Genomic DNA, 222,021 nt, shown 5'->3' on the forward strand with positions numbered 1-222,021 from the left:
ATTAGTTGGGACTTAAATAAAATTAATATACTTGTTGTTTCATGCAACATGTCATTTTATAGTACTAATTTCAATTAGAATCTATGTATTGAATATTCCAGATATAAAATGAAATCAAAATATACGTGGTACGTACTTTGTAAACATATAAAAAAAATTAATTTTAAAATAGACAGCTCATGTATACCAATTCATACATTATTATTCTGTTATACTTGAAAGAATAATTCTTATATTCTTATTAGTTGTTGTATTACAATTTTGGTGCAATTAGAACGTGAACCAAATGGCTCCTACAGTCTTTGTTAATTATAGTTTGTGCAAAATACAAACTGCGAAAATTTCATTTCGTTTATCGCCATGTTTTTTATAGAATTAATCTTGAAGGATATTTTATATTTACTCATATATTAAAGTAAATAATATGTGCAAATAAATTAGTATATATTCTTTCTAAATTTGAATGATATGGTGGTCTGTTCGTTTCATATTAGTGGATCATTATATTAAAAATAAATTTTTATATTAGTTAATCATATTATTAAATCAAGAAAGTATAATTAAAATTTTTATTATTATTTTTGTAATTGATGTTTTTTTAAAGTGTTCACAATTATTTATAAAATTAAGTTTTTTTAATCAGTATTGATGATTTTTTGTGCAATTGAAAAATAATCAACTACTACCGCCGTTCATTTTTAATTATTATAAAAAAATATTCAAAATCAAATTATAATAATTTTTGTTTATAATGTATTTTTTAATTATATTAATATGAAAAAAAATGTAATTTAGTACTATTTGTATACATTTTGAGTATTTAAACTTTTTTATTTAAAATATTAAATTAATGTAATTTATTTAATTTAAAAAATTAATTTAATTAATTTAAAAATATATATATAATATAACAATGGCCGAAAAAATTAATATAAAACAACATAGTCAGATGATGTCAAATGTTACATGAAATAATGTGCCCTCTTGAGATGTGAGAAGCTAAATTTGCTAAAATTAAGAAAAGGATATGAAAATTATAGTTGGCAAAATTATTGGCATGGACAAATGACATATAGAAATTAGAAAACGTCAGTTAGATACGGATGAACCTAGTAATACTGCCACTGCACACTTATCCTTGCCTAAATTTTGAGAACTACGATTTTATTTAGTATTTATTAATCCACCAATTTATGACGTGGATTAATTTCGAATACCACTTTTATACTGGAGATAGGGCTGTTTATCAGTTGATTTGGTTCGATTTTAAAGTTTATTGAGTTGACTTATTGGTTATTATTTTGTTGAGATGCTAAGTCATTATAGAATTATTAAGATATTGACTTATCAGTTATTAATTTATCAGTTTTTGATTATTATCGATTTAAGAGTTAAGATTTGATCAAAAAGAAAAACATTAAAAATCACTTAAAAACAAGGTGACAGACCAAATAAATCATGTACTTAAGTTCACAAATTATATCTTGCTCAAAAGCAAACATTTTTACATTGTAGAATAACCAAGTGTTTGAGACAACAAAAAATAAAAGTAGGAAATTAAACTTTAAGTCGATGACTTTATATACAAAAATTGTATAAATATAATTATTTAATTTACTATCAGGCTATCAGTTAACCGTTAAGAAAAAACTTCAAACCGTTAAGAACCAAAAATCCAATAACAAAAAAAAAAAAAATTCATTATCAAAACCACTAAATCAATAACCCAATACAATAAATCAATAACTTTTTATTGGTTCGACTTATCAATTTCAGTTCGATTATGAACAGCCCTAATTGAAGGTGTTTAAGTTGGAAAATTATTTGTTAACTAAAATAAGGGATTTACCACTAGATTGAATTCGTCGCATCGGACTTACCTAATATAAATTTTTCTATTTTTTTATTTTGTAATTGAAGCTATTGCATAAAAATTAAGGTTTTACACATTCAAATTTGATAGCGATTTTACCTTCCCTAATTTAAAATAGAAAGGAAAAATTTACTGATTTGCTTTGTTATTACCTTATAAGTTTATTTCTACATTTGAACTTTAGAAAATTTCTTCCCATTTTTATCGACGTAAAAAGCATCATAATTTTTTATATCTGATTTTTCTCCTCTTTTTTTTTTTTTTATGTTAGATTTTTTTTGATACTCTATAATTCTGACAATCTAACTAACGTAGATTACAATTTCTTTATTATTATTATAGCAGCATATTCTTCTTTCAGTCTTAAGTAATCATTCTAAACGAGCATAATTAACTTGAATCTTAAGAATTCCATCAAGTGTTAAATTAATATTACAAGTACGATGATCGAACTAATTTAGTGCAATGTGTTTTTCCTGTAACGACTTTTTTAGTGTAAAAGTACTATCAAATCCTATACAAGGCATGTCATATTAACGCATATACTAGTGCTAATTGTGGTACAAAGATAATTAATTAGGTAACAACATCTTAATATTCTCTACTATTTTTCATTCTTGTACACTTCCACTCCATCATAAATTCATAATCATGTCATAATTTGATGGACTATATTAACCAATGCATTAAATTAAAGCAACCACGTTATTTATGAAGAAAACATGGCATATGTTCCTAGTATTAGGCTAAACTTTTTTAAGGGCTTGTTTGGTGGATAGTTAGTCTTATCAAGATTATAATACGAAAATTAAATAATGATAAATTGTCTAGTGAATGTATTTTTATCGATAGATATTTGATTTAAAATAAAATAAATGGAGTTGATTGTTTTACATTAATAATGATTTTACGGATCAAAATAGTCCCTCTTTTTTTTAGTTAAGGCTTAAAGTGATCCTTAAGTTTTCACATAAAGCACTAATAGTCTTTCTTGTTTGCAATATTGGTACACTTTTGGTCTTTCTCCAAAATTTTACCTATTCTTTTGTATTGATTTTATCCATAACCTATGTATGGGATGTTCAATCGTCATTTTATATATTTAGTAGAAATGACAATTCCATATCAAAGTATGTGAGAAGAAAAACACTTTGTTTTGTTTAGTAGAAATCATACTGCAGGTAAAGTCGAGAGGTTCATCATAATAATTTCTCGTGCAATAGTACAATTTTTTCTTTTCCTCTAGAGTTAGCTGCAGTAATATTTTTAGTGAACAAAACAAAGTATTTTTCTTATCATTTCTCTCAGATAAAGTTATTATTTCTATTAAATATACAAAAAGACAATTGGACATTCCTTATATGAAATTTTGGGCAAAATTAATGTTAAAAATAGGCAAAACTTAGGAAAGGATCAAAAGTGCACCAATATCGCAAACACGAGGGACTATTAATGCTTCATGTGAAAATTTAAGGATCACTTCGAGTCTTAACTCAAAGATGAAGGACTATTTTGAGCCTTTCCTCTAATAAATGAGATAAATTACTCTTTTACATACTTGTATTATTAAAAATCATGATACTTCTTAGAGGAAATGGTAAAAAAATTTCCTAATATATAGCTGAAATCTCAACCACACACTTATACTTCACGATTGTCCTATTACCCCCTTAATTTTTTTTTTAAATGAAGTTATTTGCTCCCTATGTGGTGAGGTGGCAAAGAATGTGTAGTTCATTCTCTTTGAGAGAGTGGGAACAAAAAGAAATAATAAAACTTTAACTTTATAAATATTTTTTATTTCATTATTAATTTTCTACTTTTAATGTTTCCTTTTATTTTATTTTTATACTTTTGAGGCTCATTTTCTTCTCTTCTTTTTATGAAGAAGAAATACCAGCAACAAATGGCAGCAGCGAAGACGGCACCTATGATTCACCATATAAACTTCACTCATCCATCACTAAATCTTACAAAATCTTCATTCCATAGATTTTTATCTAACTAAACTAAACTAATTGGATCTAAAAATTTAATTTTCAAAATTGACCGACTTTTTGAAGCATTGAATTGATAATGAGTTTGAGTGAAATTTCATTAATATTGAGAGAAAAAGAAGGAAGTGGTGTAGAAATGGAGATTTTGAAGGGTAATTTGGTGATTATTGAAAAAAAATAGTGATTTTCAAAAGTTTTTTTAAAAAAAAAAATCAAATCAATCTCCAATTGTAAATTGCGGATTTATTTCCTAGACTTTTCAACCTTGGTGTCTAGGAAGTACATCAATAATGAATTGCTTCCTGGAGAGAAGCCTGTTGGTCATGAATTTGCATGTACGAATAGAGACTGTCTTGTCCTCCATAACTATCTTTCTCTTAGAGCAAAGTGTGAGTTCGAAAAAAACACTCACAAGCAGTAGCAAAATATGCAACGAGAGAGGGGGTTTTCGAAGGTTGAATTGAGAGAAATTTAGATGAATATTGTTGAAAATTTTTGGTGGATGGAAGAAAATCATAGCTACATTAAATGAGTTAAAGAAAAAAAAGGCAATTTCAACAGAGAAGACTCCGGCAAATGGTTGATGCCACTTCTGGAGATAAAGAAAACAAAATAATTATTTTTTATAGGTCAAACTCATAAATAGATCCCTAGAGTTGTTGGGTTTTCCCCCTCATGTATCTCAACTATGTCATTTTCCTATTATATCATTGAACTACCCATAATTTGTTCCTTTTAAACACTGTTGGCTGATTTTGATAGACTTTTCTATTGTAAGTACCTAAATTGTGTTCGTATTGTAATGATTTTGATTAAAGGAATGAAGACAAACTATGTGTTAGTCTCATTTGTTTTCTAATGGGTTCAAATGACTTTAAGTAAAACACAATTATTCTCGAATATTTTCATTATCAATTGAACTAATGAGTTTTGGAACAACATATGTATCCTCTCTATCAATAACCTCACAAAATTTGGTTCCACATCAACCATCAGTGCTTATAAGAAACAAATTATGGGCGGTTCAATGATTCAATCGGAAAATAGCATAGTTATGATACCTGAGGGAAAAAGACCAACAAGTTTAGGGATCTGTTTATGTATATTACCTTTTTTATACATTAAAAAATCTATATGACGTGACAGGCGCATGTCCTTCACCACTTAATATGAATCTTGGGATGAGTTTTTAAGGAATTATATATTCTACTTTTAAAATGTTTAGGGAGGTAAGAGAACTCCCATAAAATATAAATGTGTAGCTGAAAATCTGACTATAAGTTGAGGAGATTTTTGATCATTTTCTCTGCGTTCTTATAAATTATTATTATTGCATTTTATTGTATAAGAGAGGAAGTGATGTTATGAAAGATTAGAGAGGTAAACATAATATTATTTATTTTGGGACGTTCATAAAGTAGTTCATAAATCAACTAAAACCTAAAATCCCTCTAATCATTCTGCTAAACACATTATTTTTCCTTAAACAATCCATCTCACCGTCAAGAAAAAAGAAGAATATTAAGACAGTCATCATGCCAACTTAATTGTTAGAAAAGTTTAATCATAGAATTACTCATAACTAATTTAAATTATTACAGTAATAGTTATGGAAGATAAAAAGGTGATTGGTACTTCAATTTGATTTTGAGGCATGTTATATGGCTATCTAGTCTTATTATTATTCTAATCGGCCATAACAATAATAAGATCTGAATAATTAGTGAGATATTATTATAAACAACTTTCCTATATAGTAAATACAAAAATTTATGTTTGTATGGTATAACAAAGTTTGCATAATTGTGCTTATGTATAATTCGCTATACATATACAAATAAATCAATTGTCTAATTCTTTACACATATACAAAAGAAAACAATTGTATACAAATTAATTGTATAATTTGTGTATGCATAAAACGAGAAAGAGAGAAAGACTAAAAGAAAATTGGGCATGACAATATTTATATTGTATAATTATAAGTGTATAGGATGAAGATATATGTATTTACATGTGTATATACAATTTTTTCTTGCTTTATACAAACAAAAACACAATTTTTACATTTCTTTTATGTTTGTATAAGCGATAGAGGCGAGGGTAGTGATCGAGATCTGGGAGAGGAGAGAGAGTGGGACGAAAATATACGTATATATATGATTTTTTCTTGTTTTATACAAACACAAATGCATTTTTGTTTGTATAAAAGTGAGACGGAGCGAGTGAGAGATGAAGCAAGAGAGGGAGAGTGGCGAGTGAGAGTTTGAGGGAGAGAGAGGTGACAGACAAACAGTTTGTTATATTGCATAATTAAATCAAAGTATGATTATAACATTTCATTTAATTTATTAGTTTGTCATTTTATATAATTTTTCCTATTATTTATCCTCTAAATTATATTTAATTTTATGAGCATTACGATAACAATATATTTTGATACGATAAATCATTATTATAAGTCGAATTCTCTACTATCATCATAACTTATAAGACCAAAGAAGAAATTTGAAAACTTATGAAATCCGGAGGAATAAGAGAAAAGGATTGGGTGTAAAGTGAATTGTATCGAAACCAAAGGGGCCAAAATAAACATTACAAGGTTCTTCAAACCGAGGGTTTTCTCCGCCATTTTTTCCCTCTCCGGAATTCGCATTTCTCTGTGTTCAACAATGGCCGAAACAATTTGTAGAGCTCTACGTGATGGAGCATTCGAAGGAGAACACGCTCCTGCTCTAACTATAAAGGATACTATCGACGCGCCTCTCGGTTCCTTCGTCTTCAACCATATTCTTACGCAACTTACTTCTAACATTCTTGCCGGTAAATCACAAGCTCGGTCAGTTCGCTTCTTCATGAAATTCACTAATAGTTATCGAACTTCTTTTATGTGATAATTTGATAAATTCGTTAATTGATTGTTCATACAGAGGTGTTGTGCTGGTCGCTTTATCACGGCCTCCATCGTTCTATGTTGAACTGTTGAAGAATAAAGGTTTCGACGTTTCTTCATCGAGTAAATGGTTAGAATCTTCCTTCGTTTAGTGAGTAAATGTTAATTATGAGGATAAAATATGTGATTCTTTTTATGTACTGATTTTTGCTCACAAATCAGGCTAAGAGTTTTAGATTGCTATTCTGATCCTCTTGGATGGAAAAACAAGTTATTGGAGAGGGGAACTGTAAGAAATCCCTACGAAGAGACCTTACTGAAAACTACCTTATGTAAGAACTTGAAAGAATTGGACAAGGTTTTGTCTTCCATTATTGAACTTGGAAAAGGTAAGGATTTGAGAATTTTTGTTAATTTGGGCACTCCCAAAGTTTAGGATAAACTTTTGTTGTGCTTTGGGAAATTCAAATGGATCTTGTTTGTTGCAATTATTGCAGAAATTGTTGAAGAGGGAAAAGGGAGATTTGCAGTTGCAATAGACTCGGTAATGCTAGTTAATTTTAGTTTGGTTCAGTAAGCAGAGAATGGATGTTGCTTATGTGTCAAGTGATTTTTTCATTGATTCAGATTGTTTGGTTTGAATTTCACTTCTAGATACCGTAATTTGTTGCAAAGATGTGTAGTTATCCCAGATAGCGAGCAACCAATAGTTTGTCCTAGTTAGTTTTTGTTGAAGGAAACTTCTCAGAAGGCCTGTTGGAATTTTCGTCCAGCATTCACATAAAAGGTTCTCTTCTCTTATTACCGCTCAATAGGAAGCCTGATTTAGGTAAAAACTTGCACCTTTTGGTCATCAACTTCTTCAAAGGATGAAAAATTACTCTATCCATTTCTCTAGCGATTGAAACATCAATCACATAAAAAACAATCAAACATGACAATCAGCAGTCTTAAAGTTCTGTCGCACCTTCTATTTTGTCAGTATGCTACATAAATGTGCGCACATTTATTGAGGAAACTTCCTAGATTTTTCTTAGATTAGTTCTTCTACCTTGCTTTCCAGTTACAAGCCATGAAAGTTCTCCTGTCCCTTTGTGAATGCACACAATATTGGGCACTTATACGCGAGGAAACTTCTCTAGTTTCTTACTTTACCTACAGTATTGAACCAGAGCTATTGTTTTATTACTAGAACCCACAATTTGTAGGTTTGCATAGTGGCTATACCATCATGCCAGTTTATCATCTCCATCAACTGATCCCCATATTTCGTTTTATTGAGACTGATGCTCAAATCTCAATGTAGCCACTGAATTTTTCAGGTTTAATAATTCCGAGTTCTCGATACACAATGTTTCAAATTATGGAAAAGATAAATAATTGCCTCGTCTAGTTGACTGGGAAAATCTTCAGCCTATGCAGTCGAAAGCAGTTGCTTAGTCAAATTCTCTAGCAATATAGAATTCTAGTTGTATCATTCTTGATTTCACTGTCAACTTATGGGAAGCAAATAAGATATGGTTCCTAAATAGTTGCATAACCTTTTAAACAAACTCTGAACACTTCTCTTACTCATAAGAACTGTTTTACCCGACTAGATCAAGATATTAGATGAGTTTGTGCAGAAAAGGATGCTTTAGAAATAGAAAGTGTGTTAATTAAGGCATTTATATCTCACTGTAGCATGGCGTTCAGTTAGATGTCTCACTTCTTTTAAGTTATTTACCTGTCTTCACCAAATAGGAGGTGAAGCATAATTTGTCTGTAGGACTTCTCATTTCTGGTTTATGCTGTATTTCATTCAAAATAATGTCGCTAGCTCTGTGGCATTGAATCAGTTTATAAGTTCCAAAATGATAAGAGTTTCTCTTGAGAAAGGTTGCGTTGGTTGTATATCTAAGTTGATAATTTTAAAGTACCAGTACATTTTGAGATGCTAGTTGACAATGTATTTATTGCGTAAATCTTTCTTATTACTTAACTAGAAATATCCTCCTTTTTGAGGTAAAATGATGTTCCGAGTTCTGATGTATCATTCCAAATTCTAATGCAAAGTTTTCCTGTCACCAAAAGGTAAAATTTTAATTAAAAAAAGAAAGGAAAGCAAAACGACCACCTAAGTAGTACTTAAGTATTAACTATTAAGATTAATCTCTTTAAGAAGCTACTGCTTTGCAGTGAATCAACTATTTAAATGTTTTATCATTACAAGTAGATACTAAGGCACAAAAAATTTGAAGGCTATGATGATAAACTAAAGAAGCGAATTACTTTTTGCTTCAGTTGTTGAAAGAGAAATAACTGAATTTTCAGTAAGATCTAGAGACATGCATAATTTTTTAATACTAAGAAATCCATTGATTTCAGTTTGAACATTTGCATGTTACTGCATTTCTAAACAGCAAATGTCTCCCTATTTGTGATTTCTCCATTTCTCTGAATACCATCATATTAACTTTCTAATTCTTTTTCCAGGTTAGTGAGATCTTGAGACATTCATCTCTACCTTCCGTGGCAAGAATCTTAAGTCATCTTCGCAGTCATGGTAGGCACAGTTATTTTTGGCCATCATGTGTTGTAGCTTAGTAATGAAAATTTTGTGGTGCAAATGTTATGACAGCTAACTGTGAAATCAAGATTTGCTGTTGGCTTCCATCTGTTATAAACACTAAGCCACAATTATATGTTAACCTAAACAACTGGATATTCCTGCTGGAGAAATCATGATATCTGCATTTCCCAGATTTGGGCATCAAAATTTTCCTTTTGCTAGATGTATGAAGTTTCCTTCTTATGGTTAGTTTTAGGAGATTTCGTGCTGCCTTTACAACTTTGTTCTGATTTCTACCTTGGACCCCTGCTATCTGTAGTAAACTGTGTTCTTGTCGCTGCCTACTTTGCCTGGATATATATTTTTCTGGATATGGTTACTCCATTATTTCTGTCTGCCTGGCATAAACACAATGGTATAATCCATTGAGAACGTTGAGAAAAATAAGTCCACCAGCTTGGTTTATGCTGTCAAACAGAACCAAAATACTCTTGGCATGTTCTTGTATGGACTGCAAGGAGTTACCTAAACAAATTTATCTTGCTCGCAGACCAGGTCTCATGCATATTCTGCTTGTTGCATGTGGACCTTCATGAGGCCAAGGTGGCTGCCACTCTTGAATATTTGTCCACTATGCATGCGGATGTGGAACCAATAGTTCAAAGAACAAATGGACAGAGAAACACCTCAGAGGACCTCCCAATGGTGGAACAGTCCTTTAAGAGAGGAAAATTTCATGTACGCTTTAAACGCAGAAATGGACGTGTCAGAGTGATGGTAACCTCTTTATCTGTTCCCCTCATAAGATAGCATGAACACTTCATCTTACACTGTTAAAAATCTATTTTTTTTAGAGGGAAGAGCTTTATGTTGAGGGATCAGGCATCAAAATTACTGAAGTTTCATCTGAAGATGGAATCACTGCACAAAGTCTTGTTCCCAAGGTGAGTTATTTTGCAGTTCAAACCTAATATAGTAAGTACTGTACTAGCTTCTCCCCTTTTTTTTCAATGGTGCAGGTGTACCTACAGTGGGCTCCAATTATGATATATGCACAGATTTTTTGGGAGAAATTGGAAGTTAGATACATTAATGCCAAAAATATTTTTTGTGACAGGTGCAATTCAATTTAGAATTGTCAGAGAAGGAAAGATTAGACCGAGCAAAAGTTGTACTCCCATTTGAACATCAAGGTATGCATGGACCTTGAGTTTAGTTTGTTATGACAGATTTGTTCCTCTGCTGTGCAGATAAAGTGAAAACTCAGTTCAGAAGTAAAAGTTGTTGTTTTGCCTCTCTCAGGAACTGGTAAACCCATTCAAATCTATGATGGTCGTAAATCACTTAACGAGAGCGAAAATGAGGAGAAACAAGCTTCAGTTGAGAAACTGCAAACAACAGAGGATTCTGGGAGGGGTGAGATAATATATTTTCGCGATTCAGATGATGAGATGCCAGATTCAGATGAGGACCCTGATGATGATTTGGACATATGATCGTGTGTATAATCACTTTCAAGCATCATGATACCAGATTTTTTAGATGAAGGCTTTTTGTGACCACCTTACAATCTAAATTATGTCAAAAGTCAGGCTGCCATCACCAAATCCATGTCCGAAATGTTTTGCCTGCAGTCTACTTATACAAATAGGTGAAATGGAATATTCTTGACCTCTCTTAAGTTTATAGGGTGACTGGCATTGCCAGCCACATAGTAGGTTTGATTGATCCCTGCGAGTATTTAAGTGCAACTTATCTTTAAGTTGTAGTGTGCACTGTGTCATGGCTGTAGCCTTTGACTACACTTATTAAGGGTACAAGGGGGTTGTAGTAGAGAATCAAACCAGTTGTAAGGTGGTAAGTTTATTTGGTGGCTTTCTGGTGGGATTACTACGGGATAATTTTGCTCATATATAAGATTGTCTAACACCTTTGTAACTTGTATGACTTGACCATACATTAGTTGTTACATATGTTATCTGAAGCTTGGATCTGTCCCAGTTGCCAGTCTCTTTGTATCTAATGTCAGTGCTAGAGCTAGATCTGTTAGAATAATAGTGCATAGTTTCATTCCTTTGATTAGCCAACCTGTTATATAAACCCTCAATTATGGTTAATTAGAACGCTAAAACGAGAAATTATCAGAACTTGGGGAGGATTTGCAGGTCGTATTTCAAAGGATTATCCAGGCGATATTTCAATAACTCCCTGTTTTCCAAAAGCCAGACACTTTTCGAAGTTGGAAAACCAATCAAGTTCTCTAGTTGAACAAAATACAAGGGGTAACACATCATGTTGAGGCATCAAACAACCCTCTGTACTTACTGAATCTAGAACAATTGACAAACTAATGGATGTAAACAAAGAGCGTCACTTCAACTAAAAGGGGCTGGAATGCATGCATGCCTAATCTATGCAGAGTGAGCGATCTATTCAGCAATAGAGGATATCTCTGCATAACTTGTTGTCTAATTGAACCACGACTTACAAATGTCTGGAAAGGTTCTGGCACAGGAATCAGCTGAACAGGAAACCATGGTACAAATACAAGACACAACTGTACTAACCCCATCTAATAGGGGATAAAAAGAATGTGCTCACTGGGTTGAGGACAGGAGTGCATCCCGGGACAAATGAATGTAACATCTAATATGTTTGATGAAATACTAAACAGAGGATAGGAACTCTGCTCTGCCATATTGTAAGGACGTTAAACCATCTGAAAAGACCTAAACAGGTGAAAAGAATCAGATTCAGAGGACACCTCAAAGCTAAAAGCTTCATAATGCATGTAAGTCTAGCCCCTTTGGTCCACAAGAAGAATATAAAACAATTATAAGTCACTGAGAACCTAAGAACAAATCAAGCTTTCTCATAATATCTTCCATTTTTCTGTATTAACAGTTGGCTGACATAACTTCATTTTCCCTTCTTTAAGAAAAATAAAATTGATCACTAAAACATTACAAGTTAACAAAACTAGAAGTAATAGCGAAGAAAATACCTCAAGATAAAAGGGCAAGTCCAAGATACATAGCTCCAAAAAGAAATGCAAAAGATATCATTCCCCTATAAAATTGTTCACAGTAGGTGAATAACATATAACCACAAGATAATGAGAAGAATCAGCTCTTCTTAAAAACTATGACTAACCAGAGGACTCCCCAAAAAGGACCAGCACAACAGCACGGACAAAGTTCAGCAAATTTCTCAGCATCACTTGTGTTCACTCTTCGAGATATCAAGTCATCATAGATATCTGCATTGTCATGTTTGTTAGGCCAAGTCACATCTTCGATGGAGGATTCTTATTTCATAAATAGAAAGGATACTTCATACCATATACAGAAAACAAGCTGTTCATAACACCTGCAGTAAATGAGAATCCCCTTATAAGCAACACAGCAAAATTGAAAGGAGAAAGGACGAAGAGAAGTTCACACCTATGAAGAGAATTACATAACGGAGCATACGAACTTCTGTTTGTATTTGCAGAGCCCAAATTCCACCAATGAAAATGATGAATCCTGGAAAATGCAGTCTGTTGCAATCAATGACTGAAGACAAAATAACAGTTGTATATCAAGTACTAAAACTTATCAGGATCCTGAATGTACAAACCAATGCAAAGTCCGCGAAGTGTCCACTGTTCAAGAGAGAAAAGCAAGGTTAGACTACACAAGTAAAAAGTAAAACTTAAGATACAATAATTTAAAAACCTGTTTATCTACAGTCTTTGTTCAACATATAAATGCAAGTCTTAGTTTCATACATTTTTTGCAAGGCAGAGCACGATAAGCAAAGCGGCAATAAAACAACCAGCTGCTATCATTGCACTGAGAACATTTGTCGATGCGAGTATGAGAACCATTCCCCAAAAAGATGAACCCAGATCTTCAGGCCAAAAAAAAAAAAAGAAAACAAAGAATGACAACAATAGTCAGATAGAGAAAAGGTTAAGTAGACAAAGCAAACTATAGAGGATGAGCTAATTTTGAAATGCATATCAATTTTTAATTTAAGAAGATACTTCATTTTGTCTTTTAGGAAATGAAGCCAAGTGCTTAAAAGTATATTCAAAATTGTTTCTAAGGAAGGGTAGTTACATCCAGCAGGCAAGATCACCCACGAAAGACCACCACGAGTTTGTGTCACTCCCCCCTCATTGGCATGAACTTTTATGCCCACCACCTGTACTAGTAAACCAGAACAAGAATTGTTCAGATAAAAACTAATGTGCAAATTAATTATGACATTATCAACTTCTGTTGATCTGGTAAACCAATTCTGCACACGATAATCTAGCATGAAGCAGCACCCAAACCATGTCTTATCATTCACCACAAGCCACATAATACCAGGGTTTAAGGCAATTCACTTTTTTACATCACACTTTTGGTTTATATAGTAATGGAATTGGATTGGTATAAAAGTACAGATGATTTTGATGAAATTCCTAAATCATTTACATCTTATAGAATTGAAGAGGAGAGATTACCTCTCCACATGTGAGCTTACAAGCAATTGCATGGCTTACTTCATGAAGAAACACAGTAATGAGCTTGAAAGGAGTTATAATAAATGTTCTCCATAACTGTTTCAATTGTTAAAAGAAAAAAGCAAACTGAATGTGAAAAACCGTCAAAGAAGAAACAACAAAAAATATTTCAGACAAAAACTAAAACAAGAATTGGTTAATTTCTACTCGTAGAACTTTTGATAAGTTGCCATATGCAAAGAAATCTGGCTAGATTATTTTGCTAATTACATGGTATTGCACTTGTGAATATATGCAAATTCGGCATTCTATTTACTCTTAAGAAGACCATCAATGAGTCGAAAAGACAAGCTGATACGTATAAACATATAGACACATCAAGTTTTTTCTCTACTGAAAATTATCAACTCAAAATATTCTTATCGTATCAGATGTCATATACACACAGATGAAATGGAGCATGTGTCAACCAAATTATGTGTATTACTTAAAAGCTTAAACACATGGAGGTAAAGCAGCACGTTATGAATCAGCTTTTTTAATCAATTCCCATAGGAACTATCTAAATCATCCAATTTCACACTGACTTTGAATCAAAAGCAGGTGATCTAATATTTAGAAGTACTCAGTTTCGATTGTAACATTTGGAGCTGCGTAATGAACAACATTTCCTCTTGAAACTTAATTATGTCAGCCCATTGAGATTCTTGCTAAAGAAATCCATGAAAACCAAGCTATAGGCGTCATTAATAATACTATGACCTAATTTATGATAATAGATTAGCTACTTTATGCTTTGTCAATTATTGGATCGTCAAGCACCCAGGTAGGTGACCTAGTTGTTATTGAAGTTAAAAAAAAAGAAGCCATAGAACAACAGAGTTACCGCGCACCAATTTGAACAATTGAGAGGGAAAAAAATATTGGATCTTCTAATGGAGGTGACATTTTCCAGGATAGTAAAGCATTAGACAAAGACATGAAAGAGAATTAGAGAGAGAAAGTTACGATAAAAATGAAGACGGTGTAGACAGCAATGGTCACAAGGAAGATGACTTGGTCGTGGTTACAACAATCCTTCACCTCCCAATTCGCCTTCATTTTTTCTTCCAACACAATCAAATTGAATTTCCAGTCTCCCGATTCCGATTCGCAGGCGTGATTCTACGAAAAGGTTTTTGTTGAAATTGGTCAGCTTTTGTGCATTGCACGCAATTGCTTTAACAATTAGAGAGACAGTGGAAGCCAGAAGGAGGCGGCTAGAGTTTGTTGATGGAGCTCCTCCAACTGGCCGGCCGGTGACTCTTCCTCGTTGATTCTACCGGCGGAATTTTGTTGCTATTTTTCGGATTACATTGTTGAGGCAGTAACAAGAGGAACTTGAATCAACATTCCGTTTTTCCCGCCTTTATTTCTTTATCCACTTGGCCCACTTTAGTCCAACAGTTTCCTCCAGCTGACAATCCTCTCTCTTTTTTTCCTTTCAGTTCAATTGAAAATTTTATTAATTCTTTAAATATTCAATAAAGGAAAAAACTTATCCACAGCATATTTACATTAAAATCTATTATTATATAATTTAATGAAGCTAACATATGTTAATTAGTGTATTAACTAATTTGGTCAAAACATGCTTCATAAATCATATCAGATCATCATAATTTGGTCACGAATTCTAACTAGTTTCAAATTGATGAGCAACTTTGGCTTGTCATAAATTTGGAAGAATAGCTGATCATAAAATTATTGCGGATTGTAATAACTTACAGAGTAAAAATTTAATGCGATATTTCAAAATTGATCCAAATAAGTTGGCTTTTGATATACAAAATTCAAATACTAATTGCAATAAATTCTATTGGCTCAAAAAATCCTAAAATAAGTCAATTCAAATGAATTTATAGAATCCTCTAGACTTAGGCGAAGCTAATTTTAGGCCTGGTGGCTATTCATTGATATGCTAATAAGTACTCGTGTGGTTGTATGTCGAGATAGCGTGAATCAATTTTTTGGAGAATCATGTTATGTCTGATCTCATAGCTTTGGATAATAATAATTCCTGTGTCATGTTTCATTGTTTTGTGTATAATAGTACTTCATGCCATGTTTCATATATAGCTTCTCCAAATTAAAAGAGCATATCAGGATGCTAATTGAAAGAAAAATGACATTACATGAGCAAATGTAGAAACTTTTGGTTGGGAGGATACATGAAAGTAAATACATCGAATCCTACGTAAAGGGGCGGAAGCATACCCTTAGTTGAAAAATTATATGCAAAAATTTACGAGTTTAAAAAAATTTACAAGTGTTTAATTGAACCTTTTTGAGCCCTTTTGGTTTGAAAAAGTTGTCCTATGTTGAATAGAAGGAAGTGAGAGACCAGAAGTTATTTCGATAAACTCATGCATGAGCTGAGATAATTCTCATGTCCGGTCGACATACGAAAAAGTAAGAGCTAAAAAATAAGCAAAGTAAATTTGCGTAATGTTCACGAGAAAATGGCTGGAGACTTTAACATTAATAAATAAATTAAATAAGCAGCTAATGACAATAAGAATTGGACCTTTGATGGTAGTTTGAAAATGTATCAAACATAAAATTATAGAAGTAAAAGTCATATTCAAGGCTATAAATTGATGGCTAATGAATAATAGACAATAAAAAGTACTAAATGTCAATGAATAATAAAGAATAGTTAATGGTTCATGAATATAAATGATTATGACTCATTAATAGTCTATTTACCATTTCCAGAATTGATGATAAAATTAAAATTTGACCAACCCACTTAATTGATATGAATAAAATTAGACAAGAATTTAAATATTAATATTTTTTTTATATTATCACATGATTTTTTCCGCCAAAAATAAGCAGAGAGAAAAAAAAAACACACATAAAATGATTCTCCTTTTATGAATAAATAAATTATAGTTATGACATAATTCAAATTGATTTCACTATGAAGTCTCCAAGAATCCATCTTCACTTGCCTTTCGGTGCCTCCTCAATTCTTCACCTTTTTCAACACATTCCCTAAACGCAGCGATAATTTTTTATAGTAGAGCATTCAGATAAATCAGTTTCTTTCTTGGTAAGAGATCTTGATTGTAAATTTCATGCATATAAAAATCTTTGTTAGAGAAGCTTTTCCCTTTGAGGCAGTGACGAACATGCACCTATTAACTTTTAAAAAAATAAATTATGTGAACATACATTTATATTCCTAAATAAGGTTCATATAATTAAACGTGCACATTATAACAAATAATTGAGTTGGCGTGTTGTGCTTCTTTGCAATTTGTGTGTCTCGAGATTAATTCTAGATGTTGCATTTTCTTTAATTAATATTTTAGACATACAAATTTCTGATGAAGTATCAATATTTTAATTAATTTATATCTATTTTTATGCGATATGAATCTTGGTAAAAAAAAATATGGAGGTGAAATAAAAGAAACAATAAGCTTTTTGTGTAGCAAAATTGAATGCTCCACTCCACTTTTCCCTAGTAGATTAAATTAATCAAACTTGTTTTTTTCAATGCATGGGGTCAGTTTGACGGTTGCAATTTTCATTAGTGTAGTAGTTAGATATGGACTTTGCTAACCCTAGGCCCCCTCCTCTACCACCCCATTTGTTTAAATTCATCTTTTCCATAACCCCTATGCTTTCAAATTCATACGTATTTTTCTTACCATGGCGATTGAACTATGTTCAGATGATTCTAGTCCTCGTTTTTCTTTCTCTCACGACATTTCACAAACAGATTCTGTTCAAATTCCATCAACTAATTCATCCTCCTCTACTATTGATTTTGATTTTTGTGTATTTCATCAAACCTTTGATCTTCAATCTACTTCAGCTGATGAACTTTTCTGTGATGGAAAAATTCTCCCTATTGAAATTAAAAGAAAAAATATCCCTCCATCTCTTCCACCAAACAAAAATTCAGATCAAAACACGCCCATAAAAAGTCATAAATTGGCCATACCCAGTCATAACGCTTACAACGCAAGCGTCAAAAATCAAAGGTTATCAACAGATGAAAAACAGAGCTCAAAGTCATTTTGGAGATTCAAGCGTAGTAATAGTACTAGTAGTTACGTAAGAACTTTATGTCCTTTACCAATTCTATCGCGAAGTAATTCAACCGGTTCAACTCAGAACATGAAACACAAACATCATTTTCATAAATCGCCATCCTCTGTTTCTTCCTCAGACGGTCATTATCAAAAACCTCCATTGAGAAAAGCTCCAGGTTACATCAATGGGATTAAAATCAGCCCAGTATTGAATGTTCCTCCAGCAAATTTGTTCGGTTTGAGCTCTATCTTTTCCAGCAGCAAGGAAAAGAATAAGAAGAGGTGATTGATTAGTGTAGAAGATATTTTTCTAATATAATTGTATTATGTTATTTAAATGAGTTGATTTTCTCAATTACATTAACATTGTTTGGGGTCACTGAATGGACAGAAGTTCATTTTTATGTTTTTTTTTTGTTTTGTTTGTTTGGAAGAATAGGTAAAAATTGCTATCAGTGTGTGTCCCATTCTCTGCTCTGATATTTTGTTTTTGTGCTTTTGGTTGCTTGCACATGCTGGGATTCTAATTTTATCTAATTGGAATTTGATTCTTATATCAAAAGAGACCATGGAAAAAATGTGGTAGTTGTTAGTTGGTTGTTTATGACTTAATTATGAATATTTTAATTGTTTTCTTCTGAGATAAAAGGTGAAGTACATGAGTTTGCTTTAATTTTTCTTGCCTTTTAACAATAATGGGTTTTTACTTTTTAGATGTTTATTGCTTGGGATGGCAGGACTAATAGCAACTACTATATGGTAGTTGGTATGCTAAGAAACGAGTTTTTGGCTAAAAATTATTCTTTAACTATATTTCAAATTTAAACTATATCCTTAAAGTATTATTTCTAGCAGAAAACATCTTTTAACTATACGACAAATTTAAACTACGTCCTTAAAGTATCATTCTTACCATAAAACATCATTTAAGTATTTTAAAGCGAGCAATTTTCATCCTTCTACTTGAATATCTCGTAAAACTATCCGATATATCACACAAAAATTAATTCTTCCCTTCCTAATTAATATTCTTAGATATGCCAAGAATATTTATCGTGAACTTTTCGTAATTGAGTTAAGAGTTATGCAAAAAAATTTAATTTGACCATTTTTTTGATTAATTTTTTATGTAATTTTAATTAAAAATATTATTAGTTTAAATATGTTTCTTCTCAATTGAATATGCTAGTAATGAAATTATGCAGAATAACTTTTGTTGATGATCACGTTAATTATTCATGTTTTCGTAATATTCATTAGTTTTTTTGACAATATCTAACAAAAGGATGAAAATTGTTCATTTATAAACTTAAAGAATGTTTTCTGCTAAAAATAATACTTTAAGGATGTAGTTTTTTAAGTTTAAGATATAGTTAAAAGATATTTTCTGCTAGAATTGATACTTTAAGGATGCAGTTTAAGTTTTGGGTATAGTTAAAAGATGTTTTTGGCCAAAAACTTCTAAGAAACCAACGAATAGTTTGGCATAAAATTTTTGGAAAAGGATCAAATGTATTTCTATACTATTAGAAATAGTTTTTATACATCTTTTGTTATATTTTAGGGTCATATATATGTCTTCCCGTCATATTTTGGTACATATATATCTTTACTTTTAACAGAATGACACATGTCAGCGTAAAAATCAAATAATACATCCTAGTGTTTAAGTAATTGGGTAATTGAGGATGAATTATTTGATTTTTAAACTGACATGTGTCATTCTGTTAAAATTAAAGGTATATATGTACCAAAATATGACGAGAGGGGTATATATGACCCTAAAATATAACAAAAGATATATATAAATTATTTCCAAATATACAAAAATATATTTGATACTTTTTTGTAAAATTTTTGTATTGACTTATTTCTTATCTAGTTATTAGTCTTGAAATAAGTTATAATTAGAACTAGTACCTTATTTGATTCTAGAAAATTTTTAGTACTACTAAGTTGTAATGCATGCTTTTTGGAACTAGAAAATATATTTATTATACTTGGAGAGTTGCATAATCTTTTAAGTTAAGAGTAAAATTATAAATAACCTATGATAATCATTGGTGTCTCAATCTGGGTGTAACTTCTAAAGTGGACAACTTGTACTGAAATAAGTTAAGTATTCCATAATGTGTGATAATAGCATTGGAATTTGTTATTTCAGAATAAAATGTTAACACTTTCTTTGTCTCCGTTCATTTTTCCGTTTATATTAGTTGTTTATTTTGACAAATTAAAAGAAAAATTCTATTATACCTTCAATTAATTACTTTTGAAAAAATAAAACTTCTTGAAAATACATTCACTTCATAATTAATAGGAGTAAAATGATAAACTCAATATGTTAATAATTATTTTCTTAATAAGTGTTTCAATTCAAACGTGGACGAGTAAATAGAGACTAAAGGAGTAAAAATTATTCATAAGGTCCCTCAATTCCTTTTTCTTTTCTGCTAAATAAGTGGAGGCTATTAACAAACAACTTGTCAATTCAAAAGTGAACGAATAAATAAGGACGAAAGGAGTAAAAATTATTCATAAAGTCCGTCAATTCCTTTTTCTTTTATGCTAAACAAGTGGAGGCTATTAACAAACAACTTTTCAATTCAAAAGTGAACGAGTAAATAAAGACGAAAGGAGTAAAAATTATTCATAAGGTCCGTCAATTCCTTTTTCTTTTATGCTAAATAAGTGGAGGCTATTAACAAACAACTATGTTCTTGAAAGATTGTGCAACATATATCTATATTACTTTTAGTATAACAAGTTAAACCGTCAATTAAAAAAAATACCAGAGTAACTAAATTTAGCAACGAACTCTTACGATTTATGATGAAATACATACTGCATTTGTTCCATTTTTATTTGAGTCGCTTCAAAATATTTTTTTGTAAAATTTATGATAGATGTTTGTGTGGCTCAGTAAACTATTTCATTAAGGCAAAGTAAAATTATTTTTATCACTAATCATTCTTATTACGAAAAGTGAAACTTTACATAGCAGATAAGATGATCAACTATTGGATCCCCCACAGTTATCTTCACTAAGGATCGTTTGAAACGAATAACAAGAAAGACACATATTTTAAGTAATATTTTCTTGACTTTTTAGAATTCAAAAGAAGAACCAAAAAAAGGTTCAATTATGATAGATATACTTCACCATTCTGATAAATTAATTATTTGTTAAAGCTTCATTATGTTTTTCTTCGATTTGCAGTGATCAATGACAAAAAATGTCTTTACTCTTTAGTATCACCAAAAAATTGTTACAAGTTGTATCATTAAAGAACATATATGAAACGTTAAAAACGAAATAATTAGAACGACTACTCCTACCATAATAGACTCTGGACCAAATGAGCTGTGTAGTTTGCAATCAAAGGAAAATGTCCCACTCGCCCTAATTTGCCTTATTTTTGTAAAATAAAAAGAAATCGTCTAAATTGGATTCAACTAAATTTGAATTTACGCACGATAAATTCCTTAATTTTTTATTCTCAATAGTTTGAAGTCCAGCCTTCTTGTATAGGATAGATAAATCTCAAATCATTTCAGTGCCGCCAATATTAATTGACCCAATTTACCAATTCCTTTCCTCTCCCTTGTGTTCTTTTATTTCTCCATTATTTTCATTTGTCTTACAATTGTGAACTAACTGAGGTGTCCAGCTAAAGGCAAAGAAAAATGTAGGCAATGAGTTGGACTTTGTAGCTTGAAATATTGTCGTGTTACAATATTATTTAATGTTTTATTCCGGCTAATGTCTCCATCGGCGAAATTTTATTATATTGTATTATTTATGTCTGTAAAATATTTTGAAGTTTATATTTAATAATTAAAGTAAAATTTACTTTTAATTTAAAAAAAGTATCCTTATTTCGAAAATAATTTTTTCAAAAAATAATAGTGTCGACTCTTATGATAAATGAAATGGATAATATTTAAGGTACTAGATTATAGAAATAATTTGACATACGATGTTATTGAGTGCAACTTGACTAGTTATGATGAATACTTTTTCAATTTTTCACTTTTTTTCTTCTTCTTAGTTGGCGATCTTTTTTGAGTCGTTATTCTAACTATGATCATGAAGAAAATGAGAAATTTTATTACACCATATTTCATTTTGTTTGGTATTGTACTACTTTTTATTGATCTATTAAAAAAAATCTTATATTTTTTATCACATAAATATTGAGAATATTTAATAAAGTTTTTATACTAACATAAATTAGTATAATATGTTTAAAATTATTTTTTTATGTTCCTCAATTTTGTGAGTTGTTTGTATAATGGTAACGATATATACAAATTATTTTTATAAAAAAAAGACATATTAATTACAAATGACAAAGTTGAGAGATATATTAATTTTTTTCTCTTGGATTAAATTATACTCTTCCATTTTTATTTGTCTATTTTGCTTTTCTTTTATGACAATTTTATGATTCTAATTTTTTCACCTGATAAGTGACAAAGCCATATGTTTTTTAAGTGATGTCAATTGACAATTCTTCGTAAAAGAATTATAATACGTATAATTTATTTATATGTATATTGATACCCCTTGGCTGCTTGGAATTACTTCTTTCATATTCTGATTTTCTTATTGAAAATTTTATCTGTATTAAAAATTAAAATAAGAGAGTATGATGCCTTATCTCCATATACAAATGTTTACCAAACATACTAATTTATGTCGATAATAATGGAAACAAAACCTATTTTCAAAGAAAGTAGTGGGGATCTAATAATGAATATAGGGACCCAAAATGTGATTCATAAGTTTTTAACTTGTAACCTATTCGTTCGATATTATTTGTTATGATTTTTATTTTAAAAAATTTGAATCAATATTTCAAAATATATTTTTTCATCATATTAATATGCAAAAAGTTATAATTTATAATTTATAGTACTTTTTATATAACTTTAGAATATTCATCTTTTTGACTTAAAATATTAAATTAATATAATTCAATTTAATTTAATTTTCAAAAAAACATAATATAACAATTAATACCGAACGAAAAGATTATTATACTAACACTTTAATTAATTAATTTTGTCATTGACAAAACCACATTGTTGAACGAGAAGCAATATCCTTGGTCCGGTAAATCATTGCCGGCACTTTAACATTCACGTGTCGGTAACTTACCCGAGGTCACTTTTATTTACTCAACTCTCTCGACTACCAAATACAACTATACTCGCTATGATGAACTAACACGTGGAGTATGATCCATGATAAGAGAGCGTGTGATACACAATTTGTTTAGCTCGTAGGAACTTAGTGTAGATAAATTCAAATTCTACGCTCCAACCTCCATATCACGACAGCTTAGTATAGCAGACAGACGTAGACTCGACGGTACTGTGAAATTACAGCTCAGCTTTTACCCAATATTTACCAACGGAACAAATGTACTCTGCTTGCAATTGTTTTCGTAATTTATAGATTATAATTTAATAGTCATCATGGAAATTTTTACGATTTAAACTTCATCATAATTTTTTGTCCATAATTATTCGTTTATTTTTTTCTTTTTAATTATATTTAAGTACTTTAATAAATAAAAAAAATAGTCTGGATAAAATCTTAATGTCTTGTTTAATTATCGAGTTTGAAATAATTTATTTCAATCATAGTTATGTAAACATAACTAATTTCAAATTGATTAATCTTGAAATAATCCAATCAAATTACTTTATTCTATTTTGAATGGCCTGTGCTAGACTGATTTCTTTTTTAGTTATCACAACAAATTTTAGAAAATGTAATTCTCTGGTAATAACTTACTTTGATGTATCTAAAAGGAAAATATTTTCGTAATTAATTGACTTTCCAAACCATCGTAACAGAATATAGTGTACAAATAAGTTTCTCATAATCATGATCCAAATTAACAAGTGAAGTCATTGTGTATTCTATCACCCACTATATTTATGCTTGGAGAAGGAATAAACGAAATAAAAATTGTGTAATTTTCAGAACTAAAATCGAGATAAAAAATATAATCGTAGAAAGTATTTCTAAGCAATATTACAGATAATTATTCAACGAGTCCATGACCACTAATTTGAATTTGTGTAATCTGTAATCTCCTTTAAAAGAATTTTTCGTTTTAGAGTTAAAATTTAAAGTTTAAAAAGAAATAGCCTTATTCATCGGATCATAGACCAATCACTATAACTGAATTTGCTTTCTACCAAATAAATTTTGATATCGAATATCAAATAATAATAAAAAAACGGTATATATATATACACAGTGATTTTTGTTAATTCAAAACATTAAACGAAGATGTTGGCATGTTGACCATTCTACAAGGAGGTGTGGGGTTGCTCAATTTGTCCATTCTTCCTTATCCTACGCATCTAACTTGTCTCATTTCCCCTTACACTCTGTCTCTGCTCTCCTTCACTGTGCCAAAGAAAAAAAAAGAGAAAGAAGAAAGGAGGAGCCGTTTTCACCACAACAGCTTTATTTTCTGCTAATCTTCTTCTGAAACAGAAGGTTTCACTTTATGGGGTTCCTCAATAGCCTAAAGAAAAGATTTTTATTCTTAGCATGTGCTTCTCTCTAGTGTACAAATGATACTACTTTTTTCACTGTCCCAAAAAAAAAAAAAGGATCTTGAAAATTCAAGATTCAGTCAATCCCCTTTTCTTTCTTTCCTTTTACATCTTCCTATAGTCAGTTCTAGCTGTTTTCTTGAACAGTAGCACATTGCGTGAAAGTTAAAGGTATTGCTGTTTCTATTTTCTTTGTTTGAGAGTGATTTTTCTTGTGAAAAGTATGTCATAACTGAACAGAGCTCAGGGTATTACTGTTCATTGCTATTTTCTTGTTTCTGATATTTTTGCATGAAAATGTGAGGGGTTTTTTTTCCTTTCTTTTTGGGGCCAAGGAGGTGTGAGTGATGTGGTGGATAAAGGGGTCATTGGTTTTTTTTTCCCAATTAATGTGTAGATAATGTTTGATAGAAGCCAAAGTATGTGAATCACATTCAGAAGAGTGTGAGAAAAAGGTGAAGAAATTCAAGAAATAATTTATTGTTTTTGAAAGAGGATTGTTAGCTCAAGTAGAGAAATGAATGATAGTTTAGCCATAACAGCATCATCATTGGCCATTACTGAGAAAAAGCCTCAAAGGCCTGGGGGTTGTGTGGGTATTTTCTTTCAACTCTTTGATTGGAACCGTAGATTTGCCAAGAAGAAGTTGTTTCCAAAGAAACTGCTTTCACCAGGTTAGCTACTATATTCTACTCAATTTTTAAGCAAGAATGGTTGCTTTTTGCTAGAGGGATAAATGATTTCATTGTTTGTGTTGTATTCTTGTAGCTCGCTTGAAACAAGCTTCAAAGAAGTTTGGAGGGGATGAAAAGCAGCCAAAGCATCGTTTGGTACTCATTTCTTGAACAATACTGCTACATTTAGCTTTTTTTTTTTCTAGTGTCTCAGCTGTTAGCCTGATAAAGTTTCTGTTTTTATTGTTTTCTGCTCTTGTATGAACAATGTAGATTGCTAATGAGAATAGTGGGGGTTTTCCAATTGCAAAGAGCAACGGAATGAGCAATACTCGTTGTGAAAGCAAGCGCGAAATGAAAGCACCAAGTTTGGTTGCTAGACTCATGGGTTTGGAATCAATGCCAGCAGGACCAGGTAGTAAGGCCAAAAAGGCTTCAGCTTCTGAAACTGGGAGCTATGTGGCGGAGAAACTTGATGCTCGGCCTGGCGGATCTGATAAAGAAGATATGGATTGTGAGAAGGCTGAAATAAAGCGTGAATTGAGGCCCCAAAAGCTTCAGAAGATAGGGGTGAGTGAGAGACGTCCAGTCAGCAGATTTAGTGCTGAAGCATTGCAGTTGAGGACTGTATTGTCAAGGCCAAGGAAACATCAGCCTAAATTGACTTCTCCAGTAAAAAGTCCTAGAAACGTCTCTGGTAGAAATGCATCTAGGTTGATTGGGGCTGCAACTAGGATTTTGGAACCGGGTTTGCAAAAGAGTAGGGCGAAATGTGCTCTTACTTATCCTAAATATTTTTCTCCTTTGGAAGATAAAGCAGATTTAGCACTGCATCATTTGGAAGTCCCTAATCCTTGTGTGGATTCAAAGACTTCGGAAGTGAGAGCATCTGTGCCTTCATGTAAAAATTGTGGTTATATGCTTCATAGTAAGAATGGTACACCAAATGGGGAAGAACACCCATCGTCTGTCTCGTCACCTGTCTCTAGTTACTCTCAACCTTCTTGTCAAGGTCCAGGAAGAAATATGCTAAGGTTGCCCATTATCAACAGCAGAGATCAATTAGAGAGAGTTTTTGAGGGTTCGTCTTCAGACGCCAATGCTGAAATAGATGATGTATCATACTGTGCAGAGCTCATATTGGGCAAGCGACCTATTAGCAGAAGTCGAATAGCGATGCATGGCGCCTGCCAAGGGAGCAATGTGAAAAAGGATGCATCATCTGTCACTCATGTGCTTAACCAGAAGCAAAATCAAACATCTCAGAATAGAGAGAGGGGATTTATGAAGTCTAAGCAAAGTAGTTTGCAGAGCAACAGAGTTTTAGCAGCTGCAGAATCTACGATTAATACCAAAAGTTTTGTTGCACAGAATAGAAGGTTAGGTGCATCTACCCGATTGAGAATGCCAGCCACAGCCGATGGCTGCAAGTTTGAAACTGAAAGAAAACCTTATTCAAGGAGAAGTGATTCCCTCTCTCCGGTGCGGAAGAAGAGATTGATGAATGTCTCCAGACAAGGTGAAAGTTCTAGTTTTGTGAATGCGAATTTGGGAAGAGAATCAAGCCCTTATTCTGACAAAACAAGTAGAAAAGATGTTTTCCCAATTTCTTCCGTTAATAGTCACTCCACTAAACCGAAGTTGCCATGTTTGCGAGAGAGTGGTGCAACCAATAATAGTTCTGAGGGAAGTAATGTTGTTTCGTTTACTTTTAGATCTGCAATGAAGCAGAAAGCTGGCATTCATGCAGAAGTCACAAAAAGGAAGTCTCAAAATAGCTCAAGTTTTGATGCTACTCCAGGGAGATCCTTCTTTACTGGAAATGATGAAACAGCATGCTTGCAGAAATCCTTTCCTTTGAAAGGAGACATTTTAGGAGCACTTTTGGAGCAAAAGCTAAAGGAATTGACTAGTGAAGAAGAGTTCGCAGAAGGAGATGCTGCACCTAGAAAAAGCACTGCAACGATCCTTCAGGAGCTAATAACTGCTTTGAATGATGAGACCCAATTTCATCTGGATAGTTTGCCTTCTAAACCTAACAGAAAAGAAGATTTGTATGATGATCGTGAAGTGTCTTCAAGAAATACTTCCATGAATTTCCAGGTAACCATCGCTTAAATGTTAACTATTGAAATTGCAATGAATGAAATGTTTTCCTTTATAAAGCTGGAGCGACGAAAATATATTTCTTAAGAGGGGTAAACAGCTTTGGACTTCTGGATAATTCATAACATACATTTGATGTTACTAGTTCTCTTCCTATCTTTCTACGATTACTACACCAATATTTGGTGCTAGTGCAGTTAAGAACTCAAGATCACTTATACAACACACTATCCTACGGAAGAACACTTCTGTTTGGTTTATGATATGTAGTCAGAGCACAGAGGAAAATCCGATAGTAGCTAACATTCAGAAAGACTAGATCAAGCAAAACCTAGTAATGCTGTAGATAAATGGAGCAGTCTTTCATACTGGGTGACATTATGCTAAATTTCATGATTGGTTAATCTGACTGGTTTGGCTTTAGCTGAGTGGGTTGAACTGTTCTTTGACTATGAGAGGACTTGGCAGCATCAACACTGGCTGATTGAAAATACTTATTACAATCATGGTGTTTAGGCATCAAAGAACCACAATCTTGCTTGGTTGATTTAGTTCCATTTGATTGGATTCCCAGATTAGTTGCATAGAAGGATCTTTCTTCCCATTCATTTTCCATTTGAAATGAGAAGTGCATATTCCACGCACACTGTTTAACTGTTTTTGGTTTTGATAAGGGTTTAATTTTATATAAGAACAGTTGGATAGTGTATCAAAAGTTACAGATTGTGCAAATTTGGTATCATCTCTATCAGGGAATCTACATCATTTACTATGACCAGGTTGCACCAAAAAGCTAGCAAATACATCTGTGCTAAGCTATGCATAGTTCTTCTTAATGCAATGTATGCATCTGTGCTCAAAGCTATTAGTGGCCAGGAATTACCATTTCAGAATACTAATGGTTCTTACTTTCTTAATGCATAAAAGCCAGTTTATCAGTGTTTCCGTTAAGTACATATCCCGGGCTAGGCACCTGATTTATGATAGATATTTAGCAGCAGCCTCGTAAAATTTTAACACCCAAGGCTTCTGAGTTATGAGAAGGCCTTCTCTTCTTTCGTCACTCAGCCAAAAGATTGAGTTATTATTTAGCATTTTTCCCCTCAATAATTTCTTTCCTTGCTTTTTAAGTGCATGAAATTTTAAATGCTCTTGCTTCGGTTATAAACCGAGCTATCAGTCTGAATCTTATTGTTGCTTTTGAATTTGTGCTCAGGCCATACCAGATTCAGCAACCGATTTAGTTGGGAATTCACTTGATAATGATCACCTTAGTCCAGGATGTGTTCTTGAAGCTACCTTTTCAACTGACAGCTACCTCTCCAGCAGTCCCAATAGTAGCTCAAGTATGATCCTTCATACACATTTTACTATTTGCATACTTCCTTCCTTTCTCTCAAAACACATAAAAATGAAAAAAAAAGAAGGGGATTTTATGCATACATGCTTCTAATGTATATGCCTGTGTACCTCCAGAGGACAAAGTGCTTGCCGAATCTGTGGACTCTATTTATGACGAACCACTCTTTCCAGAACCTGATAGAGATCTTTCGGATTGTGCGACCTCATTATTCACCAGGAGGAGTTGCAGAGCACTGATCACAGACCATGTTAACAACATTTCTGGAGTGCTAAGCAAGATTAATCAGTTAAAAGGAAGCAAACTCGGTTATGCAAATGAGGTCATTTTGAATACTGAACTCATACTTGGAACCTCACCTGAACAACAGGCTTTACCTGTAGACGATGGGTTATCAGTGAGCCATTTTCTCCTCAATGAACTTGAAATGCTATCAAGTCTTCTATGGATGACTTTTGGTCAGTTGCTTGGCTGTAACGACCCCAAACAGATGAATCAGCTTAAAGGATTTGCCTTTGATTGTCTATTAGAGTATCTAGACTCAAAATTTGGTCGATACTCTGATTCTGGTTTCAGAATCTGGTCTAAACTACCATCAAGCATGACTAAAGAGATTCTGATTGCTGATATTATTGAAGAGGTCAAAGAGTGGACGGAATTTGTTGGGTTGATCCCCGACGAGCTAATAGAATGGGATATGAGCCATTCTTTGGGTAAATGGACGGATTTTGAGATTGAAGAATTTGAATGTGGCACTGAAGTTGATAGGCATATTCTCCAAGTATTAGTAGATGAAGTTGTTTTGGACCTCTACAGTTCTAGTTAAATTTGGATGGAACTGTTTGTAGCTCCTCTTTTTGCGAGTTTGTAGTAAGCCTATCAGTGTTCTCTTTTGATAACTCGCCGCAATAATTTCAAGCAAAAGTATCTTGTACAAATTAAGGAATCTGCATCTTATTATATCCCTATTTATTATTACTTTCTTTTACATCCATGAATGAAAAAATGGTTGAAATGTAAGAACAATTAGAAGGGAATTCCATTTGTATAAAAAATCTATTATTATGATATTCAATGTTCATCAATCCATAACCAAAGTACTTTCTATAGTTCCCATTAGGCTACAATGAATCAGTCTGATTCAAACCCATTGCTCTATACAACTCTAAGCCAAATTTGAAAAATAAATTTTTTCTTCAAGCAAAACAAAATCAAAAACCAAATCTTTCAAGCAAATAAAAAAAGAATAGCACCCGGGTGCGACTAACCTCCAACTATGTGCGGAGTTTTGGGGAAGGATTAGACCACAAGGGTCAATTTTACCAATTACGCCAAAGCTATCATTTCCGAGCAAATCAAAGAATCAAAAACCCCCAAGAGAAAACAAGAAAAAAGAATTCATAATTGTCTGTATCCAAGAACAGTCTTTGCAGCAACTCTGTTTGTTCTTCCTACTCTGTTTTCTCCATTAATGGCACTCCTTGCCACAGAAGCCAATCCCTTCAGTTCATCCACATTAGCATAACTCTTCCTAGTCATCATACCCCCAATCCTCTTATCCCCTGAATTCACCGATTTGCTACCTCCAATACTCCCAACACACCCATAAAACTTCCCACTTTTCGAACCAGACGGAGGCGGCGTAGCGGACTTCTCCTTCAAAGTCGGCAGCATAGTGGGCGGCGGCTTCCGATTCTCCTTCCTCAATGCTGATGAAAAATCAGGCACTGATTGAGCCAAAATCGATGACCCTTTTGTCCTCTTTGGTGGTGTTACCAAACTCCCCTGAAATTTCACCTGTTTCTTCGGTGGAGTAACAACAAACTCCTCTTTGAATCCCCATTCCTCTTCCTCTTCAGGAATTGATTGTTTCATGTGCTTTATTCGCAATTTCTTTTCTCTAAGATCAGCATAAGCTTTGTAACGAGGACCCCTCTCCATAAGTAAACAATCTGTTGTGAGTTGAAGAAATTGGGGCTGATCAGAATTTGAAAATTGAGAGAGAATTAGGGACTTGGGGTCTAGTGCGGCGTAGAGAGAATGAAGGGTTTGAGTTTGAATCAGAGATTCATTGTTCCCAGACATGGCGTCGACAGTAAATTCTTGCGGAGTTTTGTGTTTGGAGTTAAAGATGATGAGTTCTTGGATTTGATGAAATCTTTTTGTTGTTTTTCAAAAGATTTTCGAGTCTCCAACGGTCTAATAATAAACCAGGCAAAAAGGACCAAGTTATAATTTTCTATTGCTTTTGGTTTTCTAACGTTCGTATTGAAAAAAAAAAACGTGGGTCCAAAAGTGAAAACTAAACCCAAAGATTAAATGATAAAGCACATTTGGAGACTCTACGAATCAAAGGAAGATGAAATTAGCATGATGATTAACGCTGGAATCCTATGCCAAAATTCAACAAATGATAGAGGAGAATGTCAAGGCAAAGAAAAGGACCTTTTCTTCTATTAAGAAATATTTTGCAAATTTCAGACGGCAATTTCTTAGCGTGCCTTCGTGGATAAACAATTTTTGGGGCCTTTTGTTCCGAATTAATGTCTATTCTACATGAAGTGTTCGTCTTTCCTTTGAAATAAGTCTATTCTACAAGTGCTAACAGATGAAACTATAAACATTAATCGGAGTCCAAAAACTTTCTAAGTAGACTCCAGTGAAATACTCAACTAGCTAGTTTTAAGTTATTACAACTATCCTGTTCTTCCATACATAACATTAAACTTTGTGATACTTGTATTTCTGCCCTATATTAAATCGCGAGATTCTACTGCCAAATCCTTCCAATACTACCGTCCTGACAGCTGCAACTCCTTGATCAAGAGCTGCATCCACCTGTTCGTGTACAACCAAGAGAAACATGAAAACTATTATTGAACATCAAGAGCTCACATTGTTATTCTTGCTTAGCTTAATTTTTTCTTCTGTGGTAGAGGTAATGAAGGGTAATGAGAGTTCCTTGTGATGCATCATATGCGTAAATACAAGGCGGAGAAATCAATAGCTATATCCAGTACCACCTTAATCTGATGTCTATTTTACAATAGGCGACAAATATTTTACAGACTAAACAAAGGTATATATACGATAATGAAGTTTAAGAGACAACTTGACCCATCCATTGGAATGCCTTTCATGATGAGATAAGATGAATGGTACTTTGACAAATAACAAGAAGATAAAATAGTACTTTGCCAAGCATCACGAAGCACAAATACCTGTTTCCGCTCTGTATCACTGAATTTTTGTAACAGATATGCCTTCATGTCCATAGTCCCAGGTGGATTCCCAATGCCTACACCATATACATGAAAAACATGGCTTTTAGCTTGGGATTTGTTAGAGCAATTTTGTAGAATATGAACACAGTTTCAATTTGTAATTATGTGATTATGCTTTCACAACAAATGGTAAGCAGTCAGTAGGAACCTATGCAAAATCGTGGAAATTCCCGGCGACCATTCAAATGCTCCATCACACTTTTCACCCTGCCAAATAAAAACAGAAATCAAATGTGAATTTGCTATACTCTGCACGGTTAACAGAGCTCTTGATGATTTGTCCATTGGAAAGAACCAATAAGCTAATATTACACACAATATGATCACAAAGCCAGTGCCATTTAGATTTGACTACTCAAGAATAATACCCATTATGATGGCCATGTCCTCCTTTTGGCTGGAGTCTCAAAATACCATTGGGTAAGCTCATCTCGTCGTAAACCTACAAGGATGAGTACAAACACTGTGAACTTCAAATCATGGAAAAAGAGGAGGATCACGTACATAGTATTATCCAGCATAGACTACCAACCTCAACCCTAAAAAAGGCAAAGATAAACTATCTCCTACAGTTATCAAAAAATGAAAAAAAAAAAAAGTCATACCAGAAGGATGTGACGCATTGGCACCTGATAATATGCTGCAAGCGGTCCAACCTAGTATAAAAAACATTTGGATTAGGTCCATATTAACCAAAGAAGAATAAAGAGCCCTCCGCTCCCAAAAAATAAATATCACCCAAAAATGGAAACGAGAATGATCAGGGAAAAGGATAGAGAGAAGAAAGAAGCGCTTTGTTACTTTTGTTAATAAAAGCAAGAACTATAAAAGATGCAACATCATGAAAACTACACATTTAATGACAGAACCAACATGGGAAATAGAACACAAGAGCTAAAGGATTTATACAGGAAGCACCTTTCAGATGACATACTAAGGAACAACCAGATCAAGCTTTTACCAGATTAAAGTATCTATTATATCACATATCCACTAACTGTAATGAACCATTAGCAGCATGATTTCTCTCAATCATGTTTTATCTTAGTTACTTAGCCAACCAGAGGAAATAACTATATCCAACTTTGCTAACTTCTAAAGAAATGACCTTTATCAAAAGATAGAAATCTTCTAAATATAATGACAAACCCACAGGAAAAATAAGGTCTCAAAAGTTCTATTAAGGCTTGAAAACTTGCTTTGGAAATTCTTTTCATTTTCCTTTTTCCAAATATTGTTTTCAACTAACACCAAGAAAAAGAAGTTCATCGTTTATCAAAACTGAAAAACCACTTTTGAGTAGCGTTGAAAAGCTATCATTTAAAAAAAAAAAACAGAAGAACTTCTCTTTTTTGGTGTTTGGTTGAAAAACATTATTGCAGAATATTGAATTTTTTTATGATTGGAAACCTTCTTCAAAAATATTGAAGCAAACTACACACCATCTCACCCTAGTCAATTACATATGTGAAACACGAAACACCAGAACAGATAAACAGTTCAAGAGAAAGTAAGTAGAACATAATTGCTTTAAAATCCCTGCGGTTTAGCTAGTTGTGGAATAGTAACATTTAGGAAGTAGAAGTATCAGTGAAAGAGCTTTTCTTTTTCATTCTAATTACAATATTTCAAAGAACCAGTCGGTCTGATCAAAATATAGTAAAATGGAAATCAAAAACGATGTCTGTATAACATTTGCTACCTGATAGGAGGGCTAAAACTGTGAACTTTGGTATCAGTTCCAGAAAAATTAGAAGGCAAGTTTCTATGCAAAGGGTCACTGTGCTGCAGATGGCCTCTGGTTAACTTGAAGTGTTGGTCCACATCCACCAAGCCTTTAATGTTAGGGCAATCAGAGAGTTGATAAAAGAACCTAACATGTTTCAACTCTTTCTAAGCAGAAGATGCTCAAGCATACTAGGCAATGTGTGTGTTCATTGCAAGTAGAAGCTGATTTAATAAGAGATAACAAGTCCACTGAGTGGAGTTCCACTATGCTGAAAGAACATTTATATGCGAGGCAGGATAAAAGCTTTGATCCAAAATCAAAGGTGACAAGGTTGTTACGCAGGTTATCACAAGGGACAGTCTAAACCAAAAGTAGCCTCTTTCATTGTGAAGTAAACACAACAGCTGATCATAGCAACTATCCATGTAAATCGAAATGGAAGAAACATGTGTAAACCAATGATAGAAAAGCGTTTAATGTTGTCCTTATGGTCATTAGGTACTCAATACTACACTTTGAATAACTAATTAATGGGTTATAACACTAAAATACTAAACATCAATAGCTGCTGAATACATACTGCTTCTCCACTGAAATTCATGTAGGCCTGAGGCTTTGCCAATACAACAGGTACCTCCCCAATGGAACCTGCACCAAGCCCATCACAAAGAACCCGTCAAAGCTCAACATTCGTAAGGAGAACAAAAATTACAACAAACAGAATCGAATAACCACCTATCCCTATCAAGGCCTTCGACTGTATTGTGTTTAACACGATACCCTCCTCTTGAGAAACTCTATCAATCATCTCGAAACCAACCTAATTAACAAAACCCCATAATCAAGAAACAGCAAAATGCATTATTCAAAACACCACGCAAATACATATACACACAAAATTGAACTTCGAAAAAGGGGGGAAATTACATTGTGTCGAGTTCCGTGATACTTGTTTCCAGGATTTCCCAATCCAACAATTAACCAAGGAGTGAACTCAACCTTAACCCCATTAGGCTCTGGAAGTGAAGCTGATACTCTAAGCCTTGTTGGGGCTAAAGGCTTTTGATAACAAGGGATTCTTGAATACGATATACTGCAACTTTTTGGGGCATATACTGCATGCAACATTGACCTAAAAACAACGTGGTTATTAGTACAGGTAGTAAGATTGAAAACAGAATCATAAATTGGGGAAGAAAGAAAACGAAAAAAACTAATCTTTAACATACCTCAATTGGACTCTTCTCTCTGTTTATACGGGTCAAGAAAATGATTCAAGCTAAGAAGAAGCACTGTTGGGCAGAGTGAATTTGCCCGACACCACCATTTATGTTTCTTCTGAGCTTTGGATAAAGTAATAGAGATGATAATTTACGGATATGGTATATGTACTCATCCCAATTTTTAATTTTTTATTAATAATAGAAATTACTTCTTGTTTCAAGATTATCATTTTAAATTATTTTTTGTAGTTATAATTTAGTAAATTATATATTGTACTTATTAATTTTGTTTAATAGACATCATTTTTGTTAAGTTGATTGACACAGTATTTAGGATAATTGTTATCTATTGTATTGTATTGTATCTTTACTATACATATGATGTTTGTTCTGTTTGTTACTTAAAATGTATTATATTGCATCGTTAAATTTAGTTGTTACGTAATAATAATGAAAATTCCTATTTTATAAAAATAACCAATTTGATATGTTCCATTTGTTACTTAATTTTTTTTTTCCAATTATATATTTACATAATATTTTAAAATACTATTACCTTTTATTTTAATTCTTTAAATCTGGTCAAACTTCCTACTATAGAATAATTAGGATTTTTTAGTAAATTTATAAATTTTCATATAGTAGGATACCATCAAACTAAACAATTAAAATATTATTAAACAATAATAAACAATACAGTCAAACCAAATATTGTATCTATCATACAATACAATATAATAAAATATAATGTAACACGATACATTATAAAATAATGAGTAACAATGATCCAAGAACGAATGGACTACCTATTAAATGTTGGTAAAAAAGAAAAAGACTAACCTGTTAAATTTTTTTTTCTTACATTCGAGTAATGAAAATCCAAGTAATCAATTAAATTAGCCGCTAATTTTTTCCTCACATTAGTGATATTATGATCATGATATCCCTCCCACAGTAACAAGTATAGTAAACCTCATCAAATTAATATTTGGTTAATAACCTCTTTAAAATAATATTTTTTTCCTTTTTCGACTTGAACAAATAAAAAAATGACTTATTTAGGCAATGTAATATGATAATATATTTTCATAAGATTTCTATATAAAAATATATCTTTATTAAAATTTAAATATAGTTGAAGTTCATTTTTAACTTTTCTTGTGGTATCCAAAAGTTTTGATATTGTCTTTTAAACTACACCATAAAATTGTGAAGAGTTATAAATATGATAAGTATCTCTTTATCCGTGATTGATTTCAAAGGTGTTGTATCATCTTTAACTTTATCATCGACGTTATTTTTTTCAATGGTATCCACAATTTCTTTAAAGCTCTGGACCTCTGAACACGTATCATTTTCACTCATCCAATAGGTTATTAACGTTCATTTTATTACAATGATCGAGGTCATTAATCATGAATAATTCATGAATGACATTTCACAAGTGATTCATTTAAATTCTTTGAGATTTCATCCCTAGACAAATTTACAGTGTCAATATTCTTTAAATTAATAAATATTATTTATTAATTAAATAATATCTCTACAAAATAATAATATTTTATAACTCCATCTATAGTAATTTAATAATTTTTTATTGTATCAGATAACTCTATTTATAAAGATGCTAGGATATATATGAAAAAACACCTAAACATTTTTGTCTTTATTAAAATCCATATTAGAGATTCATTGACTCTTAATCACTTTATTACCTGTAAACTACCTTCTTTGATGCATCCAAGGTTTTTCAACCTGACCTAATTGAGGGTTTAAAGTTCTATTCTATTACGACATTTCTTACTGTCTTTTAGCTCAAAACAACTCAATGATTTTATCTTTTTTTTCTTTAAATTTCTTTTTTTTTAAAAAAAAAAAGAAGTCTGTGGATGTTATTTAAGTTGCCGTGATGAATTATACTTTATCTCTATTATCTTAAAATATTTATTATAATAATATCTGTCAAAAATATTATTAAATACTATTTATCATATAAAAGTATTTTTTAAAATATTAAATTTAATAAAATCAAACGAGGAAAATATCGTGGGTACCTTTTCTTATGCCTATCAAAGCACGCTAGCTCTCTCTAATGTTTTCTCCCTTCGGGACTTGTTCCAAATTCTAAATTTTATTTAATAAACTGATAACAAGCAGTAACATTTATTTACTTGCGTTAATTTGCGTTTAATGTTGCTTGTATCTTGAAATTATATTTTACATATTTTTAATATCTTTTTATTATGAGTTAAAATTGAGTTTAATCGATTTAAGATTTATTAATTAGTTTTTGTTTTGAATCCTATTGATTTGACTTATAGGTTATTGATTTGTAAACATGTCAAACTATTATTAAATCATTTGTATATTGATTATTAATTGTAATTGATTTAGCCGATAAGATTTCATTGAGATTTTTCTAGATGACGATTTGTTACTAACAGACAAAATGAATCATGCACATGAGCTAACAAATATTAAAAGACGTCTTATAAAATCACAGAGAGTTTGAGGCAAAAGCATGCAATTAAATCCCAAGTAATAATTTTATACATTGAATAGTCTAAATATAATTATTAATTTACTATCAAATTATTAATAACTCGATCTAATTTTTTTAATCAAAAACTATTAAATCAATAACTCATAACCATTAAAGCAATAACTTTTTTCGATTGGAACTATTATATTCAATTCGATTTTGAATGACGTAGCTCAACCAACATTCCATTCATATTTTAATGTCACTCAGCTAACCGTTTAAATGCAAAGGCAATAGGCATATGAATAATGAGCGGGTTGGTAAAATATAAATGAGAATTGATAGCTCTACTTGGGTATGAATATGCTAGGTTACCTGTGCAAGTTTCAATAAAATTCTCAGTTAAAATTTCAATTCTTACTATAATATTCTCTTTTTTTTCCGGAAGATATCATTTCAAGTTCAATATTTATATTAGAATTTGATTAATTTAGATTTATATAATGTAGCAATCATTTAGATTTCTCTTATCAAAAAAAAAATCACATCCAAATTTTAAAGCCAAAATCTCTGATTAAAAAAAAAATAACTTCATTTATCACGCTACGTTTTTCTATGATACTACTTAATTAGATGAATCATAATTACAATTCCTCTTATAATAATAGTTGACTGCAACGAAAAGCTCATATATTAGCCACTTCAAAGTCAATTATGCACCACCACTAAATGCATTATTTTTCTTGTTAGAGCATGCAAATATCTTAGACATGAAGTTTTTATAATTCAATGAATTGACTATCTAAATTTTCAGTGAATTGACTATCTAAACTTTTAATTTATTGATAAAAGATTTTGATGTCGAGCTCACCTTTCTGTGAAATTGCATGATGGTATTTAAAGAAAATGGGAAAATCTAATCGATTAACTTTTATTATGTTTCTAATTATTAACATAACCAATTAACTAAATCAAAAAAATACAAACCAAAAAAAAAAATCAAATCAAATCAAACTTATTTTGGTTTAGATTAAATTATACTTCTTTAAAATTAAAAATAAAAAGTTTAAATCAAATAATATTCAATCAAATCGAAAAACTGAATACAAACACCTGGATAATAAGACTAAAGAATTACATTTTACTAAAAATGGACGCCAAAACTGAAGATTTATATGGTCCCGTATGTCTTGAATTAGTTCTACGGCCCATAGAATTAGCGGGCCGAGCCCTGGGCCACAGATGAGGTGTATAGAGCAGTTATTTAACAAGGAATAATGAGATTGTCAGAGAACAGGTCACGTGCGGGCCCGTCTAAATTGTAATGTAATCTCCCACGTAACCCAAATCTAATCTGCAATCCATCTGCATTCTATCCATAAAACTCTTCCTATTTTCTCTTCTAAGGAAAAAAATAATTAAATCTATGACTATTTATAATTTTTAATGACAAATATCGAAATCTTTTATTATTTTTAGAATTGTTTTCAACGGTAAATTCAATTTTTTATTAATGTTTTTATAAAAAATTAAGGTCATGTTATGTGATAGATTAAAATATTTATAAATTTAACTTTTCTAACCATACTTAAATACTATTACTTACATTAAGTACAAATTTATTTATGACATAAATATGCTAATTATTGAAAGTGTACATCATAGTTTTATGCTTTTGCATATTCTCTAAATAATAACTTATCATATACTCTCTCCGTCCTAACCTGATCTTAAATATTATCAAAATAAGCAAAAAAAAAAAAATAAATTAAATTTTATAATTTATAAATCAAAATATTACTTATTATTAGAATAGACAAAATAGAAAGAAACAATGCTAAGTTACTTTTTAAAATTATTGAATTGTCGATCAACTTCGTTGGTAAACTAGTAAGCGATCAGTTAATATAAAAAGTACGCGAACAGTTCTCTCCATCACAATTCTCTCAGCTCTCTTCGAATTCATCGAACCTCCCAATGCAAATTCTGCTGTAATTTTACGATAAAGCAACAAAGAAGAACATTCATCGAAGAGGATACAGTTAGCAACTCTATAATCTCTCACCTTCAACACTCTACTTTGCATAATTTCACTGTATTTATTCCACTTCTTGATTTGATTTTTTTTCCCATCATTTTCAATCTCGTTGCGATTTTGTTTGATTTCTTCATATAATCAGCTCTTTGGAATGCGAATTGAGACCTATTTTGCTTCAAATCTGTTGTTGACTTCCGATTTATGTCGAACTGTAGTGTGGATGATGAAATGAGACGGTGTTTCGATGATAGAGTAGTGTAGAGTGTGGGCGTTTTGTGTATTGCTTTATTTATTACTACTTTTTTTATGTTGTTGACTTTTCCGTTATATGTACCTTTTTTTCATAGGTGCTTAGCATAAAAGGCTTTCAAAATGCAAGCTTCAACTTTCACAGTCAAAGGCAACACAGCATTTGGCCTTCAAAATCGAAGGATTTTGCAAGGGGTTAGTGATTTGCGTAGTAGGACTTTAGCTGGTAAAAGTCTTCGGATGACGGGCAGTTGCTTCGGAGTAAGTATGGATTCTGCTTCAATGGGAATCGAACTTGGCCGTGCTAGGAGGACTGTTCAAAGTGTCTTCGGTTCGTCCGCGAAGGCCAGATCACACAGAGTTCGAGCTGCTGGTACATGTTTATATACTGATTCAACTTTATAGCTTGATACAGAGGATTTATATATAGAGAGAGGTATATTTTGTTGATTGTTTTGGGGGTGTGTAATTCCGAATTTCCTTATGCCGTGATAAAAATCTGTTTGGTATTGTTTTTAGAGTATGCACCTGTTTAGAGAGATGTAATTTTCTTCCTTAATGAGTTTAGGGTTAAGTTTAATCTTGTCTCAGTATATTGACTGTAGGATTCACTCTATTGGATTACAATGTGAGGAAATTCATTACTGTCTTCATTACAGATATTTTTGTGGTACTGTTCCACGCTGGTTTGGTTTCTGCTTTTGCATGCGAAGGAGTATTAAAATTCTGCTATTGTGCTAACATAAGGTGGCTAAAAACTGTTAACTGGTAGTCTGGAATTTCTGGTTCCCTTTTGTCTACTATGACAGTATATCACCACATTTGTGATTTGGTAAAGGGTAAAGGAAGGGGAGACTAGAAGTGGATAATAGTTGGGTGCGAAGTTGCTTTGGTACTGCACAACTGGCATGGGGGTATGGTTAGTTGTAATTTGGTGAGAATGGTCACTTAGGAATTGGACTGCATGCAGGTTCCAAGTGAGAAAGGACACATCCGGTGGATGGACATAGTGCTTGGACAATAGTAAAAGATTATTAACTTTTCTCATATGGGTGGGAACCAAGTGAAAAGTCTTTCTTTTTCTCTCTTACCTTTCTTAGTTCTGGATCTCATTTCCAGAAAAAACATGAACCTAAACTTCTCCTTTTCACCTGAGCTTTCTGTTCGAGTAGATAAATCTTAGATTTTATTTTTAAAAAAAGAACATTTTTCATTGTTTTGTCATGTGGATTAAGCATCAGCCGAGTATGTTGTTCAAAGAATACTATTGAAACTTAAATAAGCTGCAACTTGACTGCCTCTCTTTGGATAGGATAACAACAAAGGTCCTGCATGATGCATGAAACTTACTAACAAGGGCGTCTATTGTTGCGTGGCAGGAGAGGATATTGAGGATGCAGCACCTCTCAAAGTTCAAGGCCAATCATCTGGATCAGTACTTCCCTATGTGGGTGTAGCTTGTCTGGCAGCAATTTTATTTGGATATCACCTAGGGTATGACATTATATGATTGAAGAACATTCATTTACTGGTATTTTATCTTACATATGTTATCATAATTGCCTGAGTCTAAGGGGGGTGGGTATTCAGTTCTTCAGTTAGGTTTTTCGGTTTTTTAATAGTGTAAACCGAAATACTGAACCAAACTACTTTGGTTTGGTTCGGTTCAATTCAATTTTTAAAATTTGTTTTTTTGGGTATTTATGAAGAATGTCAACAATAAGAAACAATAAATATATCTCGCGAATAAATTAGAAAAATGTCAACTATGTCGTCCCAACGCAAAGACAACTAATGTAGGCTTGTTTGATTTATATAGATATAAAGCCACATCATTAATTTTCTAAAAAATTAATTTATGAATGTTTTCATAGTTTCGTCCGTAACATAATTAGATATCTTCTTTTTGATCCAAAATGAAGCCAGTGATTTCTATCCACACTATGTTCAGTAAATCTTAAAATTAATGAAATAAAATACACAAAAAATAATTGTCTATTTTGGTTATTGTCAAGAGGAGTAGTAACTTATCAAGTCCCCTTCAGCTAATTTGCAAAAATATGCTCTTCATCCTTACTTTGTTCATCAGCTTGGGGCAGAGGAACACTGAAGTGACTTGCAAAATGACTTTGAGAGCGATCATTCAACCAGCTGAACTGGAAAGTGGTTGAATCGGTGAATGTGCATGTATATAAACAAAACAAAAGAGAAGTCTTTTGGTTTAGTCATTTTCTTCTTTTTATTTGAGAAACCAAATAAAAGCAAATTATAAAAAAATTAACTTATATTATTAAACTTTGGTTCTTCGGAGCACCGAAATACTGAATCCTAAAACAGAGAACCAAACCAAAAGAACTGAAGAACCGAATCACTTTTGTTCGGTTTTTGGTAATTATGCCCACCTCATCGTGTCTCTCCATCAACATGTTTATGCATTTCATAGGTATGTCCACAGGTTTATTCTGTTTTACAGACTAGTTGGAATTAGACTATTAATGCTGGTTTGGACCCAAACCTTAACCAATGAAAGTGCAATCATAGTATTTGCTTAGTTGGTCCTGGTTGCCAGCTCAACTGTTTGATTGGATAAGCTAAATATTTGTTGATTCTATATTTTGTTTTCTCATGAATGAAACTCAAAGTTTTGTTTGTAGTTTGCATTCCCTATCAATTTTCTGAATTTTCTTCTCACCAAGAACTGAAGTTTGTTTTATATAAATAAGAAATTGGGCCTAAAAAGAGAGGCAAACAACTTTCAGAACTTTAAAGTAGGCCCTGATACCTTTTTAATAACAACTTACTGAAAATATGGCGAAGTTGAATGATAAAAGTTGCTTCTTAATAAAGTTGACATAACTCTTGGAGAATCCACCGAAAGCGGAATGTGACAGTTCACAGTTATTATGGGTTAGGGGAGTGTTTCTACCACCATACTTTAGAAAGTGAATAATAGATGAATTAGTTCAGTTTTGGTTACCTGTCTGCTCAATCTTTGGGTCAGACTGGACCAAACATTTCTTTATTTTGAAACTGGTAACAAACTAGACCAAACATTTCTTGTTCAGGCATTTTCTAAATTCTAAGCCATAAGCATTTTTAGTTCAGGTACATAAACATTCCAAGCCCTGCAGTTTATCCATGTAACCCTCTGTTTTATATTGTGCTATTAAGTTCCATGATAACCGTCATTTTTCTGGTTCAGGGTGGTGAATGGTGCCCTTGAGTACCTAGCTAAGGATCTTGGGATTGCCGAGAACACTGTTATACAAGGCAAGTTTTATTGGATGGTTTTTTATGTGAAATATAGCTTTAATTGATTACTATCCTATTTTTCTGGTTTCTGAGCTGCTGGAGAAAGGGTCAGCTTTTTATGAAGCCTTTGCTCTGTCACAGAGTTGATGTTTTGGCTATGTTGGGTTAAAAGATCTTTTGGAAGCCTTGTTCAGATGTCCTATTTCTTACAGTTCACTTCCTTTGGTTAATTATCTAGATATAGGTGGACCAATCTTTTATTTGATTTCTTTTGTTAGGATGGATTGTTAGCACAGTTCTTGCTGGTGCCTTTGTTGGTTCATTTACTGGTGGAGCTCTGGCTGATAAATTTGGCCGAACAAAGACATTTATATTGGATGCAATTCCACTTTCAGTTGGTGCGTTTCTATGGTATGTACCTTACCATAGTCAGAGATACAATATCAGGTCAATACCATTGATACAAGCATCTAATATGATGTCAAAACTTTCAGTACCACTGCCCAGAGTGTTCAGGCTATGATCATTGGACGCTTACTTACTGGAATTGGCATTGGCATCTCATCTGCTATTGTGCCACTTTACATATCTGAGGTGTATATCTCACTCAAAGTTACATCACCTTTTTAGACAGTATTCAAAGGTTGTACTTTCGTGTTTCATAGCATCCTAACAAACTTTCGGTGCTTAGATCTCACCCACGGAAATTCGCGGCACACTGGGAACGGTCAATCAGCTATTCATTTGCATTGGAATTCTTGTTGCACTAGTGGCTGGATTGCCTTTGTCTGGAAATCCTTCATGGTAATTTCTCATTACGTATGCTCATAGCAGAAAACAATTTAGAGTTTTGTAACTTTTAAATGATTGGTACATGATTTTATCCGAAGGCCTTTCAAAAGATTTTGGCAAAAGAAGATTCCAACAAGATGTCATGAATGGTTTTATCTAGACCTGATTAGTCCAGAACCAATAGGGTACCCATTTGGTGGTCCTAACATAATTCTGGAGTAGTTTGAGATTAAAGTGGTGGTAGATGTCAGAATTTAGCACCTTGGTGCCTAATTCCCTAGTCTGCTTATTTTTTCGTTTTTTGTAGTACATGAATCTTCTATTAATAATTTACAACTTAAATACAATTATCACTTTAGTTGAATTACTGGTGTATTTCTCTAATTTCATACAGTGGTGAGGTGAGGTCAGTTAAGCTTAAGTTTATTTATTCGGTTCTTTGATGAAAGTTGTAGATGTCTTTGTTTGCCCTTATATAAGCTACCTGGCAGAGTTCAATTGTTTTAAAATTAATTAAGTACTCAGGTTTGCTTATTATCTATTTTCTTCAATCTTTAAAAGTTTTACATTGATTTTATGATTTTTTTTTCATCAGGGAATTTCATTGTGACTTGAGTTTGTTTGTCCTTGAGAAATAATTTGAAGTAAAATGATTAATGTTTAATTTCTATTAGGAGTGTTGTACTCCAGCTTTTGGGTTCTAAAGCAAATAGCAATACTCTGTTTCTGTAGTTTTGACATTTAGTATCCTTTTCAATGTCCCAGATGCCAAAACTGTTCATGCTTAGGGAATATTTTCTCTAATCAACCGTTTTGATTGTATTGGAAAGAACTATAGGGAATATTTTCTCTAATCAACTTTGTTTATGCTATTGGGAAGAATTAAAATCATGTTGTGTACCTTGACTTTTAACTTTTCTAATTGACGCCAGAGCAAGTGGGACCTCACAGGATTACCCCTTCATGTTATTTGATTTACTTATTTGCTTGTTTCTGGGTTTATTGCTTATTCTACTTCCATATCTCTCATCTGCCGTTTGAATGACTACTATGTCTTATTGGCATTTCTAGATGATACTTTTCCATCTAACTTGTTCACAAATGATTAAGGTACTACAACTAGTAGTTGCCAGACTTCAGAAACTCTAACGAGCATGGAATTTCCCAACCTTCGCAGTTTTCGTGTTAATGCTTAAATATTTGTGTTTAAATCCATTAAGTTACATGTCTCCATTTCATATGTCAGGTGGAGAACAATGTTTGGTCTCGCACTTATTCCATCTGTTTTACTTGCAATAGGAATGGTATTTTCTCCCGAAAGTCCTCGGTGGCTCTATCAGGTTTCTCATGAGATCTTTCTTTTCTAGTTTGAAATCTTCATTATGGATATCCTGTCTACAGCTACAATCTATGTCAGAGACTTTTTGTCTTAAACTATCCAATTCTATCTTGCAGCAAGGGAGAATATCTGAAGCTGAGACATCTATTAAAAGGCTATATGGTAAAGAAAAAGTTGCTGAGGTTATGGGTGATTTGGAAGCTTCTGCCCAGGGTTCTTCAGAACCAGATGCTGGGTGGCTTGATCTATTTAGTAGCCGTTATAGGAAAGGTATATCTTTGATCATCAGTATTCTAGATAATAAATATTGATGATGCATGTCTTATGCGTCTAAAGCTCAGTTCTTATATCCTTAGGTCCAACACTTCCCTATATATTGTTTAAGAACAAATTTAAATTTCTTTTCCTTTGGGTGTTATCATACGCCATCATTATTAGGAATTTCGGATAGTGGTGTGTAGTTTTGCTCTTGCTGCAATAAAGAAAATCATGTCAATTATTTTCCTTAAGTTCCAAAATCTTGATAATCACCAAAGCATAGAGTTTTGTCTGGTACGTGTTCCCATTTTACTTTTTAATCAACTTTGTTTGTTATTATTATTCTTTATTTTTTTATTGGTCCAAATACGTAGAACAATGAGAGATACTTTGAAGATAAGTTAAGTCCATTCATGATGTGAAATGGAATTGCATAGTTTCTCTATTTTTTGGTGTAAAGAGAATTGTATAGAGGAAGTAGATGATCTTATAGATTTTTAACGTATTGTAAATCTAGAGTCCATATCTTTCTGTAAAAAATTTTTGGAGCCAGGCCAGCATATCCTTAATGCTGAGGACAGCATACCCTTAATGTTGAGGATTATAATAGTACCAATTTCAAATAAATAAATAAATTTGTAACCTTCATAATTTTCCTGCTTGGAAGAGAACTGTTACTTACAATTTAATTTGCTCTACAAATAATAAAAGCCTGTCTGATTTTTGCTTGTGAGCACATATTTCTCTACTTGAGTGTTTTCTTAATATGCTATTATCAGTCTATGGTCACTCATTCCATCATTCCAAATATATGTGATATTTTGAGCTCCTGATATTTCTGTACCATGTTGTACAACCAAAATGGTCTAATTGTTGTCGTCATTGCAGTTGTTAGCATTGGTGCAGCTATGTTCTTTTTGCAGCAGTTGGCTGGGATAAATGCAGTTGTCTATTATTCCACTGCCGTGTTCCGAAGCGCTGGAATTACATCTGATGTAGCAGCCAGTGCTCTGGTTGGAGCAGCCAACGTCTTTGGTTAGTTTTCTCCTCAAGGTTTTTGGTAACATCTATGGCTATAGAATATATTTTACTAATTGTATACGTATTCATCCAGGGACAACGGTGGCATCCTCTTTGATGGACAAACAAGGAAGGAAGAGTCTCTTGCTCATAAGCTATACTGGAATGGTAAGTCATTTTTAGTCCTAGATGGAGTTTACTATGTCGAAGAAAATTTACAACTTGCAACTGAATTGAGGTTAATCCTTTGAGAAATATGTGATATTTTCACTTTTAGGTGATTAATTACACATATGTATTCTATTTGAAGGTTTTAGTAGGCATTTGGATGCACAAACACATGTATATGCATATGAAAAGACAGCAAAATATTCATGGGAAAAGAAACAAGCAAATATATGCTTGTTAAATGACCTTGTATTTCCAGAAATTCTATCTATCTCTAGCACTAGCAAGTAGCAAAGCCATATCCTGTTATAATGTGATGCAAATCATTTACGCAGTAGAGATTGAAAACCTAAACCTTGCCTAGAGCAATACCTTAAAATCACTTGCTTGAAGGTTAGCGTAGATGAATATTACAAAGGTTGATCACTTTCTATGTTAAAATTTTCCAAATGAAGTGATTTTCTGAGAATTTGTGAAACTTTCTGAAGAGTACTTTTGGAAAAAATTCCATTCAATAATTATTATTACAGAAGATCATTTCTGGAAAAGTTTAAGTATCTTTTATCATTTAGACAAGTTTCATTATGAAAAAATCAAATTAGGGAGTGTGTGTAATATCTAAACCAGATGTAATATCTAAACCAGAAGAGAAGTTAGTGGTATAAAGGTAAATTTGAAGGGAGTTCTTTGAAATATTCCCCAACTATAATCATCAAGCAGAGAGAATTCCAACATGAAGCTCTTTGGGATAGCTTGCCTGAGACTTTCACCATCTTATCCTAATTATCTTTGGCAGTTGAACTCATGCTCTTATGCATCCAGTTGCATCCAGTTGTCAATGCTTAGATGGTCCCTTAGCTGCAACCCAGGCATGCGTATGATGAGCCTGAGGGCACATTATGTGTTTATTGTCCTGATTTTTGGCTTGTTTCCGACTTGATATATTTTTAGCTTGTTCTATCCATTTTGTTTCCGATTCTCATCGTATTCTCTTTTCACAGGCTGCATCAATGATGTTGCTTTCCTTGTCATTCACTTGGAAGGTCCTGACTCCATATTCTGGCACACTGGCTGTTCTTGGTACTGTCCTGTAAGTATCACGTGCTTCCCTGCTGGTTGGATCGTTACTTCCTTTTTTCCACCGAAGCAATTTCTTCCGTTTAGGCCAGCTTCTTTTTCACCTATGTCAATGCAAATGATTTTTTTTTGTAACAAATTGAATGAAATATATATATTTTCTGGCTACGTTTTTGTCTGCAGCTATGTGTTGTCCTTTTCACTTGGTGCTGGTCCTGTGCCTGCTCTTCTACTTCCAGAAATATTTGCTTCCAGAATTAGGGCAAAAGCAGTGGCTCTCTCTTTGGGGGTACATTGGGTGAGTTTGCGCTTGGAAACCGTAGTACCCTTTTTGCTGCTAACTGTCTATGTTTCCTTGCTTTTTTTTTTTTTGGGTGGGGGTGGGGGGTGGGGGGTGGGGAAGGAATAAAAGGCTATAACTACATCATTTATGGCGTTCCATGATTAACTGGAAGCAAACTGTTATGCCAAATTCCTAAAATCGCAATAAGCTGAAATGTGTGCTGACAGAATATGCTCATATGTCTTTTGAGCATGTTTCTCAATGCCACGCCTCTTGGGTAACATGACATGTGAGGGTGCTCATATTGTTTACTTCTTTTGTTTGAGAAGTATTTTTTGCTTTTGATTGGTACTATGTTCCCGGCATGAGCTTTAGAAAGATAACTATGAAAAGGTAGGAATTGATTTATTGCCCTTCATTGTGGTGGTATTTGCAGCACTGTGAGATTAATTGAAGGCTCATTCACTCCATGTTTACTTTGTTTCTAACTCGTATTTCTCCTTGAACAGATAATGAACTTCTTTATTGGCCTGTACTTCTTGAGCATTGTAACTAAATTTGGTATCAGTACGGTGTACATGGGATTTGCACTCTCTTGTCTTGTTGCTGTCGTATATATAACTGGTAACGTCGTGGAGACAAAGGGGCGGTCACTGGAGGAGATAGAACGTGAGTTAAGTCCAGCAATTTGAGTGGTACCGCATGAACAGCTGAGAGTAATTTCAGCTTCCGCCTTCCAGTGGGTCTGGATTTTGAAGAGATTCTCCGGGTCCTGACTGGAGTTGTATCACTTACCTTCAGCTATCTCTTTGATTTTCTTACACACCGGCTTCATGAATCATGGGACATTGTAAAAACATGCAACTGTTATGGAAGATGATCCGCGTATAATTGAGTATTTCGGAACTCATCTTCAGCTGTTAATTATTATGGAATGCAGTTAAACCGTAGGTGTGCAAGATGATAATCATGTATTTATCACTTCCATCTACCCGTATGAATTGGTAATTAATTTTCGTAGCGTAAATCAGGAAATGCAATGATGGTAAAGATTCTATTTGCATCTGGTGTTAACGCCAAATCATCAATAAATATATAACTATCATTGAGAATTCATATATATAATAATTAATTAAATCACTTAACCGTAGTAAATTGATATTAGTACTACTTAACAAATACATTTACAAGTAAAAGGGTTATTTATCAGTAATTGGTTGGTTTGCTCTACACGCCTGAGCCCGAGACTTAGTATCTCCTCATAAGTAAAAGGGCAAGATAGAAGCATTCCATATTCAGATGCTGATATCTCTACATATTGGATTTCCTTTCCCATCTCTCCTTGGTGTCGAGCCTACAGTAGGTAGAGAAGTGCACGATTCATAAGAACATACGGTATGCAAAATCAAAATATCAGAAAGAAAGAAACATAACCAACCAAATACAACACTAAAGGTGCTTGAGCCTACTCTTTTTTTTCTAGATGGGGGACACAATCTAATAGTTTTTTCTAAAAATAATGATTGCCAACATTTTGAAAGGTCATACCCCCAATGCAACTTCTGCCGCTTTTTTGACAATGTGTTGTCTTCTTGAGAGGATGAAAGGTCTGTTGTACTGCTTATTGACAAAGTAATTCTCACATCTTTAGCTGTTTCTATTGATTTTTCATCCATGATTGCCTTGCATTTAGCATTGACATCTTCACCATTATACTTTTTAGTGGAGACAACAGTTCCTGAAAACCTCTCCTCATCAAAATGTTAACTAGAAATTCACTTCCAATAGAAAAAGTAAACAATACAAAAAAGGAAAAGAATCATTGAAAATGTAAACAGAGTGCTGAAGAATCAAACTACATACCTTTCGTTTTATCCTTGACCTTAGATTTTGCTTTTATTTTTAAGCGTCTTCGATGCAACTCCTGGCAAACCAAAGAACATGATATTGAAAAATCAATCCAGACAAACTAAGAAGAAAAAGCTAAAACAACTAAGCACACATATCTATATATCCGAATGTCATAAACTCAATAAATGTAGTCCCCAACCCGTAGCTCAGCAAGCAAGTTTTGAATTTCCTTTGTCTAACATATAATCAATGTTGTTGCTAGCCTATACCTCAGTATTCTAAGTTTTGAAACCGATTTTACCATCTCGTAACTATGTATCCAACTATACAGTCCAAAATTAAAGCAACCTTTACTCCAAGACTTCTAGAAAATGTTTAAGGGATCACAGATTGAAACATCAACATATACGTGGATAAAGATTGAGAACTGTAAAAGTGCCCAACTGCTACTCATACCATTCTAAGCATAATAACATGACATGTTTTTACATAGTTACATATTCTGAAAAAGCTCGCAAATACTTAACTGGACGTGTTACATAAAGCTTGTAAATAATAGTGTGCACGGGTGGACCTAATACTTCTTACGTGAGGCAGATGCCCTTCAATTAATTCTAGTGTTCTCGGAATAACAACTCAATGTTTTCCAACTTGTAACTCATGCTTTAGATATTACTGTTAGGAAACGTGTACATTGGACATGTGGAACATATGACACTGATAGCTCAGCATCCTTTCGAATATACATGTGGTTTGTAAGGATCCACAGTTTGGGTTGCTTGCTGAATCATAGGCTAGAAAGTCACATGGTATGTGGTGTGCTATGCTTTTTCATTGTAGGTTGATGTCAACGACAGAAGACATCAACCTACAATGAATCGATGATATTAGTTAGAAATTACCAATTCACCCAACCACAAAGGTTATTTGTTAGAACCAACCAAACATCCTTGAAAAGCACCACAAAGTATATTGCTTTACAACTCCACTCGAAAACTCACACACCTTAACCTCTAATATAGCTTGGATAAACTACCAATTACAATTCTTGGTTTTCCTCGACATATTCAATCAACTACGCCTCAATCTCAATATTGATTGTTCTTCCATAGATAGCCCTGGTGTACAAGGTAATGTAGGGGAGTTATATGTAATAATAGAGGTGATCGGATGCTAGGCTTCACGAAGGATATTCCAGAATAGTACTAAAACTCTCACAAAATTATTAACTGTTATTCGAATTGATGACTCTAGAAATCTCCAAAGACTCAATAAATTTTATCAGCGATAAATCTTAGTATAGCTCTATGAATGTAGGTCACTAGTGCAACAACTGGGAGATCCAAAACTCTCATATAACAAATCCTCTATAATCATTTTGCTCTATTCCGGAGAATTTCATTCCATTTCCTAAACTCAAAGTATCATAATTACTGCTACTTCATTAGATAGAGAAATTTTGTTTACCTTTATTTATGAATGAAAAACAACAAGAAAACTAGGTTCTATAAACGTATGAAATAAGGCGAGAAAGAGATTACTTGAAATTTGGAAACTTGAGCATTGTTGACACCATTTTTATTGGTGAAATTGGGTTGTAGAGATGGTACTGATGCTATCGCAGCTTCTCTCCTCCCGTCGTCCTCTTCCATTGAAACAGCTCCAGACCCGACCCTGACCCGCTTCGCTCTGTGGCAATTTATTCGGGTCTTTGGGTCTACTGACGGGAATGGGCCAGGATACAACATAACACGGGCCTTGTAATTTCATGATCCACTCATTTGTCATACAGTGAACATTTTTTGTATAAGTAAATAGATTTTTATTATAATCGATATATCTATGAATGAATAGATTAGGTTAAATTTAAATAGATCAAGATAAATAGAGTTAATAAGTTACTGTTAAACAAAATTAACCATAAAAAAATATCGCATATCTAACGTTGCGTATGACATTTCATGTGAAGATTATTTATTTCTATACAAATTTCTATTTATATATCGTTTATACAAAAAATACATAATTTTTAATATTTGTTATTTCATAAAATTAACGTATAAATAACTATATTTTTCTTATTTTATTTTTCAGCATTATTATACTTAAAAATATGAATTTAATTGACATAGAAAAGACAAACAACATGATACGTGGTACTCCCTTACTTTGTCTCCTATTTATATTTATTAATTATTAGGACAACATGAGTATTTAATTAAAAGAAAAACCTGCTCCAACTCCCTTCACATGCACACAAAATCCAAAGGGATACATTATATAGGTTTATTAAAATGTTTTTTAAGTATTTATTATTATAATTAAGTAAATTATATAAAAATATGTTATTTCTTTAACTATACATATTAATTCTGATTGGAACAAGCTTGATAATTTAATACTGAGATTTTATACATATAATTAAAAGATGTTATGATAAATTGAACTACTTAATAAACATGTAAAAACCCATATATTTTCAAAATATTAAAGTTAAAATATCTAATAAACTTTTTTTAATCATATAGTTAAAATATTCAATTGAAATAGATTGAATTTAAGTGTCTAAATAAATTTAGTAACAAACTAAACAAACGAAGGGAAAAAAAAGATAGAAAGGAAAAGATTAAAGAGCATTATTTCTGTTATGCTTGATTTTAATTTAATTCACCACTAAGATTTTTTATTTTTTAGAAAAAAATTACAAACCATTAGATCACGTTTACTTTTTAGGCTATTGTTAAGTTGTGGAGCTTGATTAATATTTCTGTAACTAAATATACTCTGAATTATTAATATATACTTCACCGCCGTGGAAGTTTATTCACGGATATTACCACGAACTATTAATTTCTCTCTCTAGATCTCTCATCTCTCTCTCAAAAATTCTTATATTTTTCATTTATCAAGTGTGTGTGAATTCGATCCTAACAACTATACGAGTAGAACTACCTAACATTTCAAGTAGCGGCATGAAATGTCTATTTAGGCTAAAAAACAAAGGACCACGAGGAAAATAACAACGGAGAGAGTGATTTTATAGCCCCTCAGCCAAATAAATAAATAAATAAATAAATTCTCTTTGGCCGGCCAGCTAGTTTCAATCTTCGCAAAATAATAGATATTTCTTGATAAGAAGGTTTAGATCCATAGCATAGGTAACATGAGAAATATGAAAATTAATATCATATAATATATTTAATTTAATTTTGTAAATTGAATCTACAAAATAATGATGTATGCACTATTTAATATTTTGTGAATGTTGAAATATTGTTTCATTAGACTGATATGATAGATTGCTAAACTAAATCTCATAATATATATTACATTAAAGCTCAAACTATAATCTCTTTGATACTATTTCCATAGAACGAATGTGCATTAACAGAGGGGAAAGGAGAAAGACCACATAATGATTAATCATAGAGATGATAATAAAACCAACAAAAAAAAAAAAAAAAGACAAAGTAGAACAAGCCAAACTTATGAAGGCCATAATAACCATATAATAAAACAGACAAAATTTTAATTTTTGAATTTTTTTAATGTAGTCGAGTTTCCCCCCTTCAAAATTAATTATTGTGACATCAATATACTGCAACAAGTGGCTGGTTAGTTCAACACAAGTTTAAAGGAATAACACAAACAAACTTTCATCTAGTTATATCGTTTTAGTAAAATGGACATAAGTTATTGCTTAAATTCCATAACTGTTTATATTTTCTTAAAAGTTTGATACATTTGTTTATGAAAATCACTTAATAGCTTAATGTTAGATGTATACATATCACAATTTTAGCTAATATCAAAGTTAATTTTGTGTCTAACTTTTTTATATATATCTACTCGATTTTCAATAGTATCTAGATTAATGAAACATGACAAGGTGAATTCAAACTAAGGATTAAAATTAATAAAGCATGATAAGATTATATTAAATATATTATTGTTATCAGTAATATTTTCTCGATTTATTATTACATAATTATTAATAAATGTATGAAATATTACTCTAAAAAAAAAGTGATTGAATGATAAAAATAAAATGTGAAATCTATCATATTTTTAAAAATATTAAACAAATAAAATCAAACGAACGATCTTATTAGAATCTTTTGCCAGTTTAGCTCACCACACAACACGTGGGAGTAGTAGTCCAAAATGGAATCAATTTTCATTAAATACAGCCTGCCACACATGCATATATTGTGTTACCGCACTAGCCCCTCTTTGTTTTCCTCTCTATCTTCACTCCATAGTTCCTCCTTTTCCGGCGGACCATCGCCGCCGGAGTCTGGTAAAAATTCGACCCGAGACGGACATATTTCTCTTTTACCTAGTATACCGTCGGAGATGGAGGATTACTTGAAGCTATTCGTGGAGGAGACATCGTTTTACAACCGTCTGGTTTTGGGTACATTCTTGCCGGAATCATGGTGGGGACCACTTCCTCATATGCTTCAAGGATGGCTCCGTAACTACATTGGCGGTGTTTTACTTTACTTCATCTCCGGTTTCCTCTGGTGCTTCTATATTTATCACTTGAAACGCAATGTCTATATTCCCAAAGGTATTGATTTCTTTTTTCCCTTTTTCTCCCGTGAAAGTTTTTTTATTTATTTATTTTTTGTGTATAGATGATTTCTTTGCATTATTGGAAATTTTCAAGTTAATGAATTACGTTGACTGTTTTAGTAACGCTTGTGAAGGTTGGATTCTGAATATTCACTCTTTTGATTTGAATATTTTGGCATTTTTTGGGTGCTACTGTATTTGAAGTAGGTAAAGAGTAAGAAGCATATTCCCATTTTATAGTGTATTGATATGTAGAGCAATTACTGTGGATCTGAAACTATCATGTATCAGTAACTCTGACTAGAAAATACGAGAAGAAATCACCTAGTGTTTTGTCTCTGTTGGTATTTGAACCTGAGACGTTATTCTTACTCAACCCACCTGATTGACAGTAGGCCACCTCCTTGTGTATATTTGTGGTCCCGTTAGTTCAAACTAGGGATGTCAATACCTCAGATGAATTTAACAATTCTAGGTTTTTACGATTCGATAAAGATAAAGAGTAATTAATGTTTTGTATTTTCTCCCGTTTGGTTAAAAAGAGGAAATTATATATGGGCTGATGAACAGTTTGATTGCAGATGCCATACCATCAAAGCAAGCAATGCTGTTGCAAATATCAGTTGCTATGAAAGCTATGCCGTGGTACTGTGCCCTTCCATCACTTTCTGAGTACATGATTGAAAACGGATGGACCAAATGTTTTGCGAGAATAAGTGATGTTGGATGGCCTACCTACATCATCAATGCGGCTATTTATCTTGTAATAGTGGAGTTTGGAATCTACTGGATGCACAAGTTATTGCATGACATAAAACCTCTGTATAAATATCTGCATGCTACACATCATATTTACAACAAGCAAAACACACTTTCCCCATTTGCTGGTAAGCTCTTAAGTCTACTCATACCATATTGGTGCTTATTTCTGAAAACAACTTCTAGCTCGTGGAGCCATTAGGTGTCTCTGTGATACTTTATTGATAGTTTGTTGAATTAGTGAGCGTCTTAGTTGCGCGGATTCTTCACTTTTGATTCTCGGATTCTTCAAAAATACACTACTTTTGGCTAATCCGACACGCAACCCCTTGACATTTTTGAAGAGTCCGAGCAACATAAGTGAGTGTTTCCTTTGTGATGACTAAAAACGTTGAAAAGCTAGTCACGAGGACATTAAATTAATATGTGTATTTTAACATTCATGTCTTCAGTCGGTGCATCATTTCGTTTCGTGGTCAGGAGAGTCGAGTGTTGACTTAGGTATTTGGTTAGACTAGGGAATAACTGAACACATTGGAATTTCGTCTCTTGCCTTTTAATTGTTTCTGTGTGCCAAAATCCAGTTTAGTTGAAAAGAGTGGAGTAGCGTTTGATAACCGTTTTGTTGTTATTTTCTCCTTTCCTTTTGTTGGAAACTAGAACTTGTTACAGGATTGAGGAAAGAAAAATATTAAGCAGTTAATTTTATGGTTAGTTGTGTGTTGTAATTTCTGATGCTCTATCGAAGCTAATTTGACCTCTTGAGAGTCATGGCTTCTTTTATGTTTTATCTGGTACATTTTCAAGCTAATTGCTAAACATGTTCTGTTATTCAGGATTGGCATTCCACCCATTGGATGGAATACTGCAGGCAGTGCCACACGTTGTAGCTCTTTTCTTGGTGCCAATGCATTTCACTACACACATAGTGCTCATATTCGTGGAAGCCTTATGGACGGCTAATATTCATGACTGCATACATGGTAAGGTGTGGCCTGTAATGGGTGCCGGTTATCATACCATTCACCATACAACATACCGCCATAATTATGGTCATTACACAATATGGATGGACTGGATGTTTGGAACTCTTCGTGATCCCGTTGAAGAGGATGCCAAGAAAATGTAATGTGCATGATTTGCACTCAAGGATGTTCCTTATTGTTCATTGTCCCAGCAATTTATCTCGTGTTTCCATCGTTGGTGGATGTAAATTTTGATGTAGTAGTTTATGTGAAAACAATTTGCTTTTATTGTCTTTTCTTCCCCTATATATTTAATAATAAGCAATAAAATCTGTGGGGAAGAAAATTTCAGTTTCTAACTTTATGCCGGAGTCCTTTGAGGTAATCATATAACGAAAGCTAAATGTGAATCACATTGTCACCATGTTATGGTGGATAGAAAAAATGTTATTTCTTAGCCCTTTGGGGCTGCTGCTATCACCCTGCTCCAGGGATAGTTTAGTTGGGTTTGGACCCAAAACGTTGGTCATTTTCAGCTCTCTTGAGCAACTAGTCTCTTTGGTTTTAATCCCAATAATATTAAGCTTACCTTTTAACAACTTGATGGAGGTTGACTCGAAACATCAAACAAGGGCGTGTTGATCTTCCAGCCCAACAGAGCATATGCAGGGAATAGAGGGAGAGTCCAACCGGATTCATTGCAGTTGTATATGCATAGAAAGGTAAAAGAAGACAAATTAGTATTCAAAACAAGGAAATATATGAACAACCATTTAACCCATCACATAACAAATCTAAGTTGAACTTGTAAACCAACTTCAAAGACGGAAAACTTTCACATATAGTCACTCAAAAATAGTCTAATTTTTTATCATAGTTATAGTTTGTTAATTACAATTCGTAGCTATATATTATATGGGGAGAGAGGCGAGCGAGACTAGACAAGAGAGAGGGAGAAAAGAGTGGGAGAAAGGTAAATTGTATATTATATTGGTTCGATAATTGTATATTATAGAGTCCGGAGCCTAAAAGGTAAAAAATGTTAATAAAAATTCCAAAACGGTATATGAAATTTCTTTTTAATCAAAAGGGAAATATCGCTCGCGAAGTAGCGATTTTGTCCACTGAAAAAAGCAAAATCGTTGCTATAGCAGCGATTTGTTAAATTTGCTTTTTTTTTTAAAAAAAAAATTATAACAAAATCGCTCCCGAGGGAGTGATTTTCAAAATAATTTTTTTTTAATACTTTCTTTTATATGTCGCTGGTAAGGCAGCGACTTATGTATAATTTTTTTTTAATTAATATTTTTTGCTTTTTTTTAATAAAAAAAGTTATAAATCAATTTTTTTTTTGTAAATCAAATAGCTGCCAAGGCAGTGATTTTTAATGAAAATTTTTAATTTTTTTAAAAAAACTTAATCGCTGCCAAGGCAGTGATTTTAAGAATCAATTTTTTTTAGTGATTTAATTTTTAAAAATTAAAAAAAAAATCGCAGCAATTTAATTTTAAAATAATTTTTTTTATTTAAACATTTTTCAAATAAAAGAAACAAAAAGTAAAAAATAATAATAATTTAAGGGTATGTCGCTGCATAAGCAGTGACTTACTTAAAAAAGTTAAAAAAAAAATTTGAAAATTGAAAATCGCTCCCGAGGGAGCGATTTTGTTATAATTTAAAAAAAATCAAATTTAACAAAATCGCTGCTATAGCAGCGATTTTGCTTTTTCCAATAGACAAAATCGCTACTGCCCGTTTGGTTAAAAAGAAATTTCATATACCGATTTAGAATTTTTGTTAATTTTTTTTACCCTTTAGGCTTCGGACTAGTATATTATACATATATATATTTGTATATATGGCAAGAGAGATTGGGAGAAGGAGGAGAGGGACAAGTGAGGTTGGGAGAGGTAGGAGCGAGGCGAGCTATATGTATATAATTCTATAACTATGATGAGTAATTAAATTATAAATTTACTTAATCGCGTAATTTTATCCAAATAATAATATCATTGAACTTAAAACGAAACGAGGAAATAAAGTGCTGAAAAGTGAAAGGAAACAACGAAATGTTCTTCAACTATTTTTAGGATTAAAACGAACCATTCCTCTCAACTAAACCAACCAAACAATTAATCAGTGGCAGCATAATTATAAGAAATCTAAATTGATACTTCCTTCTATTTGACATGAAATAAACATATAACAGGGCATAATTAGTACATATCAACTCTCTTCAATCTTACGAAAAAGGATATGAAGATTACCATTAGGTGCTCTGTGCTCATCCTTTTTAAACACATTCTTATAGTAACTGAATCATAGTTGAATTTTAAACGGAAAATGATTTAAAAAACTGAAAATAAAGCAGGACATTCATATTTCTATTTCTATACAAATTACCCAAATTATTGCTAACCGGCTTTCCACAGTAGCAGAAACGGCTCAAACATATTAGTGGTCGTCTAAAGTAAAAATTAAACGCGCCTTAAAAATTGTTAATAACTTTTATATATTGTATATACAATTTTCTCTCGCTTTATAAAAAACAGAAACATAATTATACACTTCTGTGTATAAAGCGAGAGAGGCGAGCGAGAATGGAGAGTGGCGAACGAGATTTTTGGGAGAGAGAAGCTGACAAATTTTAGCTAATGTTTGCTGTGGAGCACAATTAAATCAAACCTTAGCTATTCCATTTAATTTAGGTTATTAATTTACTATTATATACAATTTTTCCTTAAAAATAAGACTCCTTAAATTTAAAAGAGCAACACACATATTTATTTTTTAACACCATTAAATTACCCCGAATAGTAGATAGCATGATAACATGAATTCAAATAAAGGGTCTACCAAAAGTTAAACTTTTACAATTTAAATAATACTATATTTGTAACTATTGAAACAAATCTAAAAAGTATTTAAAGTATCTCTCCTTATTATTATTTTTTTAAAATTATGAATGAGACACAGATATGATGTGATAAACAAGATTTGTACGAGACTCCATTTATTCTAAAAATGGATAATTGATTTAAAAAGTGGCCCAAAATTCTTTTTTTTTTCCTCTATCTTTATGACGTTTTCCCCCTCTCTCTTACTTTTTATTATTTTATTTGATTTAACTTTTAACTATTGTTTGAAATTTTAAACTTGCATACTTTTAATAATTTTATTCATGGAAGGTTAGAAAAATATTTTAATAAACACCTACTTAACAGATATTTTGGCAAAGCAATGTTCCAGGCTAATCCTAGACTAGTTAAACTTACTACGGTAAGTTAGCTCATTTCGAAAATCTTGCTGTAATTAATAGCCCATATAGGGTTAATGAAACTATTATACCTATATATACACATATAAAACTTTTCATTAATTTATACGATATTTCTTATTCTTGAAATTCAAGTTAAGTGAAATTTAATAGATTTATTCATCTACTTTTCTAATACGTTTCTTAGAAAATTATAAATTAAAATAATAATTTCATTAATTTATTTCTTAAAAAAAATTGCGACTTTACAAATTTAATTTACACCTTTGATAAAAATAATTGTTAGAGTAGAAATTTTTTTTACTTGTACATTGATTTTATAAACGAAAAATTAAATACAAATAACTATTTATTAAAATGTGAATAAATAACAAAGTATAACAAAGAATTATCATAATAAATAAAAACGTATACAATGATCATAAAACAATTAAATCAAAATTCACCACATAAAAAAGAAAAAACACAAATTAAATAGATTAGTTAAGAATGAAAAAAACATTTTAAAAAAATGGAAACTAAAAATATATTGAAATAATTGTAAAACAAAAGAGAAAAAAGAAAACATAAACTAATTAGATTAGTTAAGGAAAACATTTAAAAAATAAAAAAAATATATTGAAATGGGTGTAAAACAAAAAATACAAAAGAAAAAGCAAAGTTAATTAGATTAATTAAAAAATATCTAAAAGAATAAATAAAATATATATTAAAATAAGTGTAAAAAAAAAATAAAGACCGAAAGGACTCCATAGCTGCCCCTTTGTCACTTGGCAGATGGTTCCAGTCTATTTATCAAGCAAATAAGACTTACATGCCTTATACATGATAAATTTTTTCATGATTTTGTATTTTTGCCTATATATATTTTTTTTTTTGACCAGGTCACATTTGGTTTTGAACAAGTTCTTTAATGGCATATTTTAATAAACATATTAATTTTAGTGATACTTTTATTTATTATTGATTATAGCAATATATTATAATATTATGTTAAATTTATAATATATATTAAAAGTAAATTAATTATGTATATATATATATATATATGTGTATGTGGTATAGTTGTTCAAAAAGAAATTACATTTAATGTATAATCTTAAAAAATTAACATGCGATCTCAAACTAAATTATTTTAAATCTAAATTAAGTTTCTTGTTTAAAAAAAATAATAAGGAAAACACGTGTTATGACTATGACTAAATGTGCTTTCAACTTTAATCTGAACCTCACATATTAAATGCAAGTTAACTCTCAATCGCAGCCAGATTAATGAAGTATGTTAACATGAATTCAATTTAAGGTTTTAACAAAATTTAAAATTTTACAAATTAAATAATATGAGGCAAGATATTGAAAAACAATTTTTTGATGGAAAAAGATAAATTGTCATGTTCTATTTCATTTAGTACAACTCCATTGCCAAACCTAATAACATTCCTAATTGAGAGAAACTAAGAGTTAATAACTTTGATGGTCACTCAACTATCAATTGTTTTCACAGAAAGTTGCTAAACTTTCTTTTTCAACTCAAAAGTCACTCAACTATGACTTCTTTGCACATAAAGTCACTCAATTTTCATTTTCAATTCAAAAGTCACTCAACTAAGACTCCTTTGCACAGAAAGTCATTCAATTTATTTAATTATTTTTTCATTAAAATTTAGTGACATGAAATTTTAATTATTAACCAAAATTTTAAGAATCAAATAAAAAAAATTGATTTGGTTTGATTTTCCTTTATTCAATTTGATTTTTTTTTTAAATTTGATTATTCAGTTTTGTCAACAATTAATAACATAACCAAAGTTATATTTGTAATTTGAAAAAAATAACTCCTTCCATTCATTTTAGTTGTTATGTTGCTTTCTAAAAGTAAATTTGATTAAATTTCAAAGATTATATTAATTTGATATTTTTTTTAGAAAAATAGATATTAAAAAATTATACGAAAATTTCTCTAAATTGCAATTTTTATATAACAATATGATAAAAAATACATATTATAATGGTAGTCAAAACTCTTATCCTTTGACTAAAAAAAATTCATAACAAGTAAAAGTGGACGGAGGGAGTAATATGATACTATTTCCAACAATTAATATTTTTAGGTTCTCAAAAATAATTTAGAGAACAAATACTAATTAATATTAAAAATAAAATGAAGACAAAAATAGTAATCCATTTTCATTATAAAATAGTGCCAGCACATATTGTGAAATCGCCGTAGACCCACACCCATTTCTTCTCACTCGCTCTCTCTCCAAAGTTCCTCTTCTTCCGGCGGAGCATCACTGCCGGAGCTTGGTAAAACGCAATCCGGCCCTGACATTTTTCTCTTTTCCCGATCATACCGTCGGAGATGGAGGATTACTTGAAGGTGTTTGTGGAGGAGACATCGTTTTACAATCGTCTCGTTTTAGGTACACTGTTGCCGGAATCATGGTGGGGACCACTTCCTCACTTGCTTCAAGGATGGCTCCGTAACTACATTGGCGCTCTTCTAATTTACTTCATCTCCACTTCCCTTTGCTCTTTCTACGTCTATCACTTGAAAGGTCTGTTAAATAATGCTCAAATATGCAATCATAAGTTTGAGAAATTACTCATCTATGCTATCAGTTAAAAATTTAGCTCATATATGTCAATTTTCGGGCCGATGAACATTTTGATTGCAGATGAGGCCATACTATCAAAGCAAGCAATGGTGTTGCAGATATCAGTTGCCATGAAAGCTATGCCTAATTGGTACTGTGTACTTCCATCATTTTCTAAGTACTTAATTGAAAATGGATGGAATAAATGTTTTGCAAGAATAAGTGATGTTACCTACTTCATCAATACATCTATTTATCTTGTAATAATTGAGTTTGGAATCTATTGGATGCATAGATTAATGCATGACATAAAACGTAAATATCTGTATTCTACTCTTTATATCTACGACAAGCAAAACACACTTTCACCGTTTGCTGGTAAGCTCTTATAAGAAAATCCATAGGAAACTTATTTTTCTGCAAGTTTTCATACTGATACCGGAGGTGATGCCACACGTCGTAGCTCTATTCATTGTGCCAATGCATTTCGCTACACACATAGGGCTCTTGTTCATTGATACGTTATGGACTGCTAATATTTATGACTGCATACATGGGAAGGTGTGGCCTGTAATGGGTGCTGGCTATCACACAATTCATCATACAACATATCGACATAATTATGGTCATTACACAATATGGATGGACTGGATGTTTGGAACTCTTAGTCATCCTGTTGATGAACAGGATGACAAGAAAATGTAATGACTGAAAACAGTTGATTATCTTTTCTTCCTTGTGTTTAATTATAAGCAATAAGACAATTTGTGAAGTTATTTGAATTTACGAGAGATATTAGTTAACGATATAGTGCATCTATCGTACATAAGTAAGAGAAAAAAAAGGCATAATACACAAATGCGTCTTTTAACTCAGTCTCAATTTACCTTTAAGTCTTTCAACTTTGGATATGCACAAATAAACATTTAAATTTGTATAAACTTGAATAAGTAGACACATAAATCCTATGTGACATGATACATGTTGAACACCACATATGACAAAAAAATGCCATGTAAAACCATTTTGGTCCTTGATATATTTTATTTGATTGAAATATTAAGAAATATGTCCATTTTAGTCATCAATGTATTTCATTCGATTGAGATGGTTCTTTATAGCATATAGTAAATACATTTTATGAGAACCATTTCAATAAAGTGAATACATTAAGGACTAAAATAAACACATTTCTTATACATTAAAAACTATTTCATTCAAATAAAATATATTGATGATCAAAATAAAGCATTATCCATACTAAAAGGACCATTTTGGTCATTTTCTCACCACAAATATTATATGTTAGGGAACCATGTAATTTCTTGGGTTTTAATATTAGAAGCACAATGATGTTTGATCGGTTTTATTGGATCATCAAAACTTGTCTACTCATATTATTCAAATTAATGAAAAAAAAATTCCGACGTTATAAGAACATGAATTTTGGTATTTGTAAGTCATATTTAAATAATAATAATAATATATCATCAATTTTAAATACTTATAAAAACATGCATTAAAAATAATATTAATATATAAATCACCCATCAATGTTAACTTACATCAATTGATCATAAATTGTATAATAAATCAATAATATTTGTAAGTATATATGATTTCAAAGCATCTAATTAATTATTTCTTCATAATTAATTGACTTTTAATATTATTATTTGATTATATAATATATGATTTATTGATATAAGTTGATATTCAAAAGTGATTCATATATTAATATTTTTGAATATATGTGTTATTCAAAATTGATGACATTATAGTAAGTTTTTAAAAACTATTCTTCATAGCATAAAAAAAATTAATTATGATAAAAGAATCTTAAGTATGAAAATTTCTTTTTAATAAACTAATATATGGTTTTTTAGAAAATATCAAGATCATTATTTTAATTGAGTGAGTTTGATGAATTAAATAACACTATTATTTTTTTTTAAAAAAAGGTTTAAATGACATGACAAGGTTAGCTAACATATTTGGACAAAGTATTATTGAGAGTTTACTTTCTCCCTTTGCACCACAGATCATCAAGAACACCACAACATCTCTTAAAAAATTGACAGAGACACGGATTGCTGATATGTGGTTTTTAAGAAAGAAACATATACATCAAAATTAAGTTGCTTGATTCTTTAACTTGATCCTGAAATAGGGTAATAGATAAATAAAAGGTATATTTAAGTTTTTTTAAATAGTTTAAAAATATTTTAAAATCTTTTTTATTTGAAAATTGACTCTATAAATACACGAATGATATTAATATCAGATACCTAGATAAAATTTTAATATAAAATACACGGGATAAAATTGATTTTATATATTATAATATATAAAATTATGAAATATCAAGAGAGAGGGAAGCAAGAAAATCAGTTGAGTATTTGTTTATTTAATAGAGTGCTTTGTGTTGTTTCGTCTTTCTTCTTGATAAAACTTGGAAACTGGTAAGAGCTTAGCGAATTCAACATATCCATGTCTGCTACTTTACTTGTCGCTCCCAATTCGAATACCCTCTGTTGTCACCATGCCAATTCGTTTATCAACCAAAAAACTCTTCTTTTTTCCAAATCTTTCAATTCTAAATTTACCACCTTTTCCTCTCAATCCAATGATAATAATAATCCCATCAAGAAAGTGGAGCAATGCAATCTTGAATTTGAAAATCAAGATTATGGGTCATCAAGTTCAGGAATTAAAGGCCCTACTGCTCCATGGATGAGGGGTCCTCTTCTTCTTGAACCTAATCAAGTTTTGGACTTATCCAAATCAAGAAAAAAGAAAGATACCAATTTTGCGAAAACCCAAAACCCTAATGATGCACTTTCTGGTAAAGTTAGTGGAGGAAGAGGTAAAAAAGCAATGAAGATGATTTATCAAGGAATTGATAAACTCCAAGAAACGCAAATTGGGGAATGTACACAGGTGGAAACTGATGTGAAGGTTGAATTTCAGTTCCCACCAGGATCTTTATCTGGATGGGGAGATGTGAGTTATGAAATTGAGGAGAAAAACCCATATGGGGAGGAGGACAATGTGGAAAGCCTCGAGGGAGTGGAATTTGGTGTTTTATCAAGAGAAGGGGAAGGAAGAGGGAGTAGAAAAAGTGGGGCGAGAATGCCATGGGAGAGTGAGGAGAGAATTGTGTATAGGAGAATGAAGAAGGAGAAAGTTGTCAGGACTGCAGAGTCGAATCTTGATGCAATGTTGCTTGAGAGATTGAGGGGTGAGGCTGCAAGGATTCAGAAGTGGGTGAAGGTTAAGAAAGCAGGAGTTACCCGAACTGTTGTTGATCAAATCCAATTTATTTGGAAGAATAATGAACTTGCAATGCTCAAATTTGACCTGCCTTTATGCCGTAATATGGACAGAGCTCGAGACATTGTCGAGGTTTTTCTATAAACACCGTATTATCTATGATCATATGTCCGTAAATAAGCTTTCTATATTTTGTGCTTTGTAGGGTAAAAAGAACTTGCAGAGGAACCTTTTCATTTTCTGACGTTATTATATTTTGTTTTCTGATCCTGCTATAACATATTTGTATGTTTGAGATATATAATGGTATTAAGTTGCGGTGTGGTTTCATTATCAAGCAAATATCCGCTGTCAAGAATACTCATGTTTACGAATGTCATCTAGTAATGCAGTACTCTTAAAGAGACTAATTCCTCTTATACATCAAACCAAAGTCAATACCGTTAGTGTTTTAAAATACTTCTAGTCCCTCTTTGATTGAGTTGAGTCTTTTTTTTAATCTAGGAAAAGAAGAAAGTGATTTCGGGCTTTGGTTTTGGGACTACCTGAACTGATTTTTAGTTGTCTTGGATGCTGGTAAAAGTGCTTGCTTCATGCAATCAGTTTCTGTATACAAAATTCTTATGATTTGTTCGCTTAAGGGGTCATAGTTGTGAATCCTCAAACAAGTCTAGTCCATCGAACAAGTTGGTAACTTCGCGTTGGAACTGTTTCCTTTTTCAGGGAAACCGCTTTAACTGTTTATATTAAGCATGACGGGACAAGTTGTCCTGTCGGATGCTCCTCTTTATGTTGTTTCAGTTCTCTATTGTATCTAATAAACCAGTGCTCACTGTTCCTAAATAATACTAACATGGTTTCTAGTAGTTATTTCTCATAAGTGTAGAGGATACTTGGTTAAGTTTCTGTCCTTTTTGATAGAATTGTGTGTTATTCCTTTTGTACTGCAGATGAAGACTGGAGGCTTTGTTGTTTGGATGAAGCAAAATGCTCTGGTTGTTTATAGAGGATGTAGCTATACTTTACAACTAAAGGAGCTACAGCATGATTTTTTACGTAGTCACCAGAACCCTTCGTTTACTGAAAATATTGAAGAGACAAGTATTTTCTCACCATTGAACTTAAGTGGGAGCAGTGAAGATGAAATGATAAGTGTTGGAAACTCAGAAGAGGATAGCCTAGTAATGAATGAGTCACTTTACGAGAGGGAAGCTAATAGATTATTGGATGACTTAGGACCTCGTTATGTTGATTGGTGGTGGCCAAAGCCTTTGCCTGTGGATGCGGATTTACTTCCTGAAGTAGTTCCTGGATTTAAGCCACCATTTAGACTTTGCCCACCACGTTCAAGATCAAAGCTGACAGATGATGAACTTACACAATTAAGGAAACTTGCTCGTTCTTTGCCAACTCATTTTGTCCTTGGTAGGTTTCTCATCTTGATGATCATATCTTGTGTAGATGAATTGCTCCAGGAATTCTATTCTGCATATGTTTCCTGCTTGTGTATATCATGGGTTGCTGTACTGTCTCGATTGATAATTTGGACTTGAGTCATATTTATTATTGAGAATATTCCTGTTATGTAACTGTAGTTTGCTTGTTGTATGATGTTTGTACGTGTGATATTATGCCATTTATGTTCATGTCAAGAAAGGAAAATTGCCAGGTGGTGCATTAACAGTGGTATATGCTTCTTCTGAGTTTGACTGTCTAGACATTTAAAAAGTGGACATGTAACATCCTAAGCTAATTAGGAAAGTGGGTTCCTTTTGTGAAAGAAGACAGAACATCTTAATCAGATCTTTGACGGTACTTGTCATTTGCAAGTTTTTTGTCGTAAGGGACTCCTTTTTTCCAGTCTGCACATATGAGGGTCAAAATTCATCTTTACCCAAGACTTGTTTAAATATTGATTCTTACATATTCTTGATGTAAGAGTTTGTGACTTGGGATTGCTTTTATGTAATTCTCAGAGGTTTATATTTGGTTTATGTTTTACTCCCTGAACACAGTTTCCCCCCCAAAATTTGGTCAAATTGCCCCGAGGAATTAAACTGGTCATATTGCCTTAGAAATTAAAATGGTCAAATTTGCATGGACATAATAGATAAATATATCAAAATGATCTACCTTTTACACCTCTTGAGGTTAAAGAGAAACAAGTCAGATCCCTCCATTCACCCTTGTCTCTAGAACACTATACATGACTCTCGTCTGTTGCTAGGTCTTTGCTGCACATGAATAATAAATTAGCTAATTGTATTTATTTGACATTTTTTATCGTGGATCATTTGATGAAAGTTTTGAGCACCCATTTTGATGCAATTGTTTATGCACCTTGTGCAACTCTATGACTATATTTGTCCTGTTTGAGATAGTTTATTTTTCATGACATGACATGAAGGGAGAAACAGAAAACTGCAAGGCTTGGCAGCAGCACTCGTAAAGTTGTGGGAGAAATGTCATATAGCAAAGATAGCTTTGAAGTGGGGAATTCCAAATGCTAGCAATGAGCTAATGGCAAATGAGTTAAAGGTAAGTTTTGTCAAAGCAATTTGTATTTAACATCCTTATATTTTCTCAATTAATCGCAGTCAACTTCTTGAGCAATAGATGAGTCTGTCTTAATAGCTAGCTAGCTTGTTCTATGGTTACATGGCATCAGTTATATTTCTATGCATCTTAGTAGAGTAGAAAATGGGAGGAGAAGAGCTGCTTACTGCCCTCTGTTTCATATAAACTATCTTGTCTTTATATTGTGGTAGATAGTAGAATAAAATAGGTACTATTCTTCAGTCTGAAACCCTATTTTGATTCTCTATGAAATTAGAAATGGAAGTAGGGCAGAGCAGGGTCTGGCGAGGCGTTAAGTTTTTCAATTTTAAAGTTGCTCACTTTCAATACCCATTTGTATCCTCCTAATGTTCTCAGTTCTTCCTATTCATACATAATAATCAGTTTTAACTAGTGCGCCAGGGATGCAGCCTAGAACCCAATGAATTGGGTGAAAAAGTGCTGGGTCATTTCTTCCCATCAGATTATGGCAAGAACTTACCATGATTGCGCCTTGTCCTATGCTATTAGTTCTTCTTTTGCAGAACAGAAATAATTTAGGATTGAGTTACCTACCGAAATTGCAAAATTAAAAGAGGAATTAAGCAGCTAATATAGATGGTTTCAAAGCTTTGTTGGTGAATGTGTCAGGGCACTGGTGCCAGAGTTGAGCTTAGGAAGCTTGGTGTGAATGTTTCAGCGAAGTCTATTTTCATTGAGATTATGAATGTTGGGAGTGTATCATAGTAAACAATTGTGTGGTGTTGAAAACGCTTTAACAACTGGAAAAAGCTCAAGTGTCTGGATGGTGTTTGGTGGAAATGTTATTCAAGCTACAGAATCTAGCCTCTTTTAGCTACAAAATTTCCATAGTGCTCTAGTGGGCCTTCTAAGCAGTGTTAGAAGCAAAATAAAAGAAAAGGTTGGGCAGATTGGCTAGATCAACGGCTTTGCCCTTAAGATTCTGATAAAATGCTCAACTCTTTATTTTATTTTTTTGCAGTATCTTACAGGAGGAGTCCTTTTATTGCGGAATAAGTTCTTTATAATCCTATACAGAGGCAAGGATTTTCTTCCTTCTCAAGTTGCAAAACTTGTAGCTGAAAGGGAGGTGGAGCTCACAAGATGTCAGCTTGAGGAAGAAGTTGCACGATTCAAAGCAATTGAAACTCTTCCAATCACTATGGAAGCATCAATGAGCAGTAGTATTGTTGGGACTTTATCAGAATTCCAGACAATTGCAGAACCTGGAAAGGAGAAATCTGAGGTTGAAGTTCAATTGATGTCTGAAAAGGAAAGATTAGAAAAAGAAGTGAGGAATCAACAGGACAGCCTTTACATTGTAAGATATCAGCTATTCATTTTTCACTTTCATTGTTTCAAGAAGCAAATGAACCACTACCCTACTCTATTATGCAGCTCAAGAAGAAGATTGAAAAATCATCTATAGCACTGGGAAAGCTAAATGCTGCCTGGAGACCTGCCAAAGAGGATGACGATAAAGAAATCTTAACACAGGAAGAAAGACGATCTCTTAGGCAGATAGGATTAAAGATGGACAGGAGTTTAGTTCTTGGTGAGCAAATTTTTGCGCTATTTTCCTCTCTTTTCTTTCTTGGTCAAACTATAATAACTGTAGCTGAGTTGCAATCGAAACTTGAGAGTCTTCTACAGATATATTGTCTGTTATCTACCCGGATTCTGAAATTTCTGTTATGATTACACATCTTAAATAGTTCCACAGAGAAGTGAACTATTATTTGTCATATTCCCTAGTTGGACTTGTATAAACAAACTGCTTTCCTCAATATTATTCACGGCTGGATGACAATGCTTCAACCCGAGCTAGTTGAGCCAACTATATTAATCCTTCATATCAGTTCTGTTTTATTCAGCTCCATTTCATTCCAATATTCGACAACAATACCTTTGTCTGATAACTACTGATTGCTCAAAATTTTAGGATCTTAAAATATTGAGAAAGTTTTCAGTTCTGCTCTATGATAAAACTAGTTTCTGATCACTTGGTCACCTCAAATCTACTTTCTCAATTTCTCTTCAGGGAGACGTGGTGTTTTTGATGGTGTCTTAGCTGGTCTCCATCAGCATTGGAAGCACAGAGAAGTTATTAAGGTGATCACAATGCAGAAAATCTTTTCTCAGGTCATTCATACTGCAAAGCTCCTGGAGACAGAAAGTGGTGGAATACTGATTTCTGTTGACAAAATTAAAGAAGGCCATGCAATAATAATTTATCGGGGAAAGAACTACAGACGCCCAGAGTTGGTTCCTCAAAATCTTCTAAACAAAAGACAAGCTTTATGTCGGTCCCTGGAAATGCAGAGACTTGGAGTGAGTCTTCTGCATCTTAAGGCTAATTTATTTAGTCCTTCAGTTTTGTGACTGTTATAAATCGTGGATCTCAGAGTTATGTTGTTCTTTCAGTCATTGAAGTTTTATGCAAATCAAACGGAGCAGGCAATCTCTGATCTTAAGTTGAAATTGGTAATTTCTGTCTCTGTTAAAGTTTTTCTTTTTCTACTGATTGTTTTTGCCTTCCATTTTAAAAATTAGTTGTGACTATTTCTTTGGCTTTGAAATGGCATCTCAAGTGAATCTTATCCAGTTTTATTAGCTGAAATTTGATAGATAGTTGTTTTTTGCAGGTAGAATATACAGTAAAGATTGGTCAAATGGGGGAGATCTAAAGCTTGTGGTGCAGTCATAACTACTATTGCTCTTGATTTCTGTCTTGACATGGTCTACTTATATCAGCGCGAAGAGAATTCACCCATTAGCTAGGTGAGTTTAAGGTCATAAATCAAGGGCTCTCAAAGCAATAGTCCTTATTTCCCCATAATACTCACTTAGCTAGCATCTTGGGATTTCACTTTTGGGATAATGTGCAACTTGGAGAAACATTAACTTTGTGATTCTCCTGATGAGACCAGAACAGTTCAGGTATCCTATTCTCTTACCTATAAAAATATGCTGTCAATATCATGATATTTTAGCTTTGTTTTACTTCAGTTCTAGACGGATGGTTTGCAGCACTATAAATTTATTGGCTAAACCTTGCAAAAATAGTTGCCTCATAATATCTTTATAATTTTTTTGGGTTGAAGTAAGAGATGTAACTGCCTCATATTGTTTCAGCTTAATTTTGGATATGGAAAATCTGCTCTGAAATATGGAGGTTTGAATTTCTTAATTATGAGAATGCAAAAGTTTAAGCAGCATCTAGACTTAAAGAAGTGTTGCTCTACCAAAAGTCATGCCCTTGTCGAGGCTAAGATATGGTTTTTGAGTTTTGGCAGTTAAGCTTCCAACTTTTTGTACTGGAGAGTCTGAGATCGATGATATCAGTGGCTTTAGAATCCCAAAAATGAGCAGAAGACCAAGATTTAAAGCTGACACTACATGTCATGTGACCATGTGTTAAATAATGCAAATAGACGATAAGATGCCAAGGACTGCATCTTCTTAACAAAGCGGAGAGTTGATAAATCCTTCCACATCATGGGACTCAGCACTAGTGTGTCATGCACTGGGGTTTGCACGAATGCTTAGGAAGTTTTGATGCTCACGAAGTGAGACTTCTGTAAAATACTACTATAGAACCATTTTGGCCTGCAAAGTTACACGGTGTTGAAAGAATCTCCAGATATTCAAGAATTTGCTACTTTCTACTTAATTTATCCCTTGGTAGCATTTTTGCTGGATTAAGTGTGTCATTCAATAAATGAATTAATCATTTCTCTTGTTGTGTTTTCCTGTCACCCTCATTCGATCAGCAAAAATTATGTGTCAACTAGCTCAGGGTGCTTCAGTTTAGGTTTTAATAGTTCTGACGTTTTTCAATAGCTGTAGAACTAGGAGAGTCGAATTCTCAACCGTGGTGTAGTTCACTTATCTGTATCTTGTGTGGCAGGATGGTGGTGGACTGCAGATGCAATGGATTGTTAGAGTAACATTGCTAACATTACATAATAGACATATTTCAAAGGACTGATACTTGTTGCATGATCTGGTAAGGTTTAAGATTATTTTGATTAAATTCCAGAACTCAGACCTCAAGTCCCATGACTACTACAGGAAATATCTGTGGAAGCATTAAGTAGGCCCACCTCTATACTTGAAAGCAATAAAACAGACATTTGGAGGAGGGAGAAGATGAACATACTACAGGGATTTGTTCCATACAGCACGGAGTCGGTAAACGTTAATTGCACTGCTGATTTTTAAGGACACTGTTCCTCCTCTCTTGCAGCAACTTTGTGATATTGTGCCAATTCCAGGTTTGAACATCTGCAGAAATGTTTTATGTTTACTCAATGGAAGATTGCATACAAAGACCTATTCTTACCACACACTGACTTTTAAAATTAAGTTCTTTTTTAGCTTTACGGAGAAGTGGCAAACTCACACTGCAGTAAAAGATGGTTCTGAGGCAGCATGGTGTTTCCAGGAGGATTCGTTGTTACCATTGTGATCAACGATCCAGAGTGTAGTGCACCTATGGCGTTATCCTTCATTTACCACAAGGCTACGACCATAGGTGTTAGTGTAATTAATCAAATCAAAGTGTGGTCAGGTTGTGCCTGCTCATTTATAGCAGGAGATGATACATATATAATTTGGATGCTAGGGGTGGGTATTTTACATAGGCACAAGCATTGTATGACAACAGCTAGATTACTTAAACGAGTTAGAATGTTTGGTCACTTGTCAGGCCACCACAAATGTGAAATTTATGTGCTCTCTGTTTGGTACCAATTAACAATAATTTTATCAACCCATTAATAGTCTGAAACCTAATCAGTGGTGATCAAATAATATTCCCACAATCCCACTAAATTGACAACACTTTCGTTATAATATATTAACAAATTTGCATCAATTGTTTTTATGTGGAAGCGATATTAGCTCCAGAAATGAACCTCCTTTCTGAGGTCATTGTGGATGTTGATGTAAGCGACTCTGGGATGGATCTTGTTGGAGAATTCAAGACAGGTTTTGGTGGAACTTGTAGGGATTGAAGGCTTCCTTCCAGCATTTCAACTGCCTTCTCTATAGCTGGTCGATCTGATGGCTTGGTCTGAATGCACCACAAGCCCACTAAAATCATCTTCCTTGCTACTTCTTCATCTTCTTCGTTCATGATACCTTGTAGACTTAGGTCCTTCCCCAGCTCGAGATGTTCATAGATCCAATTTGGAAAGTATACTTCACTAGTTTGGCTCATGTTAACGTTGTTTCTCACTCCAACCATCTCAAGAACAAGCATGCCGTAGCTGTAGACATCTGATTTGTGAGAGACGTGCCCAAATGCTCTAGAGAACACTTCTGGAGCAATGTATCCAGCCGTTCCCCTGGCACCTAACATTGATAGAATGCTCTCCTTTTTCTCGCACAATCTAGAGAGGCCAAAGTCAGATATTTTGGGGCAGAAATCCTGGTCCAAGAGAATGTTGTGAGGTTTTATGTCAAAGTGGACTATTCTTGTGTTGCAACCTCGGTGTAAATATTCCAAACCTCGAGCAGTCCCAACTGCGATACTGTACAATGTTGTCCATTTCAAGGAACAAGTTGTGCTAGATGGTCCACTGTTAAGAAATTTGTCCAGTGAACCGTTGGACACATACTCATAGATTAAGGCTCTCCTATTCCTTTGGTAACAAAATCCCAAAAGCCCTACTATGTTAACATGGGAAGTTCTGCTTATACTGGCTACCTCATTTATATAATCTTCTCCGTCACCATTAGTTTCTGTCAGGACCTTTACAGCTACTGCACGACCATCAGGTAGTTTTCCTTTGTATACCTGACCAAATCCCCCCTTTCCTATTTTATTGCTGAATGAGGCGGTTATTTTCTTTAGATCCGAATAGCTGTACATCTTTGGAGCATGAGAACCGTAATTTCTCATAAATTCTTCAATTTTGTGATTTTGTGATTCAGTCTTCCAGCAAATCAGTTGCTTACGGGATAACCCCCGACTTCTGAGGCAATAGATGATTGGAACTGATATTATGGCCAGCACTGCGATACAAACTGCGGCAACTGCATATAGATATTGTTAATAGATCAAGTACAAATGCAGATTGAGGGAATGCACAGGGATGCTTTACCTATTGCAGCTGTCGGAATCTTTACTGAACCTGCAGTATGTGACAAAGGACTATCGTGAATGAATAACTCAAGCGAACCGTGTCACAGTTTCATGAAGGAAAAACTACAGATCGAGAGAATTTACAAAAAAAGAGAGATTTTGATGAATGACTCATTCAGAATCCAGAAGAGTCACCATGAAAAGAGTGATAGTAACTAAATTAAGATACATAAGGTATACGTTTGAATATGTAGAAATTCGCTGTTTTATTCGAAGTCTAAGTTGGGACAAGATACTTTCTCCTACAACTTGTCTTCAAGTGATTCTGGCAGTGGTAAATTATGAAGATTAGTAGAGGAAAGATTACCTGGTAAGTCTCTGTGTACATTGTTGCAGTCGTTTGAAGGAGTACCGTTTTCACAATGGCAAGTAAAGTCTCCAGAATCTGGATTGGATCCACATCTTCCACCTGACACCTCGCATTGTTGGCACTTTGAATCAGTAGTTGCCGTCCAGTTTACTGAAAACCCGCCAGCAATGGCGTTTCTCAGAAAAACCACGGAAGCTGTAGGACTGGCTAATGCCACAGCATTCGTTTGATTGACCCTAGCTATTATTTCTTTCTGGCATGTTACCAGGCTAAGGTCGAAGGGAACGTTGATCAGCGTATATATACCAAATATACTGCTATTGCTATTGCAATTAAACCTATTTGGAGACGAAGCTGGTAATTGCGAGCCAGGGCGGACGGTGCAGCCCAAATACAGGGTAATATTCAGGTCACTCGAAACATAGCTGAAAGTGTTTAAATCAAAGGAAGCATTCTTAGGATTAGCCAAACAGATATTACTCAGTAAATCATCCCGAGCCAGAGTTACAATTCGATTAGGAGTGTTGATATCTATCACTTGGTATCTTGTTGATTCAATAGTAATTTTGGGGATGTTACTTTCGCACTTGATCTCAAAACTTGGATGACCACAATACTCTGGTTTACTCCCTCCCCAAAACGGGTAAACTATATCCATGCTGCCGCAGCGAAACGGCTCACCGCAACTCCTGTATTGTTCGTCATCTTGACCAAGGGATATGGGCATATCGAGATAACATAGAATGACAAACAAAATGACAGTTGTGTGGAGATCTGAGAGCATTTTTTGGGAGCAAATTCAGTCCTTTTAAAACTGCTAATACTTGCACTTGACAGGAGTAATATTGTCGACTTTTCATATCTTTGTAGTAACATTAAAGTCAAGCATTGACTCTTGGGAGTATGACTTGGTCTAAGTTGGCTGTAAAACCGTTTGAACATTACTTTTACCAAACACAACATATCCCAAGGGACCCAACTCAAATAACCTACCAAAGCAGTTTGGAAAAAATCATACCAAGAAAAGAGCGCCCTGCAAATAATAGGAGATACACTAGATAATGTAAATTCTCATTCACTTTTTTTTTTGTACATGAATCACTTTGATGCACATTGGGTAGAACGCAGGTGCATTAATTGGTGAACTCGATGCTTTTTTGGCTACTATAAGACTCAACTCAAATTTCTTGCGCTTAACACACACAATATATATCACTCTTTTACCACTGGACCAAATCCCTAAGACTGAGCGAAGGTTTATTAGATAAAGCTAAAACTGTTAAATTCGAACAACCAAAACCATAAAAAAAAATTGCTAAGGAAATATTTTCTTGACAGTAAAATTACTCGGTAAACAGAGGTCCTAAATTGTCATTTTCTCTCCAGCTTAGTAGTCAATAAATATGACTCATTCAAAAAATCAAGAACAGCAAAAGAGAAAAAACCGTAGGTTGATTTATCTGTAACTTGTACCGCGGTGAACCGTCACCATCTCCACCTCTCTTTGTATGATTGTAATTCATTGGACTATTGGCAATAATGATATTTGGAACAAATATCAACTACTTTCACGCGCTTTATTCTGTTTCAACTTCTTATAACTTCCACGAAAAGAAAAGGAAGCTAAATAGACCAACTCTTTACAGCTAGTCACCAGCCTTTGACATATCATGTTGATGCCATGGAAGAGTCCTGGGAGATGACGGAAATATGACACTAGAGGTGTAGTTGACTACCTTGAGCAATATCATACAGCTAAAGGAGAAAAGAAGAAGAGATTTTGTTACAAAAATATGGAACGAATTTCCTTAGCAAACAGTTACACACAGGTGATGATACATGCAAGAGCTTCTGATACTACAGTTGCACATCTTGCATAATATACAAGTATGGAAGCTCATATGAGTATAAAACTACAAGCTTTTCATGTCAAAATGTTACATTTGATTATACAGGGGGAAAAGGGATGCACTAATTACTTTATTTCTCCCGCACCACTTTATATCTTGATGGCACAGATAACTCAACCATTTACACCTACAATTACGCTCACAGGAACTGCAGTTAATGCTCATCCCTTGTTTGCATAAACAGACACATGTTAACTTCCTCAGGTGATTAATTAATGGTGTTTTCCCTCTGTAATTTAGGAATCACCACACTAAGCCCTTTCTTCTCCTAAACCTGTCAACACGATCTGTGCTCATCCGCGACTTCTCAGGTTTGTTTGACTTCTTAGTCTTTTCAAGTCGACTATCCAAACTGTTCCTTGAAATTTCAGGAAGATCAGGTTTCAGGTCAAACGTGTCGGTGGTACTACCACTTTCGGCAGGTTTACTCTGATTTTCAGACTCTGTTGATGCTTTCTGGGGGCCATTAGCAGCAGGCTTCGGTTTGCCAAGACCAAGAACAAATTTCTTTAGATGTTTGATATACTCTGGGTAAAGTTCAAGATTGCAGTGTCCACCTCCATTTATCCACAAAGGTTCATATTTTTCGTTACATAGCTCCCACAGCTGTTTCCCATGGGAGTAGTCAACAACTTCATCCGCTGTTCCCTATACACGTGTTAAAATTCTTTGAGTAAAATGTTCAAAAACAGAACCTTTGGGAGGCACAAGGCAGAAAGTGTCTAAAGTAGTTTATTAACAGGTAAAGAATTAGAATCGTTGGGAGGTACAAACACATAGAGGATCTACAGTTATTAAATTAACCAGTAACAGGACAGTTGCCCCGCCATCTATCCTGGACCCATCTATACTGTGAGGTATTTGTAAATAGATTGAATTTGAAAGAGATTGCTAATTATGGAGTAGAAGTATAAAAGATTGGATAAGAAGGAAAACTTACATGAATGACGAGAACCGGACAATTCACTGCACTAATCTTGTCAATGTTCTGAAATTAATTGGAGTAATGGAATCAGATTTTACAAGTGGAGATGGAAAAGCATTACGTACAGATAACCACTGAGAGTGTTTTACCTTGTATATGTCAAACCAATATGTCCGCTTGACAGGGTACAAAACTCTTACACCAGACAATATTGGACTATGTAAAACAACACCTCGTAAATTGGGTACTCGTGATGCAAGATCAACAGTTGGGCCACTGCCAACAGATTGACCATAGATTATTAACTGTTCATCTTTGACCTCATATTGCTCCTTTAAGCATTTATATACTGCATCAATGTCCGCGTATGTATTACATTCAGATGGCTGTTTCAGAGAAAGGATGATTTCATTATAATTTAAACAACAAACAGCAACAACGGAATAGACCCATATGAATACCAAATGAGTTCCTAGAGCAAGCAATGAATGAAAAATCCAAGATTAAGAACTGAAACTTTCTTATATACCTGTGTCAGGTCTCACACATATTTGTTAATAACATTAAGCAGAAAACTATATAAAGACAGATTAAGATGTTTTGACGCACAAAGCAACATTCTAATTAAAGTTTGACCAGTGTTGTCAAAAGTGCACTTAGCCCTGAAGCGAGGCTCAAAACGTGTTGAGGCGCTTTGCCTCGCTTAATCTTCATCAAGGTTCTAAGACATACTCTTCCTAGTCAATAAGCCTCTTGTGAAGAGGCGACACTAAACAATCAATACTTTACTTTACGTGAATTGTCTTTAACTTTTTTGTTCATATATATCCTTCATTCATGCTTATAATTATTAGCTTGAACTAATCATATATATTTGAAATTTTCTCACTTTGCGACCTTTTTCATTATCTCACACTTTATTTGCACTTCGAGAGTTCTTTTGTGCTTTTTGGTTTAAATAACACTGAGTTCCACATGGCCAAATAAAGTACCATGGTTGCCAGCATCTAGAAACTAAAGAAATGAGGTAATAACAAAGAATTGTTTAGGTTTGGAAGCCATGCATAAGATTTAAGAATGTACAAAAACCTCGATCCAATTACAGATATAAACTTTTCCTTCTAAAAAAAATTTCTAAGGAAGTCCAACCCAAATTGGTAAAATATTAATGGCTCTAGCTCTTCCTGCATCAGCAGAACTTCGACAAGGCATATGTTTTTCACCTTATCGTATGTATAGATAGTAAGCATTATCAATATTCCCTTGAAAAGATGCTTGAGGGACAACAAAATGCATACTGAAAGGTCTCCCCAAATCTGGTAAGAAAATCAAGATATGTGATGCGTGCTGCAACATATCACATACATAACGTGACAGAGGCAGAAGAAGAAAAAAAGAACAATATTTCTTTCATATATGGATTTCATGAAGGGAACTAGGCTTAAATAAAATTCCAGTCACGGTTTGTCGTGGGAGTTCACTAAATGAAGAAGTGGATGATACATCACTGGTCATTGTACAAACAAGGCAAGCAAGCTCTTCCTTGAGAATTTAAAAATGAACGTTAAAGCTTTTAAGAGTTCATTGACAAACAGCTCCTGTTCTTAGACCGGTTACCGGTCAGGGTTATAGAGAATTTATGACTAAACACAAGCCCATTGCCAATACTACACCTTGGCATTCCTTCCTAGGAACGAAAAAACTTACTATTATAAGACAACAAAAATAAGCAATTAAGTCCAAAAAGTGCATTGCAGGGTTCAGATAATTTGACAGAACCAACTACGTGAACTAGTTTGGTTAGCTAGTGCTTCTAGTTGTGGTTCTAATGAGAAAGGAGAAACTAAGCTGAAGGTTAGGTAACATATGCGGTGGTAATGAAACAGATTAGATGTGTTCTATAATATCTGCCGAGTAATCAATGCTACCTTAAAATAATCAATGTTAGTGTGTTCTTGCAAATAATGCTTTCAAATTATACGACATATTCCTACCCCAGACGCAAAAACAAAAAGAAGGTACAGAGGATAAAGGCGGAGCTGGACACACAGCCCACAGGTTTGGGGGGCAACTTAACTAAGAGAGCCAATCCATTTTGGGCAAGACAAAATAGCTGGTAGGGGAAGTCCCGTGTCTGAGCCGATTGGTCAGACGACGACTACTTCACTTATTGGTTTAGTATTAGCTGCCTTGTCCTTGTATGTTTGCAAGTGAGCAAAAAAGAATACCAGTCTTTATGTTTATTCGCGCATCACATAATCACCCAAGTGATATCCATATTAAATTGACTTGTTGATGTTGTAAAATAGATGAAAAACCATCTGTAATAATAGAGTACAAGTAACATCCAAACTTATCGTTTGGAAATGGTTCTTTTGCATTATTAGCATCAGTTAAGAGATTAATTTCCCTTGGCATTATATATCGTTGTCCAAATTTGGAGTGACAAATTACTGGAGCGATTACAGAGGATAAGATATCTGTTCTCTGACATCAAATTTTGCTTCAGAGAATCTTAGGAGTTGGGAGTTTAAGACCATATAGCAACATGGGTGACAAGTGGCGTTAAATGATTAATACGAGGCCTGAAGGAGAGGTGATATAACATTGACATCATCCATGGTCTTTATACTAAACTTCCATGTAAGAAATCTAGAGAAAATGTTTTTTTTTCTTTCAATAAATAAGAAATCTACCAAAAATGAGCAAACGAACATTTTAAGAAAGAAACCTTCAATTTTTACATGAAGGTTGCATAAGAATTTCATAAATATGATATGCCCACATATAAATCAAAACAAATATAACAATTATATAGCTCAGGGATGAGGACGTTGACACCTGGATTCTACCATATCTAAGCAACATTTACTTTTAATATTCCGAAATTTTAATGCAAGTCCAAAAAGGTAAAATTTAAAGTTCTACCATCACATTCGTCTATTAACAAGTATCATTGCAAGTTAGAGCTGGTTAATAAAGCCAGTTTTCAAAACAGATGTCATTTTTCTTCCTACTAATAATGTTATTATACACGTAACAAACTGAAACTGATGAAGGCAGTGAGGTTTTTCTCTTTGTCCCTGTTTTCTTTATGAAGACGGGGAACAAAAAGTTGCCAAGTATATATGACCAAGGAAGCAGGTATCTAACCTTTCCAGTTGATTGTCCATATCCAGAGTAATCATACCTAAACAAGAAACCATATGAGCAACGTCAGGAGGGTCTGAGAAATCAAACGGCAATCCTACTGTTTAGTTTGACATTAAAAAAGTTCTAGAATTGAAGCAAATGAAAGCTCAATTTACGAAACTAGAGAAAGACAGAGAGACCAGAGGGTTCAACCATAATATTAACTTCATCGGGGGTCTTTCAGATGCAACTCGCAATAGGTCAAATTGCACAGAAGATAGGAAATGATCACGAGTTACTAAAATCTAGTATAGAGTAAACTAGTAAAGCCAAACAAGCTGCTTGCTTGAATTGGACTCCTGGACCTCAAGCTTGGCTTTCTTCTAACGTCTACTTGTTCATCAAATTATTATCCACTAGTAATCATGTATCAACCATAGCATCAATGTTAGGAAAATACAGCACAAAAATAACAATTTCATGACATCTCCACATTATAGGAGAGTCCGTATAAATAGCCTAATGTTAGTCGCATTTCAGAAAATTAGCACGGTGTGTAACGCAGTACAGTTTAAAACAAACAACCTCAAATTTTCTCCAATTTCGTAAAATCTCAAAAAGAATTCTTAAAGCTAGGGAAGTCATGACACGGAGTAAAAACAGCTTATCACCTTACCGGAGAATCAAAACATACAGCATAAAGTAAGTCATGTTTCAGAAACACATTAGACTGTGTCATGCCCAATAAATTAAAGCAAACAACTTCAAACTTTTGTAAAATCTCAACAAAATTCTCAATTTGGAGTATGTTCTACTAAAGATGTCTTATTTCTGCTCAACTAAATGTCTTGGCCAAAAAAATGTTTAAGTATTTTACTTCCAACCTTTGCTCTTATTCAAGAAAAAAAAAAGTGATCCAAATATGAAAGTTACAAAATCTCAATTACTGCATAAGGTGTCTTTCCAATTGCTAGATTCAAGAAAAAGAACAAAAAAAAAAATTAAAACAGAATTAGGACTTAAGAGAAAAAAAAAAGATAAGCTTTAGCTCAGAATCAGATAACGGAAACAAAATTGAGAAACTAGGAAATAAAATTGTGGAAATTAAAAGGGAAGCTTAATTAAATTACCCCATGAGATTAACACGAAGACGGAGGCTCAATTCAACAAAGAGCTCAAACATCTGACCCAAATCAGCAGCATTACCATGAGAATACAGCATAGTAGCAGATGCCTTTGGATGCTTCACATGAACGGCCACGATTTCATTTCCACGGCGAGTACGAAGTTTCAAAAAGTCTACTCCATCTCTCCTAGCTACCTCAGGTATGCTAAACTTGCCGTCGTCGGGGACAACCGTGTAAGACGGCGGAGTCGGTGGGAAGAAGGCGAACTTAGCAGCGATGGAAGAAGTCACTCCTCCCATTATCTACAGTAACTTATCGTTACTGCACCAATCATAAAGCAGCCCCCTTTTCCCTTATCTTCTTCTTCAGGGCGGCGCGTGGAGGCCAAGAGAGGCGCGTGGGGGTTTGAAAATAAGGAATATGCTACGACTAATAAAAGGTTGTTGGAGGAAGAGGGGATATATTGTATAACGTTGGAGTTTTCGGATTTTATGTAAGACTTTATGACTCATAAGTATGGCCGTAACTCGTAAGATGATTTTAATAATACTTTGAATTTAAAATTTAAAATTTAAAATAATAATTTTAAAAATTAATTAAATTGATTCATATAAAGCCAACCAGTAAAGTAATAAGTTTAATTAAGAAAAGCTTAAAATAATTAATTTAAACCATAGCATGTGAAGTAAACAATATTTATGTTAACTGTTTGGTTATCAACTTCGGATTAGAATTTTCTAACCACGATGTTATGATAACTTTAATTACCAAACTACGGAAGAAGGTAATAGAGCTTTTTGACTATTTAACTATTGTAGAAATGCACCTTAATGGACATTAATTAAACATACGTAATTTTGATTACAAATATATGTAGAAGAAAAGAAAAGAAAATGCTAGTTCATAGACATGTTCGAGGAAGAAATAGAAAAGTTGATAATTCATAGGAAAAAGGTTTTCTATTTATATATATTTAAAATGCTAAAATTCAAGGAGAATATCTAGTAAAGTAAAGGTTATTATTCTTGACCGATTAATATTATTTCTTTCATTTTAACTCACTTAATATTTTTTTTTTTGGATAAATTAAAAATAAAAAGTGTCGCGTAAAACAAATAGATTAGTGCAACAAGTTGGAAGATGGAACCAAAGAGAAAAGGTTAATAGGACAAAGTCTTTTCCTCTTTCTTGTGTACTTGCCAGCCCAAGGAATGATAAAGGCCTAACGTATCTATGGAAAACATTATTTATTGGAGAGCATCAATTATCAAAGGATTGTCCTTTTAGGTCAAACCAATTGAATGAGAGAACAGCGTTAATGGAACACGTCAAACATAATCCCATCTGTACCATTTTCAGATTTCCCCCTTTTTTTTTCATAATCACAATGTCTACATAGGAAAATATAAAATTAATGAGATTTTATAGCCATAAGTTTAATCTATTCAAATAATCAAGTTTACAATTAAATATACTTATAACAATTTGCAATTATTGTTTTCAATAATAAAGTTTTTACAAAAATTATTAAGTTTACATAATCCACTCCAGTAGAAGAAGTATTTTCCTTATGACACAATAAGACAATAATCAAAAGGAAAAGAAACCTAAGCTATACTTCCTTTACACTATTTATTACGTAAAGAAATAGTGTCCGATGTGTTTGAAAAACACAATAAGAAAAAAGTTAAAAAGAGAAATGTCAATCTTCTACGCAAAGAAATGCTATAAAGCGCAACTTATATTCAGCCATCGCCAGCTACAATATTTAACTAAAAGTACCTTTTTTAGAATTGTATTGAATAATGATTAATGAACGTGATGCATAATGGAATTATAACTACTATTTCTTTACTCTGTATAAGAATATAAATCATCAAGAATATCTGACAAGTTACTACTAATATATTGTCTTTTTAGGGTTTAAAGTAATACCCACATGAAAATTATGAATGCGTCTTGAAATTTGATGTTCAGTTCAAAATAATTTAGAAGAGAATATAAAAATATGAGAAGTACTGGGCGATTACAAATTAACACGAAAGTCAATATCAGTTAACCGTGGTGAAAGGGTAAATATATACCTGAAAAACACATATCTTATATATTTTTAGGAGGGGTCGAGGTAGATAGAGGAAGAACTAGAGAGACGTGAATTCTAGATAAGAGATTTGTTGTTTGTATAGACTATAGACATTTGGTGTAGGTAAAGGGGAAGATAATTGGGGAGTAATGGACCACCACTGTCACCCCATTGTATATATTTGCACAGCACAATAATAATGCGCAGATCAATCAGTCGCCTTCCATACCTAAAGCCATAGCGGTGGCACGTTGACATGTCACGATGAACAACTACTATTTTACATGACTCTTGTTTCCGCATTCTGCCAAAAATGGACCCTCTCTGCCTTTTTTTTTCTTCCCATTTTCTCCGCCTGATGTCACTCTTCATTCATCTATCCGTTGCTTTAGCAATCCACCACTCATTAATCTTTTTTACTTTTAATAACATCCAACCAGGTAGTATTCTCATCAACTTATGCACATCTCGACTATTACACGGTACACGCTAGTATTGGGATTTGAGCCTGCACGACCATGTGAAGTTTTGGTTCTTCCTATGTGTATTCATTATGTCAAACAAAATGAAAATCCTGCACGAACCAAAAAGATGTCTTCAGAATATAAGTTCCAACAGCAACTGCTGTTAGCAGTGAAGAAATGATATCTGAAATGTGGAGTGACTAGCCATGCTTAACTTCGCAAAGAACAGAAGAAAAAAGGAGGCATCACTTAGCACAACTCCAACCGTAAATGACTCCCTCTATGCATCAAACTAGATGCAAATTCCAATGTTCAAGTCGTTGTCTCATAATCCACAACACAAAAATATGGATACCTCCTCTTTGTCAATATGTGTGAACGGAAAACAAGCAAAGACCATAAAGCAAGTTACACAAGGACCTCAAAAAATTCCCTTCATATAGGAAGTTTGGCTAGATGACTGACTAAATTTGCACGCAATTCAGGTCCAAAGACCCAATTTTCTATCTTAAGCCCTATTAGCTCTCTTCAGAGAAGTGTATCGAACCAACTCATCATTGTAGATCAACCAGCCTCAACCCTACTTTTAATTGGAAATGAAAGATCAACAAATGAAACATAGGAAAATTCAAAATTCTGATTCATTTAAATAAAAATTGACATCAAAAAGCTGTCTTATAGAGGAAGACTAAGTGATTCTCTAATTTAGTGATTTCTAGAAATTAACAATTAATGCTCCATTAAGACTGCTTTAGATCAACTAAGTTCATTGAGTGTCCAAAGTGACCAAGTTCTCCTGAGTGGCCAATCTGATGAACCAAATGCTAAGAAAGAAAAGTTAGCAAATGTAGACATGAAACGAAGGATGGTCCTTCGAGGACATCTAATTAAAGAAACAAAGGATGTAATAACCAGATAATTTCTTATATATCATCTAGGTCTCTGCTTTTTAGGGAGCACTCCTTCAAGTTTCAAATGATTAACCTCTACCAATTGAGGTTGTTATTTCACATTATCTCTCAACTCCTCGGAGTAAGACTAACTAAGACCAATATCCAGAAACGTATAGGAATGACTTAGTCCCAATTTTTCGATTTATACTAACTTCGTATTTCAAACAGGAGAAGCAAAAGAAAGAAGATGGATATACTGCAAAGTAGTAATTTATAAGGTCAAAGTAATTTTTTAGCAACAAAACCCTGCAAGTTTACCCCAAATAAAGCTCAATTCATCTGTAAGGCAAATTTTCTATGACTATTGAAACATGAATAAGTGCCTCTGCAAATATCAAAGATCTCAGCAGGGATTATCACATATGTGCAGTTTAGGCAGTAGAAAATGGAAGTTGCAAGGAAGACAAAGGGGCCCTTAAGAATAAAAAAAGCAGGATCCAGGACTACAGAACTCATCAAGAATGGTAGGAAATCTCATACCATTTTCCCCTGATCAATGTCTTGGAAGATGCACATTCCTGGACAGATATTAGTTGCATCGTCACCTAAAATATACCACCCAAATGACAGTTACAAAAGAGATGAGACATCACGGACTCAAAACAATACTTAGTAACTAATAGTTGGGACAAACCTGAATTGTCAGCATTTCTTCTACAGCAAGCAGGCTGAAGAATATTGTCTGATGGTATGCCTATATGAACTCATACTAGATTGTGCAGCTCCAGTTGGGTTCTTCCCGTGGAGATAGAGCAACTGCGCCTTGTAAGCTGAGAAAATAAATTTTATGCTTGATCCATCCGCATCTGGAAAAGAATCTCCAAAACTATCATTTGTCTGCTCAAAACTAACATCAGTACGTCATTGTGTTTGCCTTTTACAAGAGGAGTGGATACTTTTACCCACTTAAAACTGGTTATATAGGTTGTATTCTCAGTTGCATTATCTCTTGAATTTCAACTTCCACAACATCGTTATAATGTAGAACTCTTAGCCAATAAATAAGGTTAAAACTTCAGTGGCAAAGTTGATGACCATTATTTATCAATAATGCAGAAGCTTAGCCATTTGGATTTTAGACTGGACCTTCCTTGCTTCATGCGTAAGTCCACAACTACGAAGACCATCAATAACAATTCGTTTATCTGATTTAAGAATTCTCATGCCACCTCTAATACACGATAGTAGTAACTTAGATGCTGCGCGAAACCTCCTAGCTTGGCAAAGACCACGAACTATGGTAGAGTAAGTAACAGAATCTTTTGTATCCATTGACTCAAATATATGTGTAGCATAATCCAATTGACCAGTTTTACACAACCCATTGATAAAAGAATTCCACGCAACCAAGTTAGAATCAAAACCCGTCACACTCATACGGTTCAATTGTTGCTGGGCCTCTTGGAAATTACCAGTTCTGCACAAGCCATCAATCCAGATAGCATGGGTGAACTTGTCAGATTCCAAGCCTCCATTTTCTGCCTCATATAACAACTTATAAGCATTATCCAGCTGACCTTCCTTACAATATACATTAAAAATGGTATTGAAAGACACAATGTCAAGGGTAAAGCCACTTGTAATGATATATCCCAGGTACTCATTGGCCTCAGTTATCCTCCCAGTTTTAAGTAACATACTTGTAACTGTACAGTAAGCAAAGGCATCATATGTATATCCTTTGTTTCTCATCTCTGCAAAGATTTTAAGGCCTTCTTCAAATTGTCTATATCTGAAGCAACATTTCATTACTGTTGTATAAGTGATGGCATTCGGGATATGACCTGATTCTACCAATTCGTTGAGGAACTCTCTTGCAACGTTTCCTCGTCCTGACTTGCACAACCCATGAATAAGAATGTTGTAAGTTACTAACTGAGGAGTAAATCCATGACGCTTTAAACTCCTAAATAGCATAAGGGCATTCTCAGTATATCCATTCATACACAGCCCATTAATTAAAATACTAAATGTTGCAGAATGAACAGATATATCTTTCAAAAGAATATCTTGAAAAACCCTGTAAGCTTCATCTGGCTTTCCGAATTTAAAGAAACAATTCATTAATGTGTTGTAACTCCAGATATCAGGAAGAATTCTCATCTCAAGCATTTCATCAAACAGGTCGAGACATTTAGATAACAGAGAATTTCTAGTAGCTCCGGCGATCAAAGCGTTATAGGTAATAACATCAGGGTTAATTCCAGCATCCTTCATCCTATTAAGGATGGAATAACCAGCATCTATGCCAACAAAGCGGCAATATGCAGCAATCAATGTATTGTAAGTGACAACATCTGGTTGCAATCCAATTCGTATGCCATCAACTATAACAATTTCAGCTTTCTCTAATTGTTTGGCTTTACAAAGAGATGCCACACAAACATTCATTAACCTTGTTGATAATTTATCTTTGATTCTCCGCATCTACTCAAAACAGTTCACACCTGAAATCTGAACAACTTTTCGAACAAAAATGACAGAATTTATACTTCTCAGATATCAAATGCTTATGAAATCGCTGTTTGAAAGGAAATGATCAATGCACATGAACATATAAAAAAAATACAGAATCACCGATTTGCACACAAAAAACAATGCATAACTGAAAGAGTAAATACCTAAAAACAACGAACGAAATCAATAGCCTTTGACCCGCTATCTAGCAAGAGAATGAGAAAGAAAATTTCAAAAAGCTCTCTTTGCCAGTTTCTGGACTTCCGCTGAGCCAACAGTTGCCGCCGGTAGAAAGACCACCGGGAAATTTCAAAAGACTTTTGGCTGAGTTTTACGAAGAAAGCCCATAAAGTATATCAAATGTCAAGTACATCCTTAATGTATTGTAATTAAGAGGACTTATGGTAAAAGTATCAAAAGGTGAACAAGTTTGATCCAAAGTTACTATGTCCGTCTAAAAGTAACGGTGAACCAAGCATGTGAATTGCACGTGCCTCATTTTATGGACAACTTATTTGTTTTTGATAAAGGGCGTGAATTAAAATGGTAGCTTAGATCAACATATTATTCTTGATATAGGCATGAACTAATATTTAAAGAAACCTCTAAAAAGTTATTTGTATATTTTAAAGCTAAATTTATTATATTTATGTGATAAAATAGATTTCAAAAATTTTCCCCTACATTTAATAATTATCTAAATTATCACAATGTTTGTAAATTAGAAATCATGTTTGTAAATTAGAAATCAAAATATCCCTGTTTTTCTAATACATCTTTTCCCCAACTAAAATCTAGTTAGCAAAAAATGATAGTAGTAGAAATTACATCAATAAGCAAATATATATTAATTAATTAGTTAGTATAGATTTATTCTGACTAATTTATAATAATTACGTATTGAGTTAGTAAAATTCGTCAATGTTAATTTTTTGTTTGGTTTGTATTTATATATATGAAGGTTTGTATTTATATATGACAATAATTTTCTTTGATCTTTTAATTTTATTATCGAATGCATTCAATCGTTTATGTATAACTTTTGAAAGTTGTATAAATGTTATTTTCAAAAATATATATAATATAATGTGTAGAATTTTCTATAATGTAATTTATACACTATAAGTTGTATACCTATTTAAAGTCCAGTCTTTTCAATTTATATAAATACGTTATTTCGAGTTTTATCATATTTGTATCATCCCAAAATTTGTATTACTCTGAAAAACATATCTATTTTTATATTTATAGTTGTACCCATATTTGTATAAATTTCATAGTTTTATATAATTATTTTAGTTGTATATTTCAGTATTTTACCTTTACAAAATATTTAAGTATAAAAGTTTACTAACAGAATTATACATACACAGATACAGACGAAAATAACTCAATTATATAAATATACACAAATTATTCGAACATATTCGTGAATTATACAAACGAATAAACTATAACTATAACTCATAAATATGCAAACTATATTTTAAGGGCCTAATTAAGTTTAGGAAAAATTATGCGAATAAACAAATTTAAACTGCTTAATTAGTCATCATAGTTATAGTTTGTTATAATTACCACATGCGACTGACATTAATCATTAGTTATGTGGACTGATTTTGAGTTTGTATAATTCACCACATTTGTATAATTCGCAATTAACAATTTTTGCTTGATTTATATTTGTATACGATGTTTTGTATTTGATATGATGATGATTTTCTTTGGTTATTCAATTTTATCACCATATACATTCAACTTTTTTTTTTGTATAACGTTTTAAAAGTTTGTACAATTGTGTAGTTTTCATATCTTTTATAATATAATGTAATTTGTATAACCGTTTAAAATTCATATCTATATGATTGTATCTATTCGTTATTTCGAATTTTTATCATATTTGTATAATGACAAACTTTTTATTGCTTAATTATACAAAAACACGTAAATTATACCAATGTACTCGCAAATTATACTAATGAGATTCGAGTTATAGAAATTATTGTCCCCTCTCACTCACCTCTTTCCTCCTTCCCCCAATTATCTCTCGACTCTCTTCTCCCTCTCCTAATCTCACTCGCCACAAATACATATGTATACCAGTTGCATATATACAATTATCTAACTAACTAACTACCTAACTATATATATATATATACAAACACACACAAAATTCACCTCTCTCCCACTCTATGCTATCTTTTCTTCCTATGATAAGTAGATACAAATTGTAAATAACAAACTATAGCTATATTAGCATAGTTAAGCTATGTTTGATTGGCTATATGTGAAAGTTTTCCTTCAAATTTTATTATAGCGGCTATTTATGAAATTCCTCAAAAGATGCCCACGACCCGACTCCAGCTACGGCCCATATGTCGTACCATTTATAAAGTAAACTACGATTAGGGTTTATTACGACAATTTCCGCCCTCTCAGAGTCTCAGTACCCCTTCAACTCTGCTGCCGCAGCTGAAACATCTTCCCGTGGAAGCGCCATGGTATCTCTCACCGATTTTCGTTTTCATGAGTGTTGATGCTTTATCATATGTATTCGCCTTTAACTTGAAATATGATTTTTGATTGTGCAATGAGAACAGGCTTCAGAGAAGAAATTGAGCAATCCCATGAGGGATATCAAGGTCCAGAAGCTTGTCCTCAATATCTCCGTCGGTGAGAGTGGAGATCGACTCACCAGAGCAGCGAAAGTCTTGGAGCAACTCAGCGGTCAATCCCCTGTTTTCTCTAAGGGTAACTTTTTGAATCTTCTAATTCTTTTCCATTTAAGTACATTAATTATGTGGTCTGGGAAATATTAGCTTTCTACCATGAACATTTATCTAATGTGTGAATTGACACTTATGTATACCTTCAAGCTGTTCCTTGTAATCCAGTGTCGAATCTTGGATATCTGTAACATGGGTGCACCACTAAAAAAACCAAAGAAAAAGAAATTGATCCCTAATCTACTAATTAAATATCTCAACCTTTAACCAAGTGCACCATTTGGTATCCTTCCTTGTAGCATGGTTACCTGTATATAATATATTAAATATCTTAACCTTTAACCAAGTGCACCATTTGATATCCTTCCTTGTAGCATGGTTACCTGTATATAATATATTAAATATCTCAACCTTTAACCATGTGCTCCATTTGGTATCCTTCCTCGTAGCATGGTTACCTGTGTATAATATTATTCAAGTTTTAGCAATATATACCTAAAATACTTAGTTTTATGGATGGAGAGAGACCAAAGGCTCACGTGCCTCAAATTTTGCCTATGGTGATTGTTTTACTTATTTTGTCTGCTAGTTTTTTTCTAGTTTATCATTGATTTTTAATCAGTTGAAGTTAAAATATCAGCCTGAATAGAATGTAAAGATGCAAAAATCATGTAGCCTAACCTTTTTTTTTTTGGGTTGCATTGGAGCCTAGCCGATTGCTTGATAATGGCGGTGTAAATGTTTAGTCATGGAATTAATCCATGCTTAATTTGATCTATATGCATTCAAGCTGTTTCTCGCAGTGTCAAATCTAGACTTTCTATAATATGGGCCCATGGAGATTTATCCCTAATCCTCTAGTTAAATAACTCAACCTTCAACTAAATGCACCTTAGTCTCCTTGTAGCATGGGTGCCCTGATGCAATATTATACGAATTTAGACAGTTTATACACAAAATGCCTAGTTTTACAGAGACACCACAGGTTCACTTGCTCAATTGTTGACTATAAATTTACCCCTAGTTCTTTTTAGTGTGATTGTTTAACGAATTGTGTCAGTTTTTTAGCTTGTCATTGATTTTTATCCATCACAGTTTAAATATCACCCTCAATAGAAAGGAAGGATGCAAAAATTCATTCAGCCTAACCCTTCTTTTTTGCCTTGGAGCCTAGTTGATTGCTTGATAATGGCAGTGTAAATGTCAAGTCATGGGATTAATCCATGGTTAATTCAATATGTATGCATGTTGATGAAGCTTCCTTTTGTAATTAATGAAGGTACTAGCTTATTTGGTTCATATTCTTGTATTATACTGGGTATATAATTTTTAGCTTTTAGACATGCTAATCTTTGTGGTAGATGTTGGTTGAAGTTGGTGTTTATCTCAATTCATTAGTGTTTATGAAAAACACGCCATTCACGAGTTCTGTGAACTAGTGTCCTGCTTTTGTTCATTCATTGATATGAGAAACCTAGCTGATGAAACTTTAAGTTATTTGTTTTGTAGTGTTTGTCTGTGGACATTTAACAGATGTTATATGTATCTCAGCTTACCCTCTTTAATTTTTTGATCTCTCATGTTATTGTTATGGTTCTCATTATCAGCAAGGTATACTGTGCGGTCCTTTGGAATCAGGCGTAATGAAAAGATAGCTTGCTATGTGACTGTCAGAGGGGAGAAAGCTATGCAGCTTCTTGAGAGTGGATTGAAAGTTAAGGAATACGAGTTGTTGAGAAGGAACTTCAGTGAGACCGGCTGCTTTGGGTTTGGTATTCAGGAGCACATTGATCTTGGAATTAAGTAAGCAGATAATCGTTTAGATGTCTTTCTGGTTTATAGCTTTCACGACTTAAATAATTAGCTATGTTGTATAGGAGGTAACCTGGATCTAGTCTTCCTTTCTTCTTACAAAAAAAAGAAAATCGCATTAGCTATTTCATTAATACCCATATAACTTGGACGTAGTTTAAGGAAACATGATTTACTTTTTTCATATTGTTTCTTGGATCTATCTTATGGTTGCCGTGTCTTACTATATTAACCTCGAAAGATTTGCATCTGCTATTTTGATATAAAATTTCAATCTATTAATGTCTGTCATCCTATGTTTTGTTAAAAAATTTCAGATATGATCCTTCAACTGGTATTTATGGAATGGATTTCTATGTTGTATTGGAGCGCCCTGGCTACCGTGTTGCCCGTCGTCGCAGGTGCAAGTCTCGAGTCGGGATTCAGCACAGGGTCACTAAGGAGGATTCAATGAAGTGGTTCCAGGTCAAATATGAAGGTGTTATCCTTAACAAGTCCTCAAACATTCAGTGATAAGCTGAGTGCCAACTTTTGGACCAGCTTGTCTCCTGGCAAGTTTATTTTTATGTATTTTTGTAGACAGCCATCGATATTACTATTAAAGGAATGTTTTGGAGAGATTCTAGTTGGCAAATTAGTATGTTTTACTTCTCATTTTGGCAATCAGATGAATTCAAATCTTTGTGATGGTAATTTTCAGTTTTTGCAATTTAAGTAGGAATTATTCAACTACACAATTGTGTTACTGCAATGCTTAAGCGTTTCAAGTAAATCAGGTTTGGGGCTGGATGTTTGGCATAGAATGCATACAAGTACATCATTGGTGTTTGCGTTTAGTCTCTCCTCTTTCTCTAAACATCTTGTCAATCTTATCATGCGCCATTACATGCATTATGCTTGAAATAGTTTGGATGTCTATCTCAATTGCACATAATGCGTAAAAGCAAATACTTTTATATTGTAGAATAATCAAGTATTTGAGATGACAAAAAATAAAGTTAGGAAATCAAATAAGTCGAGGGTTTTATACTCTCTCCGTTTTATTTTATGTGACAATATTTGGCCGGACGCAAAATTAAAAATATAATAAAGACTTTGAAATGCTTATCAAATTGTTCTTCAAAAAAGTAAATTCATTTTCTCTCTCCTCATAAATATATTAGAGTATTATGTTTAAAATTACGTCGGACCAACAAGAGTAAAAGATGAATTGTACCTAAAATACTTACCGTATAAGTAAATGTGACATTTTTTTTGAGACTGACCAAAATGAAAATAGTGTCACATAAAATAGGATGAGCGGAGTATACAAAATGATAGAAATATAATTATTTAATTTACTATTGGGTTATAGGTTAATTCGTTAAGAAAAAACTCCAAATCGTTAAGAACTAATAACCCAAGAACAAAAAAAATTGAAATCGTTATCAAAACCGCTAAACCAATAACCCGATACTGATAATTCAATTTTTTTTTGATTCGAATTATCGATTTCGATTCGATTTTGAACAACCTTACCTAGGATCTAAAACCATGATGCAGGGAAATATATATACTCTAGCCCAACTAGTCAACAATAAATAGCAACTTATTATCTCTAATAGAGGTCGTTTGGTAGAGTTATTATAAAATATAATGCATGCATTAAGTGTGTATTAGTAGTATTTTGATTGGTATTCTTTTTTTTAGTCATACACTATTGTGTATTAGGTTGTGTATTACTCATATCAATTAATTCAAGATATTTTATACATAACATTAAACACTTGCATTAGATTAAATAATTACAAAACTACCCTCAAAGCATTTTAATGCATTTACTTTTTTCTTTCTTTCTTGTCATATGTTTATTTTTATTTTTATTTGTTTTTCAATGTTTTTTTAATTTATTGGTATTTTAATAGACTTTATGGCTTCTCAAGTATCTTTTTTTTTTAAAAAAATAATAATAATCAAATTCCAACATAATTTAATTAATAAAATTACTATTATGGCAATATTTGATAAAAAAAAATCTTTGCCAATTTTTCACAAATTTTTTGACTCAAACAGTACAATTATTTAACATTATCTTTGAAAAGAACAAGAAGAGGAGCAGTTAATGATGTTTTAGCAAAAATTTTGTTGCAACGAAGTGTAAAATAAATAAAGTGTGAAGGGTATTTTGTAAATATATTTTTAAATAAAAATTATGTAAAATTTGTTATTTTTAATACATCAAATCAAATAGTGTATAAGAAATAATGCTTGCATAACTAATGCAAGCACTATTAATGCAAACATTACTAATGCACCCTATTTTTCATTATTCTTATACACTCTACCAAATGAGCGTATTCACAGACGACACAACCGTTGTAATACTTACACGTAGGATCCTATTAAAATGAGGAAACAATACAAATTCCTCCGTTAGATACATGTATTTTGAATACATGAGGTCAAATTATATTCAAACATGATCACATGTATGTATATATATGATGTACTAATACTTCAACCTCCTTTGTCCTCTCTTGCTCGCATCACTCCATATCTATATGTGTTTTAGAGTGGATCTACTATCAAAGAAACACATAACTAGTATCAATATTACACGTATCATCAAAGAGATCACTCCATATCTATATGTGTTTTAGAGTGGATCTACTATCAAAGAAACACATAACTAGTATCAATATTACACGTATCATCAAAGAGACATGTATGTAGTGTCATATACATATATCTAGTATCCACCCACAAGCTATAATTTAGTACTAGGAACTAAAAAATGTTTTTAAACGTTCCATTTTAGCAAATACTATTATTAATTTCCAAAGAAGTATCTTATTTCCAAATAATTAATAATTTTTTCCAAATAAGTATTTTTTTCTCTTTCAAATAAAGTAATTTTTATTTTCAAATAAGTATTTTTTTTTCTTTCAAAAAAGCATCTTTTTTTCCAAATAAGTTTTTTTTTTCCAAATAAGTATCTTTTTTTCAATCAAGGAATACCCTTCTCCTATATATATATGTATAGTGTTTAGTAGAGCAATGGCCATTAAAACTTATTGCTCCTCTTCTCATATTTCATTAAAATTCTATTCTATTCATATACAATGGCTTCTTCTTCTTCTCCACTTCCTTCTGATATAATTTTCAAAGATATTAAGTCGAACATCCTTGGAAACACTAGACACTTGCAAGGCTGTTAAAAAAGAATGACATGATATGATTTTTGAATCGAGTTTCATGCCACAATTTTGTGCAAATAGTAAAAGTATCTTGTCCAGGGCTCATTATTTGGCGAGCCTGCATGTATCAGAATTGGTTGTTCAGGGAATAGTATTTATGATGAAGATGTAAAGCCTCTAGCCTACTCCTTAGTGATGAGCAGTCTGGCCTCCACAATGCACGCAAGGGATTCTAATTCTATGTTAGTGTAATTACGAAGTCTACATTTCATATCACTAAGCAATGGGGTGAAACTTATTCCTAATCCAAGAATGCGTAATTGCTTCACCCAAAAGGTTGCTCTCATTGTGCTGACATGCATTTCAAGATTATATGGTTTATAGTAAACTGGGGCTGATCACTCACTATCGATGTGAGATTTTTGATTCAGAATATTGGGAATGGACGCAAGGAAAAGATTTTTTTTCATCAAAGTTGTTTTGAGAGTTAGCATGGTGAATTTAACATATAATAAAACACAACTAAATCAATTACCTCACAGATGATCGAGTAATAATAAAAACTCTATGAAACAACCCAGAAATTTGCTCTACGCAACATATAGTTGTAGTTGTGTAAAAGTAAAATAAGCTAAACAATTCTGCTCGAGAACGTAGAATAATATAAACTCAACATAGAAAGTTGGAGGGATATATATACAAAATACTAAACCCAATCAGGTCCCAAGTTGGAAACTTACGAGAAAGGGACTCAGTAACTGAGCTTGATAACACGAGAAACCCTCTGGAAGAAAAGTGGACACATATTCGGGCTGAACATGATTGTATCCCTCATCCATTCAGGGGCCACTCTCTCAAAAGTCCCCAGTGACAATACGCGGTACACTAATTCAGGTTCTGCAGATGCATTCTTTGTCAACGTCAGACTAAAAGATAATCCTGCACAAACCAAGACAATCTACATTCAGATTGTAAGTTCCAAAAGTTGCTCTAATCAATAAACGAAATTAAACTTGGAGTGATGAAAAGAAGAAAAATGACAGCACCACAGAGTTCAATCACTTCCTCCATGCATCAAACTAGTGTAATGAGGCAAGTTTATATTGTCTCCGCAAAACAAACATATGGACATCGTTTCCTTGTCAGTATGTGTGAACTTAATACAGCCAAAGACCATAAAGCATACTATATGACCATAAGAAATTGTGGAAACATAGTTAGTCCAGCTAGATGATCAATTAGACTTGTCGGTAATTCACACCATTAATTTATCCTAAGCCTTTCTAGCTCTCTCTGTGTGAGGGTATCGCAACACATATATATTAAAGAGCAACTATCACAATGCTCTACTTTAAACTGGAAATGAAAGAACAAAGGAAAAATTGAAAATTCTGATTCATCTGAATGAAGTTCAACATTATAGAGCTGCCTTATAAGTGATTCCTTCCTAATTTAGTAATTTCCATAAATTAACAACATTCTGTTCATTCAGTGGCGAAAACGACCAAGTTCTCTTGAGTGGCAAATTTTATCAATGTTTAAGGTTGAATTTTTTACTTGAATTCTTCAAAATTTAGAAAATAATAGTAGTAAACACAAACTAGAATACTACTATTGAATGAAAAAGTTCTAGCGACAAAACAATATGATCTAAAAATAATTTGATGGTCAAATTAGGGGTCATATACGTTATTCCATCATGCATATGGGATAAATTATCCAATCACTAAGGTATAAACTATAAAGTGTGGGATAAATAGTCCCAGCACTGCATTTACTTCCAATCAAACGCAGGATAAAATAGTTCTGCATTTTATCCCTAGGATTATTATTCCTTATACTTCATACCAAACAACTCCTTAAATTTAACAAAAGATAGTTAACTTGAAGATGTAGATACAGTTGAGTGCACTGTAGTAGAATATATATAATAAGAAAAGTGAGAATCATTTAGTAGCTAAATTTACACTATTAAAAATATAGAAGTTGACCACTCAAACAACCCTGCTTGGTTTTTATACAGCTGTTGTCGGTAAAATCACAGAAATGAAACTTAGGTAAATCAAACCATTTAGGTTTCTGATTATAAGCGAGCACCATTTCAAGTTTCAGCGACTAACTTCTCTTAATTGAGGATGTTTTTCTGATTATCTCTCGACTCCCACAAGACAAATTAAGATTAATATCAGCCGCATATTGTAATGACTTAGATCCCAGAATTAAGTTCATACAAACTTTTAGATTTCAGTTTAATTGGACATACAGCAAACTAGTTATTATTAGGTCAAAATTATAATTTAAAAAACAAATAAACTATAAGTTCAACCAAATAAAACTCAAGTCATCAAATAAGGCACATTTTCTAAGACTATTGAAACTTGAACGACGCCTCCGTAAATTTCAAAGATTTTTTAACAAGTATTATCACATAGTAGAAAATAGAAGTGGAAAGAAAGAAAAAGGACCAAAATTGAAGCAAGATACAGGATAACAAAGTTTCTCCAGAAATTACCGCTCGACTCATGAAAAGCTGATATGCATAATTCTTCATTTTCTGTAACAGCAAAAAATTTCATACCGACTAACCACTGAACAAGGTCTTGGAAGATGCACAAGGCTGGAGATATGTCAGCAGCACTATCACCTAAAATATCCCATCAAAGGAATAGTTACATAAGAGGAGACGACACATACTAAAATTAACAACTAAAGTTGGGATAAACCTGAAATGTCAACATTTCTTCTACAGCAAGCAGGCTGCAAAATATTGCCTGATGGTCAGAATAGTAAAATCCCAGCTCAAGTTTGCTGGATAAACTAGCATATGTGATAGAAATTGGAGAGTAGCACTGACCTTGGTGTACTTATATGAACTCGTACTTGGTTGTTCAGGTCTATTTGGAAGTTCTTCCATGGGAGACGGTGTATGTGTGTCTTGTACAATGAGCAAAGACTGCCTAAAGTGTTTCTTGTTTGTTATGGTTGAGTCATCCAATGCATCTGGAAGAAAATCTCCATCAGTAATAATTTGTCTGCTTTTTCCTTTATCATTGCTAGCGTTGAAACAGGTCCCCTGCTGATCATGTTGTTGAAGCCTCTGAATTTCATCACGGAGTTCCGTATCTGCAGGCAATATTTATATAACTATTTGGATTTCAAAATTGGAATACTTATTCAACAAAATGCAAATATAAATCTCCAAAAAAGTCAAAAGTAAACAGCAAACAGCAAAGCCATTATAAGAAGCACTAAAATCCCCAGAGGAACAAAATGAATAGTTGCCTTCATAGAGCAATTAGCAAATCCCTATAGCAATAAAATATTAGCAAAAATTTCAATTCAAAAACTGAAAAAGGAAAGTACTTACTATAAGTCTAGAACTTGAATGAGAATAAAATAGAACAAAAGTCAAAATAGACAGGAAAAAACAGAGGTAGAAGTAACTCTGAAGTCTGAAGAGGAAAAAGAAACAGAGTAAGAAGAAATTTGAAGAAGAACTATGTATTGTTTGGACTTTGGAGTCGTCGGAGAAGTCTAGTCGAGTAGAGGGGTTCGAGTCGCAGACGCAGTATAAGAGTGCAACTGTGCAAATTTGAAAAGAAAGCCCTAAAGTTACCTTTTAACTTTTAGAACTCTAAATTGGTCGCCTATATTAAGAAAATATAAAAGCCGACACCTTTCTCGCCTTTGTCATCATGGCGTCGCCTTGCTACAAAGCTAATAAGCGATGAAGGATCACCTCACCTTGCCTCTCGCCATTGTGACAAGGCAATCGCCTTTCACAACACTGTAGAAGACACAGATGGAGCATCTAGTTTTGTAGAAGGTAGACAGATAAAGGCATAAAATAAAAAAGAATGTTATGAAGAAATAAACCCCATCTGACGTCAACCAATTGCTAAGACTGTCAAACAAGCATTGAAGCTGAACATCTCTTTCTAAATGGACATACAGAAATCACATCAAGTCCTAAATGGATTGAAATTCAAACGTGTTTGAACTAAAGAGACCTCTCTTAGAAATTTTATGCTTCAATAAGAGTAACAAGAAATTGAACCTCTGAAGTCACTGGTATTTTCTACAACTTGCATATACGTAGACTTAACCACAAATCCAATATTTTAAAAGCAATACTAACTTGCCTAGCTGTCTAGCAGAAAATATAGATAGGACTATAGACATTATAAGTGTTCTACCATGACTTGAAATTTATCCTTACTCTTCAGGTTCTCTTCCATCAAAAGCTTTTGGTATCGAATCATTTCTTCATCATTGGCAGACCTGCAGCAGAGTTAAGTACACATTATATTCTTTTCATTATTCCTACTGAATAGAGTAAGCCTTTCTCATGAGTGCAGACCTCATTGATGTCATTTCACTCCTCAACTCATTTACTTGTTCCTTTAGTCTGTCCGTTTCACTTCTCAAGTGGTCAATCACTGCATCGGCAGCTGGAAGAAACAAAGCTGCATGTCAAACCTTCAACCAAGTTTGTATCTAATGTAATTAAAAATAGCACCTATGAGTTCTCCAAGTTAAGATATCATCTGGAAATACAATTTCATACTTTCAACAGAGACTCGAATGTATAGGATGTGTAAGAAGATGACAAATACAAACTTTAAATTGGCAAAACGTAATAGCTACAAAATAAAAAGGGAAAATTCCATAATAATTAGATAAAAATTAAGGTAAGCTTTCAAATATAATCCTACCAGCCACATAATTCACAAATTTCTCCTCTTGTTCCCGATTCAGGTTCTCCATGCTAGTGTCTTTTTCTTTCTACGAAAAAAAAAAAAGAATGAATGAATGAAAAATCTTACTCTTGCAAACCACTAACTATAAACAGAAAAACACATTAAGTTCCCACCTAGCTCAGCTCAAAAATTAAATTTAAAAAATGAACTCGTACAAACCCCTATATACCTTGAGCTTAGCGTACTTGCTGTAGAGCTTAGAATAAAGCGCCTCCATCTGAAACAAAAAAAAAATTAAAACCCGTCGAAACAACCATATTAGTTATGGAAATTGCTCCGGTTAACCCTAACATTCAGATTTGAAGATTTATCAGTGAAAAAAACATGTAAAGCTGAATTCAGGAACTATACCTTGGGTAAAGAAGCCGACATCGGAAAACTGGGGAATGGAAATGCCGGCGGCGTTGTTCAATTCAGTTTCTCAAAATGAAGAATTTGAATGACAAGCTTTGGCGGGAGATATGGAAAATTCCCAATATGGAGAATGAGTTCTTTCTTTTTTAGTTTGGGAACCTAAATCTAAAGCAGCTTTCCGTTTGGGCCTCGGGTCGGGTTGATCCGGCTTATTTTGGATTCTTCTGCAAATTGATTTTTCATCTTATATTTTACTTCTTTGTAACATTCATATAATAGTGCACCCTTTGCAAAATTTACCCTTCTATAACACTCATACTCAAATACTGTATAACAATATTTTGTAAGAAATATATTATGTGATAAAAAGATTAAATAAAAGTGTTGATTAACAAATATTTTGTTAGAAATATATTATATAGAAACTGTATATTTTGTAACAAATTACTTAACGCCCTTTATTGAGAGTTTGGACAAAAATATTCGTCAATTCAAACTGTATATTGTCACTAGATAGATTAGAATTTACAAAACAAACTTACATTAGGGGTATACATGGACCAAATTGATTTCAGACCATTTGTATCGAATTTTAAAATTTGTAAATCAAATTAATAGAAGTCAAAATTTCCAATCTCGATTTTTTTCTCTCCAGATTTTTTAACTTCTGCGAGTTTTAGGGGACTAGAATACTAGCTCAAATTTCTTTATTAGCTTGCATCATGATACCATTCTAAATCCACCTCTGTCGAAACAAATATATAACCATGAATTCACAAGTTCAAAATAATATAATCTCATTACTATTATAGGAATAAACTTTTTATAAAGTTGAAGCCAAAACAATAAATTTGATCAATTGAATTCTTACTTTCTCAGCATGGGAGAGGAGTGGTTGACTCTTCACAAGTAAGCAAAACCAGGCTATATTTATTTAAGACATTGCTCATAGTACTAAGCATTTGGATTCTTGCTATATCTGTCTAGCACTATATATTGTCCATGTGCTTTTGACATTTATTTGCATGGCTCTGGCACCTCTACTTTTCCATAAAGCTTCAACTATAATGGCCAGGAGAAAAGTTCAATAGAAGTATAGGTCAAATATTCACATGCATCTCAAATGTGATACATGTTAGATATATAGTCATTATACATATACTTTTCCTTAAAGCTTCAATTATAATGGCCAGAGAAAAAGTTTAATACAAGTATAGGTCTCATATTCACATGCATCTCAAATGTGATACATGTTAGATATATGGTCATTATACATATTCAATGATTTAACTTCAATCCTTGCTACTAATACTCCTTCTACTCACTTTCACATATTCACTTTGAATATGACACGTATCTTATTAAACTAGTGAAATACTGATTGATATATATTAGCATTTCATCACAACATTCATATTAATAATTAATGTTTAAGTCTCATGTCTTCGAGAAATAATTTGAAGAATAAGGATGTCGAGGTAAAATATTTTTTAAAAGTTATAAATTTTTTGATGTGGTAAAAGTAAAAGGTAAAAATAAATAAATATTTTTTGTGAAGTACTGAATTAGATAATATAAAGTAAACATAGAGAGTACACGCTACAATCAGAAAGGATTATATAAAAAAAATTACACTCCTTTTCCATTTTATATAACATGATTTATATAGCAAGGGATATTCAAAACAATTAAAACTTGTGTCAATCCAAATATAAATCTACAATCTTTGGGTACAATTTACATATTTAAAAGCTAAAAAAATATTTTTAATAGCTATGAAACGAGCTAAAAACTACATGTATTTTGATGGATGGAGTATAGTTTAAACATGAAAGAACAAAAAAAAGAAGTATAGATAGAAAATAAAAAAAACTGCACCAACCAACGTATTAGCAACTATAGTTTATAAGCCGATCAACAGATTAGTGAGTAATCATTCATTTTTAATTAGAATTTTAAGTTTGAATCTTACTGAATATATAATCAATCGTCTTATTAAAAGAAAAACACTTGATTAAGAGTGTGTTTGGTATGAAGAAAAATATTTTTTGAAAAATGTTTTCCAATTTTTTCACGTTTGGTTGGGACAAAAGTTTTAGAAAATGTTTTCCAAATTACTCATTTTCTTCAAAATTAAGGAAAATGACTTCCCTTAAAAAATCAAGGAAAATATTTTCCAAAATTCTCATACATTTTTTTTGGAGAAAACAACAATTTTTTTAAAAAATTCAATTTTAAAATTTTATTTTTTTACTCTATTACTGACCCCACCCACCCACCACCGCTCAGCCACCCCCCTCCCCAAAAAAATAATTTTGCTCTTTAAAAATATTTTCAACTTCAAATTTTTATTTTTAAACTCCTACCACCCTTTTCCCCCGGCCAGCCCCCCACCCACCCCAACCCCCAAAAAATTAATTTTGTTTTTTAAAATTACTATAAAGTCAAATTTTATTTTTTTTAACTCCTACCCCCTCCCCCTGCCCCTGCCCCAACCATCCCAAATAAAAATTGTTTTTAAAAAATATCTTCAATTTCATAAATTATTTTCTACTCTAGTAAATAAAAGATGTCTCTCAAAAGCATTTTTCATTTATAAATCAAACACTAAAAATTATTTTCAGAAAATATTTTCTACTCACCAACCAAACATGAGAAAATAAATCCAAAATCTACTTGTTTTTCAGAAAAACATTTTCTAGGAAAGCATTTTCCTTTCATACCAAACACACCCTAGGTCTCAAAATAAAATTATTTGACAATAATTTAATTTAGTTGGACTTCAAAATTAACAGAGATTACAATTGACAAGCCAAACCTCGGAAATTAGATGATATATTGACAAATTATTGATTCTGTGCACACTATTTCAACAATCAAAATAAGAGGTGTCCAATCTCATTCATTCATGTTTTTAAAATTTTAAATATAAAATCATAGTCACATACCCCACTTAGCTTTGTCAAAAAGCGTTTAAGTATGGGAACAAAGCAAAAATACGAAGTAAAATGAGACACAACTTTATAGATAGTATTATATTTTATTATTTATCAACTTTTTATCTCTTTCCTATTGGACTTTGTTGTCATGATCTATAACACTTTCAATACCAACTTGCCCCCACCATACTCTTTTTCCCATTACCAAACCAACAATGTATAACATTTTTCAATATCAGTATCATTAAATTTCTGCAACTTTACTAAATATAAAGATTATAAAATAGTGATATCTTGCCTTGTAGGTCAAAAAACCTATTTTTATTGACATGGGCTGTGCAGTTTCTGTCATTGTTTTACTGTTAAGCCAATTACCAATGCATGCGTTAAAAGATTCTGCTACACTCTCTAGTACCACTACTACTTCCTTGCTGAAAACGACTGTACAAGTTACCCAACAGTAAGAAGAATAAAGCTGTAAAACTATTTGTCATTATCATTCCCGAGCGAGATTTTACTAGTATGTTATTATAGCTATTTTCGGGAACTGCAAAATATTAAAGTTAAAAAGACTTTGGTTTGGGTATGCATGAAGTTGAATGATTGTAATGGCTAGATTGAATTGCTAAATCTCATGCTGCATAGGCATTATGTTCTCCATAATGTTTGGGACTTCCAAACTGCTTTAGAGGTTCAAATTACAAAGAAAACAAATTCTTATCGAAATTACCAAATTTGATCGTTAAAGATGATTTTTCAAATTCTCGAAATTGATGAATTTTATCTTTTTCCTAATGACATGTTTTCTTCTATTACTGCTGCTATTACTAGGAGTGTTGGGAAAAAGTAAAGTGACAAATCTCGTCCATAGAAATTAGAAGCAAAAGTGGTGAATTCAGTGTTTGAACAATCCAGCAAAACTTTAATCAATCACTTTACTGTAGATTCTAGACACAAAAGATGAAATTTGGAACTAATTTTTTGCTTCAACCTTACACACATAATTAAATTAGAGAAATACAAAGTGAACTTTTTAGATTAAAGTCATTCATGAAATTTCAAATTTACGATCATTGTTCATGCTAATTTGCCGTAACATTGGAAAAATTACGGAATTAAGCTGTGAAATGGATATACTTTGCCACAAAATCAGAGAGAATTTAATAAGTTTTAACTCCTAATATATGATTGTACTACTCGTATTTATTTTATCTCTAATTAATCAGGTACAATATACCTAGTAAATTGGTAATTTACTCGGGTATGCTCACAAGTACAGGCCGCCAAGCCCTCCGCAGTAGCCGTTGCCGGAATGTCGCTGATAACGGCCGAAGCGAGCGTAAGCCTATTCGCCGAACAGCTGATCCTGAACTAAACCCGCCGCCGGCACCAGAGGCTGCCGGCGAGAGTCCTTGTCTCGTATTTTCAGCAAACGACGGAGGCGACGAAACAAACAAGTCCTTCAGCTTATGACTGACCACCAGTTCCTTCCCCTTCTCCGTCGAATCGCGATCTCCAACAAACCGATCCGGCGAACAGACTTCCCGTCGAGGCAGCCTACGGCCACTTCCGCCGCCGATGCTACGACTGAGGAGCATACGGAGAGTCTTCCGTCGGCGGAGGTGAATAACTGGGCTTGTTGTTGGACTCCGGGTTGGACTTCCTGCTACTGCACATTGAGTTGCGAGAAGCTTGAATTTCTGCAAAGTAGCCATTTTCGTTGCGATCTGAGGTACGTATTTCGACAAATTTTAACTATTGTTTTTTTGGTTAGCAAAAATGGTAGTGAAGATGGGGGGAATTGGGAAGGATTTAGTACGGCCGAATAATATGGACCGTCTGTTTGGGTCTTTTAAGGCTTTGCTTTGTTTATCCTCCCCACTTATAAGCCTGCCGCGGTATAACGCTGAAACCGAAACGTGGCCTCTTTTCCCAAGTTCGGCATCACTCTTCATTTGTGGGTCCACTTTTTCTTTTTTTATTAACCATTTTTGAATTTAACCCCTCTCTCTCTATAAATTTGTAATAAGTAAATTTTTACACAATTTTTTTAGTGTTAAAAAAAAACTAATTACATCCCATTCATACCTTTCTAAAAATTACACAAAAAAAATAAATAAAAATTGATAGAATTCGGATACATCCATCTCAAAAGTGTTTGATATATAGTATTTTAATTTTGAATACATTGTGCACATTGTGATAAATCGTCTATAGTGATATATTCGATTAATACATCACATAAAGTGATATAATACGTTTCGGTACATCACATATAGTGATGAATTACGTCTGATACATTGTGTATAGTGATGTACTCGAAAGTGATGTATTCAATCAATACATCGCGCAAAGTGATGTAATCGAAAATATGAGAGAATAAGATTTTTTCTAATTTTTTTAAATGATAGAAATTTTTAGAGAATATGATAAAATAAGTTACGTATTTAGGTAATTTTTCTATCGCTAATACATATTGATAATGTAAAATGAGTATACCGTAAGACAGTGGCGGAGTCAGAAATTTCTTCAAGAGTGTCCAGAAATAACAAATTGTTATGTTAAGGATGTTCAAAATAAGTTATTTAATCATTTCGTATATCATTTTACTTGTATATATATATGCTAATTTTTTTTCGACGAATTGGACACCCCGGCTACGCCACTGTTGTAAGAAGTTTTAAAACTATATTGTAGTATAAGAATTTTATTTAGTAAGAATAAATGGTCACTTGTATATTCCCTAACTTTCAATTCCATATTCTATGTATGTAAATATTGGTTGAACTTGTTCGTGCATATTTATCCAAGTTTGGGACCATTATAATTCCTATGTGCAATAGTGTATATACATTGACTGGACCCGTTCAGTCTCCCTTATCAATGATAGATGAAAGGACCACTCTCCATTCTTTAATTTCAAAGATACGTTAATTAGTTACCACTGAAAAATAAAAAAAAAATTCGTATGAATAGTTAATGAATTAAATTTTTTATATTATATTTATGTTTAGATTTGAAAAAAATCTCACATACGAGTTTAATTATGAATTGCAAAAAGTAATTAATTTTTTTGTTACATTTTATTTATTGGGAATAGATGATTCAACCATGTTATTGTGTCTTTGAGATGAAGATTTAAAGTTTTGGATTTTGAATATTTAAAAGTTATGTAAATAATTGCATGCGTATATATGTGGAGTAGTTGTCCATCAACGGAAGAAAATAGGATGATGACTATCTCATTATTCGGCGTTAACGCTATTGTCACCAGTGTCCCAACTTACATTATCACAGTTGTCGTTTCCCCACTAATTTCTTATCATTTCTCATGTTTGTTGTGTTTAATTTAAGTAATTTGTTTTGCCTTTGAAATGTATCAAAAAATAAAATTAAAAAAATCGCCGACTTTACCATATTTCTCAATTTGAGTACGTTTAAATATCTTTTTGTTATTAGTTCAGTTTATGGATAAAAGTATCTCAAATAACCCCATCAGCAACCAAACTAAGAAAGTAAAGTGTAGGTTTTTTCTTTTCTCTCAGTCGAATAAATTAGAGAAGAGAAGTATTAAAATATCTTGGAATTTGAGATAAATTGTTTATTTTATTTTTAAATTATTAATGGTTTTAAAATTATTTTTTTACTTGACTAATTAAATTTAGATATACTTACGATTTGTTACATGACATAGCCAGTGGTCTCAAAATATAATCTTGTAAGAAGTATGAAATTATTCATGAAAAATCAAGAAAAGTGTTGAAAATACACTCTTAAATTCATGCCAAGTTTAAGGGTATTTTAAATTAGAGCAATGTGATATTTGCATTAATTGTAGGAAAAAGGACAAATATATTTTTCGTCATACTTTTGAGATATTGGTGTCTCTGTCATTTACTAAATAGGGACACATGTCACAATCTTATCCGTTAATGAAAAAATTGTGAAACACATTTATTCGTTAGAACAAAATGTATATATGCTTTACTTTTTAGACGACAAGAAAATCATCGCTCCATAAATATGAAAGTAGGTGGAAACCGGAAAGCAAGTCAAGGCAGACGGCAATAGACATTCTGGGGTTAAAATTGCTTCCATTTTCTTTTGTTTGTTATTTTTCCTTGACCTGGAAAAAGTTGAAACATTCAATTCTATGATCAGCAAGTAACAAGCCAACAGGTATTGAGCTCACCTACTTTGCAGCAAATTCCCACAATTATAACTGATGAATGACATTCTAGGTTATACAGCTTCCAAATCGAAATTTAAAAGTTCATCAATTTTCTAAAAGTTCTCCTCTGAAATGACATAAAATAATTAAGCATACTATTTCGGCCGGCTAGGAGGCCAGGAAGTCCTAGAATTTAGAAACAATTTCTTTCAGCAATAAATGCAAAGGTATGGTTGTATACGATAGATCAATCAATGTGGTCCTACAGGTGTACTCTCAAATTGAAATTTATGAGTTTTTATAACGATCTCATGTTAATATACAGTGGTTACTGAATTATCAAATAAAAATTTATTTATATTTAGTGATTTTTTTTAGGAAAAACTAATGAATTCACCTGAACTTCACAATTATAATAGATCAATCAATAGGTATGGTGTTCCCATGAATTGGAGTTTTGTTCCTTTTTTCTCTTTACAATTTAATATCAGAGTATGTTCCTTTATATGATTAGTCAAAACCTAGCACTCCAAGCTATGAATAGGCTCAGAATGAGTTCTGCTGCTGTGCATTTGTTTTTGTTACATATGATTTTCATGTCCTCAGCATAAATGAACTTTAAGGTAGAAGAAGGTCCATAAAGAAACAAAACCTGGTATACAAAAGAGCAGAGATGCATATGTATACTAGAATGTTGGCAGCCCTATTCACTATTTTTATACATTGCCTTATGCGAAAAGCAGTTTTAGATAATCTCCCACAGAAAATATTGACGATAGCAACATAACTATATGTAAGCAAAAATAAGAAATAAATTATCTATGGAAGACGCGAGATACTGATCACAAGTGCCATAATAGTAGTTGCTTCCTCACCTTGCATCGAATTCAACCGACCTGAAAAACATATTTCATCCACTAGAATGTGGTGTGGAGCTGTCAACTCATTTGTCAGCGGCAACTGAATCCGGAGAAGAAAGGGAGTCCTTTAGGAGCCCAGCATCATCTACCACAATATCCAGTACCTCAGCATTGTGTGCTTTCGACTCTCCATTCTGGATGCCTCTCAATGTCTCCAGCACTTCTTGCATTGAAGGTCTCAGATCTCTCTCTTGTTGCAGACATCGGAAAGCTAACTCTGCGACTAATGTAGTCATCCTCCTCACGGAGCTGTTTGTTGAGAATCCAAGAGTTGGATCAACTAATTCATGAATTGAATGACCTTGGATCTTGTTGACAGCCATATTAGACAAATTAATATCATGGCGGTGCCTGTTGGTATCCACAGCTTCTAATGATGAGATCAGCTCTACCAACACCACCCCAAAACTATAGACATCACTCTTTTCAGTGAGCTGGTAACATTGGTAGTATTCAGGATCAACGTAGCCTGGTGTACCCTGTGGAGCAGTAGAGACATGTGTGACATTATTTGGGAACAGTCTTGATAGCCCAAAATCAGCAACTTTCACATGGAAATCGTTGTCTAACAGAATGTTGTTGGTTTTGACGTCACGGTGTATTATAATTGAGGAGTGGAGATAAGCCAGGGCTTCAGCAGTCTCAATGGCTATGTTCATTCGGACAGGCCAAGAGAGTAAGCCAGATTTGGCCCGTTTACCATGTAGATGATCTGCCACTGTCCCATTTGGTATATACTCATAAACTAGGAGTAAATCTCGGCTTCGTTTAGATGTACACCCATACAACGTCACTAGGTTCTTGTGGCGTAGCTGAGTTAAAATCTCTACTTCATTCATGAACTGCTCCACACGCTTGAAATTGTTCTCATACAAGCGCTTGACTGCAACCACGCGACCATCATGGAGCTTGCCTGATAACAAATTACTTGGAATTGTTAGGAAGCTCTCTCACCAAATAATAATAATGCAAGAAAGAGAACACACATACCGTAGTACACGACACCAAAACCACCATCCCCAAGCTCTTTAGATGGATCAAAATTATTCGTCGCTTCTTCAAGTTCAGCAAAACTGAAGACATGAGCCCCAAAGTAGGAGCTTCCCCTCCCGTAATCAGCTTCAGATTTGGAAGATGGATAAGAGGGAATGCTTCTGGTGAAAGTGGTAGAAGAAGGAGTAGAAGAGGAACTCAGGCCGTTGCTTGAACTCAAAATTGGAAGATCCTTGCTTTCGGTTTGGACAGGTGAAGCCTGTGATGCAATCCGCTTTCTCTTTTGTCTGCAGAAGAAGACTAGCCACCCAACACCAATGCCGGCAAGTACAGCACCTCCTACGCCAAGGCCTGCAATCGAAAGAAGAAAGTTTACAATCTTCTCAAGGCATTGACTGTCAATTGAGTTGTACTAGTATAAAGTTAGAACGAAGACAATACCTACTGCAAGTGGCGTATGATTTTTCTTTCCAGTATCTGCAAAACAGTCATAATGTCGTCAATTAAGTGGTAACTACAATTGATGATCAGGTAAACATAAGGTAAATCCGTCTGGAATTAGGAGAAACTAACAGAACTCATGTGGCGAGATCACATTGATGTATTCGCTAACAAGTACAAACTAAAAGAAAGAAGCATACTGTAACAAGAATTCCTAGGGATACCTGAAGAGAACATAGCATGGAAATCTAAAAACTAACATGAAGATTCTAGTAAATCACATTAAGTTACACTTCATTTCAAGTTCACTTTTGTGTTAGCAAGTCGCACAGTGCTTTTTGGGTATCCCCTGAATCAAAGACCTATATTATTAGTGGTATAAGATAAAAACTAGCATAACTTGTATAAACGCAAAAGCATAAAATTATAGTTGGAAATAACCTCTCTATTTTCACAAGGTAAGCCGAAGACGGTGCACACACCACCCTTCCCAGACCCACTTGTAGGATTACACGTGATACACTACTTATATATCAATCAAGCACAATGCAATCATGTCGGAGTTGAACAAACAATGTCTCAGACCATGAACTCGGGATTCATCAACTAGGACAATCAACACCTATATGTACCGATTCTCGATCTGGGTTACTGTTAAGCTAAATCAATCAGAGGATAAATTTCTCAGTTTCAGTACCTTGTGAGGAACTTTCATGAGAATCTTCTGGAAGAAATGCACAAGGCATTTCAGCACAAATACAAATTAACTGAGACAACCCCACATTAAATCCGCAATTCCCACCCAGACTCTTGCACTCAGAACAGCGCCTATCATAAGGGGTATCATATTTCACACTGAACCCCTGCATCAATGCCTCCCCAAGAGCAATCTCATTGCTATATAGCATTTTACCCACTGTTGTAAACATCGGAACAGTGACCATAGTTGTACAAGTTATGACATTCAGAAAAGGGTCACTTGGAATTGGACCTAGTAAGTAAAATGCGCCGGTGGAATTCAAACCATCTACACTACAGTTGAACAAATTCTGAGGCGTGATAACCAATGCAGATACATCGCAGCCGTAGCTCAACGAAAGTTCATCGTCTTCGTTACGGTCGACACTGAAAACGGTAGAATTAAAAGTGGTGTTGATGAATTGCGAAGGGCAGGAATTTTTCCAGAGGTCGATTCTCGATACAGTCATGGTCGCTGATGACTGATTAATAGAAAGAACACGGTAGGTAAGTGATTGGTGAGTGAACTCGGTGTGTTTATCGTCAACACATCGGAGTTTGAAATCCGGGAGGCCACAGTAGTCAGGGCGATCGACGCCGGTAAATGGGTAGGTGATGTTACGGATAGAACCACAAGAGTAAGTGAGATGACAATTGGGGTATAAGACGTTGTCATCAGAGAAGGAGAAGGTTGTCGTGAGAATAAAGGTGGCGAACAAGAGAGTAATTGTGATGGTGGCGCCGCCGCGGCCATTGGTGGTGGTGGAAGGGTAGGAGAGAGTCATTTGGAATACGAAAAGAGAATCATCTCTGGAATTATTTGTAGTCTGCAGATTCACATCTGTCATTATTAAAGGAAGTTTGGAAGATGGTGACAATCTGAGATTACATTTGAGACAAAAAAAGGATTTGACTGAAAGTTGAATATCATTACTATTCATGTTGAATAAGAAAAGAAAGAAGTTGAAAGACGTCTAAATTTTAAATGAAACGTAAATATATATTTTAATTTTAACTTGGTCTAATATAATATTAATATCGTTAAATAAAATAAGTTGACATATATATTTACATAGTAATTATAAATTGAAGATTAAGTTTATTATATTATACTTTGAGTATATTAAATAATAAAATTATAATAGAGAAATAATTATAATTAATGATAATAATAAATTTTGTACTAATTTTAAAATTATCAATTAATTTTATAAAGTTGATAAATACGATTAAATATTTTAAAATTGTATAACAGACAACGTTCAAAAATAAAACAGTAGACAACAATTTATAAAAATTCAAAATTGAAGCAAATAAATATGAAGTTAAAGTTAAACGAATATTTATTTATTTATGCAAAAAATATTTAATGTTAAGGATCTATATAATTTATAAACCTAGACCAAAAGAGTAATTACTCCTTATGTTTCGTTTTATTTAGTGTTTCTATTTTTATTTGTGCATTTTAATAAATTAAAGTTTTTTTTTAATTACATTTTGTTCATATTACCATCTTTAATATTAAATAACTACACAAACTAATAATAATTAAAGTTAAAGTTTCAATGTATTATTAATAAAAAAAATATTCTTAACAAAAACTATCTTAATATTTATGTCTTACTCTATTTTTTCTTTTTTAATTATTTTTAGTTATTTGTTTATTTTGACAAATAAAAAAAATAATTTCTTTTTACCTATTATATCATCAATTAATTACTTTGAAAATGGTGGAAAATTTTAAGTTTTTAATTCGTAGAATTTTTTTGAAATATTAAATTTTTTAATTCATTCACTTCACAATTAATAAGGATAAAATAATAAATTTTTTATAACAATAATTACTTTTTTTAATAGGTTTGTCAATAAAAAATAGATAAGTAATTAGAAATAGAAGGAATATGAATTAAAGTAAGATGAAATTGGGGGAGTAGCACTTAACTTGGTGTGGCCAAACCTCAATAAAATTGAATCCTAAAAAATTTAGTGTGAATTCCACTAGAAACAAGAAAACAAAAATACCAACTATAATTTTTTTATACATGTTTAATGCATTGATCAATGAATAGAATTATCTGAAATCAAATTTTGTTTTTTGTAAAAGAGGAAGGTAGACGTGTGTGTATATATATATATATAATAAATATCACAGTAAAAAAGTCGTTTTATTCAAGCGCCAACCAAGTTTGAATTAACACAGAACTAACTAAAAGTACTAGAACTACAAATAAAGAACTGTATCCTTGTTTACTTTGTCAATAAAAATGTTCAATGAAATATGTGTATTTAGAGAATTATTGTACTTTTCATATTATTTGTATAATATTTTTTTTTAATCCGAGGCTTATTCTACTCGGATTAAGAAAAGTAGTTTCTTTGTGTTTGACAATGCCAAATGTTGACGCCGACGACAAGTAAACAGTACAACAATGGCACAAACGCAGACACAGTACTAAGTCTAAAATTAGGTTCCAGTTTTTTATTTGTGGTAGCAATAACATGTCTTATTTTTCAAGATTTCAAATTTTAATTTATAAGGATGTTCTGGTAAGAATATTATTTGCATATACTATAAGCGATTATTTATATTTACGGTGACATAAAAATAAAAATAAAATAAAAAGGAGCCATACGAACACGCTCAAGAATTGGAACTGGTAGATAGAGGGCTAGAGGCTGTAGTATATTGAGTTTCCTATGGAATTTGGACAAAATTATAACACGTACAAAATTTTATGGAGAGTTTAATACTAGATAAGCAATGCAAAACAAGTACTTCCGTTGGTCCATACTATACTGTGTTTTCTAGTTAGTCCAAAAATAAATATTTTTTCAAGATGATGGAGAAGGTATTAATTGGGGTTTTTTTCCCTTCAAAGTTATTCTGATTTTTTCATACAAGCAAGAAAATTCATATTAAATTGATACTTTACTGATTGTGAAAGAGTCTTTACTAAGTTAGCGTTTGTAATTCAAATCTCTTGAGAAAGGACTGGTATGTATGGATGGGACATGTAATTATCTGGAAACGGAGGAACGAAGTAAATTATGAGTAATAATAGAGAAAAGATTACCGCCGGCTTGGTTTGGTCCGTCGTTGCAGTCGTTTGGATGAGTACCATTTTCACAATGGCAAGCAAAGTCTCCAGAATCTGGATTGGATCCACATCTTCCACCTGACCTATCGCATTGGTTGCACTTTGAATCAATAGTTGCCGTCCAGTTTACTGAAAACCCGCCAGCAATGGCTCTTTTCAGAACTTCCACGGAAGCTGTAGGACTGGCTAATGCCACAGCATTCGTTTGATTGACCCTAACTATTATTTCTTCCTGGCATGTTACCAGACTAAGGTCGAAGGGAACGTTGATCAGCGTATATATACCAAATATATTGCTATTGCAATTGAATCTATTTGGAGACGAAGCTGGTAATTGCGAACCAGGGCGGAGGGTGCAGCCGAAATAAAGAGTAATATTCAGGTCACTCGAAAGATAGCTGAAAGTGTTTAAATCAAAGGAGGCATTCTCAGGATTATCCAAACAAATATTACTCAGTAAATCATCGCGAGCCAGGGTTACAATTCTATTAGGGGTGTTGATACCTATCACTTCGTATCCTGTTGATTCAATAGTAATTTTGGGGATGTTATTTTCGCACTTGATCTCAAAACTTGGATGACCACAATACTCTGGTTTTCTCCCTCCCCAAAAAGGGTAAACTATATCCATGCTGCCGCAGCGAAACGGCTCACCACAACTCCTGTATTGTTCGTCATCTTGACAGAAAGACCCCGGTATATAGATCAAGATAAATATTGTGGAAGTGAAGAGCAAAAAATAAGGATGCATTTCTGTTTGATTAAGGGAATTAGCACCACCTAAGAAAGAGAGGCGCTAACTGGTAATCGTGGTAAAAGACCTTTATTCAGGAGCTAAGCTGAAAGGAGATGAGGATTTAAGGGACAGAGAAAGGAGGTTTGGAAGAACAACAAATTTAATTAGGAAGATGAGATATAAAATTAAACGATAAAGATGGGGTGCTTTATTTGTCATGTTTTGGTCAACATATAGCTACCAGTACAACGATCTTTTGACGAAATAGATAACCAAATTTCACATATGTTTACAAGAAAAGGGAGATATAGAAGCTTCTATTGGAATTTAGGGGTGCTAGACTTGGTCTAATACAACAAACACCGTGTCCTAAAAAATATTATATTACTTTAATAATATATAAAACTACTAGTATGACTCACGAAATTTAATTATATTTACAACTATGATTAGAGTCGTCTATTTATATTTGGTGAGTAAGGAACTAGTAAGTCCCGTGAAAGAAACCATCTAGCTAAGACTAGAGTGGTCATAAAATTAAGACATGTATTATGTGCAAAAAAACAGATGAAATACCCCAAGTCATGTGCTAAATAGTTTATTGTAACGTGTCAAAACTTGCGTTACATGATAAGATATCCCATGATTGCTCCACACTGTAAATACGAGAAATTCATTTTAAAGCTTATAAGTTGGTTAAAGTAGTTTCCAGTCACTTTTTGGAGCTAGCACCTATTTGTTTGGTAACACCAAAAGTTCTTGTAAGTCATTTTGGTCACCTTTAAGTTAAGATTTTACGACTCAACACTTTCAGCTATTTTTACTGGAAAAAGTGTTTATCAACAGCTTTTAACCAAATACAACTACGTGCTCTTCCGTCCACGTACATAATTGCTTATTTATACGATCAACTTCAACTTCTAGAAGTAGTTTTCACCTCTTAAGACTTATTAACTACTTTTTAATCAGACAATCCAACACGAGCTTTATGTCTAAATTAGAGTCCGTGTGCTCGTCAATTTGACAGACAAATATTCAAAATGATAGTGGCTAACCGTAAACTAAATGTTACAATGAGAATTTCAGGGGGAAATGCGATAACAGTAACGATGGACAAACATCTTTCAAAACCAGAAAAGTTTGTGTGAAGAGTCCCACATCATTCCTTTAAGGGATGAGTGGTTTCTTCAATATGGCTCGGACAATTCTCACTTTTTGAGCTAACGTTTGAGGTTGATTTAGGCCTAAAATCCATTTCTTTGAGAGGAGGTGTGAAAAGTCATACATCAGCCCTTCAAGGGATAGGTGATATCTCTTTTATACGTATTGGGTTGAGTTAGGTTTAATATCCATTTCTTTAACGTCTAAGTGAACCATTATATTCTTTTCACCGGACAGATTATGAGGAGAAAAAAAGACAGTACTAACTTGTAAGATGCTATAACAGATTTATCTCCTAGACATGCTCTGCCATTTAGGAGAATGTTAAGAATTTATATGCCCAAATACTACATATACTCTAAGAGCCTTTGCTGCCATATAACCTAGAGACATATGTTAAAGTTGTGCGGTTTAGGCTCAAAGGAGACAATATTAATACTGAATTGAGCCTACAACAACTCTCATGCTAAAAATTAGAAGAGAAATTGGAGAACATTTGACTGTGATGTACTAATTCGTACTAATTCAACCATGACTCAAACTAGTAGTAGTTGGATTTCTTAATTTGTTTTACTGAGTCTTCATACTGGAGATATATATCAACTACATCACCATGTGAAGTTAGCTAACTTTTTTTCCACTCAATAGTTATACATGGATGATGTAGTTGATATCTATCATATCATAAAGTATATCATTTTTACAATAGTTATATCCAGCCTTGAGTGGAAAATATGTTCAATGTAGAGAAAATAAAAAGAATATCTCAATGATAGACTTTATGATTAATGGTTGGTTGGTGGAGGTATACCTAATACCAACTAAAATGACAGCTACGTAAAACTAGACCTAACACAGTAGCGGAAGTGATACATTATTTCAGAGATGAACGTAACAGAAGATTGGATTACTAAACTAATCCAGGAGATTACAATCAAGTTGAGACCTTGATAAGCGTTTAACTTTACACGATCATTATTATAATATAATCTATGCATCTACATGGGATAAACACTGGCCCTTTTCGTTACCCTCGAGTTAGCTTAAGATTATTGAAGTAGTTAATTAGTCCAATTCGACTCAAGAAAAAGTAAACCCCATGGAGTGAGTGAATCAAATCCATTGACTAAGAAGGCAAATTGAGCCGGAAATAGTTTTAGGAAAACAAGAACATTTACCTGGGGATGGAGATGGTATAGATATTGGTAATGGTGGTGCGTATCCATAAGTAGGGAGCCCAAAAGTAGCAACTGGACAAGAAGAAGATGCATAAGGAGGACCAGGACAAAAGCAAGTTGTTTGCTTCGAATATTCATCATATCCACATCTTCCCTTGTCTTGGATACATTTACTGCAGGTTTTACTTTCAAGTTTCCATCTTATATCAAACCCCTCTTGTAGTACTTGTGCCAGACCTGATGTATCCAATGACCCTACATTACCAGCACTCATTTGAGGCACTGGAACTGTGACACTAGCATCGCACTTCCCCGGGCCTACAGCACCAGGTAGTACGAAAACATTGTGATATTTGCTATTTCTACAAGTGAAAGTACCATCCATTTCTGCAAAGTGGGATGCAACAGGGCAATCGTATAGAAAGGTCAAGTTTGTATAGCCAGAGGCATAATCGAAGAGGGAGTAATCCAGAGTGGTGTTAACCAAATCAACAGGACAAGTGGATTTCATGATATCCTCCCTCAGAATTCTTATCGTTTGGGTTGTTGGAAGTACGTTTAAAACTCGATACTTGATGTTTTCGATTTCCATTGTAGTACTACCATCCTTATTGCAATTGAGCTCAAAACCAGGATAGCCGCAGAAGAAAGGATCATTGACACTCATAAAAGGATAACTTAATCCCTTAATATTGCCACATGTATATGTTTTCCCACAAGTCTGGTAAAATTCATCAGGGTCACTCGAACCTCGAGGTACATGAATTAGTACAAGTGATGAAAACAGAGTGAACAGAGAGAAGAAGTAAAAGCTTTGAGAATTCATTTGGAAAAAATTGGGAAATGAATGTGGCTAAACGAAGAGGCAATGGATTGTTAAACAAGTGTAAGGTGAGCAGAAAAGTAGGTGGAAATAAAGCATGAAGAAGATGATATACATAGGAAATTGGGTGATAAAAATGACTTCACTTAATGATACTACACTTTTTCTTTATTAGGGATGTCATGGAAAAAATAATTCACATTGACTGAATCTAAACTGTGGAGGAAATCAAAGGTGCTCTCTTAAGGAAAATGAAAACTTACCTAGAGAGTTGATTTTTCAGTGGTGGAAAAGAAAAAACAGAAAAGAATATCTAAGATTTGGTGCATCTTTTTGTTGTTTAGTATTTTTTTTAATTTCTTTATTTGGGATTAGGCAGTGGTGTATTATATAGAGAAGTCAAGAAATTACTTGTACATTAGAAAGCGATTGGAGGTTTGTTAAGCGTTTCTATCTAATTAGGACAACTATGTCATGGACTATCCAACAACCACATATACTATAATTTGCTTATGAACAACCAGGTTTGGTGGCTTTTTACCATTTCTAAGTCCATACATGACTCGTATGTAGAATCATTTGGTGAGTTTTGTGAGTCCAAACATAAATATTAGGCTAATTCTTGGAATAACTTACTTAGAATAAAGATGCACCAAATGGAAGGTGGAGAAGGAGATTTTAGAAGTAGCGGCAGAAGGAATCAACTTACAGGATCTCGTGCATTAAGTAAAGTACTTCTACAAAGTGCAAGTAGAGTCCTCATTCTAAAGTAGGAAAGCTTTCTATCTAAAACAAAAAGGGGTATAATGATATAGAATAACAATTTCGAAATAAAATATAATAGAGTGCTATTTTTTCTCATATTTGATTGAATTTTATATTTCAATATAAACTATTCTCAACTCCTATAAAAACAACAAAATTACAGGTTTGACCTCTCCAAGGATCTTCCACCAAAGACTTCTATTAAATCCAAGGTTACAATTGGAAATAAAACATGTTTAACCTTCTCCAAAGATGATTTTAGTTTCGAATTCATGTGTCTAAAACTTCAAATATACATGTTTGAAGTTCGGCATTGTCTAGCAAAATTTCAGGCGCTATTCACATTAAAAAAAAAATGAAGCTAACTTACACAATCAATTTACTTGACTTCAAACGTAAAATTTTTTAAACTCTAAACCTGTATGCTTGACGTTATTTATAAGGTGGCTAAACTTCCATGATGACCAAAACCAATTATTTGTGCACTATAACCGGACGAGAAGGAACTGGGCTTCTAATTTTTACCAAGCAATGCTAGTTCAACAAAGCCAAGCCCATAAAAGCCCAGCGTTAGGATGGAATTAGAGAAAAGTTAATTTTGGGCCGGAGTTGCATCTTCTAATAGATGGGTCATTTGCACTTTTTGCTTATTTTGTTTAGATCTTTAAGCAAATTTATATTATTTAATTACTTATTATAACTATAACTTTTTATAATTATCACTCGCGACTAAAGTATACATTAATTTTTTTTATTTTGTCTTTCAAATAAGTGCTTATTAGCACTTTTTAACTTTACTCAAACACTTCAAAACTGCTTAAAGCTATTTTGGCTTAAAAACACCTAAAATAAATTAATCTAAATGAATACTAGTCAAAAACCAAAAGTAGGTCTCCCCTACTTTTTTCTTTTTCTTTTTTTTTTTGGATAGAAATGACTTCTTATTTTTTTTTTACTTAAAAGTTATTCAAATCAATCCAAAGGAACTCCAATATTGTGTTTGGATTGATTTAAAAGTTGGTCAAATCTACTTTTAATTAAGTTTTTAACTTCTGAAGTATTTGATAAATATAAAAAATAACTTAAAAAGATTAAAAAAAAAATGACTTAAAATAAGTTTTAAAAAAATGACTTGAAATAAGTAAGAAAGTGTTTGAAAAGATCAAAAATGACATTATATAAATTTAAAATAATTTTAATTTTTTAACTTAAAAATCTTTTAACTTTTTATCTTTAAACTTTTTTAAAAAAAAATTATAAGTCAAACACTAATTAAAAGATGACGTGTCCAACATTAAAAAGTGTGTGCATGTATGTTTCTTTCCATTCGAAGGGAGAAATCCTTATCGGCACCGCTCTTCCTTCCGTGACGATTACCATCCGCTTCTCTCCCAACGCTCACCCATAATTCAAATCATAAATGAAACTAAAGATTTTAGAATAGAATACTCTCTTATTGGTGATGATTGGCTTCTACTGTCAAAACATACAAATTTAATACACTACTATTGATGAAAACAGTTTTATATATAACTTGTTGAACGAATGCAACTAATTCACTTATAGTTCTCTTAATTAGATTAACTAACAATATACTAATTCAAAATTAATGGTCGGAAAATGCACAGATCTTAAGAAGGAAATCGGAAAAACGTACCAGGCGGTGTAGCCAGGGATGAAAGCGGTTTACTATTATCAGTTCCAGAGTAAGGAAGTCCATTGGTACAGGCATTATTGGACGACGACGAAGAAGAAGAAGATTGATCATCAGGGCAGAAACACCTAAATTCATTAGCACCAGCATCAAATCCACAACGTCCCCCAAACTTTTCACATTCCTTACAATGACTAGTATCCACTTTCCATTTCACATCAAATCCCTGTTCCAGCAACTGCTTCAAATCCCCCAAATCTCGAATTATTCCTCCAGACGGCAACTCCTTTCGACCTGGTACAACTATACTAGCATGACATGTCCCAGCTCCCTCATCACCTCCAATTGTAAAACTATTCTTATGATTCACTCCATTAATCGGACAATTGAACGATCCGATCCAGGGCGAGCACGCGTAATTGAACGTGACATTCACTAAGCTCGAAGCGTACTCGAATGTATTGGAATTATCTATAGTAGAGTTAAATTGACAAATTCCATCTATACCTAGATCTTTTCTAGTAACTGTAATAATTTGAGCATCCAAATTAATATCCAGAACAAGGTAATTTACGTTCGATATCTGTATTACAGTGTTTCCCTGACCGTCGCATTGAAGCTCGAATCCAGGATAACCGCACTCCTTCGGTCGATCCTTTCCCCAGAAAGGATAAGTAATTTCAGTTATATTTGCGCAGTTGAAGGACTTGCCGCAGCTAGAAAACAACTTGTTTTCGTCGGAAAATAGAGGAGGAAGATGGATTATGATGAAGAAGAGTAGTGTGCAAGCTAGGGTTTGAAAAGAGAAAAAGCCTTCCATTTTGAATGCACAGAGCAAAAAAGATGTTGTGAGTAGTTAAATAGTAGCAGTATGTAATGTTAGGCCGAATTTATTAAGTCAGAATCTGAAAAGATAAAAATGGTAAGTAAGATATTGATGATGACATAAACAAGAATTAGGGGACTACATTAACTTCTTAAATAAAAATAATTCAGATTATGTATTTTAACATATTGTGTTGTGTTACGACAGAGAAAATAAAACACACAAAGAAAAAAGCTTTACTTCTGAATTGACATTTTCATTCACGTGATTTGATCCTCCAAAAAGAAAATGAAATTTTTACATTGTGCAACATATTTACTTTATTTTTCGTGGAATCCTTACGTAAATATATTATATTAAAAATATTTATTATTTATAGCAATAATATCTTTTCTCGCTTGATAACTTTACATATATTTATATTATAATTTTAATATATATTACAAAAAATAATTTATTATTATTCACATATAACAGGTTTTATTGATGATATATTACATATATATTGCATTCATAATTCACTTTTTAATATCTATTGTAGATTTAATATAGTATTGTTATAAATGGTAATAAATAAAGAACAACTTCCACATATAACAAACACAAAAATCATATTTGTATGTTATTACTATACTTAGCATAATTGCGCTTCATACCAAACATAAATATGTATATTTCGCTATACATATACAAAAAAAAAATAAATGTATATAAATTGTTTCCGTTTCGATAAACATATAAAAAAAATCAATTGTATAATCTGTTTGTATAAAACGAGAAGAGAGAAATTAAAGGCAAAAGAAAAATGGGCAGGAAAATATTTGTATTGTAAAATGACAAGTATATAGGACGAAAAAATATGTATATTTTGGATGTGTATATATACAATTTTCTCTCGCTTTATACAAACAGCAACACAATTTATACAATTTCTTTTTTGTTTGTAGCGAGAGAGGCATGGTAACGAGCGAGATCTGAGAGAGTGGCGAGCAAGATCTAGCAGCGTTTGTATCAAAAGCGAGAGTCGAATGAGAGAACGAGAGTAGAGGACGAGATTCACCAGGAGAGGCGAAATAACAACAATTTGCTATAATATACAATTGAATCAAACTATGATTATAACATTTAATTTGAAATTATATACAATTTTCTCATAAATAAAAAATATTGCTAAAATCAGTAATTATTTATTAAAAGATACATATCCAAATATTTTTTCCATATTTTAATTTAATAACATAAGCGGCATAACTATTGTTCGTTCATAAATAGCATAATTTATATACTCATACCAATTTTTAGCATATATTTAAATTTTTAATTAATATGTTAGTAATATGAAAAGTAAAAGAGGTACCATTTAGATCTGAGTTCATATATATATATATATATATAAATGCTTGTTTGGATAACTATATATTGTATATACGCTCATATATACTATTATTGATATTATTCATTTATTCAGTATGTATTAAAAAAATGAATTATCCCCATTATGGTATGAACCTAAGTACATTAATATATATGCATACAAACTAATGTCAGTGGAACATTAATTTATGGTATGAACTTAATTAAATTAATGTATATTCGACATATAGTAAGAAAAATTGAAATTTTAAATTTTTAAACATTAAAAAAAAAAATCACCACAAATTATTCTAGGCATAAAAATTTGGATATCATCATTAATTGCATCATTTATTTGGCTAATAAAATAGCGGGGTGGGGCTGTGTTTCTTTTTTTAAGCTGCACCCTATTTTTTCTTCCTCGATGACTCAAAATCCACCCACCCAACGGCTGAAGGTTAGCAATATCGTCATGTCTGCTATAATTGTTATTATAACTTGTACTAAAAATTGTTGGATTTTAAAAAGGTGTGAATGAAAATGAATTGTTGCGATTTTTATAAAGAGTTGTCTTTTATGAAAAGTTGTGATTTTTATGAAAGGTGACGATCTTTTTGAAAGACTGTGACTTAAAGGTTTGTGACCTTTCTGGTAAGACACAATAAAAACCTTTTAGCACTACCTTTTGTTTTCTATAAATTGAGGGATTTTCTCTCATTTTAATATAGAATTCATGGACTTGTTCCTCAACTACTAAATCTAGTATTCTAAATATACTTTACTGCCGTTGAGTGGTTAAGCTGACGCTGGAGGTTTTGATATCTATACTCTGGTGATTGAGATCATTTTATCCTGGAGGTCATATTCCAAATCAAAACTCGGATACTAGAGGGGAATAATTCCCTTAAGGAGACACTGTGAGTTCAGTGGACTTGATCTTTTTCTTATTAAAATTTTTTCAGATTCTGATATGTGTTTTACAAATTTTAGATTTGTGAATTAATTTCAATTCTTTTATTCTTTTTTTCTTCACTGGTCATTAAACTTGGCAACTTCGTGTTTCTGCAAAGTTTTTTGGAATCAGTAAGATTCTTTAGACACATATTAACATCAATTGTTCTTTAAGAAAAATATTTCTTAATTTCGCTACTAGTTTTAATTTTCAAGTTGTGAAAATATTTTTAAACTTTGTTGTCTTACAAAAATATTCAAAATTTTGTTTTAAGTATGTTTGAAATATAATATGAACAACAAAATCTGCGATGAATATTTTAGCATTGCTTAGTTCCGCAATCACGTGACTTTACAAAGAAAGCTAAGGAATTACATATATAACCTTGAGAAGAAGAAAAAAATTAAATTAAAGCAATAAAACTCGTGCAGAAATATCAAAATTCCTCATCAAGAGTCATGAGATCCTGTAATTTTCTCTCTAAAACTTCAGAACATATCTGTCCCATCATATTGTAAAATGTTTTTAGATCAGATAGCTGTTCCACCGACATTTTCCCCATTACTTTCCTTCCCAACCTTTCTTTCTCTTCATTCATCTTTAATCTCTGCAAATAAGATGATGCATTCCTTACTGTTGCTCCCATTTGCTTTAATCTTGTCTCTTGTTGCAAACTCAATGCTGTATTTGACTGCAAACATAGCATATATAATAACCATCGTTAATTCAATCGATAGAGTCAGTAAGTTCTAAATGAATATGGTATTATAGCACGCAAGTGTGAATTATTCATGTACCTCGAGGAATTCTGCTCCTACATCTAAGTCTGAAGTTTTAGATGACTGAAATGTACAGCCTTTTTCGTATAAATCTCTAGCAAGGGAAAAACTTCTAACTATAATTTTCCTCTTCTTCTCCATTTCTTGATTAAGCTTCAATGGCTTTTCGATTGTGGTTGTGCTTAACAGTTTTTTCTGATATGCAACTACAGCCTTCACAAACTCCTGCCAAAATTAGTACATTCAACTGTTAGAACAAAGTTAATACGAAAACGGTCAAATGAACTATTCAAAATTATCCTCTGTTACATTATTTTTCCCAGGAATATCTGGGTAATACTGATAGTCCAATATATGAAAATTTATCGTAGTAAAAGATCAAAAATTCAGTAGGAATTGAAGTTTATAGAGGTACCTGATAAGCAAATGTACATCCAGGATAATCAAATTCATCACTATCTTCTTGTCTCATTCGTTCCGGATGAAATTGAAGTCCCATAATAAACTTACCCTCAACAGGATTATAAGCATCTGGATCATAGAATCCTTCAATTAAACCATCAGGGGCAAATGCCATAGGAACAAATCTCTGAGCCAATTTTTTAACTCCTTGATGATGATAACTATTGACTGAAATCTCCATTTTTTCGTCTTCCAACGAGTCCTTGAACCAATGGTGCAATGGCGTTTCCTCGACAACTTGTATAACATGTCTATGACCATCATAGTTATCGTAATCCATATGAACTACCCTCTGATTCTCAGGAAGGTTTTTCGATATTTCTTTTCCAATGTCTTGTATAAGAGTTCCCCCACATGCAACATTCAGTACCTGTGAACCCCTGCATATTCCCAAATAGGGAATGTTCCTTTCTAGACAGAGCTTAGCCAATCTGAGTTCAATTGTGTCTTTTTCCTTGTCAATTGCAGTGTCGCTAGCGTGCAATCTCCTAATTTCTTCCAATTCTTCTACGGAGAGATCGGATAGTTCATCGTTGTACAGAGAAGGATCGATATCCTCTCCTTCACAGAGAAGAACACCATGAATTGGTTCAAAACTGTCTAATAACAAATGTACCCCGGAAACTCTGGGTACAATCACCGGAACAGCTCCATAGCTTACTATAAGATCGAGATGATATTCTCCTGAAAATTAATCAAAATCTGAAATTCAGAATTTTACAATCTTTTTGATAATCATGTGAAAGAAAAAAAAAATAACGTACCAACAAAATCAACAAATTTGTTCTTACGAACGGTACGTCTAGAGACAATGAGCACGCGGGGGAGAACAACCGAGAGTTCCTCGACAGCCATGGCAGCACGATAAATTTTGCTTTAATTTTTTCTTTTGGCAACTACTTATGAGTAGTAGCTAAAATGCAAATACTAAAAGAGATGAGAATTAAAATTTAGATAGAGAGTGCTATTTAAGAGGCGAAGAATGAGACACACAAAGTTGAATTAGTGAATGGTTTAGAGAAAAAAAGAGAGGAAATTGCGGGGTTTTATAGGGCGATCGCCGCGTAATTGGTAAGATTACTATAATAAATTTGTTTAGTGTGACTAGGAAAGAGAGGATGAAAATAGGGTTAATCCAAATTAAAACAAGTTTATGGAGTTAATGATTTTCCTTTTTTTTTTAATCATAATATTAGATCCCACGTGGACAAATACACATCTAATGGAGGCTCTTCTAAGGCGGGTCAAAGCTGAGGAATTGCTGACCTGGATCTGCCTATATTCGGATAAAACCTTTCTCCCCAATAGGAAAAAATGGATCTAACAAATAAAGTGCAATAGTTTCTCCTTTGCTACCTTTCTTGGACGACTTAAAAAATATCTTGTTCGCATTTACTAGTTCATTTTTAAAAATAGATTTTATTTTTAATTTTAATTACTTATTTTTTCTAATTATTTTCAAAATCTAAGATTATATAAGTCTATCCTCCAGAGGCTTCTAACCAAATACTCTCCCTATCAGTATCACGTATCTAGTCAAAATAGAAACAAAAGACCTATTCGTGGTCAATTAATATAAACATTATAGCCGAACACTCATATTTGTCATTATTTATCAAGAATTATGTGGAAAATTCTAATTGAACAAATATAAATGAATGAAAAAAATTTCTATGCGATTTTTATATATCTCAGAGAATAATTATTATATGAATCAAGTAACTTTAGCAAAAGTATGATATTTATAGATGTCAAATTGTTATTAACTAATTATACAATAATAAATTTACGTCCTATAAATCAAATGGATTGTAACACAATTCAAATTTTAAACATGTAAATTTAAATTATGAATTTAGGAGTTTTCCAAATTTAATTGTTCCTCCACTTTATGCCAATAATAAGGAGTCTTAATTAGTGGGCAAAATTGTAACCCACCCCACATAATTAAGTGGCTCTTCCATCTCCCTTGAGTCAATTAGATACTGTTAGCATAGGGTAGGGTCCCAATTTTTACTTTTAGCTGTCTACTGCTCCAAGTCAACAGCCCTTTTAACTACTCTGAAAATCAAATGTTATTACTGGGAAATTTCTAGTTTAATTAGTTAACTAATGTGTGAGACTCCACGAGTTTCTTGTTTTTGGGTAGCTATTTATAGACGAATCTATTGACCGCAAATTAGTTGTTTCTTCATCCCAATTCCCAACCCCCTCCCTTTTTTTACACGGTGATTAAGAAATTATTAAGGGCATAGGATAGTAATCACATACTTTTATGATAAAATTATCATTTGTCCCTTATAAGTTTATAATTATAAAAATCTCTCAAACTGATACAATAATATAACCATTGATACATTAATATGATGCGCGAGATACATTAATCGTGAAGTAAGATACATTATATTTTATATATAATACACTAATCTGATGTACATTTTACACCTGATACGCTAATCTGATATGTGAAAATGAGGGATTTTGAAAATTTATAAAACTTATAGGGGATAATGATGATAGAGAACTTAAAGGTGAGATTTCTGTCATTTATCCATTTGATTAACTTTACTTTTTATGTTTTACATTAGTTGATTACTTTTTATTTTGCACGATACTTAAGAAATCATAATTTTAATAATTCACCTCTAAAAAGAATTTCTTGAAAATTTTACAAGCAAATATGAGTATTCTAAAAAATAATTAATTACGTGGCTAATATAGGAAAAATGTAATTAATATTGATTTGATTTAGTGAAGTGATCAATTAATATTTAGTTTAATGAATAACTAACTTGAGACGGAGCGAGTATTATTTTGCTCTTTGTTCGCATTAATTAGCCTCTTGAAAAAAGATATTTTGGATATTTCAAAGGTCATATTAAAGGATAAACTGAGAAAAAAAGAAAGTAATTCTATCCTAATTTTAGTAAGTAATTAAGTAATATGTGATAAATATTTTGTTGTTCATCTAACATGAAAAGAAGAGAGTAATGTATTGTCAACAACTTTCGTTCAATCATTTAGTATCGTTTATTCATTGACCGGATTAATTTTAAATTCATACATGTTGTACATGTTAAAGCATCCACTCATTTCTTGATGAAAGAAAGTCTTTTTTATCATCAATAAAATCGAAAGAAAGAAAAAAAATTAAATATATTCATTTAGATTGAATATGGATGAAAGAATTCACTATATAGCTTTTTATTGGTGCATCATAAACTCTGACCGCTACGTTAGACAGCCTTAAACATTTTCCAAAACAAGATGTGAAGATTCTTTCCATTAATTTTATGAAATTAAATATGAGGCTTATTAATTGTCCTAATATGTATTAACCCCCAACCGTTACAAGAAAACACCAACTCAGAGTGGATAAGATCCTATTCATCATGAGATGCTGGACTTTACTAATTAATCCGTAAGATAATGTTTAGTGTAATCTCCGCAATAATTATAAAATCTTATTTAAAAAATGTGTATTATATAATGCAACTACCGGCTTAATGGCCTCGTAACAGCAATTATAGCTACGTTTAAAGGTGGTAGCTTTAGTGAAATTAAAGTTGCAGCAAGTAATGATTGTTTTCTCTCATTTTCTTTTCAAAGTAAAAATATTACTTTGGTTAAAAAATAATTGATCGTAATGTTTTTGACCTTTGAGAAAAGTAAAGACGTCAGAGGATTAACGTTTTAATGGAATTTTGTATCCAGCAAAAGACATTTCTGATTTCACGTGTTAATAAAATTAACAGTCTCGTGTTTCATTCTAAAATTATTTATATTACTTCGATATTAGATTCTATGTAATTATTCTTTTTTTTATATATATTTTTAACGGGTGTTCGAAATTCACATTAGAGCTTTAACTAAATTTAAATCGCGATATGAAGGGAACATTTAGGAGTGTCGCTCTCACAACATAATTTTCTTCATATTCAAAATTTGAACTCGAAACCTCTGATTGAGGGTGAGCGTTCCACTAATACACCACAACCCAAGTTGATCTCAATAATTATCTACTTCATTTTTTTAAGCTTTAATTTTTCATATTTTAATAAAATGGGAAAACGTGTTTTGTTTATATATGATTTTGAATAGACATGACTGATGGATTAAGTAAATTATATTATAGCATGTGCATTGCATGAATGACATAGATACCTTATATGATCATGAAGTGGTTAAATTCAACATGTGTATTCCAAATAACATAGATACCTTATTTGATCATGAATTGATTAAATTCAAATTGTTTGATAAACAACCTCCTTCTTGTCATAAATTCATTAACAGTTCGATTAATTATATTAATCTTACCAAACAAAAGGTTCGGTTAATTCACTTAAAATGAAATTATAATATCAAAAATAAATTAAAGCTACAATTAACAATACAAATAAAATTATGAATACAAAATCTTTTATGTACAATATTATATAATCGAAGGATTTTTTGAGTGAATATGTACTTATCTATCACATCTTAGGTCTGAGTTTTGCAAAATTCGGCAAATCGGTTATTTTTCTGATAGTGAATAATTTTGTTATATAATTTTTTTAAATTATAATTTTTAAAGACATTAATAAAAAATACTAATTACTTCTAAATTTTTTTTAATAGTAACTAAATTATTATCATTATTTAATTATCGTTGAATTAAAGATTATTTTTTATTTAGTAATATATCAAATGTGACTCCTACTAATTAATTAATGAATGAACTATCCTCTACTAATATGTTATAGACTGAAACGTGATAATCTAAAAAAAGGACCCTCATGTTAGCAACGTGGATTAAGATACCTTTGTGTCATTTTCTTGCAAATATATATATATATTTTAATTCGATAGCTAATATAAAAATTATTAAGCTTCATTAATAAAATAATAGTTCAGATAATCAATCAACTGAGCTGTCAAGATTTTTTAAATATCTTTTATGTCATTTTCTTGCAAATATCTTTTCTTTTGAGGTATGTTTGTATTTACATATTTAATATGCCACATGAGAATTAAAATATGATATAAATATATACTATATATTTCGGCACAATATATGGATTCCTTCCTGCTGGAATTTTTATTAAAAAAAAAAAGAGAATTCGATCTGTAGTTAGTGAAATCAGAATATAATCGTGATTTGTGAGGTTATCAATTTGACTTTATTTTAATGGAAATGTTCTCCAACATTTTGGTAAGCAGATCGATCAGTGTGTTTATGCAATTATCTTTGGAAAAATAAAAAAGTACTTATTATATAAATGAAATGTGGGGTGCAACTCTTGCTGATCTGGTTTTAACATTTGAATAAGTATACTTAATTGATTTGGTTTTCTTTTAGAGAAATTTAATAATTTGTTATGAGTAACTTATAAAGGTACCACTAATTAGGAATTAATTATTAAACCCTAATTTATAATATTATGAATTTTATTAGATTCTCTGATCGCTTCTTTTTCTATTCCGCTCACCTCGAGTCACTCAGTCTCTTGCTCGCTTGTTTCTGGAATGATGTGTGGCTGTCAAAATATATCGATATGCTATTGAGGTTTAAACGCAGAACTTCTTTATTCATCAAATGAACAATAGTCATTTTCACTGCGTCAAAGATATATATCCTTCAAATGCATAATTATATATATAATGTAACTTTCTGATGAATTTGGACACTCAAGATGGCTATAGCTTCACCTTATCTAGATATATCTAATTTGAATTTGATATGAAATTATTAATTAATAAAATAATATTAAATTATAAGAAAAAATTAATAAATCAAATCTTCGTCCAAAAAGAAAGTGAATAATTGTTATATGTCGGTTGAGAAAGGATTTGAAACAGAAAAGGCCGATTATAGAAAAGACGTTTTTGTTTTATCAAATTATTTTCCTAGCAATTCATTTTCTTTCTATGCAAATTATAATTAAATAATTTGATTTATATATTATTAGATTTAATCGCAATTATTTGTATTTAGTTTATGAGTTCTTTTTTATCAGATTATTATCATATTAATCTCTCGCAAAAATTTTAATAAAATCTCTCTCACTTAGTCATCAACTATTCCAATAATGACCATTATTTTCATAATAATAATAATAATAAAATATAATGCATCAACGGACATTAAATAAGAAATAAAATAAAGTAATATAATCATGTTTCATTTTTTTCCTCTTATTCACGTGAATTTGTCGTTCAATTTTAATTAATATTTCATTAGACTTTGAATCAAGTAATTCCCTCTCTTAATATATGTTCAAAATGATAAGTAAAAAATAAAATAATATTTTTAAAATATAGTTAATAAGCAAAGTATACACAGAAAATAACATTATTCAACTTTTTACATTTTATTCATCTTGTCGTATTCACTGGGCCAACAAGCTTTAATCATTGGTAATTATTTCATCAAAACCTCCTCCATCGATCAGAAGGGCCTTTAAATCATTGTTCCTCTTTACTCATCAAAGCATAATAGTTAAAAATTATGTGTGCCAAAATCAGTCACTAAAAAACAATCTTTACTTTCCGATTGAAATTTACTACATTAAAAAATGTTTAGGAGCTAATCTCACACATATTTCGATTAAATTAGTGAAGAAAACTATTCAATGATTATTTCAAGTATTTAAATGAAAATATATTTTTTAGGGAAAATGCACAAGTATTCCCTTAATCTATGTTCGAAATCTCAGAGACACACTTATACTATACTAAGGTTCTATTACCTCCTGGGCTTATTTTATAAGTAATTTTCTATCCCTTTTCGGCCTATGTGGTACTAGGTTGAAAAAAAAAGTCAACCAGCATTGGGATCACAAGATAGTGTCACATAGGCCAAAAAAGGGTAGAAAATTATTAATAAAATAGGTTCAGGGATACTAGGACGTTAGTATAGTATAAGCGTGTCTCTGAAATTTCGGACATAGATTTAGGGGTACTTATGCATTATCCCTATTTTTTATAGTACAAGTTTCTCATTGATTCTCGATAGAAAAAAACTAGATGGACTTATAGTGCAACCATTAAGAAAAGTAGTGCTAGCTTACAAGTCACAAAATTCATTATACTCTACGAAAGACGAAAAGAAATAAAATCAAAAGCCACAAGATTCATTCATCATAACACACTTGAACACAGATTACAACCATTTTTTATTTAAAGTCTTACATATATATATTTTTTTCCATAATACATAAGACCCATATGTATACAACAAGTAAAATGTTGTAAACCTAATTAACAACTAGGAATGCTTACACCACATTGTCCAGCAACTTTCCTAGCATTTGGAGAATTAACATATTGCCTCAAATTAGGATCCTTCATAAATCCACAAATGCAAGGCTGCTGGTTCTTAAGCCTAGCACAACAATCCTGTGATGGTGCGGTCCCACCCTGGATCGCACCCAAACACGGGCTCAGCTGCGAGGCGCTGCATGTCGCCGCCTCGTTAGCCCCAAATTGATCACAAACAAGGATCATCACCAACATTACTGCCACAAAAGAACAAACCTTAGTCATTTTCATTATACAATTTAAATTATAAGAGAAATTTTTTAAGTAATGTAATGGAAGTGATGGATGAAGTAGTGAAAGTGTATGTCTCAATTTATAGTGTGGTAAAGGAAGATTCAAGAGAATGGTGACGAAAGAATTTGTAGTAAATTTGAAGATGATTTGTGGTCTGGCGATTACAGCTAGCAGGTGGTTGGTGACAGATATGTAGTAAACATATGACTACAAATATTGCCGATAGTTTTGTTTTTTTACTTTTTATATATTTGATTCATACGTTATGTTGTCACAAGTTAAGTTTTTGAAAGATGGAGGTTTGTTCACACGTAGAAGTGAGGATTGACACATAAGTCATTTTTCAATATAAAAAAGTCCAAGTATCTTAATATAGTTATAATATACTACAAATCTTGCCGATAGTTTTGTTTTTTTACTTTTAATATATTTGATTCATACGTTATGTTGCCACAAGTTAAGTTTTTGAAGGATGGAGATTTGTTCATACATAGAAGCGAGGATTGATACATAAATCATATTTAAAATAAAAAATTTCAAAGTATCTTAACATAGTTATAATATAAGGAATTAAATGAGGAGATTGATAGTAACGTTATACTTTGTATTGTAGGGATCAATAGATGAAGTAGATGCTCATATGTGGTGTATTGCGTGATAAAATTAGCCATCAAAACTATGAAGTTAAATTTTTATAAAGTGGTTGTTAGATCAACAATATTATATAAAAGAAATTGTTGATCAGTCGAAAATCCAACATAATTCTCGTTGAGGGTATATCTTACCCTTTATATTATACTTATATATAAATAGTTTACATGTCAAACATTTTCGTGTTATTAAATAAACTTTTATACAACATCATCCAATATATTAGATAACAAACAAAACGACTAACATATACTTAACTTGGATTAATCTTAAATAATATAAATGTTAGCAATAATATTACTATGTGAAATTAAAAAGTTATGTTTTTAATGATTGACATATATAAAAGAAAAATGTTAAACAATATACAAATCTCTTATTAAAAATTTGCTTTAAGTCATTCTTGATTATCATACTTAGTTGAAAAAAGTCGGATGAATTAACTTAAAGGAAAAAAAAGGAATAATTGTTAATTTCCCATTTTCAAATACATGATAATAAATTAAATTATAAACTATACAAACCAGAGACAAATAACAAACTATAAACACAAACTTAAAAGAAAAGCAATTGATTAATTGGAAATTAAAATAACACTACCCAAGGATTGATTGCATTTATTAACATTATTTGTTGTAATTTTGAAAATGATAAATGATAAGTAATATTGATACTCTCCAAATTCCTATCCCATAAGAAGTTTTATTTGCTTAAGTTTTCCATGTGAATGCGTTTGTCACATCGATGGTTGGTTCTTACAGATTAATATTTTGAGTATAATATTTGTAAATATCTTTTTCATAAATATCAATTTTAGTTGAGAAATTTTTTGCTGATAATATTTTGTATTTTTTGTTACTTTAAACATCTTGAATCTTTAATTTTTTTCTTAAAAAAAAAAATCCTAATTTTTCTCGGTTATGTGTTAAGAGTTTTTTATTTTTAAATTGATGTGTAATTTATTCTTACTTATATATAAAGTTTCATTGCACTTGAATCTTCTATATTATTATAGTTTTAATGGCTTCTATATTATGAGTTTTAACGGGCTTATGGCTTATTGTACTCTCATCATCCAGATAATACAAAGTAAATATGCCTTTTCAAATGTATACCTCTAAATAATTCGGAAATGGAGCAATTTCCAAAATCATCACCACAATCTTAATTTTTTAAGTTAATAACTTTGTCAAGATTTTGATTCACCCACTTCAAAAGTAGGTTGTTGGGTGATTGAACTTACAAATTCACTGGTCTTATTAAATAGGTAAACAATCGCCTGGTGCCAACAAAATAGAGTAATATTCTTATTTTATTGAATTAACCAATCGACGTTCTGACAAATATTTATTTTGAAATTAAGAAATTTCAAAAAACATTTCTAGCATATTTATTTATTTATTTATTTTATTATTAGTAGCAAAAAGTAAATTATGTGTCCGAGATTGATGTTTTCCTATCACGTCCCTTTCCTAATTGGTTACGTTCTTGCAAATGATCAGCCCAACTTGAATACTAGCATCAATTAGCTAACTAGATCAGTTAATTAAAAAAAAACAGCTAAAAAAATATATATGCAGTTTCACTACCAAAAATATTTTATATTCTGGCGACCGACCTTATTAAACAATGAAAATACTTATCCTTCAAAATTCATCTTTGTTCGAATGATATTAGATGCATTATGTAATTAAGATATATAATATATATATATATATATATATATATATATACACATAACAGACATATCAAACAATCACTTGTGACACCATTGAAATTTGTAGTACTTCCATTGAGAAAAATAGTCACAAACATTATCGCAAATCTAGTCTAATTAAAAACAATGCAAGGGCAACAAAAATACGAAACCGTCCACAATAACTAAAGTTATATAAATACACAATTAAAGATAGCATATCTCAAATATTTTCTATCAATTAAAAAATTACAAAAATTTCTTCATAGATACATCTCTATGCCTTTTGGATACATCCTTGTCCACTCAGATATCCATTTGCAAGTATATCAGACAACCAAGAAATGCACCGGAGAGCAATGAAACATTTGAGATTTTTGTAATGGAGAAGAATTTCTGAATTAGGATATAACTAGCCCCAAATATATGAGATTTCTATATTTTATACTAAATTCAATTTATTTGACAATAAAAGAAAAACTGCATGCAATTGATATGGGATTACAGAAGTGGACATATGTATCTATTTTAATATATGTATATTATCAAAGGTCTGTTGGTTACTGGTTAGAGTACATGAAAACAAGACAGCTATGAATCTCCCATATCATTTTGTACAACTAGTAAATGTATACACTTTCTCCTCGTTTTGTTGTCGAATTCATTACGTTTCTTGTACATAAAGAATGAAATAAATTGCAAAATTTCATCCCTGTGAAGGGAAAACTTCAGCGCAGAATCAACAAATGGAAGCATTGTAGTCTATTGCACAACATACAGAACTTACTTTCCTTTTTAATTCTCCTGCAGATGAAAGAGCCATTATCATTGACTTGGGGGAGTATCCCCAGCGCCCTTTGCTTTTCCTCTGAGCATGTCTGTAAAACCACCTCTCATGATCCGCCTAAATCTAGTGTCTTCTGCTGGTGCTGCATGTGTGAGGACAGGCCTCAGAGGTTCAACTTCCACTGGTGCTGGTGGTGATGTTGGATCTCCAGCTTCCCTTTTCCCTAGTAAACCACCTTCGCCAAAGAAGCTGCTTACTGATGACGCAATTCCCAGATGAGCACCCATTACCTTACTAATCGTATCAAATGTTCCACCAGATCTTTCCCTCATTACGATCTCCAGAGCTTCTTTGTGTGCTGGATCAAGAGAATCAGCATCTTTTAACAGATTTTGAATTGCAGGTAGAAGGAAGTCTCTGACACTTGAAGCAGAAAGATCTGCAATATTACAATCATAAACTGAGTAAAGGAAGATTTCAATGAAATCGTCCAGACAAAATGCCAAAAAGCAGGAAAAGGCAAGTGTGCGACATTTAGGCTTCAATAGTACATGTCGTTATATTTTTGTATTACACTACACAACCAGATAAAAAGAGATCAATAGAACTTCTCCTAGGACCTTCTTCTGACTTCTGCATCCCCTCTGACATTTATTTGATAGATCAGTTGCACCTTCATAGCCTAGAGACTACATAATGAATGCTTTAGTGTTCAGTAGAGACGGTCCCAGCAGTCATCTTCCTGCCAAACCTTCATCGATCCCGAAGGTAACGACGGCCTCTTCACTAATTTGAGAGTTTCCTGACTCTCACTTAACTATCTCAAGACAGGGTTCGTCACTCACTTGTATTAATATGAACAAGAAAAGGATGCACACTAAACCCAACAAATCACAATCAACCATTTATGTTAACTTCGGCATGTATTTAGGTAAAAAATCGGTCAATTTTTAGGTAATTAACTCTTCTTAGATGGGAAAAAACTCAACTAATCACTTTGATCAACCATGATTGCTAAAGGTAGTTTCACAACCAAAAATCAGGATATCAACCACCTGTATCAGTCCACTGCAATACATAGTATATTGTACTCTGATTTATCTCAAGAAGCAGCTAAACCTGGAGGCTGATCATTTTGAAGAACATTTATATCTTCAGAAAGTAAAGAGATGAATGAAAGAGAAGAAGAATAATTAAAAGGAGCAAACCAGTAGCATCAAGAGCACGAATTGATTCACAAAATGTGTTGGCTCTCTCACGACGACGCATCATGTCACTTGAAGGAGGAGGTGTTGCTGTAAGTAAGAAAATCTTGGACAACAAATGTATGCTAAAGTTAAAGAAAGTTGATGAGAATTAGAAATCAAAACTAGTTCTGGCACACATTATAAAAATGCATTGCTACTTCAAGCAGTGCATGAAAGCTAAGAGGTTGAGGATATAATCTCTAAGTCCCTCCGTGGTATGTGGCACTGCCATCACCAATGCACGAACTACAGCTAACGTAGCTTCATGTGATCCATCCTCAAGAAAAGCATCCATTTGAACACGTATTTTATCAACAATCTAGCAAGAAAAGTTAGAACAGAACGTCTCATTAAAGCCTCTAGATGAACACAGAACAAGAATGACATCAGATATTTAAGCAAAAACCCTATACCGCATCATTTTTATACTGCTGCGCCACAGCTCCAAAAGCATCAATACTGGCATATTTCACATTCAAGTTTTGGTCAGAACCAAGCGTTACAAGAGCAGGCAAAACATGTGTTGAGGCAACCTTGGCATCAATACATGGAACCTGGTGAACTAACAAGAATGATCAAAGTCGTAGACCATGCTTAAATTTAAGCAATTTCACAAAAACCAAAGGTCTTACAATGACTTTAAAAAGATTGGCAGCTGTTGCCTTCATGTTTATTTCAGAACTCACAACCATTTCCCAGAGGATGTTAAAAATCATATTGTGATGTTCATCGAAAGTGCTGCAGAAAAATATAGTCAGCCATCATCTAAGGAGTTCAGACACAGAACTGTAATGCCTTTATTAAAATGGCACAAACCAAAGAAAGCGAACAGAAAAGAAAATCTCGCGCTTCACTGTCTGACTCTCTTGTCCTGAAGTTTGAATCAAGAGATTTCTCAAGTACTCTGTCAGTAGTTCATGCTTCCTAGGAGATCCTAAAACACCAGCCAGCAGAAGAGGCAGGACACCGATGGTAGCAAGTCTTTCAGCTACTGCAGTTTTCGGTTTCAAACCTGTTGAGGAGCAAATCAAAATCAATTTGATAAGGTCTAAACATGACCTATCATTTAAAAGGTTTGATGGAGACAAGAAGTTTTTAACTCATTACCTCTTATTCTTGATTGGCACGTTGCAGGGAAATATGATAAATCACCATCATCACCAACTGCCACCAAGAATACAGGTAGCATGATGTGTGTCAGGTAAGGTTCCCCGAGCAGGTCTGAAACTGCCAATAAAAACTGCATTGCAAAATTAAAGACGAATCCGGAAAGGAGGCAATTCTAAAACTAAAGCATCAAAAATTAAGAGAAACAATTCAAGCTACCCGCGTGATTCGATTCCTTAGGTTATCTTCCTTCTGAGGTAATAGAGAGGCTAGTTCAATCAACGCTGAAAAGCAGTCAATATGCAACCACTCAAAAGAAGGCCAGTCCATCTTTCCTCTGCATAGACAATTCAAATATCTTGCAAGTATTAACTAGACATTGTGAGAGCACCTTTGAAGAAGGAATAGAAAGGTAGATTAGAAACGCAGGTTAAGGTAAAAGGGGATATTACCCAGCATACTGTTCAAGAACTGAAGTAGAAAAGACTAGTCTTTCATCGTCCGAAACCAATGGGAATGGACAGGTATCAATAGCTTTCTTGCGTACAAATGGAAACAACTCCGACAGTAAGCGCATCAGAACATCTATGTTCCATCGCTCTCTCTCTCCTAAAGCACGAAGATGTGACTCGATAGAACCTTCCACCCCTGAAAGTGGTTGACAACGCTGGAAGGAGGGATAATATATCAGCTCCATGTTTAAGACAAGTTACTGCTTCAGTGAGGAGAACTAAGTAAATGCAGAATCCATACCTGAGCAGAGCCCAAAGCATGAGATAGTAAGACTTGTAGTAAATGATCCAATTCCTTCCCCCAGTTTACTAAAGCTGGAACAAGTTCCTTGATTGTTGTTTCCACTACCACTCCAGATGGATCACACACCAATTGAAACATCATCTCCTCAACCTTTACACACACAATAACAAAATAAAGGAATTGGAGAATATCCATTTATGTATATGCTATCATCTAATCAGTTTGGGCAGCCACATTAAGACCAGGGGAGGGAAAATGCTCCATTCCTAGACTACGGAGCTTACTTTGTGGGAAATTCTCTCAAGTCACATTTCTTCTCCATGATTGCCTCGAAGCTTATGTAGTGAGGCTGACCTTGAAATATTTGTCCCTACTTGGGAAGAGAGGCAGAAGCAACGCCAAGTTATGAGCAGAAGCCTCCCGAACAACTGTAGCAGAATCCTCAATGAGCTGTTGCACAATAGACAAGATAAGAGAATCTCGAATCTCAGGACGCACGAATTCAGCAAGTTCCCCACAAGATTGAGCAACTAGCAAGCGGCGCTCCTCATACATGTGATTGATCTACACATCACAACAATAACACACAGTGTGAAGTAGCAAGAGTAATGGAGTATATGGTAAAATCATGAGAGCTTTGAGCAGAATGGATAGAAATAAATCTCACTTGTTCCCAACACTGAGGAAGTAATTCAGTTTCCGTTCTCATCTCTCCAACATTTCTGGCAAGAGTGACACAAGCCTAAACATGATACAAAAATTTGGTGGAATGCTCTACTTTTTGACGAAATTCTAGTATGAAACAAAGGTTTTGCAGTCTTACATCCATTATAATCCGTCTCTGTTCTTCATCGGGACGCTTGATTAAGTTGAATAATGTATGGGTCAAGGAATCCCGTGTACTGCTATCTGGATGGCGCTCAATTGCGCACATTATAAGAGGAAGAAGCTCCTGCAAGATACAACACCAATAAAATGGAAAGCCGGCTACTTAGTCTAGAATTTTATAAAAACCCTTATTGTTGCTGAAAATTATTTAGGAGCTGTTGAAACAAAATTTGGAAAGAAACGTGTGAGTGGAAGTTGAAAATATGTTAGGATAGTTGTAGCTTCTTCTTTTTTTAAGATATGTTAAAAAAATTGTGAGTGGGGAAGAGACTTTTTCAATGGGAAAACTCCCTTCAAGCACAACTTCATTAGAAATTTAGCTTTATCTTGGAAAAACTCAATGAGCACATGTTTTTCAGGGAAAACAAATATAAAACTTGAAAAGCTTTTCTCAGAAGGATAAGTTAAGGGGTTAGAACATCATAATTCAGAAGAATAAATTTTAGAATAAAAAATGGCAAAACATACCTCTCGGTGGTTGATCAATACATATGGTACAATTTTTGGCAATGCATCTGAAAGGATCTGAATAGTCCCCAAACTCTGCGAAATCCAAAAAATTTAAAGCATAATTGCCTAAAAAAAAAATTACCAGGTAAAGGTTACCATGTATATAACTGAGAGAGAGAGAGAGAGCTTACAATCTTTTGAGCATTTGATTCAACCAATAGATTGTCTGGTTTCAAGATTAGTCCTTTAGCTTCTGAAGGTAGCTCACCGTTGTGTTTGAGTACATTCTCAACTTTATCACCAACACAATTATCATGTGAAACTTCTACTACTCTCTCAGGTTCAGTAATTGTGTCAGCAGAGGTTTGACTCATCAATAACTGAGAATCAGAGGTTTGAGTCATCGATAACTGAGAACCTGCAGCTCCTAAGTCTCCAGAAGAAACACCAGCTGAATCATCAAAGACATTATGATCACTTGATTTTTCGACTTCATTTTCAGGACATGTATTTCTAGTTTCTTCATTGATATTTTCAAGAGACTCGCTGTTCAATGAATTTCTTGCCAGTTTCAACCTCCGGATTTCATTCTGTAGAACCTTTATCTCTTCCTTGTAACTGTCTGTTGATGGTAAGTCAACACCTTCAAAATCACTTGCTATGAAATTCCGAGCAGAGCGAGCACCCTCTATATGCATTTTTAGCGAAGTTATTTCAGCTCTACATTCATTCAATTCTTGTCTTTGACTCTCTAGAGACTGCTTCAAACTCTGAACCTGAAAAAAAAAAAAAAAAAACTATGAGGTATGTGCATGCTACACATAAAAACTCTTGTAAATACATAGAACACACATAAGAAATTACCAGAATCTCCTTGTCCTTCATTTCCTTCTGCAATGCTTCTAAGGATTTTGCCAATACTGTGACTTGGGCATCTGCCATATCTTTACTCTTCAGCAAGGACTGCTTTTCATGTTTCAGCTTGTCATTTTCTTTCACCAACGACTCGTTTTCTCTTAGCATAGCAATTTTTTCCTACAAATAATCCACAATTTTTTTTAAAAGCAGCACACGAGAATAAAGCACCAGCGACATATGTTTAGAGTTTCAGTAAATAAAGTAAGAACTTTGTCAGTTCTGTTGTCGACTGCTCCCACCAACTTTAAGACATTTGATAGAGAAGTATCAAGCAATTCACATTCTCGTTCAAAAAAGCAATTACGTAGACGTAGCGGGTAAATGTTTTACTTTAATGATTATCTAGAGAGAATGAGGCTTCTTTTCTCTAAGACTTCCTTACAGAGATGGGCTTAGGAATCATGGATGATGCAGGCTAGAGTTTAAGTGGCAGAAATGAATTGGCAGAATTTCTTGATCGAATTTCCGTCTGAAAGGAAGCGTAGAGGATAAGATGGGTGAGTGGTCCTGGATAGTGAAAAATTATTGCAAGAAAGCTGGTCACCATTAACAGGCTGCAACAGGAGTCGGAGCCCAATCACATTCGAGCAAGCTAAGTAGGATTACCTCCTCATTATAGTCTGAAAATATATTTAAAAACAGTTGAAGGGCTTACTCTGTATTGTCTTAACTCAAAAAAAAATTCATAGGAAAAAAAGATTAATATTGGACTAGTCTCAGATTTGAAGGCCTAAATTTGACACCAAACAGTATCCGAAGGTCTTTCATAGCAGACAGGAGAAAATAGAATTGTAAACAAAATCAGATGTGATGCAAGTAAGGTATGCAAAGACAAAACCAGGACTTAAAAGAGAGAGCATTCATACCTAATGCACAATAAGATAAGTGGATGGACGTATTGTTCCTTCCCAAATTAAATCGCGACAATATAGAGAATTATAATTCAGTGCTGGAAGAAGGAAGGATAGAGTAAATCACTTAAAATTTGTAGTTACCCTAGCTTGACTGTAAGAGATGTGAAGTGTACACATGATATTAACGTAGATTTTACTACAGATGGATTTTAGTGGAAAGAATACATGTCGTAAAACTGGTTGTATCAACTGTTCAGAAAGTACCTCAGCAGCCTCTGAGGTGGAAGACAGGTACTGGTAATAGTAATGGCGCAAAGCATCTGGAATGCATGCAGAGGAGTTCTGCTGAACATCTAGGTCTTGATCAGTAACCTGTCATACATAATAAAGAAGTTACCAACACTTCTAAAATGACATCTCCGCATAGTGCCAACGATCTGATGCACGTGTCTCACACATTAGTCTTGTTATGGTCAAGGCCCTCCGCCTAGTAAGTGCATAAATAGATGAGGGGCTGTACAGCAAAGGCATCTGAAAGACGATGATAGAATAATAGAAAACTCATTACCCAATTCAAACCGTGCCAGCGTACCCTTTTACGTTTGGTGGGATATGGTAAAGCACCCTTCCCCCTAAACTTATAAAACACTAGATGATTTTATGAACTTATAAAACACTAGATGATAATTAGCAAGTTTTTCCAATTTCGATCCCTGGGTGAATTGGACCCCCAACCTCATGGTTGGAGGTGAGGCCTCTATCCTGAAATACTACTTTTATAAACCAAGTTTTTACTCTTTCCAGTACGGAAGAAGAAGATATTGGAAACTGAACATATAGCTCCATGACACAATGTTGAATAAAATGCAATTCTTCTTCAGTTTAGTGATGAACATCAAGAAATCAGCAAGTCCCCTTTCAATCAATTACTACCTCTTCCAATAATGTCATTGCAGTCAAGCGATATCCTGCTAATAGTAAATACTCCTTTACAGCATAGTTCAAATCCTTCCGCTCATTATCCTTCAAAGGACCCAAATCAGAAAAAGAACCTTCCCTCTTCTGCTGTTGAGAATCAGTTCCATGGTTTTCGGAGGGATCGATCTTTAAATCTGCATAATGAATATACAGATCTATTCACATATACAAAATGACAATATTCAATGCAGACATATGTAACCCACATCAATGACAGAATCACCAATCCTTCCAAAAACTACCTTCAGCTCAGACATGATGAGCCTATCATTTATCCTGACATCAATACTAGATCTGTCTCGTGATACAACTTCAATTAGAAATATTATTACAGACTAGACTACCTAACATTTGCAAGAACTTTATCTGAATAAATGAGCTAAGGCAATGAAGTTAATATTAGATGAGGCAATTAAAATGCAGAACAGTTTTAGGGATATACCACTTATTGGACAAGGACTAGTCTGACTTTTCTTTTGCAACTCACTCTTTAGCTGTACAATGTCCTCTTGAGATAAACGAAACTCATATTCACAGAGTGCCAACTTTTCTTCCAGAGCTTCTTTCTCTTCAAGCAGACTTTGGGGATCTGCAACTGCTTTCATAAATGAATAGCTATTAGTCATGAAAGACAAATTATACATAGGACCATGAGAACTAAAAAGTATAAGTGAGGTTGTAATGATTACTACTGAACACTGTCAATAATGAAGAACAAAATGCTTGAGATTCTACACAAAATCAGTGAATTCAGTCAAATCCAAATCGAAATACCCCCAGTCCCACTCCTTTTCTCTGAAGTGGAAAATGTTGGCTAAGCCTCTAGCAATGAATTCAAAATCTATTTGAAGCCTCTGTTATTGAATTTGACATTCTAAACTGATGGATAAAGCTTTGTCTAAAAATCGCATACCAAAAGGCTGCATCGTCAAAATCCTTATCACAGAAATTAATTGCAAAATGTTGAACTCTTACTCAATTAAATGGTATACTCCACCAGAAAAACTAGGTCATTTTTTAAAATTTTCCTAATCATTGGTGGCAAAGTCAAACAATACTTGTGCTGGTGGGAGGTAGAAAGTACCTGATGGAATAGTTGAGATATGCACAAATTGGCCGTGACACCACCATCACAAAATGAGTATATGCAACCAGTTGCAGGTCGCTCTTCTCATAAACGACAGCATCTTATTTTTTAAAAATCAGCATATATTTCTTTTTCTTTTTTTTGGTTAATCATTTGTTCTTAACATCAAGAACTTCAGCAGAAGACAAGCTCAATTAAACAAGCTTCAAGATTGTGCAGGGCTAATCACATGTAAATGTATTTGAGGTTTTCTTTACGGAACCAAATATTGATGTTCTAATTTTCTAATAGATTTCATTCGAAGTGCTACATTTGGAGACTAGCCATCATGATGTATCTTTGTTGATTTATATACTACCATAACTTGAATTCTTGACTGTCCAAATGCAGAAATTGACCTGTCTTCAATCTTTTTGGCGACGTTAATGTAGAAACTTTTCTACCCAACAATTTCATACATATAATGTACATAATAACATAAAAGAAAAGTGTAATAACATATGAAGCTTCAAACAGAAAAAGTTTTTCTCTTTCCTTCTTTTTCTTTTTTTTTTTGGGGGGAGGGGGGGGGAGGAGGGGGGTTACCAAGAGTCATTGAAGCAAATAGCAACTTTTTTATGAAACTTCCATAAATTGCTCATGTTGTTCACGAAATCAAAACATTCTTGGTCACAACAGAAAAGGACAGACTACTCACATGGAAAGCAATAGGTTCTCTTGGTTTCAATTGAAAGGAATATATCCTACTGACAATATACACACAAGAACCAATATCACTTGCAGGACATTTCACTACAACAAGCTATTGACAAGAAACATAACAAGGACATAAACCCATCTGCTCCAACCTTGGTGGCAGTTTACCCACCAACCGCCACCTATACGTGAGGTCTATTGCAATCTGCTTGATGATTGGCCGAGATGTGCACAGTTGATCCAAACACCACCATCATAAACATTAAAAAAGAAAAAGAAATAACAACATGGCACCCAAGAAGAAATAGAGCGAATGGAAAAGGAAAAAAGAGCTCCGCTAAAGACCACAACAATAATTGACATTGGAAAAACTACTGATTCTAAACTATTTTACCATGATATTTAGAACACCCTAACAGAGTAAATGATGTTAATGGCATCCTCCGGATTTCAAAAGAAAATGAATGACTGCACTTAAGCTCCTTTTCTTGCTAAAGCCCTTGTTCTGTTAAATATCTTCCATAGCCAACTCAAGGTTGATAGTAATTAATTAATTATAAGCATTGGGCTCTCTATTACCTCATTTACAAAATTAGTATGCTAAATGCCTAAGTCAAGCCAATAACACCAAGATTCTAGCACAAGCAAACATGTTTCACCATATATAATAATGAAATTTGTATAGAGAATCACTCCTACCTCCAATTTATACAACAACAAAATACTCTGGCTTCAAATTTTCGGACCATTCAATATTTCATCGAGGATGAATGAATCTTATACAGTCAAACAAGTAATACTTATTCTGTATACTCAATTTTGCATAATTCTATGAGATTTCAGTCAGTGACCAAGTGAGAGGCTGAAATTCAACAGTTAGTCCTAAAAAATGCTGTTGCAGCATGATGTTCATCAGAAGTCAAAAAAAACAATACAACTCAAACTCACAACCTAATCTTAATCAAATGGATTGATTCAGTCAATTTCAGCTGAAATAGTATGGAAATGTTTGTCACAACAATAAATAGCAAATGCAGAAAATGTGCATAAACACGCCGGATTTATTTAATGGATAGGGTAAGTAGGAAATCAATAGAAAGGACAAACCTCTGATAGAATTGAAGCGAGAGATCTGATCGGGAGGGAATTGGGAAGGATCAGAGAAGAACTGTTTGAGACGAATTGCCTGATCGTCACGGCCATCATCGAGAAGCTCGTGAAGGAGCTCGAATGCCGATAACAAGTAGTTCTCTTCCAAGAGAAAATTCACCACGCAATTGCATAAGGACGATTTCTCCACGTCCATTTGATCTCCTCTCCTGTCTTCAACTGTACATCAACATATCGTTTCAAATTTTGAGATCAATACAATGGCATCGGTGGAATGGAGGGAATTTGATGGAGCCAAGTTGAAGTTGCGGTGCGAGAAGCTGTACAACGAGCCTTGAGAGGAAGAGGAGGGCTGGAGCTTTAGTGTCACGCACAACTCTTTCAATTCGATCCAAACACTCACGTGGTTTATCTAGAGAGACGTGGATCAATCGCTGAGATCTATTTTATGCACATGTACTCCCTCGTTCTCTCTTTGAGGAATATATTTTTTTAAAATTATTACTATAATATATTTATTAGGAAAGGAGTTTTTATTATAATTATGCTATTAAGTAATTTATATTATTTAATAACTTCTTATAATTATAATTTGCTATAATTATCATTTACGACTAATATTATACATTAATTACGTGATTTGACTTCGAATTTGTATAATTAGTCACATTTGTATATATATAATTCACCAGAATATACGAATACATATATATAATATATAATTATCTAATCATTATACATATACTATTCATTTCTGCCCATTCTCTATCCTCTCTCACTCGCCTCTCTCCTCTCTCTCTCCCAACCTCGTTTGTCATATATACAAATGCATAACCGATATACTTATGCAATTCAACTCTCTCTCACTCTCCTTCATCTCCCAATATCGCTCGCCACTCTCCTCCCTCTCTCAATCTTGCTCACCTCTCTCCTCCCTCTCTTAATCTTACTTGTCATATATACAAATACATATGTATAATATACAATTATACTAGGCTAGAGTCATCTTCGGCCCCTTAAAGTTGTCATCATTATTCAATTAGACACCTCAATCAGATTTAATACCTATTAGACACTTCAATATTAACAAATGTGTGTCTATTGAACACAAAATAATAATCAACATAAAAGACATTATGCGTGTAACTCACACGTTGTACTTTGATAAAGTTACCAATAACATTGTGACACGTGGTCAATAACTCAATCTAACCTTAAGAAATGAATTTTTAATTTTGAAAGATAAAAATAATTTCCAGCCCTAATTAATCTAATCCCACCTACTGAAACCCTTGTCGTTCTTCTTCTCGCCACTCATCGCTCTCGATTCTTTCGGCGGACCATCTTTTTTTTTCTTTTTATTACTCCTACACTTTGTGTGCATAGCAAAGTAATTTTTAAAATGCTTGTGAAAAATAAATCGACATGAATCTTTTTGAAATTATCAGCGAAGAAAAATCGAAAATATTCAAATTAATTCTATGGAATTTATGATATCATTTTTTCACAATAAACTTATTAGTTTACATTTTAATTTGACTGATAATGTCTGTTTAGAGTGCCAAAAATAGAGATGGACGGAGGCCAACAAACTTTTTTATCAATTAGTATATATATATGAAAAGAAATGAAATAACAAAGAAAAAGAAATGCAGAAAGTTTGGGCGAAGAAGATTATGGCTGGAAGTGGAATCAATTTCTCTTAAGAAATGCAAAAAATTTAGGGAAATGCAGAAAGTTTAGGGAAGAAGAGTATGGCTAGAAGTGGAGTCAATTTCCTTAAAGAAATGCAGAAAGTTTATGGAAGAAGAGTATGGCTGGAAGTGGAGTCAATTTCTTTTCTTTATAAAAAAATTAATTTTAAACAAATTCTTTTAGTAATTTTAATGTCAAGTGTTTGATAAAACAAAAAAGTACAATTTTTTAAAAATAAATAAAACTAAAATGTTATTTGAATCTATTCACGCGCCTAATAATAAGTGAGGTACACTTATTTTACCAAATCAGCGTTTTGTGTTTACTAGGCACATGTCTTGAACAATTTAGGTGTTTAATAGGTATAAGTCCTAGTTTGGGTGTCTAAGTGAATTATATGGACAACTTTAAAGGCCGCAGATGACTTAAGCCATTATACTAATATGCATATATAATTCACCTCTCTCCCACTATTTTTCCCTCTCTCCTCTCTCTCAGTCTCAGTCGCATCTCTCCTCCCTATAACATGTGGCTAAGAATTGTAATTATCAAACTATAGCTACAAAGAGTAATTAAACTATTTTTGAGTGGCTATATATGAAAATTTCAAAAAAATAAAAGATATTTTTAGATTTAAGTATTAACGATAAGATATTGTTCAATTCTCATATAATATAAGGACATTTTCCAAAGAAACAAAGAAGATATTTTTCTTTGTTTTTGAAAATTATTTAATTTAAATTATTGTTTTTATACTAATTAACATGACTTTATTTTTAGTTATAGAAATATCTAGACATGTTTTAAATCACATAATTCAAAGTGTCATGTCATATATCGGAGGGATAAATTTAGAAGGTATATTATGAATTTGCACGAGTCAAGTAGTAGATATAACTCTTAAAAGATGTGGTCTAATGGTTAATGAAGTTTAAATATCACAATCATAAAAAATAACTAATATACATATTCAGAAAATTATTAAATCACCGCATATTATATTACTATTAAATTGAAATCATGGATCAACCTCTACAAACACCATCCATATGGCTTAGAATCTCACGATGTGGCGACTCATACACCTTAACATACTGGGGGAGTAACAAGTAACAACAATACTTGTTCATTGGTCCCCTACTTCTTAAATCTGTTTAAAATGTTGATAGAAATGTTTCATTCCCCAAATTTTTGGACAAATTCTTTCCACCAAACGCCATTTGAGAAGTTGTTACATTTTTTTCTTAAATGAATGAAAAGGACTTGTGAAATAGTTCTGATAGCTCAAATGGCTATGAAGAGACTTGAATTGTAATGTGTCATTAAGAGCTAGTATATACAAGTGTTTTTGTTTCTCATGCTATGTGTGGATGTAGAACAAGGCAAGGATAATCAAACAAACGCCACGAGGAAAACAAATTCATTTCAAAATAAAAATACGCCGACATTCAAATGCATATTGCATTTATTGGGGATATAAAAATAAAAATTAAGATCGAAACTCCTCCTCATTTTATTTCGTATTACTTGACTCATGATCGTCCTATATCCTTAAAAAAAACTTTAATTAAAGGTGCATTTTATTAAATCAACCTTACTAACAAGGTTTTAAAACACAAATATTTGAAAAGAAAAGACGATAAAACTTTCTTGTTTTGCTGATTAGACGGAGTGAAGGGTAAGTAAATCATTTTGTGCCACTAGATTGATAGTTTTGAGTTGCCCCTTGGAGGAAAAGACAAGATTTTTGCTTGTAATAGCAGCCAATCATCAATAGCTTTATCCCTCCTCCTCAATTTTTCCCTTTATTTTTATGGAGCTCATAGCACCTGCTCCAACTGGCAATTCCAACATCATTTTTCTGATGTACTTTCCACCAACCATTAGCAGCTTAAATTTACTCTGCTTCTAGCTATATTGTGCATATAGTTCTTCCACATATGTATATGAAGTTCCTAAGATTTTGCCTTAGCAGCAGACACAGCTCCATATTCTCTTTTGATGCCAATTTATAGAGCAATCCAGAAGGAGGGGAGAGTTTCATGAAAGAGAGCTTAGGGTCATCAGTTAAGGCAGCCATTGATTTGTACAAAGGAAATTCTGCAATGAACCAATCCTCAATTACCAAGTCTTTAGAGGTATACTACTATATTTTCATCCAACCATATTTGAGCGTGGACTAACCTTTGTGTTGCATACTCTTTTATCAGAAGCCATATGCAAGAACCAGCCAACTTCACATAGCAAAAAGGGACATGGGACGACTGGGTGAGAGCAGAAAAGTTGCAGAGGTAGAAAAAGCCCAAGCAGAAACTGAGCTTTTGGACGCGAGAAAGATGGTGAAGGAGCTAAGTTCAAGGATAGAAGAGTTGAATTCAAGATTAAGTGTCCAGAATCAAGATATGGAGAAACTAAAGACGGCAAAAAGAGGGGGAAATTGGGGGATGCCACTTCGCAATCATCAGAATAATCAGCACTCCAAAGTAGTAGCAGAGTTGGTATATGCAAAAGAAGATCTGATTAAGCTTAAACAAGATATGGCTTCTATCGTAGAAGAAAAAAGAAGGGCAGAGCAAGATATAGAAACCTCTAATTTGAAAATGCAATCTTTTGCAAGCAAAGTAGAAGCGTTAAGGAAGGAAGTTGAGGAACTTAATGAAGAGCTCGTGCTAGTTGAGCTAGCTCGAATAGAGGCAATCAAAGAATACAGAGCAATTGAAGCTCAAAGAAGGGAAGACGCCGAGAAACATTCAGCAGCAATGGAGGAGAACAGGAAGAAAATTAATGACATGGTCCAAGAAATTCAGATATCACAAGAGCTACAAGAAAAGCTGGCCTCGACAACTTCAGATGTCCAAGTTTTGCAAAGTGAATTGGAGCAAGTCAAGGAAATGGACAGGTGGACTCAGAGAAACGAAATTTTGAGGTTCGGATCTGATTCCCTGGACAAAGACTTATCTTTGTTGCAGTCATTGAAACAAGACTTGGAGACAGCAAAGAATGAATTAGCTTCCATTAAAAGAGACAGCTTTCAGTTCATGGGTTCAATGGACGTTGTGAGGAATGAGCTCAAATGCATCTCAGAGGAATCAGCTCGATTAAAGAAAAAGGGTAACAAGGCAGACTCGACAATTCAGAACCTCAACACGAAGCTTCTGAGGGCAAAAGCCAAACTGGAAGCTGCATCCCACAATGAAGGAAAAGCAACCTCTATTGCTTCAAGTTTATTACTCAGTCTTGAACAATTGACAAATGAAGCTGAAGAATCTGAGAAAGAAAGAGACAATGCCATTGAGGAAGCTGCAAAAGTCGAAGAAGAAATACAGAAAACACAATCTGAAACAGTGTTGGCCGAGGAAAGATGGGAAGCTGCAATACAAGAGCTTGAAACAATCAAATCATCAGAAGCTACTGTCCTAAGAAACCTAAAAAGACTTACTGATGTAACTATGAAAAGTAGAGCATCCGCTTCCACCTCCACAATAACTATTTCCAGATTTGAGTATGAGTACTTAAAAGGACGTGCAGGACAGGCAGTTGAAATTGCTGATAAGAAAGTTGAAGCAGCTGAGGCTTGGGTAAAAGCTTTGCAAGCAAGTGAAAAGGAGATCTCAATGAAGACAGAGGTCATCAGAAAGGAAATCCAAGAGCTTAAGATGGAAGAAGAGCAAAAAGGCCTGAAAATGGAGCATTCACCTTCCGTAAGAATGTTGGTCGATATGCAGTTGCAGAAATGGGAGGAGATACATGGAAAAGACCTGGAGCAATCTCCGAACAGTTCACGTACAAAATCCAACTCAATAAGTGGAAAAATGACACCAGCTAGACGAGCTAAGTTCAGAAAGTCAGCATCTCCTGCACCTCGAACACCTAGAGCTTCTTCCTTCGCGGTTAGGAGAAGAAGAAAGGTAATACCAAACATAGCTAAGTTATTTATTAGCAAGAGCAATGATGAAAACCTGTAAGCTATATTATTGCAGCTGCAAATACTTGCCAAAGTTTTCTGATGTAAAAGATATGATCCCACTAAATCCTAGTGCTGTTTGTCTCTGCATGTTTTCTCTGATGGATGGCTTGTTTATCCTGATTCTGTATAGTGAGAGCAATAACAAGAAAGAGAAATTCACAAAAGAAACCAACTGTTCGCAGACTTCACATCAGAACAACATCACCCAATTTTACTTGTTTTACTTTGTCCCCACCAGCTGGAAAGGTCCAACAGATACAAAAATTTGGTGATCTTGATAAATCCTGATTCAACTAATGACACTTCTGCACAAAAGATTAAAATTGCAAGTAACGTATATTCTTGTCCTGTACATCATTTTAATGCATGTCTTCAGATATACATACCATCTTGTTCTCATGATACACTGCACAGGCACGGTTACTTCAATAGGGATACGAGTGCAACTACATTCTTCAATACGAGTGTCATGTTTAGGATGTGTCACAGGGCCAAATAAAACTACTATTAAGCAGCCTCAGCATTCGTAGAGACATTAATAAGGTAACTCCAGTATCAGAAGAGTATTCACTTAACAAGGAATAGCAGAGGCGGAAAAGTTTCTAACCAGTAATAGACAGATATTTATGGTAAAACTCACACTGTTATTCATCACATGTATTCTGAGCAAACAAACAAAAACAACTACTTTCAGTCTTCACCACTGTTTAACTTTCTTCAATTTTTCTATTTTTTGGGTGTCGATGTATTCAGAGTATGGGGATTGTCCTAACAAATATTAAATAAAGAGACAAACAAACTACACAAGAAAATCTTATGGTTTATGTGCCTCAAACGACATGAAAGAATAAATCTTAAAATTTGTGAACTATAACAAAAGATGATCCCACTATCAAAACTTTTGATCTTATTGTCGTAGCCTCACTGAGGATGTGATGGTGCCTGGTTCATGACATTGTTACTGTGCATCTGCATGGAAGACTCTGACAGTAATACTGCCGCCCCCTTTGTAATGGTTTGGCACTGGGAAATGAAAGAAGGTGGAGGAGGCTGAGATTTATATATCTGATTGTATGCAAGATCATCGTCAAACTCATTTGCATCATTTGCAGCAGGAACTGATGCAGTTGAGACAGGTTGGGAAGTAAGCTGTGGTTCAGGAAGGACAGTATATTGTTGCTGAGTCTGAGAAGGCGCACTAATGGGTAGTGATGCTGTTGGGACAGTCGTGTACACTTTTGGACCTGACTCAGGCACTGATTGAGCCGCCATGACCTCCTTATAAGCTACTGATGGAGGGTTTATGACACTTTGTGAATGCAAGGGTGGCCGATTGGACGCCATCACTGCTGCATGATTAATGTTGGGCAGTACTGACATACTGTGAGATTGCATTTGCTGCACAGGAACCAAGTATATTGGGTATTGTTGATTCAGAGGATAAGGAGTTTGTTGTGGCTGCTGCATGGGAACCTGATAAAATGGATAACAGGATGATACTGGCAGAGGACCGCTAGGATAATGAGGTACATAACAGGCACCGCCATGAACATACTGAATTCCAGGTTGGGGCTGCTTCCCATCCAATGTCTGAGGTAGTGGATACCCAGAAACCTGAACCATTTTTGGCGTCTGAATGAGAGAGGGACTGGCATTGGAGCCTTCTGCTTCGAAGAGACTGTGGGAGGCCATACTGGACATAACTTGAATAAGTGGTTCTTGGTGAATTCCAACTTTAGGTTGAAAACCCGCACCTCCCATGATACTATCGCTGTGGAAATTAACCAATACAGAGGCCCATAAGTACAGATTTTAGAGGCAACCTAATGTAAGGAACAGATCCAAATAAATGCATGTATCTTATTTTTAGTGTTAAAGTGTATTCTCAACGAGCAATCAATGAAAACGCCACCACTAACTTGAGCATATAGATTCATCAGCTCAAGAAACCTTAGAAGTCTTCTTCTGTGAATAATAAAGAGGAAAAGAGCGGCTTACAAGTGAATAAACTGAACTAAAGCAATCCAGAAAACAGACTGTCAGTTCATAACACTACAGTAACCATACAAATAGCATAACAAGCTAGAATACAGGCCAAAGCATACTACACTGTAGAAACTAATGATTTCTCTTCCTTTTGGGGAGGGCTGTCAGTTAATCCCCAATGAAATTCTACTGTGGATTCATTACACTAATTTGTAACTCTTAACAAAGTGAAAAAAAAAGACCCTGTAAGTCAAAAATATAAATCAATATGTTCCTCGTCACCTTACTACCTTTCTCTTCTATTGTCACAGGGAAGTAGAATCCAATTGAAACAAAAATACTTGATCTTGGGACTTCCATGTTGGAGGTCTCAAGTTTGAAACCCCTTGCCAGCGAAAACAAGGGGTTTGCCTTCTGGGTCGAGCTCATCGCACAAGGCTTGCCTAGTGCGGATTAGCTCTCCTATGTGGTTTGCGAGCTATGACATAGAAACGAGGTTTACCCTGTACGCACCCAAAAGTTAGCGGCTGCGGATTTCCGTTGTCATAAAAAAGAAAAAGTACTTACTTACATAGCACAGGTATTGGTGCAGAACTCAACCCATAAAACCAGTAGGTCAACCAAAAATCTAAACTTTTGTTAACCTACATAGCATCAATGACTCCAATAGCATAACTAGAAAACAAACAGTAACATCAAATAGAAAAAAAGAAAATAGTACCTCTCTATTGAAGCTGATGATGAGGGCACTCTCACTCTTTTGTCCTGCAAATTGACGCCACCATCCTCGGCTTGAACTCCAATAGCAGGCATATTAGACATAGAAATGGAAGAACTGGTCGACCCAAATGAAGAGCTCGTCTCCAAAACCATAGACTCGGGCACTGAACCACCACCAAAATCCAATGTTTGCTTGGCATCTCCAGCACTCCCTCCGATTGCACTCAAATTATCACCTTGTCCCTCTGAAGAAACAACGGAATTGGACCCACCCAAATTTTCAAAACCGATTAACTCATGACCAAAGCCCGAATCAGTTGATTGTCCCCTTCTAGCGATCCAGGTATTATTCAAAGCATCAGAAAACCAAGAATCAGCTTTAGAATCAAGTAGGGCCGAACCCAACGATTCGGGTTTGACGGGAAAGAGGAATAATCTGATACGAGAAGATGTAACAGACGCAGTGGTGGTCCTATCGTGTTCTTCAAGCATGTTCTGTAAGTCCTCATCGGTGGTAACGGAGATGAGAGAGTCAAGTTCCTCGTCAGGAAGCTGGTATTTGAGATAAAATGGACGATTACCGTAAAGGGTACGAGAAAGATGGGCTAAAAGCGCGGAGAGTGAAGAAATGGTGGTACGACGGTCGACGGCGACCACACGGTTTTCACCGCCGGCATAACAAAGAGTTTTATCGTGAGGACGTTGAACTATTTGTCCACCATAACTGCATAAAAGGCGGACCTTGGTGGTCGGAGTGGGAAGAGGTGGTAAGTCCAAGAGGGAATCGGTGGCGGTAGACGGCGGAGCCGGTGATGGTGGGTCCATTTTAGGTGGCGGGATCTGCTATGTTTTGGGAACAAAGTGCGAAAGTTGAGGAAGTGTGGGGATTTATTTTGGTGGTTTTAGAAGGAACCTTTTTCTTTTTTTCTTTCTGAAAAATCTTTAGATTTGTTTTGATAATAACATTCAAACGACTCATCAAAATAAAAAGATGCTCCCCTCCAACTTTTTGTCCTAAATTTATTTAAAATTTGAAAATGTTATACTAATATTTTTTTTATTTCAATTTATTTGTTTTTATTTTTAAGTCGTTTTTAATAGCTTTTTCAAATCTATACATATATAAAATTACAAAATTTATAACAATACAAACATTTTGAAAATAAAAAAATTATCATAAAATTAAATTAAATTCTTACTAACAAAATAAATATTTATATAATCATTTCGTCAACTACGAACAAAATAAATATTTATATAATGATTTCGTCCACTGTAAAGAGAAAACTAGAGCGCCCCAAAATAAAAATTGGAAGCTAAACTTGAGTCAAAACATTTTGGGTCAATAGACTGGTCGAGAAAGTAGATAAAATTTCATTTATTTTTATTTATATAAGTTTGGTTTTTTATATTGAGACCATACAAAATATTAGAAAGGTTATCTTGAATAATCTTTTATTTATAGGGGAAGTTAATTACAAGACACAATTTAATTGGTCCCTTTTTCGTAAGTTAATTATTAATTATTATTATTCCACTTTCCATGTCAAAGTAAATTTTATTATTCCATATTATATATGACATTCATAAGACCAAGGAATATAATAAGGAAAATAAACAGTCATGAGAAATTACCGTGGAACATATAAAAACGAAAAAGAAAAAGTGAGTAAAATCTGAGTTGGCATGTCATATGAAATAGCTGGCTGATGCATGTGGTGGGGTAAATAACTAGACCATGAGTACGATGAAACTAAAAAATTTCCCTTTAAATATTTATCCCTCCTACCTCCCTCTAGATTCTTCGACATGCGTTCGATATCTATGTTCGATTAAATTTAAATTGTTTATTACAAATTATTAAGGGTCGCATACTCATTTTTCTTACATAATTTTCTCTATATATTAAGAATGAAATAGTCTTATCATTGTCAGATTGTCCCTCTTATATATAGAAAAAAATGTATAATTTAAAATTATTTATATAATACTAATGATATCGAAATATTATATAATTATTTTTGTCCGTTTTAATTTTAATGGACGGATATATTTGATACCTATTGGTCGTAGAAATAAATGCAAGTACAAGTTGACATGGCCGATTTAATTATGGTGCCGTGGTTTGCCTTTGACACTGCACATTGTTTATTGGAAACATGACCCACTATTCTCCTTTGAGAGATTTGTTTTTCCTTTATTGTACACACTACTTCATTATAAATCTATTTTGTCACTCTCTTTATTGTACAACCTACTTTACTACTTGTCTAATTCCAATTTCATTAATGTGTCTACTTTCTGTTTGGGAATTTTTACTTTGTTTAAGAAAAAAATTATGTTCTTGTATTTTGTAACTTTTATATTTTTATTATATCTCAATTATGTTCAGAATTACAATATTTAAGTCACAATCAAACTAATAAACATAAATTGTTGGAGTAGCATATCAAATGTGCATTTAAAAGTTAGTTGGTCTCAGTCACATGGGTTGTGGTATAGTGATAGGACTGTTTTATCCTTAATCAGAAATCTCAATTTTAAATTTTAGATATGGAGAAAATTTTGTTGGAAGTATCACCTCCAAAGAAACCCTGTAAAGCACGATTCGAATTTAGTCGAAGCTCACATCGGGTGAAAACAAAAAAGAAAGTTGTTTGGTCTCGATCTTGGACAATGCTCCTTCTCATATATTAGTTTTTGAAGTTAAGTTAGGTGTAAAAAACTATTGTTTGTATAGTATATACGGTACTGGCTCTATGCTTTGGAAAAATAAGACTTTTGCCTTAAATTTCAAATTTTTATTAAGAATAAATTATGTGTTACAAAAAAATTGATTATTTATGATAAAAAGTACAATTTTTTAAAATATGTATTATTTTACCCACTTAAACATGTTTTGTATTTTGTTAAAAATAATAATTAATAGTGAAAAGTGTTGAACAAAGTGAGTTAATTTTTTTTTAAATTTTTTTTAAAATTTTAGTTTAAAGTAATCACAAGCATGTTAAAATGAGGACCTATATCAAATCATCAACTTCTTGCGTCAAACTCTAGGATTCTAACTCTGATCTTTACTTAAAATTTGTCAACTTATTATTTATAGAATTATATTAACGTTTCATATAATAATTGTCTCACTGAAAAGATATTTTCATTGTTGAGTTGATAAAATTTAAACTGAAACTAATATCTGAAAAAATAATATTAAAATACTAATAATGTTTATCTTATTTTTGAATAAATACGTTGATGAAATTAATTTATATTTTAAACCTCGAATTAAATTTTCATTTTAGGCCCCAATCACATCGAGCCACCCGAATATATAAATATACCACACGTAAATATGAATATACCAAAAAAATCAACTTGAATTAACAAATGTGCTGATGATATACAATTAACAAGAATTAATGTCTTTGAATTAGGTAGCTAGGATAACAATAAATGATGCAAATAGCATAATATAATACATGAAGTTCAATTCGTAGTAAAGATATTGATTGCAAACTTATCCTTCCACGTCCAAATTTGAACTTGTCAATTCATTTAAATACAACACTTATAAATAGAGTATATATAAATGTCAAGAGGGATTTATATATAGATATATAGGCAGGTCAATTTTACAAATTGCTCATTGTAAACTTTAGTAATTAATTGTTAAAAGAAAGTGGACGGACGAGAAAAATATCCTTTTTCTTAACATGACGAGATAATATTATGTATATGATACGCATTGATACAAAAGGGTCAACCACATTACTTTCACTATTATAGACTGAGTTAAATATCAAATTTATACATCATATAATAGTATAACTTTTACTGATATATCTAATAAAAGATACTCCAACCTTGTCTGCTTCTAATACTTTTAAAACAAACACCGGAGGAACCCTCTTATTCTTTGTTTGGTTACTAATTTTTTTTAAATATGGTCAATCACATTACTTGTTGCATTATATATAGACCAAGTTAAGTAGGAGATTTATACATCCTGTAACAGTATAACTATAGCTAATATATCTAACAAAAGAAGTTTCAACTCTATCTGCTTCTAATACTTGTAAAATAAACGCTGAAGGAACCTTTGTTTGGTTACTAATATTTTCTATAAAAATAAAATAAAAGATATTTTCATAAGCAAATCAAAACAATTTAAGAATAAAATTAATTAGATAATCAATTCAAATATTACTAATTATAACATAGAGCCAAACCATCCATATTCAATGACTTAAGAATTAATATTTTTCTTTTACAATAAAATATAAAATCTAATAGGCTAACCCACCTTATTTAATGCACATGGTCGTTAATTGTCGACTTTAGCTAGCGGAGTATCGAAGCAAATAGTTCTAGCTTGTTGTTTCTTTTACTTATTAATTTATGCTAGTTGTGAATTTTAATATAAGACTTTGCAAATTTAAAATTTAAGCAAAAATAATATAAAATAAAAATATATCACATAAATATATATAACAGAAAGAATATCTAATTATTCAGAGAAATATTGCATCTTTGACCACCTCATCGATTGATGTGTCAATTCTAATAAGTAGTAATAAAATAATATTACAGGGATCCAATGTGTCCTATTATAGTAATAGGGTTATGAGTTAGCGCCCAGATTCGGATTCGACCTGTACGAAAACTTTTCTTTTTTTTATAAAATAAATGAAATAGTGTGTACTTTTAAAACAAAAATAAATCTTATTGTACAATATGAACTCAGCATTCATGTTAATTTTATATGATCCTTAAATTTGGTTTTAAAAAAATTCATATTTATATGTTACTGATTATTTGTTTCTATATAAATAGAAAGAATTTATAATTCAATTCTCATTTATCATTTATATTTGTTAAATTCATTATTTATTTTTTTATCAAATTTATTACTACTACATACCAAATCTACATTTAACAATTTACTTTGGGTCGAATTAAGATTTGATTGGTAATATTGTATTTTTTCTGAATAGCTTTATAATAGTGTATCGTGTTATTTTATTAGCTTTTGCTTATTTGGTAAAATTGTAAAAAGAATTAAAACACTTTTAATAGTTTTACAAATTATGTTTTTTTTAAAAAAAAAAATTTAAACTGTATATCCCAATAAAACTTTAAATTTATTTCATAATTTCAAATAATAATCTCATATCACATGATCAAATTATCCAAAATATTTAAATTTAAATTCAAATATTGTGTTTTTTTTATAACACAAAAGATTTGAGAAAATTACTTTTCTAATGATAAATTTTAGCTACACCAATCAAATAAGACCTAAACATTTTATATATACTATTTTGTTACATATAGATTATATATATGCATAATTCGTTATACATATACAATTAAAGTGAGTTGTATAAATAATTGTATAAAATAAATAAATTATATATAATTTAAATTTATATAAAACGAGAAAGAAAGAAAGGCAAAAGAGATTTTGACATGGAAATATTTGTATTGTATAATTATAAGTGTATAGAATGATTATATACAATTTGAATTTGTATAAAATGAGAAAGTGAGAAAGACAAAAGAGGTTTGGGTAGAGAGTAAACAATTGAATCGAATTATATAAAACGAGAAAGAGAGAAATTATATACAATTTTAAATTTGTATAAAATGAGAAAGAGAGAAAGATAAAAGAAATTGGGCAGGAGAGTATTTTCATTGTGTAATTATAAGTGTATAGGACGAAGATATATATATTTACAAGTATATATACAATTTTCTCTTGCTTTATACAAACAGAAACACGATTTATACAATTCGTTTCTGTTTGTATAAGCAATAAAGAGGAGGATGACGAGTAGATCTGAAAGAAGAGAAAGAGGACAAAAAAAAATTAAAATAGCATATATTTTAATTTATTAATTTGCTGTTATATACGATTTTTTATTTTACATTCATTTGCATGGCATAAGTTTGACAGCAGGGCAGGAATACTGGAGTAACGAACAAACGTGGCGTTCATGATTGTTGACAACGCAAATAAAATAAAACACCTCACCAAAAAAATTCTCCCAATTACAGTTTCAATGTCTTATCACAAATTTCATACATTGATTCAGCTAGGTAGTTCCATTCTTCTTCCTTGCTACTTCACATCATCACTGCTGTTTTTGTTATTTTTTCTGCTTACAGAATCAGTGTAGCTGTGAATTATAAATGGTGAAACTATAGCTGAAGTGTACTACTTCCTTTGTTTATTAGTTACAATTCATCGTGGATAAGGACTTTATTTAAAAAATATTGTGTGGACATACGTGTTTTTGTGCTTGCTTTTTTATATGTGGAATCTGGATCTTGCTGTCACTGTCGTCAATACTGTTCTTATTTATTAAGTATTACTTTTAATTAATTGTTTTGATTCATTATTAATAATCAGGGTTTCTTTCCATTTTCTAATTTTGATTCATTTATTGCTTTGAATCGACAATGCCATGGTGGGATTTGAGATCTGTTTTCGTTTTCAAGAATTTCAGATGCTTTTCGCAGTCTCAGGTGCGTAAGGATTATCTGCTATGTTTTGATAACGGCGACTGTAATTTATGCCCATGTTTGATCTAACGCTTTATCTATTCCCAAGATTGGTGACTTTACTCAAATGTTATGGCTAATTCTCCTGTACTGGAAAGTGTCAAGTTCTTAGATTTAGTTGCACTGTAGTAGTTGCAAAATGCTAAAAGGAATACTTATGATGTTAATGATATTTAGCTTTTTGCTATTGAGGCAATGATAAGTTTGATTTTTTTTTTCGGCTTTCAATCAGAACGGATTAAGTCAAAGGTTGGAAACTTCTGCTGGATTTTCTCAACTGTTCCGGCCGTTGATAGCCCACAAGAAACACCAGGTATATATTTCTCACATTTGATGTAGTTAAAGGAATTGGGATGAAAGTGAGTAGCTAGAATGGGTTTTTATTCCATCCATAGCATATTATATACAAGACTTGAGATGAAAGAAGGGGATGGATAAGTTTGGAAATGATTTTGGGTGAGATAATTGCGAACTCAATAGATTGGAACGTCCTGTGAACTATCTTGAGTCACGCACATCTAGTGTGAACAAATAAAATGAACTTTGGCTAATTTCAAACTGCCATTTGCACCTAGACAAAACTATTTTTAGATGGATCATGAGCCATGTATTCAATTTATGGGAATATGCTTGAGTTCTTTTGTAGGCATGTCATGCTTGCTTTACCATTCTGACCAACGTCTACCCCTGAATACTGATACAGTCTACCTTAGGATGTTGTTTTGTTTATTTCTATAAACAAAATTATAGTCTCGACTATATAAAGCACACTTCTGTAGATGTGGCAATCTGTTTTTTTACCTTGTAGGATGAAATAAAAATCCACCTGCACATATAACAGATGTCTAATGCAAATGACCTTGTTATAGCTCTGAAAAATTTAGAGAAGGAGATTATCTTGTGTTTATATATGCAGCTTATTACAAATTTAGAACAAATAAGTCTTTGCAATCATATTAAAAGAATACTCAATTTCTTACTTCTACATGTTCTTAGCAGGGTAGAATGAGGGATGCCCAGCCTGGATCACATACTGTGAGCGTGAGGTCTCATGGTGTGACGGTTGCATCATATACAGTGAGGTCCCATGGTATAACAGTGGCAAGGACTCATTTAAATGACTGGATGATCCTAATACTACTTTTGGGGATAGTTGTCCTTCTGAATGTTATCCATCCGTTTTACCGGTTTGTTGGGAAAGACATGATGGAAGACCTCAAGTATCCTTTAAAAAGTAATACTGTACCTTTTTGGGCTGTGCCAGTGAGTTGATCCTCATTTTTCATTCAGTAGCTACAAAATTACTTTATAGAGGCGATTAGTACCTCATATTCAGATTTCTAAATTTATCAGGTGTATGCTGTTCTGCTGCCTATGGTTGTATTTCTGCTCATTTATTTTCGGCGAAGAGATGTCTATGATCTTCATCATGCCATACTGGGTAAACTATTCTTTGGATTTGGCTAGTTTTAGTGGAAGTTGTTTATAATGTCCTCACCATAAAAGCTTTCTGGTTGTCGTCCTCTAATATGTTGTATTGGCAGGCCTTTTGTTCTCTGTTGTGGTAACAGCTGTTATCACAGGTGCTATAAAAGATGCAGTTGGAAGGCCTAGGCCAGACTTCTTCTGGCGCTGTTTTCCAGATGGAAAGGAAGTATGTTTGCCATGATGGTTATACTTTATGTTTCTAGTTGTAGTCTAAGGCTTCTCAGTTTTGGGGAGTAGTATTTTAACAGCGCCTTTAAATATTGATTGATCAACAGGTTTACGATAAATGGGGAGATGTTGTATGCCATGGTGACAAAAATGTTGTCAGGGAAGGGCATAAAAGTTTTCCAAGTGGTCATACCTCCTGTAAGTAGAATGCATGTTCATTAACGTTGCCTTGTAGAGCAAAAGAACGCGTGGAGACAGACTTGAAATTTACAGCATACGTATTTTGATTCTTTCTCGTCTTCTCAACCTTTTGAGGATTTCGGATCAACTTGCAGTGTCCTTTGCTGGTCTTGGCTTTCTATCGCTTTATTTATCTGGCAAGATACAAGTCTTTGACTGTAGAGGACATGTTGCTAAACTGTGTCTCGTATTACTTCCACTTCTTCTTGCATCTCTGGTTGCCATTTCTCGGGTGGATGACTATTGGCATCATTGGCAGGATGTGTTTGCTGGAGGTCTGATTGGTGCGTTTTATTTGTTGTTTGTACCTTTAACAAAGAATCAACTGGGTAAACAAACATATAATAAGACTTGTGTAAGACACCAACGAAATCTGAGGATATTTTCCTTTTCAGGTCTAGTAGTTGCAACATTATGCTATTTGCAGTTCTTCCCACCTCCATATAATGATCAAGGTCTGTCCTCATTCCTCTAATTGTCTCAGTTATGTGAAAATTCTTGTGATAGACTATTAGAAGCTTTCTTTTTCATGTTAAACCTATGCTGCTTCTCAGAGTTAACAGTTGAATGAGCGTGTTTGCTTAATGTATTGCCGTGTGAATTTTATTCCTTAGTTGATCCTGAGGAAGGATTGATGAGCAAAGGTGTTCCACTTTTACGTTTGTGCAATTTTAATTGTGAAATGATGTGTAAATATACATATCTATCATTTAGTTCATTATATGTAATATAAAAGGTTCTTTCTATCATTCAATAGCTCTCTGCAACTTGAGGGATTATGCCCTATGGAAAATGTAATGATAATTGCCTCTTGGTGAAATCCAAAAGAACTAATAATCTGTGACTAAAGGAAAAGAGTCACTTTTGGTCGAGCTGCATTATAACAGGCGGTTGTTCTCCCTACAAATGAATGGGATCTAGAAAAGGTTCTGATTTATGTTCCTGTGAGAATAATAGAATATGGCCGTGGAGATGTTTTCACTTTGTCATCTTCCCTCCGTTTTCTAGTCATATATTTACTGTGTGTTTGTTTTGTACTACTAGGCTGGGCGACCTATGCTTACTTCCGTATGCTGGAGGAGTCCCAGGGAGCTGTAGAAACATCTAATGGTGAAAATGCCAACGCAAATAATACATGCAACGCAGAGGTTCAAATAGGAAGTCAACCTAACCATAGAAACAACAACACATTTACGGGCATTTCCTTGTCCGGAGATTCTGGTCCAACCGCGGAAGATCTGGAATCTGGGAGGAGGTAGTTTTAACTTGAGGCAACTGATATTTGGAATGGCTCATACATATATTGACCCAGAGTTACATGAAATGACCTTTTTTGAAGAATAGATACATGGGATATATAGACTAGATTTCATTCTTGCCACACTGATCACAGGGCAAATGCTTTACATATGCATGTAAAAATTGTAAATTTTTTTCTTATTGTACAAGTTGCTCAAACTTTTGTAGCGTTTTAGGTGAGAGATGTATGATAGTGTTACATGTAACATCAAGTTTAGAGAACATTTTCGTGAAGCACAAATAACAATATTCTCTTTTACCACAACAAAATTGCAAAGAAGCAGCTTATGGAAATAGAAAAAATTGGAAATGATAGCCAAAAAAGAGTTCAGATTTGAATTACAAAGGGCTTTCTGGAACTCCTTTTGGATTCAAAAAATCTAGACTTAAATTCTTCCCAAGAAAAGCCAACACCAATTCCTTGGCCATACCCGAAGCCGATACCAAGACCACAACCCATACCCACTCCGAAAACGAGTTTGAGATGGTTCCAATCGGAACCACCTAACCCTAGACCACCAATTGCTCCTAGACCCACACCGACGCCACAGCCAATTCCGAAACCGCCGCCTGGCCCTGATGTTGCTTCTTCTAGTTTCCGGCTGTTCTCTTGGATGAAATCTGTTACAGATTGTAGCTTGTCGTCACGTTTCCCCCTTTTTCCGTTGAGATTAATGCCCTTCAACTTCCAAAGAGAATTCTTGTTGTCAGCTTTCCGATAGGCAAAACCATTGAGGCGAAGGGTTTTGTCCTGCATTCTTCTTACTTGAGAGAAAACTGGGTTCGTTGACCTCAGCTATGTCCCTTTTCTCAAAGCGGGCCAATGTGAAACTGACCAAAGATGGGGGACGGAAATGGAGATAAAAGGGAAATAATCAACACTTTCCTTTTTCTTTTCTTTTTTCATCCGGTATTGTTTTTTTTAGAGTTAAATTTTATAAGCTTTTACTAACATCTTAAAGATGTATTTTTTTTATTATATTAATATGTAAAAAATTATAATTTATGGTATTTTTCATATAGTTTTAAAATATTTAATCTTTTTGTTTAAAATGTCAAATTAATATATTTTAATTTAACTATAAAAATTAATCAAACTTGACTTTCGAAAAAGACAACATGACAAACAATATCGAACAAAGAAAGTAGGTAGATAGATACAATAATTGATTCTCTCTCGTTTCATTTTTATTTTTACTTATCCACTAATCAAGAAAATTTTTATTCATAGGATTAATTAATTATTTTTTTATAATTTTATACTAAACATCATTTAATAGTTAAAACTCCCTTAAATATGGCAAAATAAACTACTCATACGCTTGGTTACGTTTTGAAACAATTATTATTCAACAGATCACAAATATTTTCAAAAGTTTGACAATGCAAAGTCAGTAGGAATTTCAATCAATACATAACTATACACATTATTTATTTCTAACCAATATCATAGATTGAATAAATAATACATTATAAATTATGATATTTAATAACTGTCACGAGTAAAAATGGAGTTATTCTTTAAGTCAAATAATTCTAATATATAATTAATTTTAAAACATATTAATACCAATATAATATAACTAATAATGTATTACACTTCATTTAGTAGTAATATTTTTAAGTCTAGCTCATCGGTGACCCCTTAAATTTGACACTAATTTTTAATTAGACACTTTAACTAAGCTTTGTTCTTTTTAAACACCTCATGTCGTGTCTTGTTGTGTCATTTTAACACTTTTTACTGACATGACATAGTGAATATTAACACATTCACTACCAGCGAATGAAAGACTCATTTAATCATTTTTTTCATTTTCTTCCTCATTTTTTAGCCATCATCTCTCAAAACTTAACTCCCTCCATGGAGAAATAGTTTTGATGATGCTATGAAAAAAAACGAACTCTAATCCGAAAGAGTTTTCACAAAAAATGAATTTCAACCAGTGCCAGCTCTATGCATTGCAAAATAAGGCCTTTGCCTTAGGCCCCAAATTCCGGGGGCCCCCAAATTTTTTTTTAAGAATAAATTATGAGTTAAACTTTTATACAAAAATTGATTATTTATGATAAAAAGTATAATTTCTTAAAATATATATTATTTTACCCACTTTAACATCTTTTGTACTTTTTAAAAATAAAAATTAATAGTGAAAAGTGTTGAACAAAATGAGTTACAAAATTTGTTTTTTTTTTTAAATTTTAGTTTCAAGCATTACTGAAAACATATTAAAATGAGATATATCAAGTCATCAACTTCTTGCGTCAAATTTTATGGTTCTAACTCTTATCTTTATTTAATATTTGTCAACTTATTACTTATAAAATTATATTAACAATTCATATAATAATTGTCTCACTGAAAGGATGTTTTTCACTGCTGAGTTGATAAAATCTTACCTAAAATTAATAACTTAAAAAACAATATTAAAATACTAATAATTTTTATCTAAATAGTGTAAGAAAAATAAATTTTCAATAAATACGTATATAAAGTTTGTTTATATTTTAGGCCCTGATTTAAAATTTCGCTTTAGGCCCCCAATCACGTTAAGCTGCCCCTAATTTTAAATCAGGGAATGGGTTGGGTTTAGGATGGACAAAGGTGTAGAAGACATTGGGTGGGTGGTTGGGGTAGGGGTTGGAGTGGGTGAGCTGAGTGCCCTTGGTAGATTTATTTTTTTATTTTGTTGTTTTTTTGTGTAATAAATATCATGTGTCATCAAATTATTGACTACTTCTTCATTCTACTAAAATATTATTATTTAATTTTTTTAATATGCATGTCACATGTTTTTATTTAATTTATCACTTCGACACGTCATTAGCGAGTGTGTTACACACATCTTATATATTTAGCTGATTGTTGAAAAAATGCTAAAATGACAATGCAGAACGACATGAGGTGTCTAAAATGAACAAAACTTAATTAAAGTGTCTAAATGAAAATTGATGCCAAATTTAGGGGGTCAGCGATGTGTTAGATCATATTCTTAGATTACACAAGTGGTAGATACTTTGCAAAATGGGCATAGGCTTGTGAGATACCTTTTTAGACTAAGCTAGCAGAAGTGTCATGCCTTTCTAATTTCATATTGACTGCTAAACTTCTAGATGGATTATTTATTAATAAATACTACTAATAATATTCTCTGTTACATAGGAGGGCTTGATCTTCTTCTCTTGTACTACTATTTCTACAAGTATTTTTCTTTGAACTATATTTTCTATCAGGCACACAGTTTGTTTTCTTCACTTGCATTACTTAGATTTCATAATTTATTTATTTTTATAGAAGAAAAAAAACTAGATACCAATTAGAAAACTTTACTTTTTGTGTTATAAAACCATCAAGAAGTATATCTTCTCATGAAACCTCATTTGAAATTTTCAATGATTTGGATGAATAGTCCACCATTGAATTCCCACAATACCTCCCACAGGCTTTATTGACCTGCTGACTTAAAGCAATTAGAAAATCAATTTCACACGTAATGTAATTTAAAATTCCATTTCAAAATTCCTCTCTTAAATTGTTTTTTTTATATATAAATAGAAGTAGCATTTCTTTCCCTTAATCAACTCACAACTCTCTCATAAACAAAACCACAAATTCATATAGAAAGAATATAATATGGATTTAGTTCAACATATATTCAATGGAGGCTCACTAAAGAGATCACAAAGAAAGTATGGTAATGGCAGGAAGAACATAAAGGTTATTAAGTTAGGTGGGAAGAGCCAAAAAAGATCAATTCTATGGAGGATTAAAACAATTCCAAAATTGAAATTGAAGTTTTTTTCACCATTAGAATTATGGAACAAATTCAAGAATGCTTATATGAATATGATGTTTCACTTGGCTGGTAATGTGAACAATGAAAATTACATGTTTGGCAGAAAGAGAATTCCAAAGGCAAGGGAAATTGAATTAGCTTATACAAATACTGAGTTTGAAAACAGACTTATATATGAAATTTACAAGTCCATGGTGCCTTCCATGGAATTGTATCCAAATCTATAGAGATAAATTCTTTCAATGATCAAAAAGCTCTACTTTATAGATTTTTAGAGGTTTTATTATGTATGCTTTCATTTTCTCTTTTATTATGTAACAAACTCCTTGCAGTAATTGATTGCGTCAAGGGTCACTCAACTTGTGTTTAATTGACCATTAAACTCAATTTTTGTCCTTCAAAGATTTATTAAGAGGGTTTAAAATATAAAAACAGAACACATAAAAAAGTTTCAAGATTATATTATATAAAATATAATTAAATAAAAAACTATGTATAAACAAAACAGCGTAAAAATAATTATCCTTGTAGTCGATTTTAATTCTACAACTTTGTTTCAATTTCTCCCCAAAATTGCAATAACACTGGGTAATTAGTAGATTAGTTTTTCACTCAATACTAAAAATACTATGTATAAACAACTGAAAAAATAATTCGATTTTAATACTAGAATTTTCTTTTAATTTCAATTGAAATTGCAATAATTAATTTCTTTTATCAATAATTAATTTAAGGAGAGGAATTCCTGCTATTAGATTTGTTAGAGTGTTTAAGAACAATGCTAAATAGAATATAGTAGTAATGTTTGCATTAGCAGCGCATGTATAAATTTCGCTTGCATTAGCAGCGCATGTATTAATTTTATGCATTAAAAAAATAGCACGCATTGCATAAAATTAATTTACAAAGATAACCTCCACTATAATGGCAGAAAAGATGTAAAAAAAGTTTTTAAGAGCAATTGCGTCTTTAATCATTTCAATGTCAATGAAATCATTACATTGCTATACACACCTTAATACACAATTAAGTACAATTATATATAGGTTGACAAAGAGTATTAAACAAGACATTTATAATACACAAGATGATTAATGTATCCATTATTTTTCCTAATACACTCGACAAACCGTCCTCTAAGTTGTGTGTTTATCGATATCAAAGAGCAATGTGGTCCAAATCAAATACATCATAAACGGACAAATAATGATTAACCTGGTTCAGACTTTTCCAAATCCCACCTCATTAAAAAGGTAAAATCAAATTGACTAATATGGAAAGAAAATAATTATGAAAAAATATATCAAAGAGAACAATTACAAATCGAAGAGAGTAGCAAACCGAATACAACTAAAAGAAATAACCATGACAATTATCACAATCTTCATTATTGCTTTTTCTTTAAAAGAGAAATTGAAGCTGTTGAAAACTAACTGCTCACCACACCCTATGATATCATATACTCCCTGAGTTTATAAAAGAATATCCCTATTTACTTTTTAATCTGTTTCAAAAAGAATAACCCCTTTTCTTTTTTGCAACACTTTAACTTTTCACGTGACATATTTAAGACCATAAAATTAAAGAATATTAAGGTACATTTAACATAACTTTAATTTAGAACCACAAGATTAAGAAGTTTTCATTCTTTTTTAAACTCTATCCAAGTCAAAACTGAGTCACCCTTTTTGAAAGGGAGGGAGTACAAGATAACCCCTCAACAATCTCCCTAGATAAGTAAAAACACATTCTTGAACATCCTTAACAGAAATCTTGAGTTTTCTTGATATTTGCAATGACAATATATTCTTAAAAACAACAATCTCTTTGATTTTCTGAAAATATGCATGCAAGAACTCCAAGAAAATATACCAATTTCACTTCAAAAAAGCCAACAAGTACTTGATTTTTTTTTACCTTTTTAGAAAGAATGCATGCAAGAACTCCAAGAAAATATGACAAAATCAAGTTCTCACCAAGATAATGAGAAGAGCAGTTGTATTACTTGAGCATATAAAATGGCGGGAAATTGATTTGAGTGGTACTATTACTTGAGCAGAGCATTGGCAGGACAGTTAAGATGCGCCGGCAGCATGATTGCAATATAAACTCCCACCTGAATAGCAGTATATTTATCAAAAGAAATGTGATTGCATTATGAACTCTATAAAAGCACTAATGTATGGAATCTCTACACTTGAGCTACTAAAATAGCTACAAATGGGCAGTATATCAGAAAGTATTCCAGCACATGATCATATACAAATGCGGTTCTCACTCCTTCCATTCAATGTTAGAGAATGCGGAGGATTTCTCCATACATATACAAAACATCCATATTACTTTCAACCCGGAGAGGACAAGCTATGTCAACCAACTTAAACAATAATAAAACAATAAATAAATTCAGTGAAGAAGGTAGATTCATTTAAACAGAGAAGAATATAATGATCATGCATGCAATATAGTGATTGAAATACGGGATATACAGAGAAGGAACAACATTATATCTTGAACATCAACATTCATCACTACAAAACACTAACATTTGTCAATAAAACTAAGACACATAAGACCATTGATGTTTCTTTTTCTAGAAATAAACTAAATCCTTTTAAGCTCTTGATGAAAAGCATAGTAACTTCAAGATTTTGCTAGTTTTTGTATAGCAAAATAGCATCAAAGCTCGCGAACTTCCAAAAATTGTTGAATTTAAACCAAAGACACATATATATCAACTTCAACATCATAAAAGATAACCTTGTTTGTCCGTTTTATCTTTATAAATATATTTTTGTAAAGACTACAATTTTTGGAGAAATGGTAACCTTAAACGAGCTTCAATTTGAATGAATGAAGTTAACTTTTTGGTTTGAACAATTGTAGGAACTTCCAATTATGTCAACAGAATTAGAAAATAGAAAAGTAATGTAAACCAATCACCTTTTCGGATTACGCGAACAATAAAACTTTAAATTAGAAGAGTTCAATTTTTAGAACTGTAAACAAATGTCACCTAAGTAGTTTACCTTAACTTTGCACTGAATGGATTCCACATTAGAAAAATAAGCTGTACATTTGTCCTCATCTTTGAATAAGCTGTTGATGTAAGGGGAAATTGAAATGGAAAACTTATAGAAGAAGTGAATAACAGAAGTTTGTCTAAAGATAACCTATTAAGGAAAAAAACCTATTAAAGCACTATCTTTCAAAAATTTGTTGGCACCCTTTGGTTTCATTTTTTCTGGTTCTTGAATGATGTATAATCAAAAGAAAAATGAGAGGGGTGGAATAAATTAAAGGGAGGCGTTAATTGGAGGAAGGGAGTAACGTTAAAAACAGGGGAGTTAGAAAAGTGGGTTGAACAAATACATTATTCAGAGAACTTGACACATGGGATTTAAGCAAGAATACAAGCAAAATTCCACATTAGAAAAATATGAAAACTAGTTAGTGTCAATGGACTAACCTGTTGAAGAAATTCTACCAGGTCCACATCAGTTAGACTAACACCCAAAACACATGGAACCTGTATTATCAAAAAAACAACCAATTTTCATAAGACATCATTTGGTTAAAGTATTAGTCATGCAGGGAATGTTTATGCGGTGATAATAATGTAAAAACTGTTATGCTGTAAATAATAATGTAGGGAACCTAACACGGTGAATAATAAATGAGTCATGCAGGGAACATTATGCATGGACTAAATACAATAAAGGAAGTTTTTGCTTGTAAATACACACCCGTGCATTGTTGACACGTCTGCTTTCTTATGTGTACCTATGTTTGAAGAAAGAGAGGAGGGGGGCCAGTTTAGGAGTCTAATTTTTTTTTGAGACAGTAACAATTAAAAAATAATACGTAGATTCTCGCATAAGTTATGAGGATATTAATAATGAACAGATAAATACCACCAACTAGACGCTGCATAAGTTAGGTCGAGCATATTTTTTTTATGTGGATAACAGAGTGATACATAGTTATGCAGTTATTACTTTTACTTACACGACCAACAAATATTGTATATGCAGAAGTTTATGCTGAGATTTTTATATTTTCTAATGAGTCCAACCAAATGATCCGTAGTAGAAACAATCTTTTAAAGTAAATGCATTATAACGAGGTTTTTGAGAAACCAAGAATGGACATAATGGACTATACAACGGCCAGAATAGACCGGATCAATTATAGCAAGTGTTGTGCCATCCACAATCAGAATAAACATCTTATCCACCTGTTGGGGAACTTTGGAACCCTCCAGGCAGGTTTTATCAATGGTATCCTGATTCTCAAGACTCTCTGTTAAAGTACTGCTCCGCATCTCATATTGGGAAAGGTAAAAACCCATCATCTTAACAGAAAAACATCTAAGATACAGTTTAAGTACTCAACTGTAAAATCTCTGGATGGAAGTCCCTCCATTTTGTCCCAGAATCTAAGAAACTGTGAGTTTTTATTGGTCTCCAGATTATAGTAAATGTTAACCAAATCTTAAGATTAAATAGTGGTTGTTAAAGAAACAAAATGTAAAAAAGATAACTTATCACATCTCTTATCCATTAATTTGGGCCCGCATACATTCATTATGTAAACATCAAGACCTGCCGTGAGCTTGAATGAACCATCTGTTGAATTCAATTTGTTAAGGGAACTCAGAGGAATGAAAATCCCAGTGGACAATAGCGGCAACGGCGAGAAGGAGAAGCATGTGTGCAAAGTCGTTCATGCTCACTGCACACATATTTACAAAATCAAAGAAACCAGATGGGACATATCCTTAAGTTAGCTAGTATAACAGAGACAGGCCTTTCAATGTCAACAATTTTGAAGGAGACAGTGGGACGCACAAGGGAGATTCTTCGCAGAGACTCTTCCAGAGAATGCAAAACCCTCATTGGGCTTCCGGATAATATATGCAAACCAATGAATACAAACCGCCAGAGCGGCCTATTAGTTGAGTAATGCATGCAATCCTATGGCTACAACGACCATTCCAAGTTATGTACACATAGTTGTTGGGCAAAGAAATTATGTACAGGCATCAATACAATAGAAAAGATGATGTCAGCATCAAGAACATCAGTACACTATCTTTAAAAGTTGTGTGAGTGGGACTTCAAGAACAACTCCACAACATTCAATTCCTACGGCTGTTAAAACCAACTCCTCAACAACCCTTCTGAAATCATACAAGATAAAAAGGCTCAAAAACAAATTCTAGAACATCTTCAACACACAGTACGAAAAACAACAGAATTTTTTGGAGAAAGAAAGTTTTCTTGAATTTCTTTATATTTGCAATGTCAATATATTCTTGAAAATAACAATTTCATTATTTCCTGTAAATATGCCTTAAGAATACAGGTGTAACTTCAAAAAGATGGATAAGTTCTTGATTTTTCTTAAAAGGAATGCAGGCAAGAATTCAAAGAAAATCTGACATTGTCACAAAACAGTTAATGGAGGAAAGACGCAGATACATGGAGAAAATTAACTTAGGGTTTACAGTTTTGCTTCGTCGGCGACATACGCAGCGTAGTCTGGCGCCGGAGTACGCCGCCGGTAGCGTATGAGCATGACTTCCTGACTTACACAATGTCCAGGTAGCGTATTTTATAGATTTCTAACACGCGTTTTAAGAAATAAACGCGTAAAAAACAAAAGCTATTTTTTTCTTTTTTTGGTTTCCAAAAACTAGTTAATACATAATTTAAAAAATAAAAACTAATTTTTTCTTTTTTTTTGTTTCCAAAAACTAGTTAATACATAATTTAAAAACTTCTGTAAATTTTATTCTAAACAGATTTATTTATTTTAATTTTTTTAAAAAGTCTATTCCATTGATAATGTGAAATTCGTTATCATCCCATACACTTATTTAATTTGTGCATTTTTTATAGATCAATTTAAAATATAAAAATTTATGAGTCAAAATTTTTATTCATAAATATAAAATTATGAATTTATATTATTTAATAAATTTCTTAAATATAAAATTTAGCCAATAATATATATATTTCCTTTCTCTACAAAAAAAATTATATTTCAGCGGCCCATTTCAACCTTTCAACCATTTTTAACTTTTATATATATTACTTTACTTTACTAACTATATATAAGAGGCCAGGATAGCAATTATTCTTTTCCGGATATTTACTAAATGTTATGTAAAGGTATTATTGTACTTATTTGCTTCGTTGTTGAGCTTTTTTATTTATTGAACATAAAATAAAGTCCACCCACATTTCCCTTTTTGTTTTACCTTTGCGGGAAAATGTGGGATGATAATCATTGTCATTATTGAAAGGTAAAATATTACACTTCTCATAGTGTGTTTGGTAAGGAGGGAAAATGTTTTTCAATTTTTTTCATATTTAGTTGGGATAAAAGTTTTGAAAAATATTTTTTAAATTAACTTATTTTTTTCAAAATTAGGGAAAATGACTTTTCTTGAAAAATTAAGCAAAAATTAAGGAAAACATTTTCCAAAACTCTCCTCCAATTTCAAATTATATTTTTTTGGAAAAAAAAATCAATTTTAAAAAAATATTTTCAATTTTAAAATTTTATTTTTTCACCAGATTCCTGACCCCCCAAACTGGCTAGCCCCCACCCCCTCTCCAAAAAATTAATTTTACTTTTTAAAAATATTTTCAACTTTAAATTTTTATTTTTAAACTTCTAACCCCCCCTCCCTCTCCTCCAAAAAAAAAATAATTTTGTTTTTTAAAAATACTATCAACTTCAAATTTTTATTTTTTCACTCCTCCCCCTTCCCCCCACCCCCATCCACTACCCCACCCCACCACCACCCCAAAAAAATAATAACTTTGATTTTAAAAAATATTTTCAATTTCATAAATTATTTTTTACTCTAATTAAAATAAAAGATATCTCTCAAAAACATTTTTCATTCATAAATTAAACACTAAAGAATAATTTTCGAAAAATATTTTCTACTCATCAACCAAACACGAGAAAATAAATCCAAAACCTACTTATTTTTCAGAAAAAACATTTTCCTCCATACCAAACACACCCATAGTTATTAGATATCGATATCTTAAAAGATATATTATATGGTCTATTATATTAGACATCCGTTTTAGTATTTTTAAAACTTTTAATAAATAAATTATTTAATAAAAAAAAAGAATGAAGAAAAAATTCTCAAAGTCATTTTATAGTTATGCTATAACAAATGTGCATTTGTGAATAATATATATTTGACTTTTAATTATTTCAAGCAAAAATTATCTATCTTATTTTTCACATTAAAGAATGAGTTATGTTTTGAATAGTTATTATCATATATATTTTTCAGTGATGACTACATTGATAATTAAATTAATGTAATAAAACTCTTCCACTCCTATCAAAAAAATAAAAAATAAAACTCTTTCACTTCTTTATATGTAATTATGTATGTATCTGAAAAAAATAAAACTCTTCCACTCTTTAATTATTTTAAGTAAAAATTATCTGTCTTATTTTTTTTTACGTTAAAGGAGTTGTTTTTGAATAATTATCATCATATATTAATTTTTTTAGTGATTATTAGATTAATGCTATAAAAACTCTTCCACTCTGCTACATGTATTAGGGACTAACATGTATACAAGTCATACAACTATCGCTTTACCTTTCTACAACCTACACTTCATGTACTCTAAAAAAAATTAATACTTTACTACTCTATGATAAATTTTATATTATAATGTAGATAAATACACATCAAATTACTAATGACATCATGACTTTTTTTATAAATATACATTTTAGTATATGACTTTATTTAAGTTTGAGAATATCTTTCTAGCAAATTTTTGAATAGCCAACATCAAGACCTTGACTTAATTGGTATTGTTTTATTTATACACTTTCTATTGAAAATTAATCAATTAAGGCCATCAATTGTTTGAAAAATACATTCAATTTCGCAAAAATCGCGGGTAAGGATACTAGTGAAAAGAAGAATAGAGACTAGAACATCCATAACTATGTTGCTTCATACCATTTCTACTCTTAAATTAACAGCTCATTAAAATTATCATCAAGACCGAATACCTACTATCAAATTTATATGTTGATCATCTAAGAATACCTCTAGAGATTATAAAATTATGCATAATAAAATCAAATTAACACCAAAATATTATACCACGGATAACCATTAGAAAGTAAAAAATAAATAAATAGAAATTTTGGAGTTGCATAATTCGAATTAAAGCACCACAAAAATGAGCAAGTTTTAACTATAATATTTAAAGTTTCAAACTTAACAATATTCAACATATTTACCCTCAATTATTTCTTGAAACCTCTAACATTCATCAATTTCGAAAACAATAATATTTATCAATAAAACTAGGAAAGGTAAGACCATCAGTGTTTCTTTTTCTAGAAAGAAGCGCAATCCTTTTAGGCTCCTAATGAAAAGCGTAATAACTTCTAGATTTTGCTATAGCTTTTAATAAAACAAATAGCATCTAAGCCCGCAAAACTTCCAAAAACACTTCAACTTAAAGATAACATATGAAGGGAAAAACAAATATAAAAGCACCATCATTTGAAATTTCATCTCCTCCAATTCTTGTATAATAAAAAGAAAATTGAGAGGAAGGGAGTAATGTAAAAATAGGGGGTAGTTAAGTGCGTTGCAGATAAATTTTTCATAGACCACGACACGGCATTTAAGCAAGAATATAAGTAAGAGAAAGATTAAAAATAAATTAAATGAAGGCATGGAATATGAAAGCTAGTTAGTGTAAATGCATTAACCTGTTGAAGAAACTCTAACAGATAGACTAACGCCAATATAAACAGAACATCAGAGCCTCTCATAACTTACATATGATAAATGAAGAAGAAATACAGAGTATAATGACCAGAGATTTTCACAAAGACATGGCATTGAAGTCAATAGCTTCCTATCCAACTCATAGCAAAATGTCTACAAAATCAGACAATGTAACCAGTGAAACAAATTTCAGTAATCCTAAAAAGTGCAAACGTTCTCAAGTTTAATCTAGAGCATGGTCGTCGAATATTAAGAGGAACCAAACGCAGTCCTCCACTTACATGTGCTCCAACTTCCTCCACTCATCAAAGAAAATCATCATTAATATATATTTCACTCTTTTAATTCTTCAAAGAACAGAAAAGATACTAACACAGTATCTCTAACCTGAAGGAGGTAAGTTGATACCTTTTGAAACAAAGAGTACATAAAAAAGTATCCTCGAAAGCTCTTGAGTCTCTACTCTCTAGAATAATACAAAGATCAACAGTGTCAAAGCTGCATTTCCAACCTCCATAGCTGAAGAATGAAGATCAACCTAAATCTTTTGGTAGGATTCTACTTTTCCTGAATAACAGAAAATTTTCATTTGAATTAAACGACTGAGATTGACCTGCAAATTTCAAACTCCTGAAAATATGAGCGACCCCTCTACCCTGACCCTACTTAAAAATCATAGTACAGCTGAATGTCACTATCTCAGAAAGATAGCAAGGCTCCCAAGATGATTGATGCAGCAAATGTCTAGATTTACAAAAATTGAAGTAGATTCGTAAAAAAAAAAAACTGCAAATTTCATCTTAATGGAAGCAGAAATAATTGGGTAAGCAAAAAACAGGAGACTAAGTCATAAATGCCAACAAAAATCACAGCTATGTTCCACAGAGTTCTTAGAAGGCCGAAAAGTCAAATCATATAAAACTTATCTTGGGCAGTTTAGGTTCAACAAGAACAGTGAATATATCTGAGATCTACTTTGCTGCTCAATGTCAGAAACACTGTCAGAACTCGTAGCTATGTTATTAAGTAATTTTTGTATTGATTCTTAAGAAACAAATCTTGAATTGAAACCTGCATTACGAAGGTCAAGGAAAACAAACACACCATAAAAGGAAAGCATCCAATTTAGTAAATGTTAACCAAAGATTAGTTTCCCGTTTTTCTTTGTCAGGATATACTGAAATACTGAAGGACCTGCAAGTTAAACAGTGGTTTTTAAAGAAACAAATTGTAGAAAAGATAACTTATCACGTCTCTTTATCCTGAAAGCTTGCATTCAATTTATTAAGGGAGCTCGATGAATCCCAACCATTAGACAACAGCGGCAAAGAGAAGAAAAAGCACGTGTGCAAAGGCAGGTCATCCTCACTGCAAGCAAATGAACAAAATCTAAGAAACCAAACAGGAAATATCCTTGAGTTAGCCGGTGTATCAACGGTGAACGGCGAACCCCTTTCAATATCAATAATTTTGAAGGAGACACTGGGATGTGCAAGGGAGATTCTTTGTTGAGACTCTTCCGGGAAATGAAAGACCCGATTTGGACTTCAACAATATATAATCAAACTAAAAGATCAATCAGATGAGTACGGCTTTAGAAGTAAACTAGACAGGAAATATCCTCAGAGGAAATCCTACTCCACGAACTTAACATGGAAATTTTCTCATGCAGAGCACCCAAGTTGACAAGAGGGACAGTAATTAGTCACCCGTGAGCACACTAACAAAAGAAAAGATGTCATTAATAATACGCAATGTTCTCCTAAACATACCATCAAATGCAGTTCCAACGCAGATATTTCCTTAAATGCAATTTTCATCTCACTTGAAAACACAATGGAATCTGCTTCAACTCCTCAACAATGAGGAACATTCAGAAGACAACAATGCATCAGCATACATAATTGCACCTACGAAAATATATAAATAAATGGAATGACAATATCAGGAATCAATCCATCAATTATGCTTCACCAAAATTAGTTAGCCTGACATATTGATCTTCATTCCTCTGTATCTGTTCCACTCTATCCATTTAGGAGTTATTGTTCCAACACAAATGAACACAAAGCGAACAGGAATAAAGAAAATTATCTTAAATCACTTTTGGTTTTAATTCCCTGTTCTTTTTGTTTATCATATGTAGGGGTGGGGATGGAGGCGAGAGCATCAAGGTAGCTCCAGATTCATATATTAAAAAGTAACTTATTCCTGCAAACCTTGTTTTTTCAAGACCTGATTCGCTGACAGGGTACTGTTTATGATCCATCTGCATCAGCAAGCTGTCGGTTGCAAAGACATTAACATGACATGGCACTTGAATAGGTTTATACAATCCTAATGGAATAGAAATAGGTTTATATAATCCTATTAGAATAGGAATATGTTTATACAATCCAATTAGAATAGGAATATGTTTATACAATCCTATTAGAATAGGAATATGTTTATACAATCCCATTAGAATAGGAATAGAAATACTAATTAATATCCTGCTTGGTAAAGGATTGTATTTTAGGGTCTATAAAAAGGGTCTGAATGTAATAATGTAGACATAATAACAATTCAATAATATTCTTTTCCTATATTTCTCACATGGTATGAGAGCCTCTATGATCTTCGTAGAAAATCAAAGAGCTTCCGCGGCCGGCGGGCGGCTATTATTCATATATGCCGCCCGTCCAGCCAATGATTATGTTAGAAAAAGTTGGGTCATTGTGAATCTTTCTGGTGACTATTTTCTCATAGCTAATTTGTGTAGCACCGCGCCATCACTCCGGTGACTACTAATTTTATGTAGCAAATGTGCCATCATTCTGGTGACTACTTTTTCATAATTAATTTGTGTAGCAACGTGTCATCATTCTGATAACTACTTTTTTATATTTAATTTGTGTAGCACCGTCCTATCATTCCGGTGAATAAGTTTTCATATTAAATTTTTGTCTAACCATGACATCCTTCTGGTGACTCTTTCTTTTGCATGTCTTATCTGTGTAGCACCGTGCATCTATCTGAATTACTTTTCATATTTACTTTGTGTTGTACCGTGAATCTTTTTCCGAACTACTTTCTCATATTTGAGTTGCATAGCACCGTGTGTCTTTTCGGTGACTCCTCAGATTTGATTTGCGTAGTCCCATTCGTCTTTCCAGTGACTCTTCAAATTTGATTTGCGTAGATATGAACCATCATTCCAGTCCTACCAACATAATTTCTCTTTTTCATTACTCACATAATTTCTCTTTTTCAGTAGTGTTGTGCCACATTCCGACCCTACCCATATTATTTCTCTTTTTCAATGGGATCGTTCCATCAATTCGAACTATCCTATATAATTTCTATTTTCTAGTTGGGTCATGACATCATTCCGACCCTACCCATATAATTTTGTTTCTTACATTGTGACCACTTTTAGACACCAAATCTCATACTCCGGCATATGAGCATGTTTCGGCCAATTTTTTTGGTTGACTTGTTTAATATCAACCCATTTATTGATTACAACATGATCCATATACTTTATACTAGGTTTTGAGCACTTTGTTGCACGGGGGAGTTTAGTAGTCTTATATGTCGATTATGTGAGGCATTCTATGGTTTGAAGCAGTCTTTGCAGGTGTGGTTCAACACTGAAATTTTATCTGTCTTTACTAACATTATGCATCAAATCCAGTATTTAATGAGAAGACAAGCACATCTCACATTGAGATTGACTGTCAATTTTGTGAAGTCGACTGATCAACTTGTGGATATCTCATCAGGCCTCTCATCGGTCCTCGTGTTAATTACATTTGTAACAAGCTAGGTACATGAATTGCTGAGGGGGAGTGTTAGAATAGGAATAGGTTTATACAATCATATTGGAATAGAAATAGATTTATACAATCGTATTAGAATAGGAATATGTTTATACAATCCTATTAGAAAAGGAATAGGAATACTAAATAGTATCCTACTAGGTAAAGGATTGTATTCTTGGGTCTATAAAAAGGTTCTCAAAGTAATAATGTAGACACAACAACAATTCAATAATATTTTTTCCCTATATAAGAGTTTTAAGTCTCCCCCTCACAAGCCAAGCAGCACAAGGAAAAGAAATTAGATGATCATAAACGTACTGAATCTTGCTCAAAATCAAGATAGGTTGTTGTCCACTTTTGTCCAGATAGGACCTAATAATTCACGAAGTTACACACACTACATTGAAATGACACATCAATGAGTTATTAGGCAATCATTACCTACTCAAGCAGTTCTGCAAAACGAATGAATTCACTCATCTGCAGCATTCTGTACAACATGACAATTAGTGTAATGTTCAAAGATAATAATCATTGACTATGTAAAAAGGGACTCACGTTCATTTTGTCATGGGCCTCAGTTACTACATAAGAATATACACTCCCAGACGATCACAATGTGATGGAAGAAAAGATAAAGCACCCTATGACACTCTCCATTTCTTCAGAAATATCACAAAATTGCAATAAAGAAGAGAAAGACATTATTTGGTTAAAGTATTCGTCATGCAGGGAATGTTGATGCGGTGATAATAATGTAAAAACTGCTATGTGATAAATAATAATGTAGGGATCCTAACGCGGGGAATAATAATCGAGTTACGCTATGCAGGGACTATCTACTATAAAGAGATTTTTGCCTGTAAATACTCATCCGTTACGGGAATTCGAACCTTAAGAGACAATGCGCCACAAATGACACTTGAAAGGCTTAAACCCTCAAAAATCCTTCTTGCTTTCAACAAGATGCAGCACATAACTGATATAAACTGTTATTGATACCTCAGAATGGAGCAAGAAACCTGAGAAGAAGTGCTCGTCAGGAGTTGTTTTCCACATGTAGACAGGCATATATCATTAAGAGGGAGGAATATGAATGTTGAAGAGAATAAGCAATAAAGTGTCGTAAAAGGTTTGAGAATGTAAGTGAGCAACTGATCCTGTATTAACAACTACAACACCTTTCACTTCTAGAACTGATTTGCAAATGGTTTACATGTACTTAACTTCTTGAGTGTATAATATGACAAAGACAAGTATTAGAGAATGTTACCGCAAGAAGTGTGACAGATGTTGTCAGCTTGTGAATCAGAATCAAGTCCTGCTTTAACCAAACCAAAACATATTAACTTCATGCTCAGAGTTAGACTTCACAATAGCAAACTCAGGATATGGGGCAGAGGAGACAGTCTCAACTAAAAGATGGCAGGCCAGAACCATATTTTTCAGCAATCTGTTTAAAGAAATCCATAAGATGATCGTATCAGGCTTCTGTGCAAAGAACAGCTCCACATAAATGCTTTCCTTCTCACATGCATCACATTTGAATCTTATGAAGTTCAAGAGACTCCCCAAAATGAGGTATCCTCTGTTGATCTGCCAGCTACAATTGTTTAAGACTCCTCTAATCCAGAACCTAACAGGAGTCTGATTTATAACTGGATCTAGCTGAAGCACTGAATTTGTTATCCAGTAAATCATCCTCTGTAGGTAAAGCATTAGATGTAAGGGGGTGCGCAGAGTTTGTGGATTTTCGTTCTCCAAACAATGTGGATTCTAACACACTGCAGAAGTTATCAAAAACCAGAGTAAAAACTTGTTAGAGCCACTTCTAAGTAATCCAGATATAGATACTACTCCTGATTTATCAACTCAATGTCAACGAGACAGCATACCATAAGATTTCTAAAATTGCAGGTAGCTTTGCACAGAATTACCTGTTATACCAAGATTTTGTCTACAATCATCAATTCCAAGGTACAAACACTTGTCAACCTGTTAACAGTGCCAAGAAAAGAGACCAAGTTAGTAGACTTATGGGTTTATATCTATCTTAATGGATACTACCAACTAAAACTCAAAAGAACTTTACCTTCAAATGCCGTCCTGCAAACAGTGCCAAGAACAAAGACCAAGTTAGTAGGTTTATACCTATCCTAATGGATACTACCAACTAAAACACAAAAAAACTTTACCTTCAAAACCTTACGTCCATTCAGCCTCCCATGAGTTTAAGAAACAACTACCAAATTTAGAATCTTTGACTTGAAAATACGTTCTTCTTGATCCAAGACGCATGCTACCACCCATATGCGCTTTTGAACCCTGTGAACATGGTCTACAGATAATAGTAAATGTTAACCAAATCTGAACTTCTTATCCACCAGTTGGAGAACTTTGGCACCGTCTAGGCAGGTTTTATCAATGGTAGACTCTCTGTTCCAGTACCACTCTGCATCTCATATTGGAAAAGGTAAAAATCCATCATTTTAGCAGAATAGAGAAGAAGTTACAAAAACATCTGAGATATAGTTTAACTATTCAACTGTAATCTATGGATGGAGGTCCCTCCATTTTGTCCAAAAATCCAAGAAACCTTGACTTTTTGTTGGTGCAAATTCTGAAAAGTTGAATAAAAAATGTCAAGCATGACAGTTCTATTACAAGATCACAACATAAGCAAGATGGAATATGAAAGAGACCCTGGAATAGGAGACTTAGAAAGACACATCATAATCTCTAATGCTTTCATGACTAATAAGAATGCAGTCAAGGTAATCTTGAAAAGTGGGTAAAACAAATGAATCTAATTAACTGAAAGAGAGAACACATCAGGTCGTGTGAGTTACTAACATATTTGTTTGAGATAATATCAGAAAGAAACCCAACCCTCCCAAGAAATTTGATAACATTAGTACATTACCTTACAGGAGAGAATACACTGTCACCACAACTTGGGGTGGAAGATTGATCACATTGATGGGATGACTGCTGTGGAAGCTCAGAGCAGATAGCTTCTGCAGAATGATGCAATCTCCTTACAGTTCTAGTTTCTGAACGATGGACAAGAACATTAATTAAATGTACACATTTCCTGTCATCTTTGATTATTTAACACAAACAAGAACTAACAGACAAATTACCTGGCATGAGTGGTACATCATAAACTTCTTCTTGCCTTAATATTTTTATTTCCTGCTGCTTTTCTTGTAGACTCACTTGTGGCAAAATGGCAGGGCAGCTGAATGACTTCTTATACACTTCTTACTTCTAAGCTCATCTGTCTTACCTCGATTTCTAGCATCAATCCATTTATACGAGTCCGCATCCACACTAGAGGAGATCATAGCTCTTGGTATCAAATAATTCTTAAGATTTTTTTGATGATCCATCTCCTGAGATTTTTTTTATCATGAGAATGTACATGTAACAGATCATCTCAATCATAACACAACTCAGAAGCACCTGAACGATAAACATCTCATGGATCCAGTCCTTCTATACTGCGCATATCCTCTTTAGAACAAGCATAAAAATTTCACCATTATAGTTACCAGTTTCCAAAAAAAAATAAAAATTTACCACTATCAAAAGACGGTCCATCATGTACCAGCCTTTTGTGCAAAGAACAGCTCTGCACAAATTGTTTCCTTCTCTTATGCATCACATTTGAACTGTCATCAAGTTCAAGACACTTCCTAAAGGGGACAGTACTTTGTTGATCCGGCAGCTACAATTGTCTCAGACTCATCCTTCAACCTAACAGGAAGTCTGATTTATAGCTGAAGCATTGAATTTATTAACCAGAAAGCTGCTATCCAATAAATTATCCTCTGTAGGTAAAACATTAGATTGAAGGGGTTGCCGCAGACTTCTGAATTTCCAGTTTACACCAACTGTGCGATAAGCAAGAGACCGACTTGAACTTTCTATCTGACTGAGGAATCCGGACTCAGGGATCACACTTTTCAGGAGCACTTCCTCACAAAATATTCTGCAAAGATCCAATCTCTCTCCTGACAGTGCACAGTCCAATCAGTTTCTTTGGCTGCATGGAAGGAGATCCAGTGTAGCTCAGGTATATCTCTTAATTCACAGGTATATCTGCAAAGAGGAGCAGGGAATGGAATAGCAACAGATGAGGAGGATACTTCAATAACTATATTCTTATCTAGGTTTTCCAAAAGTAGCTTGAGAGAAAAGAAAGTGATAAATGTTGATACTGCAATTGCTCTCACCGGCAGAATTACTTTAAGTCTAGAGAATCGCGACTGTATACTCAATAAAGAGGAGAACCACACCTTACCCACCTGACCTTTTTTTTTTTCACATAGCGATAAGTCAAACCACTCCTCTCTTAACCTACATATGGTACACAAAGTAGAAATTCCGAATAAGTGGTGACCAGCACTTTTAACAAATAACATGGCATTGAAGTCAATAGCTTCCTATCCGGTACCTAGCAAAATGTCTACAGAATCAGACAATGTAATCAGTTGAAACAAAATTCAGTAACCCTAAAAAGTGCAGAATTCTCAAATTTGATCTAGTGCATGGTCTGCAGTCGAATAATGCCAAAGATCAACAGTGTAAGCATATTTGATAGGTCAAAGCTGCGTTTGCAACCTCCAGAGCCGATGAATGAAGATCAACCTAAATTTTTAGGTAGGGCTTTATTTTTTCTGAAAAACATAAATTTTTCTTGTGAACAAATTTCAACTCAACTTCAGCTAGAACAAATAACCAAAACATCTAGTGATCAACATACCAGTTTTCCCAGTTACAAGTAAAGCCATAAAATAAAAAATATAAGAACATTTGTAAAAAGACACTAATGAACACAAACCGCCTATCAGTTGAGTAATGCATGCAATCCTATGACTACAACGACCATTCCGAACATCATAGAAAATCAGCATCAGCACAATAGAAAAGATGCTGTCAGCATCAAGAACATCAATACACTATCTTTAAAAGTTGTGTTGAGTATAGACTTCACAACATTCAATTCCTAGGTGGTACATGCGGCTGTTGGAAACCAACTCGTCAACAACTCTTCTGATAAACAGCCTCAGGCATTTTCTTGAATTTCTTGATATTTGCAATGTCAATATATTCTTGAAAATGACAATTTCATTATTTCCTGAAAATATGCATTAAGAATAACTTCAAAAAGATCCATGAGTTCTTGATTTTTTCTTAAAAAGAATGCAGGCAAGAATTCAAAGAAAATCTGACATTGTCACAAAACAGATACATGGAGAAAATTAACTTAGGGCTCAGAGTTTTGATTCGTACTCTAAGGCGGCGGCATACTCTGGCGCCGGAGTACGCCGCCGGTAGTCGGATGAAGTTTCGGCTTTCAGTTGAGCATGAATGCCCAGGTACCGTATTTTATAGCTTTCTAACACGCGTTTTTTAAGAAATAAGCGCGTAAAAAGAAAGTAATTTTTTTCTTTTTTTGGTTTCCAAAAACCTAGTTAATACATAATTTATACTTTAAACTTTCGTAAATTTTTATTCTAAACATATTTATTTTAATAAAAAAAAAGTCTATTCCATTGATAATATAAAACTTATTTAACTTGAACAATTTTTATAGATTGATTTAAAATATAAAATTTATGATTCAAAATTTAATCTATAAATATAGAATTATTAATTTATATTATTTAATAAAATTTTTAAATATAAAATTTAGCCAAAAGTATATATATTTCCTTCCCCCTAGCCTAAAAACTTTATTTTGCGAATTTGTATATATTTTTAATCATCATAAAATATAATATGTGCACCTAAATAGTTTGTAAAGAAAAGACGGTAGAAGAACATACAGACCACAACAGAGAGCAAAAGGCAGGCAGGCAGTCAGATCAACAAGAAGAGATCAAGGAAAAACAAAAGCCTACATTGGCCTCAGGTTCAGAAGGATGGGAAGTTGTACTAAATGGGCTTTAACATCTTTTAACGCTTTTCCAGAACAACAAGAACCGAAAGAGGTGTTATGAAAATGGAACGAATGCATTGCCTGTTAAGGCTTCTTCAAGCAATGATTGGGATTTGGAAAAAGTCAGTACAACCCATACCTAATTCTGCTGCTAACAACACTAACTACAACACTTCCACATATTGCTATCTTTTAATGCCTTCCAAGAAAGTGTTATCAAGATATGGTGAAACTGTTGAGTAATGTATGCTATCCTATAGGACTCATTCAAACATCACAGTTGTCAGGCAAAGGAAATTATGAACAGAAGTATCCAGTAAAACAGAAAAGATGATGGCAGATCAACATTTTGCCAAAAACAGACCACCATTTCCTTTTCCCATAACCACCAGTCCATCTCGTGAAACTGCAGATCCTTCAAAAAAAAAGAGTACAACTTCAGATGATCCTTGAGAAGAAAGTGCAAAGTCAGATGATTCTGCAAAAGAAAGTACAAATTTAGATGATCATTCAAGAGAAAGTTAGATCATCCTTCAAAAGAAAGTACAACTACAGATGATCTTTCAAAAGAAGGGTAAGACTTCAAATGATCCTTCAAAAGAAAGTACAACTTCAGACGATGAACTAAATAATAAATTGAGCAGAACTTTCCACACATCAAATGTATATAGATCAATGTCAAAGAAACTAATACTTACCATTGTCATCAAATGCCTATACCAGGAGATCCCAGAGGCTTGCTCGGAAAGGCTGCTATACCTTTTCACATAACTCTACTCTAGTCGACGCTAGACTCACATTCTTAAATCCAAATGTTTAGTCTACTTATATGCGCTTTTGAACCCTGTGGACATGGTCTACAGATTAATATAGCCGCTACTAAAATGAAACCTAACACACATGAAGAGCATGAGGAAAATTCATGATAAAAGGGAAGTATCATAACTTAATTTCCGGCATAAAAATTACACAAGGATTGTGAGTGTTGGTATCAAACTCTGTACAGTTCGCATCTTGCAATCCAAGAATGGATCTAGCAAACTCAATCACAGCAATTGCATGCCTAGACATATGCCCGGGTAAGGAATCCTGTTTTCGGGGCATATTTGGCAACAAGTATTTACCCTACACACGTCTATCACCAAAATCCGTCTGGAAATAAAACAGCAGCCTCCCCCTATTAACAGATGACTCGGTCAAACATCACAAGAGTACATAAGATTAAGTAGGGGTACTAAAGAGTAAGCTTCGCTATCATATAAAGTCGAATTTCCTTTATACAAAGGTCAATGAAAACAAAAACACTGTGCAAAACAAAGATAACGCATTAGTAAATTGTCCACCAAATATAAGTCTTCTGTTTTCTTTTGACATGAAAACATACTAAATAAGTGGACGTAGAAATACTGAACGACCTGCAAATTCAAACAGGTTGTTAACATTAGGACCTGAAATGTATCCTGAGAGCTTGAATGAACCATCACTTGGATTCAATTTGTTAAGGGAACTCAGAGGAATGCCAAAACCCGTTGGACAATAGAGGCATCAGAGAAGGAGAAGCACGTGTGCAAAGCATGTCATCCTCGCTGCACACAAACTTACAAAATCGAAGGAACTGGAAAGAAATATCCAAGTTAGCTGGTATAACAGAGACTAACTTTTCAATATCAACAATTTAGATGGAGATACTGGGAAGCACAAGGGAAATTCTTAGCAAAGACTATTTCAGAGAATGCAAGACCATCACTGGCTTGCAGATTATATATGGAAACAAAAAGATCAATCAGGACAATGTAGAGATTTAGGAGTAAAGTAAGTAAATCAATATGTTTGGATTGTGAGAAAACTAGAAGTACTTGGAGTGCATTTGCTTCCTTCAAACTGATAGGTAGTAAAATACATCACGAACAATGACTACAAAGAGGAAAATCCCGAGAAATTACCTTATTAGCAAGCAGTAAACGACACTTGTATCAGGTAGGCTTATACAAAATTACCTACTCTACCAACATTTTGTCTACAATCATCAATTCCAAGGAATTAATGCTTGCCCTCCATTAAACATTGGCAAGAACAAAGACCAAGTAACTAGTTTTACACCTATCATAATGGATCCTACAACCTAAAACTCAAAAGAACTTCACCTGAAAAACTTACAATATCCATTTAGCTTCCAACAAAGAAACGGCAGCAATAGAGCTCAGAGCCTCTTATTTAGAGCCCAAACTTGTTGGAAAAACATGCAATTAATCTTAATGGCTGTATTTTGATGTAGCTGGTGTAAAGCAAGCATACAAAACTACAGTTAAAATGGCCAGACAGCATACCAGTTTTCCTAATTACAAGTAAAACCACAAATTATATTGAAAGGCACTAATGAACAAAAACCGCCACATAGCCTATCAGTTGAGTAATGCATGCAGTCCTATAGACTACAATAACCATTCCAAATTATGAACATCATAATTGTTGGGCAAAAGAAATTATGTACTACTTCAAATGATGAACTAATATAATATATTGAGTAGAACTTTCTGCAGATCAAATGCATTAGATCAATGTCAAAGAAACTAATACTTACCATTGTCATCAACCTTATAACATAGCAGGTCCTAATGCCTATATCGGGATATCCCAGAGGATCGCTCGGAAAGGCTGCTATACCATACCCTTTCACTTATAACATAGTAGTCCGTCTGGCTGCTCTAGCTGAAATCATTTATTAGTCCAGCAAGAAACTAAAAAAGAGAGATGTTCCTAAGGCGGAATATAAGCAAACTGTGCACGCCTTAGAGGAGAGATGTTGCAATTTAACATATACCTGGTGGAAACTGGGTCAGGTTCAAACTTGGAGTACACTACTTATAAAAATAACAAACATAAAAAAGAACAGTCTTACAAGGAAGTAAATATCATGGAAAAAAAGACACAGTGTTGTGATATAAGAATATTCATTTGGAGAAAAAAAATATACTTATGATACTAGAATGGAGCATCATACTAGGAGCAGGAGGAGAAAGGTATATCAATTTTTATATATAGCATATTCCCTTGTAATCAGAAGTAGCAAACAAAGGAACATAAGAATTCATTGAAAAGTCTCACTGATGTCTTTTGTGAAACTATTCTAAGCGATTATACTTGCATAAAAGCACAACTTGCCATAACTATTGATCCTCAAAACATTAACAAAATCAGAAAACATATAATTTCCCACAATATATATATATATATATATATATATATATATATATATATACACACACACAAGTACATAACAAACAAAAACTGAGGTAAACATACAATATGTGCACCTAAATAATTTGTATAGAAAAGACGGTAGAAGAGCACTAATTACTACTTACAAAGGCAAGAACATACAGACCACAACAGAGAGCAAAAGGCAACAAGAAGAGATCAAGGAGAAACAAAAGCCTACACTGGCCTCAGGTTCATTGCCTGTTAAGGCTTCTTCAAGCAATGATTTGGAAAAAGTCAGTACAACCCATACCTAATTCTGCTGCTAACAACACTAACTACAACACTTCCACATTGTCATCGTCATTGCTATCTTTTAATGCCTTCCAAGAAAGTCAAGAACCAGAACAGTATCAAGATATGGTGAAACTGTTGAGTAATGTATGCAATCCTATAGGACTACAACAATGAACAATCATTCAAACATCACAGTTGTCAGGCAAAAGGAAATTATGAACAGCAGTATCAGTTAAATAGAAAAGATGATGGCAGATCAACATTTTGCCAAAAACAGACCACCATTTCCTTATCCCATAACATCTCGTGAAACTGCAGATCCTTCAAAAGAAAGTACAACTTCAGATGATCCTTCAGAAGAAAGTGCAAAGTCAGATGATTCTGCAAAAGAAAGTACAAATTTAGATGATCATTCAAGAGAAAGTTAGATCATCCTTCAAAAGAAAGTACAACTTCAGATGATCTTTCAAAAGAAGGGTAAGACTTCAAATGATCCTTCAAAAGAAAGTACAACTTCCTCACTGCACACAAACTTACAAAATCGAAGGAACCAGAAGGAAATATTCTGTGGTATAACAGAGAATGACCAGTAAACATTGGCACCGACAAAGATCAAGTAAGTAGTTCTACTCCTAAGTCCTATCCTAATGAATCCTACACCCTAAAACTCAAAAGAACTTTACCTAAAAAACTTAATGGCTGGTGTAAAGCAAGCATACGAAACTACAGTTAATTGGCCAGACAACATACCAGTTTTCCAAATTACAAGTAAAACCACAAAATTATATTGAAATACACCAATGAACACAAACCGCCAAACAGCATATCAAGTGAGTAATGCATGCAATCCTATAGACTACAACAATCAATCCAGTTTATGAACATCATAATTGTTGGGCAAAAGAAATTATGTACAGCAGCATGAATACAATAGGAAAGATGACGTCAGCATCAAGAATATCTTTCCATTCAATTCCTCAACAACCCTTGTGAAAATTTACTCTCAAAACAAAACAGCCTCAGGCATTTTCTTAAAAAAAGTAAAAACAAATTCTTGAACATCTTCAACATACACTACAAAAATAACAACAGAAATTTTTGGAAAAAGAAAAGATTTCTTGAACTTCAAAAAACAACAAGTTCTTGATTTTTTTCTTAAAAAGCAAATCTGACATTGTAACATAACAGTTAATGGATGGAAGAAGCTATAGATGCAAGAAAATCATTTTAGGGTTTATGGTTTTGATTCGTCACCGGTAGTGTACCGGTGGCATACTCTGCGCCGGCGTATGTAGCGTCGTTCTTCAGTTCTAAATTGCGTCTGTAGCGTCTACTTAAAGCTTTCTAAGACACGCTTTGAGAAAATAAAAGGATGCGGAAAAAAAACATGAAAACTACTCTAATTAATAATTTATTTATTATTGAGAAAATGGTAAAATATGTTCCTAAACTATTCAAAAAGATTTATATATTGACCAACAAAGAATATCTTTATATAAGATTCTTTGCGATAAAATCAAATCAACACCAAACGTTCATGCAATAAATGAAAGTATTAGAAAGTAAAACTAAATAATAGAAATTATGGGGCTGTATAACATAACAATTGTTCATCATTGAACGAATTAAGGCACCACAAAAATGAGCAAGTTTTTTTTTAAAAAAATACACTCAAGATGCGACAAATATCGACATGAAATTCAAATGTCTCAAACTTAAAGATGTTAATTATGAGGAAGTTTATGCTAAGATTTATACTATTTATGAAGAAGTTTATGCTAAGATTTATATTTTCTAATGAGTTCAACCAAACAATCTCTTAGAGAAACAATCTTTTAAAATAAATGCATAATAATAAAAAATTTGAGAAACCAAGAACAGACATAATGGACTATACAAAGGCCAGAATAGACCTGATCAATTATACCAAGAACTTTTGCACCCTCTAGGCCAGGTTTTATCAATGGTATCCTGATTCTTAAGACTCTCCGTTCAAGTACCGTTCTGCATCTCATATTGGAAAAGGTAACAATCCATCATTTTAGCAGAACAGAGAAGATGCAAAAACATCTGAGATATAGTTAAAAGTACTCAAACTGTAATCTCTGGATGGAAGTCCATCCATTTTGTCCCAGAATCTAAGAAACCATGACTTTTTGTAGGTGCAAATTCTGAAAATTTGAATAAAAAATGTCATGCATGAGAGTTCTATTACGAGATCTGAACATAAGCAAAATGGAATATGAAAGAGACTGTGGCCTAGGAGACTTACACATCGTAATATCTAATCCTTCCATGATTAATAAGAATGCAGTCCAAAGAGAATCTTGAAAAGTGGGTGAAAGAAATGAAGCTAATTAACTGAAAGAGAACACATCAGGTCATGTGAATTACTAACATATTTGTTTGAGATAATGTCAGAAAGAAACCTAACCCTCCCGAGAAATTTGTTAACATTACTATACATCAGATAATACACTGTCACCACAACTTGGGGTGGAAGATTGATCACATTGATGGGATGACTGCTCTAGTATCTCCGAGCAGATAGCTTCTGCAGAATGATGCAATCTCCTTCGAGTTCTAGTTTCTGCACTGTCATGGCTGCAGGCATCAATTAGCCTTATGAGACAGAAAATGCACCATCAAATGGAACTTCCTCCTAAATCTCATATACCCACCCTAGGTGCCATGCCAAGCAACAGTTACTCAGTTCAAGAGAGAACATGTTAAATTGCTTTTTTTGAGTTATACAAGAAAGAGTAATAAGAACAAGAAAAGTAGAAGGCGTGCTGTTTCACCAAAAGGGTGATTTGGTGACAAAAAAATATTGAACTTTGCGGCACCAAAACACAATTAGCTTAAAAGTTTTGAAACCCAGCATGGCTGCAAGCATCAGTTTACGTATGAGACACGGAAGAAATACCAAAAAATGGAACTTTTTCCATAATCTCAAAGACCCACGAGGGATGCCATGCGCAAGTAGCAGTTTTTTAGTCCAAGAGAGAACATGTTGATAGCCATTATGAGTTATACCAGAGAGAGTATTAAAAATAAGAGAAGTGGAAGGTCATATGTATTTCACCAAAAGCATCGAAACCCATCGTGGCTGCATGCATCAGTTAGCCTTATGAGATGGAGAAAAAACGCCATGAAATGGAAATATAATTCCAAAATCTCACAGACCCACCTGAGGTGCAATGCTAAGCAACAATTTAATCAGTTCGAGAGAAAACAAGTCTCTTATTGAACTTCCACAGAAGACAAAACCTCCACATCTTTATGATGGATCATCTTTGAAAGTGATGAAGATATAAAGTTTAAGAAAGTATCATCAGAAATAAACAAAATAGCCTTGAAAATGAATAATTGTGCAATAAAGATATCCATTAATTGACCGACTTGAACTTTCTATCTGACTGAGGAATCTGACACAGGGATCACGCTTTTCAGAAGCACTTTCCCACAGAATATTCTGCAAAGATCCAATCTCTCTCCTGACAGTGCACTCCCCAGTGTAGCTTTCCAACTCTGGGCTCTGTGCCTATTTTTTTTTATCTCACAATTCACAGGTATATCTGAATGGAATAGCAACAGATGAGGAGGATACTTCAAAAACTATATTCTTATCTAGGTTTTCCAAAAGTAGCATGAAAGAAAAGAAAGTGATAAATGTTGATACTGCAACTGCTCTCACCTGCAGAGTTACTTTAAGTCAAGAGAATTGCGACAATATACTCAATAAGGAGAAGAACCACACCTTCCCCACCTAACCTTTTGTTTCTTTCTCATGGCGTTAAGTCAAACCACTTCTCTCTTAACCTACGTATGGTACACAGTAAAAATTCCGAGCAAGTGATGACCAGTGCTTTTAACAAATAACATGGCATTGAAGTCAGTAGATTCCTATCCAGTTCATAGCAAAATGTCGACAGAATCCGACAACGTAATCAGTTAAAACAAAATTCTGTAACACTAAAAAGTGCAACAGTTCTCAAGTTTGATCTACAGCATGGTCTGCAGTCGAAAAACTAAGAGGAACCAAACACAGTCCTCTGCTTACATTGCTCCCACTTCCTTCACTAATCAAAGAAAAATAAGAATTTTGTCAATTCCTTAGAGCCTAACCTGAAGGAGGTAAGTTGATACCTTTTGAAACAAAGGGTACATAAAAAGGTATCCTCAAAAGCTCTTGAGTCTCTAGAATAATGCAAAAGATCAACAGTGTTAGCATATTTGTTAGGTCAAAGCTGCGTTTCCAACCTCCATAGCCGAAGAATGAAGATCAACCTAAAATTTTTTGCTAGGGCTCTATTTTCTGAAAAAAAAAAGAAATTTTTCTTGTGAATCAGATGGCCCAGATGGACCTACAAGTTTCAAACTCCTGATGAGCCACCCCTCTACCCTGATCCCACTCAAAATCATATACAGCTGGACGTCACAATATCCTAAAGATAGCAAGGCTCCAAGAAGATTGATGTAACAAACATCAAGATTTACGAAAGTTGATGTAAATTTGTAAAAAAAAAAGACTGAAATTCATTTCAAGGGAAGCAGAAATGATTGGGTAAGCATAAAGCAGGAAACCACAGATATCTTTAAAGGCTCCAAAGTCAAATCATATAAAGTTTATCTAGGCAGTTTAGGTTCAACAAAGACAGTAAATATATCTGAGATTTACTTCGCTGCTCAATGTCAGAAGCACTGTCAAAACTCGTAGCTATGTTATTAAGTAATTTTTGTATTGGTCCTTTGAAAAGAAATATCAAAATAAAATCTGCATTACGAAGGTCAAGGAAAACAGAACACCGTAAAAACCAAACATCGAATTTAGTAATTGTTAACCAAAGATTAGTTTTCCGTTTTTCTTTTTCTTTAACTGAACATGCACCAAAAAATTTCTGCTCATATTCAAGTCAGGAACAAATGGCAGGAATGGTTTACCTTATTTTGACACCCCATCGCGTGTAGTTGTGCACTCCCCTGTGCAAAACAAAGATACGACATAGTAAATGTCAACCAAATATAAGTCTTCCGATTTCTTTTGCCAGAACAACATACTGAAATAAGTGGACGCGGAAATACTGAAGGACCTGCAAAGCTTAACAGGTCGTTACAGAAACAAAGTGTAGAAAAGATAACTTATCACATCCCTTATCCATTAATTTGGGCCTCTAGTTAGGACCTGAGAAGGTATCCTGAGAGTTTGAATGAACAATCACTTCAATTCAATTTGTTAAGGGAACTCAGAGGAATGCCAAACCCCACTGGACAATAGCAGCATCAGAGAAGGAGAAGCACATGTGCAAAGTATATCATCCTCACTGCATTCAAACTTACAAAATCGAAGGAACCAGAAGGAAATATCCTTAAATTAGCTGGTATAACAGAGACTGACCTTTCAATATTAACAATTTTGAAGGAGACACGGGAAGCACAAGGGAAATTCTTAGCAAAGACTATTTCAGAGAATGCAAGACCTTCATTCGTTTTCCAAATTATATATGGAAACCAAAAGATCAATCAGGACAGAGTAGAAGTAGATCAATATTTATTTGTTTGAATTGTGAGAAAACTAGAAGTACTTGGAGTGCATTTGCTTCCTTTAAACTGGTTGGTTGTAAAATACATCATGAACAATGATTACAAAGAGAAAAATCCCAAGAAATTACCTTATTAGCAAACAATAGTCAACACTTGTATCATGTAGGCTTATACATAATTACCTATTCTACCAACATCTTGTCTACAATCATCAATTCCAAGGAATAAACGCTTGTCGTCCTGTAAATATTGGCAAGAACAAAGACGGCCAAGTAAGTAGTTTCACACCTATCCTAATGGATCCTACAAACTAAAACTCAAAAGATCTTTACCTGAAATCTTACAATATCCATTTGGATTCCCATGAGTTTTAGTAACAACTGTCAACAAAGAAACGTCAGAAATAGAGCTTAGAGCCTCTCATTTAAAGCCAAAACTTGCTGGGAAAGCATGCAATTAATCTTAATGGTTGTATTTTGATGTAGCTGGTGTAAAGCAAGCATACGAAGCTAGTTAAAATGGCCAGACAGCATACACTACTCTCAAGAATAATGCAAAGATCAAAGTGTCAAAGCTGCATTTCCAATCTCCATCGCTGAGGAATGAAGATCAACCTAAATATTTTGGTAGGTTTCTACTAATTCTGAAAAACAAAATTTTTTTTATTGAATTAGATGACCGAGATTGACCTGCAAGTTTCAAACTCCTGAGAAAATGAGCCACCACTCTACCCTGACCCTACTAAAAATCAACATACAGCTGAATGTCACTATCTCGGAAAGATAGCAAGGCTCCCAAGATGATTGATGCAGCAAATATCTAGATTTACAAAAATTGATGTAGATTCGTAAAAAAAAAAAAAACTGCAAAAATTCATTTAAAGGGGAGCAGAAATGACAGGGTAATCATAAAACAGGAGTCTAAGTCATAAATGCCAACAACTATCACACCTATGTTCCACATAATTCTTTGAAGACCCCAAAGTCAAATCATATAAACTTATCTTGGGAAGTTTAGGTTCAACAAAAAACAGTGAATATATATGAGATCTACTTCGCTGTTCAATGTCAGAAAATTGTTCAAACTCGTGATCCAACTTCAGATTATCCTTTCAAAAGAAGGGACAAGTTCAGATGATCTGTCAAAAGATGGTACAACTTCAGATGATCCTTCAGAGAAAGTACACAACTTCAGGTGAGGACGTAAAATAATAAATTGAGCACGACTTTGTGCACATCAAAATGCATTAAATCAATGTCAAAGAAACTAAAACTTACTGTCGTTCTCATCCATGCGTACATAGCACAGATAGAAATTGAAAGAGACTACGTGGCCTAGGAGACTTGGAAAAAGACAATGTAATATCTAATGTTTTCATGATCAGTAATAACGCAGTCTAAGATAATCTTGAAAAGTGGGTGAAACAAATGAAGCCAATTAACTGAAACATGCACTGAAAAATTTCAGCTCTTATTCAAGTCAGGCATGAACAAATGGCAGGAACAGTTTACCTTATTTTGACTCCCCATCGTGTGTACTTGTGCACTCCCCTTTACCTTGTAATTCGTTATTTCAGATGTTAACAAGTTTTATTTTCGCACTTGGCCTGAAGAGAGAACCATCAGATCGTAAAAGTAACTAATTTATTTGATTGAGATAATATCAGAAAGAGACCTAAACCTCCCAAGAAATTTGATAACATTACAGTAAATCAGAAAATACGCCGTCACCACAACTTGGGGTGGAAGATTGCTCACATGATGGGACTGCCATGGAAGCTCCGACCAGATAGTTTCTACAGAATGATGCAGTCCCCTTACAGCTCTAGTTTCTACACGATGGAATGGAACATTAATTAGTTGCACACATTTCCTGTCATCGTTGATTATTAGGACAAACAAGCACACTACAAGACAACTTACCTGGCAAGAGTGGCACATCATTAACAGTCTTAATATTATTAATTCCTGCTTCCTTCTTGCAGACTCAATTGTGGTAAAGAACTTCTTCTTGTGCTAGAAAAATGGAAGAGTTGTATGACTTCTTATACTCTTCTTTTTCCTTATAAGCTCATCTACTTTACCTCGAGATCCAGTATCAATCCATTTATCCAAGTCCCCATCCACCCTAGAGGAGAGCATAGCTCATTGTATCAATAATTCTTAAGATTTTCTTGTCTACAATCAAAAATTCCAAGGCACAAACACATGTCATCCTGTAAATAATGGCATAGACAAAGACCATATTAGTATTTTTATACCTATATAATGGATACTAAAAGAACTTTACCTTCAAACCTTTCGATCCCATGAGTTTTAGTAACGATTTTCGACAAAGTCTCAGAGCCTCTCCTTTCAAGCCAAAGCTTGCCGGGAAAGCATGCATAACATCTGAATGGCAGCATTTTGATGTCACTGGTTTAAATGAAGTAGACGAAACAATAGTTAATTGAAATGTCTGGTGAAAAAGAAAGTACAATAAAAGATGAAAGAAACAGGCACATATGTTGTCTCCATAAGTTGGGCTAAAAGTACCTAAGCATGAATATGTATGTTCCAGCTCAACTTCAGCAAGAAGAAATAATCAAAACATGCCTACATACAGAAGTGATCAACAACTTCAAAGAAAAGAAAGCGTTGAACATCATATCTACAACAGTGCCTCTCACATACAAAGCTCTGGGTGCCAAATCTGAGAATAGATATAGTTTAGCCACTTGGTAATATCAATAGGAGAAGTCCTCCAGAACGGCTTCAGATGAAGAAACAACAATGCAGAGAGGTTGGAGGAAAGGAAGTACTTACAGTTATGCAGATTTAGAATCTTTGACTTGAAAATACGTTCTTCTTAATCACCAACACAATATTACATTACAACACTAAAAAAAACAATACTACTGAGCTGCATCACATATATTCATATACTTATTGTGTCTTGTACTTTCAGCTACTTCAACACAACTAATTGTATAACTAGATGGCAAATGTAAAGAAAAGAATAACATCATTTTACACATTACTGAAAAGACACATGGTAGCCTGAGAACATGGTCTCCAGATTATAGTAAATGTTAACCAAATCTTAAGATTAAACAGTGGTTGTTAAAGAAACAAAATTTAAAAAAGATAACTTATCACATCTCTTATCCATTAATTTGGGCCCATATACATTCATTATGTAAACATCAAGACCTGCCGTGAGCTTGAATGAACCATCTGTTGAATTCAATTTAATTCAATTTGTTAACGGAACTCAGAGGAATGAAAATCCCAGTGGACAATAGCGGCAACGGAGAGAAGGAGAAGCATGTGTGCAAAGTCGTTCATCCTCACTGCACACAAATTTAAAAAATCAAAGAAACCAGATGGGACATATCCTTAAATTAGCTAGTATAACAGAGACAGACCTTTCAATGTCAACAATTTTGAAGGAGACAGTGGGACGCACAAGGTAGATTCTTAGCAGAGACTCTTTCAGAGAATGCAAAACCCTCATTGGGCTTCCGGAGTACATATGCAAACCAACGAACACAAACCGCCAGAACGGCCTATTAGTTGAGTAATGCATGCAATCCTATGGCTACAACGACCATTCCAAGTATGTACATCGAAATCAATACAATAGAAAAGATGATGCCAGCATCAAGAACATCAGTATACTATCTTTAAAAGTTGTGTGAGTGGAGACTTCAAGAACAACTCCACAACATTCAATTCCTACGGCTGTTGAAACCAACTCCTCAACAACCCTACTGAAATCATACAAGATAAACATACTCCAAACCAAATTCTAGAACATCTACGAGAAAAACAACAGAATTTTTTGGAGAAAGAAAGTTTTCTTGAATTTCTTTATATTTGCAATGTCAATATATTCTTGAAAATAACAATTTCATTATTTCCTGTAAATATGCCTTAAGAATACAGGTGTAACTTCAAAAAGATGGATAAGTTCTTGATTTTTCGCAGGCAAGAATTCAAAGAAAATTTGACATTGTCACAAAAATATTCTCTTATCCACCAGTTGGAGAACTTTTGCACCCTCTAGGCAGGTTTTATCAATGGTATCCTGATTCTTAAGACTCTCCGTTCAAGTACCGTTCTGCATCTCATATTGGAAAAGGTAACAATCCATCATTTTAGCAGAATAGAGAAGATGCAAAAACATCTGAGATATAGTTAAAGTACTCAACTGTAATCTCTGGATGGAAGTCCATCCATTTTGTCCCAGAATCTAAGAAACCATGACTTTTTGTAGGTGCAAATTCTGAAAATTTGAATAAAAAATGTCATGCATGAGAGTTCTATTACAAGATCTGAACATAAGCAAGATGGAATATGAAAGAGACTGTGGCCTAGGAGACTTAGACATCGTAATCTCTAATGCTTTCATGATTAATAAGAATGAAGTCCAAGAGAATCTTGAAAAGTGGGTGAAAGAAATGAAGCTAATTAACTGAGAGAGAACACATCAGGTCATGTGAATTACTAACATATTTGTTTGAGATAATGTCAGAAAGAAACCTAACCCTCCCGAGAAATTTGTTAACATTACTATACATCAGACAATACATTGTCACCACAACTTGGGGTGGAAGATTGATCACATTGATGGGATGACTGCTCTAGTAGCTCCGAGCAGATAGCTTCTGCAGAATGATGCAATCTCCTTCAAGTTCTAGTTTCTGCACTGTCATGGCTGCAGGCATCAATTAGCCTTATGAGACAGAAAATGCACCAACAAATGGAACTTCCTCCTAAATCTCATATACCCACCCTAGGTGCCATGCCAAGCAACAGTTATTCAGCTCAAGAGAGAACATGTTAAATTGCTTTTTTTGAGTTATACCAGAAAGGGTAATAAGAACAAGAAAAGTAGAAGGCCGTGCAGTTTCACCAAAAGGGTGATTTGGTGACAAAAAAATATTAAACTTTGCGGCGCCAAAACAAGATTAGCTTAAAAGTTTTGAAACCCAGCATGGCTGCAAGCACCAGTTTACGTATGGGACAGAGAAGAAATACCAAAAAATGGAACTTTTCCCATAATCTCAAAGACCCACGAGGGATGCCATGCCAAGTAGCAGTTTTTCAGTCCAAGAGTTATACCAGATAGCCATTATGAGTTATGCCAGAGAGAGTAATAAAAATAAGAGAAGTGGAAGGTCATATGTAATTTCACCAAAAGCATTGAAACCCATCGTGGCTGCATGCATCAGTTAGCCTTATGAGATGGAGAAGAAACACCATGAAATGGAAATATAATTCCAAAATCTCATAGACCCGCCTGAGTGCCGTGTTAAGCAACAATTTAATCAGCTCGAGAGAAAACAAGTCTTATTGAACTTCATGGAAGACAAAACCCCTCCACATCTTTATGATGGATCATCTTTTGAAAGTGATGAAGATATAAAGATATAAAAAAATAGCCTTGAAGATGAATAAATGTGCAATAAAGATATCCATCAATTCACCGACTTGAACTTTCTATCTGACTGAGGAATATAGACTCAGGGATCACGCATTTCAGAAGCACTTCCCCACAGAATATTCTGCAAAAATCCAATCTCTCTCCTGACAGTGCACTCTCCAGTGTTGCTTTCCAACTCTAGGCCCTGCACCTCTTTATTTTAACTCACAATTCACAGGTATATCTGAAAAGAGGAGCAGGGAATGGAATAGCAACAGATGAGGAGGATACTTCAAGAACTATATTCTTATCTAGGTTTTCCAAAAGTAGCTTGAGAGAAAAGAAAGTGATAAATGTTGATACTGCAATAACTCTCACCGGCAGAGTTACTTTAAGTCTAGAGAATTGCGACAGTATACTCAATAAAGAGAAGAAACACACCTTCCCCACCTAACCTTTTTGTTTCTTTTCACTTCTCTCTTAACCTACATATGGTACACAAAGTAGAAATTCCGAGCAAGTGATGACCAGTGCTTTTAATGATTGGTAAGCATAAAGACTTCAAAACTCAATTAAAGAAAAGCAGAAATGATTGGGTAAGCATAAAGAAGGAGTCTAAGTCCTAAATGCCAACAAAAATCACACCTAAATTCCACAGAGAACATGACACTATCTTTCAGAATTTCGCTGGAAACCTTCAGGTTCATATCCCCCAGTTCTTGCTAATGTAGAATCAAAAGAAAAATGAGAGGGAATGAATAAAATAAAGGCGTTGATTGAAGGCAGTAACGTTAAAACAGGGGAGTTTATTCGGAGAACATGACACAGTATTTAAGCAAGATTCCATATGAGAAAGACAAGATTTAATCAAATGGAGGAGTGAAATATGAAAGCTAGTAGGTGTCAATGAACTAAACTGTCAAAGAAATACGCGGAACCTGTATCATCAAGAAAACAAACATTTTCTTATAAAACACATGCAAAAGAATCTTGTTAGCTACTGTGCTTTCAACAAGGAGGACAGAACTGATATGGACGGTGGTATTGATACCTCAGAATGGAATAACTAGACTGAGAAGAAGTGCTTGTCATGCTTTGTTTTCTACACATAGACAGGCATATATCCTTCAGATGGAGGAACAGGAATGCTTAAGAAAATAGGCTCTGAAGTGTAGTAAAAGGTTCTGATGAGCAATCTCTCCCAGTCGTTATGTATGCACTACATAGTGTAGCTTTATTCCCAATAATTCCTAATCCCAATTCTTATGTCCTAATAGTTGATGTCACTTCCTAATTTTGTATTAACAACTACAATCAATACTATATTACATTTCCCTTGTAAGACTGACTTGCAAATGGTTTACATGTACTCAACTTTTTGAATGAATTAAAAAATTAAACTTTGCAACGCCAAAATAATTAGCTCAAAAGCTTTGAAACCCAGCATGGCTGTGCAAGCATTAGTTGGCCTATGAGGCGGAGAAGAAAGACCAAAATGGAACTTTGCCCAAAATATCATAGACCCCCCTGTAGTGCCGTTGCATGAGTTCTTTAGCTCGACAAGCAACATGTTTAATTAACTGATCATAGAAGGATGAAAACCTCCAAATCTTCATTGTGTATAAAACAGAGCAGACTGCGCACTAAGAGTAAGAAAAGAGGGAGTGGTAAGATATCATGAAAAGGGTGATCAGGTGAGGGGGGTGGAATAAACTGAACTTTACCAAGTCAAAAAACGAAGCAGCTCAAAAGCTTAGGAACCTGCCATGGATTCAAGCATCAGATAGCCTTACGAGACAGAGAAGTAACACCATGGGATGGAACTTTCTCCAAAATTTCACAGACCCACTTGAGATGCCTTGCCAAGGCAACAGTTTTTCAGCTCAAGATAAAACTTGTTTGATTGTCATTTTGAGTTATACTGGAGAGAATAATAAAAATAAGAAAAGTAGAAGGTCATGTGCAATTCAAGCACCAAAAAATCTGCAAAAAGAATTTCAAAATATTTGAAGTTAGCACTCTCAAGATTTGAGAGTAAATTAAATGTATCGAACTTTAAAATGTTCAACAGAATTACTCTCAGCTATATATTTGAGTTTAGGCAAGATGCTGCCCCACTAAATAAAACAACCCTTCAATTGTGATAAGAAATAACACAAAGCTTCAATTACACCATCTTTATTCACCAACTTACTGTAAAAACCCAAAAAGGCCCCTTCGTAATATTTTGCATATATTATCATTCCATTGTGATGAAATGTGAAGTGTATGTGATTTCTACCCTACTTGAAATTCAGACTACTCTTATAGAGTGTCATCTAGTTAACATATTAAGAACGAGCTTTTGAAGGCAATTAAGAAAGTCAAACCCCACGACTTATGAAGTTATAAATCTTTACTATTGGGAAAGGAATAACTAATGCTACCGGATAAATAAAGGTGCCTGTTCACTTCATTAGGATTTTAAAGCAACTATTTCCACATAGAAACTAATCTAAGTGATGTGTTGACGAAACACCAACCAAAGAAACTAACTTTTGCTAGCTTTTAATAAAGAAACTAAATCTTTTTAGACAAATCAAGAAAGAAACTAAATCCTTTTAAGCTCCTACTGAAAAGCATAATAACTGCAAGCTTTTGCTAGCTTTTACTAAAGAAAATAGCATCTAAGCTCGCAAACTTCCAAGAACTTTTGAATTTAAACAAAATAGACACATAAATTTTTGTGAAGATTACTTCAATTTGAACGACTAAAGTTTATCTTTTTGGTCAGAATAATATAAGGAACTTCCTATTTCGTTATCAGAATTAGAAAATAGAAAAGTAATGCAAAACCTTTTCTGGATTCCATATATCAAATATATCATAGAGTGGCTTGAAGTATAAACAACTACATATTTGTCTTCATCTTTGAGTAAGTTGTTGGTGCAAGGGGAAATGAGATGGAAAACTAATAGAAGAAGTAAATAACATAAGTTTTTCTAAATATGACGTATAAGGAGGGGGGGGGGGGATATTTAATGCACTATCTTTTCGAAATTTCATTGGCAGCCCTCGGCTTCATCTCCTCCGATTCTTGTTACTGTATAATAAAAAAAAATTAGAGGAATGGAATAAATCAAGGGGAGGCGTTAATTGGAGGAAGGGAGTAGTAAAAACAAGGGGTTAGTTAAGTGGGTTGCAGATAAATTTTTCAAAGACCATTAGCAAGATTTAAGTTGATTAAATGAAGGCATGAAATATGAAAGCTAGTTAGTGTGAATAGACTAACCTGTTGAAGCAATTCTAACAGATCCATATCAGATAGACTAACGCCCAAAATACACGGAACGTCAGAACCTGTATTATTGTCAAGAACACAACCATTTTCATATGAAACACATGCAAGAGAATCTTGTTAGCTAGTGGAGTATTTCCTAAAATATTAATGATATCATGAACAGATTTCCAAAATAAGTTGGAAGCTATTCGAGTTTCAAAGCGTCATAATTCAAAAAGAGAGACTCTCTAGCATTGTCTTTTATTGATGTATTGGAACCAAAAAATCGCTTAGAAGTAATAATTCACAATTCACTCGCTATAATCAACCCAACTAAAATATAAAATGTACCTTAAGAGTCAATGTGCACAAATGAAACTTGAAAGCCTAAACCCTCAAAATCCTTCCTCCTTTCAGCAAGGAGCACAAAACTGATATAAACTGTGGTATTGATACCTCATAATGGAATATAAAGCCTGAGACAGAGTGCTTGTCATGCTTTGTTTTGCACATTTAGAGAAGAACCACACCTTCTTTTCTTTTTTTGTGCAATAAGTCAAACCACTCCTCTCTTCTTTTTTTGAAATCAAAAGTCAAACCACTCCTCTCTTAACCTAAATATGGTAAATGAAGAAGAAATACTGAGTATAATGACCAGAGATTTTCACAAAGACATGGCATTTGAAGTCAATAGCTTCCTATCCAACTCATAGAAAAATGTCTACAGAATCAGACAATGTAATCATTGAAACAAACTTCAGTAATCCTAAAAAGTGCAAATGTTCTCAAGTTTAATCTAGAGCATGGTCTGCAGTCGAAAATTAAGAGGAACCAAACGCAGTCCTCTGCTTACATGTGCTCCAACTTCCTCCACTCATCAAAGAAAATAATCATTAATATACATTTCACTCATTCTTCAAAGAATAGAAAAGATACTAACTCAGTAACTCTAACCTAAAGGAGGTAAGTTGATACCTTTTGAAACAAAGGGTATATAAAAAAGTATCCTCGAAAGCTCTTGAGTCTCTACTCTCTTGAATAATACAAAGATTAACAGTGCCAAAGCTGCATTTCCAACCTCCATAGCTGAGGAATAAAGATCTACATAAATTTTTTGGTAGATTTCTACTTTTTCTAAAAAACAGAAATTTTTCTTTTGAATTAGATGACCAAGAAGATTAATACAGCAAATATCTAGATTTACAAAAATTGATGTAGATTCGTAAAATAAAAAAGACTGCAAATTTCATCTAAAGGGAAGCAGAAATTACTGGGTAAGCAAAAAACAGGAGACCAAGTCATAAATGCCAACAAAAATCACACCGATGTGCCACAGTTCTTTGGAGGCCCCAAAGTCAAATCATATAAAACTTATCCTGCGCAGTTTAGGTTCAACAAAAACAGTGAATATATCTGAGATCTACTTCAGCTCTCAATGTCAGAAGCACTGTCAAAAACAAGTAGCTATGATATTAAGTAATTTTTGTATAGGTTCTTAAGAAACAAATCTTGAATTGAAACCTGCATTACGAAGGTCAAGGAAAACAAAAACACCATAAAAGGAAAGCATCCAATTTAGTAAATGTTAACCAAGATTAGTTTTCCGTTTTTCTTTGACAGGACAATATACTGAAATACTGAAGGATCTGCAAATTAAACAGTGGTTGTTAAAGAAACAAAGTGTAGAAAAGATAACTTATCACATCTCTTTATCCTGAAAGCTTGCATTCAATTTGTTAAGGGAACTCGGATGAATCCCAACCATTGGACAACAGCAGCAAGGAGAAGGAGAAGCACATGAGCAAAGCAGTTCATCCTCATTGCAAGCAAACAAGACAGGAAATATCCTTGAGTTAGCCGGTGTATCAAAGGCAAACCCCTTTCAATATCAATAATTTTGAAGGAGACACTGGGATGTGCAAGGGAGATACTTTGCAGAGACTCTTACGGAAAATGCAAGACCCTATTTGGACTTCAAACTAAAAGATCAATCAGATGAGTACGGCTTTAGAAGTAAACCAGACAGGAAATATCCTCAGAGGAACTCCTACTCCACAAATCTAACTTGGAAATTTTCTCATGCAGAGCACCCAAGTTGACAAGAGGGACAGTAATTAGTCACCCATGAGCACACGAACAAACAAAAAGATGTCATTAATAATACGCAATGTTCTCCTAAACATACCATCAAATGCAGTTCCAACGCGATATTTCCTAAAATACAGTTCCAACACAGATATTTCCTAAAATGCAATTTTCAACTCACTTGAAAACACAATGAAATCTGTTCAGTGTTCAACTCCTCAACAATGAGGAACATTCGGAAGACAATAATGCATCAGCATACATAATTGCACTTAGGAAAATATATAAATAACTGGAATGACAATATCAAGAATCAATCCATCAATTATGCTTCACCAAAATTAGTTAGCCTTCCACTCTATCCATATCGGAGTTATTAGGGTACTGTTGATGATCCGTCTGTGTCAGCAAGCTGTCGGTTGCAAAGACATTATTCCGAGAACATGCCATGGCATTTAAACAAAAACTTAAGCAAGATTCGATAAGAAAGATTTGGAGTTAAATGAAGGAGTGAAGTGTGAGAGCTAGTTAGTGTTGATGGACTAACCCGTTGAATATCTTCTAACAAATCCACATCAGTTAGCTTAACGTACAAAATACAAGAAACCTGTATTATCAAGAAAACAATTATATCTTATGAAACACATGCAAGAGAATCTTGTTAGCTAGTGGTGTATTTCCTAAAACATGAACGATGTCATGAGTGTTTTCCAAATAAGTTGGAAGCTATTCAAGCTTCAAGGCCCTATAATTCAAAAAGAGAACTTCTAGCATTGTCTAGTTATTGATGGTACTAGGGGAAAAAATCCCTTAGAAGTAATAATTCATAATTCACTCACTACAATCAACCCAATTACAGCATAAAATGGAACTTAAGAGACAATGTGCACAAATGACACTTGAAAGCCTTAAACCCTCAAAAATCCTTCTTGCTTTCAACAAGATGGTGCACAGAACTGATATAAACTGTGCTATTGATACCTCAGAATGGAACAACTAGCCTGAGAAGAAGTGATTGCCATGCTTTGTTTTCCACACTTAAGAGGCAGGAAAAGGAATGCTAAAGAAAATAACCTTTTTAAGTGTAGTAAAAGGTTCCAGAATGTAGGCTCTTCCAGCCCTTGTGTATTTACGACACAGTGTAGCATTATTCCCAGTCATTTCTAAGCCCAATTCTTATGTCCTATTAGTTGATGTCACTTCCTAATCCTGTATTAACAACAATAATAAATACTAGATTACCTTTCCTGTTTAAGACTGATTTCCAAATGGTTTACATGTACTTAACATTGTGAATGTATAATATGACAGCGACAAGTATTAGAGAATGTTACCGCAAGAAATGAGACAGATGTTGGTTGCTTGTGAATCAGATTTAAGTTCCCACTTTATCCAAATCATATAACTTCATGCTAGAGTTAGGTTCAACTTCAATGAATGTTGCAAAATTTAATGGAATGGAATTTCAGGTAAATGACAATTTTATCAAGTTCCATAGACTAGTTTTGATGAAAATCAAATTTAATAACCGTAACTTACCTGGTAAATGATCTTGAAGCTAGAGAATGAATATTGCAGATCCAACCCCAGTTTTGAATTTGGTCAGCATAGTTGTGTAATATCGGTAACCAGTTTCAGGCATGGTCGACAAAAGCATGGTAAAAGACTCAAAATCAATGTAACCTATTAAAGAGTTTCAAGTCTTCCCCCCCATAAGACAAGCAGCACAAGGAAAATCTATTTCAAATTAGATGACCATAAACGTACTGATTCTTGCTCGAAATCAAGATAAGTTGTTGTCCTCTTTTGTCCAGATAGGACCTGATAATTCACTAAGTTAACACTCCACATTGAAACGATACATCAATGAGTTTTTAGACAGTCATTACCTTCTCAAGCAGTTCTTCAAAATGAATTCACTCATCTGCAGCATGTTGTAGAACATGACAATAAGTGTAATGTTCAACTCACATAAATGCTAGAATCAAACAAAAGATAATAATCATCGACTATGTAAAGAAGGATTCACATTTATTTTGTCATGAGCCGCTGTTTCTACATAAGATTATACACTACCAGACGATCACAAAGTGATGGAACAAAAGATAAAGCACGCTACGACACTCTCTATTTCTTCAGAAATATCACAAAATAGCAAAAAAAAGAGTAAGACATTATTTGGTTAAAGTATTAGTCATGCAGGGAATGTTTATGCGGTGATAAATAATGTAAAAACTGCTATGTGATAAATAACAATGTAAGGATCCTAATGCGGGGAATAATAAACGAGTTATGCTAGCAGGGACTATCTACTACAAAATCGGACCATAAGAGACACTGAGCCACAAATGACACTTGAAAGGTTTAAACCATCAAAAATCCTCCTTTTTTAAAAAAATGGTAACAAGATGCAGCACAGAATTGATATAAACTGTTATTGATACCTCAGAATGGAATGAGAAGCCTGAGAAGGAGTGCTTGTCAGGAGTTGTTTTCCACATTTAGACTGGCATATATCCTTCAGAGGAAGGAATATGAATGTTGAAGAGAATAAGCTACAAAGTGTCGTAAAAGGTTTGAGAATGTAAGTGAGCAACTAATCCTGTATTAACAACTTCAACACCTTTCACATCTAAGACTGATTTGCAAAAAATTTACATGTATTTAACTTCTTGAGTGTATCATATGACTGAGACAAGTACTATAGAATTTTACCGCATGAAGTGGGACAGATGTCAGTAACTTGTGAATCAGAATCAAGTCCTGCTTTAACCAAACCAAAACATATTAAATTCATGCTCATAGCTAGATTTAACAATAGCGTACTCAGGATAGGGTGGCCGAGGAGACAGTCTCGACTAAAAGATGGTAGCCAGAACCATATTTTTCAGCAATCTGTTTAAAGAAATCCATAAGATGATCAAATCAGGCTTCTTTGCAGAAGAACAGCTCCACATAAATGATTTCAATCTCACATGCATCACATCTGAATCTTATGAAGTTCAAGAGACTCCCTAAATGAGGCATCCTCTGTTGATCTGCCAGCTACAATTGTTTAAGACTCGTCCCATCCAAAACCGAGCTAGCTGAAGCACTGAATTTGTTATCCAGGAAATCATCCTCTGTAGGTAAAACATTAGATGTAAGGGGGTGCGCAGAGTTTCTGGATTTTCATTCTCCAAACAATGTGGGACTCTAACCCACTGCAAAAGTAATCCAAAACCAGAGTAAAAACTGGTTAGAAGCACTTCTAAGTAATCCAGATATAGATGCTACTCCTTATTTATCAACTCAATGTCAACGAGACAGCATATCATAAGATTTCAAAAATAGCAGGTAGCCTTGCACATAATTACATGTTGTACCAAACATTTTGTCTACAATCATCATTTCCAAGGTACAAACACTTGTCGTCCTGTAAACAATGCGAATAAAAGAGACCAAGTTAGTAGGTTTATACCTATTCTAATGGATACTACCAACTAAAACTCAAAAGTACTTTACCTTCAAATGTCATCCTGTAAACAGTGCCAAGAACAAAGACCAAGTTAGTAGGGTTTATACCTATTCTAAAGATACTACCAACTACAACTCTAAAAAAATTTACCTTCAAAACCTTACGATATCCATTCGGCCTCCCGTGAGTTTTAGTAACAACTACCAAATTTAGAATCTTTGACTTGAAAATATGTTCTTCTTGATCCAAGACGCCTGCTACCCATAGTGCTTTTGAACCCTGGGAACATGGTCTACAGATTATAGTAAATTTTAACCAAATCTGAAGATTAAGAAGCAGTTGTCAAAGAAAGAAAGTGTAAAAAAAAAATAACTTATCACATCTCTTATCCATCGATTTGGGCATGTACACATTCACTATGTAAACATCAAGACCTGATATGTATACAGAGTGCTTGAATAAACCATTGTTAAATTTAATTTGTTAAGGGAACTCAGAGGAATGCAAATCCCACTAGACAATAGCGGCAACGGAGAAGGAGAAGCACGTGTACAAAGTAGGTCATCCTCACTGCAAACAATCTTACAAAATCTAAGAAACCAGATAGGACATATCCTTAAGTTAGCTAGTATAACAGAGACAGACCTTTCAATGTCAACAATTTTGAAGGAGACACTGGAATGCACAAGGGAGATTCTTAGTAGACTCTTTCAGCGAATGCAAAACCCTCAACCCTCAATGGGCTTCCAGATTATATATGCAAACAAAAGACCAATCAGAACATAGTATAACCACAAAATTATATCGGAAGACACTAATGAACAAAAACCGCCAAACAGCGTAATGCATGCAATCCTGTACACTACACAACCATTCCAAGTTATGAACATCATAATTGTTGGCCAAAAGAAATTATGTACAGCAGCATGAATACAATAGAAAGATGATGTCAGCATCAAGAACATCAATACACTATGTGTGAGTGGAGACTTCAAGAACAATTCCACTTCTTTCCATTCAATTACTCAACAACCCTGGTGAAAACTAACACCCCAACAACCCTTGTGAAAAATCAGGCACATGCATTTGCTTAATGTCCCCCATATCCCTTAAGAAAAAAGTAAAAACAAATTCTTGAACATCTTTAACACACACTACAAAAATAACAACAGAAATTTTTGGAAAAAGAAAAGATTTCTTGAATTTCTTGATATTTCCAATGTCCATATATTCTTAAAAATAACGATTTCGTTAATTTCCTTCAACTATTTATTAAAGAATACGGGTGTAAAACTTCAAAAACACAATACGTTCTTGATTTTTTCTTAAAAAGAAAATCTGACATTGTGACAGAACACTTAATGGATGGAAAAAAGCATCGATGCGAGAAACTTAAGTTAGGTTAACGGTAGCGTAATGGTGGAGTACCGATGTCGTACCGGTGTTTTGATTCGTCGCCGGTAGCGTACCGGGCGTACTCTGCGCCGGCGTATGAAGGCACTGTTGGAAGTTCTAAAACGCGCCTGTAGCATCTATTTAAAGTTTTCTAAGACACGCTTTTAAAAAATGCACGCGGAAAAAAATAATAATAATAATTAATAACTTATTTATTATTTTAATAAAAAGTCTACCCATCGATAGTAAAAGGAAATCAATCAAGAGTTTATATGATTAAAAAAAATTATTGTAGCTGATATATATATATATATATATTACCGATAGAAATTTATTCTTCAAAATTTTAATCTTAAAATTGTAGTCAAATTATATATCTATCTCCAATTTCATTTTAAATTTTAAAATAATAATATTGCTTTATTTAAATTGAACTAGTAAAATAGTGCACGCTGAAGCAATTTGAATATTATTGATATATTTGAGTATTAAAAACATTTGAAATGCTAAATTAACTTTTTGATTTAAAAATTATTTACTCCTCGTGATATTATTGATGATGTGAAATTTGTTATATTATCATCGCGTGTAAGTTTAAAATATTTTACTTATGTAATTTTTATAAATCAATTTAGAATATGAAATTTATGGTTCAAAATTTTAATAAAGTTATAAAATTTTATGTTAATGTTTTATACTTATTAAATATATATCTTAAAATTAAATACATATCAAATTTAGGTTAACATAATTTTATTTCAAATTTATCATCAAAATGCACATTTGTCAATATTTCTTCTTGATCTTAATTAGAAATACAATTTTGACTTATATATAGCTTGAAATTTTTGTGCTCAAATTTATGAACAATGATCTAAAAAGAGATTAGTACACTAGTAAAGGGGATTTATAATTAATAAATCGGATGGAAAACATAGTTTTACGTTAATTTATAAATTATTTATTTTGAATCAAAATTTAATGGAAAAAAAATTATGGTTGGCCCTTTTTTGGACACGTTTTAAAATGATTCTCTTTTTATTGCTCTTGTTAATTTGTGGATTTTAAAGATAATTTTTAACAAACTGAAAATTTTTATCAAACGCAATTAGATTAATCTATAAAAGTTTGTAGATGTTAAACTGTAATTTAGTGTGTTATCAATTATATTTGCAAAAATAAAATAAATTAGTAATAGGGAAAATTTGTTGCTCTTATTACTCAACTTCTTCACTGCTTTCATTACTCCTTCCTTGTAATTTTGATAGGACTAAAAAAAATTTTGAAGTACAAATAAATTATATGTTTGTAGAAATATTGAGAAAACCCAAAAAATAAAAAATAAAATCCCAAAAAACACAAGGTTAAAAAAACCCAAATTTTAATGATTTGATTTAGTTTATAAATTTAAAAATTCGACACAAATAATTTAATTTGATATTTAAAAAATCCAAATTACATCCTTTTAACTCCAATTATTAAGTTTTGTAGTGTTTATTTACTAGTTTCTTAGATTCAAAATTTATTAATTTTACTCATTTAATGAATAACATGCGAAACTAATTGGAAACTAAACTACTAGCTATGTTTTAAATGTATTACAGTGCATGATCATTCGTTCATTACAATTAAAAACTTAAAAATTAAGATATTTCTCCGTTTCATATTACATAAATATCTTATTATAAAAATCTCTATGGATTTATTTCTTTTGATTATGAGCCAAAACTTCGAAAATTGAACACTCAAGCTCAGGACTTAATTATCTGCTAATATATACATATTAAAGTTGTGAAGTTGTGATTATCTCACTTGTTTGACAAACCATGCTTTTATTTTTGACTCATTTAGTTTTAGTTTGCAAAATAAATAAATGAAACGATCTATGTATATATAAATGAGGATCTTTGTTCCGCCCATGTAGCATGCCTTAATGATCAGAAAAATATAATTTTTTAAAATTCTTTTTAGGGCTTTTAAAATTTTTTTACACAATGATATTACATTGCTATTAATAAGTTACTTAATGAGCATTACACCTCCTAACCTTTTATTTCACATTTTAACCTTCAAATTATTTAATATAAAAAATTATAACTCCTAAATATTACACCTATAAAAACCCACTTTGAGACATGTATGATGGTCATTTTATTTTTATTTTCCTTATTCTTCATTTTTTGTTTCTTTGATTTGTTAATTTTTTTGTCTTTATTTGATCTGATTTTTGCAGGAGAGGTTTATATAATGATAAATGTTTGATATTTTGCATAGTTAAACTTTGTGACATAAAATAATTTGACATGTCTGATTATCATTATCACTTTTGTTCTATTGTAAAATTATACATTGATATTATTAGTTTGGATTGTTGATGATACAAATCATGATTTTTTTATAGAAAAAATAATTTGTTCATTTTCTCTTTTGCTTCTCTTTAGATTTTTTTGAGATTTTTTTTCTTATTCTTATAATTTCTAATGACACTGGTTGTTTTTATTCACTTTGTAAAGTTTAAATAATTGAATTATGTTATGTTGAGAACATGATTCTTCTTTCCTCTTCAAATCATATAAAACTAAATATTTTTAATATTTTTGCTTGATTAGTTGACTAGAATTTTATGTCTTTTTGTAGTTATTATTGTAAGGATTGTTTATAGTTCTCCGGTTAAACCTCCAATGCAAAAGAGTTGGTTGGTTCCTTATCAACTTAATTAGTTAATTGAAGAAACGCCACTGTATCTTATTTTTAATTTCGTCTAACAATATCTTCCTCCTCACTAGCTGTCAAAATGTTATACAAATATATAATAAATATCAGTAATACAAATAGCAATATCACATCTCAATATAAAGTAAATAAAATACGAAATATTAAATACAAACATGTTATATAGCTAAGAATCAAATAAATCGATTCCTCTTACAATTTCTTATCTCACAATTACATAACAATGATACGGTAAAAATAAATAATTTTAACGTTGCATTATTTATTATATTATTTATATATGGAAATTATTTATAGGTCAAAAAGTTGTTTCACAATTTTTAGAATTTAATCAACAAAAAGTTAACCATTTTTTAATTTCACTTTAAAATATCCGTAGGATTACTTTTTTTTGACGATTTTAATTTTTTTCTATTCCTTTTGATTAACTTTTTAATTCCATGTCTCTTTTTAAATTTGTTTTTAATTAATTTTTTATTAAATAAATTTATCTCCTATAATATAAAATAAGATAAAAAGTATATATGGTTCAAAATAATAGTAATTACTAAAAATAATATTTATTAGTAGAAGCATATTTAAAAACTTTTAATTAATTTGAAATTTCTAAAACGAGGTAAAAGAAATGTTATATAATAAAATTAAACCATAAAAATGGTGGAGGATTTTACTTAAACATGTTTTTGTTTATTAAGAAAATATGTAACTTTTTTTTTAACTTTTTCTCTTATTTTTTATATATTTATTTTAAATTAATTTTTACCATAAACTCACACTTCTTCATCTTTCATAGCCTCTATACTTAATCAATACTTATTAGTAATACCTATAACTTCCAACTTTATACCTTCATAACCCTCAATTACTTATGTTTAAATTTGTGACATCTTAAAGCACATCAAATATTTATGACCAAATATATTTGTGTTTAGCTTAATTGTCCTCTACTTTAATCTTGTTATGTCAAACTTATCGACAAAGACTATCGTGTAATTATCTACTTTAATCTTGTTATGTCAGACCACCAGGCTTAAGATGCTCTGCCTTAACCTGCTGACAATTAGGACACTTAGCCACATAGTCTGCAATCCTTCTTCATGCCATCCCACCAATAAATCTGCTTAAGATCATGATACATTTTTGTGGAACCTGGATGTATGGAATATCTGGAACCATGGGCCTCTGTAACAATCTTGGTCCGTAAATCATCTACATCTGGTACGCACAACCGGTTCTGGTATCTAAGTATGCCATCATCTCCCAAAGCAAAAGACTCATTCATTTTTAACAACACTGAGTCCTTCATCTCCATCAACACAGGATCGAGATGCTGACCCTTCTTGACTTCCACTATCAGGGATGATTCAGAACTAGGGTGAACTGAAACACCTCCACTAGTAGAGTCAACCAACCGTACACCCAGCCTGGCCAGTCTGTGTACCTCTTTCACTAGCTCCTTCTTCTCATCCTCAACGTGGGCTGTACTCCCCATGCTCATCCTGCTCAAAGCATCAGCCACAACATTAGCCTTACCTGGATGATAGTGCACATTCATGTCATAATCCTTCAGCAGCTCCAACCATCTGCGTTGCCGTAGATTCAGCTCTCTCTGCGTGAACACGTACTGGAGACTCTTATGATCCGTGAACACATCCACGTGTACTCCATATAGATAATGCCTCCATAACTTCAACGCAAACACCACAGCTGCCAACTCCAAGTCATGAGTGGGATAATTCTTTTCATGAACCTTGAGCTGTCTGGAAGCATAAGCTATCACCTTACCAGCCTGCATAAGAACACATCCCAAACCGACCCTAGATGCATCGCAATAGACAGTGTAATTCTCGCCACTCTTAGGCAGAGTAAGTACCGGGGCTGAAGTGAGTCTGTCCTTGAGCTCCTGGAAACTCTTCTCACAAGTATCCGTCCATTCAAACTTGGATTTCTTCTTTGTCAAGGTTGTAAGTGGGGCAGCAATGGAAGAAAATCCTTCCACGAACCTGCGGTAGTAACCAGCCAATCCCAGAAAGCTACGGATATCGGTGGGTGTAAGAGGCTTTGGCCATTTCTTAACTGCTTCAGTCTTTCTGGGGTCCACTTCTACACCTTGATCGGACACAACATGGCCCAGGAAGGTCACTGATCTCAGCCAGAATTCACACTTGCTGAATTTGGCATACAACTGATGTTGTCTAAGTACCTGCAAGGTTAGTCTCAAATGCTGTTCATGCTCTTCCTTGGTCTTAGAGTAGATGAGAATGTCATCAATGAATACTATGACGAAAGAGTCAAGGTATTCACGGAAAACTCTGTTCATGAGGTCCATAAATGCAGCAGGTGCATTCGTGAGACCGAATGACATAACCAAGAACTCATAATGACCATAACGGGTACGAAAAGCTGTTTTTGGGACATCCCTATCCCTAACTCTAAGTTGATGATACCCTGAACGAAGATCAATCTTAGAGAAGAAACTAGACCCTTGGAGCTGATCGAACAAATCATCAATTCTGGGAAGTGGGTACTTATTCTTTATAGTGACTTTGTTGAGCTGCCGATAATCGATACACATTCTAAGGGTCCCATCCTTTTTCTTTACAAACAACACTGGAGCGCCCCAAGGGGATATGCTCGGCTGAATGAAACCCTTATCCGTGAGATCTTTTAACTGCAGCTTCAACTCCTTGAGTTCTGCTGGAGCCATTCTATAAGGAGGAATTGAGATTGGTTTAGTATCAGGTTCTAAGTCGATACCAAAGTCAATCTCTCGAAGGGGAGGGACTCCAGGCAAATCTTCAGGAAACACATCTAGGAATTCACTTACTACAGGCACCGAGTCTATGGAAGGAACGTCATGATCTAAATCATTAACACTCACTAGATGACATAGTAACCCTTTGGCCATCATTTTATTGGCCTTGAGATTTGAAACCAAGGGGTTAGGACGAATCGGATTGTACCCCTCCCAGACTAACTCTTCTCCATTAGGGAAGCGAAACCTCACCATCCTACTACGACAGTCCAAACAAGCATAATAGCTGTGAAGCCAGTCCATGCCAAGAATAATATCAAAATCGCGCATGGGTAACTCAATCAAGTTTGCACACATAGCCTTGCCACTCACAACTATTGGGCAATTCTTGTATACCCTATCGGTTCTCACATTTTCTCCTAAAGGCGTACTAACCACTATAGGATCATGCAGAATTTCAGGTAGTATTTCAAAGGTAAGGGCAAGCAGAGGAGTCACAAAGGAAAGCGTAGACCCTGGATCAAGTAAAGCATAAACAGAAGTTGAGAATACTTGCAGCATACCTGTGACCACATCAGCGGACTTCTCCTGCTCCTCCCTACCTTTCAAGGCATAAAATCTGTTCCTCTTCGGAGGTTCGGCTGCTGCTGCATTATGTGGGGTAGGCCTAGGCTGAGCATTACCCCCAGCCTGACCTCTGTTCTGGGGACAGTCTATGACCATGTGTCCACTCTTACCACAACCGAAACAGGCATTAGTGCCCTGTCTACATTCTCCAAGGTGCATTCGGCCACACTTAGTACAAGTCTTCCTTGGACGCTGCATCTCACCTCCATTGCCCCTCTTGGGTTCGGGTCTGCCTCCTCTAGGCGTTGTATTTCTCTGAGGGTCAGAATTTCCAGCACTCTGTTGCCCCTTCTTGAATTTGGGCTGCTCGCGGACGCCAAAATTGTTTCTGTGGCCTCCATGGCTGGGACCTGCCTGATCTTGAGGCCTAGGCCTCCTAACATCACGTACACCTCTCCTCTTTCGGCTGTCCTCTACCTGTTGGACATGCATCATTAATCTAGAAAGGTCCATATTATCATGGAGCATCGCAGCCCGACAATCTTCCTCTAGGTCTCCATTGATTCCTGTGAGGAATCTGCTCATCTCCTCCCTGCTGGTAGAAACCAAGGGAGTAGCATACCTTGATAACTTCACAAACTTCAGGGAATACTCTCTGACAGTCATGGATCCTTGCTTAAGGTTAATGAACTCCTCAACCTTGGCCTCTTTCATCTCTCTAGGGAAGAACCTTTCCAAAAATGCTGTCTTGAACAGCTCCCAGGTGACTGGCACCCCTCCTAGGACACGGCTATCTCGCCACATTTTGCACCAAGTCTGTGCAACATCTTTGAGCTGGTAGGAAGCCAACTCAGCCTTCTCAATATCAGTGGCCCCCATGGCCACCAGTATCTTATGCAACTCGTCTATAAATTCCTGGGGATCTTCTGAAGTCTTAGCCCCTGTGAAAATTGGAGGATTCATCCTCGTGAAGTCTCGCAGTCTGTCAGCTATGCTGCGAGCCGGTGGGTTTTCCCTCAGAACATCCTGCCGGTTGACTTGGGCAGTCATAGCTTGGGCCTGCATCGTGATGGCCTGTGCCATCTGGGCTAGAGATGCCCTCACCTCCGCATCAGTCAACCCAGCTGGGTTCACTGGCATGGCCACTCCTTCAGCTGGAGCCTGGGGTGGATTCTGATTACCCCTAGCTGCTGCTGCTCCCGTCCTCAGACCCTTAGTTCCCCAGGTATTCATTCTCTGAAAACAGCAAGGTTGATGTTAGACACGTTCGTAACACCAAGAATCTAAACATTAGGAAAAGCACAATAAGATAAGAAGAAGGGAAGTCTTTCCTACGCATCGTGCAGTCTCTAATCCAGGATAGTGGTGCACTTCACTACCATGACTTAGAAACTACTCAATGTGGTTGATGTGAACTCATTATTCGAAGAATTTAACCTAGCGCTCTGATACCAACTTTGTCACGACTGGAATCTAGACCCCAGACGAGACCGGCGTCGTTGACCTCTCAGAGGTCGCAGACAAGCCTACTTACGTCATTCTTACTTTACATAGATTAATTTTAGCGGAAAATTTGAAATTTTTGATTCTTTAATCATACTTGCTGAACATTCTTAACATTTCGTAATCGTTCATCATCAACCATCTAACATTTAAGAGATAAGCAACTGAAAGAAATAATTCATTAAGTATTAATTGTATATCGGCCAAAATAGCACCAATACAAAGTTTGAACCAAAACAGGGAAGAAACGCTAGTGGAACATGCTCCGCTAGCTCAACTCTAAAACTACGCTAGAATGTAAAACAGTAGCATCCTCGAAAGCATGAGGACCTACCAAACTCCGGATGAATACTGATGTCCGGATAGCTGCAACAACGAACCTGTAGCTCTAGCGTCCACCTGTGCCTGCACCTAAAAGTAGATGTTCGTATGGAATTAGTACACACTTGTACTAAGTATGAGTATATGCAAGTACACACCAGGGACATGCATGAGGAAGAATAGCTCTTTCCTAACAACATGATTTTTGGAAGTCAAGTCAGTGGACTTGCCAAATTGAGATTGGGAAAGTTATGCCATGAGAGTGACATGCATCATTATAATTATCGTATAGCACACAAAACATAACATATTCATATAACACATAACATATAACACATACTTTCTTTCATATTATTCATTCGTATACCATGAGACCTTATTATCATAGACTTAACTTTAAGACTTTCCAAAATGAGGGCTCAACATATGGGACCTCAACTAGGGAGCCTTCTTTAGCAAACACAGAGTCTGCTTCACTCATTCATTCGTATTTCATTTCAATTCATTCATAGGCCAGTGCGAACACCAGGTATACCTAGGATGTAGTTTAAGACTCTCATTGGGTTTGCTGTGCAATGATCAGGAATGACCTAATGTCATTACCTGAATCTAGCTCACCTCTTGATTATCCTATCCTAACACCTTCGGTATCATTCATTTCTTTATATGATTCGTTTGAGGCTGGCCTCATTCATTCATTGGGAACTTTAACTTTAACCGACATAGATCATGTGAGCATCATGAAATCCAGTGTCTTCCCCACACCGAAAAGAGGTGGAATCACCGGCCAAAGCGATTCAATAACATGCTAGCGTATATGGGAATTTAACCCCGCCAGATCCCTATAGTGGCAATATAGGTTCAAAGACTAGGAGATGTATGGAGACCCATACCCGGCAAGCCGGACAATCTCATCTCATGAGAATTACGTGAACCTCCGCCCTTCCCGAAAGAAGGCATCACCACTCATAGCTAGCCTATCGGTGCTCGGTATAAAGTTCCATTACATGCAACTCATACATCATAGAAGTTTGCTTCTAGTATGAAGACATCATAGCTCAATAGATGATTTCTCATCTCATCATTAGTATTAAGTGTTTTAAACTCAATATTTTTATTAGAGTATTCATAGAGACTGGTCTCTTCATTATCTTACACTCTCATTGGTGAGTATGTATCGGTAACATTTACTTAAGCTCATTTAAGATTGCTCTCATCATATGCATTAACCTCACATCATGATTGTCGCCACATTCTTCATTTCATTACGTATATCTTAGGTTCACTTATTCTTGAACGTATGTTAAACTTATATATCTATACATACAAGCCATGAGGCTTCATTTATAGTTCGTTAAGTGAATTCTTGTTTTTCTAAGATTATGTATTACAAGACTTATGTATCTTGTATATATGCCAAGATCTTTGATTTTTGATCTAAGTAGATGACATTATTCTTGAATATTTCACTCACGTATGACTTATGTATCAATACGGAGGTTTGGACACGAGAACCCAAATTTTGAATTATTTGGATATCATTTATATTTTTCATTGATTTTAGTTCTAATATTCATAAATTTAGAACTCTAAGTTAAGTCTCAACATTTTCGTGAAATAATAAATTTTCTATTTTAATTAGAATTCTAAATTAAATTTCAATCATTTACATGAAAGAATAATTTTCTAATTTAATTAGAATTCCAATTTAAATCTCAATATTTACATAAAAGAATTAATATTCTATTTTTAATTAAGATTCTAAATTAAATCTCAATGTTTACATAAGAGAATTAATTTTCCAACTTTAATTAGAATTTTAATTTACTATTATTATTATTTTTAATTAAATTCGCTTGAATAGGGAGGTTGTGGGTTCGAACCCCCACAGCCCCCCTCATTTTCCTCTTAATTTCGCTGGGAATGGAGGCTGTGAGGTGGTGGGTTCGAACCCCCACAGCCTCACCTTTATTCCCTTAATATTTTTTTTTTAATTCTTTGACATCCCAAAAATTTCCAGATTCTTTTTAAACCTATTTCTATGTTTTTGGAAATTTATTCCACTATTTTTCTGCACTTTTTCATCAAGTTTCACATTAGTTCTTAGGGAGATTTCATGGTTCATTCACTTCACTATGCTTCATCAAAATAAACATCACATTGCACACCCATTTCACACATAAAATACATGATAAATAAACAACTTATATACCCCAAAACAATGCCTAAAACACTGCCCTATACACACCCATACATCAACTTTTTCCGATCATATTCTGATGATCATTATCGCGATTTCCCGCACATAAACACATTCATATTTAATTTAAACACATCATTCATGCAAAAATCTAGCAGCACAACATACCCATCCTACAAATTCATTAGGGAGCTAAGGACAAGGACATACGAAGGGAACAACCTTAGTTTCAAGAGTTTAAGAAACATCCGAAAGAAAGTACTCTTGGAGAAAGAATTCCATGAGAGAAACTCATACCTTAATCGATGTTCAAACTTTAATGTTGCTGCCCGGAAAACTCCTCCAAACCACTCCCAATTCACTTCAAAGTATACCTCTCTCGACGAACCTCTCTTAGCCTTGACGTTTTGATTACTTTTTCTTTTGCTTAAAAATTTTTTGTGAGTTCTTCAAGCATGAAAATTATTGATATTTTGGCAGAAATAATGTGAGGAAGATGGAGAACGTGAGAGAGGGAGTTTAGAAGCGTGAGAGAGAGAGGGCTAATTGGATTAGGAGACTAATTCAAGAATTAGTCAAATAACATTAAAATAAATAAATACAAATCTGTTTTATTTATTTATTTATTTATTCATTTAAAACGTGAAAGGACAATTATGCCCTTAAATACCTATTTATTCTTATTTACATAATTCTCTTTTTTTTTTGAATCGTTACAACCTCTGAATGAGAACCAGAGGTGGAAAATATATCAATACCACTACTGGAAGAAGAGAGCAATGGTGATGTGAACTAGCTGTCTGATAAAGTAGGAAAAGAATTTGATCGATTGCCTTTATGTGGGACATCTGATTTTGCTTATGAAGATTCTAGCTTCAAACAAGAAGAATTTCTTCCAACAAGCAACAATGCTATAGCTGCACTGAACAAGATTCTATGTATCAAGGATTTTTGAAATTTTTTATCATGTATCAGTGATTAATTTCAATAACTGCGCCATCAAGTGTGCTTGCTGATACATTTTGAATCAGTGTGTATAGTGTTTTAGACGATACATTGATACATGAAGTGTTTGCTGATACATTTTGAATTAGTGTGCTTGCTGATACATTTTGAATCCATCAAGTGTGTATAGTGTTTTAGATGATGCATTGATACATTTTGAATCCATTAAGTGTGCTTGCTGATACATTTTGAATCAGTGTGTATAGTGTTTTAGACGATGCATTGATACATGAATTTGTTGTGTATCATAATGTTTTCTATGTATCATGCGGTTTTGAAAATTGTAATCAAAATAGATGATATAATCTTTGATTTTCAAAATTTGAAATTAATATTCAATTACGTGCTAATTTAATGCTGATTAATGATCTGTTACCGTAAATTATGCTATTTTAGTTAACAAGTTTAAATGTACTGTTTTTTCCCATTTTTTTCTTAACAGTTTAAATTTACCATGTATCATTTACCATGTATCACTAGAGTCTAAAGTATCACGGAACAAAAATTTTAAGAAATTTTTAGTAAATACTAAATTTGTCGGGACAGAGTGTAATTATTGAATTACACTATGGGATTCCTTAAATTTTTACATATTATAATTTGTTTTTATTTTAAAAAATCAACAATAATAATATTATAATTATAATGAGTAAAAGTGAAACGCAGTTTTCTACTATAACTATAATTTAAAATCAATAGTAATAATTTTAAATTTGAATGGGACCAATTGATTGTTGAAGAATGAAAATACACCAAGGTGGTAAAACTAGAGGTAGGACCACAAAGTTAGTTATAGCTGTGACAGGGAAGCAACTCTAGAGACCGTAATGATTTCATTATTACTTATTCCGTTTTATATTAGTTTAATATTATTAATTTAATTTTTTTTTTTAAAAAAAACTAAAATTATCTTTCATTAATTTCTAAATTTAACCATTAGTATTATTATTTTAACTTTTTTAATACTAAAGATAGTATAGACACAAAAATAAATCTCTTACTCTGTTATTAAAAATTGAGGCTTACTTTCAAAATA

The 222,021-nt window shown here is 33.3% G+C and overlaps 26 protein-coding genes and 1 long non-coding RNA gene across 71 annotated transcripts; 9 read left to right on the forward strand and 18 right to left on the reverse strand.

Annotated features, from left to right (window-relative positions):
- Positions 1–6,393: 6,393 nt before the first annotated feature.
- On the forward strand, positions 6,394–11,314 carry LOC101266583 (elongator complex protein 5). Its single transcript, XM_004232302.5, has 9 exons — positions 6,394–6,709; positions 6,801–6,893; positions 6,986–7,152; positions 7,261–7,307; positions 9,239–9,308; positions 9,865–10,091; positions 10,169–10,258; positions 10,432–10,507; positions 10,617–11,314. The coding sequence occupies exons 1-9, from the start codon at positions 6,543–6,545 to the stop codon at positions 10,808–10,810; spliced, it is 1,131 nt and encodes a 376-aa protein (XP_004232350.1). The 5' UTR covers positions 6,394–6,542; the 3' UTR covers positions 10,811–11,314.
- On the reverse strand, positions 8,571–15,668 carry LOC101266890 (uncharacterized). 9 transcript variants are annotated; one of them, XR_011214922.1, is made up of 12 exons: positions 15,580–15,668; positions 14,821–15,292; positions 13,813–13,908; positions 13,421–13,505; positions 13,087–13,208; positions 12,936–12,960; positions 12,758–12,841; positions 12,654–12,683; positions 12,468–12,573; positions 12,319–12,383; positions 9,840–10,339; positions 8,825–9,712 (listed from the first exon to the last, which is right to left on the reverse strand). XR_011214922.1 is itself a non-coding variant. In XM_010318029.4 (11 exons), the coding sequence occupies exons 2-10, from the start codon at positions 14,911–14,913 to the stop codon at positions 12,320–12,322; spliced, it is 705 nt and encodes a 234-aa protein (XP_010316331.1). In that variant the 5' UTR covers positions 14,914–15,292; positions 15,580–15,668; the 3' UTR covers positions 8,571–8,823; position 12,319. The 9 variants fall into 9 exon arrangements, 8 of the variants coding, with proteins under 8 accessions (XP_010316331.1, XP_019067965.1, XP_019067964.1 ...); XM_010318029.4 differs by lacking the exons at positions 8,825–9,712; positions 9,840–10,339 and adding an exon at positions 8,571–8,823; XM_019212420.3 differs by lacking the exon at positions 9,840–10,339.
- A 1,846-nt stretch (positions 15,669–17,514) lies between these two features.
- On the forward strand, positions 17,515–18,186 carry LOC101266288 (uncharacterized). Its single transcript, XM_004232301.5, has one exon. It carries the CDS (start codon positions 17,515–17,517, stop codon positions 18,184–18,186), a length of 672 nt encoding a protein of 223 aa, XP_004232349.1.
- A 6,016-nt stretch (positions 18,187–24,202) lies between these two features.
- On the forward strand, positions 24,203–29,690 carry TRM22 (TONNEAU1 recruiting motif 22). The gene is made up of 5 exons (XM_004232300.5): positions 24,203–25,156; positions 25,251–25,312; positions 25,430–27,259; positions 28,479–28,608; positions 28,739–29,690. The coding sequence occupies exons 1-5, from the start codon at positions 25,000–25,002 to the stop codon at positions 29,446–29,448; spliced, it is 2,889 nt and encodes a 962-aa protein (XP_004232348.1). The 5' UTR covers positions 24,203–24,999; the 3' UTR covers positions 29,449–29,690.
- On the reverse strand, positions 29,665–30,998 carry LOC104645730 (uncharacterized). Its single transcript, XM_010318026.4, has one exon. The coding sequence runs from the start codon at positions 30,705–30,707 to the stop codon at positions 30,021–30,023; it is 687 nt and encodes a 228-aa protein (XP_010316328.1). The 5' UTR covers positions 30,708–30,998; the 3' UTR covers positions 29,665–30,020.
- Positions 30,999–31,128: 130 nt separating this feature from the next.
- Positions 31,129–35,034, reverse strand: LOC101265696 (chloroplastic group IIB intron splicing facilitator CRS2, chloroplastic). Its single transcript, XM_010318025.4, has 9 exons — positions 34,865–35,034; positions 34,563–34,767; positions 34,371–34,455; positions 34,216–34,283; positions 32,512–32,562; positions 32,275–32,348; positions 32,055–32,113; positions 31,844–31,920; positions 31,129–31,460 (listed from the first exon to the last, which is right to left on the reverse strand). The coding sequence occupies exons 2-9, from the start codon at positions 34,761–34,763 to the stop codon at positions 31,344–31,346; spliced, it is 732 nt and encodes a 243-aa protein (XP_010316327.1). The 5' UTR covers positions 34,764–34,767; positions 34,865–35,034; the 3' UTR covers positions 31,129–31,343.
- A 4,120-nt stretch (positions 35,035–39,154) lies between these two features.
- On the forward strand, positions 39,155–48,877 carry PGLCT1 (plastidic glucose transporter 4-like). 2 transcript variants are annotated; one of them, XM_004232295.5, is made up of 14 exons: positions 39,155–39,435; positions 39,726–40,000; positions 41,007–41,121; positions 42,830–42,897; positions 43,158–43,290; positions 43,374–43,473; positions 43,571–43,683; positions 44,918–45,011; positions 45,127–45,280; positions 46,157–46,303; positions 46,383–46,456; positions 47,458–47,546; positions 47,717–47,831; positions 48,326–48,877. In XM_004232295.5, exons 2-14 carry the CDS (start codon positions 39,751–39,753, stop codon positions 48,506–48,508), a joined length of 1,635 nt encoding a protein of 544 aa, XP_004232343.1. In that variant the 5' UTR covers positions 39,155–39,435; positions 39,726–39,750; the 3' UTR covers positions 48,509–48,877. The 2 variants fall into 2 exon arrangements, with proteins under 2 accessions (XP_004232343.1, NP_001287654.1); NM_001300725.1 differs by having other exon boundaries at positions 39,174–39,381; positions 48,326–48,828.
- A 9-nt stretch (positions 48,878–48,886) lies between these two features.
- On the reverse strand, positions 48,887–51,459 carry LOC101265390 (uncharacterized). Its single transcript, XM_004232298.5, has 4 exons — positions 51,209–51,459; positions 49,680–49,740; positions 49,365–49,554; positions 48,887–49,170 (listed from the first exon to the last, which is right to left on the reverse strand). The coding sequence occupies exons 1-4, from the start codon at positions 51,413–51,415 to the stop codon at positions 49,128–49,130; spliced, it is 501 nt and encodes a 166-aa protein (XP_004232346.2). The 5' UTR covers positions 51,416–51,459; the 3' UTR covers positions 48,887–49,127.
- Positions 51,460–53,878: 2,419 nt separating this feature from the next.
- On the forward strand, positions 53,879–56,328 carry C5-SD (delta(7)-sterol-C5(6)-desaturase). Its single transcript, NM_001365972.1, is given in 3 exon segments — positions 53,879–54,240; positions 54,827–55,132; positions 55,841–56,328. Coding segments are annotated over 3 exon segments (816 nt in total). The 5' UTR covers positions 53,879–54,023; the 3' UTR covers positions 56,134–56,328.
- Positions 56,329–64,133: 7,805 nt separating this feature from the next.
- On the forward strand, positions 64,134–72,467 carry LOC101254358 (chloroplastic group IIA intron splicing facilitator CRS1, chloroplastic). 5 transcript variants are annotated; one of them, XM_010318019.4, is made up of 11 exons: positions 64,134–65,248; positions 66,067–66,541; positions 67,524–67,654; positions 68,676–69,014; positions 69,092–69,248; positions 69,735–70,024; positions 70,118–70,177; positions 70,339–70,633; positions 71,604–71,702; positions 71,768–71,970; positions 72,063–72,467. In XM_010318019.4, the coding sequence occupies exons 1-8, from the start codon at positions 64,334–64,336 to the stop codon at positions 70,378–70,380; spliced, it is 2,409 nt and encodes an 802-aa protein (XP_010316321.1). In that variant the 5' UTR covers positions 64,134–64,333; the 3' UTR covers positions 70,381–70,633; positions 71,604–71,702; positions 71,768–71,970; positions 72,063–72,467. The 5 variants fall into 5 exon arrangements, with proteins under 5 accessions (XP_010316321.1, XP_010316322.1, XP_025885325.1 ...); XM_010318020.4 differs by having other exon boundaries at positions 72,074–72,467; XM_026029540.2 differs by having other exon boundaries at positions 70,339–70,474; positions 72,074–72,467.
- LOC101263961 (LEAF RUST 10 DISEASE-RESISTANCE LOCUS RECEPTOR-LIKE PROTEIN KINASE-like 2.1) lies at positions 72,438–75,334 on the reverse strand. The gene is made up of 3 exons (XM_004232293.5): positions 74,152–75,334; positions 73,804–73,833; positions 72,438–73,735 (listed from the first exon to the last, which is right to left on the reverse strand). Exons 1-3 carry the CDS (start codon positions 74,936–74,938, stop codon positions 72,579–72,581), a joined length of 1,974 nt encoding a protein of 657 aa, XP_004232341.1. The 5' UTR covers positions 74,939–75,334; the 3' UTR covers positions 72,438–72,578.
- A 598-nt stretch (positions 75,335–75,932) lies between these two features.
- Positions 75,933–82,238, reverse strand: LOC101263660 (uncharacterized). The gene is made up of 5 exons (XM_004232292.4): positions 81,252–82,238; positions 80,143–80,179; positions 77,139–77,375; positions 77,005–77,052; positions 75,933–76,712 (listed from the first exon to the last, which is right to left on the reverse strand). Exons 1-5 carry the CDS (start codon positions 81,545–81,547, stop codon positions 76,308–76,310), a joined length of 1,023 nt encoding a protein of 340 aa, XP_004232340.1. The 5' UTR covers positions 81,548–82,238; the 3' UTR covers positions 75,933–76,307.
- Positions 82,239–83,232: 994 nt separating this feature from the next.
- On the reverse strand, positions 83,233–87,576 carry LOC101263177 (putative pentatricopeptide repeat-containing protein At4g17915). 2 transcript variants are annotated; one of them, XM_010318018.4, is made up of 4 exons: positions 87,370–87,566; positions 85,383–87,210; positions 85,229–85,293; positions 83,233–83,905 (listed from the first exon to the last, which is right to left on the reverse strand). In XM_010318018.4, the coding sequence occupies exon 2, from the start codon at positions 87,173–87,175 to the stop codon at positions 85,793–85,795; it is 1,383 nt and encodes a 460-aa protein (XP_010316320.1). In that variant the 5' UTR covers positions 87,176–87,210; positions 87,370–87,566; the 3' UTR covers positions 83,233–83,905; positions 85,229–85,293; positions 85,383–85,792. The 2 variants fall into 2 exon arrangements, with proteins under 2 accessions (XP_010316320.1, XP_004232338.1); XM_004232290.5 differs by having other exon boundaries at positions 85,383–87,576.
- A 1,998-nt stretch (positions 87,577–89,574) lies between these two features.
- Positions 89,575–92,436, forward strand: LOC101262882 (large ribosomal subunit protein uL5z). The gene is made up of 4 exons (XM_004232289.5): positions 89,575–89,706; positions 89,806–89,956; positions 91,539–91,734; positions 92,061–92,436. The coding sequence occupies exons 1-4, from the start codon at positions 89,704–89,706 to the stop codon at positions 92,254–92,256; spliced, it is 546 nt and encodes a 181-aa protein (XP_004232337.1). The 5' UTR covers positions 89,575–89,703; the 3' UTR covers positions 92,257–92,436.
- Positions 92,437–95,450: 3,014 nt separating this feature from the next.
- On the reverse strand, positions 95,451–100,169 carry LOC101262580 (uncharacterized). Of its 6 annotated transcripts, none has more exons than XR_739817.4 (9): positions 100,031–100,169; positions 99,849–99,896; positions 99,635–99,704; positions 99,280–99,370; positions 99,139–99,200; positions 97,774–98,042; positions 97,643–97,690; positions 97,432–97,563; positions 95,451–95,858 (listed from the first exon to the last, which is right to left on the reverse strand). XR_739817.4 is itself a non-coding variant. In XM_069294533.1 (9 exons), exons 1-9 carry the CDS (start codon positions 100,049–100,051, stop codon positions 95,671–95,673), a joined length of 849 nt encoding a protein of 282 aa, XP_069150634.1. In that variant the 5' UTR covers positions 100,052–100,169; the 3' UTR covers positions 95,451–95,670. The 6 variants fall into 6 exon arrangements, 5 of the variants coding, with proteins under 5 accessions (XP_069150634.1, XP_004232336.1, XP_025885328.1 ...); XM_069294533.1 differs by having other exon boundaries at positions 97,498–97,563; positions 97,643–97,676; XM_004232288.5 differs by having other exon boundaries at positions 97,643–97,676.
- A 3,812-nt stretch (positions 100,170–103,981) lies between these two features.
- LOC104645727 (uncharacterized) lies at positions 103,982–105,090 on the reverse strand. Its single transcript, XM_010318016.4, has one exon. It carries the CDS (start codon positions 104,685–104,687, stop codon positions 104,226–104,228), a length of 462 nt encoding a protein of 153 aa, XP_010316318.1. The 5' UTR covers positions 104,688–105,090; the 3' UTR covers positions 103,982–104,225.
- Positions 105,091–107,781: 2,691 nt separating this feature from the next.
- On the reverse strand, positions 107,782–120,621 carry LOC101262274 (LEAF RUST 10 DISEASE-RESISTANCE LOCUS RECEPTOR-LIKE PROTEIN KINASE-like 1.4). Of its 4 annotated transcripts, none has more exons than XM_069294535.1 (4): positions 119,654–120,621; positions 109,498–109,533; positions 109,054–109,407; positions 107,782–108,976 (listed from the first exon to the last, which is right to left on the reverse strand). In XM_069294535.1, exons 1-4 carry the CDS (start codon positions 120,468–120,470, stop codon positions 108,087–108,089), a joined length of 2,097 nt encoding a protein of 698 aa, XP_069150636.1. In that variant the 5' UTR covers positions 120,471–120,621; the 3' UTR covers positions 107,782–108,086. The 4 variants fall into 4 exon arrangements, with proteins under 4 accessions (XP_069150636.1, XP_004232335.1, XP_010316317.1 ...); XM_004232287.5 differs by lacking the exon at positions 119,654–120,621 and adding an exon at positions 116,409–118,346; XM_010318015.4 differs by lacking the exon at positions 119,654–120,621 and adding an exon at positions 113,310–117,291.
- Positions 120,622–123,087: 2,466 nt separating this feature from the next.
- On the reverse strand, positions 123,088–125,084 carry LOC101261981 (putative glutamine amidotransferase GAT1_2.1). Its single transcript, XM_004232286.5, has 4 exons — positions 124,787–125,084; positions 123,976–124,706; positions 123,579–123,785; positions 123,088–123,472 (listed from the first exon to the last, which is right to left on the reverse strand). Exons 1-4 carry the CDS (start codon positions 124,875–124,877, stop codon positions 123,218–123,220), a joined length of 1,284 nt encoding a protein of 427 aa, XP_004232334.1. The 5' UTR covers positions 124,878–125,084; the 3' UTR covers positions 123,088–123,217.
- Positions 125,085–131,116: 6,032 nt separating this feature from the next.
- 7k-LTP (lipid-transfer protein 7k-LTP) lies at positions 131,117–131,617 on the reverse strand. The gene is given in 1 exon segment (NM_001319954.1): positions 131,117–131,617. A coding segment is annotated over 1 exon segment (291 nt). The 5' UTR covers positions 131,559–131,617; the 3' UTR covers positions 131,117–131,267.
- Positions 131,618–134,432: 2,815 nt separating this feature from the next.
- On the reverse strand, positions 134,433–145,281 carry LOC101253751 (uncharacterized). The gene is made up of 20 exons (XM_004233660.5): positions 144,784–145,281; positions 142,336–142,488; positions 141,849–142,027; positions 141,180–141,287; positions 140,008–140,178; positions 139,335–139,919; positions 139,162–139,236; positions 138,629–138,757; positions 138,473–138,547; positions 138,160–138,369; positions 137,803–137,955; positions 137,502–137,716; positions 137,269–137,386; positions 137,050–137,182; positions 136,759–136,954; positions 136,575–136,680; positions 136,356–136,496; positions 136,138–136,261; positions 135,904–136,020; positions 134,433–135,134 (listed from the first exon to the last, which is right to left on the reverse strand). The coding sequence occupies exons 1-20, from the start codon at positions 144,980–144,982 to the stop codon at positions 134,734–134,736; spliced, it is 3,588 nt and encodes a 1,195-aa protein (XP_004233708.1). The 5' UTR covers positions 144,983–145,281; the 3' UTR covers positions 134,433–134,733.
- Positions 145,282–148,111: 2,830 nt separating this feature from the next.
- LOC101261382 (protein PLASTID MOVEMENT IMPAIRED 2) lies at positions 148,112–150,533 on the forward strand. The gene is made up of 2 exons (XM_004232284.5): positions 148,112–148,619; positions 148,692–150,533. Exons 1-2 carry the CDS (start codon positions 148,524–148,526, stop codon positions 150,444–150,446), a joined length of 1,851 nt encoding a protein of 616 aa, XP_004232332.1. The 5' UTR covers positions 148,112–148,523; the 3' UTR covers positions 150,447–150,533.
- A 538-nt stretch (positions 150,534–151,071) lies between these two features.
- On the reverse strand, positions 151,072–154,165 carry LOC101261085 (protein PAL OF QUIRKY). Its single transcript, XM_004232283.5, has 2 exons — positions 153,156–154,165; positions 151,072–152,219 (listed from the first exon to the last, which is right to left on the reverse strand). Exons 1-2 carry the CDS (start codon positions 153,977–153,979, stop codon positions 151,370–151,372), a joined length of 1,674 nt encoding a protein of 557 aa, XP_004232331.1. The 5' UTR covers positions 153,980–154,165; the 3' UTR covers positions 151,072–151,369.
- Positions 154,166–159,143: 4,978 nt separating this feature from the next.
- On the forward strand, positions 159,144–163,689 carry LOC101260497 (lipid phosphate phosphatase 2). Of its 10 annotated transcripts, none has more exons than XM_019212425.3 (10): positions 159,144–159,250; positions 159,661–159,679; positions 159,948–160,028; positions 160,712–160,978; positions 161,069–161,156; positions 161,260–161,369; positions 161,479–161,569; positions 161,707–161,895; positions 162,007–162,066; positions 162,656–163,689. In XM_019212425.3, the coding sequence occupies exons 4-10, from the start codon at positions 160,721–160,723 to the stop codon at positions 162,868–162,870; spliced, it is 1,011 nt and encodes a 336-aa protein (XP_019067970.1). In that variant the 5' UTR covers positions 159,144–159,250; positions 159,661–159,679; positions 159,948–160,028; positions 160,712–160,720; the 3' UTR covers positions 162,871–163,689. The 10 variants fall into 10 exon arrangements, with proteins under 10 accessions (XP_019067970.1, XP_019067968.1, XP_025885331.1 ...); XM_019212423.3 differs by having other exon boundaries at positions 160,715–160,978; XM_026029546.2 differs by lacking the exon at positions 159,144–159,250 and adding an exon at positions 159,257–159,519 and having other exon boundaries at positions 159,653–159,679.
- LOC101260784 (uncharacterized) lies at positions 163,239–163,667 on the reverse strand. Its single transcript, XM_004232282.5, has one exon. The coding sequence runs from the start codon at positions 163,665–163,667 to the stop codon at positions 163,239–163,241; it is 429 nt and encodes a 142-aa protein (XP_004232330.1).
- A 2,797-nt stretch (positions 163,690–166,486) lies between the features above and the next one.
- On the reverse strand, positions 166,487–172,529 carry LOC138341863 (uncharacterized). Its single transcript, XR_011214924.1, has 2 exons — positions 170,454–172,529; positions 166,487–170,236 (listed from the first exon to the last, which is right to left on the reverse strand). It is a non-coding gene; the product is annotated as an uncharacterized lncRNA (long non-coding RNA).
- A 6,220-nt stretch (positions 172,530–178,749) lies between these two features.
- On the reverse strand, positions 178,750–210,063 carry LOC104645721 (uncharacterized). Of its 14 annotated transcripts, XM_069294539.1 has the most exons (23): positions 209,946–210,053; positions 209,152–209,249; positions 208,657–209,076; positions 208,554–208,567; positions 207,494–208,464; positions 204,236–206,973; positions 203,940–204,050; positions 202,977–203,578; positions 196,834–202,787; positions 196,589–196,713; positions 196,222–196,514; positions 196,057–196,130; positions 195,811–195,905; positions 194,632–194,679; positions 185,959–194,539; positions 184,612–185,738; positions 182,457–184,456; positions 182,237–182,366; positions 181,860–181,933; positions 181,509–181,765; positions 181,406–181,419; positions 181,251–181,308; positions 178,750–181,097 (listed from the first exon to the last, which is right to left on the reverse strand). In XM_069294539.1, the coding sequence occupies exons 17-20, from the start codon at positions 182,461–182,463 to the stop codon at positions 181,671–181,673; spliced, it is 306 nt and encodes a 101-aa protein (XP_069150640.1). In that variant the 5' UTR covers positions 182,464–184,456; positions 184,612–185,738; positions 185,959–194,539; positions 194,632–194,679; positions 195,811–195,905; positions 196,057–196,130; positions 196,222–196,514; positions 196,589–196,713; positions 196,834–202,787; positions 202,977–203,578; positions 203,940–204,050; positions 204,236–206,973; positions 207,494–208,464; positions 208,554–208,567; positions 208,657–209,076; positions 209,152–209,249; positions 209,946–210,053; the 3' UTR covers positions 178,750–181,097; positions 181,251–181,308; positions 181,406–181,419; positions 181,509–181,670. The 14 variants fall into 14 exon arrangements, 1 of the variants encoding a protein (XP_069150640.1); XR_011215075.1 differs by having other exon boundaries at positions 181,509–182,366; positions 182,457–185,738; positions 204,236–205,461; positions 205,597–205,656; positions 206,124–206,973; XR_011215074.1 differs by having other exon boundaries at positions 181,509–182,366; positions 182,457–185,738; positions 207,494–207,604; positions 207,765–208,464.
- Positions 210,064–213,645: 3,582 nt separating this feature from the next.
- Positions 213,646–217,189, reverse strand: LOC138342191 (uncharacterized). Its single transcript, XM_069294408.1, has 4 exons — positions 215,392–217,189; positions 214,638–214,776; positions 214,076–214,217; positions 213,646–213,684 (listed from the first exon to the last, which is right to left on the reverse strand). The coding sequence occupies exons 1-4, from the start codon at positions 217,187–217,189 to the stop codon at positions 213,646–213,648; spliced, it is 2,118 nt and encodes a 705-aa protein (XP_069150509.1).
- Between the last annotated feature and the right edge of the window lie 4,832 nt (positions 217,190–222,021).

Source organism: Solanum lycopersicum, chromosome 2 (genome assembly GCF_036512215.1).
Source record: "Solanum lycopersicum chromosome 2, SLM_r2.1".
In the NCBI taxonomy this organism is placed as follows: Eukaryota; Viridiplantae; Streptophyta; class Magnoliopsida; order Solanales; family Solanaceae; genus Solanum; species Solanum lycopersicum.

What these genes read in the sequence shown, in the direction of transcription:
- LOC101266583 (XM_004232302.5), top strand. Translation starts at nt 6,543, where the DNA reads ATGGCCGAAACAATTTGTAGAGCTCTACGTGATGGAGCATTCGAAGGA. An exon ending in ATGGACGTGTCAGAGTGATG is followed by an intron (nt 10,092 to 10,168) that starts GTAACCTCTTTA and finishes TATTTTTTTTAG; the next exon opens with AGGGAAGAGCTTTATGTTGA. An exon ending in CACAAAGTCTTGTTCCCAAG is followed by an intron (nt 10,259 to 10,431) that starts GTGAGTTATTTT and finishes TTTTTGTGACAG; the next exon opens with GTGCAATTCAATTTAGAATT.
- LOC101266890 (XM_010318029.4), bottom strand. Translation starts at nt 14,913, where the DNA reads ATGAAGGCGAATTGGGAGGTGAAGGATTGTTGTAACCACGACCAAGTC. An exon ending in GGTGATCTTGCCTGCTGGAT is followed by an intron (nt 13,209 to 13,420) that starts GTAACTACCCTT and finishes TTTGGCCTGAAG; the next exon opens with ATCTGGGTTCATCTTTTTGG. An exon ending in CAGCTTGTTTTCTGTATATG is followed by an intron (nt 12,574 to 12,653) that starts GTATGAAGTATC and finishes ATGACAATGCAG; the next exon opens with ATATCTATGATGACTTGATA.
- LOC101266288 (XM_004232301.5), top strand. Translation starts at nt 17,515, where the DNA reads ATGGCGATTGAACTATGTTCAGATGATTCTAGTCCTCGTTTTTCTTTC.
- TRM22 (XM_004232300.5), top strand. Translation starts at nt 25,000, where the DNA reads ATGAATGATAGTTTAGCCATAACAGCATCATCATTGGCCATTACTGAG. An exon ending in AGCAGCCAAAGCATCGTTTG is followed by an intron (nt 25,313 to 25,429) that starts GTACTCATTTCT and finishes TGAACAATGTAG; the next exon opens with ATTGCTAATGAGAATAGTGG. An exon ending in CAGTCCCAATAGTAGCTCAA is followed by an intron (nt 28,609 to 28,738) that starts GTATGATCCTTC and finishes GTGTACCTCCAG; the next exon opens with AGGACAAAGTGCTTGCCGAA.
- LOC104645730 (XM_010318026.4), bottom strand. Translation starts at nt 30,707, where the DNA reads ATGTCTGGGAACAATGAATCTCTGATTCAAACTCAAACCCTTCATTCT.
- LOC101265696 (XM_010318025.4), bottom strand. Translation starts at nt 34,763, where the DNA reads ATGTTGCATGCAGTATATGCCCCAAAAAGTTGCAGTATATCGTATTCA. An exon ending in TGAATTTCAGTGGAGAAGCA is followed by an intron (nt 32,563 to 34,215) that starts GTATGTATTCAG and finishes TTTTTATACTAG; the next exon opens with GTTGGACCGCTTGCAGCATA. An exon ending in GGACATGGCCATCATAATGG is followed by an intron (nt 32,114 to 32,274) that starts GTATTATTCTTG and finishes TTTATTTGGCAG; the next exon opens with GGTGAAAAGTGTGATGGAGC.
- PGLCT1 (XM_004232295.5), top strand. Translation starts at nt 39,751, where the DNA reads ATGCAAGCTTCAACTTTCACAGTCAAAGGCAACACAGCATTTGGCCTT. An exon ending in ACACAGAGTTCGAGCTGCTG is followed by an intron (nt 40,001 to 41,006) that starts GTACATGTTTAT and finishes GTTGCGTGGCAG; the next exon opens with GAGAGGATATTGAGGATGCA. An exon ending in TAGTAGCCGTTATAGGAAAG is followed by an intron (nt 45,281 to 46,156) that starts GTATATCTTTGA and finishes TCGTCATTGCAG; the next exon opens with TTGTTAGCATTGGTGCAGCT.
- LOC101265390 (XM_004232298.5), bottom strand. Translation starts at nt 51,415, where the DNA reads ATGTTGTATCCTGGCCCATTCCCGTCAGTAGACCCAAAGACCCGAATA. An exon ending in GGTCAAGGATAAAACGAAAG is followed by an intron (nt 49,555 to 49,679) that starts GTATGTAGTTTG and finishes AGAGGTTTTCAG; the next exon opens with GAACTGTTGTCTCCACTAAA. An exon ending in CGGCAGAAGTTGCATTGGGG is followed by an intron (nt 49,171 to 49,364) that starts GTATGACCTTTC and finishes TACCTACTGTAG; the next exon opens with GCTCGACACCAAGGAGAGAT.
- LOC101254358 (XM_069294531.1), top strand. Translation starts at nt 64,334, where the DNA reads ATGTCTGCTACTTTACTTGTCGCTCCCAATTCGAATACCCTCTGTTGT. An exon ending in AACAGGACAGCCTTTACATT is followed by an intron (nt 69,015 to 69,091) that starts GTAAGATATCAG and finishes TCTATTATGCAG; the next exon opens with CTCAAGAAGAAGATTGAAAA. An exon ending in TGGAAATGCAGAGACTTGGA is followed by an intron (nt 70,025 to 70,117) that starts GTGAGTCTTCTG and finishes TTGTTCTTTCAG; the next exon opens with TCATTGAAGTTTTATGCAAA.
- LOC101263961 (XM_004232293.5), bottom strand. Translation starts at nt 74,938, where the DNA reads ATGCTCTCAGATCTCCACACAACTGTCATTTTGTTTGTCATTCTATGT. An exon ending in TGTACACAGAGACTTACCAG is followed by an intron (nt 73,834 to 74,151) that starts GTAATCTTTCCT and finishes CACATACTGCAG; the next exon opens with GTTCAGTAAAGATTCCGACA. An exon ending in GATTCCGACAGCTGCAATAG is followed by an intron (nt 73,736 to 73,803) that starts GTAAAGCATCCC and finishes ATCTATATGCAG; the next exon opens with TTGCCGCAGTTTGTATCGCA.
- LOC101263660 (XM_004232292.4), bottom strand. Translation starts at nt 81,547, where the DNA reads ATGGGAGGAGTGACTTCTTCCATCGCTGCTAAGTTCGCCTTCTTCCCA. An exon ending in ATTGGTTTGACATATACAAG is followed by an intron (nt 77,053 to 77,138) that starts GTAAAACACTCT and finishes AATTAATTTCAG; the next exon opens with AACATTGACAAGATTAGTGC. An exon ending in GTCCGGTTCTCGTCATTCAT is followed by an intron (nt 76,713 to 77,004) that starts GTAAGTTTTCCT and finishes ACACGTGTATAG; the next exon opens with GGAACAGCGGATGAAGTTGT.
- LOC101263177 (XM_004232290.5), bottom strand. Translation starts at nt 87,175, where the DNA reads ATGCGGAGAATCAAAGATAAATTATCAACAAGGTTAATGAATGTTTGT.
- LOC101262882 (XM_004232289.5), top strand. An exon ending in ATCCCCTGTTTTCTCTAAGG is followed by an intron (nt 89,957 to 91,538) that starts GTAACTTTTTGA and finishes TCTCATTATCAG; the next exon opens with CAAGGTATACTGTGCGGTCC. An exon ending in CACATTGATCTTGGAATTAA is followed by an intron (nt 91,735 to 92,060) that starts GTAAGCAGATAA and finishes AAAAAATTTCAG; the next exon opens with ATATGATCCTTCAACTGGTA.
- LOC101262580 (XM_004232288.5), bottom strand. Translation starts at nt 100,051, where the DNA reads ATGTCGGCTTCTTTACCCAAG. An exon ending in ATTTGTGAATTATGTGGCTG is followed by an intron (nt 99,371 to 99,634) that starts GTAGGATTATAT and finishes TGTTTCTTCCAG; the next exon opens with CTGCCGATGCAGTGATTGAC. An exon ending in AGTGAAATGACATCAATGAG is followed by an intron (nt 99,201 to 99,279) that starts GTCTGCACTCAT and finishes ACTCTGCTGCAG; the next exon opens with GTCTGCCAATGATGAAGAAA.
- LOC104645727 (XM_010318016.4), bottom strand. Translation starts at nt 104,687, where the DNA reads ATGGCTACTTTGCAGAAATTCAAGCTTCTCGCAACTCAATGTGCAGTA.
- LOC101262274 (XM_010318013.4), bottom strand. Translation starts at nt 111,176, where the DNA reads ATGAATAGTAATGATATTCAACTTTCAGTCAAATCCTTTTTTTGTCTC. An exon ending in TCATGAAAGTTCCTCACAAG is followed by an intron (nt 109,534 to 110,194) that starts GTACTGAAACTG and finishes ACTGTTTTGCAG; the next exon opens with ATACTGGAAAGAAAAATCAT. An exon ending in TCATACGCCACTTGCAGTAG is followed by an intron (nt 109,408 to 109,497) that starts GTATTGTCTTCG and finishes TTTCGATTGCAG; the next exon opens with GCCTTGGCGTAGGAGGTGCT.
- LOC101261981 (XM_004232286.5), bottom strand. Translation starts at nt 124,877, where the DNA reads ATGGCTGTCGAGGAACTCTCGGTTGTTCTCCCCCGCGTGCTCATTGTC. An exon ending in CAAATTTGTTGATTTTGTTG is followed by an intron (nt 124,707 to 124,786) that starts GTACGTTATTTT and finishes ATTAATTTTCAG; the next exon opens with GAGAATATCATCTCGATCTT. An exon ending in TAGGAGCAGAATTCCTCGAG is followed by an intron (nt 123,473 to 123,578) that starts GTACATGAATAA and finishes CTATGTTTGCAG; the next exon opens with TCAAATACAGCATTGAGTTT.
- LOC101253751 (XM_004233660.5), bottom strand. Translation starts at nt 144,982, where the DNA reads ATGGACGTGGAGAAATCGTCCTTATGCAATTGCGTGGTGAATTTTCTC. An exon ending in TGAAGGACAAGGAGATTCTG is followed by an intron (nt 139,920 to 140,007) that starts GTAATTTCTTAT and finishes TTTTTTTTTCAG; the next exon opens with GTTCAGAGTTTGAAGCAGTC. An exon ending in TTCCTCAGTGTTGGGAACAA is followed by an intron (nt 138,370 to 138,472) that starts GTGAGATTTATT and finishes TGTGATGTGTAG; the next exon opens with ATCAATCACATGTATGAGGA.
- LOC101261382 (XM_004232284.5), top strand. Translation starts at nt 148,524, where the DNA reads ATGAAAGAGAGCTTAGGGTCATCAGTTAAGGCAGCCATTGATTTGTAC. An exon ending in CAATTACCAAGTCTTTAGAG is followed by an intron (nt 148,620 to 148,691) that starts GTATACTACTAT and finishes CTCTTTTATCAG; the next exon opens with AAGCCATATGCAAGAACCAG.
- LOC101261085 (XM_004232283.5), bottom strand. Translation starts at nt 153,979, where the DNA reads ATGGACCCACCATCACCGGCTCCGCCGTCTACCGCCACCGATTCCCTC. An exon ending in TCATCAGCTTCAATAGAGAG is followed by an intron (nt 152,220 to 153,155) that starts GTACTATTTTCT and finishes TAATTTCCACAG; the next exon opens with CGATAGTATCATGGGAGGTG.
- LOC101260497 (XM_010318011.4), top strand. Translation starts at nt 159,614, where the DNA reads ATGCCATGGTGGGATTTGAGATCTGTTTTCGTTTTCAAGAATTTCAGA. An exon ending in TACCTTTTTGGGCTGTGCCA is followed by an intron (nt 160,979 to 161,068) that starts GTGAGTTGATCC and finishes TAAATTTATCAG; the next exon opens with GTGTATGCTGTTCTGCTGCC. An exon ending in GTTTTCCAGATGGAAAGGAA is followed by an intron (nt 161,370 to 161,478) that starts GTATGTTTGCCA and finishes ATTGATCAACAG; the next exon opens with GTTTACGATAAATGGGGAGA.
- LOC101260784 (XM_004232282.5), bottom strand. Translation starts at nt 163,667, where the DNA reads ATGCAGGACAAAACCCTTCGCCTCAATGGTTTTGCCTATCGGAAAGCT.
- LOC104645721 (XM_069294539.1), bottom strand. An exon ending in AGTGTATTCTCTCCTGTAAG is followed by an intron (nt 181,934 to 182,236) that starts GTAATGTACTAA and finishes TCAACTTTTCAG; the next exon opens with AATTTGCACCAACAAAAAGT. An exon ending in ACCTCCATCCATAGATTACA is followed by an intron (nt 181,766 to 181,859) that starts GTTGAATAGTTA and finishes TATGAGATGCAG; the next exon opens with AGTGGTACTGGAACAGAGAG.
- LOC138342191 (XM_069294408.1), bottom strand. Translation starts at nt 217,189, where the DNA reads ATGAATACCTGGGGAACTAAGGGTCTGAGGACGGGAGCAGCAGCAGCT. An exon ending in CCTTCGAGAGATTGACTTTG is followed by an intron (nt 214,777 to 215,391) that starts GTATCGACTTAG and finishes GGCTGAGATCAG; the next exon opens with TGACCTTCCTGGGCCATGTT. An exon ending in TTGGCTGGTTACTACCGCAG is followed by an intron (nt 214,218 to 214,637) that starts GTTCGTGGAAGG and finishes ACGGCAACGCAG; the next exon opens with ATGGTTGGAGCTGCTGAAGG.